We start from the raw sequence: 288,358 nt of genomic DNA, 5'->3' as shown, positions 1-288,358 counted from the left end.
GATACCCAGTGCCATGAACCACAGTGAGAACGCTCATTGCCTGGGCACCAGCGAACGGAAATGTGCTGAGTCCATGCAGTTAACACATAACCGACTCTCAAATCCACAGCTCTTAATGATGGGAACGCCACACAGGTTCCGTGGTACGATCAGCCTCAAAATTTAGCACTACACACATATAGGTCTAGGATAACATGACATACCACCAATCACTTCTTCAGGTACTAGTGGTTTCACTTTTGACGTTCAAATCTCTGAAGCATTGGAATTTATCCTGAGTATAGTATGGGATAATATGGATGCAATTTACATTTTTCCAAAGGCTATCCATGTGTCTGAACATCATTTAGTAAAAGCCCATCTTTTCTCCCACTAAGATCTAAGATGATGCATTTATCACCCTAAATTTCCATATGCACAGGGGTCAACTTCTTGATTTTCTGTTCTGTTCCACTGATGTGCTAATACTACCTTGCTCTATTTATAGAGACTTTATAGTGTATTTTAATGTCTGGAAGGGCTAGCCCTGTCCCCCAAACTAAATTCTTCTTTTTCAAGGTTTTCCTGTTTATTCTTACTTGTTTATTTTTCATGTAGACTTTATAATCAATTTATCTACCTTCAGGGGGAAAAATTGTTGGTTTTTATTTGGAATTACATAATATTTTGAAAATTGGGAGAACTGACAACTTTATATTGCTGAGTCTTCCTATACTAGAATATTGTATGTCTTCCAATTTGTTCAGATCTAACTGTGTGTGTTTCAGGAGTGTTTTAAAGCATTTCATATGTAAATATATATCTTACATAATTTATATATATTTTATACATTTGTATATATATAATTTGTTTTCTAATTAAACTTTCCATTTTGAGATATTTGTAGAGTCACATGATGCAAGATCTGTGTACCCTTTACCCAGTTTCACCCCATGATAGCGTCTTTCAAAACTATGGTTCGCGATCGCAACCAGGATACAGACATAGATATACTTAAGATACAGAAGGTTTCCATTCCCACAAGGATCACTCGTGTTTCCCTTTTGTAGCCACATCTATGTCTCTCCCTGCCACCACTCCCGCCATAACCCCTGGCCACCACAAATCTGTTCTCCATTTCTATAATTTTGTCATTTGAAGAAAGTTATAGAAATGGAATCATAGAGTATGTAACATTTGGGGGCTTGTTTTTCATACTTGGCGTAACTCTCTGGAGATTCACCCAAATTACTGAGTGTCTTCATAGTTCATTCCATTTTATTGCTGAATAATATTCCAGTAGGTTGTTTAACTATTCACCCACTGAAGGACCTACACAGGTCAAAGCCATGTTGTCCAAGGGTCAACTGTAGACACAAAAATCTGTAACAAAATATTAGCAAATAAAATTTAGCAATACATTTTTTAAAATGCACCACAACCAACTAAGTTTTATTTCAGGTATATAAGACTCCTTGGTATTCTAAAATCAATCTATTTAATCCACTATGTTAACATGTTAGTTCTTTTAAATAACATTTATAAGATAGTTTCAAAATAATAATTTTAATGTTATGACTAAGAACAAAATGACTATATGATGTTTAAGATTTCTTTGTAACTCCCTTTGTACTTTGACTGTATTCCTCTAAGCATGCACAAAAATATAAATCGTAAAAATACTATGCTTTACGGACCCATGAAATAATTACTTTCTCTATGTGGTTACATTATCAATTTGATATATTTACAATTAGCCTTACTAGTTATGGCTTTCAATTTTAGGGTTTGCTTTTTTCAGTTAATTTACATGAAACATTTACATGATTCGAAAATCAAGGAGGATTCGAGAATTAATGATTGAAGTCTCACTTTCATTCCATCGCTGTTCTCCCTGAATTGTCCCCATAGGTAACCATGGAACGACGAGCTGCTGGTTCATCTGTTTCTTTTTGGGTATATGTATACATACCTATACCCTTATTTCCCACCCAGAGTGCACAAGGTGTAGATTCTGTTTATTCTGTTCTGACTCTTGCTTTTTTTCACCTGATACAAGACCTTGGAGGTCTTAATGTTTCAGTATACAGAGACCTTCCTCTTTCTTGTGTAGCTTCAAATCCAGCCCTTTATTCATGGATATTTCGGTTGTTTCTAGCCTTGTACTATCACAAATAACTCTGCAATTAATAACTTTGTCCTTGTGCAGGTATACCTTCATGATAGATTACCAGAAGTGGGCTTGCCAGGTTGAAGGGTAAATGCAGCTATTATTTTGTTTGTATTGCTTTAAAAAATAAAATAGTGTTTTTAATCTGAAAGCAATCTTTGCTGATCTCACCTCTGTTAGATGAAGTAATGTCTCAAACAGGATTAGGCCTTTAGTTTTTTTCCCCTGTATTAAAAAGTAAATTTGTTTTGTATGATACTAATTACTCTGAAGCCTCAAAATGATTCCCCTGTCCTATACCTTTGAGTCTTTTCTGTGTCTGGTCATTTGTTTTCACTGTCTTCTTATTTTTCAAGTGTGTCTGTGCGTGTGTGTCTGTGTGTGTATGCTCATGTATGTGTGTCTGTGTGTGGGTCTGTGTGTATGCTCTTGTATGTGTGTCTGTGTGTGCATGCTCATGTGTGTGTGTCTCTGTGTGGGTCTGTGTGTATGCTCTTGTATGTGTGTCTGTGTGTGCATGCTCATGTGTGTGTGTCTCTGTGTGGGTCTGTGTGTGTATGCTCATGTATGTGTGTCTGGGTGTGCATGCTCATGTGTGTGTGTCTCTGTGTGGGTCTGTGTGTGTATGCTCATGTATGTGTGTCTGGGTGTGCATGCTCATGTGTGTGTGTCTCTGTGTGGGTCTGTGTGTGTATGCTCATGTGTGTGTGTCTCTGTGTGGGTCTGTGTGTATGCTCTTGTATGCTCACATATGTGTTTGTGTGTATATGCCCCTGTTCGTGTGCATTTGTAAGTTCATTAATTTCAGGCACGGGAGGTGGTGCTTTGGGGTCACAGGCCTATGCTTTTTTCAGTATTGATACTTTGCGTTTTTAACTTTTTCCGAAATTTGTGGGTCTCCCGTTCGTATCTCTTTTTTTTTTTTTTTTTTTTTTTTTTTTGCTGTACGCGGGCCTCTCACTGCTGTGGCCTCCCCCATTGCGGAGCACAGGCTCCGGACGCACAGGCCCAGCGGCCATGGCTCACGGGCCCAGCCGCTCCGCGGCATGTGGGATCTTCCCAGACCGGGGCACGAACCCGTATCCCCTGCATCGGCAGGCGGACTCTCAACCACTGCGCCACCAGGGAAGCCCCCGTTCGTATCTTTTAATCTACCAACAAAATAAGGGGAAAAGTTATTTATGTTGCTTAATCTAGCCACCTGGAGGTAAAGACACGGCAAAGCAGCTAGCAGCTTTACCCGGGTTTCGTTTCTGCAGCCCCGAGTGAGGACGGAGGTGGAGGTCCTCACTGAATCCCGCGGTGTGTGACAGGATGGCCTTTGTGCCCCCAGAACCCCCACTAGACTGGCTCAAGCACTGTCATCAACACCACCTTCACGGACCTTAGCTTCCGCGTGGTAGCCGAGCGCAGGCACAGTTTCAAGTGTTTTATACAAATGAACCCGTTAAACCCTCCGGGCAACCCAAGATGTATAATAGGTGTGGGTATTAGCCTAAATTCCCGTCATGCAAACCTCAGCACAGAGGGGTTAAGCAACGCTGCCCAAGCCACACAGGGCAGAATGTGAGCTGAGGAATCAAGTAGAGAAATATTAACGACCACGAATTCCATTTGTTAACACGAACAGTTACCACCTGCTCCAACAAGCTTCCAACCTCTGCCGTCCAGTCACACCCCCCAACCTCACCCGGGCCCCGCTCTGGCCTTTGCTGGCTCACTCTGTGCAATGTTCTGGAATATCTTCCAGTGTTCCCAAACTACCCACACACGTGGGCTGCAAATCCCGGCGGTCGCTCATAAAGAACACAGAAAGCTCCGGGGTGACCTCAGGCTCGCTCCATCCAATCCTGGGACCTGCCTGTCACGCCCTGCCTGTCGCGCCCTGAAGTCCTGCTAGAGCGCCGGTGGTGACGGAGGGAGGGACTGGGTCTCCCCCCTCCAGGGTCCTGGACTCAGAGAGCCACGGTGGACACAGCCTCTCTTCTCTGGATGCGAGTTTCTCCACTTGAAATTGAGAGGACCCCCGAGCGGTGGTACAGCCTGAAATCCAGCCTGCGGACACAGCTGGCTTTCCCAGGAGCGCACCTGCTCACATCTGCTGCACCTCGACGTCCCGCCCGCCTCGCGTCGCTTCCCCTTTCCTCCTCCAGAGGGCGCCATGGACCAAGGAGCCGCCGCTCCCTCTGCTACTTGGTGCAAATCTTGACGCAGCAGCGAAAGAATTTAAAACACGCGACGTCTTTGGATTTTCCACATTATTGGTTGACTTCAACTCATGTTCTCTTTTGTGACTGTGGATGACCAAGAGCTGTGTGAATTTTTCACATGCATTCATGTAAAGTGATCTTTTTCTGAAAGGTTTGTTAGAAGGTGCAAATTTATACTCTCAGAGAAAGTTTTAATTTTTCCAGAACTATCGGCTTTTAGTATAAAGGCACAGGGCTATTTTCCGCCACTAATCATGGCCGTGTTGTCACATATGGACTGAGGACATTAAATAGACAAATAGGCTTCCCTGGTGGTGCAGTGGTTAGGAGTCCGCCTGCCATGGCAGGGGACGCGGGTTCGAGTCCTGGTCCGGGAAGATCCCACATGCCGCGGAGCAGCTAAGCCCGTGCCCCTCAACTACTGAGCCTGCGCGTCCGGTGCCTGTGCTCCGCAACGAGAGGCCGAGATAGTGAGAGGCCCGCGCATCGCGATGAAGAGTGGCCCCTGCTCACCACAACTAGAGAAAGCCTGCGTGCAGCAACACAGCCAAACATAAAAATAAATAAATTAAATAGACAAATATTAAAGACCACAAGTTCAACTTGTGACACAAATAAATGGTTACTACCTGCTCCGGCAGGACCTGCTGTATTTCTTTGTCTTCGGCAGCACGAAAATGCCTGTTGCTGACATTCTTTCCCTTCGCTAGTTTAGATCTTTCAAGATTCGTGACGTATTAAGTCACACATTTTAGAAAAATGTATCAAATTTTGGATCAGGATAATTTCTATTCTAAGACATGGCTCACGTTGTGTTTTTCCCCACACTTAACAAGTGTGGTCCCTACAATGTTGGGAGAACGTTGGGATGCTCCGTCTGTGCAAACTCACAGCCAGAAGTATGAGCGGGCCGATGACAGAGGCAGCCGCCAGCGCCAGTGGGAGGCCCTCCTGCCCCAAGGCCCGGGGATCTATCAAGCAGAAGAGGGCTCCGCAAACCACCCCCTTCCGGGCTCCTTTGGGGCACAGAATGGGCTCAGAACAGGAATGATGATTCTTACGAAAGAGGAAGGCTGTGGACAGGGAGAGGAGCGGAGACCCAGGCGTATGGGACGCCGCAGAGGGAATGTCTTCCCAAGCACAGCAGTACGCAGTCCAGACCCGCTCTGCCCGCAGAAGCTGTCACCAGGGCTGGGCCTGGGGAGCTCAGCCACCACGGAGCCTTTGTTCTATTTCTTGCCTTTTTTCCTTCCTGGAATTCGGAGCCTGGCAACAGCATGGAGTCCTTAGCAGGTGGCTTAGCAAAGTCACCGGGAAACAGTCAGGAGGTCCAGGAGAGCTACAGGAAACACTTTCTTCATGATTTTGTCCTTATTTCTCCTGTTTTTCTCCCACTGGCACCTATATTAACCTCTTCTGGAGGTTAGCAGAATATTTTTTTTAATTGAGAAATATAATTCACATATCATAAAACTCACCCTTTTAAATTCACAAGGCTGTGCAACCGTCACCAGGATCAGTTTTAGACCATTTTCATTGCCCCCAAAAGAAGCCCCTCCCCATTAGCAGTCACTCCTGTTCCCCCTCCCCCCTCGCCCCTGGCAACCACTGATCCTCTCCTGTCTCTAAGGATATTAGGGGCTGAACTGTGCACTTCTCCTTCCTGCCAAATTCATACGTTGGGGTCCTAACCTCAGGACCTCAGAACGTGACTGTATTTGGAGATGGGCCTTTAAAGAGAGGATCATTGAAATGAGGCTCTTAGAGTGGGCGCTAATCCAATCTGACTGCTGCCCTTATAAGAAGTAGAGATTCGGACACAGAGAGACCCAAGGATGCAGGTGCACAGAGAAAAGTCCAGGTGAGAACACAGCGGGGAGACGGCCGTCTGCAAGCCAAGGAGAGAAGCCTCAGGAGAAACCAAACCTGCTGACACCTTGATCTTGGAGTGCCAGCCTCCAGACCTGTGAGAAAATAAATGTCTAAGCCCCCCAGTCTGGTCTTTTGTTAGAGCATCCCCAGCAGACTAATACAATAGCCTTTCCTATTCTGGATGTTTCATACGAATAGAATCAGTTCATACAAATAGAATCAGATATAGTTTTTCACTTAGCAAAAGGTGAAACTTTTCCAAGGTTCATCCGTGTTGTAGCAGATGTATAAGAACTTAATTCCTTTTTATGGCTAACTAGTATTCCATTGTATGGATAGACCACATTTTGATTATCCATTTATCACTAGATGGACATTTGGGTTGTTTTCACTGTTTCACTATTAAGAATAATGCTGTTATGAAAATCATGTACGAGTTTTTGCGTGAACATATATTTTCAATTATCTTGGGTATATACTTAGAAGTGGAATTTCTGGGTCACATGGTGATTCAATGTTTAACTTTTTAAGGAACTGTCAGCTGCTTTCCAAAGCGGCTGCATCATTGTACATTCCCACCGGTAACGTACAAGGGCTCCGATTTCTCCACATCCTCACTAAGGCTTGTTACTGTCTGTCTCTTTTATTAAGCCACTCTTGTTAGTGAGACAGCTGGTTGTGGGTACAGTGTTCTTTTGGGTCGAGAATGGTGAACATAACATAGTTTCCTTCTCTGTGCCTCCCTTTCCAATGTTTGTACTTTTCACAAACATCAGAAACATAGTCAACGGTCGTGAGGCCCATTATCGAATCTTATGTGATGGTTTTGTAGCTCATCCAGGTTGGCAGTGTTGACCTTGTCTAAGTGTGCGTGTGCACACGTGTGTGTGTGTGCGTGAGGTGTGTGTGTGCATGCATAGACATGTACATGTGTGTCCTCCTCCCATGGGAAGAGATCATCTCCTGCTCAGAGTGACTTTGTCGGTTCCCTGGACCATCCTCCCCATACAAGGCTGCAAACTCAGCTGCTGCTTGACAAACACTGGGAGCTTCTGGGATGGGCTCTTCCAGAGAGGCTCTGAGAACCCACTCCCACCGTGACGGTCCCCAGGCTGCCCCTCCCACCGCTCTTCCAGAACACAGCTCTGTCGCCCCTTTACTCCCTGAGGCTTGCTGCCATGGAAGTTCCTCTGCCCCTGTGACCTGTGCCCCTACACCTCCCCAGCTCAGGCTCAGGCTGCGGAGCCCGGCCGTCCACTGCTCTTGCAGCGGCGTCTGCTCCGTGGGCCCCTCCAGCCCCCTTCTCAGCATGCGCCTTTCTGGGCCTTCCCCACCCCTGGTCCTCATCTGTATCCCTGCTTCGTTTTCCTCCATACTGCTTATTACAAATTAGCAAACTATTTATATATATATAATTTACTTGTGCGAGATTTTATGTCGTTTCATAAATGTTTTACTTTTCTGGCTTCCTGGCTGTCTCCCTCTACCAGAATCAATGCCCACCAGACCTGGGATTTGCGTTTTGTTCACCTGTTGCATCTCTGCCACCAGAACACAGCCTGGCACACAGAAGGGGCGCCATGGTGTTCCCTGAGCTAAACGTGTGTTACACAGCTCAGAGGAAGAAAGAAAACCCAACAAGCTGATGAAAACCCTGGTCACTCTCGTGATAACCCTAATCCCGTCAGAGGAGAAAATGAGAGGCAGTGGCTTCAAGTTCAAGTAACCCAGCGACTTTGATCATCTTAAAGGAAAGTGTTTAAACTTTGATAATGAAATACCATAATATAATTGAAATATCTTCATGTCAAACTTGAATCTGTGCTTTTAAAGTAATTATTTATAGTCCTTGAGATCTCCGTAAACTTCTTCCTGACAAGTGTTGGGCTTTGCCCTGGTAACAGAAATGGGAGGGCTTCAGAGGAAGAAAATCTTAAGACACAACAGGTGGGAAATGTCACACATGATTAAAGTACAAATATACCCAGACCTTCTATTTCACAAGCAGCGATGTTCCAAATGAAGTCACAGAGGTTTACAAAAAGAAATCACCATCACATTAAACCTAAACGTTTCTTTCCTAGTGTTGCATCAGAACACGGTGGTCTGGTCAAAACAGGACTAAAGCCAGCACAACCAAGGCATTCTGGAATCTATTTTTTAACTTCGGAACTCTCACAGAGCCCGCTGCTGATGACAGAATTAACCTCTGAAAATCTGAGGTCCGGGTATACATTACGCTAAAAACAAGCTGCAGTTCATAAAGGAAAGATGGCAACAGTAATTTGACTGCAACTCTGACGAGTTGACTTGCCTTCACTAAAAATTCCGATGTTGACATCTTAAACCCCAGAACCTAGAAGGCGACCTCACCTGGAATAGGGTGGCTGGAGATGTAAGTAGGTAGGATGAGGCCATACTGGAGCATGTTGGGGCCTGATCACATATGACTGGTGTCCTTATAAACAGCAGCAACTTGGCCACAGACACACACACGCAGGAGAGTGCCATGAACATGAAGGCGGACTTGGGGTGATGCATCTACAGCTCAGGGTCACTGAGGATCGCCATCCACCGCCAGGGGCCGGGGGCAAGGCCTGCGGCAGATTCTCCTTCACAGCCTCAGTGGGAACCAGCCCTGCCCACACCTCGATTTCCGGTATTATGAGACGATAAAGTTCTGCTGTTTAAGACACCCAATTTGTGTCACTTTGTTACAGCAAACTAATATAATACCCATATCTGAAATTCAGGTATTTTTGTCTATTTGGCTGGGGGAAGCTATTTTTAAAATCATAGAATATTCTGTGTCAAATTTTGACCTGAGGGTTGGTGCTATGAATGCCACTAATTTAAGGAAGGAGAAACCTAAACTGTTAAATTCTGAGAAAAAAAATTAGTACTGAGATCCCAAATCAAGGAAACTGCAATTCCATTTGTGTGGCCGCACTGTCACCTTGGAGACAGGAGACCTGAAAGGCCAGAGACACATGGAGGCTGCTTCTGGGAAAGCCACACCTGCTTCACGGAACGTCCTCGAGACACTGGCTGGCTCTTCTATAGGGGCGGCCACGGGCTCAGAACAAAAGGATCCCCATCCTGCATCCGTCCAGTGCAGAAGTGCAGCCCTGGCCATGGCTCAGAGGGACCGTGATGAGGGGGACAGGGACGTCCTCTAACAGTCCAACCAAGGACGTCAGGAATGTCTCGGAGATGTTAGTTTATCACAGAATCGTCCCCTGTTAAATTAATAAAAGCTTCTTAAGGCTTCTGTTTGTTTTGTTTGTTGTTTGTTTGTAGCCTGCTAGTCTTGGGATAAGATGTGGAAGTTTCCCACTTGCTGGGTAAAGCAGTTCCCAATCCATTTTTATCTTCAACTTGCCTTTCCTTTGAGGATCCCCTTAGTTCTAGAGGCTGCACCTGTCTTCTCTCCCCGCATTTCAGTCGTTAAGAGAGTCCAGTGCACAGAGAGTGGTGGACTGTGAACCAGCAGCCCTCAGGATGCGGTCCAGTGTCGCCAGAGTCCCCAAGACCCTCTGAGCAGTCCAGGAGAGCAAACCAATGCTCTCCATAGTCAGAAATTTTTCTTTCTTTCACTCTCATCCCGTCGTGAGTGTACATTAGAGTTTTCCAGGGGCTTTATGACATATGATTTTCTAACAGATCAAATGAAGAAGCAGGTATGAGAATCTGGCTGTTTTCTATTAAACCAGACATTTAAAGAAATTTGCAGAAACATAAACCAACGCCATTTTTCTTTGGTTTGGAAAGTATAGCGGGTTTTTTTTCGTAAAAAAAAATTATGTTGATGCGCAATGGCTTTATTGCTGCCTCAAAATAAATTAACGAATTGACTGAAAAAGACAGAGAGTCCATCGTGGGTGACATCCCCCAGAAGCACGTGGACGGCTGGTGTCCCTGGGCCCCGCTTGGCACCATCGTTGGTCACCGAGGCAGAGAGAGGCCAGCGGGTCAGTGTGAGCGTTGCGGGCGGGCTCGCGTCACCTGCGGCCTCCTGGCCAGCCCGTCCCACACGGGGATCCGGGGGACGTCCATGTCTGCCTGGGCAAGGCCCGCCCTGTCCCCCTGCACCTCGCCCGCCTCCCCCTCCTCCGCTGTCACCTGGAGCGCCTCCATCAGAAGCAGCGCCTCGGGCCACGCACCCTGCTTTGCCTCCGTCCTCGGCCCTTTGGCCCTGTGCCCTCCACGCTCGCCCGCGCCATGGCCGCTGTCCGCACCTTCGGTGGCCAGTCTGAACCCCTGAGGCAGCCCGCCGCCGTCCTCTTGCTCGCATCTGCATGTGCGGACCCCGCCGACCACCTTCCCCGCGGCCAGCCTGCAGCGCAGCAGGGGCCCGTGATCCCACCGCCCAGCGAGGTCTCCGGCTCCCAAGTCCACTTCCTGCGGCCTCTCTCCTCCCTGCACTGCTGGCTGCGCACCCCCGCCCCCCGGCTGCATGATGAGACCTCGGTTTCTACTTCACAGGGAGAAGCCGAGCCCCCCCAGCAGAGTCCTCCACTCCCCGTCCCATGGCCGCGCCCGCCTTGACCCGGCCCCGCCTCCAGCCTCCGCTTCCCTCCCGTTATTTCCCCTCCTCACGGGCGTCCCTGCATCTTCCCACCGCCCCGGGGCCTCTCTTTGTCTGTGTTTCTCTTCATCATGATTTAAACATGCTCAAACCTCTTCCATGATTAAAAAAAGAAAGAAAGAGAGAAAGAAAGCCAGCACACCCCGCGCCGGGACACCGGCAGCTGCTCCCTTCCCTGCAGAGTGGAAGCTGAGAGCACGGCCCGGCAGCTGCTTCCAGCCCCACGTCTATTGTCCATCTGTCCGCCCTCCCCACTCTCGTCTTCCTTCCCCCAGTGCACGGACATGGCTCTTGCAAGGATGATGGTGATCTGCAGGTAGTTAAATCTGTGGATGCTTCTTGGTCCCCATCTCACACCTGATGCTGTTACCCAAACACCCAACTCTCACCCAGTGACTTCTGTCTCACTGCATCCTCTCACCGGCCCCACCCCCCCACCAGGAACCCCCCCCAGCCCTCCCCCATCCTGTCACTGTCTCTGGAATTCTCCAGACACCCCGCCCTCCAGGCACTGTCTCACCTCTCTCTTCAATATGTAACAGTCACTGGGTGGAAATACTTGAACGTCTCAGACACATCTGGAAGGCAACACGGCCCAAACTGACTCACAGGCACACACCGGCCCCGGCGAGCTCTGAGACCCATTATCCCCTCTGCAACCCCACGACACCACCTCAGTTCAGGCCTTTCTCACCTGGGCAAATCCCACCACCTGGACTTAGGGCCCTTGATCTCCAAACCAGTGCCCACTCCTGGCCTCAGAGCAGTGTCTCCAGGACGATGGCCCCATCACATCAGCGCCCCATTTAAAAAATATCCCGGGCTTTCCTGGTGGCGCATTGGTTGAGAGTCCACCTGCCGATGCAGGGGACACAGGTTCGTGCCCTGGTCCGGGAAGATCCCACATGCCGCGGAGCAGCTGGGCCCGTGAGCCATGGCCACTGAGCCTCTGCGTCCGGAGCCTGTGCTCCGCAACGGGAGAGGCCACAACAGTGAGAGGCCCGCTTACCGCAAAAAAACAAAATCCCGTGGCCTGCTGCTCCCAAATGCTTTAGTGTGACCTAATGTGGTCCTTAATCATTTAGCAGCTCCCATCCCGCCCCCCTCCCCCCACCCCTGTGCGCAGCCCTCTCTTATGTGTTTTCAACCCGCCCTTCTCTGTGCCCGGGAGGGAAGATCATCGGGCTTCTCCTGCTCATCCTCCTCTTCCTCAGGGAAGCCTTCGTTGTCCTCTCCGTCCCGGCGGACTGGCCTTCCTGACGTGCTCCAGGCCCTGAGCCCCCGGCTCTGTGTGCACCCCCCGCGCGCAGCTATGCAGCGTCACACCCGACCCCAAAGCGTGCAGCGGTCCTCTTGCGCTAAACGCAAGGTCCTTGTGAGCAACCTGACACCCTGTCTCATGCCGGAGGAGAATCTCCTTCTGGATCACACAGCCTCAGTTATGCTGCCGAGTTTCCCCTCTGTGAGGATGTGTGTGTGTGTGCACGCGCGTGCACGTGTGCCCTGGCCAAGGGGTGGTCAGACCCTTCCCTGGTTTCGTTTACATTCTGTGATGGCAGCTCTGTTCCCTGCAGAAGCCCAAGAAAGGGAGCTGTTCCCAACTGGCTTCAGGATGCAGCCTTATCCCTCCATCTTTAACCCTTTATCACCCTCCCCCGCCCCCACTTCCTAACCTGCCACCTGACCCCAGAGAGAGAACGTATCCTCTGTCTGTGGTTCTGGTGGTTTGTTTGCACATATCCTCTGTCTGTGGTTCTGGTGGCTTTGTTTCCACCAGGTGCCTGTCAGTCCCTTCCCTGCAATCAAGGTTCTCACCCCAACCCATGAATGTAGCCGGAGCGCAGGATGTACAGGACAGGCGCCATCCCTGAAACGAGAACCACACGCAGACAGCAGACGGGATGCCCCTCCCGCTGGCGACTGTCCACACGCCCCTCGAGTCCAGATTCCTTGGATTTTGGCAACTTCATTTCACTGCCAGGAAACCAGCTTTCAACTTTTCAGTATTTCTATTTCGTCCCCTACCAACTAAAACATTCAGATTTTCATACCAACTGTATTTCGTAGAAGAAAATATTCTTAATTGAAGGCATGGCTATTAAAAGCATTATAATTATTATGCTGTTTTCTGTGTGACAGAGTATTAAATACTCCTTTATCTGTAGTTAACTTTCTTGAAAAAAATTTATCTGAGTACATAATTTGTAAATTTTAAGGTGTTGGAGCTAAATTCCTAAAGTAATATGGTTATCTTTAACAGTAGTGATTACATAACATGCATGAATATGTTTGTGACACTTAAACGCTGTAACCTAAGAGGATTTCAGCTCTCACGTCGATCCTTTTCTTCTTTTCGGCATCAGATACTGATTCTGCGTGAATGGGATGCCCCTGACTCAAACTTTCGTGGAGGTTTCCGTGGTAGCACGAGCTCCAAGACCCATTTCCCTGTCTGGTGAGAGTCTGACAAACTGAACTGTTGCTTTGAAAGAGAGTTTATGCACCTATAAATGCCAATATCCCGCTTTCCAAAACATTTGCAAAGCCAGTTTCCTGCACGGGGTCACTGCATGGGGACACGGTGCTCCCAGCAGAGGGAACCGTGCGGCCAAGGTCACTTCGCGTCATGAAGGACAAGGAATCCACCCCAAACTGCAGATCCCGTTTCTGCCCCACAACCTGTTCTTGAAACTCGGGGAGGGAAGTGGCAGCTGTCTGTGTGCAAGAGAGTTGGGGGGACTTTGAGTCCTGTGTGGAGAGGGGGTCAGAGCGACTCGTGGGGGTGCATCACTTGCTTCTAAGCACTTAGCACTTAGGTACCTTGGCCTCTGCTTCTAAGGGACTGTTATGAGCTGGCCTTTCACGACAGGTTGGTGGATTCTACATTAAAAGCTGATGACTCGGGGCTTCCCTGGTGGCGCAGTGGTTGAGAGTCCGCCTGCCGACGCAGGGGACACGGGTTCGTGCCCTGGTCCAGGAAGATCCCACATGTCGCGGAGCAGCTGGGCCCGTGAGCCATGGCCGCTGAGCCTGTGCGTCCGGAACCTGTGCTCCGCAACGGGAGAGGCCACAGCAGTGAGAGGCCCATGTACCGCAAAAAAAAAAAAAAAAAAAAAAAAAATCTGATTACTCATGAAGAACCTAGGGGTAAGATGGGAATAAAGACACAGACCTACTAGAGAATGGACTTGAGGACACGGGGAGGGGGAAGGGTGGGCTGTGACAAAGTGAGAGAGTGGCATGGACATCTATAAACTACCAGACGTAAAATAGATAGCTAGTGGGAAGCAGCCGCATAGCACAGGGAGATCAGCTCGGTGCTTTGTGACCACCTAGAGGGGTGGGATAGGGAGGGTGGGAGGGAGGGAGATGCAAGTGGGAAGAGATATAGGAACATATGTATATGTATAACTGATTCACTTTGTTATACCACAGAAACTAACAGACCATTGTAAAGCAATTATACTCCAATAAAGATATTAAAAAAGAAAAAAGAAATTGGAAACTAAAAAGTAAAACTGACAAAAAACATTTGTTAGTATAAAAAAAAAAAAAAGCTGATGACTCATCGTGGGATTGCTCCTTAGCTCTGTTTCAGGCAGGTACTATGTCATCTTCCTGATGGTGGTCAGCACAGCCTGGTGGCAGGGGAGCAAGGCTGGTGGATGGGCCGGGAGACAGTCACCTCCCCTGTCCCCTCCCACAAGAAGTGAGGTCATTGCCGACTGCAGCTGTTCCCACACACCCCTAGGGAAGCCTTGTTTCCCCAAAGAAAGATGGCATTATTATCGACTGTGCTGGTCACATCCAAGCTCCGCATTCCCTTGCTCAACTCCAGGACCTTTTATATCTGCACTTTAGAGGGAGTCTTTGTAAATGGTGCTCTCCGTTTCCCCGTATTTCATCAGAATTCCTGCCTGTGCTGGGTCTCTGGACAGCTCAGACCTCATCGCTGTGAAGGTGATGAAGGTGGAAAAGGAACAGACAGAAAGGTGAAGGGCTTGGATGTTTGACTGGACTATAATACAAATGACTAAAGGGAAGTATTGCTGCCATTTCAAAACAGACAGTCATACTCAGCCTCAAGGATGGATGGGAAGGAAAGAGATTAAGTGGGGAAAGAAAGAAAGAAAGAAAGAAAGAAAGAAAGAAAGAAAGAAAGGAAGGAAGGAAGGAAGGAAGGAAGGAAGGAAGGAAGGAAGGAAGGAAGGAAGAAAAAGAAAGAAAAGGAAAGAGAGAGAGAGGGAGAGAGGAAGGGAGGAAGGAAAGGAAAGGAAAAAAAAGGGTAGAAAAAAATAGAGGAAAGCACAGAGCCAGCTTTTGCCATTTGAAATAAATATTACACTCCTGTGAGAATTCTCATAATTTTGTGCTTCTTTGTAGAGTTTTATTTTTTCAGTAAGTAATTATACTAATGGCTCTGGGCCCCTCCTGACTTACCATTTACAATGGCTCTGGGCCCCTCCTGATTTACCATGTAGATTACCTACAACCTAGAAGCTTGTAGCACTAAATTCTAAAAAGAAAGCAGAAGAATTTAAATTGAATGAACTCAATTTTGAAAACAAAAATAAAGAGAAATTGAAATGCGTTTCTAGACAAAAATGTTTTGACAATGTACATAAATGTTCTAAACTGGAGGAAATCTCCCCGGAAAACTTTCTAAACTTTGAGGTGAACTGCTTTGGGAGACTTGGAAATCCTAAAAATATTAACTCTTATCCCTGAAAACAAAATGTTTTTCAAGAAAAGCAAAAGAAAGAAAGAAATGACGTTCTGCTGCCTTTGCGGACCAGTTAGAGCTCTCCAGTAAAGGCTGATATATTTCAGCCTTAACTTGACTAACACTTCAGGGTTAGAAAGCAAGTTTTTCGTTGGCAGTTGGATGCTCCTTCCCTGCCTGAGAGGGGAAGCAGTGGACGTAGCGGAAGCCCCCGGCCTGGCTGCCCAGGCCCTGTCGCCTCAGCCGGGACCACAGGAGGCCACGCCGTGAGTCTGTGCCTCATTTTCCTCCTGCCTGAAAGACGAAAGAAAGAAAGCGAGCCTCTGACCCCCTGGAAGTCTGTGAACCAACCTGCTCAGCCTCGAAGCTGAGGACGGGAGAGCCAAACAGGACGCGGAGAGAAGGCAAGCCTGCGCCCACCCCGCCCGGCGCAGGTACATCCATTCCGGCAGTTTTCCAGACCTCAAGTCTGCAACCCCTCGCGCCACGTATCCAATTTAGGAGATCTGGCCTGCATTTTACAATGTAATAGAAGAGAAAATAATGTAACATATTCTATATACGTAAATGTAACAGAGCAGAAGAGACTGCATTTCACATAGTAAGGGTGAGGGTGGTATCATTACATTTGGGTTGTTTCAGACACACACAGTCCCAGTGTAGAGCACATTTCCTCTGCAGGTCACAGTGAAGGTGTGAGGGGGCCGGGAGAGCCTCCCGCGACCCTCTAACCACAAGAGGACGCTCTTACCCACCAAGCAGACAGAAATCAGGCTGTGCGTGTGCAGACTTGGCCTTTCCCTGGGTTGCCATGGCAAACTGCTCCCTCAGTCTCCACATTTGCAGGATCCCGTCTTTCTGCCGGATGGACCTGTGAGAACCCGCTGTCCGGGGGCTCCACGCATCCCCGGCCCCTGACACCCACAGACCCCGGGGAGGAGGGAGCCCGATGGGAAGCCCCCGGGCCGAAGCCAGCATAGGAGACCCGCCCCGAGGCCCAGGGATTTGTTCTCATCAGCAGGCAAAGCTCTACTGTCGTGTGTTTTTTCCTGTTACATGAGAAATGCGTTTGCAGGGCTCGGAGCGGGTGGAGTGGAAAGAACAGAAGGACGGCCCCTGTTTCCCTGGTGACGGCCTGAACCTGCGGCGCAGGATTGGACAGCAGCCTCGGGCCGGGGCCCCCCAGCCTCGCTGGTGAGGAAACAAGATGAAAGGAGAGGGCACTGAGTGCCATGCCTCCCGCTCCAGAGAGGAGAAAGGCCACAAAAGCAGCCCCTGGGGACGCTGGCACTGTAAAGTGGTCTCATCGAGAAGTAGATTCAGTATTTCTATTCAGAGCCTGCTTCATCTTCACTATCTAGTATCTGCATTTTCATCTCTCAGTCATTGAGGAAAGAAGACACCTTCATAAGGACAAAAATACCAGAGACAAAGGAAATTGTTTAAGAAAACCGCATCCAACAACTGTATCTGTGTAAGCCTAGTATGTTCTAAATCTAATTTCTCCTCACCAAATATTTGATGCCTTTTCAGTGAGTTCAGGGACTCTTTAAGATTAGAATGAGGCTAATCATCAGAAAAACAACCAGTTTTTTAAATGGGCAAAAGATGTGAATAGACACTCCACCGGAGAAGATCAAGGGCTGGCAAATAAAGACGGTGTTCAAATCAAAACCAAGGTGAGATGCTACCACAGGCTTAAGAGAACAGCTGAACTTCAAAAGGCGGCCACACCAAGTGTGGGCCAGGGCGTGGAATTCTGCCTCTGGATGGTGAGGATGTGAAACGTGCAGCCACTTTGGAAACCAGCTTCAGTTTCTTAAAAAGTTAAATGTACATTTACCATTTGAAGCCCTTTTCTACTTCTAGGTATTTACCCAGGAGAAAGTGTATGTGCCTATGTGTACATGTGTGTTTATAGCAACCTTACATGTCACAGCCAGCAACTGGAAATGACCCAGTGCCCATCAAGAGGCACGTAGAGGGCTTCCCTGGTGGCGCAGTGGTTGAGAGTCCTCATGCCGATGCAGGGGACACGGGTTCGTGCCCCGGTCCGGGAGGATCCCACATGCCGCAGAGCGGCTGGGCCCGTGAGCCATGGCCACTGAGCCTGCGTGTCCGGAGCCTGTGCTCTGCAACGGGAGAGGCCACAGCAGTGAGAGGCCCGTGTACTGCAAAAAAAAAAAAAAAAAAAAAAAAAAGAGGCACGTAGATAGCAGAGCTCGTAGGCCACACGACGGAATGGAAAGCTACCCAGCAGTGAAAAGGGGTAAGTCATTGATACACCTGGCACCCTGAAACAAGACTGATTCTCCAAGAGCAAAAAAAAAAAAAAAAAAAAAAAATGACAAAAAAAGTAAAGAGTGCACATGGGAAGATACTTCTCGGATAGAATTCTAGAAAATGCACACTAATCTATTGTGACAAAAAGCTAATCAGTGGAGGATAAGGGGGAGGACTTCCAAAGGGACACAAGGAGATTTAGGGGGTGATGACATATCTACTGTTTTGAATATGGTGATGGTTTCGCAGGTGCATACACATGTCAAAACTAACCGAAGTATATGGGTTTACATAAGTGCAGTGGATTGTATGTCCACAGCAAAAAGCTATAAAACAAAAACCCTCCTTTGCCTCTCAGGCCCCTCTTACTCTGTCAACCGTCTTATTCCCTCTAAAGATGACATCACCTCCTTCACCAGCTCGCCGCTTATTTATTGCCACTGTGATCTGATTTCTACCCTCGCAGCTCTACCGAAACCACTCTCTCAAAGGCCACTAATTATCCGTGGAGTGTGAGACCCACTGGCCCTTCTCCCACCAGCTCGTTGTGGCACCCGACCCCTTGGCCCTCTCTTGTTTTCTCCCTCAGCCGCTGGTCCTTTGGTTCCCCTCCTGTCTCCGTGGCCTCTCACCTCCGTCTATCTCGTGGGTCCTCCCACTTGCCCACGTGCAGTTGGTTAGTCAGGACTCTGTTCTGCCCTCTTGGCCCTTCTGCCGTGATCCCCAGGATGCTGATGGGGCCACACCCCGACTCCACATTCACATCCATCGGGAGGTCCCGTCAGCCCCCAGAGCCCCACGCGTCCACATCTGAGCTCCTTCTCTTCTCCTGAGGGTCCCCCGCACACCAACATTCCCTGTCTTGGGCAACATCACACTATCAACCAAATCAGAAAACTGGGGGTGCTCGGACACACCTCCCCCTTCCCGTAATCAACCAGCACATCCTGTGAAATCCCCCCACAAGGAGCGTTCAGATTCAGTCCCCCTGCTCCAGGTCACCGCTGCCCTGTGTCTCGGCCCTCACCCTCTCTAAGCGGCCTGCCTAAATTCCTCCGCCTGCCAGAGCGATCTTTCCAGAAGGGAAATCTAATCACCCTCTCCGGCGCGCACTTACAAAGCTTCCTTTCCCAGCTCTTCCCATCTCTGTGGCGCTCAAACTCTGACGTGTGTAAAATCATCTGGGAAGCTTGTTGAAAAGACGGGGTCTAACCTCACATCCCAGAGGCGCTGCTCCAGGAGCTCTGACGCGGGCATGGGAAGCTACACTTTAACAAAACTCTCGAGGGGGGTGGGGAGGCCGCAGGCAGGAGGACGGGGGCGTGCTTGTGGCGTCCAGTGAACAGAGGCTGGATGCTGGTCAACGTCTCCCAGCACGCAGGGCAGTCCACCCGCCCACCAGCGCCGAGAGCTCTCCAGCCTAAGGCATCAGTGCCTGGACTCAAAGTTACGCTGAATCAATACTCTTCTTCCCTTCCCTATCTCTTTCAAACAACTCGCTGGACCGTTTTGCTGGTGATGTAATTGTGTTTAAGGGAAGGAATTTTTTAAAAACAACAGTGCATCTTTTTTTGGTACTAATCTTTAAACTAGCCAACATTTCCCACCTGATTCTTGTTAACCTTTCTGTAGAATAGAATAAAGTCTGCCATCTGGTTACTCTTTTGAAAAAAATAAAATGAAGCATCAGCAACGTGGAGGTGGGGGGCTCCGTCCCCTCCTCCACAGGACACTTGAGGCCCCCTGACTACCCTGAGTGCTGTCCCCAGGGAAGACCCTCAACAAGACCCATGGTTGGACTCTGTCCCCACTCACCGTGCTCATCAAAGCCCCCGCCACCTTCTTTCCAAATCCCCAGTCCTGGCAGCTTCAGCCGAGCGTGGGACCTGCACCTGCCCAAACAAGAGCTTTGGCTTGGAATGTGACTCCCGAGGGGGTGACGCAGAGGGCGTGGTGGCCAGGATACAGTGGGGCGCCCGCGCCCCAGTGGAGCAGGGACAGTGGTGGACTAGGTGACTCTCCCTGTCTGTGACTTTGCCCACACCCGGTCTCCTGTCCCGCTCGCTTTCTAGACCCCTTGTCGGCTCTGTGAGCTGCTTACCGCCCCTCCAATCTATTCTCTTTTTTATAAAGTTACTCAGAATTACTTTCTACTGTTTGTAGCCAAGAGTCTCACTGGTACAGCCCTTGTTACTCAATGCGTCTGGCACTAGAAAGAACTCAATAAATATTTGTTCCATAAATGTCATTACTAAGAAGGAAAGTGAAAAGAATGCATGGTAACATAACACCAGGGAAATCTGGACGTTCCAGTCCACCAGCAAGGCGGCAGTCACCCTTTCAGCGGACGTCATAGCATCGTGGATGGGGCATGACGGTCATTGCCCAAAAATACAGTTGGCCTCTGTACTACCACGCTGGCTTTTCAGAGCAAACAGAAGATGAATTAGATTATAGCCTCATCCCAAAGCTAAGGAAGTATTTTCCAAAACAGAGTCAGAAAAAAGGAAAATGACCCTGCAAAGGGATGGGTGATGTGGTGGACACACGCACCTCTGCAGTTAAATCCAACAAGCCCACACTTGTTGTGCACATGAAATAAGCAGAAAGAATGACTGGGCACTGTGTAAACCTAATCATTTAACTGAAAACAATAAAGAAGAATATTAAATAGAGTGGGGCTTAATGACAGAGATACAGTGAAGCCTGAAGCAAAGGTCCAATTAAAAGTGTGCCATGCAAGTCTCCTAATCTGGATCAATTCTCTCCTTCAGTTTGTCAGGAGCTGAGTTCAGTCTCCTAATCATGAAAAAAAGTCACATCTAGAAGATTCTAAACATTATGCACATGTGCAAACACACAAAGAGGCAAACGTCTTTCTTCAGAACAATGATGCTCAAACGTGGTTCATGGGAGACAAGTACAGAAACTGACAGTAAGGAATGAGAAACTGTTTAGAAAATTGAATGTAGATATTTTACATCTGTTAAATTAATAAGAGAAAATATTGCCTTGCATTTTGTAGGTCTTTTAAAATTTCATTGAAATTGAGAATAGAAAAAACCTGATTCTTCACCCCAGACAACTTGAGAAGCAAAGAAACCATATAAAATAATGGACTGGGCTTCCCTGGTGGCGCAGTGGTTGAGAGTCCGCCTGCCGATGCAGGGGATGCGGGTTCGTGCCCCGGTCTGGGAAGATCCCACATGCCGTGGAGCGGCTGGGCCTGTGAGCCGTGGCCGCTGAGCCTACCCGTCCGGAGCCTGTGCTCTGCAACGGGAGAGGCCACAACAGTGAGAGGCCCGCGTACCGCAAAAAAAAAATAATAATAATAAAATAATAGGCTGATCAATGGAAGTAATATTTTGTAGAAAATCGGTCAGATCAGTATTTCACTTCTAATAGAACAATCTTCAGGGGAAAAAGCATCGAATGAAAGTACTAAGATGGGGCAAAGCTTGATGTGGTAGAGTGGACTCTTTGTTTGATATTCTGTTACTCTTCCCCCGCGGGTTTCCCTACCAGGAAAGTGAAGAACCTTCCAGAAGGCTGAACCCAAAGCCAGAGAACGTGGCCTGGGGCCTACTTCCAGGAAGAGAAGCAGCAGGAACTAATCGGGGAACATTCCATCCCTGTGCCCCTGGCAGCACTGCCCCTGGGATTTCAGAATCCTCAGTCCTGGACGCGGAGCCTAGGGGCCCGGGGAGGGTCTCCCCTGGGGAGGGAGCAGTGCATTTTGCCCGTGGAAGAGAAGAGAAGCAATTCCTTGTGACAAGGAGGGAAGAGGATGGTGGATGGTCTTATTTGTTTCACATTTGCTGTATGTCCCTCCTGGGCCTGCACTTTGGGGGAACGGCCTCCAACCCTGATGTCGGGCACTGGGCCTTGGCCAGCGTGTGCCCGGCGGGACCGTCACCAAGTTGCACCACAATTCTTTCCTCTGCCCTAAGCACCGTCCCTGCCAGGCTTCTCCGCCAGCCCCAGGCCCCTCGAAGGGAGACGTTGAGGAGGGGGCAGCCTGGCCTGCGGCTGATGTGACCCAGACGCCACCACCAGACGCCACCACCGCGCTGTAGGGATGAACATCCCAGAACGACCACACTCAGCGGACACTCTCACCACAGGAACAAAGCTCTAGCCCTCCTGGTTGTTTGCAAATGTATTCACACTGAACTTGGATACATCCAGGGTAGCACGGCGTGATCCACCTCAGCTAACGTGTGCTGCAGCGGGGAGGGAAACAGAGGCTTTTGTCTGCAGGGAGGCGGAGAAAGGGGAGGCATGCCTGCGGTCACAGCGTGCGGGCCGGAGGCACAGGGTGTCTCCTGCGGGGACTCAGGTTTGAACATCGGTGAAGCACAGCCTGGCAGGTCACAGGACAGCGCCCGTGACCCGGCGTCAGGTGCACAGAAAGGAAAACCTGAGCTGCCTGTTCTGAGGCTGATGGTGGTAAAACTGGACAGGACGAGCCGCCGCAGAACTGGGTCGTGAGCTGTGAGGGGGGGTCCACGGGCAGCCGCTCCTGTGTCCCGGGAGCCACTGCAGCGCCTTTGATTCCTAAGTGGGAGCGAGCTTGACTTCCGAACCTGATGGCACCTAAGGGGGGCTTCAACATGGCCGGGGCGGGGCAGGGTCTCTCTCCACCAGCGCAGCCACCGTGACTCCTATGTCGGGACCCACAGAACACCAACGACCATCTCCAGATGAATCCTCCTGGCCCCCAGTGACCTCAAGCCTTCGTCTTAGGTACGGGACCAAGAACAGGGAAACGGTTCAGCCGTATTCTTGGAAAGTGTCCTCCTCCAGAGTAGGATATGGACCATCGCAAGGGACCTCGGTCAAGATGTTTCCATTTGCCCGACACACAGGCCAAGCTGCAGGTTTCTCAAGAGCTCCACCCATGTGACCAGGGACCACCCAGATCCTGTGGGTCTCCACCTACTTACGTGCAGACATTTCAGGACAGAGGAAGAGGCCCAGCTTAGGGACGGATGGGTGATTTGAGCCCCATACCCTCAGGAGCACCCATGACCTCCATGAGGTCCGGGCACACAGGGAGAATGCGGGAAGGAGCCTGGAACCATCTGGTCTCTTCACAGATTACACGTTCACAGTTAGAGAAACTCTGGTCTCCAGGGCCCACATCTTCTGAGAAGGGCCACATCCAGAGCTCCAAAAACATCATATACAATTCAAAGATGCCCTGCTGATTCTTACACCACCCCTTCCAGGCCCACCTTCACTCACATGCCTTCTGCTAACGCCCTGGGACTCAGCACCACCTGGGAGGGTCAACGCTAAAGTTTTGCAGAACTTGGGATTTCTGTTTTACCAGGATATTCAGGGGGCCTTGGAATGAAGCTCAGCATTTTACAAACACACAAAATATTACCTGTCGCTGGGAACAAGTTGTCATTGCATTAAAATCAACATCAACATTTTATCTCATTAACACTAGCCGCTTGGGAAGCAGAGACCATCCGATGTGTCGTTGAGTGCCGGGTCTCTCCACAAACACTGTGTCCCTCTACGTGGCCAGCTCTCCATGACTGCCGCCTTGCCCTGGATTTCCACACACTTTCTCCCATCCCAAATCTGACCTTATTAGAGGCCCGTCATGGAGACAGTCCCCAACAAATGAAGGGGGAAGACAGGGGGGCAGCGCTCCATTCCTATAACTGGAATATACGTACTTCCTCTGTTGCCAGTTATCCAGTATATGACCAGTTCACGAGAGTGACACCGCAGGGGCCACTGGGAGAGAGGGAAATGCGATTTCTTGGTAAAGGTGAGGGCCAGTGCCATCACCCAGAAGGGGCTCCACCACCTGCTGTGAAGACAGAGGGCAAAGTCGGATCAGCTTTCCTGAGGACACTCGCCAAGGTGTGACACACCAGAGCAGTATCCCAGCCACTCCAAGGACCCCCAGTTCCACCGTCCTCCCCGCAGACCATGTTGGGACGATGGCCAACGGGAGGATGAAAAAAGGGCCAGCGGCTGCTACTCTAGGACATGGTTTACTCCTGAGCAGTCTCCCTGGGGGGGAGTGGTCGGCTGGTCAGAAGGTCAAGGCTGACATTTCCTTTGACTGGTGGCTCCTCTTCGGTACCCGCAGAAAAACATTCAATAATAATGTGGGCTCCTATGATGAGGAAGAAGATGATCTGGTCCATGAGGGAAGCACCTTCGAGCGGAGGGAAACCCAGGGGCTTCTCAGGAGCTCTTCCAGCAGTCGGGTGCACGTGAGGGGTCCCTCAAGGCTCTGTCGTCTGTCCGGATCACAGAGAAGGCCTGGGGGCAAGGGGCTCCTGGAGTGATGAAAGGGCCCTGCAAGGCGGGAGGCCTGGGACCAGTGTCCAGGGTCTGCCGTTAACTGTGACTTTGGCCACTCAACTCCAAGCTCAGGTCACCAAGACCTGGGAAGATAGGGGCTCTCCCCCGGGACTCTGACCCCGACTACGACGTGTATTAACACTCTGGTCCTTTAGGGACTGCTCGGCCTCCCGTTAAATTCAGTTACCTGATTTCTAAATGGGGTTGGAAGAACCCTTTACTTGCCGGAGGCCGCGAGTCCCAGTTAATATCTTGGGACCTTGTGGCTTCAGACTCTAAGGGGCTAATCCTGTCCATACCCCTAACCAGCTGGAGGCAACTGGGCTCTGTTTTGTTCAGTAAAATGTGTGGCTTTGCTCCCCATTGCCTTGGACAAGTTTCAACATTACTGAAAGCCAGAACGCTGCTTCCCCGGGTTTTTGTATCGGGAACTGAAATTTCCCTGCATCTCTTTCTATTCCCCTCCCACCCCCATTACACCGTGAACAGGGTGCTCTCCTGGGACCTGCGTTTCCAAGGTTTCTCCTCTACAAATGATGGTGAGGAAGGAAATAAAACACGCCCGGGTTTTAAGTTGCTGGTGTGTGTGATGTATTTAGATAACTACATGAGGCAGGGAGGTTAGTGTGGGAAGTAAAGTTTTAGACAGAGATTCCCAACTCTGGCCTCCCATTACAATCACCTGGGCAGTTTCAGCCTGATGTCCAGGCCATCCTGGGATTCTGAATCACTGGGCGTTGTCTCTTGTTTTGTTCTGTTTTGTTTCTAATTACCCAGGGGCAGCCAGAGTTGAACACAGATCACTGGCCCATGACACAGAACAGCCATTAACTCAGCTGGGAAGGAAAAAGAGAGTTTAATGGCACTGCCACTTAAAAGTCATTTTAATGACTCAAAAAAAAAAAAAAAAAACCCAAAAACCCCTCCATGTTATTGCCAGGAGTATTTAAGAATATAATACATTTCTTTTTTTTTTCTTGAATCTTTTTTCATGAAAATTAGAGGAGTATAACAATCTAATCTCCACTGCTCGATTTATTTTTGCAAAACAAAAACAAATCCAAAAGCTACCAAACAAGGTGATGTTTGTTTTTCCACGGTGCTATTTTAAATAAAGAGGCCTTACAGGCCTGCTGCAGCATTTTCATGCGTGGTGTTAATCTCCTAATTCCCTAGAGAAACAGGCCAGCACTCTTTCCCGGGCCAGCACAGAGGGTGCCCAGGTGGCCTCACCCGGGAGGGGTCGAGGCGCCCATGCCGGTGTCCTTCCCATCTCCTCTCCTCCGCTCCCTTTTACTCTCCTCACGCCTCGCTCCAGCCCTGATCTTGACGACGCCCCCCCCCAACCCCAGACGCCCTCCTGGTGCCCCACGCGCCCACCCTCCTCTGTGCGCTCTGGGGCGCAGCTCCAGCCAGCCGGTCCCGGTGCGCGCGGCCCCAGTCCCGGCACGTCCAGGCCCGGGACTCCCCGCGGGCCGCGCGTCTCCATAGCCGGCTGTCACAACACACGAGCAGTGCTTGGTGACACCTCGGTGCTCCCAGGCGCTGCTCCAGCATCCTTTGTTCTCATGTACCGTTCTATCAACGGCTGCCGGTTCATGTGGGAATTTACTGCTGGTTTGTTCTCGCTGTATAAATTTCTTGCTCTTTTTAGATTCCTTCCCCCAAGAAAGCTCCTTGAGCTTTTGGACCTTTGGTCTTGCCTCGAAACTAGTAAGCACTGGGGAACACCCCCAGGTGTTTGCCTTTTCAAAAGCTGCTTGCATTTGTGATACTGAGAATTATACTAAATATATAGTGTGATAATACCTCATCAGGCTAAATACCCATGGGAATAGAAGTCACTTTCTGTTTATTATTCAGTCACATCCTTCCATCCTTTCCGGTGCTTTCATGAATCCTGGCATCAGGAGGGCGAGCAGTGTGGCTTGGGCAGATTTGGGAGCCGGGAAGCTCTGAGTGGACCCCATTCACGGAGGGGCGGAGGTTCTGGTGGCAGGAAACACATCTGATGTTCCTCCCTTTTGCACTTAATTCCTTTACTCCAGCTGGGAAGAGTGAGCAGCTACCCTCAGATGGAGGCTTCCTGTTACCCCACACAAACCTCGGCCACGGGGCTCTAAGGGCACAGCGCTGATCTAACAGCTCAAAGAAAAACAGAACCGTTTGGAAGGGGATTTCTTTACCGATTATAAGTCTACAAGCCCCTTCCCGCCAGCCTTAAAGCCTGTGAGACTGGACGTGTAGCCGCAGTTAGGAGCAGACTGGCCAAGGCTGAATCTTCGCTCCCACGCTGACTGCTGTGTGATGGTGGGCAAGCTGAGCAGCCTTGCTGGGCCTCAGTCTTCACGTCTGCAAAATAGCCCCTACCTCACAAGGATGTCGAGATAAGTAAATGAGTTCATATACATACCGTGTGTGGTGTTAAAGAAAAAATTATTCTGGCACTTGTGAAAGCGGTAAGGAAGATGTTATCTGGGGCTATTGCATTAGGGTCAAGACTATCACGACAGGGAGAGAGACTGGGCTCAACTCCAGATACAGCAAAGGCAGCCGGGGATTCAGAGCCGGGGTACAGTGATGCACTCCCAGCTCTCAGACCAGCGCCGGCACATGTTTGGATCTGGTGAGTGAATGCCCATGGTCACCGCATGAGACGATGCACATAGGTGCCCAGTGCAGAGCAGGTGCTCTGTGTCCCTGAGTTGCAGTGGCCGGTGGCATCCACCCTGCCCTTCTGTGGGCAGACATCCTCACTTCCCCACCCCCACTGGGTGAGGACAAACCACAGCCGTCTTCTCCCCAAAATCTGCATCCTGCAGGGAGTGACACAGAGTCAGCCAAGGCGGGCTCCCCATGAGTGCCTGCGCCCCGGATCCCCGAGCCTGCTCTGGTCCCGCCCTCTCCAAAGCCTGATTCCTCAGCTTTTCCTCCCATTCTTTCTTTTTTTTTTTTTACATTGAAGTATAATTGACTTACAATCCTACAATATTGTATTAGTTGCAAGTGTACAACATAGTGATTTTATATTTTTATGCATTACAAAATGATCACCACGATAAGTCTAGTTACCATCTGTCACCACACAAAGTTGCTCCAATATCACTGACTATATTCCCTATGTCCCCCCTCGTTTATTTATTTATTTATTTATTTATTTATTTATTTATTTATTTATTTATTTGCATGCGCAGGCTCAGCGGCCATGGCTCACGGGCCCAGCCACTCTGCAGCATGTGGGATCTTCCTGGACCGGGGCACGAACCCACGTCCCCTGCATCAGCAGGCGAACTCTCAACCACTGCGTCACCAGGGAAGCTCCCCCCAACCCCGTTTATTTTAAAGTTGGAAGTTTGTACCTGTCAGTCTCCATCACAGATGTCTCTCACCCCTCCCCCTTCCGTTCTTTTCAGATCCCATAACCTTCTCAGAACTCTCTTTTTGTTCATGTTGAAGCAAAGTTAGCTTCTATTTTTAGAAACCAAAGAACGCTAGAAGTAGATTTTGCTTTCTCCATATCCCTATTTAAAGGCTCTTATGGATGGTGAAAACCAAAGTTAAAAAGTTGTTTGTTTTTATTTAATAACTGGACTGAGTGTGTAGTTCCTGCCCAAATAACCCTTGACTGGTCACTTCCAAGAGCTGGAAAGCCACAGAGCAACCCCACATTCTGCAGACTGTGGAAGCCGCTCAGGGGCAAGCTGCAGATTATGCCTAGTGGATCCATGAACTAGGAATTCTAGTGTTAATTCTAGCAGGATCCGATACCAAAGAAATAAAGTCAAAATTCTCCTGTCCATCCCAGGGCCCAGAGCCCTCACTCACATTACGACCCTGTTCGCAGAGAGCACGTCACTTCCTTTGCCCACCTCTGGCAGGGACAGGGGCTCCCAGTGAACTGATTTATGAGTTACCAGCTTTCTTGCTGCCATGTTGAGAAGTCGTCAGATCACCATCTCATCTGGCTACTTAATACTTTAGGTAAAGATGGATGTGAAAGATAATTGAAAGTGAACGTGGTGAGTTTTCAAGTACTAACTGGAGAGCTAACGTCTATCGGAGATGGTAGTCCCACCCCACCTAAAACTCTAACAGATCAGAGGGACGGTCGGAACTAGTGGGTAGAAAACTGGGTGAACAGAGCAACACTGTTTCATTCCTGATTCTCCGGAAGCGTTTGCTCAGTGGTCCTATCTGCCTGTAGATTTCTCCCCGTGCTGAGAAAGGAGAATCCGAGTCCCCTTTTACGGGTGTTGTACGAACGATGTCTGATCAGTGCACTGAGCCAGATGGATTTTGCTCATTTAATCAAAAGGCATCCACTCACTCATTCACTATTCACCCATTCAAGAGGCATTTTTACACACTCACAACGTTCAAGCAAGTGTCACAGGACTGGTATCGTGTGTAGCGATGAGTCACAGCTCCCAGCCCCTGCCCTTGGCGGGGAGGTGTCTAAGAGGGGAGAAGAGAACGGTGCAAAAATAGCTCCAACTCAAGGCAGGATACGGCCCACGTCAGGGGAGAGTGGGACAGAAAGGGAGGTAACTCTGCTGTGGGTGCCGGGACGGCTCCAGCTTGGAGGGGGCACTGAGATGTCAGGTGTGACAGTGACGTCTGCTTTCATTAGCACGAGCCCAGTGGGAGAGCCGCTGGGGGCTGGAGGTTGCACAAGAGGAGCTGGGGGTGACCCTGACCTGAAGGGGCCCCAGGGGTTGAACTGCCCGCTCTAGGACAGCCCTGAGGGGCAGTGCCAGGCGCCTGCGCAGAGCAGCTCCCAGCCCCTGCCCCTACGTTAGCACCCGTCCTTTAAAATCTCCTCGGACCCTCACGCCTAAGGTGGGAGTTAAATATGAGTAGAGTATGAGTAAATGCATTTATAGGAGTTGAGAAGGCCAATGAGGGCCTTCAGATCTTAATTAAGGGGAAAACGTGGTTCCTCCCGACTTCCAAAGCAACGGGAAGATTAGGGAAGGGTTCATCCAAACTCTTTCATCTTTAGAATTAAACTCCAATTTAAATGTGAACCACCGCAGTGTTCAAATTTGAACTGATATTTAATTCCAAGCACATAATGCATGAAATACTTTTGTTTAAATCTTATTTCTTTCCCTGCTTGAAGAAAATAAGAAAAGGGTCGACAAGAGAGAATTAATCTTTTTGACCAAGATCACGCGGTCACGGGGGGCCTCCCCTTCTGCTTTGCTCCCAGCTGATCTTTTATCTTTTTGATTTTACTATTGCATAGCTACGCGGGGAAATCTAGTATTTCTGTTCACTGTAAATTATAAACTGTGTACTTGATCGTAAGCTTTTATAAGATACTAAGTTTTTTGAGAAAGGAAAAGCCAGATGAAGAGGGACCTGCAGTCAAATTAGTTGATATACAAATAAAACCAACTTCTTGAGAAGTCGGGATCCTGGAGACCTTGGGAGAGGTTTTCCTGTTGATGATCGTTTCCATGGTGGCTTTAATCCACAAGCTCAGGTATGTACTCTGCCCTGGGCTCATTCTTTATTGTGGTTTTGTTATTTTAAGATATTATTATTTGACCAAGACACAGAGAGAATTCTGAATAAAGGCGATCATATCCTCCCTTTGTGTTTATTGTGCACTGAAGCGTCCCTTATTTATTTGCAATGAGCTGGAAGAGGCTACTACGGAGGAGTACATCGGGGCCTTCTGGATCCTTCCTGCCGGCAGAGGAGACAAGAGGAGGGAGAAAAAGGAAAGAGGCCTGACCTGGGCAGTGGCCCTCGATTTCTCCCAACAGGAGGTAAAGTCGACGTGGGGGAAGAATCTCAGTGAAGCAGAACGTCCCTGGAAAGCCCGGAGTTTGTGGGTGTGGTGATTGTGCAACTGCATTCCTCTCCATCTCCTCCCGACAGGTGCGGATGAGGTACGGCCTGGGCAGCTGTTCAAACAGCCCGCTGTCCTGGCAGTTTGCATCCCAGTGGCTGAGACCTTGACAACCACCAGCACTTTTGCCTAGGGTTTTGGTGACACATGGCTGGGGCCCGGGGCCCCTTTGAGTCACACCTGTAACCATCAAAGTCTTTTGGTGGGCAAATGGGGGAGCCCTTTTTTCTAATATCAGATGAATATTTTTAATAAGCTTTTAAAAAAAATACGTAATTTCATCTGTCTTCAGTTTTTTTAATTTTGCAAAATGCACAGTGTAGTAACCCCAGCAGCAGAGATAACAGCAAACCTGAGGTCGAGTGGAGAAAGCTGGAAGGAACCCAGTCTGGGTTCATCCTGGGGACACGGACTCCTAACTCTTTCTTTAAAAATCTGGTATCTTTGGTCACGATCAGCACGTGTAATTTTATAATGTTTAAAAATCTGATAAAGCAAGCTGTGACTGAATCATCCTCCTGTGCAATGCCTGCTATTCAGTTGACGTGGGGGAACTGCTGTCCCCATCACGTATCTGGGATTGCAGACGGTACGTGGGCACGTGGGACAGCTTCTGGGTCCTTCCAGCACCACCGGGAAATGAACATGAGCCAGCACAGCATAACCCACTAGAACACACCGCTCATAGCTCAGCGATGTCCAGGAGTAAACCTGCGTGACCTGTTCAAGGTCCCCGAAAAGACCCCTGGGTGTGACCCTGGTAGCGCCAGCACATCACGGTGGCACGTGCCCTGGGTGGACATCCACGGTACTGAGCACCGGGGCTCCTGATCTCTTGAACGAGCAACAATACCGACCAGAGTCAGCAGTCACGTTCTGGAGACAGCGGGCTCTGCGGCCCCAGCTGAGCGAACAAGCCCTTCATGCTCTGCGGTTCAGTGTGGGATGTTAATGGTTCTTCACAGTTAACGGACAGTCAGGGCTCTGAGGCACAGCCAGCCTCACTGTGCTGTTGTGTAGAAGGAAAGAGCCGCCCGGGACATACCCGTCACCCCGGCCAACGGGCCAGCGTCTGAACACGCATGTGGTGTTTGCGCTCCAAGGCGGGCACCCCGACAGCAGGCGTGCACAGAGCTTCTGCTCACGCCCCTCCCGTGAATGGGGCCCCCAAACATGTCTTACGCTCAAATATATGTTTGAACAGTGATGTCATGGTACTGATGTGGGTGTGTTTCCTGAAAAACGGACTCAGGGTGTTTTCCGTAGAGAGGGATCAGAACTGCCTAAAGCTTTGGAGAGTTTGCTCGGACCCGGGGGATGAGGATGAGGGAGGTTTGGGAGGGGGCCTGGCCTGTGCCCTGCCCAGGAGGGTGGGCCACGGGGACCCCTGGGCACGTTACAGAGCCCGCCCCCGGTGGGCCGCCCCCTCCCTGCTCACCGGCTTTCTCCTGCCCCCCCCCCCCTGCAGGGCTGGCAGACACGACGACGGCGACAGTGGACGCCGCTGTCCGGATCCTCCATCCCAACTCTCCCGGCCCTGACGCTCCGCCCAGCCTCCACCTCCTCAGATGCATCATGCTCCCCACTCCATCCCCCGGGAGAAAACATCCCACAGCTTGTCCTGGAGCAAACGGGCCACCTCCTGTCGGCCTTGCGTGCACAGCTGTATGTAGACTTATCTGCGTTTTAGGGCAGAACTAGAATCTTCAGGCCACTGACAGTAAGCGCATGCACGCTTAGCTCAGCGACGGGGCGGTGCGGAGCATCCGTACACCGGGCCGACCCCGGCCATTTCCCAGCTCATTTACTTTCCTAACGAGGATCTACTGGTGAGTCTAGAACAAAGGTCAGTGCAGCTAGAAGACCACAAATGGCGAAGCATCACTCACTCATGTAATCACAACTCCGTTTTTGCCCGGACGTCTGTTCGTCTTTCCTTTCTACCGATGAGGGGTCCCTTCTCTTTGTGCTGCATATTTAACATTTTGAAGGCATTTTTTCTCAAATTTGGTCAAATATTCTGTTGTTAGTGGAAGAGCGGGTGTAAGTTCTGCCAGGAGCTGCTACGCTCTGAGAACAGACAAGCGTCCTTGAAAAGGTGCCCCTGACTTTCAGACATGCCTTCTGTGGAGACGGAAAGTGAGGAACGTGGGTGAAACAATCTCCTTAACGTAGCTTCGACCGTGGGGCGGTGGGTGCCCGCCGGCCAGTCTGCCCGGGACAGCTGTGCTTTATAACAAGGATGAAATCATCTGATTGTCTATCGTTGGCCCTTCCATCACCCGTGGTGTTTCTCTGCGGGCCCCGGGACAGCACAGCAGTGGGTACTGGCTGTGCTTGGTCATGAGTGAGCCCTTTGTTGGAAGGCCTGCCCCCACCACTAAGAGATTGTTCCAGAACTCTCTGGCTGGGCCTTCTCTGTTGGTGCGGCGCTGCAGTCAGCGGGGTCATGTTCAGGGGTCTGTGCCCAATGAAGGCGATCACCGCGTCACCACGTGCCAGGCCCGGACCCCCGGCTGGAGCTCCCATCGCCCTGGTCCAGAGGGGGAAGCCGGGAAGGCAATGACCGAGGAGGTCACTGAGAACATGGGGACCAGGGATGGGCCAGGCACTGGGCTCGGTGCTGCCAGCCCACCGGCATCACCATGTGACACCTGGACACAGAGACCCTCAGGGTCACTGAGTCTCCCTCAGGGTCTGCTTTCTCTTTCACCCAGAAAGTTGATTTCTTCTAAGAGCACCTTTTCAGCAAGTCCCTGCATAAGGTTTTCATGTTTTTGGCCTGGAGACCACATCACCCCATCCCAACCCCTCTGCTGTGTGACACACCCGTGAGTCTCAGGTGACTGTCTGTAACACCTCACAAGCATCATAACTGGAGGGTGCGGCCCCCCCGACTCGTGAAACTACAGAGTGAAACTAACTCGTGAAACTACAGAGTCCAGGTCAGGAGGCATCCTGGGCAGACTTCCCTGGATGCTTCCCTGTGGGCATGGGACACAGCAGCCGGGGGGAGGGGCGGCACACCCCCCTCTGCCGCCCCAGCACCGTGGAGCACTGGCCACAGTTTGGTTGTTGCCACTCATACCTGAGCGCTTGGGACACATCACAGGTGCCCCTTTTGTCTATGAAATTGGCCAAAGAGTTTCATCCAAATTGGTGATGAATGTAAGAGCTCTGAAATGAAGGCTAGTGTTATTATTGATGCAATAAAAAGGCAAAACAGGGCTGCAGGCAGGCAGATGCACAGCGCCAGGGACCAGGGCAGAGACTAAAGCCAGTGGCTCGACAGAGCACAGCTCGCTGTGGGGAAAGAGTGAGCCCGAGCGGCCCCGGGGAGGAGAGGGGCGATGCCCAGGGCACAGGAGAGGCCCCGCACTGTGAGTGACGTGGCCCGCAAACCAGGCTCTCCTTGCAAAAGGGAAGTTATTTTTTCCAGCATATTTGTGACTGTATGTTGGAGGCTTTCTGTTTAATCTTTTGCTTAAGGAGACAAGCAAAATCCTCCTTGCATCCAACTGAATCACAATGCAAAATAAACATTTATGCCTCAGACATGCAAATATCAGCTGTTTTTACTGTTTGGCCAACTAGATATTGACCTTGGAAAGGAACTTTTTCTAAAATAAACACCGAACACTAATAAACGCTAAGAGAACACGTTGGCTAGCGCCTGCTCTGACCAGTCCTGTTGGCGGTGGGTGGGGAGGCAGGCCTCCTCTGTCTCCTGGGTTAACTGCCCTTTTAAAATCTGTAAGATTGCAGTTAAATCCCTCCTCTTACTTCTGATCTTGGCAATTTGTGGGGTTTTTTTTCTCTCTTTATCAGTCACGCTAGACGCTTTTTTTTTTTTTTTTTTTGTGGTCACGCTGCACAGCATGCAGGATCTTAGTTCCTGGACCAGGGTTCGAACCCGCGTCCCCTGTTGTGGAAGCTCAGAGTCTAAACCAGTGGACTGCCAGGGAAGTCCCTCATTTTATCTAATCTTTAAAAAGAACCAACTTAGGGCTTTGTAAGTTTTCTCTATTGTAACTGTCCTACTTTGTTGATTTCTGGTGTGATCTTTGTCTATAAAAGGTTTTAATCTATGCTCCACGGAAAATTCAAGATTCCCAAAACCCACTGAGGGAGGTTCCTGGAAGGGGCACCGTGTGAGGGTCCTCCCCACGCTCGCCCACGTGCCCTCCACATTCACTAGACCCTCTGTGTGAAGGTTAAGAAGTTGAATCCGGAGACCTGGGTATGAGGTCAGCTCTATGACCGGGTGGTGGTACAGGTGCTGGTGTGAGTTGCTTTCCCCTCTAGGACTCATTTTCTACATCTGCAGATAGAGAGAAGGCTGCTGTGTCCTTGCAGCTGGCGCTGCATCCCGAGCCTCCTACTTGCGGAGGCTCCACCTGGGGCACGTGGGGAGGCCCCTCCGGGAATCCCGCAGAGGCTGCAAGCCCTGTCTCTGTCTTTTCCCGGGCGTCTCCACCAGGTAGAGCGCACTGCGGCCATTTCAGGCAGAGGGAATCTAACGCCGCACGTGGGTTTCCGAACGCAGAAGGGCTGCAGCAGTGCTGGCGCCACGCAGTCGGCCTGAGTCGCCCACGGTGGTCCCTGCAGGCCACGCGGCTGCCGGGTCCCCTTCTGCTGGAGCAAGAGCCCACGAGAGCTGCCGTCTGAGGCTGCTGGGCCCCGAGCTGCCCCGAAGCTGGTCCTGATGTCTGAGCCGGCCCCACCTGAGGTCTGCTGAATTAGGACGTCTAGATGGGGTCTGGATGGTCTGTGTCTTCAAGTGCTTCCCCAGGATTTCAGACGTAGGCCTCCACCCCGCGCAGAGATGACAGGCAGCAGGAACGGATGATATACACGGTGGAAACGAGTGGTTCTCAAAGCGGGCTCCAGGGGCTTCTGAGGGTCCCCAGGTTCTTCTAGGGTCTTGGTTTGTATTTCTAATACAAGAAGTATTGATAGAAATATAATCTGCATGGATTTAAGCTCTTTGGCCTCCTTCAATAACTTTTAAGCGTAATATGTTTAAAAGTTTTGGTCTTGAGACCAACAAGCTTGGGAACTGATTTGCAGACAATTTTCTGGTGTTTTAGGCTAGTTGTTGCTAAATAGTTAAGCAGATCTAAAACTACTTCCTAAAGACTATTATTTTTTTTGCAGGTTTCCATATAATCCACCTCCATCAGGTGGGACGGCCCAACATGGGAGAGGATGCAACTGAATTATCCCATTGGCTTTCATTAAGAACTAAGAGTAGGGCTTCCCTGGTGGTGCAGTGGTTGAGAGTCCGCCTGCCGATGCAGGGGACACGGGTTCATGCACCGGTCCGGGAGGATCCCACATGCCGCGGAGCGGCTGGGCCCATGAGCCATGGCTGCTGAGCCTGCACGTCCGGAACCTGTGCTCTGCAACAGGAGAGGCCACAACAGTGAGAGGCCCGTGTACCGCAAAAAAAAAAAAAAAAAAAAAAAAGAACTAAGAGTAATATGAAGAACATTTATGCATCTTCTGGAACTGCATTTAAGGATTCGGTCTACCATATTGTATGTAATACAAATATATACATAACACAGAAATAGTTTTCTCTAAGAAAAGGTTTGTCTCTTGTAATGTGTTAGTGTGTCTTGTTATTAGATATGGAAATTAACAGCTCACTACTTTAAATTTTGCCTTTGCTACCAGGAAGCTCAGAGATAAATTTTGTGTTCGGCTTGAAATAAGTCTGAAATAGGGAGGTGAACCACAAGACAGGCTTTTATTTTAAACTCCTCAGGAAAATAAATCTTTAGCCCTCGCCACACATGTGCATTAAATGGTTAGAGAGAAAAATCTCAGAATACTGTAGCCAGGGAGGGTTTTGATTTTGCACACATAAGTGCCAGAGAATCATGTTTTTGGATAGTAAAGATCCTTTGAAGTAGTAATTACAGCTGACCTTGAGCTGGGGATGCACCACGTGGTCCCAAATGCTTCACACACACCTCAGCATAATCCTTACCAGGATCCACTGTGTCCTCTTATCCCCATAACACTTAAGAGATGGAGACTCAGAAATTTTTTTTTTTTTTTTTTTTTCTTTTTGCGGTATGCGGGCCTCTCACTGTTGTGGCCTCTCCCGTTGCGGAGCACAGGCTCCGGATGCGCAGCCCCAGCGGCCATGGCTCACGGGCCCAGCCGCTCCGCGGCATATGTGATCCTCCCAGACCGGGGCACGAACCCGTATCCCCTGCATCGGCAGGCGGACTCTTAACCACTGCGCCACCAGGGAGGCCCGAGACTCAGAAATTTAATGAGAGATGGCTGACAAAGAACAGCAGGCTGGAAGGCTCCAAAGGGCCACCTTTAACCTCCAAAAGAACATTCTCCTGGACCACACTGGGGAGGTGCTCAGTCTCTAAGCTAAGCACAGGGCCACCATGCCAGGCCATGGGAACAGCAGCCCTCTTCACCGGTCAGCATCTGGACAAAGGTAATGCTGGTCTGAACCAGGCCACTCTGGGCACCTCACTGGTGACAAGGCGTTTGTGTGCAGGTCTGTAACACGCAAGTGTTTTTACTGCTCATTTCACAGTTGGCAGAAATCTCTATGCTAACATCAAAGGTACAAAATTACAATTTCAGGGCTTCCCTGGTGGCGCAGTGGTTGAGAGTCTGCCTGCCGATGCAGGGGACACGGGTTCGTGCCCCGGTCCGGGAGGATCCCACATGCCGCGGAGCGGCTGGGCCATGAGCCATGGCCGCTGAGCCTGCGCGTCCGGAGCCTGTGCTCCGCAACGGGAGAGGCCACAGCGGTGGGAGGCCTGCGTACAGAAAAAAAAAAAAAAAAAAAAAATGACAATTTCGGAGTCAGTTTAATATAACCAGATCCCACAGATCACCACCTTCCACAGAATTGTATCATTTCTCGTGAAACCACAAAACTGAAGTTTCTGATTTCTGGCATCTGCTATTTCCGGAAAAGACGCATCTGCTTTCCGGCAAGACGCTCTGCAACATATTCTTAGGAGTATATTTGAATATAACTTTCAAGGGGTCTGTGCCACGACAGGAGGTTAAGTACCGTTGCCAACCTTATTACAATGCTCTTTGACTAGCGTTAGAATGATTAAAATCCTGGTCACTGCTGGCAGTAATTAAGGCCAATGACCCTTTGCCAGCCCCTGGAAAGTCCAGAGCCCCAGGTGGGGCAGCGCCACGCAGAGACCATCTCAGATGAACTTCATTCATTCATTCATTCATTCATTTGGCCTCACTGCGCAGCTTGTGGGATCTTAGTTCCCTGACCAGGGATTGAACCTTCGCCCTCGGCAGTGAAAGCGCCGAGTCCTAACCACTTGCACCGCCAGGGAATTCCCTCAGAAGATCTCTAAATACCTCGGTGATATCTTCCTGACCAGTGTTTAATATCCTCCTAAAAAGAAATACAGTCATCAAATGTCTCTTTTATTTAAGCATTAAGAAGCTGCAGCGCAGTGACTTAGAAAACATCCTCAAAACATCAGTTACAACATGAACAGACATCACGTGTCATGGGTAGAACCTTTCTCGCTTTTTACTGAGGGTCGTCAACCAGCGTAATATAAATGTTCCACGCGTCTGCATTTAAAGTGAAGAACAAGGCACACAACTCTACCCGACGTCGCAAGGGAGAAAAATGTGCATGGTGTCTCACTGCTGCCAGTTAAGAGCGAGATGGGGCTAGGAGCCCAGAGAAGCGGGGAGGGTGAGGAGAGGGAAACAGACAAAGGATAACACAGGGACACAAAGACCACGCATGACCAGCAGCAGGACCCAGACACACATGGGCAGACGCAGAAAGACGCTCTGCAAACGTCAATTCCTTTAGGAAAGTCTTTAAAATGTTGTAATTGTCACGATGGGCAGGACCCTGGGCCTCTTAATCACCGATATTTGCACTAAGTGCAAATGAGACCAAGTTACGACTCTGCCCACTTTGAACTCACAGTTCACTCTCAACCTGCTGATTGACGTCCAGAACGAGCTTTCATTTCTCCCCCAGGACCCAGCTCTGCAGACGCCACCGGGGGTGCCCGGAGCATTCATGAGACACGTGTCTTAATTTCACCTCCGAACGATTGCTGACTTTGTCTCTCTGGTAGTAATACACTCATTTAAAATAAAAGACAGTCTAGCTCTGTGCATTCAAACAGGAGGCAAGCTATTCAGTGGGCGGGGTATTTGGTTTTGCATCTCATCTGGCGGCTGATCTAGCTCCCACAAAATTAGATGCTCCGTGTCTACCTAGACTTAGCCTGGCCCGAGAGAGCGAGATTAGAGCAAAGATCTCCACAAGAAAAATACAAACTGGTTTTTAAAAATGTAAAGCTTCAATGTAAATATAATCAAGACTTGCCACATTAAAGTCTAATGAGATAAACATTAAACCAGTTATTAACTTTTACAAAATAAGTCCAAAATTGAGGTAATACATTACACTCTTCTATAACGAGCTTTATCTGATTATAACATTTTCCCCCCTTCTCAACCTTCGAGTGAAACAGATGCATGGAAAAAAAAAATCTAGAAATCAGCCTGGAGTTAGTGGGGAAGAGTGTGACTCCTGAAAGGCAGAGGAGTCTTACCCTTTGTTCAAATAATAGAAATTTCCTTTTCTCAAATCACTATATACAACTGTACAAAGCCACCATGTCACTGATCTTCACACAGCGATGAAAAATACTGAAAACACACATCTGCTCTGCACGCCCCCCTTTTCTCCCTAAACAAGTGGCTCTCTGGCTCGGCACATCTCATCCTGCGTGTGGGTCCAGCTCTCTGCACTTTGCCCCCTCCCTCTGGCTACCCTTCCCTTCTGTAGCACAAAAGACATTTGTGAGCAGCATTTCAAGTACAGAGGATGCATTTTCCAGAAGCTGAGCCTCGCTCCGGCTCACACCTTACCCCAGACGCTGAAAACAATTCCCGCAGCCGTGCTTCAGAAAGTCGTGTGTGCGCGCGTGCGTGAGCTTTTGTGAGTGGAGAGAGCACTGCAAGAGCATAAATGTGAACCAGTGTGAGTGTGAGCATGTGTGAGCACGTGTGCCTGCAGGAGCATGAGTGTGAGGTGTGTAAGTGTGCATGAGAGCACGAGTGAGTGTGGGAGCTGAGTGCGCGTGAGGGTAAGCATGTGTGAGTGCGTGTGTAAGTGTGTATGTGGGCTCGAAAGCCCCCACGAGTCAGTGTTGTGACCACAGAGCACTGTGCCCGTCACAGCACCCACTCTCCAGGCGGACCTTCCTGGTGGTCACTACCCTCCCCCTTCCCGTTGGGAAGTTCGGTTCACTTGAGCCCCCAGACCTTCCAGTCACCGGGACATGTTTCTACTCAGGAGAAACAAAATCCTAAGTGCAGCACCGTGTCCAGCTCTGCACCAGACGGCCACCCTCCTGGTTCGCCCCGCACCCACACGTGGCTGTCACCCACTGCTCGGACCAGGGCACCTGGCGTCGCGCACCCGCAGAGCGACACCCACACGCCGGGGCCCGCGCCCCGCAGAGGGTCTCCGGGACCTACGCGAACCTTAGGAGTGGGAGCTGAGAGGCACCTTCACCCCCGCTCATCCCCCCCCACCACGAGCCCCGAGGACACCTGTGGGCGTGGAAGAGGCCCGCAGGTGCACAAGGCAGACCCGCAGGCCCCGGCGTGCGGCAGGGAGAGGTCGGCGGCCGTCCGCCCCCCGCGGGAGGTGGGCCGCGGGGTCGGAGAGGCGAGCCGTGTCCCGCGTGGGCCCCTCGGCTCCCGGGAGGGGCGCGGGGCGTCAGCGAGGCCGAGTCTCCCCGGGGGCGCGGTCACAGCGAGCTCAGGTGCGGCAGCGCGTCCAGGGGCCCCGCCCGGTCGCGCGCGGCAGCCGCCGACTCCACGCCGCGCAGCCACTCGGTGCACTTGCGCACCAGGCCCTCGTCGGCGGCCGCGGCCTCCTCCTCGTACTCCACGTCGTCGTACTTGTGCCGCTCATTGAGCAGCGACACCTTGAGCAGCGGGCGCAGGTCAGCGGGCCGCGGGCCGGGGTCGGGGTCCTGCAGGCCGCCGGGCAGCAGCGGGGCGCCGGGCAGGGGCGGGCGGCGGCCGAGGCCTGCGGCCCGGGCCCGGGGCCAGGGGGCAAGCGGGCGCCCGGCGTCGGCCGAGGGCACGGGCGCCGCCCGACGGGCACGCGCCAGCAGCTGCTTCTCCAGGTGGCGCCGCTGGATGACCAGCACGGCCTCGGGCGTGAGACTCAGGGAGAAGCGCAGGGCGGCGTCGGGCCCGGCCCCGGAGGTGGCGGTCTCCGCGGGGCCGTCGCCGGAGCCGGCCGGCCGGGACGCGCACGGGGCCGGGGCGCGCGGGCGGCCGGGCGCGGTCGGGGGCGGGGCGCGCGGGGAGCCCGGGCCCGGGGCGCGGCGGGCCGGCGGCCTCTTCAGGGTGGCGGAGGGCCAGGAGCTGGACAGCAGCACCGGGGGTCGCTCAGGGGGCCGCCTCTTCTTCTCCGCGGCCGCGGCGGGCGGCGAGGGCCCTGGCGGGGCGCAGGCGGGCACGGCCGCTTTGCGGGGGGCGCCCGGCTTCCGGGGCGGCGGACGCGCGGCCGGGACCCCCGGGGCGGGGGTGGGCGACGGCGTTGGCAGGGGCGGGAACGGCATGGTGCTGCCAGGCCGGCGGGTCGTCAGCGCCCTGGAAGGAGAGGGGCGGCTTTAGTCCCGGTGCGCGGGGCCCGGAGCCCTCCCCGTGGGTGGCCGGGGTCGGGCCCTCGTCCTCGTTCCGCACCCACCTCGGTCCGGCCGCAGCATCTCCGGCTTCCTCACGTCCCGGCGTCCACACCCAGGGCTTCACGCCAAGGCACCCCTCCCTCCTTCCTTCCCTCCTTCCTTCCTCCCTCCCTTCCGGGGCCGGGGGCTCTGCCCCGACTCGGGTCTCCTCGCCCGGCACGGCGGGCACAGCACCGGCCGCCCGGGCCACGCCGAGCCAGACGCGCCGGCGGGAGAAGGAGCCGAGCGCGGTGGCCGAGGACGCGGCGGGGCGAGGAGCCGCTGCGCCCGGCTGGTGTCACGAGCGACTGGACCGGGCGAGGCTCCCCAGCTGGCCTTCCACCGCCAGGGGCTAGTTTTAATCCACCAGAGGCGGGGAGAACCGGGCGTGTCCTAAGCCCTAGGCGGAGTCCTTGCACGTTGGAGAGAAAATCCTGAGCAGCCTCTCGGTGCCTTTATGATGGTGGGCCAGGCGGCGGCGGCGGCGGCGGGTGGTACCTCTGGCCGGGCCGGCCTCGCAGTCCGGTGTCGGAGGAGAAAGCTGGCTGGAGCTCAGAGGTGGGGAAAAGGCGTTTCAGGGAATCTTCCTGCTTTTGTTTTTATATAATGTTGATGCCACTGCTGAAGGACTGTCATTTTAAAATTAAAAACCTAGTTTTCCTTGAATAGGCAAAATAGGCCAGTTTCAGTTAAATCATGATATAGGAAGTACCAGGCATTAAGCTCTTTTCAGGAGTGATTCCTGTGAGCAAAGGCGAGTATTTATTGCCGCAACAGTGGTTCAGAATGAATGAGACAACTTCACTGTCAACTTCGATTCTAGTGGTAGAGACATGAAAACACTCCGATATTCAAACGTTTTTGAATACATGAATAATTCAGTGAATAATTACAGAGCAATATGTCATAAAGTCAAAGTTTCATACAAGCAGTCCCTGCATTACTTATGGAGAACTGTTGGTTGTTTAGATCCGCAAAAAAACATTTCCCATAGGATATGCGCTTCTGGGCTAACCCAGGAACGTAAGTAGGCTGTGTGGGGTATGGCCCCAGCTTAGCTAAGAGCATTCAAATGTGGGTAAACTCGTTTGTGACCAACGGCCCCAGCGGTCCCGCCCAGCTCTCTGAACGCTCCTGTCCTGGCACGGGGCCACAAGGGCACTGGTCACTTTGCCCCCTGCCTACTCTCACGTGTCCCCACTGGGTCAGACACAGCAAGAAGGAAACTGATAGCTGACCAGAAACATTTCTCATGACGGCTGGGGGCGGGGGTAGGTTTAGGCCCCATCATCTCCACCAGCACCCTCAAAACTAGTCCCCCCACCCCGTTTACCTCTTCTCCATAAAATACGCAAACACAGCTTCCAGACATGGACCTTCTCCCCTTCCCCACCAGGGCCTGAAGGCAACCCGTCTCCTCCCATAGCCCTGGGTGAATACGTTTGAGACGGTTTAGGTCATAAGATATCTGTGTCGTAGGTCCCCAAATCACATATGCATTTTATTCCAGGTATTTCTGGGTGGGTGTGGACTAGGTATGTTAGCCGTGGCAGCAGGTGGACACTCCTGCCGGGAGCGTGGAGGGCAGGAGATGAGGTGAAGCCAGTGAAGACGGGGGGACTGGAGGCCGGAGGATGAGGAGGGGGCTATGGTACCACTTCTGCAGGCACAGCCCAGCGGTAGCTGGACGCCCAGCGATTTGAGTAGGGACCCCAGCAGTTCAAAAGCTATAACTGTATCAGCAACTGGGTTTCTCTCCTTCCGATTTCCTAATTCTTAGGCTGCTTCAGAAGTAATGACAGTTGAAGGGTGAGGGTCGGAGATGAGTGTGGATTGGCATCTCATAACAGCTAAGGGATGTGACTGACGTGCTACATGGCAGGCACTCTCCTGACCCCTCTGACTATCTCCAATCTACTAGAAAATGGGGGCTTAGGTGTGGAAACACCTCCCAACAATACATGGCTCCAATGGGATGGAGATGAGCCTCAGTCCCAGCAAGGGGGTTCCAGAGCCGCATCTGAGCCATCACACTAACGAAGAGAAGGACAGGCTTTGGGCAGGGGTGATGAGGGTAAGTAGCCTCCACCACCCACACCAGCAGAGACTGAGCACTTTCCCCCAAGAGAAAGTCAGAGTCCTCAGTTTGCCCAGCACATCTGACCAGACTGGTCACTGGGATTCTCCCAGTGCCCCCCATGTCTTGTCCCAGCCCAGAAGCTCGGGGACTTGGGAGGCTACAATCTGCCAGACCTCTGAGGCAGGAGAGTAAGTGCTGAGTGCCTGCCCCCCATCACCGCCCGAGTCGGAAGGGCACTCCTCTGCCCGCTCCCCGCTGAAGGCCCCAGAGTTCCCCCAACCCGTGGGGGAAGAGGAGTTCCCGTGCCTCGTGGCAGGTGGTCTGCTGTCCCAGGAGCCACAGGGCAGTTAGCATTTCTGAAGGGACTCCGGCCCACAGACTCTGCTAAAGCACCCAAATGACAGCATTACTGGTCCCTGCCAGCGACCTCTTCTACCTGAAACCTCCAGCCCCTCGAAAATTAGAGACTAGAAACCCCAGCAAGGGCCTGGGAGGGAGCCTGGGAAGACAGCACGGGTCTCAGCGCTGTCACGAGCAGCTAGCTGTTAAAGAATCTATTTACACATTCTGTTTGGTTGAGTTGCTAGCCGGTGACAGTTACCAGTAAGGCAAGTCACACCAGAAGAAGATTGCCAAACTTAGGTTCAGAAGGAAAAGGGATTAGTCAAGAAATATAGCACAATTTAATTCATAATTTACATAGGATTTTGCATAACAAGCCCAGAACACAACATTGGGGATAAACCGTTTATATATTAAATAGTAAAACTTAGCACTAGAATACTGTCATAAGCTTATCAGTTTCACAAACACGTTTCTGGGATCACCAGAGTACAAGAGTTGATCTCCAAAATACACGATGATTACATTTCACCTCAAGGATGTGAAATTTACTATTTCAAATAAACTTGTTAATTTGAAAGGAAAAATCAAACATATGTATTTGAACTGTCCACATTTTTTACTTATGATATTTAATTTTCAAATTATGTTTATTCTATTTTCAAATTTCAAATAAACAATGACAATACTTTTCCACTGTTTGGAAATTAATGGTAAGGTTTTCTCCTACTATTGTAGCAGAGTCAGTGTATGGACAAAGACTTTTCACTGTAACAACCCTTTAAAGTATTTCCAGGATGAGTAATATAAATGCAGAAACTATTTCAATCATTAAAATAAAATAGCAAGAAGAGTATATCCAGGCCCAAGTAAAATTATAGAGGATTACTGGTCCACAGGATGGAAACCGAACTGAAAATTATGGAGGCTGTGGTGTGGTGACCCCGCTCTGCACATAAGGGCTGGAGACATGCTCCCACTTCACATCGGGACCCCACAGATACATCCAAAATGGACGTGTGCTCTCTATCACACAGACATGTTGTGATCAACTGGTCATCACCACGGAGTTACCAGTTGATTAAATTACAGCCAGTGATCGCACCATAATACCAGGAAGTTAGCCATTATTTCAAGAAATGTTTCATTTTCCTCATTAACTTTTTAGGTTCTTGGTTCTGCTAAGGCATATACTTCAATGTTCAGAAAAATTCCAAAGAGGAAAATAAATCAATCTTATTTTTCCAGTTACAACCTCTTCCCATTTCTATATTTTGACTGAAAGCATTTTACTTAATGGAGTGAGAAGTAAATGTTCTAGATCCAACATCTAGAACTAAAACTAAATCTGAATTTTAAAACATGGAAAGCTCATTCTAGTTTTAAAAATCCTATTTTATTACTGAGACATAGAGGATTTGGCCAGTAACTGAAAAACACCTCCATTTCTCCTTGGGATACTGGTCTGTTACTGTGAAAGCCTTCGCGAGTAGAAAACATTTAGGAAATTGTTCAGATATTATTTGCTTTAGTCTTTCTTTTTTCTCATCATTAAGATAATAATCCGCTTTATCTAGATTACTGCATTGAAACCTCTTGAGAGTCTTATGAGAGAAGAACCAGTAACACTTGCATTTTACAGATGAAGAAACCAAGGTTTACCCAAGTAGCCCCACAGCATGGCGGGGGTGATACCCGTCCAGGGAGTGAGAGCCCAAAGCACGCTCACCACTCAGCGCCAGTGGGTCTCAAGACCCCTTTACACCCTCAGGACCCAAAGAGCTTCTGTTCTGTGGCCTCTATCTACTGATGTTAACCTTGTTAAGAATTTAAACCGAGGGGCTTCCCTGGTGGCGCAGTGGTTGAGAATCCGCCTGTCAATGCAGGGGACACGGCCCTGGTCCGGGAAGATCCCACATGTCACGGAGCAACTAAGCTCGTGAGCCACAACTACTGAGCCTGCGCTCTAGAGCCCACGAGCCACAACTACTGAAGCCCGCACACCTAGAGCCCCTGCTCCGCAACAAGAGAGGCCACTGCAGTGAGAAGCCCGCGCACCACAACGAAGAGTAGCCCCCGCTCACCGCAACTAGAGAAAGCCCACGTGCAGCAACGAAGACCCAACACAGCCAAAAATAACTTAATAATTAAAAAAAATAGTTGGCTTAAGGATTAAAACAAAAAAAAATTTAAACCGAGACTTTAAAAAAATGTTTACTAATACATTTAATGCAAATAATATTTTCTAAAACAAACAAGTCAGAGATGAGTGGTGGGCTCTGCGCTCCATCCCTGTGCGATCGCACGCCCACAGCCTCGTGACTCCGCTGTGCACTCACGGTAGAGTGAACAGTGCAGTGTCTTGGGGTAATTACCTAAGTGGACCCTGAAAGGGTCTCCGGGACGCCCAGGCATGTCACTGGCCTGGGCCACACTGAGAACTGCTACACTGCCTGCCAGGAGGCACAAGGAACCCCTCTCTGATGTCGCCAACCATCATCATGTCCTCCTCTTTGAAAGCAAAACTTAATACTTGGTTCCTTCTTGTAACAACCTGGAAAAAAGGGAAGCAAGTAAAAACATGAGATCATACAGGAAGAAAAGTCACAAGCTGTACTATTAAAAATGATACGCCTTCAGTTTATATTACCCCTTTTTTCTTGCAAAGCTCAGGTTTTTAGATGTATGAAATGTACTTAGAGTCTTCCCATAGGGCAGGGAGAAGCAGCAGCTGTAAGTCTTATTTATCCTGTGCTCGGAACGTGCGTGCTGATGAACGCTTTCTTAGAAACCCCAGGCCAGCGGATGCTTCTGGGAAACTAACCTGGAGAAATGGAGTTAGGTGGCTGCAGTCCTGGTGGACTGAAAGAAACCGGGGTGGAGGACAGAAAAGCAGTGGTCCGAGCGGCCCTGCGGAGGCCCCGCTGCGGTCACCTGGGCAGGTGGGCCTCGCTGGGGCCTCGCCGCCCACATTACCCGCAGGTGAGTGTGCTTTCTCAGGGCGGAACCCTTCTGTGTGACTGCACCCCTGCTCACCTCCGCGCATCCCATGACACGTTAAATACAAGCACTAGACAGTCTCCACGAGAGGCAGGTGGCGTCATGTGCTTCCCCACCCCACAAATGCATCTCGCTGTAAGCTGTTCCTTAAATAATTCACTTGAAAGAAAAGTGCCTAAGTTAAGGATGGCGAGAAGGCCACTGAGGATGGCGCTCTTTAACGCGGACAGTCCCACGTGGGCCGCGACTCCCGTATGTGTCCCGTAGCCCCAATCCAGCACTGCAGGTGCAACGACAGCCTTAAAGTGGCTTTGTAGAAGCAGACTGCGATTTTAAATGACTTTGCAGATGTTTTCACGGCTAGTTCATATGTCAAGAGATGGCTTAATTACCACTGGAAGAGAAGAACAGAGCGAAGTCCCCATCTTCCCGGGTCACACGAGTCGGGGATAGAGAAGATGAAGGATCTGCAAACAGGAGCAGCCGTCTCTTCGCCCTGCCCCGCCCCGACTCCGGTGCGGGTCCTTCTCCCAGACCCCCACGCGTCCTCTGCGGACACTGCCACACGGGGCCCGTCATCTCCCAGCCCAGCTCCCGACTGGATGCCAGCCACTGACGCCCCAGGACCTGAGAGGCCGCCCCAAAGCCCTGTCATCGCCGCCATTTCCAGCAGGACACCCTTGGCACCGCTTCCCGCGGAAGCTCCTACACGGCGATCCTGACGCCCTCGGGCCTGTAGGGCTGGGCGTCCCCTCCCGCAGTCCTGAGGGTCACTCTGGGGCCCCTCGGGTACAATGCACTGTGTCCCAAAGGCTCGCAGAGATGAGTGTAAAGCAGCCTTTCCAACAGATGCCCGCAGGCTTTTTTAATGGTCCGTCTGCTGCCAGGCACTGCTCGCTCCTTTATTCCTCCCAGCCGTCCTGCCAGGCAAACACCAGTAGAACCCCATTTTTAGCCATTTTCTTGAGATGAGGAAATGGAAGCTGACGGGGGTAAGCACCTTGCCCACGCTCGAATAGCCAGACGTGGGAGGGCCACCCCATGTCCGAGACACGCTGTCCTCCTAAGGGTGGCCAAGCTGTGGGCAGTCTTGGTGAAGGTCACTGAGCTCCGCTTCCCCTCCTGACGGCTGCCGTGGCCTCAAGCAGAGGCCCCTCAGGGGTTACAGGGGGGAGTGCCTTTGAGGAGGTGGCAAAAGCGATGGGACACAGGAACGAACGCTAAGGTTTGCACACCGTGCGGGGACGAGGGGAGCCTCCCCAGGGACCCGCCAGGGGACCGCAGCACGAATTGCTCTCGGGGAGGCCGAGAGGGCGGCGCAGGCAGGTGCCCGGGCCGCCGTACTCTCCGTGTGCATTGCCGGCCGGCCGCAGGGCCAGCGGGGACCCGGAGGTGAGGGCTGCTCTGGGGATGATCCTACTGTGGATTTGGACCTCCGACCACGACAGGCCCCCTCCCAAGGGGGACCCCCGTGCTGAAGGGTTGCCGGAAGAAGTCCGACGAGGAATTCTGCGAGTAATGAGAGACTGGTCCGCACTTCCACGCAAGGCAGGGCCCGGCGCGGGCGCGGGCACACCTCTGACGCCGTCCTTCCTGCTGGGGTCACACGTGCACCGTGTCCCACTCACGCCGACAGGCTCTGAAGCCCACTGTGCTGTCCCTCCAGCCCCTGTAGGGGGACACGGAGCAGCTACGTGGGGGACGCTGCTGCCGCCTGGCTGGACAGAGGGTCCCCGTGAAGCCGGGGAGCTCCGAGGGGCCGCAGCCTGGCTGTCTCAGGGCTCTGAACCTCCCGCACCATCTCAGCGGACTCAGTGACCCGCCCCCCGGCCCGAGGCCACGCCCCGCCTCCACGGAGCACGTCTTCACCGAAGCTGCTCTGTGCCCTGTCCCGGGATCCTCCGCACCCACACAGCAACGGGCTTCCAGTCGGCTCTGCGGACACGTGGCTCTAAAGCACGACTCCAACCGTGGGCTCGACTGGAGACGAGGACCCCGTCCAGGACGGGGTGTGTCTGCTCTCTGCTCACCAGCCCAGCCCTCGTGCTGGTCCCCAGCAGACCCCTCACCGACTCAGCAAGTCCTCCCGCACCCACCCGGGAGCCCGTCCTCCCCCGCTCTCCTCACCGAGGCCGCCTTCCCTCTGCCCAGGGAGGTGTGGTGCCGGCCCGGCCCCAGGCCCCTTCCCTGCAGACGCGCTGGCGCAGCCATGGGCCGGGGGCGCCGGCGGGAGAGCTGCGGGAGGAGGGGGAGCGGCCTCGCCCCCAGGCTCCGGCCCGGCCACGCAGGCTCTCCCTCCTCGGCGGCGCGGCGGGGTGAGAGCCGCTTCCCGGCCCCGACCCGGCCGGTCAGCCCTCCTCCTCGGGCGGCCAGGCGGCCGGCTCTGTGTCCGGGCTCGCACCCTGAACAGCAAGCACACGGATAAATAAATGCTTGCACTGTTACTCGGCCTCTCATCCTTCACGGATTTGTGCTCAGCCCCATTATTAGGACAGAGATTGTATCTTACACGTTTTTCTGCAGAAAGATTGCGTAAGTGCCCAAACTAAATTTTATTCAACTGAATCAATGTACCACCCACTTAAAACATAAATTTGATCAAGAAAATGTTTTTCCCAAGTGTGGGTTTATTTCAAAATTATAAAGATTTATATATTATTTTTATTACATATAATTAGCGATTTTTAGCTTATAAAAATTTTCACATTTAAAGTTTTTATTTTAAAAAGGTATTTTTAAAATGTAGACATTTTAAAACCACCAAAAAAGCTGAATATATCTTGCAGCATAGGTTCACCCTTAAATATACACATCTCAGATGCTGTTTAGAAAAGATTAAAAAACTGGCTAAAAATCATTTACAATTGGCAATGATTAAAATCTCCTTATCTCTGGAAGAGCATCTTAATGACACAAAATGAATTTAACGTCAGAAGCACTTAACAGTTTAATTAGCATGTAGTTTTTATCAGTATACAGAATGGTCTTAAATGGTCAGTGTAGTTGTTTTTTTGGAGTGATTACTGTATCAGGAAAAGTATACTTCACCAAAAACAGAACATCAGCTTTCAAATTGGTCTTTTCAAAGAGTTTCTGATTTTTAACTCAGCAAAGAAGAACAGCATTTAATTACCGCATCCCTGGTGAAAAAACAAAAGAGGAAAAACAATATAATAATCTGCCTCCAGAGTGAACTTGCAAAAAGATTCCTGCCGAGAGAGGAACACACGATCACCTTTTCCCATCAGAACTCAGTGGAACCCCCAGTACCTTTCCGTAATTAAAACTTTGTTGAATATCACTTGACATCAAGAACTGAGACATGGAAATAATTTGATAGTTGCTAAAATGGTATTTATTTATTTAGAAATCTTAAACAACATATGCTAATTTTATTATGAAGAAATAAATGTAAATACCAAAAACAGCAAAAGTATTTTTAAAAAGAAACAATGAACTGGATTTTAAAAAGCAGAATGTTTATAACTGTGTCCCTAAGAATTCCAAAAAAATTCATGAGAAAAACCTCATTTGCCTTTCACATTTCTCTTCACAACAGTTAGTTTGAACTGTTGTTATATTAATACGGACTGTTAAAGGTGAGCACCAACAAAACAGACTGGAGATGTACAGACAGACTGTATGCTGCTCTCAAGGGCAGGGTCCGACACTCCTGGGGAGGCTGGTCACTGTCCAGACGCCCTGCCCTGGCTGTGAGCTCCAGCTCTACGGCAGTGGACATCATTTTGGGGCACCTTTTCCCCTCGTTGAGAAACAGCAAGAGCTCTCCCAGCTAAGGTCCTGAGCACTGGCAAGTTACCTCTGTGCTCCTGTTCTAAGCCTGCTCTCCTTTAGTTGACCCTGCTTTGCTTTTCTCCTTTTAAGTGTTCATCAAAAAGAATCATCCATTTGAAACTGAATAAAAATAGAATTTCTATCAATTTCCTTCACTGTTCATATCAGGCATACAATTCTGCTGTTTTTCATACGCAACCTATGTTTCCAAATTTCACAAGGAAACAAAGCTGTGCCTCAACAGAATATTCCTCCAAATCGGTCAGATTTAAGACTGCAATTAAGTATTTGTTTTTTCCTCCACAATTAAATTAGTACATATCTCTGAAAAGATACAAGAAAACGGCAATTACCTCTTGACATACAGAATAAATATGTTTCTACTGGCTTAAAACAAACACTTCTATATCAGACTCATTTTTTCATTAACTTCCTTTTTTTTTAATATAGAATTTATTTTTGCTGAAGTCTCCATATCCTATTTACTGAATACTTGCAGTCGTGGAAGGATCTAGAATCTCTTGCCAAAATCCCCTAACTGCAAATGTTCAGGTGGTAAATCAGAAGTACATTCCCAGCCTACCTGTTACATCTGTTCAACATGTTTTTTTACTTGATATTGAAAGTTTCTATTCCACTCATTTAAAAAATAATTTCCTTTTGGGAAAAAAGTCAAAGTCAACCAAAAACAGCCTTTTAAATCATATTTTAATATGAAAATTACTAAAATTCACGTATCTGTGTAAAGAGAATTAGAGGAGCAGAAACAAGACAGAATTGAAACAAGCTCACCTTGCATACGGGATGTATGACAGACTATACCTGCAAGAAAAATTCAAGAACATTGAAACTAAATGATGGTTTCCTTTTTACCAGATGGCCATATTCTAACACCATAAAAAATGAAGCAGTAGACTATTGCACAGTGATTCTCAAAGTATGACCCCTGACGGCATACAGCATCACCGGGGAACTTGTTAAAAACGCAGATTCCTGGGCGCCCAACCTCCCGTCACCTCCTGAATGAGAAACTGCGTCTCAGTAAGCAATGTGCTTTTAACAAACTCTGATTCTGATGCCTGCTGAAGCCCGTTGTAATTAAAAGCCTGTTGTATTACCCCTTTCAAGTTATTTTTTAAAAATAAAAACTATAGGGCCTCCCTGGTGGCGCAAGTGGTTAAGAGTCCACCTGCCGATGCAGGGGATACGGGTTCGTGCCCCGGTCTGGGAGGATCCCATATGCCGCGGAGCGGCTGGGCCCGTGAGCCATGGCCGCTGGGCCTGTGCATCCGGAGCCTGTGCTCCGCAACGGGAGAGGCCACAACAGTGAGAGGCCCACATACCGCAAAAAGAAAAAAAATAAAAATAAATAAAAACTATAAAATAACAGAATAAACTGCACTCTCCTTCAGGGATAAAGCAATCATTAAGTACAGATTAGCAATAAAAAGCAACATATTAATAGAAAATAACAAAGATTTAAATTTTTCCACATTTCACTGAAAAAGAGTAAAACATCATAAGATTCTTTTGTAACACGTAGAGAATTGCATTTAACATCTGTTGACATTCCATCAGTGGAAAGGTAGAAACAGCACCAAAACAAAGACTGATCTCAGATTGGGTGATATCAAAAAGGAGAAATTTAGGGCTTCCCTGGTGGCGCAGTGGTTGAGAGTCCGCCTGCCAATGCGGGGCACACGGGTTCGTGCCCCGGTCCAGGAAGATCCCACATGCCGCAGAGCGGCTGGGCCCGTGAGCCATGGCCGCTGAGCCTGCGCGTCCAGAGCCTGTGCTCCGCAACGGGAGAGGCCACAGCAGTGAGAGGCCCGCATACCGCAAAAAAAAAAAAAAAAAAAAGAAGAGAAATTTAAAACAGCAAAGTCAGGAAGGGGTTTACTGACGATTGCAAGGAAGCAAACAAGACTGAGCTCTAAAGAAAAAGGAAGAACACTACTCGTAGAAATATTTTGTACGTGAAAAACACCTTTCTGGTCTGACGCGGGAGCGTGCAAGGAGGGCACATTCAATTCAATCATGTATTCGCTGGGCCCTCAGCCCAGGACCTGAACGTGGCCTGGGGAGGCAGCGATCAGGAAGGACGGCGTGACTGAACACTCGGAGGGGAGGACGCCGCAGGGAGAGGCAAGGGCAGAGCAGCCTCGCCGAGGAGTCGGCACCAGAATGAACTCACTTGGCGGGTGCTCGGCAATACCAGGCAAAGTGAGTGGTTCCCCGCCGTGCCCTCGGACTCCTCCTGTGACTCGGCCTGGACTTCAGGGTTCGTGTGGCACCACCTGCGTTTCCTAGCACTTCTCTTTCACACATTAGAGAAGAAGTGAACGCAGCCCTGTGTGCCTGGGCAAGCACAGCCCCCAACTCTCCTCAGCTCTCCCACATTTAGGCCCCCCAGGACACACCGCAGACCTCAGGCACCGGACCTCTCAGGAGGCCCTTCCCCTCCAAGGCACAGGCTTACCTGACCCGGTAAAATGCCAATGACCTTCCTAGGCTTACAGGCTCAGAACACAACGCGCGGCACTGCTTAGGAAATTTTAACTTTCTATCTAGTGTACGACTTACCAGGTCATTGACAAGAACTGCAATATGCAGAATAATAAAGCCAGCCCCTTCTTATGCCACTGACAACAGCAAAGACAAAGAAACAATGAGTTAAACATTTTTTAAAAAAATATTTTTCACAAGCAAGTTCAGCTCCTTCCCTTCAAAAATATAAACGATAGCTCCACTTATTTCACTAAATCCTAGTATGACAAATTTAAGTTTCAGTAGATCTGAGAATTCCATATCCATAAATTGTATCTTCTTTCTAGAATTCTCTGATTCCATTTATTCAAATGCTGCTAAGTATATGGCATTAAACATTAATGAAATAACTGCACAGGCCGAAAATATTAAATCTCTCTCATGTTAGGTCCTTTAAGTCAAGGTTAACCTTTCTAAAATACACATTGGTTATTAGATCTGTATCCTGTGTGGAATTTACGTATCTTTCTCATTCACACTTGTTCATTTTCTTGAGTTATTTTTTGAACTGAAACTGTATTTTATTGTGATCTTCTGGAATAATGTAAAATAAAGTTTCCATAGTTGTTTTAAAATGATCTATTTTTAGAATTTCTTGTCCATCTTTATTTTAAATTTTTATTTATTTACTTTTCACTTATTTTTAATCTACTGCTTATAAACAGACTGCTGGACCTTTCCAAACCAGAAATCAATTTTCCATAGGGATATGCGAAGATTGTTTAGGAAAATTCTTTTAAGTTATCACTGAGAAATGAGGTATTAAGTGCTTTCTTGCATAACTAAAGTCCGGTCCTTAAATCATCAAAATTAAAAGCAGAACATTTTTGATGAACGTTTCTGCAGTGTGTCGTATGCCACCCCGTCTTCTTTAAGGTGCGCAGTGTTCCTGGGAGCTCAAGGACCTCCTCAGACCCCTCTGGAGGTAGATAAGGGACAATAAGCAAATGCAATGAAGAATCAGGCGCATCAACGAATAAACCAAATTGTAATAAAGTAACTTCTCTGAAGGCTAATGGGGAGCCGTTCACCTCATCCGTAAGTGGGGCAAGAATAATTTAAGTCCTTTTGTCCCTCTGTGTTAATTTGTTTGGGTTTGTTTTCTGGCCCTTTCTCCTCACTGTGTGGACACCCTGATGCTCACGATGCACTCCCCATCCTAGAGCCACAGCACAGCGAGGCTATCAGCACAGCACACAGAGCACACAGACCCTCAGCGAGGGCCTCTTACGGCCCCGGGCCTGAGGGAGGGGCCAGTCTGGCCTGGAAGCAAGCACGAGCTCACTTCTGTCTGTTGTAGGTGGCAGAATCCACTGCAAGCCTAGCCACTAACTAGGTTTTAGGGACACCCAGTCTTTGGTGGGTTTTAAGAAACCAGACTTTGAGCTCCTTGGAGATGATGGTGCAATGACACTCTACCTGGTGAGGGGCCACACAGTTAGTAGAAAGCAGATACGACTGAGGTAACTTACCCAAAGAGCAGCACACAGGGTAAGTATGAAACACAACTACAGGAAAGGAAAGAAAAATGGTCAATTTGAGCCTTTTCCAAAGCGTAACAAAAATGCATACACTGTTCTGCATTCAGTTTGCACGATAACACACTAGAGAACAAAATTCATGAGACCGTTTACTCTAGTTGTCCTTATATATTCCCTGAATATTATTTTAAAGTCTGTGACTGCTGCAATATTCCTTGGCAAACTGAAAGCACATAATAAATCACTGTTGACTAAGCCAACAGAGAGACTGTTTCAAGAATGAGTGACAGTGACAGCAGCTGGTGTTACGGATTTATGAATGCCTGCACTACCGTGTACTCATTCAAGCCGCCACCACGGGACTCAGTACAACCGCTCCTGTACAGGAAGTTCTGCTTAACTTAGCTTTACATAGGAACCTGTTAGAATGATTTCACACAGAGAGACTGCACTGTCATTCCACAGCCATGTCCCCCAGAGGAGGCAGGGGAGAGACAAGGAGAGGCAGGGAAAGCAGTGGGGACAGGCGCGGAGATGGAGGCCTAGGTATTTGTGCAACAGTCCAACAGGGGAGCGACAAAGGCCAGGTGACAGGCCATCAAAATTAAGCCAACTCGCCCTGAGAAGCCTCATATGGACCCAGAAGTGACCCGTCTTCCAGGCCCACCCTCCAGAAAGCACACACAGGGGTCCATTAAGGTGCTCCATGGGGCCTGAAAATGAAATACATGCAGCTCTCATTTTCACGTGCAATACACACAGCTACACTGTTAGAATCCACAAAAGCAAACAGGAGGATTCACCCAGCCAGTCATTTTAGGTAATGCTACATAATCCAAACTCTTTAAACACACGGCCTGAAGAATGTGACTGGCATATTCAACAAGAGAATTATAACATTAGTACCTCACAAAGTAATGCAAAAAGAAAAAAAAACTCAAAAAAAGTTTTTTTAAAGTATCATTATTTACTTACAAGCATAACAATCGTTGCAAGCAATCTCGTTGTTTCAAACATTTTCTTCAGTTGTTTCATGGGTCCCATTAAAAAGCACGTACTATTTGAAACAAATAAAAGAAATGAGAGAGGGAGCTATTAACTTGTCTGGCTACGTAAAAATAAGTACTTTTAAGAAAAGAAATCCTATGTTAGTTTAATTAGAAAATCTCACTAAGTCTGTTGCATTTTTCCTTAACATTAGAAGGAAACGTTAATCCTTCTGTCTTCTGTGACACAGGAACGCCTCTCACGAATCACTCACAGCGCCGGTGAGCGCGACCGCTGAGGCCGGCCCAGGCTGCGGTCTGAGGAGGGGCATCGGGGCGAGCCCAGGAGAGCTGACTGAGCTTGGCCACGGCTCACGCCCCCTGCACTGGGCAGCACCTCTGATGCAGAACGTCCCTGAAGAGGCAGGAGCTCACCTCTGAAAGCTGAGAGCTCGTAAATGTGACAGCTACACTAACAGACATCAACTCCCCCAGAGAGGCCCCCGAGGACCCCAGGGGGGACTCCCCGAATGCCCAGTGCACAGTCCTCGGAGTCACTGCCACTGTGTGGCCCCGTCCAACTCCTGGGCCTGGCACTGCCACCCCCGATCTGCTTCCACCGCTGGTCGGCTGAGCATCTGATGGTCCCCTCGCCAAGGCAGCTATAAGCCGGGACTCTGGGGGGCTGTCGGGTGGGAACCAGGCCTGGTCACCTCACTAGGCACCTCCCCGGGGAGTGACCCCCCTGCCCCGTGCTACTACACCCTGCTATAAGATGGGGTGATAACAGTGCCCACCTCACAAATGGGGTGACAGACACAGAACACTTAGGATAGTGCCTGGCACACAGTAAGAACCTCCAAATGCTGGCTACTCTCACCATGAACACTCTATTAGGGCAGCTGGCACACAGCAGGAGTCTAAGTATCTATTAAATGAATGTAAATTTTGAATTCACAGTATGTATAGATCTACAGAAATATATCCTATTAAAAAAGAAAATTTTGATAATGATAGCAAATGAAATATTCTGAGAAGCCAAACTTCTTTACATACCTGGCTAAGGCAGCAATATTTCCAAGTGTATAAAACACTGCAAAAAGCTTTATGCCACCAGGAAGCCACAGCAATCCAGTTCCCTGAGTTAAGATATTATAGTTATTTAAAAGTAATTTTAACATTGTAATAGATTAAAATATAAATGTGCTACTATAATAGTAATAATAGAATATATATAATATTATAAAGGTTATGTATAAATGTATTAATATATAGTCTCTATATAGTTTATTAAAAAGTAGTTAATTTTCAATGTTATTTGCTAATTTGAATCTTCTGCCTATTTGCATATAAGTATATATAAATGAGCCATTACCTAACTTCCTTTATACATTTAAGTAAATCTCACTCTACTTAAGTATTCTTTCTATAAATGGCAAGTCAAAAATCTAACTCACATCTAAATCACTGACTGCAACTCTCCTAATACACACTGATCTTTCTTAAATGAAATTATTTTAACAATCCATAAACCCCCCAAAATATTAATCTCTGCATCTTTTTACTGATCTCTACCCCTTTATTTCAGGGGACTAAATAGGTCCCATCAGAACAGTCCAGCTAAAGTGGACTGCTTGTTGGGACTAAATGGAATGATCAGTCTCACACAAAAGAGAAATCACGAAGCAACGTATAGCCTTAACGCACAAGAACAGAGAAGAGGACGCCACTGGCAAAGCATATGGCAAACCACTTCAGCCTGGTGTGGAAACCGAGGGACGAGGCGTCCAGGACCTGAGGAGAGAAGGGGAATTGGAACGTGTTTTAAGATCACCACTTGCCAATGTGATGCTTTCTACTACATGAAAGCAAAGCTTCATGTTAACATAGACAGTGAATCTGTTTTACTTTGCACGTTGTACTGTTAAGAACATTACGATTCCAGGGCCGTGAAGGGGAATATCAACAGGTCTGGGCATGAGCCAGTCCTGAGGAGTCACTGTGAACTCTGCCAGGTGCGATAACAGCAGTACTGTCACACGGTTTTAGACAAAAGCTCGCACCGGTTAGGGACAGGAGAAGCACTGACGTGGACGAAATGACATAAGCTATGAGATGCCTTACAAAGTACTCATCGATTGAAAAGCAGGGGAAAGATGAAACAAGACGGGCAAAATGTTGACAGGTGTTGAGGTGGACTCATGGACACACACCTTCTCCCAACATCTCTATGCCCGAGGACGTCTCGGCAAAGCCCCTACATGCAGAGCCTGACACGGGGACTGTTCTGCCGGAACCTCTCTCTGGGGGTGGGGGGAGCCCTCAGGCAAGGGAAGGAAGCTGGACGGAGAAGGGGAGGGACCAGCGAGGCCCTGCTTGCAGCTGGAGCTCAGGGAGCACCGCAGCTCACCATCTGTGCCGCTTGAGGCCAGGCCGCCCTTCGGGAACCCCCTCCCAGCAGCTGGTCGCTGGCTGCAGGCTGCGGGCGGAGGGCCCAGGCTGCTGCAGGAGCTACAGCGTGAGCACAAGAGGACAGCTGTGAGCTGCAGGGCGGTGGGCACGGGCGCCCGGTGACTGCGACCTGGGGAGCCCCCGCAGCGTCTACCACGGGGCACATCTGACAACCGCAGCTACAAGTCACGGAAGCCCTGGCGTCCTCACAACCGTTATTAGAAACGCACTTTGGAACGCGCGTGAATTAACTGCAGGGGGACCACATCCCCGCATGTCACGCGGACTCCAACCAGATTATACGGGGCCGCACTCCACACACGTCACACGATGATGTGGCACACAGTAACGATTAAGCACACAGTTACACAGTGTAACTGAAGTACTGATAATATTATTATATTATTTAAATATTGCATTACTTTCAGCTGTACAGCACAGTGATTCAATATTTTTATGAATTATATTCCCTTTAAGGTTACTACAAAATAATGGGGATTTTTCCCTGCGCTGTACAATACATCTCAGCTGCTTAGCTACTTTATACACACCAGTTTGTATCTCTTAATCCCCCCTCCTATACTGCCCCTCCCCCTTCTCTCCCCATTGGTAAACACTAGTTTGTTCTCCATACCTGTGAGTCTGCTTCTGTTCTGTTATACACGTTTTATTTTTTAGATTCCACACATAAGCAATAACATACACAACTTGTCTTTCTCTTCATTAAGCTTAATACTCTCTAGGTCCATCTACACTGTTGCGAATGTAAGTACACATGTACATTACTAAGGACACCATTAAAACTCATTTCCCCAACAAGGCTGAAGAAGTATCAACAACAGATGTCTCAAGAAACTAGAAATATACAATAAGGATTTATATTCCAAAATTATTATTAACTTGCATTATCATATACTTAAAAGACCACATGCTTATAATGTATTTTCAAGAATAATGATGCAAAAATACAAAGTTTTATATACAAAAGCTCAAAATTCCTTACCTCAATAGATTGATCTGTGAATCCTTATGTAGCATGAAAAGTAGATAAAAACAACTAAAGATTCTGTCAATGTAACATCCATCACTTTTGAACACATTTTAAATATTTTTAAAAATCTGCTTTAATCCACAGACATTCTTGTTTCCAGCAATGTCATCTGTTTATACTAAAACTGATCACTGTATTTTAAACAAAGAATGATCCTGCCTATAAAAACATCTAAATTTCATTTTTATCTGATCACGTAGAATACACAGAACAGAATAAACCCTGAAGACTGCATATCGCACAGGGTATGATCTACTGGTTTGTAAAAAAGTAGAAACAGTATCCTAAGTAAGCAGGGTTTCTAAGTGGTCAGTGCGAATACATGACGATGTGAGGACTTAATGAGAGTGGAAGAAGCATCTGTTTTTATTTCCTTTTACAAGTTTCAATCACCCCATTGTTCTTAAGTTCAACTCAGTATTAAGCAGAGTCATCTGTATAACAGTAGATATTTTTCCTCTCATTACCATCAGCCAAGTGATCTTTAAATCGAAACATGTAACAAATTCTTTCCATTTGTAAGTTTGGAATATTTGATCCACAAGCAAATGACCTGTCGCAAGCCCTTCAGATTGTCCAGGATACAGAAACAAATCACAGATTCCCTAACTCCCAATTGGGAAAATGATACAGTGCCCACCATGCAAGAAAACCAGGCACTTCCCTGTCCATAAGGGAGACGGAGGGAGCCCTGACCCTGCAGACCCGCGTTAGCATGAGCTTGTAGGTGTGACGTGCGTGTCCAACGGGATCAGGAAGGACCCCACCAAACCCAGCAACTATTTTGATCTCGTAAATTTAATATTAGCAAAGAAATACACATTGAAATTGCCACCAGTTATTTTACTTATTTGTTATCAAAGGAAGAGGAAGCAAAGAATAAACCTTGTGAGAGCAGGGGCGACTCTCCCATTCTCCGGTGCCCTCTTCCTGCTGCAATAAATCAACCTCACCTAGAACTAGAACTTATTAAAAAAAAAAAAAAAAAGTTGGAAACAATGGAGGAAAACGTCTTCACCGCACCAACATTACAGGTGAAGGAATGAACCCATGGCACAGACACGAGCTGCCTTCCTAGGGGATGGAGAAGCCGGGAGGAGAAGGACACCATCACAGGGGAACAGCGCGGGCACCTGGGCCTGGCTCCCGGGCCACCACCACTCGGATAAAGGGAACCACCACATACACTGAATTCCTAGAACTGCTCCTCCAGAGACAATGGTGGACAATGGGATAAAGACGAGCAGACAGCGAGCACAGAAGCAGGCGCCTATGGCCCTCTCCAGTGCGGTCCTGACCCCACCTCCTCAGGGGTCCCCTCCCCTTACCCAGAGGCTCCTCATCGCCGTCACCTACCACTCTCCCAGGCATCCTCTCTCACTCAGGAGCCCGACCACAGGTCCTGCCCCAGATCCTAGCAGAGTCTTGAGTGTTTTCTACATCCATGTGGACAGCCCAGGCTTTTTCTCACTCTCTCCTCTCCGACGGCCTCTGCTCTCCCCTCCACTCAGAGACCCAGGGACTCGCACTCCCCGAAATCACTCCATCTCCAAGTCCAGGCCACATGCTCCCCAGCTGCGACATCCTCCCCAGGGCACTGATTCAAGGGCTCCTGCCTCGACGCTTCGCAGGCTCTCGGGCCCCTTTATCCCCTCCTTTACTTCAATAAAAAAGCGAAAGTTCCCTTTCTGATCCATCACCAGCAAAACCCTGGCATGACTCAAGACCTCCTTCCTATTCCTCTGGGTGGAGTCACACGGCAGGACATGGCATCCTAACCAGGTCATCACCAACTTCAAGGGGCCCTGGGCACTGCCTGCCAGGCATCCCAAGTGCACTGTTGTTTAAGTTGACCTGCCTTCTCACTGTCACCCACCGACCCTGCCAATCCACCTCCATTTCAACCCTCCAGTCCCCGCCCTGGCACCTCCCCAGTCAGCAGACACACTTCCTCTCTTTCCCACAGAAAATGGAAGCCCCGTGGGGATGCCCTGCACTGCTGGCTGTTGCCAAACGCCAAGCTCACCTTGGGAACACTCACCCTCCCTTCCTGGCCCCGGACCACCGCACAGGGGCAAAGGCCAACGTGTCCGCCCTGCTTTAGAGGCCAAGCCCTCTGACGTCCCAGGGAACTGACACGGCTGGCTTTTCTCCCCGTGTACAACAGGGAACCACGTTCTTGCAGAGACCCCCTTCCATCAACCTGTGAACATGCGTACGCCTCTTCCATCTTAAACAGACAAAAAGCCTGACTTCACCCTCCAGCCTCTGCTCAGTCATTCACTGATTCACTCAACAAATACCTACTGGGTGCTCCTGGGTGCTAAATGCCAGGTGAGGGCCTGGTTCTTGGTTAAAAGGCGCGGGGGTGGGGGTGGGGCTTCCCTGGTGGCGCAGTGGTTGAGAGTCCGCCTGCCGATGCAGGGGACACGGGTCCGTGCCCCTGTCCGGGAAGATCCCACATGCCAAGGAGCGGCTGGGCCTGTGAGCCATGGCCGCTGAGACTGCGCGTCCGGAGCCTGTGCTCCGCAACGGGAGAGGCCACAGCAGTGAAAGGCCCGCGTACCGCAAAAAAAAAAAAAAAAAAAAGGCGCGTGGGGAAGCTGCCGGGCCCACAGCCCAAGAGGAGCTGCAGGCAAGGACAGCTGCTGGCCCTGCCCTTTCACCTCCCTGCACCCCCAGCCCCGAGGCTCTTTGTCTGAGGCCCTTAGGAGAGCTCCCTGTCCAACAGGGGACACGCTCCTCCTGACTCATCCCCCTCGGCCCTTCCGCTCGCCCTCCTCCCCTGACCTCAGAGTCCATAAAACTGCCTGACCCCAGGCCTTCGCTGCCCCATCAGACCCCAGATCACTGCCCGTCCCTGGTTTTAGCCCCGGGCTGGTTACATCGCAGGAAGTGATCTGCGGCTGAATTAGCCCCTTCATTTGTGGCTCTGCTTGAGCTGCTGAGCTAGTCTCTGCCAGGACCTGGCCCTCTCCAGGTTCCCTCAGTCTCCTGAGCTCCTCACTGAAAGCTCCAGAGGTCAAACCCTGGGCCTTCTCCCTTTTCTACTTACTCACAATCCCTTCGTTATCTCAAGTACTTCCTCCCATGAACTCTAGAATCTGCACTCAGATGCTAGCTGGCATCTCACTCAACATCCAGATGACCCCCCAACGTGCGCCTTCCACGTCCCAGTCAAGGGCGACTCCATCTCTCCAGTGGCTCAGGTCAAAACCAGAGGCACCCGGGCCCCTCCAGCAGCACTCTCACACCCAACCCGTCAGCTCCGCACTCGGACCATTTACAGAGCCTGGCCACTCTCACTTTAAACCACCGTCACTCCCACCTCCCTGACCCAGGTCCCTTCCCAGGACCACTACCCTAGTCCTCTGACCAGGCTCCAGCTGCCACTCTTGCCCCTGCAGTCTGTTCTCCACAGACCAGCCAGGGCGACCCTTTAAAGTCCAAGGCAGTCACATGCCCGCTCTGCTCAAAACCCAACGGCTCCTCAGCACGCTCAGAGTAAAGGCTAAAGTCCTTACTGTCCTGCAAGATCCCACGTGACCTGGAGCCCACCTCCTACCCTCCCACTTCCCCAGCCCTTGTCTCCAGACACCCTGGCCTCTTTACGGCCTTGAACATGCTGAGCACTGTTCTCAGGATGTATATTTGCAGGAGCTGTAAGATATTTACTTGTACGAGTTACCCAGACATCCCAGTGCTCTTCAGATCTATGCCGTTAACGTCACCCTAACAGAGACATCTTCCCTGACCATCCAACACAACAAGATGATCCCAACCTCATCCACCTGCTTTACCTTCTTCCATGGCACTTATCATTGGCTGACATATTTTTATATTTACTTGTTTATTAACTGTTTTCCCCAATTAAAATGTAAGTTCCATGTAGGGGAGGCCTTTGTTTTGGTCACTGTTATAACACCAGCATCTTGAACAGAGCCAAACATATGCAGGCACCAAAATATTTGTTGACTGAATAAATGATCACCTCCTCTGAACTCACTGCACTTGTCCATTCCAGTCAATCACTCCAATCTTTGGTCAATGACTTCTCTACATAATTTTTCTTCCCTCTAGAGAGTGGGCTCAAGAGAAGTGGCACCATCACCTTCATGACCCCAAGGTTTAGAGCAGCTCAGTCTAACAGGACTTCCTGCAATGGAATGCCCCAAGCATGTACTGTCCTATGCATCAGCCACTAACTTACTTGCCCACCCAGCACCTAAAATGTGGCTGGTATGGCTGAGAAAGGAATTTTAAATTTTATTTAACTTAAATTTAAATAGCCACATGTCGCTAGGGCTACTGTTTGTATAGCACAGACCTAGAACATAATGTGAAGCACAAAACAGTGGTTTAATAAATGAGCTGGGGGCTTCCCTCGTGGCGCAGTGGTTAAGAATCCGCCTGCCAATGCAGGGGACACGGGTTCGATCCCTGGTCCGGGAAGATCCCACATGCCACGGGGCAACTAAGCCTGTGTGCCACAACTACTGAGCCTGCGCTCTAGAACCTGTGAGCCACAACTACTGAGCCCACGAGCCACAAACACTGAGCCCGCACACCACAACTACTGAGCCCACGTGCCACAACTATTGAAGCCTGCGCGCCTAGAGCCCGTGCTCCGCAACAAGAGAAACCACAGCAATGAGAAGCCCACACACGGCAAAGAGGAGTAGCCCTCCTCGCCACAACCAGAGAAAGCCCGCGCACAGCAAATAAGACCCCATGCAGCCAAAAATAAAATAAAATAAATAAATTTATTTAAAAATTAAAATAAATAAATAAATGAGCTGGGTAAGCCATTGCTGCCTAATGGACGTTTCTCATATTATCATTTATGGGTTCTTGTATTACCATTACGATTTGCCAAACTGGTTAGAGTTCACTTAGAGCAGATGCCTGGCTTTCAGTCTCTGAACCCTCACAGACTAGTCCAGAATCCTGTTCACAAGAGGTGCTGTTTATAACAAGGAAGGAAGTTAGGACAAGAGAAGGGACAAATAAAAGGTCCTTATGTAATACCGTTTCATTTTAAAAGTTCCACTTCTGTGACAGGCAGGCAAGAATTTGTCTGCATGCAAATAACAAAGATACTTACAAAGCAGTTCCTGCTGCACTATTTTTATTCCTCCTTTTAAAGGAAGTAACCGTTATCAGTCTCGTGGGTAAAGTACGAAGACAAGGTTTTTTTTAAAAAAACCGCGTATGAGGGTTCAACAGACAACTTTCAATTCAGTATTATTTCACTTCTCAATGACCTGTGTTTTTTTCTTTTCTCCCTCCAGTCTCCCTCCTTCCAAAAAACATACACACACTCACTTAATTCCAGGGTCTAACGGATGCAACGAAGCTTTAAGATTTCAGCTTATGCAGCTGGCAGGACGAGTACCCGCACACCTACTGCGCTACCAGCCCGAGTTCAGAGTCTACACCAGGCGCAGAAAACCAAGCGGAGGCTGGGGGAGAGCAGCGTGGAGGCAGATGGGTTATTTGGGAAAGGAAGACAGGCAGCGAAGTACATTCCTGAGAGTCGCAAGGCCAAATGTGAGCGGGGGGGAGTCTCAAAGTGAGCTTCTGCAGACTACACGGAAACCTGGAAAGCGCCCCAAGTTCTTCTCGGGAGGACCGTGGCACCCTCCCGCATCACCTCCGCAGGTAAAAGCGGCCCGCTGCCCACGCTCCGCGGCCCCGCCCCAACACACGTTCAACCCGGAAGCAGGCTCCCTACCTGTGCAGTCAGGCCCTGCTCCTCGTCGTCCTGGCCGCTCAGGACTCGCCGCAGCTTCTCCATGGCCCTGCTCCCGGGCCGCAACGGCCCTTCTCGCCCTCCGAGAAACCCGGAACCGGAAACTCTTGGGGTCGACAGGAAGTCCGGGTATCCCGCTTCCGGCGCGTCGGCGCGTCGGCGCGGCCCTTGCGCCCCCGTAGCAGCGTGCGCATGCGCGTCGGGTTCCGCCGCCGGCCTGTGTGGGCCCTGTGGCCGAGGGCGTCCGCGTTGCGCTCGCATCCCGCCGGCCTGCGGGGCGGAAGCTGTCAGGGAAGGACGCGGAGAGTCGCGGTCACTCGCGCTCGGGTTCAGCAGTCGCTGCCTCCCATCTCCGGGAGTCGGGACCCAGAGGTGCGCACAGCCGTTGCTTGTTGGATGAATAGACCCACGAACGCGGATCCTCACGAGTGTCCTTGAAGCCGCGTGCCTTGGGCCCACGTCCAGGCCTAAGGACCCTGACTCCAGTGCCGGGACTAGAAGTCTAGGTCTGCAGACTCAGGTCCAGTACTGAGGCCCCGTGCCCTAGACCGGCTTCCAGGCCCGACAGAAGAAGGCTGGGGGCCCTTGTGCCAATACTGGCAGGGATTCCGTTCTAAACTGCCGTCCTCCGAGTATCTCCGCTCGAAGGGAGTCCGGGGACAAGGGGCAGGCTTTGGGCGCTGGTGGTGTAACAGGGAAGAGCTAAATCCGACTCCCTGTTCCCGTCTGTTTCTTTGATTTCAGCCTTTGCTTTTCGTCGCTTTTGTTGGTGTAATCATACACATATATAATGGCCTGCCCCAGGGAACCCTGCCCCTCTGCCTGGATGTTACACTAAAGCGCCTCTCTTCGTTTCCCAGGGAGACAGTCTCACCCTGCCCACCTGTGGATGGCTGCCAAAAAGAAAAAAAAAAAGACATTAACACATCCCCTCACCCAGGCTGGCAGTTCCAAGGAATGTTTGCAAAACGTACGGCCTTTTTACTTTACTTCCTCGTCTCTAACCCCTTTCTGTGCTATAAAAGAAACTGGCATCCAAACCCCGATAAGGTGGTTTATCGGAGACACTAGTCTGCCATCTTCTCCGTCTGCCGGTAGTGACTTCTTTTCTCTCTTATTCCCTACCTTGCTAAGGAGAGATGAGAAACTAGGGCTTCCTGTATAGTGTGAATTCCAGAGAATCCTGGAGCTTTCCATAAATACACTCCTGCTTTCCAGTTTGGTGTGATCGTGATGAAATGCCTACTGTTTTGTTTTATTACATTACCTACTCCGTTCCTTCCCTAAAATGTGACAATTAAAAGGTGGAGCCCCAAAGGCTTTTATTGCCCATCCTTACTGCCTTCAGTAGAATTTATCTAATCACAATGAGATAGAAAACACATGGTAAGACCCCTAGAGAAACAGATGATACACTTGCTCTGATAAAACAGTCCAATGTTCAGCATCTTTTAGGTGGAAAATACTTACATTTGACCTATTTATACTGAAGTGTGAGATCCTATTCTTTTGTCCTTAACTTAAAAAGATCAGAAAATAGAGCAGAAAAATGCTATGAAATAATAAACCTGTGTGCTTCTATAATAAGAGTACATCTATACAGTCTCTAAATTTTTTCCTTTTGAAGTATAGTAACTTTAGTTTTGCGTATGCAAAAAGATGAAATAAACTCATACCTCTACTAATGGGGAGAAAGCTTTCCAAGGATATGTGAAGTTGAGCCATGGAATTTGCCAGTGTCCAATTGTGTTTAACCTAAAAAGGGCAGTTTCATAATTTTCAACCTGTACTTGGGTGTAAGAAATTTTACTTAGAAAAGAATATTGAAGAATTAAGAATGTGATTTGGGCCTTTTCACTTCTCATGCCCTATGAGCCAAGCTTAGTTTTCTAAAAAATACCACATAAAATTCATTGAAGTCATAACCCAATGGAGATAATTGAATAAGAGTCTAGGCTCCATAGTCAGACTGCCTGGGTTAGAATCCTGGCTCCCCCATTTTGTAGCTGTGTGGTTTGGGGCAAGTCAACCTAAACTCCTGTTTCACTTTCTGATATGTGAAAATAAAGGTGATAATAGTCCCTATCTTGCAGGGTTGTTATGAGGATTAAATAAAATAATACATCAATCGACCCTAATTATTCAGGGGTTCTATATTACAAATTCACCTACTTGCCAAAATTTATTTGTAACCCCGAGATCAATACTTGCAGGCACTTTCGCAGTCACTCAGGACATGTGCAGAACAGTGAAAAGTTAGTCACCCAACACTCACCATCACGGCTGGGGTGGAACAAGGCTGTGATGTGCCTTCTTGTTTCAGCTCATACTGCAAACAGGCGCCATTCTTGCGGTCTGCTTACTGCTACATTTTTTCACATACTTGTGCCTTTTCTTGGTGATCTCACTGTTTAAAATAGCCCCCAAGCCTAGCGCTGAAGTGCTGTCTAGTGTCCTAAGCACAAGAAGGCTTATGGAAAAAAAATATGTGTTAGAGAAGCTTCATTCAGGCTGTTACATGCTGATGTCTGTGAGTTCCACATTAATGAATAATACATACCGAATACGAAGTTTTTAAACAGAATCACTTCAGACAAGGTTATGGGTTGATCAGTTGAGGAACGCGCAGTCAGAGGCTCGCAGGACCTTGACCTGTGTCTGCAGGAGTGGGGCCTCAGTCTTCGTAAACCAGTGTTTGCAGTGACTTTATCAAACGTAACCTGCAGATGACAAGGATCAACTATAGGTGTAAGCACAGGGCCTACCACATGCTAAGTGTTGAACAAATGCTGGGTTTTGTGATTCTAACCATTACTGTTGTTTCATCGTGTCTAATGTCTGCTCTGGGTCCCTGTCTCCCTTCCCATCTGTGGAAGGAAAATCTAAACGGAGTCATTATTGCTCAGAGAGCTCTGTGACCTGGAACCAGGAAGCCACGGAGGAAGGTGACGTGCATGCCTCAGCCTGGATGGAATCTGACCTTTTGACCTGATGAAGTTGTCCAGAGCACCTGCCAGAAACACAAGATACTTATCGGACCCTTACCCTAAAATAACTTGAGACAGTCTATCTACTTATTGGACCCCTTCCCTAAAACAACTGATGATTCCTTAAGGACAAATCTTCTCTCACTTGCGACTGTCAGTCACGGTTCTTGCCAGACAACCTTTAACAGCCTCCTGGCTTGTTTTCTTTTTTCCTGGCTTTGTGTCTTCAGATGCCCCTGACCCTTTCTCTTCCTTGGAACACTCCTTTGGGGTTGCCCTGAATCTGTCTCCCAAATTGCAATTCTTAGGACCCCAAATAGCCTCTTCCTATTTGCAGCCTCCTGCATGTTTTTTTTTTTTGGCTGACACATCCTAGTGAACAGACTGTAAGGAAGCCCGTGCCCAGAATCCTAGAACAAAAGCCGGGAGCTTCCTACTTCCTTCCTCTTCCTGCTTCCCAGCCACAGAGCTTTCCAGAGGCAATGGCCTATCCAAACACGAGGCAGCCGGACAAGCAGGAGGCGGTTCCAAGTGGTGAGACGCAAAGCTTGAGAACATGTTTCCTGGGCCCCGAGACGAGAGTCCCCGCTTCCTTCCAGGCTTCCCGAGGGGGTCTCCGCTCCTGCGATCGGTCCCTCCTCCCTCCACCCACCCGCCCTCTGTCCCTTGACCAGCCCGCAGGGGAGCCCGAGTGAAGGAAGCAACAAGTTCCAGCAGAGCCCCCGGTCAGGGACGCTGAGGTCCCCCCTGGGAGACGTGTGGTCCATTCCGGAGGCCACTCCATCCCACCTCAAGACCTCTGCCCCCAAGGGACCCCACCCCACAGCTGACTGTGGTGAAAGAGGCTGGGTTCCCAGAGGGGCCTTAGGAGAGAGGTACCACCTGATGAGCCTCTGCGGGAACCCTTCCCCATGGAAACATTTTAAGCATTTTGAAACAAAGACAATACAAAACATCTCAAGTTTCCTATTCCCATTTCTTAAGTTTCATACAGTACTTTGTAGAAAGATGTATCAGACACTCCAGTGACAATTCAGGTAGGAAATTACACTTGACTCTCAGCCCCTGAGCGGCTAGAAGGGCCTTAGAGAGAGTGCAGCAGCCATGAGTTGGGATAGAGCTGGTGACAGTTCATCACTGGCCCTTTACTCTGTTCCATAAGCTTGCCTTAATCCCTTCTCTGGACATGATAGCAAAGCTTGGCACAAAATGGAACGCAATAGCTTTTCTTCCTTGAGGACTGAGGCCCCAGAATGCTTTGTGAGTGAACCAAGTTGGTTGCCCGTTAAGGCCGTGAGGCTGCCCCAGGCAGAGGGTGGGGACCAGCTGTCATTGTGCAGGGGTGGGGATGGAGAGACCTTCATTCCTTTCTGCCTCCCGACCACATCCCTGGAAACAAAGCGGAGCGCCCTGACAAGCGCTGCCATAAGAGCGACACAAAGTGTCCCACTGGAACAGGAGGTGGGCACCGTCGCCACGCTCCCGGGTCAGCAGGGACCCTGAGATGGTCGCCAGACTGCTCCCGCACCCAGGGAAAGGCAGACGGGCGGGCAGACAAACAGCATGTGGTTTGACAACGCCACGGTCCCAGAACACACACGGCACAGAAGTGGCCGACATCAGCTCCAACCAATCCGTCATCTGGCCCCGCAGCCGGCCGTTCTCCACACGTGGCGTGGAGGTCATTGTAAATCTATTCATCTCACTCCTCTGCTGAAAAACCTCCAAGGACTCCACTCCAGCCTCAGAGTAAAAGGCGCTATCGTGATAATAAAGGGCAGGATAGGTTAGAGTAACGCACAGAGCTGGTCCTGACCCAGCCCCGGCTCCTCTCTCCGGCCTCACACATCACCACATCTTTCTTTCCACAACACATACAGGGGCACACGTACGTGCATGCCTTCACGCACACCATGTAAGCACACGTGGAGACCCACATGTTTAGCCAGGCCTCTGTGCTCAGAGTCTGCGGCATCCGGCCTGTTCTCGTTGCTTGAAATCTTGCTCCCCGTGTCCCCCAATGCCCACCCCCAGCTCCTCCAAACTTCCTTTCTTGGCCAATGCCCACTTGACCTCTGGGTCTCCTCCTCAGGGAAGCCCTCCCAGACCTTTTACGACGTGGCCAGCGGCCCGAGCCCAGCGCCCTCCTCATGCTCTGTCCATCCCTAAACAGGGTCACCAGTCTCTCCCCAAATTTGCCTGGCCGAGGTCGGTCATCCCACTAGACTGCCTCGTGTCCAGACCCCACCCCGTGATAGAAGCTCAGAGGATGTTTATAGAATGAATACATGGGTAACAATAACGAGAGCATATTTAAAGAACCTGAGACATAATTTGCCTCAATACGACGTCTGAAGGTAATTGTAGGGGAGAAGGTAAATCTAGGTGTCAATAAAGGAACAGTTATGTGTTGAGCATGTCCTGTGTGTAGCTGTCCCTTCAGCGGGCTGGTGAGGTCTAGAAAGATACAGCTGAGCATTCAAACGGCCAAGATAAGCCAGGCATTGCTTCCACCGCGGGCGCTCACAGGCCCTCATGCCACTACTGAGGAGGAGAGGGTCCGAACCTTCGCCATGTGTGGGCTAAATGGTGTGCAGTGTGCCTTGACCCTCAGGCTCCCTTCTCACACACCGAGCTGCGTGAGCCACTGGGTGCTGAGTGAAGGGTGTGTCCGCCAAAGATCTGCTCTTTCGGAAAATATCCTGCTGCTTAATTTTGCTCAAATGTGTTATTCCAAAGAAAGACACAGAGGTGATTCTTTTTATGATTATCTGTTGGGCATTATGTCTTTCCAGGGGAGAAACGTTTTTTTGTTTGTTTTTCTTAAGATTTTTTGATGTGAACCATTTTTAAAGTCTTTATTGAATTTGTTACAATATTACTTATTTTTTTTTAATGTTTTGGCTTTTTTGGGCCTGAGGCATGTGGGATCTTAGCTCCCCAACCAGAGATCAAACCTGCACCTCCTGTATTGAAAGGCAAAGTCTTAACCACCGGACATCCAGGGAATTCCCCAGGGGAGAAGTTTTTATATCTCAAACCCCTTGACGAGAGAAAATGCCGCCCCCAAATCCTGTTTCCTGAGAGAGAGCAGAGAGCCTGGTAGGTAAGAACAGAACTCTGCTCTTTCTGTCTTTCTGTCAACAGGTGGTGGTGTCAGCCATAAAATCCCTGCTGAGGTCACAGCTCTGCTGTAAATGGAGCTTCCAGTCACCCTATTAATGTCCATTTGAGGTCTTCAGGAGGCTCCTTTACTAGTCCCTCAAAGCAAGGGACCCTCTCACGACTTTGAATGAATGAACCAGCTATAAACAAGTTTTGGATGTTGCTTGCTTAAAAGCAAAGGTAAATCCAGCATTTTGATAATTTATTTCTCCCACTCCATTTGCTATATCCCTACTAGATGATGGAAACATGACTGCAGTATTACACGAATGGTTAAAATATGTTCCCATGGTAACTGCGACCAGGATGCAATCTATAGAAAAAGAGTGTGTATCAGTGCAACTAAATTACAGTCCAATTAAAAATAACACAATCTGCCTTTTAAGGAATTAGTAGATTAACGTGCATTTGTTGTGTACTTGTTATTTTGTTCAGAGAAGAAAAAGATACTATCTCACCCTTAAAGAAGTTACAAATTAATTTTTGAAATGATATTTAATCAGAAATGAACAAAAGCGAGACATCACAAGGTGAATTTTAACTTTGGACGTTCATGGTCCCTGAAGGCAGCACCTGGGACCATTTTGGAAGTGTAGAGCCTCAGGCCCTGGAGTGAGGGCTTCCTGCTACCGGGCCCCTCTGTGATGAATATGCACAGTGAAGTGTGCAAGCACTGGCCTCCACTAGGGAAACAGGGAGATCCCGAGGCAGCTTTATTCAGGAGGCAGATTTGGAGGGATACTTGGTTTAAAAACAAGGATTTGCTGCCGAATTCCAGAGACCTTACTTCCCAAATCTGTATCGATTCCGTTCTTCTTTCTCCATCTCAACTCTCTGCAGAGCCCAAGCCTCGGCCCCCCTCGGCGGGCATCCCTTCTCCTGCTCTGATGCGGCTCCCATCCCGCTGACCAGTGAAACGCAGATGACAGTACCTCGGCTTTCACACCTGCGTGGGGCTCCCTTACACACAGGTCAGGTCCTTACCACCTGCCCCGACTGGGTTCCCACGGAGACAGCACGGCAGGTGTCTGTGTGCAGGACACAGGACCAGCCCCGGCAGGGGCGTGACAGGAGCAGGTGTGCACCCAGACGATGGCATAGAGTCTAGGCAGAGGCTTCGAGCCCATCCCGTGAGGCAACCCATCGTGAGGGCAAAGGTCCAGGCCTCCACTTCTGCATCCACCTGTCACTGGACAGGAGCTGCCCCTGGGGACGGACGTGACCTGGTGTGAGGCGGCCATTCTCCAAGAAGGACTCAGCCAACACTCGAGTGGCTTCACCGAGGTTACGTGTGAGAGGGGCGGTCAGCCTGGGAACCGAAGGCAGAAGGCGGTTAAGGGGTAGATTTGTTTTTGCATCAATTTCATTGTTAATCACTCTTGCAGAAGGGTTGGTTACAAACAAACAAAAAAATAAAAGTTGTACAATCTAAAGCACTTTTTTCAGACAGTCTTGGCCCTGCCTGAACTGGCCCAGACGCTGAATCTGAGAAACGTGTGAGCTTTTTGTCCTAGGTTTTCATGTATATGTTAGGAGGTGAAAGGGAGATTCTAATAAGGAGGATGTATGTGTTTTTAAAAGTGTTGTTATATTCCTTACAACAAACATTAGCTGAACACAAATCACAACTCCATGACCTCAGGGTTTGAATCTTGTGAGGCCACAAGGGGGCGTAATTTGGCCACAAAAGAGTCTCAAGCCTGGAGAGAGCCAAGGAGGGCAAAGCCGCTTTGGGAACCACCTGCGTCCGGGAGGAGAAGCAGGTGCCTGCGGTTTCCACCTTCTCCCTCAGGTGCTCCTTGCTCCCCAAAGTGGGGGAGAGCAGAGTCTCTTCCAGCCCAGCCCAGTGACTGTGTCCCTGGGGCATCACAGCTTAACACAGGAAGAGCAGTGTCCTCCCTGCAGACAGGTGGAGGGCATAGGAGATCTTAATGATTTGTGTATTTTATTGAAAACCCCAAATATTTAATGGGCTGCTAAAACTGACAACGACATACAAATTCCTCCCTCCTCACCACCCCCACCCCGGCCCTTCTCTTTCTTTCTTTCTAGCTCATATTTAGGAGCCTCCATCCCCTTTATTTCTTTTGGCCTTGATCTTGCACCTCTGCCTGGGGACCAGCTCACAAGTGCCAGTGTAAACAGGGGAAAGCACAGAGGGTTAGGCCTGCGCCTAGGAAGGCAGCTCTGTGCTCCAGGCTTTCTGGAAGGACTTCCTCTCGTACTGGTTGTATTGCTTCCACAGGATGAAAATTATTTTCTCTGACTGCTGTGTGTTATCTGAGTTCCAGTTAGGAAAACTCCAGCTGGATGGCAGATGCCTGTACTCTTATGGAACTTGAGCTGAGATCAGGTAAAATAAGACAAACATCTTTGCTGCTGCGACTACCGGCAATTAACACGTCAGAACTTGTCTTAGGTGAACGTTCCACGGTTACTGGGGACTGAGGTTGACCATGTTGCTTAGTGGTTGGGTGGTGGGTTCTGGTCTTAAAGACCTAGGTTCAAACCCTGAGCCCCTTGCTGGGTGCCTGATCTCAGACAAGCTATCTAACCTCTTTGTGTCCAGTCTCTATCTGTGGAAGAGGGAACACGGTGGTATGTAAAGTACCCAGAGCATCTTAAGTGCTTCCTATACACTTGTTATTATAATGTCACAATTTTTATAGTAGCTCATCTTTGTCCTTCAGGAGTCTCCTTTCAGAATAACTTTAGACTTGAAAAAATATTGCAAGCATAGTAGAGTTTGCTCATACCCTTCACCTAATTCTGCCTAATGTTGACATCTTACATCACCAGACCGCAGGGATAAAACCAGGAAATTAATGTGGATGCAATACCATTAACTAAGCTGTAGACTCTATTGGCGTTTCTCCAACTGTCCCCCTAATGTGCTTCTTTGTGTCCAGGACCCAGTCCCAATGGGCTCAGCGGCCACGACTCCTCAGCCCCTAGCGGGTCTGCAGGCTTCCTTCCTCTTTCACAACCTGAGCACTTTGGGAGATTCCTGGCAAGTGATTCTGTAGAATGTCCTTTGCTTTGGGCTAATCTGATATTTCCTCACAATTACACTGAGCTTACGTGTTTTGGGGCAGGAATACCGCAGAATTCTCAGTGCATCCTGTCAGGAAAGACGTGTGTTGATATGTCTTATTACAGACACAGTCTGTCCTCCGTATCCGTGGGTTCCGAATCTGGTGGATTCAACCGACTGAGGTTGAATGAGAACATTAAAAATAAATTTTTCCAGAAAGTTCCAAGAAGCAAACCTTGAGTTTCAGGTGCCAGCAGATATTTACATAGTATTTACATTGTACTTACAACTACATGGCATTGACCTTTTAATAGGTGTTTTAAGTTATCTAGAGATGATTTAAAGTATAGGAGGATGTGCATGGGTTATATGCAAATACTACACCACTGTATACAAGGGACTTGAGCACCTGTGGATTTTGGTGTCCGAGGGGGGTCCTGGAACCAATCACCCTCGGATAATGAGGGACCACTGTTCTGTTAACTTTATTCCAGTGGCGTCAGCCATGTGTCCTTGCTGTAGAGTCACTGTTTTCCCATCTGTAATTGGTACACACCTTGGAGGAGATACATTGAGACTGCAGCTATGTGATTCCTCATCATGCCCACACCACCACGTTTAGCACCAGTAGATGGTTCTGGCCTAGGCCCATTATTACTGTGGTGTCGGCCTAAGGGAAATTTTCTGTTTCCATCATTTACATTTACCTTTGTAATTCTACTATAAGGAAGAACTCTCCCTTCTCTGCTGTATGCATGTATGTATGTATGTATGTATGTGTGTGTGTATTCATTCATTCATTCATCCATTCATTCATTCGTTCTTCATTGATATGACTATGGATTTATGGGTATTGATTTTATTCTATGGATTAGTAATTACTATCATTATTTTATTGCCAAAATTGTCCCAGGTTTGGCCACTGGGGCTCTTCAAACAGGCTCCTGTGTTCTTTCAACATGCCCTCATGATTTTTTCAGCACTGCCTTAATTTCTGGCACCATAAAAATGTTCCAAGCTCATCGTGTGTTTTCCTAACCCCACGCTGGAGTTGACCGTTTTCCAAGGAGTACTGTTTCCTCTGTTGGAAACTCATACTTAGAAACGAGTATCTGACCTCTAGGTATGCTCACTGCCCCTGGGTGTCCTTGACTCTCAGCCACCCAAGCAGACAGAGCTGGGTCAATATATAGACACCGTGAGTTTATTCTTACACCTCCCATTCATCCTGTCCTCCCCTTTGCCTGACTCAACGTCTTTTTCTGACAGTGAGAAACCTGGCTTTCATCATCCGCAGTGTATTTACATATTGGCTCAATCCTAGATTAAACGTAATTCAGTTCACAACTTCTTACCCTCACTCCTTGGGAAACACATTTCCTAATGAGAGTGAGATACTTGAATATGTATCGTTTTGCCCTGAGCTTCACCGTGTAGTCAATATACCGTTTTCCAAACGTAACGGGTTAGTGATTTTCTTCCCCACTCGCTTCAGTGCCTGTGTCATTCAGTCTCCCCACAGCCAGGTTCACCTGGGACCAATGCACTACATCCGGGCTACCCCCCATCCTGGCTGATTTTAAGTACTTATTTGAGGGAGCTGTTCTAGAACTAAAGGATACACAGAGGTGTCTCTCTCCCCTCACCTCCTTTTCCTCATTCCCTTCCCTTCATGGTCTCCACCCCATTCCCACACCGCCCTGGCTGGGGACTAATCTCATTAATTTCTAGTTTGTGCTTCTGCATTTCTTTTGCACAAAGAGCAGATACGTGTGTGTTTTCCTGCGTCACCCTTCTCTCTTACATGAGGATGGTCTACTAAGGTACTCTTTTGTATTTCACTTTTTTCACTTAGCAATGTATTCTGGAATATCCATATCAGTTCTTAGAGGTCATTTTCATTTTTTTTTTTACAGCTGCATAATGCTACATTGTATTCTGCAGTTTTCTTAATGACTACTTAGGTTCTTTCTACATTTTTTTCCATAAAAAATAATGTTACAATGAATAACTTAATGCATACATATATAGATACATGTATATACACATACATGTATACGTATACATATATGCACATACACACATACATATATACATATGTGTATGTGGAGTTATGAGTTATCTATTGCTGCATAACAAATTACCTCCAAATATAATATCTTAAAACAACGAGCGTTTATCACCTCACGGAATCCGGAGGTCAGGAATCTACGCACGGCTTCTCTGGGTCATCTGGCTCGGGTCTCTCCCAGAGTGCAGTCGAGGTACCAGCAAGGCAGTGGTCTCAGCTGAAGGAGGATCCAGGTGCAGGCTCACTCACATGGCTGTTGGTAGGATGCAGTCACTCGGTGGCGTTGGGCTGAGAGCCTTGCTGGCTGCGGGCTGCTCTCAGTTCCCAGGTCATCCACAGGAAGCTGGCTTCCATCAGCGCGAGCAAGCAAGACAGACCAAGACCTAAGTTACAGTCTTTTTGCAGCCTAATGTCAGACGTGGCATTCCAACCCTTTGCCACATTCTGTTCATTAGAGGTGAGTCACTAGTTCCAGGTAACACTCGAAGAAGGGGAGTGCACAAGGGCCTGAATTCCAGGAGGTGGGATGCCGGGGAGCCGTTTAAGAGCCTGCCTGTCACAGAATGTGTCTTCAGGGTAAAGCAGAGGATTGCTGGGTCCGAGTCCGTGTCTGTAGGTTTGCTGGGCCTTGCTGAATTCCCCCGCAAGGTAGGTTATACAGATTTGCATTCCCACCAGTCACATATACGAGTGTGTTTGCCCACAGCCTGGACAACAGGATGCATCATTGGGCATTTCTATTTTTACCAATTGGACAGGTAAAAAATATTTCAATGTTGTTTTATTTTGATTTCTTTAATTATGAGTGAGTGTGAACATGTTTTTCATACATTTAAGTACCATTTTAATATCTTTTAGATGAATTGTCTGATCGTGTATTTTTCCTATTTTTGTATCACAATTTGGCTTTCTGTTCTTCAATTTTAAAGAGTTTTTTATATATTATAGTTATTAGCCCTTTCTCTGTGACATGAGTTGCAAATATTGTCTCCCAGCTTGACAGTTGCCTTGCATATAGTGCTTTTTCCATGCAAAAATTTTAAATTATTTTGGTAAGTCAAATTTATCACCTTTTTTTGTATAACTTCTGAATTTTGAGTCATAGTTAAAAAGCCTTTCTGTCCACTAATGTTAAAGAGGAATTCACCCATGGTTTCTTCTAGTGTTTGAATGGTTTCCTTTTTCACTTATGTCCTTGTTTCATTTGGTGTTTATCCTCGTGTATGGTGTGACGTAGGACTGTGACAATGTCTATTTGCAAATGGCTACCCAGTTGTCCCAGCAACATTTATCAAAGTCCTCTTTTTTTTTTAGAGTTTTGACTGTCATCATCTTCTTTTTTTTTTTTAACATCTTTTTTGGAGTATAATTGCTTTACAATGTTGTGTTAGTTTCTGCTGTATAACAAAGTGAATCAGCTACATGTATACATATATCCCCATATCCCCTCCCTCTTGTGTCTCCCTCCCACCCTCCCTACCCCACCCCTCTAGGTGGTCACAAAGCACCGAGCTGATCTCCCTGTGCTATGCGGCTGCTTCCCACGAGCTATCTATTTTACGTTCGGTAGTGTATAGATGTCCTTGCCACTCTCTCACTTTATCAAAGTCCTCTTGTGTCCTGTTTTGCTATTGAGAAGTCCACTTCAATCTGACTTATTCTTTGCCCCAGTGACCTGAGTATATTAAATTTTCATATGTGCTTGTATCTATTCCTGGGCTTTCTGTTCCATGTCACTGGTCTCTGTCTGCTCATTCTCCCGTACCACAGTATGGTAACTTAAAGGTTTATAGTGTGTTTTAATGTCTGGCAGAGATAAGCCACCCTCATAGTTTTTCTTTTTTAGTATTTTCCTAGCTATATTTACATGTTCAATTTTACAAATGAACTTAAAAAAATTTTTTTTATTTATCTTTGGCTGCATTGTGTTTTTGTTGCTGTGCGCAGGCTTTCTCAAATTGCAGTGAGCGGGGGCTACTCTTCGTTGCAGTGTGCGGGCTTCTCATTGCGGTGGCTTCTCTTGTTGCAGAGCATGGGCTCTAGGTGCACAGGCTTCAGTAGTTGTGGCTCATGGGCTCTAGAGCACAGGCTCAGTAGTTGTGGTGCACGGGCTTAGTTCCTCCGCTGCATGTAGGATCTTCCCAGACCAGGGCTCAAACCCGTGTCCCCTGCATTGGCAGGCAGATTCTTAACCACTGTGCCACCAGGGAAGTCCCCGAAATGAACTTTAATATTAACTTGTCTAACTCCATAAAAAAAGCTTATGGATATTTTTATTTCTATTGGGGTTTTATTGCATTCATAAGTTAATCTAGGGAGAACTGACATTTTTATAAGTTTGAATCATCCTATCCAAGAACAGGTGGTGTCTTTCCATTTGTTCAAGTTTATTTTTGTGTCTTTCCAGAGTACTTTAAAGTTTTCCTCCTATAGTTTTTGCATATTTCATGTTTTTTTTATTCCTAAGTATTTCATCTTCTGTTTATTCCTAAGTATTTCATCTTCTTTGTTGCTTTTGTAAATAGAGTTTTCTCTACTACTGTGTCCTCCAATTGGTTATTGTTTGTGTAAAAGAACTGTTAATTTCTGTATGTGAGGTTTATATCTTGCTACTACATTAAATTATTTTATTGAGTTAGTTTTGTCATTGATTTTCTACGGTTTTCCTGGTATACTTTCATATCATATATAAAGAGAGAGTTTTTACTTCTTCTTTACCAATTCTTACACCTGAACTTGATTACTCTTCTCTAATTGCATTGCCTAGTGTCCCTGTACAGTGTTGAATAGTTGAGGAGATACTGGGCATCCTTAACCTTGTTCTTGATCTTAGTAAAAATGCCTCCAATGTTTCTCCATTAAATAAGATGCTGGCTTCAGGACCAAGGAATATGTATGTTATCTTTATTATTATTATATTAAGAAAGCATCTGGGGACTTCCCTGGCGGAGCAGTGGTTAAGAATCTGCCTGCCAATGCAGGGGACCCAGGTTCGATACCTGGTCTGGGAAGATCCCACATGCTGCGGAGCAACTAAGCCCGTGCGCCACAACTACTGAGCCTGTGCTCTAGAGCCCGCAAACCACAACTACTGAGCCCACGCACCACAGCTACTGAAGCTGCGCACCTAGAGCCCATGCACCGCAACAAAGAGTAGCACCTGCTTGTCACAACTAGAGAAAGCCCACACCCAGCAACGAAGACCCAGTGCAGCCAAAAATCAGTTAATCAACCAATAAACCAATCAATCAATCAATTTATTAACAACAACAAAAAAAGAAAGCATCTTTCAAATCCATTGAGTAATTTTGATCCGGAATGTGTTCTGAATTTTGTCCAAGGCTTTTATAGCATCTGTGGAGATACTGTAATTATATGATGTCTTCCTGGATCTGTAAATATGTGAATAATATTAATGGATTTTCAAATATTGAGCCAACTTTGCTTTCCTGGAATAAGTCACACTTGGTCACGGTGAATTATTTTCTTAATGTGGTATTGACTTCTGGCTAACATCTTATTTGTATTTTTGTCATCCATTATATGCAATTTTTTGGTATCTTTCTGTTTTAATTATGTCTCTTCTAGACATCATATTATTGGACATTGTTTTTTTTTAATAGTCCATCTGAGAGTCTTTATCTTTTATATTTGTAAGTTTTATCTATTTATAATTATTATGGTGACCATATATTAGGATTTATCTTATTTCATATTTTATTTTGCTTTTATTGAACTTTTTTTTGGCTTCTTTTATTCTCTTTTCCTGTTTTCTTTTGGTCATTTTGAGTATTCTGCCAGTTTAAAAAGTTAAACATTATATTTTTGTTCTTACTGTGGCTACCCTCTATTGAAAACCTATAATTATGCATATTTACCTGTAGTAGTAAACTTAGAAATATCTTACTGTACCCTTATAATTCAGGATTTTTTGCCCACGATCATGTCCCTTGGTCTCCCTCTTCCCTCAGCCCCATAATGCTGATATTTTAGTTCTAGACTGTTATGGACAGTCTGTTTCCCACTTGGGTCCTATAGTGGACTTTACCTAAGCATTTGATTATCTTTAAGTCCATACCTCTTATAGCAATCTCCTGAATTTGTCTCTTTTCTTCTCTGAATCCTTCCTTCAAGAGCATTTCCACTATGTGATAACATTTTTGAGGCTTTATATGAGTGAGAATATTTATATCCTCACATCCGAGTGACAATTTGGATAAAAAAATCTGACATTCAAAGTTCTTTACTTTTACTACTTTAAAACCATTACACCAGTATCCCCTTGTACCATTTTCCTACCAGTCTGTCTCTTACTCCTTTATAGGTTAGGGTGAAGATAAAATTTACTGTTCAACCAGGACATATTTGAGAGGGAAGAGGGCACTACCAGTAATTAAGCTTGGGCGGTAGGTGTAAACCAGGATGATCCTGCATAAACTGAGACATAATACTCTGCTTACTTACAGGTGGTTTAGTCACCCCACTTATAGATGATTGATCCTTTCTCTCTGGAAGCTTTTAGAATTTTCTTTCATTTGATATTCTTGGGGTTTGCTATAACACTTTTAGGTGTGGCTTTCTCTTTTTCTTAATATTTATTTATTTATTTATTTATATTTTTGGCTGCGTTGGGTCTTAGTTGCAGCAGGCAGGATCCTCTGCTGTGGCCCGCGTGCTCAGTAGTTGTGACCCATGTGCTCAGGGGTTGTGGCACGGGGGCTTAGTTGCCCCGAGGCATGCAGGATCTTAGTTCCCCGACCAGGGATCAAACCGGTGTCCCCTACATTGGAAGGCAGATTCTTAACCACTGAACCACCAGGGAAGTCCCTAGGTGTGGATTTTCTGTGGTCCCCTACTTGGTCTTCTATGAATTCTCTCCATTTGAGCCATATCTTCCTCCCTCCCTCCCTCCCTCCCTCCCTTCCTTCCTTCCTTCCTTCCTTCCTCCATCTATGTCCCAGTGACTGCTGCTGTAATTTCTTTCACTCCCAGACTCTTTATTGTAGTCAAATGCAGAGAGTCACTTATCCTGCCAACAGGAGCTCTTTCAGTCTATGTGAGATGTATATTTATTATTGCAAATTTTTATAAAGGATTTTGTTTTGCACCTCTGTCTCCAGTACATTTTAATTTTTGAGTGCTTTCACAGCCTTAGGCACTCTGGGCCTGCGGAGTCAGGAGGCCCATCCTCTGGCCTTCCCTAAGAAGACATTACACTGGGCTAATTGTAAAGGATATTTCCAGATGCCCATGGCTCTACTGATGTCTCATCAGGAATTGTGGACATGAAGCCTAAGACATCACATTCCTTGTCTCAGGATGGTTAGAGCTGCTGATTGCAAACAATGGAATCTACTTGGACCAGTTTAAGCAGAAAAGGGATTTACTAAATGCTTTGAGGTCCACCACGGAATCGTGCAGAATGGAAATGAGTTTTAAGACTATGTTTCCAGGACCAACACCTGGACCGTGCGATGGGACTGGACAAGTGAGAAAACGGCCTCCACCTGATTAAAGCCTGGGCATCTGCTGCCGGAACTGACGCCCCTTCTCAGTGATGGAAGCTGCACATGGACCCGCAAAGTGGACGTTGTGTGGAGAGCCTGCTTCCTGGAATGCTCGCTTCCAAATGCAGGGTCACCTGGGAGGCCTGTGTGGCACAGAGGGAGCCCTCCAAGCCTCCCAGTTGCCAGGGACGCTTAATTAGAAAGACTTTTAGAAGTAAATGGAATGTGGTTGGATTTAATTGAAGCAAAACTTGAATGATTGAATCCATCCATTATAGACTGTTATTATCATCTATATAATAATGCAGATTATTGTATCTGTAGTGCTAGTTTAAAAATACAGAGGAAGGACTTCAGCAGGCCCAGAGCAGGTGACTGGAGCCTGTTTGAACGTGTTTCATCCCATGCTCTTGTTTCAGTCTTGGCCAGAAGCAAAGATATTGCAGCGAAAGTCACTGCTGCACACATTAGACTTCCAGCTGGCTCGCTTGGACCTTTACCCTGACTTTTGGCAAAAATTGTGTCAAAAGTGGTGCTACTCTTACAGACTAAGCACATGTGGTCAGGCTAAACTCTTGTGTTTTATTTGTATTTTAAAGAACATAACTATAGTCACTATAAGGTTTGAGGTGGGTGAACTACTTAGAGGGTATTTGATTGTGCTAGAAAATATATTAAAAAAGCAAACCCTGCATTTTAACTTCTGAGTGAAGAGAGGATTTCAGACAAAAATTTAAAAAATAAAGAGAGCTTGTTTTTACATGTGTTGCCTTTGCTTACCCTGTGGAATCTTGGGACCATGTGTCTCCTCAAAATCTCCCTACAAGAAAATTAAACACTGACTGCATGAGGTTAAGAAAATATTAACTGAGAATTATTTGAATGTATATAATGTAAACCTTGGTGTGAAAATACAGAGTGTGGTATGCAGAAAATTTGGATATTATTATTTTTATTTAAAGAGAAAAGTGATAACTCAAAAAGGGCACAAGATAAAACTTGTACATCAGTACAAGATTTAAAAATTAAACTATGTAGGTTGTAACAGAACTAGAAATTAAGTAGGAAAAGGTAGAGTTGATTTGTTCAGCCAGAACCCATGAGTGTAGACAGACTTCACTGTCTACACTGGAGAATTGAAGCGATCATAGAGATGGAATTTCCCGGATAGTCATTTAACTGTTAGCCTGGCCTCCAATTTCCTGTGCTAGGAACACGAGCCAAGAGCCGCCACCTTCTAAGAACTATAGCAGCTGCTGGAACGCAGAAGCCTTCACGCTGAAAATAAATATGAACAACTGTGCTGAACTCTCCATTGGGTAAGTGCTTGCGTAGCAGAGACAAAAGATTATTATTATTATTTTATTTATTTATTTATTTATTTTAATTTTATTTAATTTTATTTATTTTTTTGCGGTGCACGGGCCTCTCACTGTTGTGGCCTCTCCCGCTGCGGAGCACAGACTCCGGACGCCCAGGCTCAGCGTCCATGGCTCACGGGCCCAGCCGCTCCACGGCATGTGGGATCTTCCTGGACCGGGGCACGAACCCGTGTCCCCTGCATCGGCAGGCGGACTCCCAACCACTGCGCCTGCAGGGAAGCCCGAAAGATTATTTTAAGTGAATTTAGAACTATTACTTGGAACCTACATACTTGGGACGTTCATTCCAAGGACAAAGAATAAGGGAAATTTCGGGCTTGTATTCAGTAGTTTCATTGTTTACAGTAATAATGGTGTGATTGAGAAATCATTCTTCTTTATATTGTTGGGTAAAGCAAGTAAGTTATGAAATGCTTGTGTTAGAAATAACGCAATTAAGTATAAAAGATTCAATTACGAAAGTGAAAGAAATTAAGTAGAAGTACTATAGTAGAATTGACAGGGAAATATCAATATGAATGCATGATTTCTTTTTAAAGTCCTTTTGAGTACTGTGCGCTGAACTGGCCAAGAAGCCCCGTACCTCTAGCAGCAAGTGGGTACTGAGAGCCTGTGTGTAGGGTACAAACCCCACTCCCCATACATGGAGCCCGCGCTCCCCATACATGTAGAAATGTCTTCGTGGTGGGGAAACGAATGTTCAGAGTGGGCAGGAGGCATCTTGTGCCAGGAAACCTGGAGGCTTAGTGGGATCAAAGCCCAAGAGACCTGGAAGGGGGCACCCAGTGGCCAAAGTTATGACAATTGAGCCAAAAAATGATAATAAACACTGTTGATAAAAACACTTTCAATCTATGAAAATTTGTGTCTGTTATGCTCAAAAGGGAAAACGCCAGAAAAAATAATTCAAAATAATGTGTTACAACTGAAACAGCTATTGAGCCAATTATACTTTAAAAATCGGGCAGAAAAGGAAAGAACTGAGTATTTATCCTGCCTTTTCAGTAGGGCCCATGTCCAGGTGTAAGGGTATAGACTTAGTTAATGGAGTAAAGCCCTAGTTTATGGAAGGCCCTCTGATAACTAGACATAGAACACCACTGTCTAGCAGGCCTCGTGAATGATTAGGTGAGAAATACTAGTTGGGGCTGAAATATTGTCTCGTTGGCCTCAGCTGGACCTTCAGAGCAACTGAGAGGAATCAGAGCCAGGCTCCATCAGGAATATAGGCCAACAGCCCGTTTTGTGCCCGTCGCCTAAGGAACATTTGCCTGAGGTGCATGCCAGCAAGCAGATCTTGGCTTTGAGATCAGCTTTTGTAGTAAAGCTCTCAGGGAGTGTAGCTGATTCTCATGCAGCTTTTCTGTGGAGCTGGGAGCTCCATCACAATCCTGGGAGCCCCGTGGCCACCCCTTGGCCGGCACCTCCCCCCAGGCCATCGTCTGCCCTCCTCCCATCCCCCATGGCTCCAAGGCCACGGCCCTGCCTGGGGCTACCGCCCCCCAGTCGCCAAGCTTTGCTCTTGTTGGCTCTCTCCTGGGCCTGAAAAACCAAATTATTTTGAGACAATGAAATTGATCTCAGAGAGTCAGCAGTGGCTGGTGGCTTGAAGCGCAATCTTAGTTCCCGGACCAGGAACTGAACCTGGGTAGCCTGGATGGAAACCAGGAATCCTACCTGCTAGACCAGCAAGCCACCAGACAAGCAAATTTTCCCTGGCTCTTTCCCCCACTGAAAAATGCATTTCTCCCATAATTCAAAAAGACACAAGCACCCCAATGTTCATTGCAGCACTATTCACTATAGCCAGGACATGGAAGCAACCTAAGTGTCCATCGTCAGACGAATGGATAAAGAAGATATGGTACATATATACAATGGAATATTACTCAGCCATTAAAAGGAGCTGGGTCATTTGTAGAGACGTGGATGGACCTAGAGAGTGTCATGAAGTAAGTCAGAAAGAGAAAAATAAATATTGTATATTAACTCATATATGTGGAATCTAGAAAAATGGTACAGATGATCTTATTCGCAAAGCAGAAGTAGAGACACAGATGTAGAGAACAAATGTATGGATACCAAGGGGGAAAGAGGCGTGGGAGGAATTGGGAGATTGGGATTGACACATATATATTATTGATACTGTGTATAAAATAGATAACTGAGGAGAACATGCTGTATAGCACAGGAACTCTACTTAATGCACTGTGGTGACCTAAATGGGAAGGAAATCCAAAAAAGAGGGGATATATATATATGTATAGCTGATTCGTTTTGCTGTACAGTAGAAACTAACACAATATTGTAAAGCAACTATACTCCAATAAAAATTAATTTAAAAAAATAAACAATGCTGACTGGAAAAAGAAAGAAAGAAAAATGCATTTCTCAAGGAGGCAAAAACTGTAAAAACAGGCACAAGTTTGTTATTAAAGACACAGCACAACAAGTGGGAGAGCACACGGAGAAGCAGTTTGGTTAGTTAAGACAGAAGCAGGGCCGAGATGCACCCCTGGAGAGGAAGCGCGTGGGCGAGTGCAGAGAAGAGGAGGTTAAGTCATTTACAGGACAGCCCTTCCAGGTCTTCCTTTGCCTTTGGCCAATTACCTGGTTTCTTTCTCCACACCTGACCTCCTCTAGGACCCTCCCTACCATGCTTGCACAACATTTTTCCAAGATGGATTCCAGCCCAGAGGCCTACGGGGGGCCTTGGCGTCACATATTATGGGATGGTGCCCCCTCCTTTTTGACCCCCAAGGAGCCTTGCAATGTCTCCCTTGCCCCAAGGGTGGGAGATACGTGACCTGTGGATCTATTACTCAAACAAGGGTTAGCTCCTCTCTGTTCCTGCCACGACTGTTATCTTAAAGTGTCCTCTGGAGGCAAAATCCAGCTCTTTACCCTGTTCCTGTTGTTATTTCTATCTCAAAGTACAAACAGAGGGCTGGTTGTAAATATCTAGCCTGGAGCCCACTTGCCTCCCGCCTCAGGAAATGTAACCAGGAGGCTGGTTGTAAATGCCCAGCCTGGAGCCCATCTATCTCCAGCCTCAAAATGACTGGGAAGAACTCTGATGTAATGTCGGGTGTCAGGACCTCAGATGTTGTAACAACTCTTGCTGCTTTCCCGCTACTGTCTGCAAACCTTCCGTACACATGCACCTGAGAAAACAACTAAGAAATCCTGGATGAAAATGTAAAAAGACAAAAGGAGTCATTGAGCCCGACTGGAGGTTCCGAGTGGTCCCCGTGGAGTGTGGTAGGAGCTCTGCAGGAAGGCGTGTGGCAACTGTCACCACCAACGCTTATCACCCCTTTGCTCCCAGGGAGGTACACGTCCCAGCCCAGGACTCACGCTGTGGGTGGGAAAGATGGGGCAGTGCAGGACGTACTTCACGAGGGTCACCTCTGTCCCGTGACTTGTCAGAGAAAGGAAACGCTCTGTGGCTGAAGCCCTCGTGACACTTTGGCCCTGACAGTCAGTGGCCCTTATCATGGAGGTGTCATCGTGCATTCGTAGCTTCAAATTCTCTCTGTATTTTATTATGTGAAATGAAAAATATTTTGAGATCTTGAGTATTTTTAGAGAAAACGTTATATGTGGTAATTAAAAAATCTGGAAATGTATTTTTACCGACCCAAATTTGGGTCCACTTGCCCGCATGGTAAAGCCAATCCACTGACCCCGGGCTGTGGGGAAGGCAAGTGCAGCATTTACTGCCGGCGCCAAGCAAAGAGTCCAGACAGCTTGTGCTCAAAACACCTGAACTCCCCCATGGGTTTCAGGAAAGCATTTTCAAAGGCCAGCTGAGGGAGGGGGTGGTCCCAGGGTGTGTGATCAGCTGGTGCACAGTTCTCTGATTGGTTGATGGTGAGGTCACAGGGCGGGGTCACAGGGGTTCACATGATCAATCCTTAGGTGCCAGTAGGGCTGGGGGCTACGTGCCCATGGTCGTCAAGTAGTTAATTTCTTCCATTTGGTGGCGTTTTTAGCATCTGTAAAACAACTCGGGAAAGGTGCATCAGATACTATGATCCGGGTACTTCAGAGCGGAGCTGACGCAGAGGACCTGGGGGAGGGGCCTGTCCCAGGAAGGCCCCATCGGGTCCTGCTCGGTTACAGGATCGCTGGGCTTTTAGGGTAATTACATTTTGCATCAACCCAGTCCTTGTGTTTTCATGTTTTAGCTGTGCAGCTATTGTGTCTGTAAATGTGAACTCCTGCTCATTGTTAACGTATTTACGTATTTACATCGCTGGCAGTGTTCTCTACTAATACACCCCCAATGCTCAGGTATGATGCCCTGAGGACATCCTGAAGGTCACAGTGTAGACCAAAGAGCCACTACATTTTTTCTTTTAACTTTATTGGAGTGTAGCTGATGTACCGTGCTGACCACCACATTCTGTGATGACTCACTTCAGATGTCTGCACGAGACAGCGCTCTTTAAGTTCCCAGGAAGAGCGCCGAGCTTGCCCAGGCCCTGGAGTCAGTGCTCCCGGGAGGGTTCCTGTCCAGCCCCCACGGCAATGACGTGTTCATACCGTTTGGTCAGTCTGCTTGACGAGGTTTTCACTTATACATGGAACGCCCACTTGTTTTAAGTGTCCTTTTTGCTAATGAGATACTACTCATTTTAAAGGAACCAAGAACCTTTACAAAATCTTGTTCCAGAATACAGGTTTTCCTGTTGGTGTGGATGCTGTAGGGAATTAGGGGTCAGAGTCCAGCCGTGGAACACTGCACGCCCTGCCCCGCCTTTTCTCGTTGTTCACCTGGCATCCTTGCCTTTGTCCTTGCCAGTACTCGGGACACTGCGCTCAGAGAAAGAGCACAGCTGGGGGCTTCCCGAGACCCCCTCAGGGAGCTGCCAGGGTACAAGATCCGTGTCCTCTGTCTGGGTCCCTCAGGACCCTCTCTGACGTGGGCCGTCCACCTGGCGGCTCCCACGGGACCGCTTCCCCGCACACCTTCGGCCCGTGCACACGCCCTGCTCAGCCGTGTTCATTCAGAGCATTAGTGACCTTGCTGGCCTCCGCCCGACTTCCTCAGCAGGTGTGAGAGCAGCTCAGGGAAGCAGACTGGTGACTGACGTTATCGGGGCCTCTCCTGCTCCCATCTCTGGAGCATCTCTCCCGGCCCTGGGGCGGCCTCCTGGGGCGGCATCTCTCCGGGCCTGGGGCGGCATCTCTCCCAGGCCTGGGGCGGCCTCCTGGGGCGGCACCGCGGTTTCCCGCCCAGCTGACCCCCGCGGGATACCCCTGCTCAGCACTTAGCACTAGAGACAGGTAGGTCGGACGAGTTCCCCAAGGCGAAAAGGGAAGCGGAAGATTCAAAACCACAAAAACTAACAGTGGTGACTGCGGACAGATGGGAAAGGAAGGCACGAGCCTGCGGTGGCTCCTTTATATGCACGTGTGGAGTCTGAATTTCTTACCAGTTATGTTACTTGTATGACAGATCAAGCAGGACGCACGGTTTTAACTGAATTAAACGCATCTGGGCTCTTCTCGCCAGCTGCTTTTAACCACCCTCAACTCCAGGGAGCTGTGGAGGAATGAGCCTCAGCGGGGAGGACGGCCTGCGCCCAGCTCCCCGCCCCCAGCCCCGGGTGGCGGGGCAGCCGCAGCCGCTTGTCCGGAGGCCCCGCCACGCACCCCACCTTGTCCCCCGTGTGCAGCAGCACCAGTCCAGCTCCACAGGGCAGCGTCTGGCTCAAAGAACGTACCCTAGAGCGCTGTGACAGCTGTGTAACGCCTCTGAAGGAAAGGAAAAGGGACAGAAATGATTCAGAGGGAACAGGCTAGCTGAGGAGGAGCTGGGACACAGGCCCGCCGACGTCGGCCCTGCGCCCGCCGCTCTCATCCACTATCGCCGGGAGATGGGAAACCGTGCTCGCGTTCACGGTGAAGGCTGACGAACTCCAACTACCTGCGTGACGTGACCTGAGGCGTGAGGACCGTGCTCTCAGGACGCTCTCGGGCCGCTGGTCCCACTCCTCGGAGCAGCTCCACCCCTGCCCTGCAGAGCCGGCTCCTCGCCCAGAGGTCAGCCTCCCCTCCCAGGGCCCAGCGCGGCGCTGGCCACCAGGCCATTGACACGTGCTGTGGACCTGCAAGCCCCACGGCTTCCCTGGAAACAGCACAGACGTTAGCTGACCTGCCTCGGGGGGAAACTCAAGCCCAGGACACTTCTGGGCAGTCTGCAGTCGGCTAGTTCGGGGCAGTTTTCAGGCGCAGTGCTTGGGTGCCTTTTCTAATGTCTGCCCATTGAGAGAGCGCATTATGAATAGCTGGGAATGTGGATGCTTTCGGAAACTGGCCCCCAGCTTGTCACTTCCCTATAGCCATGTTAATCATTTTCAAGGAGTTCCACTTTTCACCTGTAATTGACCTTTCAGGGATATAGTTCTTCAGTTTCTTAACAAACATAACAAGGTATTTAATCATGCTCATTTGACAAATATGTAAATCATTTATTGCCATTAATTTACAGCATTTCAATATACACACTGCATGGAAATACAAATACCTTTTCAAACACTGGCAATGTGATTTTAGGTATGTGGCCAGCTGTCGGCTGTCTCATGGTCATTAAACGAAAGGTCACGATTTCTGAGTACTTAAATGCTGATGGTCAAATTTTGTTCTCTTCTGTTTTTCATTAAGTAAATTCTAACAGATAATATACATATTACTGCAGATAAAACCATCATTGGGAATTATTAAATTGATTGCATATTTGAGCTACTCTTTCTGAAGAGAAGTAAAATATTCAGTACTTGTAAGGCAGCAGAGAGTAGGTTTAGGAACTCCCTGCTATTTCTAGAAAAATAGTCTGGTTAGTAAAAATAGCATTCCGCATATTTTTCTTAGCAAGACTATTCATTATGATGGAATCTGTGACTCAGCAGCAGCAGCTGGCAATGCCATCCCTTCAAGAAGCCGGTCCTTCATTTTCCATTGTTATGCTGAGGCATTTTTAGACATCCTGGGAAGAAGCACAAAGACAAATTCAATGAGAAACAAAGCTTCACCGCCAGCCTCGAAGGCCTTGGAGGGCTTTAAGAAGACACCTTTAGGTTAACACGTATTTCAAGTCACGGTATCATAAGAACAGTAATACCCTATTTCATGCTAATTTTCATGTTTAATAAGTGAATTCTCATCCCACTGTCTCAACGGCGCAGTCCCTGTTTTAACTTCTCAGCGTATTTCTGCTCTGCGTCGAGTCTCCCCAGCTGCACAGTCACAGCCCGCCCCACGACACAGGCCTCCCCAGCTCCTCAGAACACAAAGGCTCAGTGGGATCTACTTACTCATGCCTGAGCAGCCGTCCCCCCTGGATGAGCTGGGCTACTTCATTTGTGGCGTGGCAGGCGAACAGCAGCCAGTTCCGAGGCTGCACCTTGTAGGCGAACCTCATGAACGTCAGGGAGTAACAGCAGAGGGCTGCCAGGAACACGCAAGACAGTGACTTACAGCCTCCAACTGAGGGCTGACAGGGCTCAACCGCCTCAAAAAAAAGAACCTCTTCTGCTAAAACCTTTACAGATGATAAAAGTTACTGCTTAACTGCTTACATGAATGGGAAACTCATCAGATGGTTTGCTCCACTGTTAGGTATTCTGTTACTTATTACTTAAACAGTTAAAGAACATAATGTCAGTAAACCGACATCAGTTCTAACCTCCTTTTCTGTCCCCTAGAGTGGTTTATAGTCCCTTATCTGAAAGAACTGCTATTTAATCCCCTCAACAAGTTTTATGTTCAAATATCAGGATTTCAAGTAAACTTAAAGATCCTTTTTCCAAATAAAGTTCAAGAGGACACACTCTTTAACTAGGGGTACTAAATCTGAAAGGCAACCAGGACCTTAATAAATACTTCCAACTACAGTAACCCTTTTTCTCCCTTACCATGAGGAGAACACCCATCAATGACGTCAGGCACTTTACGTTACTTTCTATTAGTGACTTTAGTTGTCTGGTGCTACAAACTTGAAATGTAAGCAGGAGCTGTATTATGCTATCATTTTATATATAAAGATCCTCCCAATTATTCAAATCTGCATCCTTACCAAATGTCATCCGCCCACTGATAATCTCCGGAGACTTTTTCATGTCATTGATGGCAGCAATGGGAAGACCCCAGTTGGCTACTGGGCCCCAAAAGTGCTGTTAAAAAACGAGGAGAGAAAGAAGAGTAAAAGTCAAGACGGAGAGGTGAACAGCTACAACTTCTCTTCAACAGTAACGTGAAATGTGCGGTTAACTGGGGAAGGTTACCATGCAGGCGTTCAGTTGTGCAAGTATGTGCCTGTGAATCAGCAGTTCTCACAAGGTGAGAGCCCCAAACCAGAAGGGATCAGCCAGTTTACCAAGGTCCCTACCAACTTCCAGATCACAACCAAGTAACCTCAGACTGTCCCGTTTAGAGAATTTTCAAATGAGATTAACTTCTTACACAAGTCACTCTTGCTACAACTTAAACCTGTTACAACCATTCTCTGTAATGTTAACGTTTAAATCTATCAAACTTTCTTCAAATTTTCATTAAGATATTTGTCAACATTTCTTAAAATGCACACCTTAAGTTGGATACTTTTTCTGAAGAAAGTAACTTAATAAGGGAAGAAATTGCTTTTCACCTCATAGGAGCTGTATGAAGATCAGAGAACCTAAAAATCTACACTCAGACCCCCAGATAATGAGAAATTAAACTGAAAATTAATTTTGAAGTAATAGGAACAGCCTATATTTAAGAAATGGCTCAGGAGCTTCTCATGTGCGACCACGGCCGTCCCAGGCACCAGAATTAAGTTGTTACGTTGAACAGTAGCAACGTCCAATTTAATTTAACTTCTGAGGCTGAAATAAGTCCAGCGGCTTTCCCCATTAAATTAAAACTTGTTTTATTTATGTACAATTTGCAAATAATGCTTTAAAATATGAAGGAGGTCCTGGAGGTCCAATGGTTAGGCCTTGGCACTTTCACTGCCATGGCCCGGGTTCCATCCCTGGCTGGGGAACTAAGATCCCGAAAGCCATGCAGCATGGCCAAAAAAAAAATGAAAAACAAAAAATAAAATAAAATATGAAGGAAACCACACACTGCTGGGTAAAGACCCTTTTCAGTTATTAGAACATTAAGCAGTGCTTTATTTCTGCCTATCAGAGCATTTAAGATAAACGCAGACTGCAAAATACCTTCTAGACCTGCATTTCTTTTTTTTTTTTTTTTTTTGCTGTACGCGGGCCTCTCACTGCTGTGGCCTCTCCCGTTGCGGAGCACAGGCTCCGGACACACAGGCTCCGCGGCCATGGCTCGCGGGCCCAGCCGCTCCGCGGCATGTGGGATCCTCCGGGACCGGGGCACGAACCCGTGTCCCCTGCATCGGCAGGCGGACTCTCAACCACTGCGCCACCAGGGAGGCCCTAGACCTGCATTTCTAATACTGACCAAGAGTCATTAAAATCCAAAAACTGGGCTTCTCTAGTGGCGCAGTGGTTGAGAGTCCACCTGCCGATGCAGGGGACACGGGTTCGTGCCCCGGTCCGGGAGGATCCCATGTGCCGCGGAGCGGCTGGGCCCGTGAGCCGTGGCTGCTGGGCCTGCGCGTCCGGAGCCTGTGTTCCACAACGGGAGAGGCCACAGCAGTGAGAGGCCCGCGTACCGCAAAAAAAAAAAAAAAAAAAAAAAAAAAAAAAAAATCCAAAAACTTCGTAAGAATGAGAAACAAGGAAATGCAAGAAAAATCAGTGAGAATTACCTTTGTCATGATCTAAGAATATTTTGAAACGTTTACATAACGTGTTTAATGTAAGCATGAGGCCTCTGCCTTAAATAGCTATAAAACTGTCAGAGCTGTTCTACTGCCAGCATGGTGAGTGCTGCAGAATCTCACATCTGAGTTATGGACGCTGTAACTCAGGCACAGTTGGTATAAAGACTCTTTGAGGTTCTGGGGTGGCTATTTGGTCCTCCTGCTTTCAGACTGGATTTTGTCTCAGCTACTCATTGCTGAAACTTTCCTGTTTCTTGTACCTAGATGAAGCCTGGCCACTTTCCTCCTTCCTCATCCTCCAGACCTCTGGCGATGGAGCATCTATCCCTCCTCACCTACCTGCTTGTCTCCCTTCCTGTCCTTTCCTCTGTGTCCCTCCACTTCCAACTCTCTACTACTCCAGTGATGTTCCCCTCCTCCTTGTTTTGACCACGTTAGTCTATTCCCAACGCTTGGCTGTTTAATCACGTTCCACCGCTCTGCTCTGGTCTGCACAGTGGCCCCCAGATCCCCGCACTATGCACACACTCAGGGCTGCCCTGAGGGCCTCAGCCATGCCAGGCGTCTGCGCTCACAGCTGCGGCCAAGTAGTAAGAGGCCACGGCATAAATCTGAAACCTGAGGCAGCCCGGGGGACTTCTGGTCACAAGACAGTATTCAAAGTTTTACTGTGGTGAGTGTAGGGTTATATGAAGCAGAGTTCTTCAAGTTAAGGGCTATATAGACACTTGTGATTATAAGCACTGAGATATACTTAAGAGATATTTCATAAAAAGAACATAAAAGGTAAAGATAATTTCAACACTAGTTACTAAAATATCTAACCATAGAAAGTTAATAATACATCTTTTCTATCGAGTGCAAGATTCTAGTTCTCACTCCCCTTTTCTGGAATACATGTTTGGTCTGTGCTCTGTCAGATATTCACCAGTCAATGCACTGGTCCTGCAGAGAAGTTAGTGTCCAGAGTGGAACTGGAGGACCAAGGGGTCACTGGAGGCGCCCTCAGCCCGGGACCCACAAGGATGTGGCATGAGGGCTGTCTCCTGTCCCTACTCTGTTAATGCAGAAAGTCTGCAGAAGCCTGATGTGAAGTAGCAACAGGTTCTTACCGTACTATTTTGTGAGGAGTCACCGAGGTTCAGACAGGAGAGACATGCGGGGAAAAAAAAAAAGATCAGATGCTTTGAAAGATTTCAGTTACTTTAACCTCATACATGTATTCAAGTTTCAGTAACAGAACTACAACACTAGCAGCACATATTCTTTTTTTTTTTTCTTGAGAAGATCGAGTGATATTGGGTCAATAACTTTGACCTAATGAAAGTAAACCTTAATTTTATGAAATGTAAACTTAACCCTTAAGAGTGGAGCCATCCAACAGGAATATAGTGCAAGTCACGAACAGGAGTCACATGAAATTTAAAACTTTCTAGAAGTCATGTTAACAGAAGTGAAAAACAACAGGAGTTAATTTTATTATGTATTCCAACATCTCTAAATGTTTTAATTTGAACATGTAGTCAATAACAACCTACTGATGAGGTATTTTACATTCTTTTTCGGCACTGAGTCTCCGAGATCCGTTGGGTGTAGACACTGCTGCACAGCTCAGCTTGGACTGGCCACCCTCCACGAGCTCCCCTGCCACCTGGGGCTTGTGGCTCTCAGACTGGACAGCACGGGCTTATAGGGGGCATTTCTTTGAAAACGACAAGCTGGAGAGAAGCACAATGCTGCAGAATTCTACCAGCAACAGGCTTTCCATTTTTACTGACCAACAGGCCCTCACCAGAATGTAAGCTCCTAAAAATAGGCGTGTAATTCCATATTCTGTTCACAGCTGAAACTCTGGCCCAAGTGGTGCCCAGAATTCACAAGGCACTCAAAAAATGTTTGCTGAGTGAATGAAGAAAAAAATCTTCTAATGTTAAGGGAACTGTTTTCCTCAATGTTAAAATTAATACCATTCAGAAATACGTCGAATTACTTTTACTTCTGAGATGGCAATTCTTCTTTTCAGGATATAGCTTAATTGTTCTGATAAGGCAAACTCTTAAAAGTGTAGCCCTGAAAGAATGACTGAAATAAAATGATAAAATCCTCTATACACACTGTCTCGTCCAAACAGCTCCGCTAGTAGTTTTGACGTAGAGGTCAGGGAGGTTCTCATCTCCAGCATGAGAGTAGCTGTTGACGATGCTAATAATATACTTCAAATAGGTTCTGTTATGAAATACGAACAGCCTAGAAAGAGTCCGTCTTTCAACGTTAAGTGCACTGTTTTAATAGATTATGTTTCAACTGCGGTAACAAATTACGTTGCCAAGATCGTATTTCACAGCAAGTCCAAGCTGAGCACAGTGTTTGGACGGCAGAGAGGGTGATTCCCTCATCAGGTCAGAGGGCAGGAACCAGTAGTTTATGGACTAGAGTCACCTGTGGTGTCACTCTTCTTTGTTCAGGATCTGAACACAGGCCTTTTATTTATCTATAAATTACCAATGGCACATTTTTTTCCTACAAAAGTATTTTAAAAGATGTTATTTCTTAAAATCTAAATTGTCCACTCGGAGATAATTTAGTTTTCAATTCAGGACTCTTTCCTTGAGTTGTACAATAGTTCCAATTCTACCCTATTTTACAACAGGCAGGTTATAAAGGAATGTGGAGGAGGAGTTAACTTCTGCCGTCATACCCTGTTCGGTCCAAAAGTCCTGTGTGAAACGGACCACAGAAACAATGTTGATCACATCACTTTAATAGTGGTTTAATGACGGTAAGCCAATCTGAGAATAAATTTATTCTAAACATCCCTGGGAAATACAAAAAGCCACAACTCAACATCCCTTAATTCTATGTCAGAACTGTCCAAAACATGCATCAACTACTCAGTCAAAAAATCTGACAGGCATATTTGTGCAGGGCCAAACTAGAAAAGAAAAGCTTCCTAGTATGTACTAGCTTCTGTTCCAAAGAAAGATAAACTTATAAGCAAACACAAACTGCAGTTGGGGGACAATAGTGTTAAAACTGTGTGGAAAACACCCTTGACTTTCTCTTTATTTGGTATGTTGCCTGCATTTTATTTCAGTGAAGGTTAAAACAACCTCAAAATGCATAAGGGTTTTCTTGGTTCACTTATGACCTTGAATTCTTGTGGAGGAAAAACCGATCTCCCCCGTTAAGAATGCTGATGGAGGGGACAAAGGAGGATGACTACCCCGCATAAACTATCCTCTGCTTCTCCTTAATCTGCAATACTGCTTGTTTGGCTCCAGGTTTCTTCTAAGCTCATTTTTATTTTCTTAACGTCTTCTCGGCATTGCCAATCTGTTTCTTCCTTTCCTAAAATTACTGACAGTAACTGCTAGCTTTCTCTGAAAGTACTGTGAGTAATTTAGGTAATTTATAACTTGCTTATACAGTACTAAAAGGATCTAAGTGACAGCCTAGCATAGTGTTTATACCACTACTGAGAGCGGGGTAAGGCCTGGAGATATTCTAGACTGAAATTCTCTTATAGGCTGAAAATGCTCACCACCATTTCATTTATGCTCAGCAACTTTTACCTGATCTTCTAGTTCAAGGTAAAATGAGAGAAAGCTTTAACAATCAGAATGTGTGATATTCAACTGTATTTAGATGGTCAACACTAAACTGGACGGCAGAAGAGAGATTCCTGTGGCCACTTCTGCTTCAAGGCCTTCAGCCTCAGTAACTTTCTGAAGGTCATTTACAAGGCAGGGCAGTAAGCCCGGGGCGGGTATGCAAGCAGCACGGCAGAGGAGGGAGGCAGACACCAGAAAAGGAGGTGCAGAGAAAGCACCTGAAACCTTCTTTTCAAAACCATTTTTGTGCATAACTATTTCCCTTTAAATCTTAACGGACATTCCTCTTTTGGCTTCACAGGTTTGGCGTCCAGAGGGTCTCAACTTTTCCACTTGGTTTGGATCTCAGTTTTTCTATATGGCAGGTGAAGTGTTGGACTATCTGATGTCTGAGGTCCATTCCAGCTCTAATATCTTATAACTTGTGAAAGACTCCCTGTTTTCCACTGCAACTTCTCACTTGGGTAGTAAATATAAATTCTTAAAGCTCTCCTGGAAACTAAGAAGTTAAAATAACTTAGATAGATAACCTTATTAACTGGAGAATATTCACTGCAAACAGCTGACTCACTTCGGATTTACAAGAGCATGCTGACTGATGAACTGATTTTCAAATACTCGTGATCTAGGTTCTACCTAAGAAAACATTCTTTGCACATATATCCAAATACATATGTGCACATATACATCCGTTCACTTCTCTGAGGGAGGGGAGTAAATCTCTGGGATAAATATACACAGACCTTGACTAAGTCACTAGAACATACATCCTACCTCAAAACTTAGTTGCTCATTCTAATTTATCTTTCTTAACCAAAATTCAGGAGGGAGAATAAGAGAAGAGCAAAAAAGAGAGAGCTATCTTCTTTTACTCCAATAACGTATGTGAGGAAATAGTTTATTTAAAAAAACAAAATAAAACGATAATAGAGATCCAGGAAGTTCTTGATTCAAGAGTTTCATTAAAGTAAGTAAGAAGAAATCAGTGAAAGGCATCAAAAGGAGTACCAGGAACCCAGGGATTAAACATGGAATATTGATTACAATAAAAAATAGAACATTTACTTTTGTAATATACACAGCACTATGCTGTGTTGTCAAACAGCTACCAAAGCCCAAACACTAAGCAATCTGTCCAAGACTACACAGCTGGGAAGCAAAAAGGCTGGGATTCAAACCCATCCCTCAAACTCATCACCTAGGTGTAATAATACTGCCATCACATCCAACAAAAACTGTCAATAATTACTTAATATTTTAATACTAAGACCCAATTTAAATGCCCCAGTTGTCCCAGTAATGCCTTTTATAGCTGTTTTTTCCCATATCAGATCCAAAGTCCACACACTGCCTTTGGTTACAACCCATTTTTTTAACTCCTGTTCCTCGATGAAAAAAAAAAAAAAATCAACATTTTAAAATACACTTGGAAATTCACTTTAGTAAGAAAGACATTTCAGTCTTATCCATAAAATGTAATTGACAGGAGGTTATAATCTATGTAAAATATGACTTTAAATTTTTGCTAAAAACTTCATCTATGTTGTTAATAAAATGACTTAAAATTCTAGAGCAGCTTTAGTTTGGAAAACCTCTACACCCCTTCGGCGCTAGAGGGCTTTCCTGGTTGCGCAGTGGTTGAGAGTCCGCCTGCCGATGCAGGGGACACGGGTTCGTGCCCCGGTCCGGGAGGATCCCACATGGCGCGGAGCGGCTGGGCCCGTGAGCCATGGCCGCTGAGCCTGCGCGTGTGCTCCGCAACTGGAGGGGCCACAACAGTGAGCGGCCCGCGTACCGCAAAAAGAAAAAAAAAAAAAAAAAGAACGCTAGAGAGCTTGAGTTGCTCAGGAGTGCAAATGATTGACGAGGTGAGAAGGCACAGGCCCCGTCTCTGGAAGAGAATGTGAAATTGTCTTATTACGGGTTTATTTATTTGCAAAAGCAAAGCAGGGGCTGTAAGCAAGAAGACTAGAAGAACAAACAGAGGAAACGTTCCTCTAATAAATGCTGGGAAGAAGTGACTCCTTTCTGGAGAAAAAGCTAATAAAAGAGCTTCTGCTGAGCGTTTTGATATCAGCCCAATCACTCAATCACTGCTCTGCAGGCTGGCATGAAATCCCACTGCTGCCAAGAGCAGCAGGGAAAACAAGGCCAGCCGGACATCTCACTTCATCTGTTCAGTCCACAGAAGTATTTCCAAGTCAAAATCGCAGAGCTTTATGCCTCATGAAACTGAGCAGGACCCTTCCTGAGTACAAAAGCCCCTCTGTGTCCCCGGTTTCTTGTTGTAGAAAAAGGTTTTAGTCTTCCAGGCCTTCCCCAAGTTCCCAAGGGCGGACTCAAGCAGTTGCTAATGAGGGAAGTGAGGGAACGCAGGAAGAAGGAAAAGCAGTTAAGCAAGAAAAGCAATGATAGCTTAAACAATAGTTCAGCGATAAAACAGAGTCCTGGTTCCTCCTGGAGGGATATATATATCAATCTAACACATATCTTTGAGTTGTCCTGCAGGAACTAAGGCTCCCACCCAGGTGGAGGATGGTCACTACATTCCCACCACAAGAAGCAGCCTTCAGGCTGGTTGGAGCCAGAAGGTTGACATTAAGATTCCCAAAACATCACCCTGTTACCTTACCACCTACCAGTCAGAAGAAAGTCCACAAACTGATCACACACCCTGCAACCCTCACTCCTAATGTGTCTTTAAAAACCCCTCCCTGAAAGCCATCTGGGAGTTTGCATCTCTAGAGCATGAGCTGCCCCTTCTCCTTGGTTGGCAGGCGCCCTGAAGTAAACGCTGCACTTCCCTTCCCCACAACCGGTGTCAGGAGACTGGCTTTGCTGTGTGTCGGGTGCACAGACTCAAGTTCTGTTCAGTAACACTCACACTTAAGATTTTAACTTTTCCCATAACAGTACACTTTTTAAAATGTTTCTGCTACAAAAATAGCAAGATATAATAGAAATACGTAGTGATTTGGGGTTTCCAAGTATTTTCACATCCCTCATCTGGTTTAATTTTCTCAACAACCCAACCAGATAGGGCACTGTCATTAAACCCATTTCACAGACAGGGTAACAAAAGTCCACTGGGATTGACTGCTGGGGATCCCTTGGCTAGAAGTCATTCTTCGGAATCCTAGCTGGGTGTCCTACCAGCCAGCACTTTCCTGGACACTGCAGTTCTCTTTTTTTCCTCATTTAGTCAGAGCTTAATACAATTAAAGCGATACTAGAGAAGACATGTAAACATTAAAGCTACATGAACTTAATCTTTGAAAAAAGGTTAGACCATATATCAAAGTATTCAATTGAAATACCTGGCTCACAGACACCTGTCTAGTAAAAAAACATAAGTTTAGAAAAGCAGGGCTAACTCTCTTCCTTGAAAATACATATATTTTACAAATTCTTCCTGTGTAATAGAACGTTAGGTAATCATCAGCATATTTCTAATATGGATAAGACTTTATTCTTAATTATATCATACAGTTTTATCCTTAGCTGTACTTTACTATTAGGAAGGCTCATACAAAGGAGATACATTAGTAAAAACCTAAGGTAATATTTGAAGTCATAGAGAAACTTAACCGCAGGGAATAAGAACACAGCCTCCCACGACTCCTTTCCTCAGATTTCCCCAGCACAGTAATCTGATAAATACTCTCCTCCACAGTACTACACATCTCTCCTAATTAATCATGGTCCTATGCAAGTACACAAAGTTCATTTTTGGAAAGTCAAGAGTGAAGCTTCTATTTCCAAATCTACCACATGGCAGACAATTATTGTTCTTACCCTACTGCCCTTTAAAATTACAAGCAAACAGTATTTGCAATAAAATTCAGAATTAAAAAAAAATAATCCTTTTTTTTTTTTTTTACTGGTAAAATGAAGCTGCCTTCATACTGTACCCTATGGATGGTTATTTCTCCTCAGCTGTCATCACTTTACCTCTTTACTACACTAACCTGTTGAAAAATACCGCACCCTACACTTACCTAGGTTTAAAAAATCACACAAAGAAAAACTAAAATGTATACACCTAAATAAACTATATTAAACGGTTTTAAAGTTATATTAAATAAATGAAATAAAAAGCAGGCATCTCAAGATTACAGGCGAAAATAAAATACAGAAAGTGGGACTTCCCTGGAGGTCCAGTGGTTAAGACTAGCGCTTCCAATGCAGGGGGCGCAGGTGGTCCCTGGGGGGAAATTAGGATCCCGCCTGCCGAGCGGCGAAGCCAAAAAATAAAATAAAATATAGGAAGTGTCTTTAGGCTTTTCATCCCGCCACTGCCCTTTCTTTCTCATTGAAAACAAAGACTTAAGCAGAATATTAAAAAGTATGCCCTTGGTTGGCAGAATATTCGTTATGTTAGATTTGATTCCGTCCCACGCTTGACGTCCTGAAGCTGCGAAATCCGAAGGTCGAGGTCGACCCGGCGGGCTCAGTGCCCTTGTCGCGGAAAAGGAGCACCTGCGGCTCACCTTCCACCGAGCGATGCCGGGACGCCCCCTCCCAGCCCGCGCCCGGGGCAGGTCCGCCGCACACCTGGGCACACACCTGCCGAGCAGGTGCAGCGAGCCGGAGCCCCGGCCCCACTCGCCGGACCGGGCCCGCTCTCGGCGCCCGCCCGCGCCGGGGTGGGGGTCCCCCGGCCGGGGCTCCGGCCCGCCCCGCTGCCCCACTGTCCGGAGCCCCCCGCGCCACTACCCCGGCACCCCGCCCGGCTGCCTGGACTCCCGCCCCGCGGCCGGGAGCCCCAACCCCGCTGTCCGCAACCCCCCGCCCCGCCGCCCCGGAATCCCCGCCCCGCTGCGCGGAGCCCACCCCGCTGCCCGCACCCTCGCGGCCCCTCGTCCCGGCGGCGTCGGCTCCGCACCCCGGACCCCTCGGCGGGTCCGGCCCCGGGGACTCGTCACCTCATGAGGTAGTCCCGGAAGTCCTTGCTCCGGACATAGTCCGCCGCCTTCCGCACCAGCGCGCCCGCCATGGCCGTGCCGGACACCAGGCCGCCCGCGGTGCCCTCGGCGCCGCTCCTCGGAGCCCAATGACACCCGGCGGAGCGGACAGCGCGGACACCGCACCCGCCCGCCGGCGTGCCTCACGACAGCTCGGCCCCACCATACGGTCGCGGCCCGCCGCCTGGCTCTGGGCCAATGGGAGGGCGCAGGGCGGGAGGCGGCGGCACGGATTGGCTCGCGCTCGCTGCACACCTCCTCCCCGCCCCTCGCAGCGCGTGGGGGCGAGGCCTGCTGCCGTAAAACGGCCGGGGTCCGGCGGCGATTGGCTGGCGGTTGCCAGGCACCCGCGCTGGCGCGCTCCGGGCAGGCAGATGACTGTCCGAAGGCGCGCGGGACTGTCCTCGCCGCCCGCATCTCGTGGGCCTTTGCAGCATCCACGAGCCCCCGCGGCCTCCCGGGCCTGCAGGCTCCAGACCGGAGGTGGGCGCCGGGAGGAGCGCAGCAGCGGCGCGCGGGCTGCGTCCGCAGTTGCCGCTACATGTGCCGGAGAGCAGGTCCGCTAGCTCGGGACCAGCGCGGGAACCGCAGCGCCACGTGTGGGGCGCACCGCGTGGAGAGGGAGACGTGGGAGGTTCCGGCTGTTCAGGGCTTTGTTTTGTTTTTGTTTATTGTAAATGTTTTATCCTGGCCAAAACTGTAGACGGCTGAGTCATCTAAAATGCCCCGGATGAGAGCATGGGGGCAGAGACCCTCGGGCATCTCTAGCAAGGACTTCGGTTGGAATGTAAACACCATTATTTTTAATATGGAAGGATTGGAAATGAGTTGCATATCCACCAGAGGGACAGAGTCAAATAAATCGTGGTGCATCCATCCCATCATCGAATACTATAAGGGAACTATGTGTGCTGATATGGAAAGATCTTTAAAATTTATAGGCAAAAAAATCAAGGTGCAGAATCCTGTGTGAAGTATGCCAGTCATTTGTACATAGGGACAAAGAAAGGATAAAATTGTCTCCAAAGATAGAGGAGAAATGTTAGTGGCTACCTCTAGGGAGGGCTAAGGGGGTGAGGGATGGAGGGAAACTTCACTGTATACTCTTGTTCCTTTGGAAACTTGTACAATGAACATATGCTATCTATTCAAAATAAAAAGCATTAAAGAAGAAAGGAAATGCCTTTGAGAGTTAAAATAGCAATCGTTTCATTGAATCAGATTTATTTCCTGTTAGGATGTCTACGGGTCACACCTAACCTTGATCTTCTGTGAAAGTATATCTTAATACACAATGCTGCAATCCCATAATAACACCAGGAAGGCCAGTTAGATTCCACTGGTGCTTTATGGTGGAGAGAGAAATGTACGACCTAGAAGGACCAAAGCTGTCTTTATTATTCATAATATTATTAATACCTCCCATTTGTTGACCAAGAGGCACTTTATTTATTTTTGGCTATGTTGGGTCTTTGTTGCTGCGCACGGGCTTTCTCTAGTTCCGTCGAGCGGGGGCTACTCTTCGTTGAGTTGCGCGGGCTTCTCATTGCGGTGGCTTCTCGTTGCGGAGCACAGGCTCTAGGCACGCGGGCTCAGTAGTTGCGGTGCACGGGCTTAGTTGCTCTGCAGCATGAGGGATCTTCCCGGACCAGCACTCGAGCCCGTGTCCCCTGCATTTGTAGGCGGATTCTTAACCACTGCTCCACCAGGGAAGTCCCAAGAGGCACTTTTCAAATGTAATTTCTCCTCCTCACATCAACCCAGAAGGTGGGTATAAGGAAACTGAATGGCTTTTAAAATAAAACCAAACTGTGTCTGCCCCCTGCCATGTGAGAAGGGGCTCCTGGATCTCAGTGGTTCAGTCTTATCCCCTAATATTTTTCTTTCCCTCATGAGCAGTGGTTCTGAAACTTGAGCTGTCAGAAGACCCCCCAACCTCAAAGCATCAGGAGGTCCAGAGTGGATCCCTGAGCCTCACTGTCAAGTGACAGCACTTGGAGAAAGGCTGCTGAGGTCACCTGTCCCAATTACTGCTGTTCTCTCTTGGCCGGCCTCGAAGACTCAGCTTTCCCATTTGGGCCTCAGCTGGGCCTTTGAGCTTTCCATTGGTTTCCCATTGTGTGGAGGAATGTCAACTGGAGTATTTAAGTATAGGAATATACTGGATAAAGGAATATATAAATGTCCTACTAAGTAGCTAACCTGGGATCTGAGCCCAGTTCTCTTACTCTGAGAGCCATACTTTCTCCACTATTTCAAATGTTGGAACAAAGGGGACTTTCATGTTAATAGTATCTTTGCTACTTTAAATATGGAGCAGGCAGTGTGGTCTAATGTAGAAGTAAACATAACAGTAGATAAAAAACCCAGCTACTTTATTTCCTAAAGCTTCAGAAAGGCCCAACCCTCCGTGGTCCCTGCACGGACAGAGCATGGGAAGTGAAGATGCAAACATCACCGGCTACTTTGAATCCCAGGTTTGCGAAAGTGACTGCAAAGGCCTAGCAGTGGGAACTTGCGTGCCCATCCAAGTCCAGGAAAGGCAGTCACCCCCGAGGCTGCACTCAGAGCTTCCCTGTTGACTGAGGAGCAGACTGTGAGCCTTGACAGGTTGCTGAAGTCAGGATGGAGGGAGGCTGGCCCCGGGTTCAGAGCACTCTCATGGCCAGCTCTGTTTGTACAGACTGTGTTTACATACAGTGTGTGCAATGGCAGTGCTTGTGCTGTGGAAGGGCGGGCATGTCCCCTGGCTGGGTGTCCCATGGAGAGCTTCACTGCACGCAGCTCCGTGATGCTTCGTACAGTAGAAGAGCTTCCATGTGGATAAACAAGCTGTATTTTCTCACCTAAGTATCAAAATAGAAAAAAAAAAATTAAACAGTAGGTCTAATTATGAGCTGACACACTGAATTCCACAGGTCACAGATCATATAATCTGTTATGATGAAAAGAGGAAACATCTGAGGACGTACTTAGTGGTGATAAAAGTGTCATAAATGGAAAGAGGTATTGTTTCTGTCCTTCTGCCCGGTTTTCTTTTGTCCCAACACCTGCCTTTCTTGGGTTCCGGTTAGGCAGGCACGGGTCAGTTTGGTTAGCTTAGAGTAAACCACGGAACTCCAGGCCTTCGATGAGAGCCACGACACTTAAATTCAAAAGCCAAAGTAACTTTCTGAATCTGAAGTCTTAATATCTTAGCCAAGTTAGCTCTTCCTGTCTGGCCTGAAATGAATCCGCTGCGCTGCACCCAGCTGCACTGCCCACAGGGCTTGGAGAGTTAGATCCCTCCCAGGTTACGGTTCTAGTACTGAGGTCAGGGAAATCACAAACTTTCACAGGCCAGGAATCTTCACTCTGCCTAGCGATTCAGTAATTTGCTAGTGAATAAATGGCAAAGGAATAAAGAAAATAGAAACATCACTATTTTGCCCTTCCTGTGGAAATGTGTGACTCAGGCATTCATCAGTGGATAGAACCCATCCACTGAAAGGTGAGGAGCTGAATCACCCCAAGGTGCCCGGGTGTCACCCACAGTCACTGGCTGCTGGTCACGGGGAAACAGGCTTCACACACTGTGGATACGGACAGCTTTCCCCAACTCCTGTGTCCTCTGGAGTTTTTACGGGGGAAATGGTGAGGGCAGTTTTCTAGGTCAAATGTATTCAAAAACTTATTTGAATCAGACAAGGTTATTTTTTTCTGCAGCTCTTCCGAGAGAGCCTTGACTAAGCTCCCGTGAATGAGAGCATAAAAGAAGCTTATGCTACGGAGCATTTCCCAAACTTCCTTAACCATGAAGCCCTTTCGGAAGGAGCATCTCATGGACTGTCCGTCTGTCGGGTCCAGCGTCCGGGTTCCTGCCTTCCAGCCCTCCAAGCCAGGGCACGGTGAGGAACTCAGGCCTTGCAATCAGGCGGATGCTCCCACTTTTTAGCTGGCAAGTTATTCAAACCTCCCAGGCCTCAGTGTTTTAATCTATAAAGTGGAACCAATAAGTATCACATCATACACGTTGTTGAGTTTTTGTTAGAATTAAAAGGAATTATGTCTGTGCAAAGCCTGACACTGTCAACAGTAGCTTTCCACTTCCCTGCATCCCCTTAGGACATAAATGTCCAGTTCTCCTTCCCTGAGTCCCCGTTGGGAAGGGCCTGCGCTCCTACCTGCCCTCCTGTCTTTTGCTACTGGGTTGTTTTTTTTTTTTTTTTTTTTTTTTTTTTTTATTAGGAAGAGGTTGTACCTTGCACCGCCCTTTAATCCTCTGAGCATTATCTACTCTCCTGAAGGACAAACGTGGAGATAGGTTATCTGTGTGGATTTCTGTCCTTGGAGGAAGGTCGGAGGGGTCAGAGCTCGCGGGGTGGGGGTGGGGGCCTCATCTCTGCTTCTCCTGCACGATCATTTGGTTCTGTGTATGCGGAAGACCAGGTTGGGGGGAAACCAGGTCCACCCAAAGGGTAGGTCCCAGTTCCGACCCAGGCTTAGCTGGTGGTAGGAGCCTGCAGGCGGAGCTGGCCCTGAGCCCTGTGAGGGGCTCTGAGGTAGTGGTTACAGGGGCCTGGGAAGTCCTCTCTCATCTCCAGCTAACACTGACCTGAAATCCTACCTCTGTGAGGATGCTCTTGAAGACGGTGTTGTATTGACAGAACAGGAAGCCATCCTTGGAGGGGCTCCCCCTGGCTAAACACAGACAGGCTGAGTATTGAAAAGAATGACTGCAGACAGTGGAAACATGCATGTGATTTTGTGAGTTCATGATTGTCAGGGAAAAGCAAAAAGATAGATACACCACAGAATGGGAGATTTTTGTAAATCATATACCTGATAAGCGACTTGTATCTAAAATAGTTAAAGAACTTGTAGAACTCAATAATACAAAGACAAAGAACCCCATTAAATAATAAGCAAAGGATCAGAATAGACATTTCTCTGAAGAAGATGGACAAATGGTCAACAAATGCATGAAAAGATATTCAACATCTTTAGCAATCAGGGAAATGATAATCAAAACCATAATGAGATACCACTTCACACTCTCCAGTATAGCTACAATCAAAAAAATGGAGAATGGTAAGGATGTAGATAAATAGGAACCCTTGTGCACAGCTGGTGGGAAAGGAAAATGGTGCATCTGCTTTGAAAAACAGTCTAGCAGTTCTTTGAATGATTAAACACAGAGTTACCATGTGACCCAGCAATTCCACTCCTAGGTATACACCCAAGAGAAGTGAAGACATACATCCTCATAAAAACTTGTGTACGAATGCTCATAGCAGCCCTGTAAATAATAGCAAAAAAGTGAAAACAACTCAGATGTTTAATCGTCTGTGAGTAGGTAAATATGGAATATCCATAAGATGGAATATTGTTCAGCAATAAAAAGAAATGAAGTTCTGACAGGTGCTACAACATGGACGGACCTTGCAAACACTGCTAAAGTACAAGAAGCCAGACACAAAGGACCACATATCCTGTGATTCCACTTACGTGAAGAGTAGGCAAATCTGTAGAGACAGTAAGTTGCCTGGTGGCTGCCTCCGGCTGGGGGGGTTGGGGAAACAGAGATGCTAATAGGTCTACGCTCTCCTCTTGGGGTGATGAAAATGGTCCAACATTGGTTGTAGTGATGGTTGCACATCTGTGACTATGCTAGAAGCCATGGACTTGTACACTTTTAAGGGATGAATTGTAGGATATGTGAATTATATCCCAATAAAGTTATTTTTTAAAACTTAACAGAAAAAAATCTTTAAAAAGATGCATAGAGGGCTTCCCTGGTGGCACAGTGGTTGAGAATCCGCCTGCCAATGCAGGGGACACGGGTTCGAGCCCTGGTCCAGGAAGATCCCACATACCACGGAGCGACTAAGTCCATGCGCCACAGCTACTGAGCCTGTGCTCTGGAGCCCGCGAGCCACAACTACTGAACCTGTGTGCTGCAACTACTGAAGCCTGCGCCTAGAGCCTGTGCTCCGCAACAAGAGAAGCCACCGCAATGAGAAGCCCGTGCACCACAACTAGAGAAAGTCTGCGTGCAGCAGCAAAGACCCAACACAGCCAAAAATAAAATGTAAATAAACTAATTTTTTAAAAAAAGGTTAGTTATTGCCTAAATGGAAAAGCATCTCTTTAGTTTGAGGGTAGTTTTTGCAGTTAATTTACATAATGCTGTTTATTACTATTAAAATGTTTTGCCTATGTATTCATGTTCGGAAAGCTTTGTAAAATCATTATTATTGATCTGTAGTCCAAAATTTTCAATTGCAAATAAATTCTCATACCTGTCTAGCTAGGACACAAATGTGAAAAAGTTCACTTTTTTTAAAAGAAATATTTTTTTATTTATTTGGTTGTGCCAGGTCTTCGTTGTGGCATGCAAACTCTTAGTTGCAGCATGCATGTGGGATCGAAACCGGGCCCCCTGCATTGGGAACGCGGAGTCTTAACCACTGCGCCACCAGGGAAGTCCCCCCTAAATTCACATTTTAAGTGAAGTTTTTAAGCTTCAGGTTTAGCTCATTCATATGCAGTGTGATGCTGGGGAGAAAACACAAACCACACAGCTCTTTGTTGCCTTTGATCACTGAATATTTGGCAAACAGTCCCTTTATTTCAAGAAATCCTTGAACTGGAGGTAAAGTAAGAGTAAAACTCTGCCAGTGAGCACTGGCACACATCATTACATTCCTTGTCTTTAATGGGTTCTTTCAACAAATCCATTAAACTGAGGATGAGTCATAGCATTGGCACACATTTAAGGAACAATTAAAAAAAACTATTTATGACACTCTTCGCAGGGTCTGCTTCAGAAAACCAAATACGAATATTTTCAATATGCATCACGCAACGGAACAAAGCAATAAGGGAAACATCAGTGTCATGTTTTAAAATTCCAGGGACTTCCCTGGTGGCACAGTGGTTGAGAATCTGCCTGCCAGTGCAGGGGACACGGGTTCGTGCCCTGGTCTGGGAAGATCCCACATGCCGTGGAGCAACTAAGCCCATGGGCCACAACTACTGAGCCCATGTGCCACAACTACTGAAGCCAGCGGGCCTAGAGCCCATGCTCCGCAACAAGAGAAGCCACTGCAATAAGAAGCCCACACACCGCAACGAAGAGTAGCCCCCACTCACCGCAACTAGAGAAAGCCTGCGCTCAGCAACAAAGACCCAACGCAGCTGAAATAAATAAATAAATAAATAATTCCCCCAAATTCCTGATTTCAGCTAACATAGTTGGAGCACCATCCATTGTGTTAGAAATTACACCCATTGTTTTCACCTGTAGCTGACACTGTACAAGACCCCAAAATGCCTGCCTTGGGCTCTATTCTCCAGGCCATGAATTGGCAACATATTTCTTCCTACCTTTGCAAGTCTGCTGTTGGCCTGGTACGTGGCTTCAGCCTTGGACCAGCCCATGCCATCTTCCTTCATTTCATATCTCGTTCCATGTTCGACTTGTTTAGGTGCGTTTTAGATCCGTTTATTATTATTACCTTTTAAAACCTAAATGATGTTTCGAGCAATTGAAAAATGGGTGTATTCTGAATACATAATATTGGCAACTTGCCACCAATTTTTCACGAATATGAATTTTCTTTATCGTAACATGCAGTGCCCACCCTGCTGTGTCAGTTGCTAGTTTCTTCAAGACACATTACAGATGGTTTCCTCTGATGCCCCATCCTGGTTTCTTCTTGTTTTACCTGCAGAACACCCCACAAGCTCTGCCAGCTTTCCACAGCAGTGCCTCATCTCAGCCAGAAGCCAGTGGGCTGGGAGCTTGGATTCTAACGGCTCCAACTAGGCCTCAGTTAACACATCTTCTAAATGGGAAAAAGGACAGAGATGAAAGTAGCTGGTGGCGTTGGGGCATAGTTGAAGTGTATATACCCTATCAGTATAATGCGGCTACACAGATTAGTCACAAACACTGAAACACAGGATAAGATCAATCAGTTTCTTCAGAGACCTTTCACCCACAAAATGGGTTAAAGTTTGACTGGGTTAAGTCTATTGACTTGACCTCAAAGACACTTCCACATGGGCCGTGCCCTGCGGCCTGGATTGCAGTCTGAGCGGCGGATCTAAAGGCTAATATTTGCTCTGTCCTCAGCTGTTATCCTCGGTCTAGTTCTACGCTTCAAAAGAGAAGATGCAGCTTTACAGGATTCTATGCTGATCAAGCAAACGCTAGGGTCCTTGGGTCATTTAGCTGAAGGAGACATTGCCTGCAACAGCAATAAAAGTTACTCTGGACTTTTCCACCGAGAGAGAGAGGGACCCCGTGTGGTGTGGCACCTCCTGTGGTCCCCACGTGTCATGCAGCTCCCCTCCTGGGGGGAGAAACAGGACGGCCCCAACTTCACTCCACATTCCCTTCACCGAAGCCCCTGAGACAGGACAGCTCCTCACGCAGCTCAGAATAGCCCAGGGTTTGAGCCTGTGGCTTCCAGGTGCCAGAGGGAACGTGCTTTTCTATTTTCACACACGGCTGGTACCGGCTGTGGAAATGAAGCCTTCCAGTGACTTTGGGTGGCGTGGGGAGCGGAAGGGGGAGGTTTTCTCTATCTAGTGACCCCAGATCTTACAGGCCGCCCCCCCCCCATCTCTGCGCTGCTCCCATGCTGGTCCACTTCCAGTCTCCATCCGTCCCACGGGTGCTGCCTGAGAGCCTGGGAGATGCCAGGCAGCGCACCTGAGGTTCAGGGAAACACAAACAGATGAGGACTCTGCTCACATTCCAGCAGGAGAAGCAGACACAGACAGAGAGAACAAATTAATGCACTTCTGCCAAGTGCCAGGAGAGGAAGGGAGGGTGATGAGATAGAGCAGGATGTGGACAGGGCAGCCTAGGCGGGCCCGCTGCTGCTTTGGGGGAGATCATCGGAGAAAGCCTCTCTGAGAAGCTGAGGCCTGAATCCACAGCAGGAGCCTCTAGGGAAGGGTGTCCGGGCAGAGGAGATGGCAGAGAGGACCAAAACTCCTTTTCTTAGAGAAACAGCTGGGAGTCGGGGTGAGGGACAGGGCGGGTCGCCCAGCACAGGTGGGTCGTGTCAGCTGGTGTCTCCACCCCCTGGCACCTTCCCCACGGCCTCCGGGGAGGCCTCCCTGACTGGCTGAGTGAGCCCAGCTCCTAGACAGCCCTTTGCGATCAGCCGGCCCCCATCAGGCTTCTTCACACAATAGCCGTGGGTTCACCGAGCGCCCGTCACCACGGACCTGCCCAGTGTCGTTTCTGCCCAAGGGGCTCAGAGCTAAGGGGGCGCAGGGAGCTGAATGCCGCTTCCGCTCCAATCCACATGGTGAACCCTAACCCGCGTGTGATGGCACGTGGAGGGGGGCCTCTGGGAGGGGCTTAGGGTTAGACGGGATCATGGGGAGGGGCTCTTACAAGATGAAGGGACCAGAGCCGTCTCTGAACCAGGAAGCGGGTCCCCACCAGACACCGAGTGGGCGGGTGCCCCGACCTTAGACCCCCGGCCCCCTGAACTGTCTGCTGCTTCAGCCCCCAGCCCGAGGAACTCTGCCTGAAGGCTGATGCCTCCAGGATTCAGGGTCCTGCCCAGCTTCCTTAAGGCCTGTGCCAGTGTCAGGGTAGGACAGCGCCGGGGCCGCCCGCGGAGAGGTCACCGTGCGGGGGACTGGGGTGTGGTCCCGGCCCAAGCGGTGGGCACTGAGACACTGCGGTTCTGGGGCTTTTCTCTGTCGGACCCCAGGGGCTGGAGAATGAGGGGCGCAGGTGCTGGTGGGACCCAGCGGGCCATGAGCAACCCGTGTCTTGGCTTTGCCTGTGCCTTTGCGTGCTGCAGGTGGGGAGCGAGGGGTAAGTGTTTCCCCGGGGACACAAATGCGGCTCTATCAAACCAGTCTGCCAGTTGCCACTAGACTGCGTCGCAGGCCAAGAGCTGTCACCGCGTGGTGACCTCTCCTGATGAGCCGGCGGTGGATGAGGGCTCCTGCTATAGTGGGGAGGGAGGAGGCCCCCACGCACAGCTCGCCCAGTGGGGAATATTGATGGGGGACCGGGGACCACACAGTGAGAGCTGCCAGAGGCAGAGAACGCCAGACACAGGCCCAGATGAAAAGGAAGACAGAGTCCCAGCCAGCTCGGATGCTAGTGAGGGGAGAGGACCAGGGGGCTGGGCGCAGCAGGTGGCCAGGGAGCCACCAGGGCTCTGCCAGCAGCCTTGGGATGAACGGGTAGAGTGCGCTGTCTCTGGCCGTGCAGCTTCCAGGCCTGCCCTCCGGAAAGTTCTGCAAGGTACTTACTCCTCTATAAGAATTCCCTTTCTGCTTAAGCTTGCTAAAGTGGATTCTCTTGTTTGTAACTAAGACTCCTGACCAATGTACTAGAACGGTGTCATCCAGTGGAACTTTCTGCCTTCATGGAAATGTTCTAGAATCTGGGCTGTCCAACCTGGGAGCCCTGGCCTCCTGCGGCCATGGGGCACTTGAAATGTGGCTGGTGTGGCCACAGAACCGAATTTTGACTTTTATTTAATTTTAAGCAATTTAAATTTAAATAGACAACCATGATGGGAGCACACCCTATTAGACGGCATGGAATTATAAATTTAAGGTGGGGTGCGCCTCGAGATTAGCTGAGAACACACTGGCCAAGGTCATGGGGGTCAAATACCAGTTAAACAGGCTGGACTTTCTCCAGAAGAACCAGAGCTGCTGCAGCTTTTCCTTTAACACAGTAAAGGGATACGGGCACCACTGTCTGTTGATAGAATTTTAAGCCTCAGCGTGGACAATGGGCTTGGGGGGCAGTGCTGCAGTGGGGAGCCCAGTCAGGAGGTCACTGTGGCTGCCCAGGTGAGCAGAGAGAAGCGGGGATAACGGGAATGAAAGGAAGCCCCGGCTCAGGAGGCGAACCAGCAGGATCTGAAGGTTGATGATGCGGGAGGGGCTGGGGGAGAGGCTCTGGACCAAAGGACAGATCCATCTCTGGATGGATCCTTTGGAAATGGTGTGAGTCAAAGTGTCTCCACTGAGTTCAGGGATCAGGAAGGAGCGGCGAGTTTTGGGAGTGTGGGGTGAAGACGCAGGTTCAGGATGATGAACCAGGATGAAGTGCTTGTCAAATGTCCGCTTGGCAACGAGCAGCTTGGTGTCCAGCCAGGGGAGGACTTGGCTGTTTTTGGGACTTAGAGGCACGCATGGCATTCTGCTTCTCCAACAGGGCTGATCCATGGAATCACAGGGATGCTTTACAAATGCAGGTATGCTCCAGGGGCTTCCCTGGTGGCGCAGTGGTTGAGAGTCCGCCTGCCGATGCAGGGGACGCGGGTTCGTGCCCCGGTCCGGGAAGGTCCCACATGCCGCGGAGCGGCTGGGCCTGTGAGCCATGGCCGCTGAGCCTGTGCGTCCAGAGCCTGTGCTCCGCAATGGGAGAGGCCATAGCAGTGAGAGGCCTGCGTATCACCAAAAAAAAAAAAATATATATATATATATATATATATCTTGCCTGGGGCTTCCCTGGTGGCGCAGTGGTTGAGAGTCCGCCTGCCGATGCAGGGGACATGGGTTTGTGCCCCGGTCCGGGAAGATCCCACATGCCGCGGAGCGGCTGGGCCCGTAAGCCATGGCCACTGAGCCTGTGCGTCCGGAGCCTGTGCTCCGCAATGGGAGAGGCCACAACAGTGAGAGGCCCGCGTACCGCAAAAAAAAAAAAAAAAAAAAAAATACAGGTACTTTCCAAATCTATTGTCTGAGCATCTCTCCTTGGTGGTTACCAGAGTCTTTGATTCACAGCCATTTTCACCACCAAAGACCTTTTTTGAAATTGTTTTTCCTATAGACCTGTTTTAAGAAAGACTGTCTAATAAAGATATATTTGTTAAGTAACTTTTCTGCTCCTCTACAGGAGTATTTTAAAAGAGAAATTTTAAAATTTCCCCTATGTGTGAGATAAAGTTAATGTAAAACCAACCAAAGCTCAGAGGAGCCTGACGTGTTGCCGTGTAGGCTTCTGGTGTGTAAATTTATGTTTCTCACACAGCTTTTGGTAACGTTGACATAGATCTCAGATGCCCAGATCTGCCAAGAGCTCAGGCTGGCAGTCCCTGACCGGGTATGAGGAGCCAGGGGCAGGATTGGGGACAGCTGCCATCCCCCCACTGTCCCAGGGAAGCTGCGATCTGGGAGGGGTGCCGGGGAGGGAGGGGACACTTTCAACACTGCGCTCTAGTGGTACATTGTGACAATTGCAAACTCACGGAAAACCCTTGCTCTGTGCCCGAGGCTGTAGTGAAGCTTTGGGGGGGAGGAAATGAACTCATGTGACCCTCCCTGCCCTGCAGTACCTGACCCCCACCGCCCTGTGCTGACCCACCGGTGACGCCTTCTCCAACCCTGTTTGAATTTGCCCACCGCTGCCCCCCTTGTCCTCTGTTTCTCCCACAGTGCTCAGTACCCTTTGAGAGCCACATCCTCTGTGTGATTTGTTTCTTCTGTTTCCCCTCACTAGGAAAAAGCCTGATGGAGGGCAGAGAGCTTTGTCTGCTTTGTCTGCTTCCCTGGTGCCTGGTGTCAGGAAATCTTTGTGTGAATGAACCAGTAGATCGAGAGCCGTCCGACCGAGAACCTCCCCGACTGTGGCTCGCGGCGCTCTCCTTCCTGGACAGCGCTGGACACCCCCTGCGGTGGGCCCTCCCCTTTCAGCGCCTCTATCAGCCATCAGGAGGCTGAGGCCCCCGCCCAAGGGTCACTGCCTTCTCCCATTTCCGCAGGGGGTCCTGGAAGGTTTTGTTGGAGGAAATGGAAGTCTGGAGTCACTAGAACTTTCGGGGGATGTGGGAGCCTGAGTCGCAGCCTGTGAACTGTAGTCTGGGAGGTGTACTGACCTCTGGCTTCCTTTTGTCTAAAATGTCAGGGACAGTTGCCTGTCCGGTTCCTGTGAGGCCAATGTTTATTATTTTATCATTAATCTTCTCAAGGGCTTACACATTAAACTTTCACTACTGTTCATACCAAAGTCTTTTAGATCGAGTTCTATGTGAGTCTGGGTTCCCTTGGGTGTTTTCCAGGTTTCACTGGGGATATTTTGTAACTAGGCGAGAGTTTACGTTGTTAGCAAAACCTTAGGCTCTAAAAATGTGTTTTAAAGTTATGTGAAGAGCTTAACTCTGCTCTTAATTTCTCTTAAGAAAATCTTTTCTTTAGTCTGAACACTTACTTTTTTCAACTGTTATTTAGGACTGAAAACAAACCTGATTGATCCAGTTTCCAAGTCCATAAAGAAGCAGAGTTTGAAAGTCTGTGGGTTTTGACGTGTCTCCGTCTGATCAAAGTTTCCAATTTCACAATCTATCCTTCAGCCCAAAGCAGAACCCAGGAGAGCTGAGATCAGGGGCCAAACTGGCTTCCTATTACCTCAGGAAAGAAAACCCCGTGTGATAAAATTTGGGGAAAACACCGAAATAAACGGAACTTGCTGCCAGCAATGATGTTTCAGAGCTAAGAGCACAGCTATGATTTGGAAATCGTGGCTTTCTTGCCCAAGCTCAGGTGTGATGAAAACAGCATAGTGGAGATGGTTTCTCTGCCAAACATTTATTTGATGTTTCTCCTCATCATGGTAGTGACAAACACATGCCCAAATTGGACAGACGTCGTAAATGAGTGTTCTTGATTTTGCATCCTGAATTATAGGGGAATCAATTAAATAAAATTCAAAAGTCATGGGCTTAACATTGAAAGGTTGGTAATATCTGTTGCTGAGGAGAACCAGCAAATCTTAAGGATTAGTGTACGTTTTGAATTCCCTTCCTGAATAAAATGGCGAGTCCCCTTGGTCTGCTCTGCTTTTTCCTCAGAGCGCACGCCACCTTGGCATCTACCGTTTATGTGCTGTTACTGGTTTGCTTTCTCTCCCCTGCTGGAAGCTTCGTGTCACCAGAGGAGGGCCCTGCCCTGTGGCTGCGGAACCTCTTAGGACAGCGAGGGGAGTGTGGTCCAAGCTCAGGAAATGTGTTTGTTTGTTTGTATTTTGCGGTACACAGGCCTCTCACTGTTGTGGCCTCTCCCGTTGCGGAGCACAGGCTCCGGACGCGCAGGCTCAGCGGCCGTGGCTCACGGGCCCAGCCGCTCCGCGGCATGTGGGATCTTCCCGGACCGTGGCATGAACCCGTGTCCCCTGCATCGGCAGGCGGACTCTCAACCACTGCGCCACCAGGGAAGCCCATGAAATGTGTTCTGATTGAGCGAATCTCTGCTATGAGGGATCATCTGTTTAGTCTGAGTTTCCACATGCCAGTGACGAAATGACTGTCACTATGTGAAAGCACTGTGACAAGCCGAAGCAGCTGGGGCGGTTGTCCTCCCGTCCGTGGAGGTGTCCTCGACCCTTGTACGGCCAAGGAATCTGAGCCCTGGGATGGGGACGTGTCCACACCACACTGGCAGCAAAGCCCGACCCCACGCCCAGCCTCTGACTCGGGATCCTGAGTCACAAGCTGCCCTGCGATCTGCCCTCGTACACGAGATTTACTCATTTTACCTAGGAGGTCACAGACCGGATAAAACACCAGGGATTTGGTGGGCGGCATAGCTGGGTGACCCGGGGGCTGCCTTGGAAACCAGGAGCCCAGGCCCGAGGCTCCCTTACCCACCTCATGTTTCCAGCATCTTGGGAAACAAATACGGTCAATGGTCTGGGTTGGCATTACTTAGGACAAGTGGCAAGCTGGATTTGCAAGTATGGATACAATGCTCTGCATGAAAGGCACCTGGAGGACTAGGTCACATCCTGCAAAAGACGGATGTGCGCGCTTGCGGTTGAGTTAGCGGGACGTCCCCCGAGACACTGCATAGCCGGGGAGAGAGGACTGCGTCCCCATCCCGAGCAAAGCATGGCTGTTTGCTTGCAGCCCATTATAAATGACTGGTGTTTCCCAAGTCGGGCCCCGGCTGTCACACAGCCCTCTAGGCAACCCTCAGCCTGGGCCACATTCCACCACCCCCGTGAGACCGGGGGGCCAGGGGACTGACGCACACGGTGTCTCGCTGTTTGCTATGGGGGTGGGTGGGCTCTGACCCGGAGTCTCGTGTCTCGGTCCGGCATCCACGAGACTGCGGCAGGTAACTTGTCAGCTTCTGAGAAAGCAAAGCCCCAAAGCAACACAGTTCCTGAATCTCGTCCCCCTGTGAGCCACACACAGGCTGAAACGTGTGGCCAGATCTTTGCTGGCCCAGCAGACAGAGTGACGGGCCCTGCAAAGATGTCACGTGCTGGTCCTGGGGCAAAGGGGAGCTGAGGTGGCAGGTGGAATTCAGGTTGCTGACCAGCTGGCCTTACAGAAGGGAGTGTGTCCTGGGTGCTCCAGGTGGGTGACGGATGTGAGGACCGTAGCTTCGGCCCCTGCGGCTGGCTCTGAGGCTGGAGGGACACTGGAAAAGGGCTAGAAAGGTCTCCCCTGGAGCCCCCAGAAGGAATGCAGCCCTGCTCACACCCTGATTTCACCCCATGGGACCCATCTCGTACTTGTGACCTCCAGAACTATCACATAACGAATTGCTCAGCACCACCAGGTTAAGGGGATTTATCACAGTGGCAAGAGAAGATAACACACATCGGCTGTAAGAGATGTTTTCTCCAATTCAATCTCTTCCAGTTGGCGTTTTCTGAGCATGCTCTGGGGCAGCAGGAGAAAGATTTCCTTGGGCGTTATTGTTGGCCCTGAAATTCAGTGCTCCACCTGTCCCGTGAGGCTGTAGGATCTCGGGATGATCCCGCACCTGCTGGGGAAGCAGCCCCAAAACGATGGCAGAGATGTGTGTGTGCGGGGGTCCCACCGGCGGACACACGCAGGTTAGGAACTGGCCAAGAGGGAAGAAGAAATTAGGTTGCAGAGCTCACGACCGACAGCGTAGCTTCTTGTTTTATTTCTGTACGAAGAAAAGATGGGCGTGAGGTGGCAGGTGGTACACCCGGGAGAGACGGCGGGGTTGGCGCCCAGCGGACCACCGGGCCACCTGCTTCGCTACCAACATGACCGTCCCGTCTCCTGCTGGGCTGCACGGGGAGCGGACGCACACACACGTGCTCACACGTGTACACGTACACGCGCGCGCACACACACGTGCATCACACACTTGGGCACGCATTTACACACCCACACGTGCACGCACGCGTGCCCCCGTGCACGCACAGCTCTCAGGGTGGGGGACGGCCATGCCGCCTGCCCCCACGAAGAGGCCAGCTGGTGGCGGCAGAGGCTGGGAGCAGCTGGAAGGCAGTGCAAGGGGAGGGGGAGGGCCTGGTAAGCTCACCTGCAGGCTGTTATTCGTGACGGTATAGAAAGTCCACTATCACAGTTATGCTAGAAAAATATTACACTTCATAAAACCCATGTTTATTAAAAAAATCTATTCAGAAAGTCTGGAAAGCGTAATAAATATCGTAGAGTGGCCGCCCATCTCCAACATAAAATATAAAGCGTGAACGCGAGAGTCCCCTGTAAACACGGACGCGGGCAGGGACACAAAGTGCTGGCGGTGTCCTCGGGGGAGCGCGGGCTCGGCTGCAGCTGGCGGGTCCCTTCCTGGTGACGCCCTGAGCCCGTGGGTGGCTTCTCCTCATCACTCAGGACCTGCGGTGTCCTTTCCATTCTAGAATCCCACGGCTCTTGGAGAGGTGAGGCCACCAAACCACATGGGAGAGAACGAGTGCAGATCGGACCCCTCCTGTGCTGGAGGCACCCAGAGAAGCAAGGCCACCACCCCAGGTGGCGCTGGGTCACATCAGTCAGCAGGACGGGCTCGCGTCGGAGCCGTGACCACTCAGAGCCCTGACAGCCTTCCGCGCGGCCACACACGCGGGAAGTTTGAAATCACGACCGACTGCCCCTGGGGAACAAGTGAAATCTCACTCTTGCCCATTGTGACGTGGGGGACAGCATCGGGCAGAGCTCTCCCTCTGGGGGGTGCCAGGTGTTCCTCTTAAAGTGGGCAGGCGCCGGGGTGGATGGGACTACAGTGGGTGCCACGGAGGGGGACCGGCAGGGCCGAAGGCCTGAGACCCCGGGTTCGGGTTTATCACAACCATGTCTGTGGTTTTGGTGATCCAAGGGGGTCTGACTCTACAGGAGGGCAGGGCAGCCAGTTAAGTTGCTGGGCTGTCACACCACGTGTGCAAATCCCGCAAGGCCTTGCGTGAATGGTGGAGGTGCCCCGTACAGGTGAATAACGCGGTGATGGCACCTTCATTCACATACCGACTGCCGGTTAGGAAGCCCAGCCACTGGCTACTTGAGACTTAAGCCAGTTCAATTAAACACAGGCTCTCAGCTTCTCTAGGCTGCCTCTCTGCAGAAGGGTTTCAAGTACCACTTTGTTTGCACAAGGGCGAGGGCGTGGAGGTATCTCAGGGCATTCGAGTTGGTTTAGCAGAGAGTGGGGAACAGCCGGGGTGCCCTGCCACGGGCGGGGTCCGCTGAGGGGCGAGTCCCGGGGTCCCCAAGCCCAGGACAGAGGCCCAGGCGGCTGATGGACCAACCGTTGCCTGTGCGGCAAACACAAGATACAAGGACAGCTGTCGATTTCTGGGAGGGCAAAATCTGTGACCTGGGACCACCCAGGTTTTCCTAAGTTTCTAATAACAGACAAAATAGTTCTGACCTAAAACAAAACTATTGTGGGTGGAAATCTTTTGAGCCTTGGGAAAAAGCACTTTCTATTGAGAAATATGTGAAGTGCCCAAGAGGGCTTTGTGGGAAAACAGGTACATGAATGAGTCCCCACCTTTTTATTCCTTGTAGTTCTGAGGAAAAAAAAAAAGAAGGCTCATGGGGTAATTAAAGCTTCTGTGATACATTTATATTTTCAGGTCTGAAAACCATTAGACCAAGCTAGGGAGCTATTTTTTAGAAGGCGGCATTGTTTTTGTTTTTGTCGGTTGAGTTGGGTACCAGAGTGAGTTGAAATGGAGAGACTTTCAAAAATCGTCTTCTTGGTGAAAACCCGGCTGAGGCCAACAGGTGCTCCCCCTCCCCCCGAGGGCAGGGGGTGCCCAGCAATGCCGGCCAGTCACAGCACGGTGGGCAAGGGCCCTCCGGTCAGCCGGCCGGTGGGCCCCTGGTTTGGGGCCGGCTGGGAGGACACAGGCCTCTGTCCTCCAGGCCCCGGCGGTGGCTCGCCCTGCAACACACCCACTCCTGTGTTCACACGCCCCGGGGGACACATTAAATATCCCTGACATGTCAGGTGAGGGCAGACCTGTGCAACAGAAACACAAAGCACGACACAAAAGCACAGCTTCCACACAGGGCGCCCCCGCGGGCGCCCCCGCTCGGCAACACGGCCTCTGCTCTCCTCCGGCCCCGGGCGGGGGGCAGGGGTCTCCAGGGGAGCCGAGAAGGGACTGACGGGAGGCACCCCAACTGAGGGTTCCCAGGGGCCACAGGGTTTCCATGAAAGGGGAAAGCCAGCCCCTCTCGGAAGCTCGGGGCGGCCGCGGCGACCCTGGAACCGGGGCAGGAGTGTGAAGCAGCCGCTCCTGCAGCCCCCGGTCCTCAGGAGAACGCGAAAACATGGGCACAAGTTGGGCTGGCTCCCTCCCGGGGACGGGAGCGGTTCTTGTGAAACGTGGCCACCGAGGCGAAGTTGCTGCTCCCGGAGCCGGGGTGGCCTCGCCCCATCAGATCTGCAACAGGAGAGAACACGGGGGCCTCAGTGCCAAGTGGGGGGCAATGAGACGAGGGCTCTTTGGATCATCTGGAGGGACCAGGCGTCTGCTCCTAGGTGCCCTGTGCCCACCGGTCACTCAGCCGTGGGCAGAGGCGCAGAAGCCGGGCCCCCAGGGCTCTGCCGTTAACTGTCACCTTCACACCGTGACACCTGGGCTGTGTGTGCCGGAAATCAGACCAGGTCACTGACTTTAAAACTGGAAAACATACGTCTCCATGGAAACACAAGCCATGACTGTGCAAGCCCCACAGGCTGGAGGAGCCTCCAGGCACTCGGCGCGGTCCGCGGAGGAAGGCCTCCGTCTGGTTGGCTGGGGGCGGAGGTGGCAAGGTGGGCGCAGCCAGGCGTCGGGAGGCCGCCCGCCTGGATCCTCTCCGGCTGCCCAAGAAGGTGCAGGATGAGCGGGCGCCGGGCTCGGCTACAGCCGCGTGGACGTGAGTCTCTTCATGCCCCGGCGCTGGGCCAGGCTGGAGGACAACACGGGCTCCAGCCGCGGGGCCTGGGGGGCTCTGTTCAGGGCGAAGTAGGTGGCGGCCATTGCTCCCTGCAACACAAGGGAGCGGCGGTGACGCGGTGCCGGCCCCCGACCCGGCCTGGGCCTCGCCGAGCCTGGGCTACGGGAGGCCTTCCTTCAGGACCATGGAGCACCGGCTCTCAATCATCAGGGTGTTGCTCTGATTGCCGTGTCCACCCGCCCCCGACCCCATCTGTGAACGGTGCGGTGACTGGGCTCCCAGGGAGCCCCGGGGTGAGGTCCTCCCGGCCCCCAATCTGCCCTGCGGCTGCTGGGTCCCTGGGGTGCCCTCCTGGCAATGGCACACCAGCTCTGCCGATCTTGAGGATCCGGGACCAACCTGGGTGACTGGGCCCCTCCTGGAGCAGCTCTAAACCCTCGGGTGGTCTTGAATGGGTGGCTCCCAGCAGGAGAACCCCAGCCGCTGCACACCTCCCAGAAAAGGGTCCACCCCTTCTGTGTTAACAGAAGTTGTCACTTATTCAGAGTCTGGCATGTGACTGCATGTATGGGATGAACCAAGTAACCGTAAATACACCTGGGATGCCTATCTGGGCCTGTTACTGGTTCCCTTCCGGCACCCCGTGACCCCTGGGGTTAGCCGTGCAGGTATCGGAGCAGCTCTCTGGAGTCCCCGCCCCCACCATTCTGCCGTGGGGACCCGCGGTCGGTACCTTCACCAAGTGGACGTCTTGTCTGCGGAGCTGGTTTGGGGACAGGTACTCTCTGTTCACAATCCACGGGTGTTTGAGGACTTGAACTGCTGTCAGGCGCTGGTGAGGATCCACGTGGAGCATCTTGGACACGACATCCTGTGGGGGGAGGGGAGTGAGTGCTGCTGCTCCTCAGAGGCTTCCCAGCAAAAGTCCTTTCCTCCTCCTCACGGCGAGACCTCACCACCGTGCTGAGAGTGAAGCTCCGCACCTGGGGCCGAACGTTTACCCCCGGGTTTATACACATGTGAATTTTTTTTTAAAGCTTTAACCATCGTCAACTTGGTGGATCACCCTAGGTTTATACAGTATTAAACATTTTATGTCTAAAGAGAAATCACATGTGGAAACGTTCAATAGCGGGTGTAAGTTACTGAAATATTATTTGCATAAAAACGATAATCTTCCAAAGGGAGAAGCTGAAATAATGACTATCCCACAGATATAAACCAATCATAACAATGTCCTCGGTTACATTTTATCACATATAATAAATATTACTATCCTCAAATCCACACATATTTGCTACAAATAATCACCAACTGTGGAATTAACAATCTGTTGCCGTTACCTGTGTCCAAAGGGGCTCATGTTCCATAGAGGTGATTTTCTTATTTGATTGTAATGTAATAGCAACAAAAACTCGTACAATGGGTTTAAAGACTGAGCTCCACTTTAGATTTACATGTGGCAATACATGCAAATGTGTGTACCTACATGTACACACACATACAATTAGAACTGTGATTTGCATCTGCATGGAATTCATGAGACTGTCTTCACTTGCTTGAGGCACCTGCCCTTGTGAGTCATCAGGGCTGTCCTTGGGGGAAAGCGGGTGAATATTACATCCCCGTCTTGTAGGTGAAGACGTGATGTGTATAGTTGTTCACCAGGTGCCCAAGGAAGAGCCTCGGCGAGAAGCCGTGCTTTTCCACTAGCCTCCTCTCCTTCTTTTATTGTTCCCATCACATTCCAAAATGAAATGAAATCAATTAGAGTATCTGTATAATGTGAAGTTGCATCACTCAACAGAATTTGTGGTCATCAACTGCAACAAAGAAATATTATACACTAATACAATATCCTTCTTCTACAGAGAAATACAATGCCTTTTAACATTTGATAACATTAACCTTGGTAACTTCTTGAAACAAATATCTCCTGGAAGGACTGTTCTCCCCATTTCCATGTGTAAAAAATGAAAGCAGGGAGACCTTTATTGACTTGCTCAAGACCTCACAGTAAGGAATTCCCTGGTGGTGCAGTGGTTAGGATTCTACACTGTCACTGCCGAGGGCAGGGGTTCAGTCTCTGGTTGGGGAACTAAGATCCTACAAGCTGCGTGGCAGGGCCAAAAAAAAAAAAAAAAGTAAAGCAGTGTGTTTTTATACAGTGCATGCAGGAGGCGGATAAAGTATTATAAAAACATACAAATCCGTAGGCTTTGCCTGTTTTCGGAGGATTGTAGGTTTTGTTGTGTGGTGAGCACAGAGGGGGGAAAGGCACAGGGGAATGAGAGAGGGGAAGATATGGCAGGGAAGGAGCAGGAAGAGGTCAGCAAAACGTCCTGGGAGGCAGCGAAGCCCTCTCCCTGCAGCTGTGACCTTGGTAATGTGTCCTGTACCTGACGAACTCCTTTCCTGCCACCTTTTCCATGCCCCCCACTCCTGATTGAAATCACCTCTCAAAGAAACCACCAGCACCCAAGTCCTGGTCTGTGGCTCTACTGTGGGAACCGGAACTAAGACAATTCCCATACCCATTCAAAACAGAGCGGATGGAAGGAGCAACGCGGGTGTCAGGACGCGACACAGGGGAAGTGCTCACTAAATGCCAGCTGCCATGACCTCCAGCATCACCTCCACCACTTCCTCCACCATCACCTCCACCATGACCTCCACCATCTCCTCCACCACTTCCTCCACCATCACCTCCACCATGACCTCCACCATCTCCTCCACCACTTCCTCCACCATGACCTCCACCATGACCTCCACCACTTCCTCCACCATGACCTTCACCATGACCTCCGCCACTTCCTCCACCATAACCTTCACAATCACCTCCACCGTTCCCACCATCTCCTCCACCATGACCTCCAACATCTCCTCCACCACTTCCTCCACCATGACCTTCACCATGACCTCCACCACTTCCTCCACCATGACCTTCACCATGACCTCCACCACTTCCTCCACCATGACCTTCACCATCACCTCCATAATTTCTCATCATCTCCTCCACCATCACCTCCACCATGACCTCCACCATCACCTCCACCATGACCTCCACCATCACCTCCACCATGACCTTCACCATGACCTCCACCACTTCCTCCACCATGACCTTCACAATCACCTCCACCGTTCCCACCATCTCCTCCACCATGACCTCCACCATCTCCTCCACCACTTCCTCTACCATGACCTTCACCATTCCCATCATCTCCACCATGACCTTCACCACCATATCCACCATCTCCTCCACCATGACCTTCACCATCACCTCCATAATTTCTCATCTCCTCCACCATGACCTCCACCATGACCTTCACCATCACCTCCATCATCTCCTCTGCCATCTCCACCATCCTCTTCACCACCTTCATCACCTCCATCATCTCCTCCACCATCACTGTATGAGGTCATACAGAGATGGTAATGGCAGAGCTGGAATCAGAACCCCAGAATTTCTCCTCCTCTGGTCATTTTATAGAAACACAGGAAATAGACTGTTGATGCTGTTTCTTACTGTGGTTGGACTATAATTTACTATTTGATTAGAGAGGAATTCCAAGTCTGATGGACAGAGAAACAGGCCTGGTCACAAATGGTGCAGCTGCAGAGAAGCCCCAGTTCAAAGTATTTTTTAATAACAGAAATACACCCCTGTACCAGAGCTCTACTTGATCAGTCTGCGAACACTCAGGGCAATCATTTTGCAACATCCCTAAAAGTGTGATGGTTAATTTTCTGCGTCAACTTGGTTAGGCCATGGTACCCAGTGTTTGGTCAAACACCCGTCTGTTTTATAATAATTATAAATGGAGTACAATCTTTAAAACTTGTGAATCACTATGTTGTACACCTGAAACTTACATAATGAACTATACTTCAATGAAAAAAAAGAAAAACAAAACAAAACAAAAAACACTCATCTAGAGAACTTCCTGGTGGTCCAGTGGTTAGGACTCTGCCCTTTCACTGCCGAGGGTGCAGGTTCGATTCCTGGTTGGGGAAGTAAGATCTCACAGGCCGTGTGGTGAGGCCAACCCACCCCTCCCACCCCCCAAAAAAAAAGAACCAGTAGTGGTCTAGATGTTTCTGTGAAGGTGACATTAACAATTAAATCTGTCAACTTCTCCATAATGTGTGTGGGCCTCATCCAATCAGTTGAGGGTCTTAAGTGAAAAAAGACTGAAGTCCCCGAGGAAAAGGGAATTCTGCCAGAAGACGGCCTTTGTACTAGAGTTGCAACATCTACTCTTCCCTGAGTCTCCAGGCTTCTGGCCTGCCCTATAGATTTTGGACTTGCCTCCACAATTCCATAAAAATAAATCTCTCATCCTCTGTCTTAGTCTCTCTCTGTCTCTGTCTCTATACATACACATCCTATTGGTTCTGTATCTCTGGAGAACTCTAATACACCAAGACTGTAGAAAATGTGAAAAGTGCTATGAAATATTTTTGCAAAATTTCTTTTTTTTAGCTGTGTGTCTTAAAAAAATCTATGAGTATAAAATATCTATATTATTTACACAAAAAGTATCCTCTAGTATTCCTCAAAGATAAAATGGTGACTGCAGAATCTCCATACCTAAGAAGTAAGAGCACTGGGCCATGTCCTCACCTTTGCCGCGTCAGATATGGAATCCCAGTTTCCCCCGGAAAGGGCGTACTTCCCGCTGCTAATCCTTGCCAAGATATCCTCAGGGGTATCATCCGGTCCGTTTGCAAAAGGGGTAAATCTGTGTGATGAGAGAATTTGTGGTAATGAGCTTCCATTTTATAGTCCAAGATAAAGTTCTTTTTGCCTCTTTGTTGTAAAAAGAATAATTTTTTCTTTCCCATCATGCCCCAAATCCAGGATTCATGGTAAAGTGTAATTTATTTCTTACTGCTGTGTCTCTTTTCCTTACTCAGCCAGTGAAGAAAGTTCTGTGGACCCAAGGATGAGCCTTTCTGGACCGTTTCTGGCTTCCCTGGTGACAGTGTGGTACAGTGGTTTGCCTGGTGATGCGGTTTCCATGGTGACAGAGTGGTATATAGTGGATGGGAGCCTGGGATTTGAAGTCTGAGAGACCCATGGTCGATCTATTACCAACTCTGGCTTCTCTGGCAAATGAATTTTTTGAACCTCAATTGCAAAATGGGCAGAATAATACACTCGCAGGGGTCTACAGCAGCGGTACGCACAAACACACACAAAATGCAAATGGTTCTTGCCCTACTGTAAGTGTGTGATAGATGTTTATCATCACCCCTTCACATAAACCAGGGTGGGTCAATGTAGCCTCCCCAAAAAGGAAATTATATGTAATCCTAACGCACTTCCTTCAGTGGCAGGGTTTGTACTCCTAGTTTATGTATTGACAAAGTAAGCACCAGAAGAATCACAAAGTGTGGCATTGGGGAGAAACTGCAGGGCCTCCTCTGCTATTGCAGTCCTCAGGGCACGGCCCCAGGCTCACCGGGGCTCCCCGCTCCACTGCGACACTAGTCACTGACTGACTAGGAAACACCTCACTGAGGCCACGCCCAAAGCAGGCCATTCTCAGTCGCTCTTGTGATTCACCCGGGAGCAGAACTAGTGAGGGTGAATCTATGACCCGGAGCCTGGGCTGCCTGCCTCTTCGAGACGCTGCTGCTTCCTGGCTCGAGAAGATGTTTGTGAGGAAAGATGCTGTGACCTCTGCAGAGGACGCGTGGTGCAGAGGTGAGAACGTGGACCCGCGGTCAGAGGCTTGGGTTTTTGTTGATGAGCTGAGCTGAGCTGTGGAGCCCCAGTTCCCGAATTCCAGAGACACACTTGAATGACAAGGCATGACTTCCTGCCCTTGCTCTCTGGTTTTCCCGCAGGGGCCTCGGGAGACTGAACTCAAGGCCTGTAGGTATGGGCCCACACCCGTGCTCAGGGACAGGCCCACAAGGGCCAGCAGCCTCGGCAGGGGTTCCCTGAGCACCGACACCCACGTGAGGGTTTGCGTTACCCCGCCAGCATGGTGTACAGCAGGATCCCCAGACTCCAGATGTCACAAGCCGCGTCATAGCCTTGCCGCTTCAGGACCTGCCAGGGGAAAAGCAGACGACGGATAAGCACTTGGCAGGGAAAATTCAAGGTCACAGCATGTTGCTGTGATGGGTCCATAACCCCGGCGGGGGTCGGGGGGATGGCTGGGGATGCGGGGTGACTTCAGTGGGACTGTCGCTTATCGCCGCAAAGCCAACCCTAATTCTGTGCAGTAGGATTCCCCAAAGACCCGCGCACACAGGGAGCCCTGGCTCTTGCCAGATACATGACAGACTGAAAAGGAAACAGTTTTTTTTTAAGGCAGAAGAATTTGGGGAGTCCCCTGGTGGTCTTGTGGTTAGGATTCCGGGCTTTCACTACGGTGGCCCAGGTTCAATCCTTGGTCGGGGAACTGAGATCCTGCAAGCCGTGCGGTGTGGCAAAAACCAAAACCAAACAAAAACGAAAACAAAACAGAAGAATTTTTTTTACTCTGGTAAAATATACTTAGCATAACATTTCCCATCTTTGCCGCTTTTAGGCGTACGGTTGAGTGATACGAGGTACCTTCATGTTGCTGGGCAGCTGTCAGCATCACCCGTCCACACAACTCTTTTCCTTTTGCAAAACTGAAGCTCTGTCCCCATGAAACAACAACTCCCCCTCCCCTCCCCCCAGCCCCTGGGAACCACCATTTAACTTTCTGTCTCTATGAATTTGCCAACTCTAGGTCCCTCATGTAAGAGGAATCACATAATTGTCCTTTTCTTCCTGGCGTATCACACTCAACACAGTGTCCTCAAGGTTCATCCATGTTGTGGCGTAGGACAGGATTTCCCTCGTGCTTAAGGCTAATATTCCACTGTAACGTCCATCCATCAATGGACACTTGGCTTGTTTCCACCTTTTCGCTGCTGTGAACATGGTGGACAGACGTGTTTTTGCCTCTGCTTTCAACTCTTCTGGGTTTGTACCCAGAGGTGGAGTTGCTTGGCCACCTGGTAATTCTGTGTTTGAGTTTCTGAGGACTAGTTAACACGTGAGAGTGTTCATGTCCCAGGATTACACACTTCAGGGGAGGGCAATCCTCTGATACGTTTACCGTTGAATAACAATAAAGAAAGCAGCACAGGCACTCCGGGTGACTTCAGGTTATTGGACTGACATTGAACGTGAAGTCAGGAGAGCCATGTTCAATTTCCTTAGACACAAGGGCTGGGATCTTTGTACCTCAGGCGTGGTGCCTGCAGCATGGCAGGTCACCGAGGCGTGTGAACAGACCAAGCATTCGGTGTTCAAGCCCTTGCCCATGTTCACTAGCTGAGTGATCTTCAAAGTCCCTTCAACACATGGAGTCCGTTTTTTTTTTTGAATCTGTGAGGTGTTTGTGGCTAACAGTATCTACCCTGCCCACTCCATGTGGCATAGGAGGATAAAAGCAAAAAATACTGGTAAAAGTGCTCAGTAAATGGTAAAGTAATATACCAACGTAAGGTAGTCTCTAGTCACTAAAACTAATACTATTAACGTTAGTAGTGATCAAATAAGGCAATAATATTGCTCAAATAGAACCAGATTTTCTTAAAGGGGCTACAGGTAGCATCTGGACAGCCTAATGATGGCCCCAGCTGCATATCCATCCGTATCCTGGCAGGCATGTGGACATCTTCCTCGTGGACCACTGGCCGTGGTCACCTTGTGGACCCCACCTGGGTCACCTCTCAGCTCACAGACTGGCCACTAGGGGTCAGCATGCCTCTCTCTTAGGACTTTCTGTACTTGTCACTGCACCCACCAGGGCCACTCTGGAGCAGCTTCACCAACCACCAGAAGGATCCACGCAGAACCTAATGTCTGTTTTCATTCCTGACCTCCCCCCCGCCCCCATCAGCAATGTCAGCCTCTTCTGTTTCCACTCCTGCTCTCACCAGCATCTCAGGTTTGGTTGCTTTTCTAAAAAGCAAGAAAGTGGATTTGTCTTCACAAACACATCAGTGACTTCAGGACCTACCGGAAACGATCCCCAGGAGGCTGAAAAGGGCACAGCACATACGAGATGTGCCGCCGAGGCCTCTGATGCCCTGAGAAGAGGGAGTGGGAGGGAGGGGCCCTCAGGATTCACGTGCGTCTCATCCACAAATCTCGGCGGAAGCCTAACGTTCAGTCCCATAGCACCTGACTCGCTTCTGGGGCTTTGGAAAACAATCTGGAGCAAGAACTCTGGCACCAAGTAAGTCCACGCACATGCACTCTCTCCTGGTGCAGCTGCTGGGTAGATTTCTGATCCCAGGTGACCCACTGGCTCCCCTCCCGGTTGTAGGAGAGACTGACGCATTATTTCTCACCGTAACTCCTAACGGACAGGCAGATTTGATCGAAGTCGTCTAGAGCACGACAATTCCACATGCAAACCTCACCTTTACAAATTTTACGAATAGGAAATAAAATGATAAAATAACTTGTGTTTGAGCAAAAAAAGACCGAAGCTTCTCACTTCTACCCTCTAGAATTACTGCTGACTCCAATACACCAAACTGTGCAGTGACTTTGAAAGTAGGAAAGGGCCGTCTCCCCGCTGGCTCAGTGGTCCTCTCACCTCCGGGGCAACGAAGTTGGCTGTGTAGCAGGGGGTCATCAGCAGCCCATTCTCGGCTCGCAGCTGCTTGGCAAACCCGAAGTCACAGATTCGGATGGATTCGGGGTTTCCAGACTCGTCCATATACAGAATATTGCTCGGCTTCAGGTCCCGGTGAACAACCTGGAGAGGCAGGAGGAATTACGCCTGAGCTGGGGCCCAGGCTGGAGCAGGAGAGAGAAGCGGGGATGCACTCAGGAGATAAGGGCTTATTTGGAGTTGTTTATTCTGGGCAGGTCCTGAGGCAGGAAGCAATCGGCTGGGATGCTCTAATCTCTGTAGGTCCTCCCCCCTCTCCTTCTCTCACACTGACACTCAAAAATCGAGGACCCCGCCTAAGCCCCTTGGATGGTGAGTGAGTATTTGGATGAATAAATAAGTAAGCATGTGTCCAAGATCAGGGAGGCCCGCTGGGGCCATCACACAGAGACAGTGGTGGTGAGCTCAGTAACATGGACGGAAGATTTCTAAAGATAAACGTCTGCCGTGCGATGCCACGTTCCAGCGCGCAGGTGCCGGGCACCCCAGCGGGTGATGCAGACAAGAAGCCTCTGTCATGTGCACATGGCCAGTGGACAGAAACCCGAGAGCCGCATCTGTGCGGAGTGAGCCGCAGGGCGCTCTGAGCACCAAGGATGGGGCCAGCGGTACCTCAGAGCACAGCAGCTATTTAGCTATTTAGGGCACAAAGCGGTTTCTTCTGAAGGGGACAGAGGCCGATTGTAAGAACATGTGTTGTGCCTGCATGTGGCTTGGGGCCCACGTGTCTCATTGTCCTGCTAATACCCAGGGAGAGGACAGAGAAGGGAGATTAAAGGGCCACGGCCGGCAGCCGGCTTACAGCGGCTCCGATGGCCGGGAAACAAAAGACTTTGTTTCCAGGTCTATTGCCCCACCTCGTGCAACAGAAGTCAATCTGCAAAACCATCATCAGAAGGGCTGCTTCTACAGTCTGACCGTCCTGGGAAATGACCATCGTGCGGCCCTGGAGGAATGTCCTGGTCAGACGGGGCTGCATTTTAAAAGCTGACAGGCACACGTGCACGGCTGGCCAGGGAAGCACTGCTGCTTCCTGGGAGGTGCTGAGAAGGTGGAGGTCCAGGGCTGAGGGCAAGGGGTCTAGAAGCATGGTGCTGGGTTAAAACCCGGCTCTGTGTGCAGCTCTGGGCGCGATACCCAACCCTTCTGTGCTCTGGTCTCCTCATCGGTGAAATGGGTGTGATCCAGAGTCTAGAACTGCCCAGACGAAGGGCTTAGAGCAGCACCTGGAACCCTCAGCAGTCACTGCCATTTTGTCACCATATCCCTTGGCACTGGTGGAGGAATTCAATTCTAAATAGGGCAACTGATGAACATTCCAAGTTTTCCTTTATCAAGCCCAAACTACTTTTTTGCTATACCTGGTCTCGGTGAATTTAATTTCTTGACCTAGCTCCTGGGCACACAGCGTGTGTGTCTAAAATCATTCAGACCCAAGAGGGACGGCTGTGATTCTCAAGGAAGACGAGGACACCCGAGTTCCCAGCTCCTGAGCCCGTGGACTCCCAGCGCCCCTGGGTCCCGCTCTCCCTCTGTCCTCCTCCCCGCGGGGCTGCCTGGGGGGCGTGGCCTTACCCCCTGGGAGTGGAGGTAGTCCATGGTCTTGGTGACGGTGCACAGCACGTCGCTGGCTTCCCGCTCCGAGAAGTACCTCTGCCGCAGGATGCGGTCCAGCAGCTCCCCGCCCCGCATCAGCTCCATCACCAGGTACACGAACTTCCCGTCGTCGTAGACCTGGGGGTGGGGCAGGAGAGCACACAGGCCTCAGGGACCTCGCGGTCACCCTTGCGGGCCTGCTGGCCACTGGGAAGGAGGGGCCACCCCGGCAGGGGCAGGGGGCGCCGCAGTGCATAGAGCCTGGAGTCCCAGTGCTCGGGAGCAGACACAAGACTTCTGTAGAAAATGAGTGAGGATTTTCTAGTCATGCCAGACAAGGCTCTTATTGGGAAAAAAAAAAAGCTTTAATGACCTGCTGCTGGGCAGGGCATGGCTCAGCAGGGCTGAGAGCTGCATGGATGGATTTAGCTGCAGTGAACCCTGGTACTGCCCCGCCTCCAGGAGAGCGATGTTCAGAGACTGACAACGCGACGCTGGCCCAGCCCCGGGTGGCAGCGTTCTCCAGGGCCGCGCTTTTCAAACCTTACCGAGCAGGGTGACAGGCCGGCCCGGACCCAGCAGGTCTGGGGTTGGTGGGGAGCCTGACCCCGGCGGCCCTCTACGCTGCTGTGCCCTGTGCGGGGGACAAGCCCTGGGAGTCCGGGAGGAGAGAAGGTAGGAGGGCTGATCTGCTTTTATTTCAGAAAAGCAGTAGATAAAGAGAGCTTTAGTCATACTAGCGTTAATCTCCTGAACTTAAAAGACAAACCAAACCAACAAGCTCTGGGTCTCCGTCAGGCCAATGGCCCAGCAGAGGGGCCGCCCAAGTGCTGAGAAGAACCAGAGAGAAATGGAGCAAAGCACCTAAAAACAGTGACTTTCTAGCTTCCAAGTCAATGATTTCAGAACAAATCACTAAGACAATCTGGCTGGCACGGAGCTCTATAAAGGATGTAAAGTTGATCTTGTTGTATTTATTTCTGAGTTTATGATCAAATGCTCTGCTTTCCAGAATGTGCCCGGGTGACATCACTCATCCCAAACCCAGCCAGAGCTCTTCGGGAGTTTTCAAATTCGCTGATTTCTGTTTGCGGGTCTTCGCAAAACACGACAAAGGAAACAGCAAGGGGACTGATCTCGTGCGGGGGGGCTGACTGTGACCCACAGGGATGTGGCTGGGCTTCACTTTAAGCTTTGTTCACACAAGGCCTGTTCCACGCTTTCCTCAGAATTGACTTGGCATTTGGAAGGCCTCTTACTCCAGGCATTTGTGGGGCCCGAAGGAAACTGAGGTGGCCCCAGTATTTTGAGGTTTGGGGTTCACGATGCTGGGATCGCTCTGGAGTTGGAGAGGAAGATGAGGCTCTCTCCCCTGCCTGACCCCAGAGGCCCAGCCCTAGGCCCCTGTGGATGCTGCCAGGTGCATCCAACTGGCTCCAGCATGACTGGTCCCTGCTCCCTTCCCCTCTTTCAGGGATGAGGGCCACAGATCGCTCAGTCGGGAAAGCGAAGGAAGCTGGGAGGGGCTCCGGATCTGGAGTCTCAGAGCTGGAGCCCATCTCACGGGCCCCACGCTCTCCGTGACAGCGAGGTGAAACACACCTGGGTGAGAACCCACACCAGCTCTCTCTCCTCTTTCACACGTGCGCATTCTGTGATCTGGGAGTAGTGGGGTGCCATCAATAGGGGCTAATAAGCGGCCCGGCAGGTCGGGCTACCCAGCTTCTGGGGGACCCCGAGGTGTCTGGGCAGCAGCCCCCTCCGGCTCTGAGCTCCTGGGCGCCAGGAACAGCTGGTGAGCCGAGCAGCCAGTGTGCACCAAATCAACGGTGGCCTCTGGTGCCAGCCGGAGAGACACAAAGCACAAGCGACACCACCGTTGCACGAAGGCGCTTACGTCTTTGAGGGTGATGATGTTGGGGTGCTGGCCGTACCGCAGGAGGATCTCAATCTCTTCCGAGGGGTCCCTTTTACTCTTATCGATGATCTGAAACAAACAGAGGTGGACGTGAGGCTTCCAGCTGGCGCCTGCGGCTGGGACCCTTTCTGCCCCTCCTCCCCTCTGGCTCAAGCTCAACCAAGATAACCCACAACTGCTTAGAAATTCACGGCAATCCTTGCTTTCCCAATGAGCAGAAGAGACTGACATTAAAAAAAAAGAGAGCACCTGCCTCCAGACACTAATTTTAAGCTATGACAGGGCTGGATGGAGAAGGGTGGGTTTGGGGAGCTCACACAGGCCCCACCGAGAACACAGAAGGTGCTCTTCCGCCACTTGCAGCGCAGGCTCTGGGCTGGCGGCCTGTGCCCCCTGCTCCGTCCAAAGCGGGCCTCCAGCTGCTGTGCGTCTCTCTCCCTGTTTGGTGGTCACACGCCGGCAACAAAGCGAGACCCAGCGTGGTTCTCACCAAGAGACGCCGCGGCGGTGTGCGTGCTGAGACCGCGCTGTGACTTACACATGCGGATGCTGCTTCTGGCTCCCGTCTCCTCCTCCTGGCACGTGTAGCCCAGGGCTTAGGGTGGCAGATAAAATCCTCTTACCCCATGAAAACAGATGGCTTCCAATCACAGGGTGTCATGAATGAAAGCCCACCTAGAGACAGGGGGTCACCTGTTGGTGGATAGTGACTAAAACCTCTGAGGATAGCTTCCTGGGCCCCAGCTCCTGCTTCTTACCGGGATGGAGCTGGCTGGGGAGGGGACCCCACTCAGGCGAAGACTACAGCACGTGTGTGGGAAACGACACTCAGAAGAGGAGGATCGTTTTTGTGCGTTAGTTTCACTCAAGTTCAAAACATTCGCCACGTGGAGGACGTGCAGTCATTTCACTGCTGGAGTACGAGGGAAGTTCACTTTCACTCTCTACCACGTCCCAGGCTCTGAGTGGAGGCTTGCGTGAAACTCACTTTCTTCTTTAGATGAACTAAATGCTCGGGTGGCACAGGACCCAGTGTTGGAGCTCTGCCCGCCCAATGCCCTGAGGCCCCTTCACTGCAGTGGAAGACGGTCGTGGTGCCCGCGCTTCTCTCAGTTTTAAACCCACTGCCAGGCTCTGACGACATCGGCGCCCGGGACCGTGAGCCCCACGACACACGTTGTTCAACAAGGAAAAACCCAAGCTTCCTTTTTTTTTTTTTTTTAAATAAATTTATTTACTTTTTGTTTATTTTTTGGCTGCGTTGGGTCTTCATTGCTGTGCGCGGGCTTTCTCTAGATGCGGTGAGTGGGGGCTACTCTTCATTGTGGTGCGCGGGCTTCTCATGGCAGTGGCTTCTCTTGTTGCGGAACACGGGCTCTAGGCACGTGGGCTTCAGTAGTTGTGGCACGTGGGCTCAGTAGTTGTTGCTCGTGAGCTCAGTAGTTGCGTCTCGTGGGCTCTAGAGCGCAGGCTCAGTAGCTGTGGCGCACGGGCTTAGTTGCTCCACGGCATGTGGGCTCTTCCCAGGCCAGGGCTCGAACCTGTGCCCCCTGCATTGGCAGGTGGATTCTTACCCACTGCACCACCAGGGAAGTCTCAGCTTCCTTTCTTGACGCAGCTTTCCTCCTTTTGTTACTAAAGTTCTAGCTAGGACACCAGGATTACTTCTGTTATTGATAGAAGCCAACACACATGCATCCTTCTAGAGGAGCGTTTTTTAAAGGCTCATTCAGTGGGCGGTGGAGGGGAGGCCTAGGCGGCTGCGGGGAAAATCCTGACACTGCCCGGATCACATGTTGACCAACAGGGCTCTAGGACCGTCTCTGCCCCAGCTGCCTGCCGCGCCACTGAATCCCTGGGCTGCGATCCCTTTGCAATTTGAGAAGGTTAAAATCACTAGTGGTTTTTTTTAAAAAGTTAGTGGTAGATTCATTTTTTTTTCAAATAAAATTTCATGATAAAGGAGATGTATTTTTAGCATACATCACAATAGAATAGGATGCAAGATAAACAAGAAAGAGGAAGGCTTTTCTCTAGGCCGATGGCCCAGAGCAGGGGGAGGAGGGAGCAGGTATGGGACCAGAGGGGCGGCTGCATGAACAGGGGGCTCTACCCTCCTCCCTCCTGTGGCGTCTGCCCCGGCAGAACCGACTGGAAGCCAGAGGGCAGGCAGGGTGGGGTGATGGGGTCCCTAGCGGGCACAGAGGAGAGGGTGGGTGCCTGCCTGGAAGGGAGGCCCCAGTGGAGTGGTGCCGAGCACGGGCTCCTGCACCTGCCCAGCCGGCCGCTACGTTTCCTAGTCTGGGCAACGTGGGACCGACCCACAGCAGCAAGTTCTGTTCAGACCCAGCGTTCTGACCCTGATCGTTGTCAGCAAAGGCTGGCAGCTTTTATCCACAAATCTTTTTCTGGGATTTTTTTGGGAGAAAGGTCAGGAAGAGACACAGAGCAGTGAGGTGTGATGACTGGTCCCTGAGCACAAAGCCCAGGTCTGTGGGGTACAGCAGAGCCTGGGGGTGGGTGGTTTGAGCACATTGTTCCGATGCATCCAGGAAGGCATTTCTTTTCCGTGGGGTCCACTTCTTGGGATTGCTATTGTGGGACTGGCTTCTAGTTCAAGCGAGCCCTGGTTAATTAAGTCCCTTATTTTGAGAACAGTATTGTTTTATCATCTTGTTTATACAGAAAAACCGAGGGAGGCATTCTCAGCAAACATGTTCACCCGCAAGGCCTCCTCTCTCCATGCCGATGCTCAAATGATGCTGACAGACCATAAGCAGGGAGGAACGGTGGACCTGCCCTCACCTGCAGCAGGGAGCCACCCACAGGTCAGCACCCAACGGGGCTGGCAAACCAGACTCTCACGGGGCTGCTGTTGGACAAGCTGTGTATTTCCATAGTCCGTGAAGCAAGTCTGGCCCCAACAAAGGATGGCAGACAACGTGATGCTCCTCAGCAGGTGAAGCGTGCAGGTGGGTGTTGGTACATCCTTATTCCCGGTGGCTGAAGGCGGGGGAAGGATTGGTCCATGCTTCACTACCATCCACACAGTCTCCTCTCTCCCTTTTGGTCTCTGCGTTTCCCCATCTTCCTCTTCCCCAGCTCTCTCCAGCACAGGCTCCCCTCCTGGACACTGAATGGCGTGGGGCTTCAAGGTGGACAAGAGGTGGCCTGAGCTCACAGGCCGGCCCAACACCCTCCGGAGGCGGGCGTTTCTGCTGACGTGTCGAGAGGATCGATACATTTGACACGAGAGTAGTAGAGCACGGAACCCCTTGTAAAATTCCACAGATACTCTCTCCTGTTCAATTGCTTTAAACAAATGACACAGAGAAAGGACTCCAAGTTTTCCTGCTGGAAAAAATTAAAATTTCCATGCCAATCAGTTTTCCCTCTAAAAATAAGCTCTATTCACGTCAGGCATCTGTCAATTCCATTGCTTTTTCGGGTTGACAAATTACATACACAGTAGGAAAATGAGCCCAGAAACGCGATGTAATTGTCAACGGTCTGCTGTGAATACAAATTGGGGCTCCTTCTGGAGAGAGCCAGCCCAGCTTCAGCCTTGAGTGTGTCAGCCACACTTCACTAGAATTAAGGACTGCATGACACAGACTCTTGTACAATTTCAAGGATCTCGCTTTATTTTTACCTGCTTCTATTGCTACTTTAATAACACAAAAATCTGCTCCTGAAAGGACATGCAGCTGTGCTTCCCTCCAGGAAAACGTGGCCATGGCTGGTGATATCCATCCATCCCTGAGTGAGCGTCTCAGACAAAGTAGGGGGAAAACGTGCAAGTGGAGCTTTGAACGAAGAGGAGCGTGTGTCTGTATGTTGGAAGATAAAACAGGCCAACAGGAAAGGCTACAGCGACAGAAAATCTCCCTTAGTTTCTGATTCTTCAGTGACATTCTCCTTTTTGCTATGGCTTCTGGTTCTGTGATCAGTAAAATCCCTACATGGCTGGATTGTGAGTTCCCTGAGAACAGGTTTGTTTTTGCCTGGAACCTAGCACTGCGTCTGCCTCGGAAAAAGCGTTAATAAAAAATTTGTCAAAACGAATGAAAGGAACTGGTTACTGAACAGGGGAGTCCCTGCAGAATGAAATGCATTCTAGAGACAAGAAATGTTCTTTGGAGCAGCCGTACTGCCCACTTGGACAATAAAAAAGGCAAAGAAAGGGATGAGGTGATTTTGAATTTGAAGAAAAGCTCCTGAGTTGTATTTTTTTTCTCTCTCTCTCCTTTTTTTTTTTTTTTGGCTGCACCGCTCAGCTTGCGGGATCTTAGTTCCTCGAGCAGGCACTGAACCCAGGTCCCGGCAGTGAAAGCGTGGAGTCCTAAACACTAGACCACCAGGGAACTCCCGATATTTTTCTCTCTTAAATAACATTGGTCCTCGACACCACCAAGCACCGTAACGGGGGTGTGGAGACAGGAAATGAGCTGCGAAGCATGTCAGGGGTTACAAAAGCCCTAAAGAAGGTACTGAAGGCGAGGACGATGGGGAGGACCACATCGGGGTCAGAGATCAGCACCCAGGCTGGGGAGGAAACCTCTGGGCTCAGAGAAGGGTGTGTCGCCCTTGTGGGAGAGGGCTGGGGACAGAGGAGGGGCCTGAGGAGCTCCAGGAACGGGGCTGTGAGGCCCTGCTGGCCACTGCAAGGATCTGGGCTCCATCTGAGCGAGACGGAAACCACTGCAGAGGGGGGTTTGTGCAAATGGCAGTGTCCAGAATACACACCCGATCGTGTCAAGCCACAAAGACCTAAAACCAAAATAAAAATGAAACCTTGTGCAATTTTTGTAAAGTGAGTAGACAACCTTTCATGAAATAAGAATATTATCTTCTCCTTCCAAGTACACCTCTCCCCTTTGAACCTACTCTATCACAGTTACTTTCTGCAGTTCATCGTTGATTCCATTTCAGTCTTATTTTAAATGACAGGTGCATTAATGCCTTGGCATCTATGCAGCATTATGTCATGCTTATTTCAAAGTCCTATACACTTTCACCTCCTACCACTAGCCTCTGGGGCTGGCTATGAAGACAAAGGTGGACTTGAGCTTCACATCAGACTCCTGAGCTATTTTGTCCCATGGAAATAGTTCCGAGATCTTAGAAAGTAGGGCACATCTGTTCACTGGGATGTGTCTGAGAGAATGTCACGGTTTATCTCATTCAGCCATCCTAGCCCAAGGCAGGTGAACTGGGAGGACACCTCCAGCAGGTGGAGGAGGGCATCAGCATCCTGTCCTCTGAGGCCAGATTCTCCCGGTGGAGGATCCCGGGCAGCCTGACGGTGTTTTGCCACAGCAGAAGGGAGGGACCAAGCCTAGGGACCCAGACTCTGAGTGAACCCACACTACTGAGTCGCTATTCCATGTAGGCACTGCCCTAAAGGTTTTGTTAAGTGGTAGCTAGAATTGGTCTCACTAATTTAGGACCTGCGCATAAATATGCAGCTGAGAGCAAATGCAAAACCAGCAATCCTGTTGCCTGGGAATATACTGGGGTAGGTTGGTTTAAGTATATCGGTTAAGTTTAACTTAAATGCAGTTAATATGATGACAGAATAATTATTGTGCAAAATTAGGTACTTATAAGACAGACATACACTTAAAGCAAAACACAATGGTATTTCCAAGAATGTGAGACCCGCTGTATCCCATACTCTTGAGTTTGGAGGCTGCCCGTTAAGGGTTGGCACTGCCGTCCCCTCAGAAGGACCGCACTTGGATTCCTGCCCCTGCACAGAGGGTGGGAGCCGCTGTGCTCTTGGTCCATTACCTTCCTGCTGCCAGAACAGTGAGCAGAGGCTCAACAGAGAGGGAAACCCTGCTTCATCTCCGGATACCAGCGGCTGGAACTTATCTACAGAAGATACCCCTTTAACTCTATGCTTTCGGCTGGGGTTCCCAACCTCGGCACCCAGACACGTTGGCTGGGTGAGTCTCTGGGGTGCATGGGCGGGCGTCCTGTGCAGGAGGAAGGGCAGCACCCCGGCCTCTGTACACCACATACCAGGAGCGACTCCGCCCCAGGTGTGACGATCAGAAGGTATCCAGACACTGTCAGCGTCCCCGGGGTGGGGGGCAAAATCACCCCGATACGACGGCCTCAGGCAAAGCCCGTGTACTCGGGCCACAGAGCTACAGTCCCCTGGGGACCTGCTCTCTTCCTGTTGCTCTCTACTCAGTGGGGAAGTTCCCGAACCCTCCCCGTAGCTGGATGGAGGCACCAACGGGAATGTCTCTCAAAATGAAACGGACACCGTTTTCCATCCAAGAATTTGCAGAGCTGGGTTTGCAAACTGTGGTGGCCCAGAGAGGTGATGCTAAACTCTGGTGGCTGAATCTCAACGGGGCTTTTGCAGATCCACTCTCAGCCAAGGCACTGAACGGCACCCTTGGCTCCGTGCTATATTCGAGAACACGCTGAGCCGTGCATTTTCTCAGTTCCTCCATCAGTAAGCGGGGTACTGCTGCCCGTCAAGATACAGAGTAGAAAAAAGCCCAAACACATTTCAGCTACGTTCTACCCAGAAAACGCTGGAAAGGGAACAGAACAGTGACCCTAGGTGGGTTACAGCAGTTTGGGCAGCAAACGGGCTCATTCTAAACACTCTTTGCCACGGCACTCCTGCCAGCTCTTCCATCTTTGAAGGAAATCTGCCCTCGGATGGAGGAACCGACCTGCAGCGAGCAGCTTAAAACGTGCCCCGAAACAGCCCTGGGTCCCGGGGCACTCATCTCACTGGAAAGTCGCTGCTTCTTACTGTGCTCGGGTAATTCAAGCATCTTCCAGACAATGAATTATGACCCACCAGAGTTTTGGAGAGGATGAGGGAAATCCCTGTAACGTCCATCTGCCCCGTTCACCCGGGGAACTTCAAGCTTTTGTAAAACACAAACAGGACGCCTGCCTCTTTCTTTCTCCATCAGTTGCAACCACAGCTCCTGGCTTTGCTGCCAGAGAGGCCGGGGCTGAAATTCCCCAGAAATTCCCATTGTGGGGTCTGATCTTTGGGGATTGAGTTATAAGCCACTTGTTGACAAAGTTGATTCAGGTGGTGTCTTTTTGTGAGAGCTGGATATGGAAACATAAGACACTATTGCCTTTGTCTGGGGATTTATTTTCAGACACCTCCCCGCATCAGGCTGTTTTCTAGAAAGGCATCAGGGTCAGCGAGCTTGCCAAACACTCAATGGGCTTCTTTGTGCTCAGTGGAAGCCGCAATTGTTTCTAGGAGTGCTGCTGGTCACCTGATGAACTGTCTAAAGAAATTCTGCGAGAAATGACACATGCAGAAAGAATTTTAAGATACCTATGCACGCTTATGAAGTATGTGAAATATATTTAAAGTAAAAATGAAATTCTCTCGTCTGAAGCAGGACTAGGGTCTCCTCTCCACCACTGGCTCGTCTGGATACGGGAATGGCATCATCCGAGCTCCCCTACAAACTCTCCCAAGGATGGGGAACAATAAAATTCCTCAACGATCCAAATCCCGAAATACCTCAGACCCACATGCAGTGGCTCCCATGCAGCCTCAAGGCCCCTCTCCCAGGAACTTTAAATCGTGCGAAGTTTCCTTCCGTCACCCGCTCCTCAGTGTGTTTGAGACACTGGGCAGGCTGATAACCATGGACCCAAAGGACCCACACACTGAGCCTTCCTCCAACGTAAACGTTCTTTTCTGTTTGAGGAATTCAAGATAACCTTGCCCAAAAGCCGCAAATTCCCAACCTAAAACTAAACCAACGGGCCTGCGTTTTTGGGGGCTGGTGACTTTTTTGACAGGGCAGCGCGTTTCCTCAGGGCCAGAAGCACTGGGCAGACATCCCAGCAGATACGAGGGTGTACCTGCTTCCACAGAGCGGCCATGAGCCGTGGGTGAGGTGGAACGAGACCATTGCTTCATCGTCACCGTTTTGAACAATCTTCTCAGAGCTTAGGAAAATCACAACGGACGGAATGACTCCTCTTACACGGCTGCCTGCTGGACAGGCTCCAGCTGTCCCCAAACGTTCTTCGAAGAGCAGGGTAGCGTCACGTGCTCCATATGAGTTTGGGATAAGCCAGGATGGTCTGGTCACCATCACACCACCGGCCGGACCTGGGTCCTCAAGCGCCTGCAGGTCAGCTGAGTGGGTGAGTGGTGGGCAGACCAGCTCTCACTCCCTTGGAGGGAGAATGTACAATTCATGCTTTTTACAAAAATTAGATTATGACTTCAGCAGAACGCTTCAGCTTTCATCCACATTTTACGCACCAGGAAACGCAAGAAACAGGTATCTTGGATTTCCAGATCAAATATTTAATTTAGCAACGATTACAGAAGCCAAAGGCAGGGTGGAGAGAGTGCCAAACTGGGCTGTAGTTGTTATTATTTTCTTATGCATTCATTTATTTATTTAGGCTGCACTGGATCTTAGTTGCGGCACGCGGGATCTTTTAGTTGTGGCATGCGGGCTTCCTCGTTGCGGCATGCATGTGGGACCTAGTTCCCCGACCAGGGATCAAACCCCGCCCCCTGCACTGGGAGCTCAGAGTCTTACCCACTGGACCACCAGAGAAGTTCCCTGTTACTGTTTTCTGTTCTTGATGATTCAGGGTAAAACTACCAGCTCTGTCCTTAAGGTTTTGCAAATACTACAAAACATTTGATTCTATTTATTTCTTTGATTTCAGTTTCGGTGACTGGAGCTTCCTTTCCTTCTCCTTTCCTCCCCCTTCCTCCTCCTTCCCCTCCTTCCCCAAATGTTCTGCCTGGCCCCCAACCCTATATTTTCCAAAATGCTGAGTGCCCAGAGCTTTTGTTCCAGCGTGTTCTATGTAGAAAGTTACTAAAGGTGGTCGGTACCTACACGTCGGCTGGAGCAGAACATATTCAGGATTTTCAAAATAGTTTTTTAACAGGTGACCTAATATCAAAGCCAACGGAACGGCCCCGCATCAGAGCTTAGAAGAGGCCGAGGGAGAGTGTCTGCGAGTCTGGGCGTGCCCGCCGGCGCCTGGGGCCCGGGCAGCTGCAGATGCGGCCGCCGCGTGCCCCGCTCTTACCTTCACGGCGTACTCGGCGTCTGTGGCCATGTGCACACAGCGCTTGCACACGGAGTAGGCGCCCACCCCGATGTCCTCCTTGACCTCATAGCCATCGGTGAAGCGGGTGTTGTTCCCGTGTAACTGCTGCAGAGAGAGCGGGCAGGCAGAGAGCGCGATCAGGGGCCTCTCGTGCAAGGGCACCCAATGTGGTGCAAAGGAGGCTTCAGCCCTTGCACGTGGGGACACGGAGGCCAGGAGGTGGTGGCATCCTCGGACCACAGTCACGGAGCTAGCTGGCAGTGGTTCCAGATCTCAACCCAGCTTCCCCATCTGTCGGGTCAGGACCCTGTTCTCAGACACCCAGCACCCTGTGTTGGCCAACCTGCCTGCTTCCCCCCAAAGGTCCGAGAGAGGTGAGAGGTCAGATGTCCCTGAGACCAGGTGCGGCTCTGACGCTGGTGTCCAGAGCGGTGTCCGGATGCCGACGTCTGATTGGGAATCTGACCCCCTGACGCCCCCTCGCCATCCTCACCCTACTGACTAAGGGCGCAGAGAGAGTCACCCATTGCAGTGGACACTGCCACAGCAAGTGTCCACTTTAGACACGCTGTGTCTCCCTGGAGGCCCCTGGGGAGAGAAACATGGAAGCCCAACGCCATCCACTGTACCCTGACTTGGTTCTTAAAGGAAATGTTGTCGTGATTCCCTCTGAGATTCTCTACCTCTGCTCATATTTATACGGTGGAAAACTCCTTATAAACACAGCACCTTCACTGACCCCCCGAAGACCACATGTCTTGGTGGGGTTTGGCGCCTACAAACCCAGCCACCCTCTGCGGTGCTGGCTCGACTCTGCACAGCAGAGACCCCCAAGCATGAGTCCTGCTGGGGCTCCAGCCACAGCCACACCACGATGACATCCTTCTCAGGACTCTTTCTGTCTTGAGGACGAACGTGAAGCACAGCTCAGATCACCGTCTCAATGACCCCAGGGAGGCGGGGGGAGGAGTTCGTGAAGGAAGTGCACCCCAACTCGGCTGAGACAGCTCTCAGTCCACGGTCACCTCGGCGAGGCCACCTCCTTGCCCCAACCTGCCGGGGGCGAGCGGAGCCGGGCTCTGCAGGATGCCCTGCACCATGGGGGTTGATTACCTGCACGATGGGGTGAACTGTGGCTTCGTGCGAATCTTGCTGTGAGGGCTCCTGGGCCAGGCTGGAGGCCACGAAGCTGAATCCTCTAAACAGATGGGGAGCGTTGGCGCTGGGGGGGACGCCAGGTGAGTCTGCAGGGGAAACAGCCAGAGAGTCAGCGGCCACGCATGGTGAGGTGTCCCTCTGGGTGTGTGAGGTGTGCGTGCGTGTGTGCATGTGTGTGGTGTGTGTGCATGTGTGAGATGTGTGTGTGCCAGGTGTGTGTGCAAGTGTGTGTGCATCTATGTGACATGTGTGCATGTGTGAGGTGAGATGTGTGTGCCAGGTGTGTGTGCACACATGTGCATCTGTGTGATGTGTGCATGTGTATGTGTCAGGTGTGAGGTGTGTCAGGTTGTGCACGTGTGTTCGGTGTGTCAGGTGTGTGCGCACGTGTGTTTGCTGTGTGTCAGGTGTGAGGTGTGTGTCAGATGTATGTGTCAGGTGTGAGGTGTGTGTGTCAGGTGTGTGTGTGTGTGTCCGATGTGTGTATGTCAGGTGTGAGGTGTGTGTGTCAGATGTGTGTATGTGTCAGGTGTGAGGCGTTGTGTGTCAGGTTGTGCACGTGTGTGTTCAGTGTGTCAGGTGTGTGTGCACATGTGTGGTGTGTGTGTGTCAGGTGTGAGGTGTGTGTGTGTGGTGAGTGTGTGTGTTGGAGAATGAAGTAAAACGGAGATTAGACAGGCTGAACCATATGAAACCACACTTTATTCTGGGTGGTGCCAGTGGTTTGATACACGGCAAAAATACCCAGAACAAAAACCTGAGGGTAATCGTTGATCATCACTTACTAGATATTCATTCTCAGTGGCAACCCTCTGCCCTGCGCACTCCAGACTGAGCCCAGAGCCACCACCAACCTCGGGGTGAGCTGTCACTCCTGGGCCAGGGCAGAGGAGGCCACCCTCTGAGCTTCTCAGGTCAGCAGGAACCGGGCACAGGGACGCAGGCCCGGGCATTGGTGACTCTTCTGCCCCCCCTGCCCCAGGCCTGAGGAGCCCGAGGGCAGCACGCAGGGTACTCTGTTCCCAGGGACCCTCAGGGAGCCCTTCAATCGGGACCCCTCTAAGCTCTGTCGATTTGTGTGAAGGCTTGACTGCTGGTGAGACGGGTCCCAGTTCCAGTTTATCATTAAGGAAAACAAAAGGATAAAAGATTGGTGGAGAGAAAATATTTGCATCATATACAACAGACAAGGGACCAAACTCTCTACTTTGCAAAGAGCTCCCAGAGATCAATGAGAAAAAGGAACATGCCCAGAAGAAAAATGGGGCAGGACTCAGACACCGACTGCTCTCCTACCTGAGAAGGTGCTCAGTCCCTCTAATGGGGGCACGTACACATTTAACCGGGGTAACACTTTGCCTAACAAATTAGCAAAATGTAAAGTAACCAGTTGCATGTAGGTTTGGCTGGGGCTGGACATTGCGGTGGTAGGTGGGAGCCTAAAGCTGGCATAATCTTTGCAAGGTAGAAGTGGGGTTATCTACCAAAGTATAAAATACACCTGTCTTTTGAAGAGCAACTCGACTTTTATGAATTTATCCGACAGAATTACTTTCAAAAGTGCTTAGAAATAAATGTAGAAAATGTTTGTCTTGGTGTAGATATATACTGATACAATGGCATATTACTCAGCCTTTAAAAAGAATAAAATAGTGCCATTTGCAGCTACATGGTGGACCTAGAGATTATTATACTAAGCGAAGTAAGTCAGAAAGAGAAAGACAAATACCATATGATATCACTTATATGTGGAATCTAAAATACGACACAAATGAACCTATCTACACAACAGAAACAGACTCACAGACATAGAGAACAGACTTACAGTTGCCAAGGGGAAGGGCGGGTGGGGAACGGAATTACTGGGAGTTTGGGGTTAGCAGATGCAAACTGTAATACGTAGAATGGATAAACAACAAGGTCCTACTGTAGAGCACAGGGAACTATATTCAATATCCTGTGATAAACCATAATGGAAAAGAACATGAAAAAGAATATATATATATGTATAGCTGAGTAACTTTGCTGTACAGCAGAAATTAACACAACATTGTAAATCAACTATACGTCAATAAAATTGAAAATCAAACAAAATGTGATCTTTAAAAACACTAAAAAAAGAGAAAAAAAGAGAATGTTTGTCTTAGCAATATTTGTAATAGCAAAACAAACAAACAAACAAAAACTGGAGACAACCTAAATATTTACCACTGAGGAAACCATGCACAAGGCCAACAATGTTCATGCGTGCAGGTAACACTAGTAAGACTACGATACCCGGGATGAGACACGGCTGTGTGAACTGACACAATAGTCTGTCAACTCAAAAAAGAGAAAACAAGCTGTAGAACGTATACACTGTAGGAAATTTTTAAAAAAAATTTTTTTTTAACTTTTTTTTAACATCTTTATTGGAGTATAATTGCTTTACAATGGTGTTAGTTTCTGCTGTATAACAAAGTGAAATCAGCTATATATGTACTAAAACACATTACAATAAACTCGTAAGCAATATATAACAATATGATAACGTAAATGCTATCACTTAGGCATTATATATATATATATAAATCTATAATAATACATAAAGTATATAATGTGGATTTAAATTTTTCTTACAACGTACATATGTAAGATTTAAATCCATATTATATAGAAAACTCTGGCGAGTGCGACTGGTAATGCCATAGGAGTGGATGTTTGCTTTTCTACTTTTTACCTTTTTACTTGGTCTTGATACTTTCCTTTGATGTGGAAACAATACACTAAAGCTTTCATGGTGGAGCAGGTGGCTGGGGGCTTGCAGGGGTGAGCTGCTGCAGAGAATGTGGGTTTTATTCCTGAGCATTTTATTTTGAGGGAAAGGTGACTGGGGCACTCCTTCCACACCCGGGAGCTACACCACGAGCTGCGTGATGTGGGATCTCTCCCTGCAGATAAGCGGCCGACCCGGTGGCCCACACGGCTCTTCCAGGGAGACCTTGTCGGGTGACAGGGGGCTTCACGTGCCTGGCCCACCACACCTTCAGCATCCTGGACCACGAGGGAGAGGACTTGGGCCTCAGCCCCGTACCTGTTGCCTCGCAAAGAGCTCCAGAGTCACCCCGGAGTTAATGAGATCAGAGCTGACTGTGTTTGGAAATAAGCTGCTAGGCTAGAGAAGCTTAATTAAAAAGCACAAGGCTGGGCTGAGTCATTTTTAGAATTTGGAAATTATGCACCACAAGACAGCAGAGGCAGCAAGTGTGCTCTGAAGATGCTGGCCTTTGCTCCCGGGCTGGCTTTGCGCTTTGCCTTGCTTTGCCCTGCAGAGAACCCTGGCTTTGAGGTCTGCCTGCTCTTAAAAATCCCCCAGGCTACCGTGTCCTACCCTAGGTCTGCACCAAGCACAGGGATATAGCATCGATTCAGCCACCGTCAAGCCCCGAGGCGCAGGTTTTAGATGGAAGAACTGGAGCCCGTCCCAGGAACTAGTGCGAGCTGTGCACAGGTTGAGGGCCGAGCGGATGGAGGCTCAGTTACAGCACCTGGGAGTGTGCGCGTGGTGGCGAGGTACCGTCCGGTGAACTTGAACTGATACACCTTCCCTAGTGAATGGAAAGTCTGTAGATCAAATAAGCAAAAGGACTTTCAACCACCAGGGAGGCGTGAAGTCCAGGGCCATGCCTTCCGTGCCCGGGCTGCCGCTCCCTGCTCAGACCAAGAGACCAGCTGAGGTTCACACGTACTTCACGAGAGGTTGTCACAGCCAACACTGGGTCCGTGTAGCTACAGGGTGACCACATGGTAGGTGGTATCAGTGACATTTAACACACATTATAACTGGCTAGGGAGCGCCGATTCTTAGCTCAGTACTAAAAGAAGAGCAAAGATGTGAGTTGGATGAAAGGAAGTTTAAAGCTGAGTACAGTCAACCTTTGCTGATCCTAGGAGTGATTTCTGACTTGTGCAATACGTTTCTGGGTTTTTAAATCTTAGAGTGGCATCTCCCATCGGTCAGCAGGCTCTGATGGGCAGCTGGTGTGTCTTCAGGGAATATCCACCAGCTTTAGCATCGGTTTAAGTTAAAAAAGAAAGACTTTAAGGCCACTACAAAAAATTCTGACAGTGCAGCATCCAAGTCTAACGCAGGATGTGGATTATCCGCTGCTTCAGAATCACGTCACCTCTGCTGCCCTTTAAGAGCCGTGCGCTCAGCTCATGCGCTTAGAAAATTCTACTCTCTTATAAATATATAGAGAGAATGATTTTTCTGTGTCTCGGCACTTCAATTACTACCTCCTCAAAGGCAAACTGTGTCCTGCAATAAGTTGACTTTAAGTACAATTGATTGGAGAAATCCAAACAGCAAGGAATAAAAAAGCGATTTCTGGACGTCATTAAAATGCATTGTGTCTAATTACGTTTTCCTTCGGCTAATAATAAAATACATTTGAATTCTCTGGGCACAAAAGGCTTATGAGGTGCTAAAAAAAAAAGCCTGCTAATCACACAGGCTGACTAGGTCGGAGTTTAAATTCTTCGCGGATAACACAAAAAGCATGTAAAGGTGACTAATTTCGAGCTGACTGTATGAGCATTTTCTTGCCAGGCAGCACAAACATGGTCTTTATTTCAGTATTTTAAGCACAGAGTTCCGAATGACGGAAACCCTCGGTGACACAGTGCACATTTCATTAAGGACCGAGGGGAGGTCGTGTGGGTGGTGGTCATCACAGGCAGTGTCCTTTGTCAGGGTTAATCGTTTCTGTGTTCCTTTACATTCACGTAAACCACAGGAGGAGAAAGAAAGCGACCTGCTCAGGTGAGCTGCGGGCACACCTGGGATGGAATCCCCAATCCTGCCCCGTCTTTCCAAACTCTGAAGCTAAAAAGTAATCTGATTCTGTGAAGTGGGTCAATTTTGTCAACAGGAAGGATTGACCCCAACACCCAAGAACTTTCTGAGGCCGCTGAGAACTGGAGAAACATTGGACCGTCTCTACTAGAGAGGACAGACGTAGATCTCGTCCACCTCCTCGGCAGCCATGGTACATCTCGCAGCAGCGATCACCCCAGACTGTGACAGCAGGCATCACTCTAGCTCTGTCCCTGAGGACAGTCTTAGTTTTATCTGGGGGCTGCAGGAGGACCCGAAAGAAATCAGTGAGCGTCTGCGTCCCGACTCCCTCATTGAGGGCCCCCAGAATTTGCTTCTTTCTCGGCCCTGGAGCCCCTGCTGCCTGGGTCAGGAGCTGCCCTGGGACCACCAGCGGCCCCAGGGATGTCCCCAACCCTCTGTGTTTGCACAGAGCTCACACCCCTAACGTGCCTCCCCCTGGCGTGCGGGACACAGGCTCTCACCAACAGCTTAAACCAGAGGGAGCCCAGTGGATTCTCTGTTGCAACTTTACCTACTTGATATTTTGTATCTGACCATCTATTTGTTTCATGATCCTTTTTTAATCACAGAAAATTTTAGATGCAATAACAGTGAGAAAAGCATGGGAACCCCCCATGAGCACATCACACAGCCCCAAGAGCTACCAACTGGCTGAACTTTTCCCACCCATATCTCCAGAAGGGGCATGTTAATTTGTGTTTTAGACAAAATCACCACATTTTCACTGGGATGAACTTAACTGTGCCCCACAAAATTCACACGTTGAAGCCCAATGTGGCTGCCTTTGGAGAAGGAGTCTTGCGGAGGGCAGCTAAGGCTAAATGAGGTGATGGGGGTGGGACTCTGATTCAGCAAGACGGACGTCTTTATAAGAAGAAGAAGGAACACCAGGGGCTTCTCTCTCCTTCGCCTCGAGCACAAAGTAAGGCCACGCGAAGACACAGAGAGAAGGAGGCCGTCTACAAGCCCAGAAGAGACCTCTCACGGGGAACCAAGATAAATTTCTCTAGTTGAAGCCGTCCAGTCTGTGGTATTTTGTTATGGCCGCCTGGGTAGACTAGGACAATTACCATATCTAAACAAGGTTAATATTAATTTATCCATATCACAAAATGACAAATTTTAAAGGGAGCTGACCAGTTCTGATTGAACTTGGTAGACCTTAGGAGTAATTTAAGACACATCATAGAGGCTAAATACACAAGTCCATCTGCTGTGCCGAGATACAGTAGCTGATGCAACTTCTCAAACAGGTTTTTTTTTTGCATGAATAAGAACAATAGTCCACACATTAACAGACTTAACCGACAGGCTCCCTCTTCCCATAAAACCTCCCTAATTAAACAAGAGGTTTTCATCGACTTGAGGTTCTTTTCTCGAGCTTGCCCGGGTGTGTCCCTCTGACAGGTGGTCACCGGACTGACAACTTAGGCCAAGATTTCCCAGCTGGGTGTTACCTGGGGGCTAACTGATAAGTGGTTCGATCACGTAAGCCTTTACTACGAGCAGAGGAACAAGAGCATCAAACAGAACTGAGGACTATATCCCATGGAAGTGCCCTTGAACATGGCGCTCTCTGGCTCCTGGATGCCTGTCCCTACCTGGCCAGGTTGGAGGACCCGCCATGGGAAAGACACACAGGCCCGCCCCCCTCTCCCTGCCCGCACACACCTGTGGGCGTCCTCGCCGTGAACTCGGGGTCGAAGTGGAAGGTGTCCTCTGGCCTGCCCACCGCCGGCTTGAAGGGCGGCTTGATCTCCTTCCTGTACAGCTTCTGCGTGGACAGCAAGACAGGGCGCTGAGGGCCAGAATGCGGGCGGGAAACCCATCTGTGCCACCCGCCAATCAGGTGCCAGCACACGGCAGCCCCTCCCAGAGCTCTGACACGTTTCGTAACACATAAAATATGGTATCTATTGTATACGACATAGAATATAGTTACATAGCTTATAAAGAGACATAAAAGCCATAGTTCGAGGGAAAAGGGTTTGGGAATATCTAAGTATTCTTGATTTTAGGGCAATGGTTTTCAACCTCTTTTGGGCAGTAGAATCTTCTTCTTCAAGTAAAATCTGACAGGACAGCTACACCCTGCCCCACCCTCAGGTAACAGCAGGAAGAGCCCTGCTCCTTGGCAAGTGCTCCCCGCCCAGAAGACCTCGGAGCCAGCACCTGGGACCCTGCTCTGCGGGGACACAGTCCCCATCCAGGTCCTTCCTCACCCACAGCCCAATGTCTGTGCACCTCCCTGGGGCACCTACTCTGGCTGCCACCAAATTTGGGTGTCCAGACCCCTCTGCTCAAGTCAAGGGGCTGCGTCGGGCTTCTGGGTTTAGTTACACATTTTTGCACACTTTAACGGCCTGACGGAGCATCAGCCAGAGAAGTGGCCACGTGTGGCACTGCCTTGGCGGGAAGCAGAGGCCACACCCTCACACACATTGTTCCAAGCCTCTCAGGCCCAGCAAGGACCCCTTCTGCTGGAAGGGGTCCTGATGCAGGACCGATCAGGACTGTTTCCCGGCTGGAAACACCAGGCTCAGGCACTTTTCAGAGCTCCTGTTTCACCAGGTCTGGACTCAGGACCCCCCAGTTCAGGGGAGTCTGGAAATGGAGCCAGTGACTTGTGGAGATCCACTCTCAATCTTTCAATGTAATGCAGATTTTGTCACCCGAGTTTCCAGACGAGGAAATAGGCTAAGATTAGGTAAGACCCCCTCCAGGGTCAAGGGCGACGAATGGGCAGACGGGAGGAGGGCCTGGGTCTCCAGACTCTTCCCATCCCAGGGGAGACCCCGCCCAGAGCGCACCCTTCCAGAAGGCGCCGCCACAGCTGCACTGACCGGTGGCCGCTGGGCTCCGTCCCGGGGCTCAGAGCAGCTGCGGCTGCAGGTGCACGTGTGGAGCTGGGGGGGCAGTGCACTTGGGAACCATCGGAGGAGAAAAAAACGAGTTAATTCAGTGGAGCATTATTCGGTCATTTCCTGCCCTGGGTGAAGAGATTTCATTCCGAATTGAGTTCCTCTATAAGCCCTTTCCAGATAGAAAGAGGATGCCTTCCACGCAGACACACCAGTACGGTGGGAATGCACTTCCCTGACGCATGCACTTGTCAGGGGAAATCTAATAAGCAGGGGCGAGCTCGGCACCCCGATTAAAATGCTGCCCAGCCTGGCCTGCGGGGCTCGATGCTCCCCCTCCCACCAGCGATATTTGAGCTGGGTTATTAAATAAATATTTGTCCTGATCCAGTAAAAATCACAGCCTCTCCCTCTGCCTTCAGGAGTCCTCCTGCTACTTCCCAGGGAAGGGGGAGGACAGAGGAATCTCCACTGCAGCAGGACTCCTGCTTCTAAGATGAGCGGGAATTTGTTTACAGGAGAGATTTCCATTATAAAAGCACACGTGTGGCTGCCAGAGGTGGGGTGGGGCTTGGGAGAGTTTGGGGAGGGGGGTTGGAGCGGCTGAAATGGACCCAATGAAATGAAGAGGATCGAAAGGTGCAAATTTTCGGTTATAAAATAAATAAGTCCTGGGGACGTACAGGACAGCCTGGGGATGTACGGGACAGCCTGGTGGCTACGGTTCCTAAGACTGGGCTGCAAGCTCTCATCACAGGAAAAAAACTTCTTATAAGTGTGTGGTGATAGGTTGTAACTAGACTTATGGTGATCACGTCACAATGCAAAGATCAAATCATTCTGTTGTACACCTGAACCTAACATAATGGTTTTTTAATTTTAGTTTATTTTTTTACTTTTTATTTCTTTTTCAAACAGTGTATTTGTTGTTTAGCTGACAAATGGCCAAGTGTTTGGGGGGGGGGGTTTGTGTTTTGTTCTTTACAGCCCATGTTGTCTCTTTTTTAAAAATTTAATTAATTTATTTATTTATACAGCAGGTTCTTATTAGTTATCTATTTTATACCTGTTAGTGTATATATATATATATGTCAATCCCAATCTCCCAATTCAGCCCACCACCCGCTTTCCCCCCTTGATGTCCATATGTTTGTTCTCTACATCTGTGTCTCTATTTCTGCCTTGCAAACCGTGAACCTAACATAATGTTATATGTCAACTGTATCTCAATACACACACACACACAGAACTGGCTGTCATTTCATGCAAATGAGAGACATTTTGCATCTGAAGGCTGAAGCTCATACATTTCAGTTCCTCTCCTCACCCCAACTCCCAGGCCGATTCTTCTACTTGCCTCCGTTGACTGCAGCTCACTGGTCCTGGCTGGGAGGCTGACCCCTTGGGAGAAGACACAGCCCCTGACTTCCAAGTCATCAGCCATAAGGAGAAGAGTTCATCGGAATCAGACTGTCCCCTGGCCGTGAGCTGCTGTGGACTTGGTTTGGGTGGAAAGCATGGTACCCTTTTAACTGAAGTATCTAGTGATGACTCGGGAAGCAAGAGAGGATGTGGTACCCGGGGTTCCCCGCCCAGGACGGTGCTCGGCTCACGCCCTGTGAAGAATCCCAATTCCAGATGCCCACCAAGCCAGTCCCAGAACCTGGTGTGCAGCGTGTACAACCTCTGGCTTCACATGGCAACGTGTGCAAGCACATGTCTGTGTTTCCTTGCATTTTCCAAACCGCCTCTGTAAGCCTGTGCATCAGCTATGGAGAGCCTGACTGACCCGAGGGACAGCGTGGAAGAAAGCTTCCCAAGGCTTGCAGGAGGGCAGCAGGAAGTCCTCTTGAAGACCCCTCTTCACCCTGACACTGGTCCCTGCAGAGACAGAGCCTGTGAGCATAATCGGCCCACCGGCCCCCAGACCACCACCCTCTCCGTCTCCGACGGTTGCTGCGGTTTCATCCTGGTTTCAAGTGGGCAGAAAAGAGCTGTGTAGGCCACCTGGGGTGTTTGGTCACCCTGCCCTTTGGATACACCCTTGTGTTTGCTGCAGTCTTAAAGGCCTGTCAATGTCTTCCTGTTACTGGATAAACATTTTGGAAAGTGCTAATATGTGTTATTCTTATACATGTTTTTTCTTTCTTTCCAGGTGTCCAAACCTAGGTGTGGGTTTGAGGATTTAGGGAAAAGGTGACCTTGCTTCCCATTCTGTAATGTCCGCCGCTGTGCACAGGGTCAAATGGAGAATGAACAGGCAGATGCATTTTGTGGACTTTGAGCTTGATGAGATGCGGCATAGTTCTGACCTAGATTCCCCTTTCTGAGCCTCTGGAACAATGTACCCCACACTGATGGAAAGAAAGTGGGATCTCATGAGCAAATTCACCAGGCGTCACTTTAAATCATGGCATTTGTCCCAGGATCTCAGGATGATGATCTCAAGTTGCAAGTCGTAGCAGCGCTGGAACGGATTTCACGTCGCACATGGACAGGCTGGGATGCTCTTTGCAGGTGCGTCCGAATTCTACGTATACCTAAAAGACCTTCAGGTGACTAGGGAAGGACAGAGGGAGCAAAATAAAAATAGCAACTGGATGGTGAAGAGAAGACTGATGCTAGTTCGGGGCCACAGACCTAACACCTGTTTTCTGCCGGCACTTTTGGCTCCGGGCATTTCAAAATCAACACGCTCCAATTAGGCAAAGGGCACCGTTAGAGATGATTCTTGAAATAGCAACGCAGAAATGATGCAGATCCAGATGCAGAGCGATGGCAGGGCAGGAGGAGGAACAGGGAGAAGTTCAGTGACGCAGCACTGGTCCCCGAGGTCCACGAGGTCCACGAGGTGCATAGCTCTGTTTCCACTGGCGACCCCACCGAGAGCGGCTCCAACCCCAGTATCTGGATTTACAAAACCCCTGAGCCAAAGGGCGATGAAGTCTTTGAACAAAGACACTTGCCGGCTCCTTGGAAGGGTGAGTTCTCCTGGTGTACTTAACATGGAAGTAGGTCGACAGCAATCTTCCAGGGGCCGTGGAAGGGGCCCACGCACGGTGAGGTGCTAAGCAGCAGCCGGTAGCTCCCGGGACCCACACCGAAGGGTCCCCCCTCTGCGGCCCGGAGCCCCACTCTCCTCCTGCCAGCCCACATGGCCGGCGACCTGGGGGCTCTGCACACGACGCCAGGTCGCCCAGGGATGGTGCGCACGCCTCTCACTGCCTTGGGTTCAGTTCCCCCCGGGGAATCCCCCCCATCTCACACCCGCCAACCGGTGATGTGCTTGGAAGGGTTTCAGAAAGTAAAAAGAACAGCACAAGTGTACTCCCAGCATTAATAAAAGTGACTGGAAGGATGAGTCATCATAGTTACAGGGAGGGCCTCGGCTGTGGAAGCATTATTCCCACTGCGAGGGGAGCCCGGCTACTCGGAGGGCTCCTTGGCCCAGCTCACGGGGCCCGAGGTGGTTAACTTTGACGAAGTGTTCATTTTTGTGTTCTCAGCACTGCTCCAGCCACAGGGGAAAAGTAAACGCAGCTTCTGTGCCTGACTCTCCCATCACCGGCTGCAGAGGCTTTCAGTCTATAATTAACCTGGAATTTTTCACTTCTCCTATGGCAGGGAGCAAGCTTTCAGGGCGGATGCCTCCTGGGCAGGCGCTAATTGCTAGGCCCTGAGGACAGGTGACGGCAGAGCAGGACGAACGGGGCAGCGCCCCCCCCCCCCCCGCCCCGCGCAGTGTCCACGGACTCACTGTGCCCCGGCAGGAAGCCCCAAGTCCCCAGGGAGAAGCGCTGGATGACAGGTGTTTACTTAAAAAAACCAAAAACTTCTGCTGGCAGTTCTGGGTCACAGAACGAAGCAGAGGTGAAATCACACCCTTATATGTTCCAAGCTGGATCCTGAGGCCGGCTCTGGGGTAGAGTTGAATAGTCAAGGAGATGCCCTGTCACTGTCATTCTGAGCACCTGCCTGGCAGTGGGAAGGCCCATTGGTACTAACAGTTTTTGCAAATGCGTCTCCCTCCCCTGTGGTTTCCAGTTATCTAAGCTGCCGAAAGCAGAAAGAGCACATCTGGACAAATCTATCCCGTGCACGTCTTTCTAAAGCCGGGGCCGGTCACTGGCCAGGACCCAGAGGCCCCTACGGGGCTGACCAGCTCGTGCCGGGGCTGGAGAGGACGACAGCTCATCGTCCCGGGAAGGGCCCGAGCGGTTGGACTGAGGCTGCGGTCCCAGGAGGTCTTTGCTGGGAGGACTTCCTCCCCCCTCCCCCGCTCCCCCCTTGTCAATCCTCCTCCAATCTCTGAGGCGTCACCCCCTCCCAGACGGGGCAGCCCCACCACACGCCTCTTCCGTGGCTGGGTGACGGCACGCCTGCATCCCCGGACTGGAAGCAGCTTGAAGACAGCTGAGCCTTTCCATCGTTATGTCCCGGACACCTGCTCACCTTGACACGGGTGAGCCCCAAGTAGTCATTAAATACATCAATGTGCACAAAAGTGGTCTCTCACAGTCCCCCCCGTCTCTGGCTGCTTCATCCAGAGTGAGGGATGCAATGAGATCCTTCCACGCCTCTGGCCCTGCCTGGTCATCCTCGGGTCAACATGGAAATGACAGTAGGTAAGGCTGTCTGAGGGCATCAGAAGGGTCTCGCTCAAAAACCAAACCAAACCAAAATGAAATGAAACGAAACGCTAAAAGCAACAAAAGAAACTTCCCAACCTAACTCCAGCCCGATTGCTTTGACATGACGCAGAAGTGCCACCTTCTTGGTACAGGAAGCCAGGGACTTTGTGCTGACCACAGAGCCAGGCCCAGCCGTGCACCAGGGCTGCTCTAAATGGCCTCAACTTTTGCTCAGAGCTCACGCAGACCTGGGCTTTCTGGAACGCATGGGAACCCAGCGTGCAGTGTTCCAGGGCCACTGCACTGTGAAAATCCCACGCACCTCACGAAGCTGACTTGGATCCCCCGTGACAAGCCCCTTCTTTGGCGCCGTCCTGGGGTGAGCATCTCCCCAGCATCTGCCCACGGCCCCCCTCCCAGCCAGGCTCTAGTGCTGAGCGGTGTGGCCGCCGGGACCTCCTTCCTTCCCCTCCTGTGCTGGTCCCTTCCCACTGCAGCCCCTGCCCCAGCGATGCTGTCCCTGTTTCCCAGGCGCCTCACGTCACCGAAGAGTCACCAGGTTTCTCTCTACTCTTACCTCTGAAACCGAGTCTAACTGTGTGCACGTATCCTATCACCTGCATCTAAAACTAGGTTAGCGAACTGCTGCCACTGCCAGTCGGAGTGCTTCCTGGGCCGAGGTGGAGAGCGGAGGAGAGGCTGTCGGGCTGAGGCTGGGAAGCTCGGCGAGCAGCGAGTTTTACGTGCCGTTTGTGCAAAAATGTCCCCAGAGGTGAGACCTGGGGCGGGGCCTGCCCACCCACAGGAGCCGAAGTGCCACCCCTTCCCGAGGCTCGCGGACACCCCACACTCTGCGGGGAGGGGGGCAGGCAGACACGGGCACTGCCCTCTGCAGCATAGAGAGACTTTCACTTTGTAAACATTCTGGTCAAATACTAGCTCAGGAAAAGAAAACCCCAAAGCTAAGAGCTGTGCTTACCCAATGGGAAAGGACCAAGGACCTCTCCCAGAGGAGGCCTGCCAGCTCCAGACGGGGAGCCTGGCCCGGTGGTCGGCTGGTGCCTGGGGAGCCGCCTGCCCTGACCCTCCCCCGCAGAGCCAGCAGCCAGGCGCCGGGGAAGTGAGAGTCGGGAACTTCTGAGCTGGCGTCCAGCTCCATGCCGTGTCCAGTCAGGCGGCTGGGAGCACTGGACCTGGGGTCCTCCCTGGGTGGGGGCCGCAGTCCACATCCATCCGGCAGCACGGAGCCGGTGACGTCCCCTGACTCTGACCCGATCTGCTCGGGCCCCTGAGCTCTTCCCAGCAGGCCTGACTGCTGGATTTGTCTGGACACCTGACCCGGCTCAGCAAGAATCCTGGTCGGTAGGTTTAGCCGGAGGCCCCTTACCCTGGCGCTTCCTCTTAGTCCCTTTCTGGCCCCTGACATGACCCTCCTTCCTTGTTGTATTCGGAGTTGAGCCCCATCTCTCTCCCGACGGCTGGACCCCCTACCCCCCTGCAGTGGTCCCCACGCCATCTTGACAGCCCCCTGAGCGAAGTCTTCTTTATGTCTTTAACAAGCGTCCCGAACGGCTTTGTCTTTTCCAGTCTGGATAATGTTTTTCTGCAGCAACTTCTATAGGACTGCTGAGTGCAGGCGGGATGCTGTTTAGAGCCAGGAAGCAGTACCGAACCTGCGCGCCCAGAGGCCCCAAACTGAAAGCCTGTGCAGCCCGGGAGCGGCCGAGGGGCCCCTTCAGCCTTCTGCTGGGCCCAGGGTGGCCTCTGCTCTGCCCTCGGGGAGGTGGCCCGGCTGCAGGGCCACTGAGGACGGCCGATCTCTGACAGGGAAAGTGTGGAAGGGGTTCCAGTCCTGGAGCCGCAGGGAAGGAAGGGGTGGCGGCGCCTGGTCTGCGCTGGGGAAATGCCTGAGCGTTCGGAGCCCCCCGAGGGAGTGCGCTCCTCCAGGTGACGGGTCTATACTGACCTCGGGTTTGTACCCAGCAGCTACCGACTCCCCTGCCCCACCTCCCTGTGCTTTCTGTGCAGTCGGGACGCTGGCCTGCAACTTACGTTCCAGTCGATGGTGACAAAGAAAGGGTGGCGCTTGATCTCCTCCACGCCGTCCAGGCCAGCACCTGCGGTGACCACAGAGCAGAGATGAGCATCAGAGCAGACCCGTGACTGTTCTGCGGAGTTTCTGACACAGCAGGGAGGGGGCGGGGGTCCTGACGCCCTCCAGGGGGAAGGAGCCCCCAGCTGTGACCTCTCCTGCCAGTTGCCCCCTCACAGCCCGCAGAGGCCACCACTCAGCCCTGCAGAGCTGTGACCAGGTGAGGTGGGGCGGGCAGGCTAGAACCTCCTGCTGCAGGTGTGGGGATGCCCGGGCATCTGGGCGAGGAAGTGGAGGCCCATCCCAGTCTCCATTAGAGCCCGCATCAGGCCGGGCCTTCCAGAGGATGAGAAAACGCGGGCGAGGGCAGGGTGGAGGCTACAGCGCAGAGAGCCCTATAAGGCTGCTCTGGGGCTTACGGGGAAGCGGAAGGAAGCCAGGGCCTGGAGAGGCCGTTTCTAGCAGGACGGGAACCTGGAGAGAGACGGAGGTGGCCTGTGTCCACCTGGGCCTGCGCGAGACAGAGGTTTCTTGTCACCTGGACACTGTGTACAAACAGTGCTGCTTTGCTGGCTACTTCTGCCTGATCTCTCCCTGCCTTGCTGCTTACGTGAAATCCTGAGCCCCGAGAGAGGGATGGGTGAGGGCGTGAACAGGACTTCGGACGCCTAATGGGAGACACACGTCGTCATGCACTTGCTGAAGCCCGCAGCTACCCCTCCCAGAGTGAACCCTGACGTGAACCGCGGGTTTCCGGTAGTAAGGATGTGCCGATACTGCGTCATCACTTCTAACAAGCGCGTCACATCAGCAAGAGCTGACAGCTGGGGACGCTGCGTGCAGGGGGTGACGAAGCGTGTGGGGACTCGCTGCACCTTCTCTTCCGTTTTGTCTGCAAACTTAAAATGCCTCTAAAAATAAGTCTATTAATTGAAAAAAAAAACCCCAAAACAAAAATCAAACAGCCAAGCCCTAAGGCCCCACGAGGTCTGCGTTTTCTCCAGGATGGGAAGGTGAGTCAGGGAGGGGCCGGGAAGCAGCGCGGATGCGGGTAGTGGTGGCGGGCGGCCTCGGGCCGGGCGACTCCTGCTCCGGCTTTGTCTGGGGAAACGGCTCCTGCGTCTCAATCGACCAGGTCGTGCGCGAGGCCCACACAGGCTTCCCGGTTCTGCACCCCGAGCGCTGGGGCCCAGCCCCGCCCCGTTCGGAGGCTCGGCCCGCGGCTGCCCCACGAGGCTGAGCCGCCCCCCTCATCCCCGGGAGGGAGGCAGGTGGCTGGGAGGCCGGAAGCAGGAAGGTGCGGAGGTCACCGCGGAGCCCCCGGCCCGGCCTCGCCGTCCGGCCTGAGAAGCGGGAGGACCCTCCCCCAGGACGCCGGGGGTCCTGGGAGACACAGCCCGCTGTGGGCTCATCGCCTCCTGTTATCACCTCCGGCCCTGTTCCCTGGTCGAAGCCGCGACATGCGCAGAAAAGGAGGCGCGAAGCTGCCCGTGGCACCGGGGTCGCCTCTAGGTGGACGAGGGTCCGGCTAGCTCCCACTCCTTGGGGAAGCCTGGCCGGGCCAGCACCCTGGGAAAGAGCCCCTGGCCTTGTCACTATGCTGGACTCCAGTGATCTGGGGATTATCCCTTTGGTATGCAAATGGACGAACAAGGAACGGACCCGGAATTTCCCCCTCTAGGGACACGGGGCAGTGCCGCGGGGCAGACACGTCAAGGCGTTCTCCTGCTAAATGCCACCAACACCCAGTGCCTTGGACACCATCCCTACTCTCTAGATAAGGAACCAGCCTGAAGGAGGCTGGGTAACATGCCCAGGACCAAACCGGAGTTTAGGAGCAGAACCGGAAGAAAGATTCCGCTCCGCGCCCCAGAACCCCACCCCGACGTGTGTATCCAATTTGGCCTTTCTCCTGAGACATTAGGATATAATAAGAAGTATATATTTTGGTCTTTGTCTCGGGCTCCTGGCCAGAGCTCCGAAGACGCTCGTAATTTCCTGAGTCATAAGAATGAAGGAAGCATCTCCTGTTTTGATGTCTGGCTTTGGTCACTGGCTCCTGGAAGGGCTCCAGGCGTGAAAGAGGCATCTCTTGTTACTCATAATAAGCCCCTCTCAACCACACCTGAATTTGTCTTAATGAGGTGACCTGTGGAAAGACCCTACAGACAGAGCCAACCCTGTGACGAGGCTTTGAACTTTCATCCACCTCTGACGAACTCGCCCACACGCCCCAACCCCAGGGAGCGGAGAAGGGCTGCGACTGAGTCCAGTCGCCAACGGCCAGTGACTGAATCAATCACACCTACATAATGGAACCTCCAACAAAACCTGAACACCAGGGTTAGGGGAGTTTCTGGGCTGGTGAACAACCAGGAGGGTGGCTCCCCCCAAACCCCAAAGGGACAGAAGCGGCTGGGCTGGGAACCCTTCTGGACCTCGCCCTATGCACCTCTTCATCTGGCTGCTCATCTGATCTTTTAGAGCATCCTTTGTAATACATCGGTAACAGTAACTCACTAAAGCGCTTTCCTGAGTTCTGTGATCTGTTCTAGTGAATTATCACAGCTGAGGAGGGGGTCCTGGGAACCCTGGGTTTACAGCTGGTGGGCCGGAAGCACATGGACAACCTGGCACTTGGGACTGGCATCGGAGATGGGGTGTCTGGTGGGGGTGACCCTGACCCTGGGGTCTGAGATAACTCTGGGTGGTCAGTGCCAGAACTGAGCTGAATCAATCATAGGACACACAGTCGGTGTCTGCAGAGAAGTGGAGACGCAGTTGGTGTGGAAAACCCCACACGTCTGGTGTCAGGAGTGCTGTTACTGAGGACCTCACGCTGAGGACGCTCCGGATGTCCATGTCCATCCCTTGCTGTATAAACCCCTGACCTGAGTCCGGAGATCTGGTCTCAGCCTAGGCATCCCCACCTAGAGGCCCTCCAAAGGTGCCCAAGCAGCTGCTGGAACAAGATGTCGAGAATGAACAGTCTGGCTTCGTGCCCACCTGCGTGCAGGCCTCCTTTGATGAAGACCAGAGCTCGGGATTGAAAAAGACTTCTGGCCACGACGATTAAAGAGAAACGAAAAACCGCCTCTGATTTGTACCTCTTCCCGCTCTTTTTGGTGAATGCTGGCTGTGTTGCTGGAAGCTCTGTGGGTTAGTCAAAGGTGGGAGACTGGTGCTTACACGTTGAGCCCAGGTAGAGGCACCTGTACAGTGACTCACTGACTGTGTGACTTTGAAAAATCTACTTTGCATTTTGTACCCACTGCATTTCATGCTCATTCATCATTTGCAAGTATGCTCTGCAAGAATCAAAACGAAGTAAAACAGAAAGGAAATACAGGTGTTGGTGTAACTACAATCGTTTGCTAGTACCAGCTGGGTTTTCTCGGGTTCCTACTCAGGACATTTTTATCTGCATCTTCTTTCTTCCACTGCAGTGAGATTTTGCACACATTCGTGCTTCGAGGCCTCAACAAACACTCGAGAGTGTATTAACACTTTGGTTATTACTCAAAAATTCCAGGTGTTCCAAAGAGGGGAAAACGTAAAAGAGAAAGAATTTCTGCACAGAGTTCTCTAAAGCCTTTGTCAACCTTCCTAGGGCACATGGGGTTATTATTTTGGATTCTAGTTCTATTTATCCTCTCCTGAAACATGTTAAAAGAGTCTACTTTGTGCTGGACAACTCCTTTTTGTTTAATACATTTGACAAACAGCAGTGAGCAGAGGTCCGAGCTGGGACAGTCCAGAGACTGTGTCTGTGTCTGTCTCTGAATCTCCGCTCACTTGCTGTGGGTTCATCACCAAATGCACTCAAGTCTCACTCTGTCCCCAAGAGGAGGGCTCACGAAGAATTGACAAGAACAGGTACTTATGGACAGAAACATGGAGAACGGAAGAACAGCATTCTCTCTGTGCAGTTTGGCGAGTCTTGATTAAGATCCCCAATGCCTGGCAAATACGCAGAAAGAGTTCACTGGGGCAGCAAATTCAAGAATTCACGCTTATTCTCTGGCGTATGAACATTTAATTACTTTTGTTCCAATCGCGTTTGGGCTGTCTTCCTGAACCTCTGTATCTGGACCCCCGTCTCGGATTTCTCCGCATTGGTTGACGGGCAGTTTTGCATCCCACTGGAACTGTCTTCCAGCGGCACGTGGCTGTAAAACGCAGCGCTGTGCCTGAGGCTGGGACCTGTTCTTCTATGGCCCTGGGTACCTGCAGCCCTTCCACCTCACATTTTTAACGAGGCGACCCCGTTCCTTTCCTCCTGGGCTTAATCATGAACGGGCTTCCACTTTCACAGTAAATCATCCCCAAAAGGTTTGGGGATTGGCCAAAAATGTTTTCCTTGAATCTTCCTGTCCACAGATAGCTTTGGGAAATGTTTAATCCCTGGACCCTTTGTGACTCTGTTGAAATATTTGTTTTTGTCGTTTGAGAGTCACACAGAGTCCCCCTCTAATGCTTTTGGGCACGTTCAGAATAAACTCACGTCTGCCTCTTTTCCTTGCATACTTTGCACTCTACCGGACCCGCACACTCCTAAAGGCCAGTCCATAACCACCCAGGATTTGAACACCAGGTCTGCTTTTTCACTTCTCAGTCACTTACAGATCATCTACACATTATTTTTAGAGTCTTAAAGTATTGTCGGTCAGCTTGAAATTTCATTTACTGTTTAAAATCTTTGCTTGGCGTAGCTTGTGTCCTCTGGGACCCTGCTGGCTGAGGCGGGGCCCCGGCAGCACCCTCAGGGCTGGCTTGGGACCACCAACTCCAAACCAGGGGCTGGGGCGTTCGCTTGGCCTTGACCAAGCCGTCAAAGGCTGGCCCTTTACAAAAGGTCACAGCGATGCCCGTGGGACCAGAATGAGATGGTTGGAGCCCAGAGCGGATGGTGTTTGAAGTCAGATCAGGAAAGCACACCCTCTGGAGATCGAGTCTGGAATGGAAAAAGGAAACACGAAAAGCAGAAGCCCTGGGCAAGTGGGCGGGCCCTGCCCACACGTGTTCTCCGGGCACCAGCGGTAGTTGACTGGCTGCGCTGTTTTATGCTCACGGGCACGTCTGACACCTTTCTAACCTCTGCCCCGTGTGCCCCCAGGAGTCCAGCATGTCCAGGACTTACGTTACAGATGCTCACAGGGGTGAGCTAGAGACGCCCCAAGAGGGTTCTTCTCTAATTCACGACTAGAACGATCGATCCTCTGAGAAACAAGACTGCCGCGCTCCGCTTGCCGCGTCCTTCCGAGGGTCCCGACCAGGGGCGTCGCAGCCCTGGCCGGGCCCAGCCCTCTCCGCCTGCCCTGCCCTCCCAGCCCCCTACCCAGGCCGCCTGGAGGACATGCGTGCTCTCACATGCTAGTCTTCTCCGCATCTGCAACTGCGCCTGTGACGTTTCTCGGGCCCAGAACTCACGCCCCCCACTGCCCCCTCCCCAGCACACGCACAAGCCTGCAGGTGCCACCCAAGGGTCCCAGGCAGCCCTGCTGGGCGGGCATTTTGCACCTGCTTCCATCAAGTGCGAAACCCAAATAATCCAGTTTTCCAGCTGCCGGGTCCACATGCCACCGTGGTGGAAATAAACTCACATTTGACTCCATTTTTGACAAAAATAAACTCTCTCCACTCACGGCACAGAAAACCACCCATTCCCTCCCTCCTCTCCACTGACCGCCCAGCCCTGCCAGGCCCGGCCTGGGTGGGGGCCTGTCTGCCTTCTCCATCTGTCTGTCCCTCCAGCACCACCCTGGCCCTGCCTCCGCCCCTCAGCCCCGGCGTCCTGCCCGGAGGAGGGGGCTCCCTCTGGCTGGCTCCTCAGGTGTCTCAGGTCTGCAGGGAAAGGCGGGGGGATCTCTACCCGAGATTTCTGGCCTCTTTGCCCACACGACTGGGTTGCCCACGCGGCAGCATCCTCTACCTGTGTGTCACCAGCACCTGCCACAGGTGCATGGGGCACCTCACTGAGCAGTGCACACTGCGGTCAGAGGTGGGCTGGAGACTTAGACTCGGACTCCTTGGGTGAGGACACAGCACCTTAAGGGGACAATGGGGGGGAAACGCCAGCTCTCGACTTGGCAGCCATGCCGCCTTGGACAGGTGATCTGGGGCGAGGACCTCGGTCTTGTCACCTGCCGAGCGTGTGACATCAACAAGGAGAACCTCTGCCGTTTCTTCCACTGAAAATGCTATGGACACCCTCTCAGAGGTGCTGAACTGTGTTCCTCCAAATTCAGACGGTGAAGTCCTAACCCCAGAACCTCAGCATGCGACCTTACTTGGAAATGAGGTCATCGCAGGTGTGATTAGTGTGGATGAGGTCACGCTGGGGCAGCGGTGGCCCCGGATCCAACATGACCGGTGTCCTGGTCAAGAAGGGAAATGTGGACAGACAGGTCTCTCCAACAGTTCAAGGGTCAAGAGACAGAGATCTGGGCTGATTTGAAGGTAATGTGCTTAAACCACAGATCTGCGTGAGGAACCGGGTTTGGGTGAGGCCTTCTGATATTGACGACCTCCCCAAATGGCCAGTGGACGTTTTTGGGGGCGTCAAGAACAAGGCTCAAGGCAATCATAAGGGGAAGAGTCCCAGCCTCCTAGTCTAGCTCCCTGTGCAGACCAAGATAATTTCCACCTTAAGGCTAAAGATTTTCAGGCAATTAAATTTAGTAGCTGACCCGGGTCAAGTTGGGTGAGTAATAATTCCGACTATAATTTCTTCTTTATGTGAGTCTGGACATCCTAGGATATGAAATACTGCTGCAGGATGGTCCATAACTCCTGGAAAGCTTTATGATAATTCACTTTAGAAATTATCTGAAGGGCAATCTTTGGCCGTGGATGGGCCATTTTCCATGCTTCTGTGGCCCCCACTGGGCTAGTATCTTTTAACTGATGGTTATCTATCCACCTAATGAGATAAATCCATCTTTCTCTATCATCAGGTATGCAAACTAAATAATACAACAATATTTTGGGTTAGAGAACTATGATTTTTTGTGATGTTAAATTCTAAGACAAAAAACAGATTTAGAAAATTATTTCCTTCTTCCAGAACGAAGGGAGAACAAATCTAGCACCCCCTACCCCCCGACTTGGTCACAGTCACCTGGTCCCCTGTGACAATCTTCTCCACCAAATGCAATGGTATTTGCAAGAAAAGAGTGACCCTCAAGACAACTTCAGTCGCTGCAAGAGATGAGACTGAGTTGTTTGTTCTCCTGTGTGTTTTGGTGGATAAAGGAGCTGATGTCTTCATTTCTCCTTCCTGATTCCAGTTCCCGCCCCCAGGGAGGTCAGGCAGGTGAGACCACACCTAGGCACTACCCAAGGGCAGCGCGGTCAGGAGTGGAGTGGTATGCCCCTACCTAGGAGGCAGGTACTTTGCACACTTGCTCTCATATGCATTCATAATAGAACATGTGTCCGAGTTTTATTCTGGCACTCAAGAATGACAAGGCAGAGACCGGACGGATTTTCATAACAAAACTTGGTACTGAAAGGAAAGTTCTGACCATTGGCAAAGTTACTGGTGGCAAGTTTCGTGAGGACTCCTCTGAGGGTGACAGGCTGCAAAGGTCCCTCTTCTCTGTAGCTGGTTCCCTTTTGTTCTGCTTCTAGCATGAACTTAAGACCTGGCCAGGTGCTTCTCTGTCTAGTGATGCGGGGCGTTCCAGAGACAGTCAAACAATCCCTCCCTCATTCATTCTCCCTTTTTGCAATGCTGTCAGGAGGCAGTTGAACAAGATCTGTTAAAACGCATCGCAAAGGCCGATAGCTTTCTTTACCAGTAACTGTGCCTCTGGTAACTTTCTCTATCCGTCCAAGTGGCAGAGAAGGAAAAGGGTCCAGGTGGCAGGAAGCAATGCGGCCAAGAGTCCGGATGCCCTCCCCCACCCCACAGGTCCGTGCGCTCCGATTATCTCTGCTCTTTTTTTTTTTAATTAATTAACTTTTTGGCTGCGTTGGGTCTTCATTGCTGCTTGTGGGCTTTCTCTAGTTGCGGTGAGCGGGGGCTGCTCTTCATTGCGGTGCGTGGGCTTCAGTAGTTGTGGCACATGGGCTCAGTAGTTGTGGCACACGGGCTTAGTGGCTCCGCAGCACGTGGGATCTTCCCGGACCAGGGCTCGAACCCGTGTCCCCTGCGTTGGCAGGCGGATTCTTAACCACTGCGCCACCAGGGAAGTCCTATATCTGTTTTTTTATGCATTTATTTGTCAAACACACTAGAGTGTTTCCTACGTGTCAGGCACTGGTCCTGCTCTTTGCGTCCTCCTAACAACCCTCTGAAGAGGTTCTGCTATCACCCTCGGTTCACAGGGCAGGAAACCACAGAGAGGGGCAGCCATCTGCTCAAGGTCGCCCAGCAAGTCACTGCTGGGGGGATGGATCCCCGCCCTCTGCTTGGCGCTGCCACTCAGGGCTCCTTGCTAGCTCCCTCCCCGGCTCACATCTGTGCTCCCTCCACGTTCCAGCAGCCCTCCCGGCTCCTGTCCCTTGAGGTCTGTCTCCCCCCACTCCTTCTCACGGCAGCCGAGGGGCGTTTGTGTGCCCCATCTTTTACCATCGTAGAGGCCCCATGAGAACGAGGGCCACAGTTTTGCTCCACTCTTTCCCCAGTGCCAGAGCCTGGAAAGTATCAGGGAACCAGTGAAGGTGTGTGTGTTTCTGGGTCACATATACATCGTCCCTCTCCTTCCTAATTAAAGGACCCTTAGTATCTGCCGAGAGGAAGGCAGGCCAGGCCCCAAGCCCCCGACGAGTCCACACTCTTGACATCTGCCCGTCTGGGCAGCTCCGAGGCCAAGAATGGGTTCCTGCACCACTCAGAAGTCTCTGAATATCCCGTGTTTCTCTCAAAACCAAGTTTTAAAAAACTAGGCTTTTCATCATAAAACAAGTGTGTGTTATTGATTAAAGAATCAAACTACTGACATGTCTGGGGTGAAAGGAAAAGCTCACCTCCCCACCCGGCCCTCCACACTCGCTGCTAACAGCTACTTGTGTGTGTTTCCAGAAATTTTCTTTGCTCACCTCCCTCCCTCTCTTCTAAACAGGCAAATAGAACCATTCTGGGCATTTGCTGTTTTTCCTTAACTCTTCGTTTCTGGCTGAGACGCGTCGCCGAGCCGGTGGTGCAGACCTGCCTCACCTCCCGGGTAGATGGACCCCACTTCCCTGAACCGTCTGTCGGCGGCGGGAACGCGGGCTCCTTTCTTCCCCTCCTTCCTGCACTGACGACATCCCGTATGTCTCTGGGTACTTGTGCAACTACGTCCTAGGAAACATCCCAGAAGTGGAATTACTTGGAGGAAGAGTATGTGCTTTACTTTGACAGACATTTTCAACTGATGTATGGAGAGATCGGGGCAAAAGCACCCCCTGCCGAGGGTTCCCCTGTCCTGACACCTCACCACAATGGATGGTTCCAGACACGGGCCGCCATGCTGGATCGAGAGGCTAAAATGGTCCAGAACGCTTCTACAGTTAGGAAGAGGGCACAGCCACTGTGGAAGATAGTCAGGTGGCTCCTCAATAAATTAAGAATAGAATTACCATAGGATCCAGGAATTCCCACCTCTGGAACTCAGGGTCTTGAAGAGCTATTTGCACACCCATGTTCGTAGCAGCGTTATGTACAACAGCCAAAAGGTGGGTCAACCCAAATGTCCACGGAGGGAGGATGGATGAGCACAGTGTGGTACACCCGTTCCACGGAATATTATTCAACTGAAAAATTAGGGTAATTCTGACATATGCTACAATACGGATAAATCTTGTGGACATTATGCTAAGTGAAATAAGTCACACACAAAAAACCAAATTCTGTATGCTTCCACCGACATGAGACTCCAAGGAGAGTCAAAACACAGAGACAGAAAGCAGAAGGGTGGGTGCCAGGGGCTGGGGGAGTGCGAATGGGGGTTTCTTGTTTCATGGGGACAGAGCTTCAGTTTTGCAAGATGAAAAGAGTTCTGTGGATGCATGGTGTTGACGGCTGCCCAACGCTGCAAATGTACTTGACTACTGAACTGTGCCCTTAAAAAATGGCTAAGACGGTAAACTTTTTGCTGTGTGTATTTTACCACAATTGGAAAAGACAGGAGGGGGATAAGATATCACAAAGAACTGTACAGGCACTCACTGGTTAAAAAGTATAGCAATTATGGAAAGCAAGAAAAAAAATTGCTCTGGCTAGCCGCTTTATGACATAAGGAAGTCTTTAGGTAAAAATTGAAACCCTCACCTCATGTTTGGGTCTGATAAGTACACCATTTTATTCCTCAAGACTGTGATTTTATGTATTATCTTTCTTGTGTTTTTCTAAATCTTGATACTTTTTGTCCAATTTTTCCACAGAAAGCAAATTCCATATAAAATGAAAACAAGTTGAGATTTTCAAACAATTCATTAAATCCAATTACAATGAAATTTCAGGGAGTTCTCTACAGGTGAAGGGAGAAGAATTATATCCTCAGCTCAAATTAAAGTAAAAAAGAATCAAGTTGTGAGCTAAGGATAGTTCGAGGGAGGGTGAGGGTTGACACTTGGAGAGAAAAGGAGTGGGGGGAGGGCGAGAGACCCCCATATCCTATTTTACACGAAACACCGAGCCATTCTCCATCACTCCCATCACAGAACAGTCAAACTGGGGGGGACTGTTTTTAATTAGTTACCTCTCAAAGGTGGATGGTCAGCCTGAGACCATCAGTACGGAGCCCCAATATTCCCCCAGTTGCCTAAAAAGCAGGCATTTCGGAAACACCAGAGGGACGTGGTGCCCCAGACCTGCACAGTCCGTCAACCACAGGGACCAGAAGATGAGCTATGATGGGGCCGGTTTCCTAGGATGCACGATGAGGTGAGGGGGGCCCCGGGGGCCCGGGGACGTGGCGGGTACACGTGGGACCCTGTGGCCACAGAGCTGGGAGGCTCTGGTCAGGAGCCACCTTGTGCTCCCTTCAACATGAATGTGATGCCTGGAGCTGCAGCAGCCATTTTGTGATCATAAGACACCATGTGTGAGGATGAAAAGGCAATACACTGAGGATGGTAAACTAAGAAGACAGACCTATCCGGGCTTTTGAGAGCAATAGTTCAGCTGCCCAGCCAGTGCTTACAACCCTCTACTGCAACACGGCTTGTAATGTGAGAAGAATAAACTGCAGTTTGAAACATTAAATTAGCTGGGTTAAATAATTTTAAATTATTTAAGAGTTCTTTACTTTGCAGCTAAAAGCAATTCTTAGGGATATACCCCTTTTCATAAGTGAATCTAACATTTCTCCTTTTATCTACTTTGTAGTATTGTGAGGATTTGAATGAGATAATAATTTTATTAGTGCAGAATTCCATGCGTATCATTGTCATCCCGAGAGGAACCAGAGGCTCAGGAAGAGAAATGACTTATTTACCTGGTTTGTGAAAGAACCAATCAGCAGAGGAATGTGAGAGGCCGTGTACCTGCCTTCCCCAGCCGCCTGGCCTCTCAGTGCTGTACGGAGAGCCTGTGTCTACACTGGATGGGGGCAGAGCACGAGGAAGGAGTCACAGAATCAAAATAAAGGGGTAATTAACCCAAAGTAATTGCTGGGATCAAACATGAAAAGATTGATGATACCAGACGGGGGCGGGGCTCTAGACCAGGCAGGCTCAGGGGTTCAGACAGGAGCAGAAATGATGTGCAAAGAGGTTTACGTGCACTTTGATGTTTCACAGCTCTGCAAACCGGATTCTGAGGCAGGTGTGTTCTAAATCGGGTTAAGATCTGCTGAGCTGAACGACAAGTTGGCCTTAGACTAGCAGAGATTATTTCAGTGTCTCTCTTGAACTGATGGAGACATTAACGAAAAGTAATCAATTAATTCATGATCCAGATCAGAACTGGGCAAACCATTATGATCTCTCTGTAACATTCAAAGACAAATTAGACGGGGTGGCTTTTCCAGGGTTCTGTCTTTAGTTTACGGAGTTCTAAAGTAAGTGCCACCATTTTGTGTAAAAACGGTGACTGTTAGCTAACAATACTTGGGCAGCGACTGTGTGTTTTTGAAATCCTCAGAGCTCGGACAACACGTGATAGAACTTCCACCCCTGCGTCAGGGCCTTTTGCTGTCAGAGAACGTGGTGAGCGGGGCCAGATCAGAGCAGAGTGTGAGCATGTAGGTGTCCCGGGGAGGGCCCGCGGGGCTCAGGGATTCTTACCCAGCCGGTTGCAGGGGTTCCGTTTGAAGAGGGCTCTCAGAAGGCTCTGAGCCTCCACGCTGAGGAACTGCGGCATGCCCAGCTTGGCTCTGAAAAGCACAGTCGTATGTTCGGGTAAGAAGGATGAGCCCCAAAGGGCGCAGGGTTTTCTTCAGGGCTCCGTGGTTCTGCAGTCGGCATTCACAGACAAGTCCAATCATATCCACGTGACCCAGAGCAGCTGTTTACAACAGCTACATAATGATTCACTAAAAATAACAAGGCCACTAAAAATAAAGAAGAATGATCCCACGAACATACAGAACATTTTAAATGGAAATTAACTATGGTTTCCAAGACAACAACAAAAAAAGCTTTGGAGAGATGCCAGCGTGGTTGACATTTTAGGACTCTCCTCTTGGCTTGAGGAGACAGCTGGATTCTCTCCTCTGCCTCCGGTGGGGTCTGCGGCCACATCTGGGAAAGGACGGCCTGGCAGGACCTCGCTCTGGGAACCACGTGTCCACAGTTTGTTGCTGCCCCGTCAGAAATGCTGTCACTCCCAACGACAGGTTACAAGTTCACACCTGGGATTTGCTGGAGGGAATTATTCTAGCTTTAGAAAAAAAGGTCTTGTTCCCTCTTAAAATTAAAAGGAACAGAGGCCATCAAAAAAAAAAAAATAGTAGACCGTAGCTACGCATGTCATCCATAGTGTAAGGTCACGTGACACAGGGAAACACCGTTTACATCCTCTCTACGGGGTGTCTTCCACGAACTGCTCTCCTTCTATTTATATAACGATGTATCTACAAAACCGTAAGCTTTGCAGGTGCCTCCTGGTTTTATAAACGTTGCGTGTCCACCCGCAAGCAGAGTTTGAGAGGGCTGGTCGTGAGGCCAAGCACCTTCATGGATTCTCCTGCAGGTGCAGTGGGCCCACCCTCTCACTGAGCAGGGAGACAGTCATTTGGAGCCTGCCTGATTCCAGGGCCACTTCCTCACCCCGTCCGCTTCTCTCTCCCAGAGCTTGCCCTCTGACACCTCGCTCAGAGGAAGCCTGCTCTGATGAAGATGTTACAGCAAGGGACTTCCCTGGCGGTCCAGTGGTTAGGGCTCTGCGCTTCCACTGCAGGTGGCACGGGTTCGATCCCTGCTCAGCGAACTAAAATCCCGCATGCTGCGCAGCACGGCCAAAAAAAAAAATGATGTGTTTTTTTGTTTTTTGTTTTGTTTGTTTTTTAAAAGCTATTACAGCAAGACTGGCTCTGGGTTTAGACTTCTTTCTAGGGTTCTAAGAGCAAAACCCATTTCTGTGTTAAAAGATTCTTCATGAGAATTAAGGAGAAACTTATGTTCGTACTCAGTGACTCGGGCCATATGATGCCTGCTGATGTCAGGCAGGAGAGCTCAGGCACGTGCATGAACGGGTGAACAGGCAGAGAAGGGAAGGCTCTCTCAGGAGCCCCTGCGGCCCTTTGCCCCCCAAACCTGCACTTTTGAAGGTCACCAACCATCATGTCCAAAGACCTTGCCGTTGGACAACTTAGACGATTTTTACTGATGGAAAACTTTATCTTTGGTAGGAGATTTCATCAGAATCACTCAGAGAGGCCACCGGCGTCACCCACTGACATGAAAATGCCAGGAATGCTCATCACCGTTACCGCCTCCTCAACAGTCCCGGTTCTGAAGACCGAAGCTCTCAGTGTCAGCAGGCGCTGACACGTACTGGGGTGGATCCCAAGCGGGTGTGCTACTCACTTGAGGATGAGGGCCATGGTCTCCTTCCTGTCCTTCCCCTGGAATGGCAGCGAGCCCGTGAGCATCTCGAACTGCAGACCCACACAGAACAGGAGAAAGAGTTCAGAACAAACGAACTTCACAGTGGCGAGACCTGGACAGGCACAATGCAGCCCAAGTTCATGTACCCACTCGAAATCCTGGTCAGTTAAGTGCAGGTGCTGGCCTACGTGCTTGGTGTACAGCAGTGAACAGAACTGCATTGTGGACCTAGGCATTCAGTGGGGAGACTGCTGGATGATGGACACAATAAATGCTTCAGCTCTACGGCCATGAGGAGGTGCTCAGTGCCGTGGAGAGGGGGGTGGGGACCTGCAGCCCATGGCCACACACCTTCCACGGGGTCGACGGAGGACCCGCCCTTCTCTGGCGGGTGCCGTGGAGGGGCTGAGCCAGGAGGGTAGGGGAGGGGTGGGGAGAGAGAGCTCCGGGTCCAGATGGAACGGGAGGCTGCTCTGCAGACCCTGAGTGCCCTGAAGAATCATCCCCGTGACGACCCGCCTCCTTCAGGCGACTGACCCACCTCCCCAGCTGTCACGAGACACCGAACGTGGAGGGGACCAGTCTGTCAAAGGAGTGAGCAATTCAGGGAGGAATGCCCTGTGCCCGAGACCAAGGTGGCAGGACCGTTCGTGGCGTGTGGACCGTGGCAGACAGCAGAGGCTGGGCCTCTCCTGGAAGAGGCGAGGGGCCAACCTCTCCGGTCAGCTTCTCCAAAGTCCAGGGGCATTTCCCGTCTCATGGGGGCAGGGGGGGCAGGCACCCGGGGAGCCCAGGCCCGCCCTGCTCTCCCTGCCTGTGGACCCTCGGGGCACAGACCTTCCTGGGCACGGGCACCGCCACCTGCGCTAGGGACGCGTGAAGGTCACGTCCTGTGCCCGGGAGACCCTCACAGATATGCGTGTTCACAACACAAGATGACAGGGCCCGTAAGAGCGACGCGGCAAAGCACCAGCCATCGACAGCTGGGGAACCAGAAGAGGTTCCAGACGTGAGTGTGGGGAGCTTGGGGAAGACGTGGAGGAAAGAAGTGGGGAGAAGCCTGACTGGGGGCATCAGCTCAGGACGGGCCACTGTCCTCCTCCCTTTCTTGTCCCTCCTCCTTCACTACCTTTTGTTTGTTTGTTTGTTTGTTTGCGGTACGCGGGCCTCTCACTGTTGTGGCCTCTCCCGTTGCGGAGCACAGGCTCCGGATGCGCAGGCTCAGCGGCCATGGCTCACGGGCCCAGCCGCTCTGCAGCATGTGGGATCTTCCCGGACCGGGGCACGAACCCGTGTCCCCCGCATCGGCAGGCAGACTCTCAACCACTGCGCCACCAGGGAAGCCCCCAGCCTACATCTTTAAGGGCTTCGCGAGTATCCCTAGGATCCAGGGACAGGATGAAGCCTGTGGTCTCCCTCCGGGAGCCCACCCCACCCTCCAGAGGAAGGTGCTTCTCAGGCGGATGCGGGCTTAGGATTGGAATCACTCCCGAAGATGCAGAGCTGTAACCTCGGACCTGGGATGCGGTGTCGGGAAGACGACTTCAAACTTCCGGTGAAACCCACAGCGAGGGTGCCGAGGCCCCCATGCCCGCCCCCCAGTACACACCCTCCAGACAGGGTAACGGGGAAGCACCCCCGTGGACAGGAGCAGAGTCGAGGACGCAAAGTCGCCCTGCAGAGGGAGAGGCGACCCTGACGGTCTCACCGACGTATCTAAGAGACGATCGCTGGGAAGGTAAGCAGAGCGGGACGTCCCCGTGGCTTCTGGCCTGGAGACGGACTGCGCCCCAGCAGAGGCCACTCAAGGTCTGCATAACCACGAACACAGCAAGCGTCACCAGCGCCCTGGCAGCTGATGCTCACGGAGCCCTTGTCAGGTCGCGAGCTTGGGCCCATCACTTGCCTGTATTAATGTGCTTAACTTGTTGTGATTCTGTTTTGAGAACAGGCTTCTCATTACAGTCTGACTTCCCTCGTAGGGGGCTGACGGGGGGAGGACGCACTGACCCTGGAGACGGGGGCACTGGCCCGCGAGGCGTGACGTCACCTACTGTACGCCCGTGAGCTGGCATCCCGGCCGGAGCCGTGGGAACTGCCTCCTGAGCTGGCTTGACGTGTCTGCCCCCCACAGACAGGGGTCAGCCGTCCGTGCCGACAAATCCAACAGAGCCAGCACTTCCGAGCCCGTGGGGCCGGGGACCAGAACCGAGAGACCGAGCGTGGCCTCCTGGGTACCAGCCTAGGGGCACCCAGCTGATGCCCTGCACCGTGAGCAGGACACAGCCCAGCAGTCCCGGGGCCAGGGCGAGAGGCACGTGTGTGCGAAGGACGCTACGCCAGTGCTGGCCGAGCGACGGATCTACGGAAACTCCTGTCGCCTCAGTTTCCTCGTTTGTGAAATGCACAAGGAGGGGGCTGACAAGCCGGGAATGCCACCACGCTACTCCCAAACAGTCAATGCCAGACTCACAGCCTCGGAAGTCTGGTCCACGCCGAGGGCACGGCGGGCCTGGAGGGGCTGCCTGCATAGGGCCCGGCTGCGGGGGATGGGCGGGGGGAGGGGGAAGGGAGGAGAGGAAGGACCGCGTGAGGCCGGGCAACAGCAGCCAACCCCGCTTCTGTTGTGACTACAGACCGCCTGGCTAGACGGTGTTCGCTGCACGCTCTGTCTGCAAACACATGACCCAAAGAAAATCCAGGTTTCTCGATGTAGATGTAAAAACGCTTCGCTCCACGTGTATTTTGGTTCGTGGTGATTTTGCTGACTAAGTGGAGGAATTCTGTGTTTGAAAGAAGAAAATATCTTTAATCTGGAGAGGGCTGCGTCCCTTAAAATCCACATGTTAAACCCGAAAGAGCATTAAGTACAAAGGTCTGACTCTGAACACATTTGCATCCTCACTTGAATCCCAGCTCTGTTTCCTGATACTGGGAGTCTGGGGCGGGGACAGAGAGGAGGCTGCCAGGAAATGCTAGGGCCAGGAGTCGGTGGCCCCCCTTGTCCTGAGTCACACAATGGGCACTGTTTTCCTCGGGTCACTCCTGGATCTCTGAACCCCAGGGACGGGCGGGCGCTCAGGGGACAGCCACACGGGCACCTTGGGGACCGCAGATGCCACACTGCAAGCAAGTCAAGCCACGAGCATGCCATACCATGAGCACGCCATACCACGAACACACTGTACCATGAGCACGCCATACCATACCATGAGCACGCCGTACCATACCACGAGCACGCCATACCACGAGCACGCCATACCATACCACGAGCACGCCACACCATACCACGAGCACGCCATACCACGAGCACACCGTACCATGAGCACGCCATACCATACCATGAGCACGCCGTACCATACCAAGAGCATGCCTTACCACGAGCATGCCATACCATACCACGAGCACGCCGTACCACGAGCACGCCGTACCACAAGCACGCCGTACCATGAGCACGCCGAAGGACCACCAGTCCGCGCTCTGCGTGTGGCCCCGCCGGTTCACCACCTCGGGCGCCATGTACTCGATCGTCCCGCAGAACGAATAGGCTCTCTTGTCGTGGTCGATGGCCTCCTTACTCAGCCCGAAGTCTAAAAGAGGAAGAGCACACAGCGCTCAGTGTCCGGGCGGCACTTGGAGCCCTGGCTGCCCGGCCGGCCCACCTCCCGCCGCTGTCCTCTTGGGGCCGAGCTGCCCGCAGAAGCTGAGTCAAACCCGACACCTCCCGGTCAGCTTCTATAGGGACCCACACGTTCAGGAGTGCTCCTGAGGGCGCCCAGAAACTGCATTCCTGACGCCCGACACCAATTCCCCGGGAGCCTGTTTTTAGCAGGACACCCTGGACGTCAGCGGCCCCAGCAGAGAGGCCTGCGGGGCTACTCCGAAGGAAAGGAAGGAAGACGGCGCTAGTTCTGAAGGAAAGGGCGGGAAAGGGGGTACGAGCAGGAGGTCCCGGCCGGTGAGGCACGGAGGGGAAGGAGGACAAGCTGGACGGGGCTTCAGAGCATTTGCCATGGGGTATCCTTCCATGGACCTTGTCCACGAGACCTTCAGCCAAGGCCGCCGTCCTGCAGTGCCCGTGTTACTGCACCCAGTGGGTGAAGGACACAGTGAACACGCTGGTTCTGAGATCACAGAGCCCTCCAGGTTCACCGTCTGTGAGGTTAAGGGTGACGTGCCTTCTTCCCGGGGCCACGTGAGGACCCAGTGAACTCACGGCTAAGTGACAGCCTGCAGCACCCGCGTGGGTCTGCTGCCTTGCTGCCGAAGTGACACTCTGCACATCAGTCTCGGGGCTGACCACGACGACTAAAACCGGGGACGCCAAAGCTCTATAATACGACACGTAACTTTAACGTGGCAGCGCATGCCCATTCCAGCTACCTCTGTACACGCGCGATTTACATAATACACGCGCAGTTCCTCACTCAGCAGAGGAAACCGGTCCAGTACGAGCAGAACCTTCAGTCTCCACGAAATGCCATGCTGGCACTTCTGAACGGCCTTAACCCGTTGTAGAAGTCAGGGTTACTTTCTCAGCTTGTTAAGGGTTCCTTTCTTCTGCTGCTCTACACGTGGCAAGGCACAGAGGGCCCCAGCAGGTCAAACTGGACTCATTGAGGGGGGCAGGTCCCACCAGCAGACACTGCGGACGCCCTCGGACCTGTGCAGCCCCTGCCAGGAGGTCGCCGTCTACAGGGTCTGTCAGATGAGTGCCAGGCTCTTGTGCATAATTCATGAGAAATTTAAGAAGTCTCACTGTTTGACATTAACGAGCAGTAACTGTCAATTGCTCTGGGCACTCTGCTGGGACTGGGGCTCCATCAGGAGCTGGGTGAACCAGCCCAGAGAAGGGGACAGGCAGCAGGGAGACCAGACGGCGTGGGGCTGAGGAGCAGAGGACGGGAGGCTCTGCAGACAGAACAGGGACAGAGCAGGTGCCCCCCTAAGCAGAGACAGCGGCCACTGGAGGCGAGGGCGGAGCATTCGCGCAGGGACAGCCCGCTGGTGGACACGGGGAGCGGGTGTGAGGGGAGACCAGGCCAGGACCCGGCCAGCGGGGGGCCAGCGGAATGGCCCCCAGAGACGTCCACGCCCCAACCCTGGAACCTATGAATAGGTCACCTTCCTGGCAGAGGGGGCCCTGCTGTATCTCGAGAAGGGAGGTTATTCCGGGGCGCCAGGATGAAGCACAATAAGCACAAGGTCCTTACATGGACTTGGGGGCGGAGGCCAGAGTCAGAGAGAGACTGGGGTGCTGCCCCCTGGCTCTGAAGGAGGAGGATGGGGCCGTGAGCCCAGGGAAGTGGGCAGCCGGAGAGGCGACAGGACCATCCTCCCCTGGAGCCTCCACAAAGGAGTGCACCCCTTTTGATCTTAGCCCTGTGAGAGCTGTTTTGGATTTCTGGCCACCAGAGCTGTTAAGATGATGAGCTGATGCTGTTTTGAGCCACCGAGGTTGGTAATTGTGACACAGCAAGAGGAAATTAGCACAAGTGGGTGTCACGGAACAAGGGGGGGTGGTGCTCGTTCTGCCTGAACCGATGGCAGTGGGAGGGGTTTGAGGTTTCAGTGGGGAGGTCGGCCCCGCAGACATGCTAAGATGAGATTCTTGACCAAAACATCCAGTGACGCTGAGAGTCAGCAGGAAAGGCACTAGAAGGGTCTTAAGTCAGAGGGAGAGAAGGAAGGAGGGCCGACCTGGGAAGCGTGAGTGTCCCCGGGAAGACACACACCAACAGAACTAAGCCACGGCCACGGGGAAGGCAGCCCTGTCTGCACATGCTGGTGTGATAAGAGAGAGGGCTTTAGCTCTGAGTCGGGCCCCAGGTACCAGGGCCGCCGGGGTGAAGTCATCGGTCGGTAGCGGGTGGAATTTTACAAACCTGTGATCTTAATGTGTCCCTCTTCGTCCAGGAGGATGCTGAAAGAAAGAGGAGGAAAACGGATGCTTTAAAAGAGACGAGACACACGGAAGGGCACGGAGACCCCAGGGGAGCCGCCCAGGCCCTTGGGCAGCAGTCTCCACGCTGGCTGGGGGGCGGCAGGTCACCTGCTGTTCGCAGACGTGTCCTTCAGACCACTGCTTCCCTAGTCAGCAGCTTCTGCTGGGTCAGGAGCATAGGCACATCCGCGGTGTGTGGGGTGCAAAGGGCACCCCCATGTTCTTGTGCCTGGCTCAGCAGGCTCACACTGGGGACGGCAGGTGTGAGACCCTCTCAAGCCCAGGGAAAGGTCTGGGGACCCCCCCAGGCTGTCTGTCCTGCATGAATGGGCCTGAGAGGGTCCGCGAGTGCCCTGGCCTGTGCAGACGCAGAGCTGCTCAGAGGGGACTTCCTGAACCCAGGCGGGCCCGCAACGGCTAGAGCCCGCTCTTCTGGCCAGACCCATCCACGAGCCCCGCCTGGCCCTGGGGACCACTGCGACCTCCGGGGGAGTCTGTGGCACCTCAGGCCTCAGCCCCCGGGAGCCATGTTGTGGGAGCCGGTCCCACGGGGTCCCTCCTGGTGCCCTGGGCCACGACCTCGGCGTGCAGGCGTCTGACGTTCAGATGCCCCACGGGGAGCACTGCCCTGTTCCTCCCAGCTCTCTGGAGTACGGCGAGGCTGACGCCCACGGGAGGGCGGAGGGAGAGTCTGAGGGGATGGACGCAGGCGAGCCTTCCACGAGGCCCTTCTCCAGCCCATCAGCCCACAGGTCCCCGGGGCTCCTGGCTTGCCCTGTTTCTTTCTTTGCTGTAATTAAACTCTGTTCCACCAGCTCCTGGGAGGCACCAGCCCGGATCTAAAGAGACCAGGACGTGGGCTGTGAGGATTAATATGTGGTACCTTAGACACATCTGGGAAAGGAAGGAAGTTCTGACACAGGCTACCACGTGGATGGACCTCGAGGACACCACGCCAAGTGCAATAAGCCAGCCACAAAAGGACAAACACGGTGTGATCCTACTTACATGTGGTCCCTAGAGCAGTCAGATCCACAGAGACAGAAAATAGAAGGGAGGGTGCCAGGGGCTGGGGGAGGGTGGTGGGGAGTTAGTGTTTCATGGGACAGGGTGTCAATTTTGCAGGATGAAAGAAGTCTGGGAGATGGATGGTGGAGACGATTGCACAAATGGTGTGAATGCTCTGAACACGACGGAACTGTGCACTTGAAAACAGTCAAGGTGGTAAATTTTATGTCATGTTTATCTTACCACAATTTAAAAAAATCTGCCATGGGAATAAAAATCATACCTATTATTTTATGGAAATGGGAAGGAAAAAGTTACAGTGTATAATTAAGATGACAATTTATAATGAAAGAAGCAAATGTTCTTATCTCTGCTTTTCAGTTATACTTAATCTTTGCCCAGAAGTGAGCAACTTCCAAGATTAATTCCCTTTTAATTCTAATGGACAACAAAATCCTTTTTCTTCAATCCTGCAATTACATATTACTATTTTTAACTATAAAGATCCCTTTGACCTTTAACTAGAGGGAGAATCGGGGTGCTGCCTTCATGGGGCAGAACTCACAGCAGGGGTGAGCAGGTCAGCCGAGCTGGCTGTGACAGTGGCCTCAGCGCCTGTTTTCTGAAGGCGATGCTGAGTTTGCGGGACGTGGCTCTTAGTATGGGGATACTCAGGAGAGGGCCTCTCATGGTTATTTAAACATCATTTACACGTGCAGCCAGTGACGCTCTCTCTACCCAGCTGGTGGTTAAGCTGAAGCCGTGCGTGGGGAGCACTTCCCTCTGGTCACAGGCAAATACGCTTTGCATCAGGGACATACGCAACGTTCCTGGTCTCTAGGCAAACCCAGGCGTTTCCCTTAAACGACTGACACTTCTCAGAGCAGAGTTCGCATTTTTCTCAGTTCCCTGCAGGTGGAGAAGTTAAGGGACCAGGAACAAGGGCTGGGATCTACTTCCTGTGCCCTCAGGGCCTGGGCTGCCTTGTGCTCCAAGCCTTGGGGTCCCACCAGGCCCCACATATGCAGGGGCAGGCAAGGACCTCAGTGTATAGGGGGACAGGGGGCCGTTAATGACCACGTCACAGGCCAGAGGGAGAAAATCATCAACTTCGCTGCAGGGACCACTGTCAGGTCAACCAAATGAACTGAAAGCAGAATATCCTCTAGATCCTCTAGGTCCTCCTCTAGGTCCTCCTCTAGATCCTCTAGATCCTCCTCTAGATCCTCTAGGTCCTTCCTCCTCAGCGGGCCCCTCCTAGTCTGTGGCAGCTCGACACAGAAAACAGCAGGAGGAAAACCTGAAATAAGAACACTATTATTTGGAGGGACTTTAGCCGAACGTCCTGGAGATGACATCACAGGTGATCACAGCCAACGACACACAGACCTTATTGGAATTTGGGCTGGGTATCGGCTGCCACTGTCTTTTAGAAAAGGTCAGAAAGGCTCATCTGACTCGTCACCTAGAAATGGGTCTGTCAAGACAGCTGAAAGGGCTTTCCAAGGTGGAGGTGGAGGTGGGGAAGAGACTGGCACAGAAGATGCAAACTAGCGAGGACATGGCGTGTGAGACATTCCCAGTGCAGGATGGGGCCCACCTAGGAGGGAGGGCAGGGGGTGTGGGAGGAGGAATGGTGGGCTGCCTACCTGCCCAGCCTCCGCTACCTGCCCAGCCTCTGCCACCTCCCAGCCTCCCCTACCTGCCCAGCCTCCTCTACCTGCCCAGCCTCCCCACGTGCCCGGCCCTCTCCACCTGCCCAGCCTCCTCTACCTGCCCAGCCTCCTCTACCTGCCCAGCCTCCTCCACCTGCCCAGCCTCCCTTGGGGGGTGTTATGAGGGTCAGGTGAGAATAGTCTGGAACCATCCCACACAAATCAGCACAAGCCACACCTATGTCTGGGCACCTTTCCAGGGGCGGGCATGTGGAATCCCTGCCTGTGGGGTGCCAGCACCGGAAAGTCCCCAGGCTACGGCCTCACTGGGGAATTAAGTACAGGGACAAGGCGACGTGGGCAGCAAGAGGGCCCCGCCCCGCCTCGTCCGCACTCACTTTTCCGGCTTCAGGTCTCTGTAGATGATCCCCAGGCTGTGCAGGTGGTCTAGCGCCAGGGCCAGCTCGGCCAGGTAGAACTTGACGTCCTCCTCCGTGAACATCACCTGGCGGGAGAGGGGACAAGACCTCAGCCTGCGCTGCGGCTGCTGGCGTTAAAGACAGAGAGGCACTCAGCCCCACCAAGACTGCACTCCGCTCTGCAGACCGCGGCCCCCAGACAAGGCTCTTCCAACTGCTACAATGGAAACGTGAGCTGTCAGCAAAGTTTTAGGACCCGTGAAGGGGAGGGGGCACTCCTCACACAGCGACTAGGCCTTGTGGGCGGAGCCCTGGGCAGAGTTCCCTCCCCCGAGCTTTCTTGCCCCACAAACCATGCAGCTCTGGAGTGTATTTCTGGGTTTATGTTTTAATATGCGTGCTTCTGATATAACACTTTAATACAAAAAACTAAACCACACTGTGAAGGTCTGACATAAACAGGCCTGAAGGATTTACCGAAAATACGTCTCAAATGTCATCCCTCCTCCTTCAAGTTCACCTCTTCACCCCTTGGGTTTATGCAAACTAGGAACTGACATCTCCCCAGAGCGGGACGAGTCTTACCAAATACAACCCACCCGTGTAGCATCGGTGGGTGCCCCTTGCCGGAGAGGCTGGCGGGAGAGGGACCCTGGTTTAGCTAAAACACACACGAGGCCATGGTGCCCAGCAGACCTCAAGGTCATTGTCTCCTACTGTTTCCCTGTCCCTGCGGTTGTGAGAACCAGCATGTAATTTTGTAGTCACCTTACCAGCAAGCCAGATGATATCAGAAACCATTCTTTACCCGCCCCATGAGAAATGAATGTCACAGAGACTAGAAATCCACGTCATGACTGAATTCTCTCTGAAGGCAGACGCGTGAAAAATCAATACATGATCAGAAGGTTGCCTGGGAAGCTCAGAATCAGAATAAGGGCAATTTGGGGAACTGAACAGTGAATACATCAGGCTAATGAAGGTGGAGCACATCCATTTCACAAAAGGGATGCCTCCCAGTGGGGAGGACATGCACCCCAAGTCCTGGATGACACTTGGGTGCCACCAACCCTCGCTGCCCCTCTGGCCTCTGGAATCTCCTGTTCTGTCTTCCACACTTGACCGGCACGTTTCCTGGCTGGGTATTTCTTTTCTAAATTGGTTAGCATACTCAGTGGGCTTCCCTGTGAGAAGGATTTCCCTGTAGGAAATCCTGCTGGCTGTCGAATTCTCTTTGGCCCAACTTTCTCCATCTCTGTGTATAACCACACAGGCACGTCTACAGCTTAGTGCTCAGGGGCGGCCATATTACTCTCCTTGGCTGCTCTTAGGGCACAGATCTGCGTGGCCACCAAGTGCAAATGCAAAGGGTTTCTCTATGGGAATGAAACACCCATGGATGTGAGTTCCTGAAGGCAGTCAGTACGGAGACCGACACACACAAGGATGCTGTCTAGTGGGCTCGGTGAAGACGATGGAAGGGAAATACTTTTTTACACAGGGTTAGGGTTAGGGTTAGGGTATCATTCATTTCCTGTGTTTCTGTGAACTCTGAGACCCTGTTGAGCCCAGGCTGGACAACTTCACTTCTACTCTGAAATAAAGGGTCCTATGGGTACCTTGCGTGTTGCCTTTTTGGTCAAGAAGCCCAACAACAGGGTGTGTCACACTGGATGCTGGACAGACCAACCCCCAGTGGCCTGACTTCCTTTGGCAGGGGTGGGAAGGAAGCAAATCAATAGGCATCAGATGAGAAACTGGCCGAGGTCAATGATTCGCCATCTTTGGAAACGTGAGCTCAGCTGTGAGGCAGGTTAAGGGACCAGAGACCTGATCCAAAAGGGCTTTTGGAGAACTTGGATCTGAATCCTCCAGCCCGTGCTTTCAACCTCTATCGCCAAGAGTCCAATACATCAATTGTGCCATTGCCCGAGGGACCATCAGGAAACAGGGAGAGAGCGGCTCGAGGTCTTGGGGACCCCACTGACGCTCCACCTTGATTGACTGCACTTTGGAGTTTCACACAGGATGGAGGGACCTCCTGCTGAAAAAGTGGGCGGTGAGGAAAGGGGGAGGGCAGCCCGAACCCCATCACAGCCCAGTAAGAACCCCGGTGCCGGCTGAGGTTGCGTCAGCAGGGCCGGGAACCTGTTCTGTGCATCGTGTCAACACGCTGTCACCTTCATCATGCTCTCTTCTGTATAAAGGAAACGTGATACAGAATCAACAGGATTAAAAGCCTGGCATGATCACTGCCTCGAGCAGGATGCTGGGTTTTCCATCCCATGAAGCAGGGGCCAGAGAGCTTTCACGTTGCGCTGCAAGACATCCTGGAATGTTCCGAAGTCAGGTAGTGGGGGTCAAGGACAAGCCCTGGGGGTCACGGAGCGCTCATGGGTGAAGCCCTAATTAGACGCTCCCGACGCCCCTCCCAGGATGTGTGGTCAGCGTGTTAATAGCGTCTTCCTACGGTGGAAAGTGAAACGTTGTGACATAAAGTCTTCCCTATGTAACATAAATCAAGTTTCCATCTGCTCTACACAGGGAAGGTTCTAGAGCTCCACGGGGGTCTTGGGAAGAGTCCGTTTTCTTAAGATCTTTCCAGGACAACAGATTTCTTCCCTGTGTGACTTGTGAGACATCTTTAAAACACACGCACACACCACACACCATACGCCCTCACACCAAATACATACACACACCACACACACACTTACACATACACACGCCACCCACCACACAATGTGCGTGCATGTACACGCACTTTCATACATTCTCTTGCACACACACCACACACACACGCACGCACACACACCCCACCCTGCCCCGTGCTCTCCTGTCCCTCGAATTCTAGGCAGAAACCCACAGCCCGCACTCCGTGTACCTCTTTGGAGAGCCTGGTGAAGAGGTCTCCTCCGCGCAGGAAGTCCAGAATCAGATAGAGTTTTCCCTCCGTCTGGAAGGCTGCGGAAGGAGAGAGTTGAGAGCATTTCGGTGTCATGGTCCCCTGTGGTGGACATCAATCCCCTGGGTCCAGGCTCTGAGTGCAAAAAGCCCGTCTCTTGTTGGCTCAAACAATACCGTGTAGCCTGTAACCCTGGGTCATTTCAGAAACAGGACTGGGGCCGGGCTGGAGACCGCACAGCAGAGTGAGGGCAGGACTTGGGGAAGGGAGTGGACGGTGAGGAGTTCTGTCTCTCTCACTTTTCTTCATGGTCTGGAGGTTATTTCTCCTCCTCTCCCCGCCCCTTCCCCGCCTCCTTCCTCTTTCCTTCCTTCTTCCTTCCCTCCCTCTCCTTCTTCCTGCCTTTTTTTAATCACAAAGGGATTGAAAGACACACGGAGAAAAGTATGTGTAGGTTCCACTTGCTCTCATCACCACTACCGACACGGGGCTTTGGGCACAACCGTGTCTTGTTAGAGACTTGGCTTTGCTGGAAGGTGGCTGGTGAGCAGCAGGGCGATTGCCGTGACGTCTGGGACGAGTCCCCTCCCCCGCCTATGGAACTGTGCTCGGTACAGCTCAGGGCTCAAGGATATCCACCACCTGTTCCTTCTTTTACGGCTGTGCCGGGGACGGGTCGGCCCAGCTGCCTGTACCTGGCGGCAGCAGAGCTCGTGCTCTCCCTTTGGCCCCTGAGGGCCACAGTCATGGGCATGGAGCTCACGGGTCAGGCCCCGCCCGCCACCAGCACGGGCACGCCTTGGTCAAAGGGGGGCACGGTGCATGCGTGTGAGGCTCAAGAGAAACGAACCACCGTGGCTACTGGATGGTCAGTTCAATGTTCCCGCTGGTCTGGCACGTGGCATCTATTTTACACACAAAGGAAGTATGGCTGGAAGTGGTGTTGACATCCCCACACACTTGGGAACTTTTCAGTTTCTAAAAGTCAATGCCAGAAGCATTATAACTGTTGGGGTTTTAGAAACATAAAGCCTCTAACTAGAAACCCCTTTGTCAGAATTGTGTAAACTGCAGTGTGGATGAATGCTCCGTCCTAGGGCTTGACAGGCAGACGGAGGACAAGTAGCTTGTGATCCATCACAGAGGTCACGTGGAGGATGCCTTTAAAAATCTCTGCGAGGGCCTCCCTGGTGGCGCAGTGGTTAAGAGTCCGCCTGCCGATGCAGGGGATACGGGTTCGTGCCCCGGTCTGGGAGGATCCCATATGCCGCGGAGCGGCTGGGCCCGTGAGCCATGGCCGCTGGGCCTGCGCATCCGGAGCCTGTGCTCCGCAACGGGAGAGGCCACAACAGTGAGAGGCCCGCGTACCGCAAAAAGAAAAAAAAAAAAAAAAAAAAAACTCTGCGAGACCCCAGTTCTCCACTGCTTCAGAAAAACACCCGGGAAACCAACCGCAACGACACCTGGATCGGCTCTGACACCAGCAAATCAGCAGCACTGAGGCGGCCGTGGGATGGGGGGGTCAGCCTGCCGCCACCGGTGGGATCTAAGGGCACCTGCCCGTGGCCCGAGGGATCCGGCCACCACGCGGCTGCCCGCAAGGTCACATCCACGTTGGCGCTTATTATTTCTGAAAGGAGAGGCCCCGTGCTTTCCAAACAGGACTTTCTACACTGTCTTCTTAGGAATATCAGAAGTTCACGAGCAAAGAGCTCTGTCCTCCCGCCTTTGCGTGTGTTCATGCCTTCACTCCCGACGTGGGTGAAAGTCATGGGCAGCCTCCTCCAACTGTGCCCACCCCTGAACCCTGTACCAACAAGGTACGGGACTTGTCCTTGTTGTGCCCAGCGCTTCGCCCACATTAATTACTCCATTAGGGCACAAAGCTGTAATGCAGTCTGCCATGACTCTGGAGCCGCCATCTCATTACTTTTAATTTGAAGATTTCACTTATTGCTTCTCCGAGGAGGTAAAATGGCAGAAAGCAAACGAAGAAGAAGCCTTGTGTGGCATCGCAGATATGTGGCCTCAGAAATCAGAATTATTCCATCTGAGTCTCAGTTTTCTCTTCTGAGAAATGGAAACAATAGTCTACCTTGAAAGGCAGTTTTGAGGGCTCTACCATCCTTCAAATGTCTAAAATATAGTCTTTACTTAAAATGCACGAGATGTTACCATTCTGGTTTAAAGAAACTATGGGGTCATAGGCACTTTACTCTGAAACAACACAAAAATATGTCATACATTCACCCCATCTAGGTTGAGACCTTTTTTTAAAACCACTTTCTCCATTTTGATAATTTAATTAAGGGTAACCTCTCGCTCCCTCAGATTCGGTTTTTTGAGATGAAACAGGGCATCTTCCTCCCCCAGAGAAGAAGAATCTGAGGCTCAGGAACCCGGGGTGAGAAACTCCACCCCAGACAGGGCCGGACGCTGAGACAAGGAATCGATGCCGATTTCCTCTGATTTGGGGGAGGGTTGGTCTAGGTCCTCTCAACAGCCGGGAATTTTTTTCCCTCCCTTTACCGTAATGAAGCTTTACGATGAAAGGGTGATTCACTTCTGCCAAAATGTCTCTCTCCATCTTCGATCTGACTCGGTCCCGAACTGCAAGACAGAAAAATCGAAGGCTTTCAAAGGTAGGATGTGAAACACAAGACATTAGATATAAATAATTTCCCCCAACTTTTTGTACAAACTTTTCAAACATACACAAAAGTTGAAAGAGTAGGTGGAATGGCCCCCCCGAGTCCTCCACCTATAGACTCAACAACTGCTTACATTTCGATACATGTTCTCTCCCCCCTCTCTATCTCCCTCTCTTTCCGCACACATACACACATTTTAGCCACAAATCTGACAATATATTGTCGACGCTGTGACACTTGACGCCTAGGTGCATTTACATGCAGCATTCCCTAAGAACAGGGTAATCTCTTACATAACCCTAACGCGACTGTCGCCCTGAAGAACATTCACCAGCATTCCATAATATCATCTAATATCTGGTACATATTCCAATCCTGCCCATCCTGCCATGTCATTTATAGCTGTTATTTTTTCCAACCTCAGATTCGGTCAAGGTTCACATGTTAGATCTGGTTGTTATATTTCCTTATTCCTTTTGCTTCTAGAATACAATGGTCCCGCATATTTTTTTCCCCTGTGCTTTTTGTGGGCTTTTTGGTTAAGTCCAGGTCAGTTTTCTTGTAGATTGTTCCTACGTGTGTCTGATTGTTTCTTTACTGGTTGCTCTAACTCCTATATTTCTTATAAACCGAGGTTAGGTCTGGAGGCTTTATAAGGTTGAGGCTATATATATATATATATATATATATATTATATATATATATATATATTTTTTTTGGCGGTACGCGGGCCTCTCACTGTTGTGGCCTCTCCCATTGTGGAGCACAGGCTCCGGATGTGCAGGCTCAGCGGCCATGGCTCACGGGCCCAGCCGCTCTGAGGCATGTGGGATCTTCCTGGACCGGGGCATGAACCCGCGTCCCCTGCATCAGCAGGCGGACTCTCAACCACTGCGCCACCAGGGAAGCCCCAAGCCTAAACATTTTTGGCAAAAATACCTCCTGGGTGATGCTGCAGACCTCAAGGTGCAACAGATGTGGGGAGGGGTGCCGCATTACCCTTGCTCAGTGATGCTAAATTCCACTGGGTCAGGTGGCAAGTCATCAGCCTCTCACTGCAAAGATGTGTACATCCCCTTGTAAGTAACAAATAACGTGAGGGGTGATATTTTGGTATGGAATGACCTGTGGGTTCCCTTACAATCCTTCATCCGTTAGCTTACATATACGATCCTTGCTTATACGGATCAAGGATGCGTGAGTCATTTAGGGTTACAAAATGGCAATGTTCTCATTTCTGATGGGACTAGAAATCAAGAGGAAAATCCCTTCTCTTCCTCTTCCTGAGGATAACTATGGATTATGGATTTCTTTAAAAAAATGAGTGTGTTATAACCAATTACAATATTATTCTTTTCAGTGCTGACATTGCCTAAAGTTTAGCCATCTGGGAATACAGATGGGATTAGTTTTGAGGAACAAAAAAACAAACAAAATCACCACTTGAGAATAAGAACAACTCCAAGATTCCACAAGCAAATTGGTGCACCCAGGGCAATGTCCGAGTGACGTCCTATGGCCCCACGTGTGTGAAGGCAGAAACTTTCCTCAAATATTCCTAAGTGTGACAAGTATGATGAATACCACCTTATGGACCAAGTATTTAAGTCGTTCATACTTTGGTCTTATGATATGTACTTTTAAAGTTTTATTTAAAAAGTCCTTCCCAAAGGATGGCTATAATAAAAAAAACACCCAGAAATAATGGAAAATAACAAGCGTAGGTGAGGATGTGGAGAAGTTGGTGGGAATGTAAAATGGTGCAGCCACTGTAGAAAACAGTTTGGCAGTTCCTCACAAAGTTAAACACAGAAATACCATGTGACCCAGCAATTCCATTCCCCAAAGAACTGAAAACAGGAATTCCAACAGATACTGGACACCGACATTCACAGCAGTATTATTCACCATAGCAAAAATATGGCAGCAACCCAAGGGTCCACTGATGGATGCCTGAATAAGCAAAAGGGAGTTTGTCCACGCAATGGACTATCACTCAGCCCTAAAAAATAAAACTCTGACACACACTACAGCAGGGATAAACCTTAAGAACACTACACCAAGCAAAGTAAGCCAGACATAAAAAGACAAATACCATATAATTCTACTTATATGAGGTCCCTGGAGAAGTCAAATTCATAGAGACAGAAAGTAGAAGGGTAGGTGCCAGGGGCTGGAGGAGGGAAGTGGGGAATTGTTCTAATGGGGACAGAGCTTCTGCTAGGGATGATGAGAAAGTCTGGGGTATAGATAGCTGTGATGGTTATACAATATTGCAAATGTATTTACTAACACCACTTACAAATGGTTAAAATGATGGATATCCTATTATGTATATATATTATTTTATTTTATTTTATTTTTTTTGCTTTATAACAAATTTAATCAGTTATACATATACATACGTTCCCATATCCCCTCCCTTTTGCGTCTCCCTCCCACCCTCCCTATCCCACCCCTCCAGGCGGTCACAAAGCACCGAGCTGATCTCCCTGTGCTATGCAGCTGCTTCCCACTAGCTATCTACCTTACCTTTGGTACTATTATGTATATTTTATCACAATTAAAGAGAACAGAAGTCCTTCCTGTCCCTGGGCCCCAGGACAGTCTCCTGCATTTTGCTCCATGACTGGCTTCCTCTTTCACACTCGGGTGCTCAGGCTCCCTGGGGTCCACCTCTGCTTTGGTGCCCTGGCCGCTCACCTTCCCGGTGGGTCTGTGGCTGAGAGCCCAGGGCCCGCAGCCTGGAGCACACACACCCAGGCTCTGTCTCTCCCAGCGCACAGGTGGCTCCCTGCTCAGCTTCCTCCTCTGTAATCTGGGGTGAAGATGGTACCTGCCTCACGGGGTCATGACGAGAACAACGGGTAGCGTGTGAGCACGATGGTGCTGGTCCCACAGCCAAGGCCACGCCTGCGCTGGGGTCACTTTACTGCCTAGTAAGTGGAGTCAGCTTCACTGCATGATAAAAGTCAAGGGCTTTTCCCTGATCTTTCTCTCTGCTCTGATGCTTGGCTGTTCCCGGTCCGATACAGACCCCTATGACTACAGTGGCCCCGAATCCCCGAGGCGCTGGAAGGGCCGAGCGCCGGCACACAGGACGCAGAGCTGCCCCGGCAAGCGGGAGTCTGGGGGCCACAGTGTGAAGAGGGAAGCAGGAGAGCCTCCCGAGGGCTGTGCGCCCGGGGCAGCGGGGGCCAGGCGCCCGGGGGAGTCTCCATGGGTGCCACCTTCAGGGGCCCCGGGAGGGCAGCACTCCTCCGCTGGGGACGCAGCCATGACTGCTTTCACCCCTGGAGGGAGGCGAGACACCGGGTGTGTGATGGCGTTGGTGAGCAAGACCCGAGGAGAGGTCGGTGTCTCTGGGTGGCTTTTTTTGGTGTCGTTTTAAGAAGTTTTGATATGCTTCTTCATTAAAACACATTTCATCTATTCATTCTTTAAAAAAGTAGTTTATGGTAGAGGTAAAAATAAGAGGGTCTGTTACTGAACACGACTGCAGCTACACCAGAGAGAAGGTTTTACGGCAGCATCTGTGCGGCTCCATCAGGACACGTCCCCAACACAAGCTCATCCCGTGGTAGTTCTTGCTGTGGACACCCCGGCACAGCCACCACTTAGGAGAATGAACAAGGGGGGCAGAAGCAGACAGTTCCCAGGCAGACGGCACAAGGAGTCGCTCCATTTCCTGTCTATCCTGAGTTACAGGTTCCAGTGGCTCTGCCACGGAGAACAGCAGAGAAAGGGTTTCAGGAGGGTCAACAGAAGCAAAAGCTGAGACCCATTCATTCAATAAAAGACGCAGAGGATGCCAGCTAAAGACCCTGAAGGGAGAACGGGATCCCACGTAAGCAGTGGGATCCGAAAGACGTCTCTCCAAACACGTGCGCAGGCTGAGAAGGAGACCTTGGGTGGGACAGGATCACAGGAAGGAAGGGGGGATGCGTCAGTGACAGGAGGCCTGGGGCCGCCCCTCCCAACCCTGGCCAACAAGACGCCTCTCTGAGCAGCTGCTGTGCGAACCCACGGGCTCTTCATGGTGGGAACCTCATCCGATGCATCACAGGCTCCTGCGTCCTTTGCCTCAGGCTCCTGCGTCCTTTGCCTCAGGGAGCGGAGACGGCTGAGAAGGGCCCGCGGGAGACAGTCTTCTGTCACCCCCATGTACTGCCACCCCCAGGCACGTCCTCCTCTGGGGAGAAGCCCTGGTCCACTCCCACCCCCATGACATGATCTGGTGAAGCAGGTGGCAGGGGACCGGGACACTGTGTTCCCACCCCCGTCCTGCCATCTCCTTGCAAAGCTCACTCTTTGACTTTGGTTAAGAAAATCTAAAAATCCTCTAAATGGGACTGATGTTATTATCTTGGGTTCAGACCTCTTTGGAATGAGGAACACTGCTTAGTGTTACTTACGTATCTGAAGATAGTATTTGTCATGGAAAGCAAAGGCCACAATAAGCCTGGTGACAAAATTAGAAAAAGATGCTTACATTCAAATTTCCAAGGGGCTGTCCGGTTATAGGGGTAAAATAAATACATATTTCTTCCCTACATTTTACACAACAATAAATCCAAGATCGATTAAAGAGGTAAGTGTTAAAAAAAAAAAACAAGCTGTAAAAATGGTAACAAAGATGAATACTCATCTGATGTCTGGGTGGGACATTTTATTTTGTTTTAAATAAAAGCAATGGAAGAAATAACCTAGGAGAGAGTGGTAGATTGAGTTACCAAACAGATTTCCCATCCAAAAGGTCATAAAATTAAAAGGCAGACAAAAAATTCAGCGATTATCTGAAACAAACAGAAAAAGGGCCAGGAGCCTAAATACACACACTATCTAAATACTCTTATTCTGTCTAAAGTAACAGAGGAGAAACCAAGACTCCAGCCCCAACAGTGAACCTAATGGAGCACAGATAAGACACATCGCTTTGGGGAAGATGCCTTCACAAACATGTTTGGTAAGGCTGACCCCCGGGGCATAAACTGCTGAAACACAAGCATATTGGGTCCAAGGTGGCAGGAAAAGGGAAAGGCTGTGTACATGGAGGCGCAGGATTTTATCACTGCAGACGGCCAACGGGGGAACTGCCCGGGGCCAAGCTAACACGATGCGCAAGGACAGCTGTCACACAGGCAATGCCCTTCAGATGTGAAACAGCAGGTGTGAGGCCAGCTCTGCAAAGGTGACTGGGCATCTCCGGGTCTGCAAGTCCTGGCTTTGCCGGGCTGAACCGGCACCAGACCTCACCACCGCCCTCTCTGGGTGGTGGCAGTCACTCGGGCCACCAGGGATGGAGGGAAAGGCCCTGAACGGTGCCTCAGCCATCTGACGGGCAGCTGCAGAGTGGTCCCTCCACCAAGAAAGAAAACCGACATGAGAGCAAGTGCTTCATTTCTTTTTTTTTTTTTTTTTTTTTTTTTTTTTTCTGTACGCGGGCCTCTCACTGCTGTGGCCTCTCCCGTTGCGGAGCACAGGCTCCGGACACACAGGCTCCGCGGCCATGGCTCGCGGGCCCAGCCGCTCCGCGGCACGTGGGATCCTCCAGGATCGGGGCACGAACCCGCGTCCCCTGCATCGGCAGGCGGACTCCCAACCACTGCGCCACCAGGGAAGCCCAAGTGCTTCATTTCTGATGCTGAGCAGTTCAAGCTGCCCCTGGAGGCTAAGGATTCCAAGGGATTTTGAGTTCCAAGACTCAGATGCATTAAAAAAAAAAAAAAAAGCCCAGAGAGATGTTTCCTTCATCCTTCCATTGCTACCGTGCCAACGAGTTACAGAAATGGTGAGACACGCCAGCCTGAGGCGAAACGTCCCCAGTAATCTCCCGCTGGGTGTTCTGGACCGGCGCGGGGTCTGGAGCCAGGCCACTCCCTGTGATATTTACTCTCTGGCATGAGACATGTGAGTCTGGAATCGAGCGGGGCTTGACCGTATAGATGGAAAAACCCAAATGTCCTAGACTATTTTGAGATTCACTAATAAACCGTAGACATCGGTGATAAATTAAAATCTTTTACACTTCACATCAACCCTGTACTTGTGGCTGACCCGCCATGCGAAGGATTACAGTGATGTGCTTTGCTCTGTACGGTAACCTGCAGCTCCAGGCGCTGGCTGTGACCTTCCTGCGTCCTTCAGCCTTCTGGGCCCAGGGCTGCCCCTGGGGCTGCCATGAAGGCGGGAGCGCCTGTAAACTCGTCCTACCTGAAAGGCACAGTTTCCTTCCCAGGAAAGTAGAGGATGAAGCACACTGTGGGATTACCCTGCTGGACGTGACACACAACACAAAACCATAGCTGCTTTCTGGACCCCCCCCACACACATTTTTCGGATTGGGCCCACGTCCCCAAGACTTCCACGCCCCCCTCTCCATCAGACAACTTCAGGGGCACCTGCTCCCAGGTGCTCCTGTGGAACTGAAGGTGCAGGTCATGCTACCCTGTTGATTTTCTTTCCTCAACCACTTGGCCTGTTCTGGACTTCTGGAGTTAAAAAGTTGGCTAATGCCCCTTGTGCCCTAACAAAAAAAAGGTCTCAACATCCGTAGTCCTTTGAAGTCTCTGGCAAGTGACAAACCACAATACACGCAGGTCCCTTTTGCCAGCCAGCCGACGGCTTGGCGCCCTGAGCGGATTTGAGCCTTGAAGCCTCCTGGGATTTCCTGCATCCCCACCCTCTGTGAGTCACCACAACTCTCTGAAAAATGGTCCATACGATCTCCTAGAGCCAGTTGGGAAATGCTCATGAAACTGATCTTGAAGTACATGGCAACTGCAAGCTGCATAAGAACCCCTGGTAAGAATCATTAACCTACTTTGGAGGATGGATTTACTTAGGAGAGCTCCATCTGCAACGAGGCTGGGACCGAAATCCTCTTGTTAGAGTTGGACACCATTGCCTGTATTTGCCTGTTTTTAAATGACCTCCCTCAATACACATTACTTTTACGCTACATTATATACCATGTCATATCATGTTACATTATGTTACATTATATTCTACTATATAGAGACTGTATTTGAAAAGAAAATGAAACGTGAGATAAAAACAAGTCCTATCGGTCACGGTGAAGATGAGAGATGGCCAGGTAGGAGGTACACCTTAGAAAAGCCCAGGGTTGCTGTGGACGGGGCTGCGACATCCCTCAGGGACTGCGGGGCGCGGGACTGCACGTGCTGCATGCAGCCATGCATCTGCAGGCGGCCGCGGTCACGGGGAGGCCTGAGCCTTTTAACTGGAGCCGGACACCAGGCTGGTGAAGAACTCAGGCTCTGCCCAGCTGAGTGACCACACTTACTGCCTCCTGCCTCTGTCCACAAAAACCTGCCAGGTCTGCAGTTATATCCCGAGCGGTCTCCTGGATGCAGAATAAAAATCCACCTTCACACAATATCTTTTAACCTTCAAAGGTCTAATTCATAGCAAAGAGGGGCCTCCCGTGGGAAGCTGTGTTGCTAAACGTTTGGTGACCAAAACTTTGTACTGCTCATCACCTCAGAGAGAAAAGGAAGAAAACCACGCATGATGAAAATTAAAACGTTAGCCACGCTGATGATTCTATCGGGTACAATTCCCCAAGATTTGTCTCTATGCTAGATTATTTAAACCAAGACTGACATGGTTACTTAACTAACTTCTTTACCAGAGAATCCTGTGGGTAAATCTTCAGCCCATTATGTTTTCATATTTACAGGCATTAAAGATGCAAGTAGTGAAAAAAAAATCTCTTTCCTACTTTTTCTCTACAATGTAAGAAATGCAATTCTGGTAGAAATTAACATATAAACGATGCCAAGGCACACAGCCGGGTGTATTACAACAAACAGGAGACCTATTACTTAAGGATGATGTTTACATGTTACTTTTTGTCTTAGATCATCTACTGGGAAAACAGCTCCCCTGTTTAGTAAATACCCCAGGGATAGCTGGATGAGGCTTCCTGATGAGGAAATGATGCCCTGGGGGTGGGGGGCACGGCTGGTCCCAGGTGCCCCCTTCCTGGGAGGGGAGGAACACGGGATAGAGACCCCGCCACCTCCAAATCATGTGATTCTGAGTGTGTGGCTTCACTGCATTGTGACTCAGTTTCCTACAATACCAATAAGGGCACTTAAAACATGTGCTTGGAACTTGCCTTACCTTCCCCCCTAGGAATCTGTAATCATCCAAATGTGAATCAAATGACATAAATGAATTAGCATGGAAATAACAGCTGTTCAAACTAAGGCACCGATTAAAGCTTAGTTTCTAAGTCAGTGTTTTTAAAACAAAGCATCTTGGTGTAAGAGAAAAGGAAATAAAATGGTGCTGGAAACCACATTCTGAGGTTTGAAACCAACCAGGCTAACTCTGACCAGGGGCTATTTCAAAATGTTGTAATCAGCGTGAATGTAATCCATGAATTTCTGTCCTGGTCACCCCGCACACTCCCGCATTCCCTCCTGTATCTGCTGACATTCGAGGGATGGAATCAGAGCTCTACTTAAAGAAAGGATAGAGGAGTGACAGAAACTGGGCTCCAAAGGACAATCCGACAGGCTCAGAAAGCACCGTTCGGAACCATTTCCATCTTGTCTCCCAGCCAGGCTCTGGCAGTAACCCACACACACAGCTGGCCAGAAACACCCATGAAGTGACCGTAACGGTCTATTAGTTACTTACTAAACAGAGATTTGCCAGAATAATATTTTCTTCCTTTAGAATCAACAGGACACAACTTCCTTCCTTCAAAGAAAGAAGCATGTATTACCTTTGGGCTTAGAAAGTTGACTTATAAGGAAAACGGCTGAAAAATTAGTTAGGCATGAGAACATAGATGAAGTCCTACCAGAAAATTTTCATTGCAAAGACATATTTCACATAGAAGCTCTCCACACTGTGGAGAGGTGTTTCAATCCTCACCGGAATTCTACAAGAGGAGCCCTCCTGGGGTGGATGTTTGTGGTCCCCAGCAGGTGCCAGGCACCCTTGGTAACTAACACCATCACAGGCTCTTCACGTAGCTGGAGGAACCGGGGCTGAACAGAGACGTAAGTCTTTCTAACCAGATGGTAATTAACGCTCAACCCTCCTCCTCACCGCCCCCCCGCCCCCCACTTAATCAGACCTAAGCCAAACCTAGACCAGAAGAGTCCTAACACACCTCCAATGCCAGTTTTCATGGAGAAAAGGACCAGAAATGAATACAGGTGACGGTGAACCTTGTGCCAGCAGCAGCACCTCACGTGCATTGACGGATTTAATCCTCACATCAACAACGCTGTGAGGTAGATACTATTACTGACATCATCTCATTTAAGTAGGAGGAAACAGAGGCCAGGAGAGGTTCCCCAGGGTGACACAGCCAGTGGAGTCTAAGCCGGATGGGGTCCCAGGGTCCAGTGTCTGTGCTCCCAGCCGCTGCATCGGGGTCCTCTTGCTGGCAGTACCCTAGAGACACCCGGATCCTCATACCCAGACCACATCCAGACCAGGGATTCGAGGAGTTGACCTGAAGTGACCTCAGCATTTTGTGAAAGTCCTGCAGGCCATTCCAGCTTGTGGCCAAGGCTGGGAACCACCTTATTAACGTGGGTGACAGTCCCCACTTGCCAGCTCACTAAATGGGGGATGGAGACCAGGCTTGCTTCACTTGTGGTCTCATGCTTGGGAATACACTGACAGTCTTTTAAACCAAATTCCTCTACAACACAAAGTGGGGCGTCACCCTTTGGAATTCATTATGTTTGGAATTCCTTACATAGAACTGTCACCTGCGATAATTCAGTGTTGAGTCACGAATACAGAAACTTTGTCAATCAGAGACATTGAACACTTTGAAAGGGTCCTTAAGCGACGGGGGGAAAAGCAGCACCATCCCTGCTCGCGAGGGGGGCTGCGGGTTAGGCTGGGGGTGGCTCACGCCTGCCTGCTCGTCACACTGTCAGCTGCTTCAGCCGTTGACATTTTCCTTAGAAATGGCGTGCCACCTCTTTAAAGAAAGGCGGAGGCAGGCGCCTGACCCCTCCAAACCCATTTAAAGGAGAAACAGAGCTGTCAGAGACTATTATCCGTTTGCCAAGTTATTTGGAATCCAAATGACGACGACACTCCCTTCTGTACACGGGACAGCCATCCGCGTTTCTGAGAAACCATCCGGAAGTTTGCAGTCATTGCCATGAGTCCTCCGCCCGCCTCTCTGTTTTCCCCTTTTCAAAATAATTTCACTATTGAAGTTCCTGGTCTGCACTCCTGGAGGGCGCTGCTCTCACCCACATTTCTTTTCTAACCCGTTCTTCTGATTCACTAATGAGCCTGCAAACTGGTGATGATTTGCGGATGGAGAATGGCTTACGAATATTCGAATCTCTCAGGCTAACAGAATGCAGAGGTGTTGGAGCCAAAACAAATCTAAACAACCGGCTTCTTTCACACGGGAGGAGAAAGGAATGCCTAGAAAGCTCAGAAGGTCCCTCGGTGGCTCAGAGACCTGGCCTCCGTGCTGGACATACTTGGTCCTCCTATCATGGGTCCAAGCACCACCTCACACAAAGGACTGCTTTGTAAAACTTCTATATCTTCTCCTAGGGAAATAAGTTTTGATTGCACTTCTGGGGAAAAAATCTATTCTTTAGTGATGGACCATTTTGAAAAGCTAAAATAGTAGATGATATAACGTTTGGTTCAAGAGCTGGCTTTTAAAGGAGCACTAGGAAGTGGGAAATTTTTGTGACTTCCTGCTTGTATGTTTTACGCTTATATGGCTCATTCTCACAATGTAAAAATGATTTTACATAGTCAAGCGCATTGTTCTGGAATATTACACAAAAAACTTTATATTATACAAAGTCAAACATGTTCTATGTTTGTTGAAAAGTTGAAATATAGAACACAGAGAAGAAAATAAAAGCTCCCAGTAATCCTATGAGTGTTTTCGTTTTGGCATATTTCCGACGAGCACGACATATATTCAATATTCGTACACACACAGGCACCTACCTATACACGTGGAGGCACGCATGCATTTAACAACATCTCTATCGTTCTGTAACACAGTTTCATATCCTGCCTAATCCATGTAACCTTGTATCAGGAGCGCTTTCTCAAGGACACTGGATCGGATCATAAACACACGTGGAGACTTGCGTTCCCGTGGAAGCTGAGATCACCGAGATGAGCGTTTGCACACGCGCTAAGAGGTCAAGGCTGGGGCTGATGGACGGGCTGCTTCTCTCTCACGCCTCCAGATCAGGGTGAACACACAAGTTCCCCCACGGTTCCAATTTCCCTCCCACTTCTCCCTCTTCCTCCTTTGGGGGCAGGAGAGGGTGAGATGGTATTTGATGGGAAAGAAGGAACAGTTACAACTTGAGGAGAAAGGGAACAATTGAAGGGCACTGAGCACGTGCTGGTGAGGTTATCAGACGTGCTGATGGAAGGTGAGACGGGCGGCGGATCTCACCAGCAACAGTCTGGTCAGAGGATGAGCTGACATGGCTTCTGCTTCGACCTGCCCTCATCTTCAACCACAGGGAGCTGCCCGCTCGGTGTCTGAGAGAGTAAACCTCCATGCTTTGAGGATGAGAGAGTGGGTTTTAGCAAATGGCCATGTTACGTACCAGCTGTTCATTTTAAAAATAACAGCTTTATGGGCTTCCCTGGTGGCGCAGTGGTTGAGAGTCTGCCTGCCAATGCAGGGGACGCGGGTTCGTGCCCCAGTCCGGGAAGATCCCACATGCCGCGGAGCGGCTGGGCCCGTGAGCCATGGCCGCTGAGCCTGCGCGTCTGGAGCCTGTGCTCCGCAACGGGAGAGGCCACAACAGTGAGAGGCCCGCGTAATGCAAAAAATAAAAATAAAAACAGCTTTACCGAGATATAATTCATGTACCACTCAATCCACCCAACGTGCACAATTCGATGGTTTTTGGAATATTCAGAGTTGTGCAACCATCACCACAGTCAATTAGAAAACACTGTCATCAACCCCAAAAGAAACCCCATAGTCATTAAGCCACACCCTGTCTCCCTAACGCCCCAGGCCCCGGCAACCACTAATCTACTTCCTGTCTCTGTGGAAGCTACCTCTTCTGGATTTTCACATAAATGGAGTCCTACGATGTGGGAAACTTTGTGACTGGCTTCTTTTCACCCAGCATAATGTTTTCAAGGTTCCTCCAGGCTAAGGCACATGCGTCAGTGTTTCATTTTTTTTATTGCCAAATAATATTCCGCTGTGTGGATGTACCAAACTTTATCCATGAGTCCATGGATATTTGGGGTTTTTCCACTTTTTGGCTACTGTGAATTAGCTAGTGCTGCTACGAACATTCATGTACACAAGTTTTTGTGTAGATGTATGTTTTCGCTTCTCTTGGTTATACACCTAGGCTGGAATAGTTGGGTCATACGGTAACTCTATTTAACTTTTGAGGCAGTGCCAGAGAAGCTGTTCACTCTTTTAGACAGTCCGATGATCTTGAACTAACATATGTTTAATTTGATTTTCTATTTCTATGGAACTACCGTTTAGTGAAGAGATCATTTTATTCAAAGTTGGGGATAGAAAGCCAAAACCTGCTTTGTTTCCTATAGGTCTTTTAACAAACATTCTTTAAAATTATATTATTATGAGGATCTTGGACTATTTGGCCACGATCAATCGACAAACTATTTTAGAAATATTATTATAGCTACAATAAAAAAATGTTCACTGTAAATAGCACGGTTTAAATTATGTTGTTGAATTAAAAACTCCAGTGTCAACAATAAACTATAAAACCAAAACTATATCATAGAACCCTAAACTCTTGTGTACAGAAGAATTACTGGGACAGTTTGTTAGAAAACTCCAATTCTAGGCTCTGCCCCAAGAGATTACAATCCAGGAGGCCAGAAGTGGGGCCTTGGGATCTATTTTTAACAACTTTCCCCAAACACACATAGGTGATTCTGATGCAGGCTCCAGTCTGGCCAAAGTGGCAGTTTTTGTATTTTCTTTCATGGGTTGTGCTGACAGTGTCAACTTGATTGCTGTTTTCTATAGAAGTATTTACCCATCCTTTAAGAACTGTCTCGCTCACCTTCTAAATCCTTTTTGAATGGCCTCATGTGGAAGAACTCTTTCTTCCTTTGTATCTAAAATGTTTAGGTCTATATATATTTGGTCTATGCATTTAGTGTTCTATATTATTGGTTCTGTGTGGTTCAAAATATATCTTATTTACCAGCTAGACAGGAAGTGACTTGAAGGCAGAGAATGACATATTTTTATACTGTCCCCTGCATGTAGGTGCTGAGGACATTGTGATATAAGACCTAAAAATTCAAGAGCTGCCTTGACACCTCTGAGCTTCATGGGCCCGAAAGGCTTAACCACGAGTTCCCCTGCCCTTGACAGATATGCCCCCCGCCTAGCAGGAAAGGCTCCCCACTCTGTTGGTTCCCTATAAGCCAGACCAGCTGTACCCCATCTGGTCTTTAACCTAACATGTTCAGTTCCCTGCCAGCCCACAGAACTATTCAAATAAGCCCATCACATCTTCCCTGGAACCAGGGGCCACCCCACCCTCTTGTTACTACAAAGCCTGCATCTCACAGTCCCTGCAACTCACTCTGCTCCTGTGCAGCCCCTCGTGGCCCAGCATGCTGTGCAGTGCCCTCCGCCCCCAGTGAGAAGTGTAGGTGACTGATAAACTCTGTCGTCTCACCTGCCCAGGCCAGGTGTTGTGTGCCCAGCCTCTAGCACTATTTAGGACATGGATCCCTCCCTCACCAATGAGTGAATAGGAGGTGATCAGAGTAGATGTAGTTGGTGCTCAGCTGTACGTACTGCTGGTTAAATGACCCTGAGCTTAGAATAGAGATTTTAGATAATAGCTTACCTTGACCTGCATTATGTGCGTATACTTTTCTGGAGGGGAGGAGTATAGAAGCAGGGAATCAGGTGTTGGACTGAATTTCTAAAACCCAGTCCGGGGGAAGAAAGGGAAATAATACAGCCGTGAATCACATTTTGTTTAAAACTGAGCAATCCAGCCTGAAGGATGAATTTAGGCTGATTTGTTGCCCAATACAGCCAAAACAACCTGCTTTTGCTTTCCTCCTCAATGCTCTTTTCCCCAAATGGCACGTTACAGCAGAGCATATGTGGAGGATGGTATTTACACAATATGGCTTTCCCTCTGAAGACTGTGGAAATTTTGCAGGGCTATGTTAGATACTCAGGGACATGCTTTTAATGTGTATTATCAATCAGAGAGTAACATGTCAACATACAGAAATCATGCAACACTAAACAGAATGTCTATTTCCCCCAATAACAAGCAGAGGATAAACCACAGTTACGTGTCTCCCCCTCTGTGACCTCTCACCTTTCAAGGTGGCCTTCTTCAGAACCTTCATTGCGTAGAGCTGCCCAGCATCCGACCCCTTGACCTTCCTCACCAGGAACACCTGAGAAAGAGAACACAGAACACCTGCAGTTGATATGACTGTAAATTCATTTTCCTTATTTGATTTGACATGGGGATACACAGGGAGTTTAGGAAACTCCAAGAAAATAAATACACTGTAGGAAAAACCTAAATGTAAAATCTTCTCCAACATCTGGGATGTCAGGAAAAGTTCATCTAATTTATTACCACCCTGTGAGGAGCTGTGTTACGTGTTCATATGAAGAATCGCGTTTGTTTTCGGCACCACTCACTTTCTATGAAACATTTTATATCAGAGGGAATAGCACCCTCCTTTTAAAAAAAGACCAGTTGTTTAGAAAAACAGACACTATTCCGAAGTTTTCAGGGGGGTCATTTGGTTTATTGTGAATATGCCCTGTAAATCCCCAAGGCGAAGGCCACCCTGAGAGTCACTGTGAACCACACAGGACACTCTCTGACTCTCAAGATGAGCTAGGCTCTCTTATTTTGAGCTTTCTTCACCCAAATTTCAGCTTTGAGTAGCTCAAGTTTATAGTTGGAGTTGGTTTCTAAATGGCTCTTACATCATCTTATGTGGACACAACATCTGCTGGGATACATTTTGACGTGTATCATGGAGGAAAAGACAATTGTTTGAGAGGCTGAGCTTAAAAGTCACATTCATAGTTGTTGAACAAAATTAGTAAAAAACAAACCAACCAACCTGGGGTATCCGTTACGAACAGAACACCTTCCACGCAGATGAAACAACAGTATTGGCTTTTCCTAACAGTATTTACCAATAGATGCAAAAATCTGCTGTCATGACAGAGACGCGGGTGCAGACGTGTGTGTCCAGAAGGCACAGGTGCTGCCCGCGTGTGTGCTTGGAGCTTCACTGCGTGCAGTCGCCACGGATCGTGTTCAAACCCACAGGGGCTGTGGGACAGGGTGATCTACCCACCGTACTGCAGTGAAGGTGACTCGTTAGCCCCAAGATGAGGCATTCGTCATCGGAACGCTAGTGACAAGAGTAAGACCCCTCTTTCAAAACGAGGGGACGACGGAGAAAAATGAGGACAGGTGTATGAAGGATGTGTGTCCGGAAGGTCGAGCCTCTGGAATATCCAGAGTCGTCTTTTCTGTCCCCCTTTTCATTCCTTTCTCCGCCTCTTCCCTACAATATAAGGGGGTCCGTAGGAGCTCACACGTGAATATGTATATGAGGTACATGCGTGGGTTCAGAAGTAGGGAAGACTGTCCACTCAAGTCCACACGGAAGGCCATGTTCACATGGCATCTGACCACATGATGGTTTAGTTTCAAGGATGCAAATCTTGCATGGATCGCTTCACATGAACCTTTTTTCTTTTATTGCAACTCAGGTTTTATTAGTAAAAATGAGATGATGGATAATAATGGCTACTTATATTCATCTGTTTTACAAAGGAGTTCTATTTTTATTTTCAAAAGAACAGGGGAAAAATCTCCACACTACCAATATTTGTCAGGCTCCTGCCACACGCCAGGTCCTGCAAGAAACGCAGCAGGAACAGCCCTACAGCAAGCAGAGCATCCAAAAGGAGACAAACGCATTTCGAGAGAAACACCAAAGTACGGTAACAATCGACTTAAAAGTGGATTTAATACGAGTGAAGAGGTTGTCTCTGTCTGCCCCGGGAGAGCCCTCCGGTCCGAGGCATCCCGTACCTCTTGCCTCTTCATCCTTACGTGATTCAGGAACACATTCTAATGTAGTGAGATAAGTTCCCAAACGACTGGACAATTTCAACAAAGACAGCTGCCGAATCTCTAACACTTAACCCAGGGGACTGTTCATGCACTCCCGCGTTTTATTTTTAGAGCTGCTTCTTCAGAAGCTCAGCTGAGACTCTGCAAAGCGCTTCCGAGAGCACACGTGGAGACAGATGCCGTGCCACCTGAAGCTGCCCTAGTCTCCACGTATCACCGCGATCAGCCAAATCACTACCTCATTCTCTGAGCAAGATTTTCAACCCTGTCTCAGAACCGGAACCTGGCAACTGGTCTGCAGTGTTCCCTCAACACTCGAGCCTGGCAACTGGTCTGCAGCGTCCCCTCAACACACGAGCCTGGCAACTGGTCTGCAGCGTCCCCTCAACACTCGAGCCTGGCAACTGGTCTGCAGCGTCCCCTCAACACACGAGCCTGGCAACTGGTCTGCAGCGTCCCCTCAACACTCGAGCCTGGCAACTGGTCTGCAGCGTCCCCTCAACACACGAGCCTGGCAACTGGTCTGCAGTGTCCTCCCAGCGCACGACCCAAGTGGATGGAAGCCGTGCGTTTCCAGAGGACGCCAGGGCACCAACCTTCCCCCCAGAGGGAGATATTTACAGACCTGCTCTTACCAACCCCACTGCTTAGTCACGGGGGAGCGAGGACGCTTCTCACTGGGGTTTGGTCCCACCTCAGAACATGGGATTCCAAGCCGGTCCTTATCTACCTGGGGAGACCAAGGGGCAGGTGATGAGCCAGGGAGGGGGCAAAAGCTTTGTTTCCACCTTCCTTGAAGGTTTCGGGGAACATCTGGGCAGCACCATACATTTTAACACTCAGACACCCTCTGCCCCATTCCTCAAAGTGTTTCGCTGCTTTCCCACTGCCTGCTTGGCCGTTAAGGACAGGCTGTCTTCCTCTGGTCCCAAGCACTACGACCCCCTGCTCTCCGGCCATCACTGAAATAATCATGGTTTGACCAAATTACTTATGTCCAGAAACTGTCCCCATGATTCCCAGCAAATTCCTTCAGTAAACGGGCTACTTGGCTCCCTGGGCTCTGCAGGGCAGAGCGTGGGGATGGCAGCGCATGCTGCCCTTTGTGTGGTCCCGTCTGGGGACAATCTTGAGGCTGCCAGCCTCAAACATCCCTGTGAGAGACCCTAACCCTAAGCCGGGGCCGCCCCTTGGGGTTGAGCGCTGCTCCCTTCCAGGAACGACCTGCCAGCTGCACAAGGGGAGAGCGGGGGCTGAGGAAAGGGGACTGACGAGTGAGGGCGGAGGATAAGGTCACTTGGGCGATTCCCAGGAGCAGTGTGGGGTCAGCAGCAGGCATGAGCGAGGAGGTCTTGGTGGCATTTTATCCATTTCCGCGTCTCCAACAGCTGCAGTCACTGAAGGGGTGAGAGAAAGAACACAGGGACCTGGTGGGGGGTGAACGTGACCCCGGAGCCCAGGTTCACGCCAGCTCCCCACTCTTTGGGGTCTCTGCAAGAGACGTCCGTTTAACAGGAGCTTCCTGCAGGATGGAAACACGTAGTTGTGCCATTCTTCTCTCTTACCGAGAGCAAAATGAAGATACTCCTGCATAAGGACATGTGATTTCCATTTAGGGATGAAGAATAAAATAACATGGGTGGTAGGACATATGGATTTCTCCCTCTCGTCGTTAGTTTGGCTTTTATAAAACATTCATAACAAATACTGCTGTGTGGACACATAAGATTTGTGATTGTAGTTCTCTAGTGCCCACCGTTCCCAGGGGACCTCTGGGTGGAGCTTTCCAGAGCCCTGTTGCGTCAGCCTCGTCCACCGGGAATCCTGAGCCTCACCTCCAGTGTCCGCGACGGTCCTGATCCGGTGACCAGGCCCAACACACAGGCAGCGGTTGAGCTCGTGAGTCAGTAGTTAATGGAGGTTGAACATCTGTAGGCGTAGCCACTGCCTCTTCCTTTTATTTCCCTTCACTTACTTAGTTTACTTTTAATCTCTTAATTAATCTCTTTATTTATTAATATCAGAAGATATTAATCTTTTAAACTTTACTTTCTTATGCCTCATACAATGATGGCTGGGAAGGAAAAGTGTGGAGTGTTACGAAGCTTGTCATTCCAAGGGGATTCCACCCAACACCAGGATTTCACTTGTTTCCCAAAGATTTTTTTTTTTTAATTAAAATTGAAATTCAAAATTTGCAAGGAGTTGGAAAAAGTCTTTTCTCCTTTCATTTTTAACACCCAGATCTCTGAGCAGGGCATCGTCAACGTAGCTTTTGTTCAGTTGAGTTTTGAACGGACAGGCTCAGATCCATTTTCCTTGAGCTCAGAAGGCATTTTCCATCTCTGCTGCTTCCAGACACCCTGGGGGGACGGCGCTCAGTGAAATCAGGGTCCTGCAATAGGCCAGGGCATCAGCCAGCACCCAGCCAGCAACCCTGGGCCTCGCCTGCGAGGTGGGTCCCGATCTCCATCACTGGGGGCAGAGGTGATTCAGCTGCACTGGTCCCGCGTGTCCTCAAGAAACAACTCATGGGCAGCGTCTCTGAAAGGGAGCAAGGGGCACCTTGCTTGTCCCTATTTCCACGTCATGGTTCTTAGAGAAAGACTTACACCGCTTCATCTTTTTCCAACATTTCTAATTAATGGGAAGATAGTCCATTACCACATAAATAGGCCTGCCTCTATGTTTTAGTAACAGCTTTTTACCCTGAGAGCCTGAAACCTTCATTTCCCTACTTTCATAAATGCCTTATAAACCATATGAAGTAGCCATTTTTGGAGGCCACAACATTTTGAACACTGATAATTTCATATGATTCAAATGAACATGTCTGTAGATACATTAGTATAAACACATGTTCTATACCACATTGTGTGGAAAAGAAAAAATAAAATAAAAAGACATTCTACCTTTTAAGAGGCCGAAAGAGAGATTTCACAATCAATTTTCGTGGTCTGTAAGAGATTATCTAGAACATCACTAACAAACTATTAATCCTACGTGAAATTGACATGTGCCAGATTTCATCTTGGCACAAAGTCCTATGAAGAATGGGGAAATTTGGTGAATGTCCACATACCATACAAAAATAGTTACTTTAAAAAGCCAGGACTCTGTTCTGCTTAAACTCTAGGAAAGGCTGGCTTCATTGTCTACCTCAGGCCCTCGTGTTCTAGAAATCCTAAGTCTGTATACTTTCTAACAGTTACACCAAGGACGTAGAGATATTAGCACTGCCCTGCAATAATTCACTTATCCTTGTGAAAGATGTATTGACATCGTGCTGTATATGGATGTGGCCCTATATAAAGAGACAACTATTTCTCATTTCCTGAGAGAAATCAGTTTTCATTTTAATTTGAAGGTGAAAAAGAAAGGAAACGAAAAATCCTAGTGCACAGATTCATCGTAGACGATTGCTAGACGTCTAGGAGTCATGTCTTATTTAATCCATAGAATAATTATAGAAAGTAGTTCACATTATGTCCCTTTCATAGATGGGGAAACTGAGGCTTGGACAGGCAAAATATCTGCACAGTTTACACGTAGGGTGAGGGGAGCCAGCCTGCAATCCCAGCCTCCTTGACTCCTTGGTGACGGTCACATGAACCGGTCCCAAAGGGCACTGCCTTCTCTGTTCCTTTCTTCCTTGTTCTCCTACTTTTTCTTTCTTTTTGAGAAATACTTGTGGGGTATGCACTTCCAAAGATGCATGGCTCAAGTGACCTAGCCAGCACGGTGATACACTAAAGGCCCACGGAAGCTACAGGAGACGGAAGGTGTGTGGTGTCCCTAAGCTCAGCTCCACGGTCACGGGCTTCAGGCAAACTGAGGCCCCAGCTCCAGCCACCACGGGACCCACCATGTGGGTGCTGCACGTACTTTTCATTCCCCCAGCTTGGGGCCACCTCTCCCTTGGGCTCAGGAGGTACCTCTGCCGTCTCCTTCACCAGACATTCAAGTGCTTCACCCTGACGTGCGGGACAAGCCCCAGGGGAATGAGACCCACTTGGAGGGAACCATGGACCTAACTTACCTTTCCATAGGACCCTTGTCCCAAAACTTTTAACAGTTCAAACTGGGAAGGGTCGGCCTTTTCAAAGCCTGCTTTCACATGATGACTGATGTCAATCTCCTTCACGATGCCTTCTTCCTGCAAGAGAAAAATGACAAAAATACAAATCAAGGGGTTCCTCTGGATTCGTCCTCTGAAGTTACAACAAGTCGGGTACGTTATGGATCTTCAGGATAGGAGTTTAAAGCTGTGACACCACAGAGCTTTACAAAATCAACTTGCTTATTTATACCAATGATTCCGTTTGTGAGCCTTTAACTGTTTCTTTACCCCATGGAGTTGTGTCATGTGGTCTTACCAATATCTCAGTGAAATCCATTCTGCTTCTTAACAGTTTGGGCAAAATTTTGGACAGGGAGGAATGTGGGAACCATGGAACAAAACGAACCTCTGAGAATCTGTCTTAACGTCTACACTGCTGTGGTCAAAAAGGTTATCAGGGGCTTCCCTGGTGGCGCAGTGGTTGAGAGTCCGCCTGCCGATGCAGGGGACATGGGTTCGTGCCCCGGTCCGGGAGGATCCCATATGCCGTGGAGCGGCTGGGCCCGCAAGTCATGGCCGCTGAGGCTGCGCGTCTGGAGCCGCAACGGGAGAGGCCACAACGGTGAGAGGCCCGCGTACCGCAAAAAAAAAAAAAAAAACCAAAAAAAAAAAAAGGTCACCAATAGGATCCACAGGCAGAAGTCGTCTGTGAAACGCAGATTTTTTTTCTCCTCCTTCTTATCATTCTACTCTCCCTTATATTTTTGCCAGAGCTAATGCGAAGAATGATTCATTGCCATCCCAAAGCTTGTATTTCAGAAGAAGCAGTCAGATAGGATTTTCTGCCAGTCCAGAAGCCTTCCCAGTAGGAAAAAAAAGGCCCTTGATATTTAAATTAAAACACTGGCAGAAATCACTACAAATTCTCATCAGAGAACTACCTGTCCCCAGAGACATATTACTTCACCTGTAAGGGGTCATTGCCACCTACCCACCACCAGCTATTTGACATGGAAAAACTGTAAAGTAGGTGTTTTTCTGTGGGGAGGTGCATGAGGTCACTCAACCTGCTGTGACCCCCTTGGCAGGCAGGTGACCCAGATCCTGCAGTGCAGCATCCCCGGAGGGGTCCGTGCCCCGGACCCCAGGATCCCCGCCCAGGGCCCCGCTTCACCCCTGCTGTGAACAAGCAGTCCAGCACCCAGGCCACCAGGTCTCCCCAGCCCAGCGCATCCCACCAACACGTCAGTATTCACCTTCCCGAGTCATCACTGCCCGAACGTTTCGACTCAAAGGCTTAGAAGCAGATCTCTCCTAACCTTTCACTTTGTGTAGATTCTTGCTGTCCAAGTATTTACAGCAAACGCACTCAAAGCACATACCTAACCTCCTCCTCGGGAAAGGTGTTAAAACCTCAGGCTGCTCCCAGATAAGGCTGCAAGGCAGCTGATGTCTCATTTAAAATCAGTAAGGTCTTGAGCAGCAAAGACTCTCAACTACCCACAGAAAAAGGAACCAAGAGTTTCACATTTTAGATTTCAGAGTTCTGCGTTCATAGTGACATTTTGGCTTGAACTTGCTTGAGATATTTTGTTTTCCTCTTTCCCAAGAATTTAAAAAAAAAAAAAAAAAGAAAGAAAAAAAAGAGAAAAGGTCTGGAATCCAATGCTGATGGCTGTGTGCACAGGAAACACCCAGATGGGAGCACGGGGAACATGCCTGGGCCTGTCTGCTTCTGTTTCCAGAGTGGACAGTGATATTTTCTGAATCATTTTGTGACTATTGCCTTAAAGGGCAACCAGACATAAAATAGTGTCTATGCTTCATTTTGAAACAAATGCCTTTTCCCTTTTATGAGGCAGGTCATTTTTTCTAGAATTCGATGTGGATTTTAATGCCATTCCCTTAAGAAAATAAAGTCTGTTCCCTCTACATATAGCACTAAAAATTTGGTTTGTAGCATAACTCCTATGAAAGAGTATTTTTTTTAATAAACTGAGAAATCTGTGGGGAGAACCTGGTGTCGTGGTCAGGCACTTGCTCTGTAAGCAAGGATTTCAAAAATGTTCTAATGCAAGAGAGAAAAACTAGAGAAATGAACTGCTGAAATGACATCAACATAGGACAAAATAATTTATGACAGTGAATTTTAGACTCCCTGTTGAAATTCTGACAGATGGAGGAAATTCCTGTGCAGGTATTAGAGACACAGGGACAGTGATGGAAACGGCCGGAGGCATCTCCCATCAGGGCACCCCGGCTCCCTCTTCTAGACCCCAAAACAGGACGTCCTCGCCCGGGAATGACATCTTGTTCCAGAGGCTGTGGCCGTGGTACCCCTGCATCAGAACCACCAGGGAACTCGTTAAAAATGCAGATTTCAGGCCCCGGGCGGGACTACGGAGCCTGGAATCTCTGCGAAGGACGGGACTTCACCTCGAGCCCCACTCCCCGTCCTGCAGGGCGGTTCCCTGCGGCACACACACAGGCTGTCCTGTCCGCATCCTGCTCAGGAAACACAGACTGTGTGGTCCCACCGCCGCACGCCAGCTCTCCGAAGGGATTTCCACACTTGCTGCCCCACTTCCCTGCTCTCCTCTCTCACACCCACTGCCACCCACTCTCTTCACCTCATCAAGTCATCAAAACCCTCCACGGGGCCTTCCCTGGTGGCGCAGTGGTTGAGAGTCCGCCTGCCGAGGCAGGGGACACGGGTTCGTGCCCCGGGCCGGGAAGATCCCACATGCCGCAGAGCGGCTGGGCCCGTGAGCCATGGCCGCTGAGCCTGCATGTCCGGAGCCTGTGCTCCGCAAAGGGAGAGGCCACAACAGTGAGAGGCCCGTGTACCACAAAAAACAAAAAACAAACAAACAAAAAAAAAACAACCCTCCACGGTGCTCAACCCAGGGGTCAGACCTCAGAGTCCGCCGCACTGGGCACCATCCATCACCCCATCTTCCTCGAAACACTTCCCTCACTTGGATTCCGGGACACCACGCCCCCCGGGTCTCCCGACACCCCCTCTCTCCCGTCTCCTCATCTCCGTCTCCCAACATCCCCTGGACCCCGGCTCTTCTTCCCCGTCATCACCCCCCCGGGACCTAGTCCTGTCTCGGGGCTTTGTGTTACCGTCTGAACACCGACAGCTCTCAGGTCTGGACCTGCCCCCAGAACTCCAGACGTGAGGCTCATCCCAGGTGAGGTCCTGAGCGCGCGTGTAGTCGGGGAGACTGTAGGGGCTGGGAGCCTCCCAGGGCCTCCGCTCTACGCGGGCAGGGGAAAGGGATGCGGGGCAAGCCTGGCATTTGTTGCTGGTCCTCTGCCCTGTCAGCTGCTCTGACCCGGGGCAAGGCCTCTGAGTATCTCCTACCACTTCCCAGCTCATCAATGCATTTAACTGTTTAAAAGAGATATTTTATCCATACTTTCAACTGTTTTTAGCAAGAGGGCTCACCACACCTAGCCCACCATACTGCTAGGAACAAAGTTCAGAAATGCTTTGAAAGTGGAGAGAAGTCACCAAGTAGCTCATCAGTCTCTTCCAGGGAGTGAAGACAGGGGACCCTTGAAAAGTCCCTCGGGGAGGCGCACCCCACCCCAGTAAAGCGTCCAGAATCAACGACACAGGCCATTCACTACAAAGACCCCCGAGGAGATGGCTGTGCACACGTTATAACACCAGGTAGAAAGACCAGGCATGAGCCTCAGACTCAGAGCCAGAAGGAACCTCCTCCTTCTGGGCAGGTCCGGTGGCTTCTCCAAGGGAACCCAGGGGCCGAGCCACAAGCGGATCCCGACCTCCCGGGGCCCGGATGGGATGCGGGCTCCGGGCAGCGCGGCTTCCTCTCCCACCCGCCCGAGGAAGCTTCTGAGATGCCGTGGCTCATGCATTGCAGACTCTTCTCTGCTCTTTAAATTGCCCTTCACACGTCTCCGCCAATGTGTCTGCTCCCGCTGGCGTGAGCAAATGTGAGATGAAATTACAGGACCAGCTGCACTGGTCCAATCGGTTCCTCGGGAAACTATTTCTACTGAAAGTTTCCACTCCGTTTCCAAAGGGCTAAATATAAGCTAAGGCATTTAGGATGGTGACACTTCCCCAACGAGAGTGGGACTCCAGCTGGTTCTACGGGCACTTGCTGGCCTCTAGACAGAACAAAGACAGCCCACTGAAGAAGAACAAACCCTGCGTGAAGGCACAGGAGCAAGGGAACGAAAAAGGAAAACGCTGGAGGAAACCATTGGCCGGAGGCAGCGGCTCTGAGGTTCAGGAGAAGGACGATGCACGGAGCGGTGGCCCCTGCCTGGGGTCCACCGGGTGGGGTCCAGGGCCTGAACCTCAGACCCACCTGGTGCAACGCCCGCCTGGATGCTGCAACTCCCTGAGGGACAGATCGTGCAGGGCACGCAGGACACTCTTTTCTTATGCATCTTGGAATGGCGTTTTCCCTTTTTTTTAACCAAAGAAAGTGACCCAGCCCCCAGGGCAGTCACGGCAGTAACTCACACGCAGGGACAACCGGCCAGGTGTGTCCACCTTCAGAAAGAAACCTTGAGCCGCTCCTGAGGCCCCTCAGGGTCTGAACTGGGCCGAACTTGGGACTCAGACATCACAGCAGGGGGAAGGGAAGAAACTCAGAGAAGAGGGGAGGAGAAACAACCAAGACACGTCTCATTTTTATTCTCTGCCTTCTCCTTCCCATCCAGACTTTTGCCCTCTACCTCCCTTTTATTAATTTTGTTATTAAAGGCAAGGTGGGCTTTTCCCTCTGTTTTTAAAGGAAAGTGCCCCCCCTCACGGCTTCTTCCTTCACCCTCATTGCCTGTCGTTCCCTCAAATTATCTTCCCTTCCATCCTTCTGAAAGCCTCTCGGTCTGCTGGTATTTTTATAAATCACAGTCTATGCAAATTGGACGCCCTGGAAGCTGTGATTAGAGCGGTGATGGGCAGACGAGCAGCGTTCCTGCACAGAGAGAGGAGGGCACAGGCGCCCACAGCACACGGGCTGCAGGCTCCCAGGTTCCGACACCTCGACGTCCCTCAGGTGGGTTAGTTCTAGTAAGTTCCATCAATCCTTGAGCCCCCGGAGAAATCAACGTTCTGTGGAACATGAGCTGTGAAGTGACAGAGGTGCTGGTACCTGGGTGTGGTGTTTCAGGCGCAGGCTCTAGATGTGGCCATGGACAATTTCCATCTCACCCGGAAAGCCACCTTCAAGGATGTGCTTTGTAAAGAGTCACTTGGCACACGGATGAGGAAGTCGTTATCTGCATTTGTCAAGAGGCACTGAGGAATCGCCAAAGAGCCTCAAAACTGTGGATGGAGACGTATGTCGCGAGGTCCCAAAACAGAGGAGTTTCCTTACGGAACACACAGCTCCGTATGGGGACAGGGTCCGTCCTGGGGCAGTGGGATGTGTGCTGACGGGGCTGAGTCTTTATTCTTTAGTACAACTTTAAAAATAGTGCTGAGTAAAGTGGGTGATAAAATGATACCAGGCTGCCTGCCTGCCGTGCACCGAACAGGCAATTATCACCGTTTCCCATCCATCCTCATACTCAGAGCATTGTCACTTCGGATCTGAGATGCGTGGTGTGAAAGCGAGAGAGGCTGCACTGAGAGCTGAGAAAAGCTGACAACGTGGGCTTGAAATTCCCAAACGAAAATCCTCCGCGACGATCACCCACTATCCGTGTAACTATAGTCTCATCCCAGTGAGATCGACTGGGACAGCTTCACGTTTTTTTCCAGAAAAGGGAAAATTTCACTTATCTGAATATCATCATCTCCAAGACTTAATTATTTACATATTTCTGACCTGATATCCAATTTTTGTTTTCAAAATCAACATTTCGGTAAATATCTCTATCAGAACAAGTTGTTGATAACTGTGATGTTTCTGATAGAGGTAAGGACATGCTGAGTCAGCTGGTGTCAGGGACTCTGTGCCCGTGGGATGTGTCCCTCCTGCCAGGCTGTTTTCTGTTCCAAGTCTCTGTATCTATTGTCAACGGAAGGCCCAGCATTCCCCGGTCACAACTGTGCTCTCTCCACAACAAAAACAGGCTGAGCCACCCGTACAGACAGCTGGATGTCAATTCTCACTATTCCATGAGGCCAGCTCGTGCTCTTTCTCTAGTAAAAGGTGACGGACTCATAGGGACACGTAATTAGCGGCAGAACATCTACCAGCATCATTACAAAGGTTCCATTTATTTTCCTCTTCAGGTATGAAACGAAAGGTCCTCCAGAACCATCCGTAAGAATTTCTTTGCATTCGAAGCTGGTCGTCAGATGGTAGGTTGGAATGTTCAAAAGAGCAAGAATATTCTCAAAGATAATGTGAAAATTCAAAGTCTAGTGGATTGTTTGTGTTTTTCTTGCTCTACTGGGAAGAGCATCACTGTAAATTTGTGCATGGGAACATTTAAGTCAAAGGTACAAATTGTAACTAAAGTACAGATCCTCCATCACCCACTGGCACACTAGACATAAACAGTGACTCAAGGGTAAACACCAAACTATAGCAAAAGCTCTGGGCTGTATCCATCCAATCACTCAGACATCCTCTGAAGACACCTGACTCGGGTACCACAGACCAGTACACTGCACCCTCCTGTCCAGTGAGCAGGCACTGATTGGGCATCTCTAAGCAACACTTATGTGGAGAAGGGCCATTTGGTTTCTGCAAAGAAAACACTGCTAAAGTAACAAGCTTTTTTCAATGGTGCAAAAAACACACAGCAACAGTTACTAAAACTGATCGCTATGATTGGGAACGTCTTATGCTGGAATGTCTATATTTATAGCCCTTCCTCAAAGTAGAGATCACTTCTTCCTCAAAGAATCTGCCTGCCAATGCAGGGGACACGGGTTCGAGCCCTGGTCCAGGAAGATCCCACATGCCATGGACCATCTAAGCCCGAGCGCCACAACTACTGAGCCTGTGCTCTAGAGCCCGTGCACCACAACTACTGAGCCTGCGCTCTAGAGCCTGTGAGCCACAACTACTGGGCCCGTATGCCACAACTACTGAAGCCTGTGCGCCTAGAGTCTGTGCTCTGCAACAAGAGAAGCCACTGCAATGAGAAGCCCACACACCACAACCAAGAGTAGCCCCTGCTTGCTGCAACTAGAGAAAGCCCGCATGCAGCAATGAAGACCCAACACAGCCAAAAATAAAAATAAATAAATTTATTTTTAAAAAAGTGATGTTGGTGCCCCTCTCATTAGTAGGCATGTTTGTGATCTTCATGAGGGCGGACAAAGCAGAATCTGTGGGGTGTAGATAAGGATGAATTATTCAAACTGGTAACATCTTAGCAAATGGGAATAATTTGCAAAAGGCTCATAAGCGGCCACTTGGGTGAGTGGAATGATGGCGGCACACTTTACCACGTGGGCACGTGTGCAGGACGAGGTCACGTGTTTGGGAAAACAATGACTGTGCCCTACAAAGAATTTTATATTTTGACAGAGAGTAATCAGTCACAAGGCAGGAAAGGATCTAAAAACCACTGAGTCCACGTCTTGGAAAAATATATGCCATGATGCACAGAAAGCCATCGGTCTTACTGGACAACTGGGCAGACTGGTGGGCACTGAGCAGGAAGCCTGCTTTTATTCACACACAAATCCCACGGTCACCAAGAGGCACACACGTTCACACCGCCTGACCCAGGGATCTCACTCCTCAGACTTTATCAAAAGAATCTGAATATGGAAAGCTGTTTGTTACAATGTTTTTTTAAATAAGAGTGAAGAAATGAGAAACAATTTAAATGTCCAGCAAACAGTGGAAGAATTGAGTAAATGATGACATCCACCAAATGAAATTTTACAAAGGCATTAAAAGTGATTACACTATTTACAGTTGCTCCCAGAATAATGAAATACTTAGGAGAAAACTAACAAAACACGTACAGTATCTGTGTGCTGAAAATTACTGAACGCGACTGAACAAAATCAGAGAAGAGGTAAAAAAATGAAGGGACATTCATGTTGACAGATTGGAAGACTCAGTAAAGAGTATAATTCTCCAAACATTGATCTGTAGGTATAATGCAATTCCCATCAAAATCTGAACAAGGCTTTTTGTAGATATAGATAAGCTTACTCTAAAATTTATATGGATTACATATGTATGTATTCGTATACAGTATTTGTTTTTCTCTTTCTGACTTACTTCACTCTGTATGACAGTCTCTAGGTCCATCCACCTCACTACAAAAAACTCAATTTTGTTCCCCTTTATGGTTGAGTAATATTCCATTGTATATATGTGCCACATCTTCTTTATCCATTCATCTGTTGATGGACATTTAGGTTGCTTCCATGTCCTGGCTATTGTAAATAGTCCTGTAATGAACATTGGTACATGTCTCTTTTTGAATTATGGTTTTCTCAGGGTATATGCCCAGTAGTGGGATTGCTGGGTCATATGGTAGTTCTATTTTAGTTTTTTTAAGGAACCTCCATAGGATATATGTATGCATATGGCTGATTCACTTTGTTGTACAACAGAAACTAACACAGCATTGTGAAACAATTATACTCCAATAAAGATGTATAAAAAAATAAAAATAAAATTTATATGGAAATGCAAATGACCTAGAAACCCTAAAAACAATTTTCAAAAAGAATAATAAAGTGGGAGGAATCACTCTACTGATGTTAAGGCTTACAACGTGGCTACAGTAATCAAGACGGTGAGGTACTGGTGGAAGGACAGACACACAGACTAATGGAACAGAACAGAGAGCCTGGGCATGAACCCATCCCATTCAAATACACCCAACTGATTTTTGAGAGCGTTGAAGAAGAAATTCAATGGAGGAAAGAAAGTCTTTTCAACAAATGGTGTTGGAGCACTGGACCTTCAAGGCAAAAAAACCCAAACAAAACAAAACAGACCTAAATCCCGTTTTATACAATGAACCAAAAATGGATCACAGACTTAAATGTAAAACATCAAACTATAAAACTTTTAGGAGAAAAGCTTCAGGACCTAGGAATAAGGGGAAAATTGTTAGATATGATCTCCAAAGCATGATCCATAGAAGGAAAAATCAGTAAATTGAACTTAATCAAAATTTAAAACTTTTGTTCTACAAAGACTCTGCTAAGAAGATGAAAAGAGAAGCTATAGCCTGGAAGAAAATACCTGCAAACCACTTATGCAACAAAGGTCTTGTAGCTATAACAAATAAAAATTCTCAAAACTCAACAATAAAACAAATAATCCAATTAGAAAATGGGTAAAAGAGATAAACAGTCATTTCACCAAAGAAGATATACAAATGGCAAACAAGCACCTGAAAATATATTCAACATCATTAGCCATGAGAGAAAGGCAAAACCACCGTAAGATATCACTACACACATATCAGTGGCTAAAATAGAAAATATAGTGATAACATCAAATGCTGGTGAGGATGCAGGGAAACTGGATCTCTCATCCATTGCTGGTGGGAATGGAAAATGGATCAGCTGCTGGAAAACAGTCAGGTAGCTTCTTACAAAACGAAACACGAACTTACCGTACAACCCGGTAATTGCATTCTCGCACATTCATCCCAGAGAAATGAAGCGTACGTTCACACAAAAACCTGAATGTGATAGTTCACAGCAGCCTTACACCCAAACAGGAAACAACCCAGATGTCCTCTAACTTAAATGCTTAAGCGAACTGGGACACATCATCCGGCAACAATAAAAAAGGGACAAACTACGGATACACACGACATGAGTGAGTCTCCGCAGAATGATGCTGAGTGAAGAAAGCCAATCTCAAAAGATTATATTTACACTGATGAAATAAAAATTCCTATTTTGAGGCAAGACAAGAAAACTGTAAACATAAAACGTTTTCTCTGCCTGTTTGGGCCTCCTCCCTCCCCTCTAGTTTGCTCTGTGCATCTGCATTTTACATTAACCAGACCTCCCCAATGGTAGTAATGCCAGCTCAGCCATGAAGATCAAATTTACTCCTTCTGTGTCAGCCGTACAACTCCTTAGAAGATAGCATTCCTTCCTCAATACCGTGAGGGGTCACGATCACCCACCACTAGCCTTGTACGTGCAGACAAGCCTTATGTCCAATGCCAAGACATCGATTCCTTTAAATACAGTGATTGGTGCTGAGCAGTCTGGTAAAACAACCTGAGGAGATACTGAGCCACACCTAAGGGAAGTTCTTAGCTTAAATACCTGCTTATGACCTTATTAATGTTACCAGTTATGTTACTTGTATTTCGCCTCTTTTACAAGATTGCATTACCAAATGTGTGACTGAGTGTCAGATAAAAATAACAATGATTAGGTGACTTGAAAGGATTAATCAAAAATATAGTCCTACAAGATGAATGACTGTAACAGTGTTAACTCTAGATTTGGGAAGAAGCAACAAGAGGGCACTGTTTCCTGGACCATAACAGACCAGTAAGACAGGTGGTCCACAGGCTTTTGGCTGCTGTTAACAGGACCTAGTCCAGTAACAGCACTTGGAGTGACCTCTCGACAAAATCCTACCCTGACCTGGGGATAAGCGTTCCTAGCGCCTTGGAGCAAATTGGTCAGGAAATGCCTCTCAAACCTTGGTCAAAACTAAGATTGAAAGGGAAGGGATTGCAAAATAAAGACTGTTGCTTACCATCCAGTTCTACAAGAATCAAATCATTAGCCACTGCAGTTGCTGACATACAACACACCCTGAATGGAATTCAGAACAAAGATAAGGATGAGGCACTCTGTGCTCTGGGAAAACGGGCAGAACCGGCCCTCAGAGTTAGATATTCTGAGAAGCTTTTACGAACCTGGATTCTTGCACCTTCCCATACTTACCAAAGCACTGAAACCATTAACTAAGATGTCTTTTCCTTGTACTTAGCAGTAACCTTCTATCAAGATGTGTGCTTGGGCTTCCCTGGTGGCGCAGTGGTTGAGAGTCTGCCTGCCGATGCAGGGAACACGGGTTTGTGCCCCGGTCCGGGAGGATCCCACGTGCCGCGGAGCGGCTGGGCCCGTGAGCCATGGCTGCTGAGCCTGCGTGTCCGGAGCCTGTGCTCTGCAATGTGAGAGGCCACAACAGTGAAAGGCCCGTGTACCGCAAAAAAAAAAAAAAAAAAAAAAAAAAAAGTGTGCTTGATTGCATGTACCCCCTTTGTGAAAATCACGTATATACTGGGGAGTATATACTCCCCCTTACCTCTTCAGTCCTCAGAGCTCTCTAAGAGACTGTCTCTAGGCTTATAATGCTCAGATTGGCTCAAATTAAAATTTCTATTTCTTTCTTAGATTGACTATTGATTAACTTTTCATCAACAATATGATTCCCATTTGTATAACATCTTTTTTTTTTTTTTTTGGCTGTCTTGGGTCTTTGTTGCTGAGCGCGGGCTTTTCTCTAGTTGCTGTGGGCTACTCTTCATTGTGGTGCACGGGCTTCTCACTGCGGTGGCTTCTCTTGCTGCAGAGCACGGGCTCCAGGCGCACGGGCTTCAGTAGTTGTGGCTCGCGGGCTCTAGAGTGCAGGCTCAGTAGTTGTGGCGCACAGGCTTAGTTGCTCCTTGGCATGTGGGATCTTCCTGGACCAGGGCTCGAACCCATGTGCCCTGCATTGGCAGGCGGATTCTTAACCACTATGCCACCAGGGAAGCCCTTTATAACATCTTTTTCTTTTTTTAAAATTATTTATTTATTTATTTATTTTTGGCTGTGTTGGGTCTTCGCTTCTGCACGAGGGCTTTCTCCAGTTGCGGGGAGTGGGGGCCACTCTTCATCGCGGTGTGTGGGCCTCTCACTGTTGTGGCCTCTCCCATTGCGGAGTACAGGCTCCAGACACGCAGGCTCAGCGGCCATGGCTCACGGGCCCAGCCGCTCCGCGGCATGTGAGATCTTCCCGGACCAGGGCTCGAACCCAAGTCCCCTGCATCGGCAGGCGGACTCTCAACCACTGTGCCACCAGGAAGCCCTATAACGTCTTGAAATGACAAAATCTTAGAGAAAAAGAAGAGATTAGTGGTTGCCAGAGGTAAGGGATTGTGTGCCCGTGTGCATGTGTGCATGTGTGTGTTTTGCATAAAAGAGTAACAGGAGGGGTCTCTGTGGAGATGGAAAAGTTCTGTCTTGATTGTGGTGCAGGTTACACGAATCTACACGTGTGATGAAACTGCATAGAACCACACACACACACACACAAAAGTATATGAAAAACTGGTGAAATCTGTATAAATTCTGTTGATTGCATCAAGTGTCAAACTCCAAGTTTTGTTTTGTTTGTTTGTTTGCGGTACGTGGGCCTCTCACCGTTGTGGCCTCTCCCGTTGCGGAGCACAGGCTCCAGACGCGCAGGCTCAGAGGCCATGGCTCACGGGCCCAGCCGCTCTGCGGCATGTGGGATCTTCCCGGACTGGGGCACAAACCCGTGTCCCCTGCATCGGCAGGCGGACTCTCAACCACTGCGCCACCAGGGAAGCCCAAACTCCAATTTTTTTTTTTTTTTTTTCCTGCGGTATGCGGGCCTCTCACTGTTGTGGCCTCCCCCGTTGCGGAGCACAGGCTCCGGATGCGCAGGCTCCGCGGCCATGGCTCACGGGCCCAGCCGCTCCGCGGCATATGGGATCCTCCCAGACCGGGGCACGAACCCGTATCCCCTGCATCGGCAGGCGGACTCCCAACCACTTGCGCCACCAGGGAGGCCCCAAACTCCTAGTTTTTATACTGTACTGTGGTTATACAAGATATTACCAGTGGAGGAATTGGGGGAAGGGCAGATAGGACCTCTGTACTAGTTTCTATAACTTTCTGCTATTTTACAATTATTTCAAAATAAAATATTTTTAAAAAGTGATTTTAAAGTCTACTTGCAATGTTGAAAGAGCCTTGTTATAAGAGTTTAAATTAAAGAAGGCAGTAAATAAATTTTATGTATATGATGACTATGTTGACTTTAAAAGAGCTGTTGGAAAAACATCAGTGGCAAACACATCAAGAAGTTCGCAATGACAGTATTAGAGACGTGTAAGTGATTAATTTTCTTTCCTTTGTTCTCTAAATCTTTTACATAGAAATGTAAATGTGAGCAAGAAGACTCAGGCTTCCATATAAGAAAATTTAAGTCAATAAAGTCACCTTGTTAACCATCGATGTGGGATTCCTATATTCACCCACTGCTATCATACCCAGCTAAACTGAAATACAATGGAAAGTTTATGCAAAATGAACTGTGAGTTTTGAAAAGCAGATAAGATCAAATAACTTGCTGCAAGAATACAAAAAGATGGAAGCCAACATGAAAGAATTTGGATACCTTTTTTTGGATGCGAAGAATAAACCTACCATTTGGTGAAAAAGAAAGGCTCGATATTTTTAAAGCTATTAAAAATTTTAAACTCAACATGCAAAGTTCATCTTGTGGATGAATACAGTATTTGCAATCAGGGCACAGATGGTAAACACAAGAATGTGCAACGCAGAGACCAACACAAACTTCCCAGCCTGGCAGGCGGCCAGGGAGTTAATAGAATTTTTTCCTGGGAGGTGGGTGGTATGAATTTACTGGAAACTGAAAAATGAGGGAAAAAAAGTTTAAAAGTGAAATTAGAGATGACTGTCTGCTATGGCGTATTAGACAAAATGACTTGTGTGATAAATTTCTATCTCTTAAATAGTTTCATAGATATAAATATAAAAGGGTTTAAATTTTTTTTCTTCAACAGTCGTGAGTAGTAATCTAAGCAAAATCAACTGTAGTCACTTTTGTAATGTGTATGTGTGTTGGATTAATAATCCCTAAATCTTCGAGGGGAGTTTCCAGGTGAGTGGCATCCCCCATACAAGGCCAATGCATGAGGGCGATGCTTAGGGCAGCAGATGAGAACTTCTGTGAACACTCGGGTCCCAGCCATTTTTTCCTGCTGAAAGTAGATCGTCCCAAATATCCTTAGAGAAGACTGCCAGGTTGGCCATCAGAGTCTCAGAACACACATGACATGGAGCTAGCCCTGGCTGTATCCCCTTTCTTATCCCGAAGATTTTTACAAACAGAATCCAGACAGAAAACAGTCATGACCTTCAGAATTAAGCTTAAACAATTTCAGTGATAATGTGCTTTTATCAGGTTTCCAAAGTTTTGAAAAGATGAAACTTTTGGCCAAAAACCTCATTCAAAGAAGTTAGCTGAATAACCATCCCTCTTCCTCTTTTTAAAACCAACTTAGTTGACATTTAAAAAAATTATAAAACATTCTGATAAAAAAATCAGATATGTGTTAAAGTTTTCAAATGCCCCCATCAGCCCATCCACATCACACTGCCCTCCACCCCCAAGGGTGGAGCTGTCAGAGCTGCGAGAACTCGGCCCCAAGTGACCCCTCAAATGGAATGAAGCTAACTGGTGAACTCCACACGTAGGTTAGCTTTTGCCCCTAAAAGCCAAAGTTGCAGATTTCCAAACAGGCATGAGCACAGATGAAGTATGTCAAGTGAGGTGACAAACTGATTTGGTTTACAGGGTACAGTGGCCTTGTTGCCATGCAGCGACCAGCATGGCCACGGTTCCCAAAGCACCAGAGACTGAGAATCCAAGGACGCCTGCAGGGCCACCGAGGAATCTGGACAATTAAAATTTTACTCCACAGTAGATGGGTTTCATCTGACTCAAGCTGATTGTTACGCAATGACCTGTGAGGCTGTTTGAGAGAAGCAGCTGACCTGCAAACACTTCTTGGAGAAATCAGAGATTACACACAGGGTACATACAACATCACTGTCATCATCAGTTGAATCCCCCATCGGCCTGGCCCCTCTGTGCAAATACCTGTTTTGTCCTCGGTGGTACCCTCCTATCTCAAAGCGCCCAGCACACAGCATTTACTCAATACGTGTTTGTACAGGAATAAATGAAGACCTTGTGGGTGCTTTAAACAAGGTGCACTGAACGCCCTCATGTCTGTTATCCATGGGATGCTCGGTCCAGAGTACGTCTGCAGAACCAGGCCTGCAGCACAACCGAGCCAACCTGCTGAGATGCAATCTGATTCATGGCGTAAGACATGGGCTTGGGAACTTCCCACATGCGTGGAGTCATGATCTGCATTATATACGATTTTGAAATTCAAAGAAATCATATTATAAAAGTTTGTAAAAGTCTATCTTAGCTTGGGTTTTGCCAAAATGCTTCAGCCCCATCCAGCAATTCCAGGTATCTTGCTGTACTTCAAGATCACACACTTTGTCTACAACAGGCTTAAGTGATGATGGAGAAAATCCCAAGACTTTCATGAGACTCTGGTAGTAGTATGTCAAAAATTAACTATTTATACCCGAACAAGTGATTTGAAAATTTGTGTAGAAAACCCCTTCAGCTGAGGCTATTACTCCAAACTGCTGAGTAAAAGTTCCATCATTTCCGACAAAGACAACTAGTTCTTTACTTGGTGATACAGCAGTGATGAACCAACCATCACACCTAAGCCCTGAACCTCGGGTGCAGGCTGGGAGCCTGGCGACAGCTGCAGGTGCCGTGTCACTTCTGCGGTCAAGCTGTAACGTGCCATCTACCAGGCTAGGTCAACAGTGTTCAGTCTGAATGGTTTCATACTCACTAACCTATGAGCGCACTCGTATAATACTGCTGGATTTAAAATTCTCATGGTAGGCTGAGCTCATACGCTGTAGGTATCAAGTACCTTGGCCACTTACTCATGTGTTTTCACACTATGTTTTCTATTTTTTTGGTTAAACTCCTTGATACAAGCAATGCTTACAAGGACCAGGATTCATTTAAACAGACGGGCACCCACTGGTGGAGTTGTGAGTGGCAGGCCTCCTGGGCAGAGCAGCAGGGACCCTCCGTCCCAGTGCCCTCTCCTCTCTCTCCCCGCTGTGTCCTGCCCTGACTCAGCTGTCCCAGTATCACACGTGTGGCGCATCTCCCTGTCAATGACTTTATTCCTGAGCCAAACGTGGCACGGCTTTAAATGGACTTGGCTGTTTTCTGTCGGCAGTTACACACTGATAGACTGAAGGAGGACAACCAGCCGACTATCGTCTGTTGTTGAATGTCTCCCAGTTGCTCTTCTTTCCCAGAATGATGGCTCTGGAGCACCAGTGCAGATCCCACTGGGATTTCCATCGTCCTCTTGGATCTTACCCAGAACTGAGCCCCACTGGGAAAATCACAGGTTTAGGTCAGAGACTGTTCATGGGAAAAGAGCATCTGTGTCTAGGAAGGGGCTCTCGCCAGCAGGCTGCCCCAAAGTGGTGGCTGAAATTGCACCCAGCCCTCCGTGTGCGTGTGTGTGTGTGTGTGTGCGCGCGCAGGGGGACTCCAGGGAATGATCTCAGGCAGCTCTTGGGATGATTGGTGAAGCAGCTGACAGTTCATAAGTTCAGCTTTCAGCTACTTCTTCCCACAGAGTGACGTCGTTTTCTCATTATCCTTCGAACTTCTCAAATAATGATTCCCTGGGAAATTACTCCTACCCCTTTCCTTAAGTGCGAGCTCTGCAAATTTTCACTAGTTTGTGCACATCTCAATTCTGTCTCAAGCCTCGTGACTACAATATTCCCAGATCGCCAGGCCCGCTTTCTAAGGTGGATGTGAGACAAAGCGTAACCTGTCTCTTTTGTTGTGAAAACTGGACACAAAGAATTAAGAACTGGACTGGGAGCTGCTGACTGAATACAAAGCCCAGGGGAGCTTCCGTGCCCTCTTCTCCCTGACTCCGAATGTGCACGCTGTTTAGAGGAGGTGGACAGAGAGGCGCAGGAATAAAGCCTGAGTCTCAAGCCTTCACTGGACGAGAAGACAGAGGCAGATGTGCTGGTGGTAGTAAGGACACGGTGTCCCTTGGCCACGGTCCCCAAAGGACACACACTGGCCCATCAGACATGAGACCAAGCAAGCAAACCAACGCGTTGCCGGAAGGCGTGGCGGGTTTCTTTTTTTGGTTTTTTGAGAAAACAGTGTGACCTTCCACCCCGGGTAAAGCTGAGGAGACACTCTGGACGACACCAGCAGCAACTCTATCGAAAGTCTTAAAAATACTCACATTGCACACGTACACTCAGGGCCCAGCAAACGAAAGGCAGTGACGGGGTTTACAAAGATAAATTAATCGGTCATTTTAAAAACCTGATTTTGAAATGAGTTCAGGGATTTTTCATTCCTTGACCTTTTCCCTGTGTAGCTAGAATACAGTCCAAGTGATGACAGAAAACATCCATTCAATAAACACCATGTAAAAATGACCCATTTCTTCAGCAATTTGGACTCAGATGTACTGAAACAGCTTGAACCAGGAACGCTGCGCCTAAGCAAACAAACCTGCTTTCCTCGCAGGGATGTGGTAGGATCTACACAACGGACAAGACAGGGTCCTTCTCCACATCATGGTTTTTCACACCTCTCTTTCTGAGACGCTCCCATCAGCTCCAATATCTGAGATTTGTTCATTCTGACAGAGGACACAGAGTCATCATCGATTGAGAGTGTCCTTTTTGAGGAAAGGAAAGGGATTGAGGGACGCTGGCCTCTAGACAAGGGACCACTAAGGGTGAAGGTGACAGAGACGTCCCAGGACACTGCCTTGAACTGAATGTGTCCCTCGAGATTCAAAGACTGAAGCCCTAACCCCAATGTGATGGTAACAGGAGCTGGGCCTTTGGGAGGTGATTGGTCAGGAGGGTGGAGCCCTCAGGAATGGGATTACTGCCCTTACAGAAGAGACCCAGAGAGCTTCCCCGCCCCTCTGCCACGTGAGGACGCAGCAAGAAGACGGCATCTATGAACCAGGAAGCGGGTCCTCACCCGACACTGAATGAGACGTTGAGCCTCCAGGACCTCAATCAATAAATTTCTGCTGTACGTCAGCCACTCGGTCTGTGGAATTGTGTAACAGGAGCCTGAATGGACCACGACAAGCATGAAAGCACGTATGTGAGGCTCTTGAGGGGGCAGATCGTTGGGGACAGTGAGTGCCGCACGGAGGGGCCACATCTGGAAACCTGGGGGGAAAAGAGGCGACTTCTGAGTCTCTGTCTCTGACGAGCCAGGAATGATCAGCACGTCCTTCACCCAGAGCTAATCTCCTGGGGACTCAGCAAGCAGTCTGTTCCCGGGCTGTTCTGCGCTCCTTCTCCCAAGTTCCAGGTCATCAGGAAGCCTCCCCTCCACAGGAGACCCCACTCCGCTCCCGAGCAGCTGTGTCGCCTGCCTGGCGTGACAGGAATGGCTGTGTGAGGGACCTGGCCCTGCACACTAGGTGCTCAATCCACCCGAATGGGTTCCTCTGTGTCACTATCATCACATTTTCATTTTTCTTGACCTGTGAGCCCCTGAAGGCTTTCCTCTTAATACTTGACATTATGGAAAAGACCATTCCTACACCCATTGAAAAGTACCTAAATATGCTCATCTCCCCTCTGAATCAATGGGTCTTTTCAGCAAACTGGTCCTTCATCTTAGAAGAAACGTGAACTTCCATAAGAGCTGCGGTTGAAGATCACTTAGTACTTAGAGGGCAGGAGACTCCCACCCCCAGGAAGGAACACTGTCGGGAATGGCCTGGAACAGACTCACGTGTGGGCAGGTGGCACTTGATGAGGCCAGATGAACCAGGAAGCAACACACACCTTCCTTTACACAGAAGAACATTATCAAGAGGGAATCTGAAGTTGCTGTTTTCATGCAGAACATAACACTTTTGCATCCAATTGTCTGAATTGAGCATCATTATTCCAGGTAAAGGACCTGTAGTCTTCCAAAAAGTTCTACCAGACACCAAACCAAACCCAAAGGCTTGTCTGGGTACTCTTGATAAGAGTACACTGCTCTAAGAAACGTGTTCCATCCTCTTACCGAGGCCACCTTAAGAGCCTGTTGGAGGCTTGGGGTGATGGGCATGAACTGGGTGTATAACTGGTGTCCGTTGTCCCAACAACTCCACACCTTCCCAGTTAGACCAGTGCCAAGAAGCCAAATGCCAACACCCAGATGCCAGGGGCACTAACCAGTGCCTACGGATCATACCCTGCTTTACCAAATATGCTGTCTTTTCTGGTCGTCCAATGGCGCTGACTGTGCACGGGGCAGAGCCCATGGTGAGTATGCCCTCATCCTGTCTGCGCAGTGAGCTGGGTAGCTCCCTCCCCCGACACACAGCAGCAGACACAAGGGAGGCCTGAGTGCACAGGGACACGTGCCTGGCTGCAGGTCATCCTTCCCAGGCTCGCCTGCGGAGATGAAGCCCTGAAGCCTCTCTGACCAACATAAATGGGGTCCTGGTAACCAAGCCCCTGTAGACTTTCGACAGTGGGCAGCTCGGGTCACCCCGGAACTGGACTGTTCTCACACTGAGTGGTGTCTCATCGCACCTGGCTGTGACTCAGTTCAAGTTCACTTGAAGTTCTGTTGTGGAGCTTGGGGAAAATGAACGGACTGAATTACGCCAACATCTCCTCTACTCAACATCCCAACTGAGAGAGTTTTTCTGTCACCCAAGCTGAAAGGAGAAAAATTGGATTTGGGTTTGCATGGCTGTGTGTTAGCAAAAAAAAAAGTGTTGGGCTTCCCTGGTGGCGCAGTGGTTGAGAGTCCGCCTGCCGATGCAGGGGACACGGGTTCATGCCCCGGTCCGGGAAGATCCCACATGCCGCGGAGCGGCTGGGCCCGTGAGCCATGGCTGCTGAGCCTGCGCATCCGGAACCTGTGCTCCACAGCGGGAGAGGCCACAGCAGTGAGAGGCCCACGTACCACAAATAAATAAATAAATAAATAAAGTGTTAATGAAGATATAATGCCACGTACTAAAACAACTAGTGTTTTCTATAACGTAAGGAAGTAATAGAGATAAATTACAAGACAGTCAAGTTACTCCCAGGCAAGTATCAAGAGATCAAAATAAAACTTGAAATCATTCTGGGCTCTTAATTTATATACGGGATCCCTGTCTCTGAACCCTCACTTTCCTAATGTTCCCTATAATGACTTGCAGGACGTATTCCCCCCAGTTCACCCCCCATGCAGGAAGCCTGGGACAGCCTGGACCACACGTGTGCCCCAGTGACAGCCCTCAGGACCGATGAGAAGGCGGGAGAGGCTGCTCTCCTCCCACAGGATGGGGGCCGTGCCCAAGGTGCTATAGGTGTGGGGTGTCACTGTCGTCTGCCCCACCTGGGGAATGGAAATGTCCTCTAAGATGATAGAAAACCCCATGAAGGAAGTGGGTGAGTCTAAGGGGCCGAGAAGCCTGCCCAGCGGGAGGAAGTTCAAAGTCAGGACGCTCGAGAGGTGAGCTTGTGCAGCTGGATGTCAGCCGTGGCTCGTCCGAGACGGACCCCACCGTGAACACGGGGACAGCCGGCCTGGGTCTCCCGTGCTCTGTGTCTGGCAGGAATCCTGGGGTGATTATCCTGTTGGAGTTTCAGAGAGTTTTAGCGATATTCGGGGAAAAGGATTATGCTTTTGAGTTGGTGGAGCTGGGGACATATTATAACGTTTGCCATTTAGAATGAGGGAACATAGGATCCTGATGTTCAAAAATGAATAGTGTGAGGATATCCAAACCCTCACAAGAGGATTAGACTTGGTTGGAGCTGGAGGCCTTTGGGACTGGAGTGTGACCCTCCAGGCACCGCCATCTCCTGATGCGTGGAGTGCAGAGAGCAGGGGTTCCGGACAGCTTGTGTTTTCTTTTTCAACACACAGAAAGCTGCAAGTATAGAACTTAGGAGGAAATACTGGGGCAGGAGTCTATGACGTCTGAGTTTTACCGGCACCACCTCATTTCCCAAACGTGCATCCATCAGCCAAATATGCACGTCCTCAGACAATTTCTGAACACTGAAACCTTCAGTCAGAATGGGTGGGAAAGCACTGTGCTAAGTGATGAACACTTTTCTTATTAAACACTAGTTAATAATTACACTGTAGTCAATATTGACATCCTAGGTCTAAAATACCACTAATAGACTTTGCTGAGGTTCAGTAACATGTCTGAGTAAAAATGGTCATCGTGTTCTCTTAAATGTTACCAAAAAGAGGAAATCTATGCTAGGACCAATGGCCCATATTTTCCAAGAACTATCAATCATTTCTTCTCATGGTGTTTGGGAAGACACTGGAGAAGATGCGGGTGTGAGCTGACACGGAGTCACACCACGGGAAGCTTCCTGGTCACTTGTGCTGCAAGATGCAGAGCAAAGCTATTTACACGGACGTGTGCTCCGTTCAGACTGCACACCCCCTGCCACACCTGGACACAGGCCATCAGCCAGGACACCGACGCACACCGCGACCCACACCTTCCTACCTTATGGATCTGGATCTACTGTCCAGTTCCTGGGACTGTAAGCACATATTTCAATGTGCTTCAATGAAATAGATTTTTATTTCAAAGAAAAACTAGTCTCAGCATCTCTTTAAAGGTCTTAACAAGTACCTTACAATAAATAGTAACCAAGCACAACGAAGGAAGATACAAAGTTAACACATTATCTGCTTTGTCTTCCTGAAGAAATGACTCTCCTAAGGCACGTGTCACAGGGCAGCGTAATGAACAGTGCTGCCTTCCATGCCCGTCCCTTGAGATGTGTGATCAGAATTCAGATGGGGTTCAGGGTCTTGACATGCCCAGAGGGGATGTGTCATTGGGTAGGGGCACAAAACCCACGTCCACAGGGACAGGTAAGTAGTAGCAGACGAAGAGAATGGAGTTGTCACCAACATCCGGGGCGCTGGGCACAGGGGACCAAGTGCTGCAGGGGAGACGGGCTCGGGTGCACCTCCCCCCACATAGCTCCCCCGCAAAGGGAAAGACCGGCTTCCTGGTCCGAGCCTGTGTCATCCTTAGAATTGTCTTATTTTTATCTTTTCTTCTTCCCTGACCCTCCCCCGAGCGTAGGTCCCAAGAAATGCCACCAGTGGCCACTCATTCCCATGCAGGTGGCCTGTCCTGTGGTCCTTTGGGAGCGTTTCTCAGCCCAACGTGGTGTTTCTTCCCCCGGGGGTCCTGGCCTCTCACCAGCGTGTGCACCTGGGGTTCAAGCCCTCGCTACCACCCTGAGGGAAGTGTGTTCAACCTACCGACCATTTCAAAAAGAAAAGAAACCCAGGGCTATTATTTTCAGTAGTAGTAACAATCATTTAAATGGACCTTCCTCCAGGTTGGGGTGTGCATACATGCTCTCCTCGAGGTCACCTGATCCTGGTCACCACTAGGGTGTCCGTTCACTGTGGTGGAGGACAGCCTTTCCTCAGCGACCCCGAGTGGTCAGGCCTCGTCTCAGCAGAGCCGGGTGTCCAGGAGGGGACGGAGGCCTTAGGATACGGGATGCCCCGTGCCGGAGCCGTCCACCTGGGGCCGTGACCTGGCAGTGCTAACTGAGCGGCTTTGACCTAATTACCCCCAAGAGGCTGCGGCAGCGAGCAGAGCGGACGACCAGCGGCCGCTGGATGAGGTGGGAAGGGTGTTTCCTGCTTGACGTTCATGTGAGCGAGAAGACCCCCTCATCCAACGGGACTTCCACACCACGGGGTTTTAAGAAATAGCAGCAGCCCCTTGTGTAACAAGGAATCAGCTTGTCTCCTCTCTCAGAGGCTCGGGAAGTAAATCCCTAACACTTAAAAGAGAAAAGGAAAATGGGTCTTCTACAAAAATCTCGCCCAAAGCCACACTTCGTGTCCTACGGTATAAAATTGTTTTAAACGATGCAGATGTGCTTCAGAGAAGCCAATTTTATTCAACCACTAAAATGAATCTGTCAGTGAATCTAGGTTAACGGCTCGCACGGGGCTTTTATAAAAGCTGAACAATCCTAAGACTGGTCCCGCTCATGCTGGCCTGTGACACGAGAGCTGGGTTAGGATGACACGCTGCTCGGCCACCTGCTGAGGGGTTCTGGCTCCCCTGCCTCTCTCCCATCCGAATAATTTAATTTACAACCAATTCCAAATCCTTACACTCAGGGGACAGGTCCACTCTTTAAGCTGAAAGACAGCCATGTCAATGAGAAGGAATCTTAAAAATCAAAGTCCTGGATTCTCTCTTTCACATCCTGTGCTTGTCTTTTCTCCAGCGCCCCCCAGGAGGCTCTCGATGTGTGTTTTATTCTGGCTCACCAGGCCCCGGGGTCCAAATGCCTGAGCTGGCGGTGACCCTGGGCGACGTCGGCGACGGTCAGGGTCTCGGTGGTCCTGCCCCGCCGCCAGCCCGGAAGGGCTTCCCTGAGTGTGCTCGGCCCCTCAGCTGCCCATGTGGCCCAGTAGCTGCTCCCCAAGTGGGCCTGGCTGGTCCCCACGTGCTGTGAGCTCTCTGTCCCTCAGCTGCGCCGGGACCTGGCAGCAGAGCAGAGCCAGGCCCAGATGGTTTAGACCGTAATCAGCAGTGGATGCCCTGAGCCCGTGCATTACCAGCCGCGGGAGCCCAGCGCCAGCCTGGACAGGTGGTGTGCAGCCTGTGGAGAGCCAGCACGGACCAGGGTGGACTCCAGCCCCCAGACAGCATCCCTGGAGACGGCAAGCTCTGAGCCGCGTGCAGGCACACAGGATCCCAAGTGGGTCCAGAGTCACCTCAGGCCATCTCAGGAGACACTGTCCGTGAATTCTGCAGCCAGGATGCCAGGAGGAAGGCCACCTGTCTGGGTGTAAAGCTGCCATGGCGCTCTGATAACTGCCTCTCAAGAGAGACACCGGGAACCCGGGAAGGGATAAAGAATGGAAGGTCTTCACATCAACCCAGAGACTAGAATTCAGGGCTTCGCCTGTAAGTGACGTCTGAATACGTGACCACTTACCATCAGGTGGGCACGAGATTCTTCCATCCCCGAACCCAATGTCCTAGGCCCTCTCACTGCCGTCACTGTAGGACGAGGCTACCTTCCTCTGTAGGAGGGGCCTACATCAGTGTCGTTTCTGAATGTTCCCCCTTGAAAGCGCCCACCGGCTGTTTCTCAGCATCTGCAAAGGGACCCTCTCTCGTGCCAGGTCCCAGCCCGACGAGTGTGCCCAGCCCCCGCTCCCCCTGCTCCCCTGCCCAGCCTCCTGAGGGGGGAACCGTGCTGCCTATCCTGTTGCCTTGATTGACAACGTCCCTGTGGGTGTGAAGCTTCTGCCCCCAGGTATGGCGAGAGGTTCGTCTCTGGATGACTCGGACGCATGGGCCCTGGGGGTCCCGGTGGGTAGAACTCACCAGGTGGGGACAGGGGCGTTTGTGCAAAACCCTGTCGTCTGCCCCAAGGCCTCCCCTGCGTCGGGTCCCCTCAGTTTCTGAGCATCACCCAGCGCTGGCCTGGAGTCTCCCCAAGCCTTTCTGTTCACTTCTGGCCCTCAGGCCTCTGGGCGAGGGGCTCCACCTGCTGAGAGGCTGGAGGGACGGCGCTTCCTCCTCACACCTGCACCCACCTGGGCCCAGAGAGGCTCAAGGATGGCTCAAGGTCACACAGCAGCTGCCCAGAGGCCTAGGGCCAGAGGAGCACAGGCCATCATGTCACAGAGGGTGAACTGAGCAAAAAAAAAAAGATTCTACTGACTCACAAAAGAAAAGCCCTATTTACACAGCAGACGGCAAATGTAAAGTGAAGGCCCAAAGAGTTAGGAGTATGCAGAAAACAGCTTCTAGAACAGGGTCAGATGAATTAATGGATAAAGAGATCCATGATGAGCTATTGAGGTAAATTAGGAAGACATTAAAACATCAGGGGTCCTCTTAACACTCTTCTGCAAATACCTTTTTCGCTAAAAACAGACTCTTAAATTGGGTTGACTACAGGTTAACCATGACTTGAGAAGTGGTGCTCCAGGGACTTGCTAGTGACGGCCCGGGTCCTTGGCTGCTGGCCTGCAAACCTGGACCTGATCTTGGTATATGTTTTCCATACGTGGCGCTGGGCATGAGTGATTAACAGAAGCTGCAGCCAGAAGATTCAAAGCAGTGACTCAAAAACCAGAACGAAAAATGGACAGCCGAGTTAGAGAGACAGTAAGAGGTGAGCAACACCCAAAGGGGAAATAAGAAAAAGAGAACTAATTTTGGTCCATTTCCCAGGGCTCCAATTTAATACAAGAGTGTAGACTTGGACAGATTAACTCCACAGAAATGCTGACGTGTTAACAGTACTAGGTATGCAAGAAAATAATTCTTGACCAGGAGGCTAATAGCTCCAAGCAGAGAGAGCCACATCAGCAGGTGATTGTAACAGGATGTGCAACTCACTGCATCGCTGAAATGGAGCTGGGATGAGACCCAGCCCGTCTGCACTGGAAGGTCTGCTCGGAGGAAACCCAGGTGCTGCAATGCGACAGGGAGACCTGCTCAGACCAGCGGAACACAGGAGCGTACACCTCTCTCAGGTAATCCAGGATCAGCTTAAATTCACCAAGGGTCTGCTCGAAAATGGCCCAGAGAAACCCATCTCCTTTGTCTTAATCTAAAAGCCAACTCAACTGGGGAAAGAGCAGCACCGAAGTGGAATTCCTGCAGCATCCACGCCAGAGCAGCCCTGTTCCTGGGAAACCCAAGGGCTGGGTCTCATCTCTGGTCTGGAGGATGAGGACAGACGCCCACTGCCCAGAGCGCCCTCACCTGCGGGTCCAGGAACCACCCTGTCCCCCGTCTGCCGCTCCCCGTCCCCTGTAACCACCAAAAGGAACTTCGTTGCATGCAGCAGATTTCAACTTTCCTGGGGTGACAGAAATCCTTGAGAATGTGACAGAATCCTTGGCCTCTTCTTCCCAGAAAATCACACAAGTGCACACACGCAGGACACGTGTCACAGAATGCCCAGAATTCCCGAGAGCCATCCAAGAACACAAAGGGGTCATGCAATCTGGTCTCAGCTGCCTTCTGCCCACCGACCTGATCGGAAGTTACTTGGACAGCTATAACCGTTCCACAGTCAGAAATTAATGTCGGCAATGACAACGCTTTAATCTTTCTTTCTCGTATTTCATCTGCAAAAACAGAAACAACCCCCGGCAAACTACAGGGCTTACAAAAACACACATAATTACCATCATTATTTAACAGTCTCTTGGAAATTCTAGAAAATGCAATAAGCACAGAAATAGAAATAAGAAGTACAAATGTAAGTCAAAGGCAGTAGCGAGTATGTTTAGCATATACTAAGAGCATAAACCAAAATAAATATATTAGATCTAATAATAGAAGGTTTGGATGCAAAACAAAATACAAAACTCAATTCCATCCTTATAACTCAAAATTATCACGATAGTGAATGCAACAGGGAAACCAGATAACATTCAAAGGAGTAATAAAATACTAAAAATAACAACTAAATGGTATATAGAAAAGTAGACCAAAACATTACAGAGACACAAAAGTGGATTTGAATGAGTAGCAGGAAATGCTGGGAAGCCTGGATGTTGTTAATCCTTTCCAATGTAATGGAGGTTTAGCTCAGTTTTTCTGTTATTTTAAATTTTCTAAAGTTTCAGCTTAATTCAGGTATAATTGACAAATAAAAGTGTAAGATATTTTAAGAGTACATCGTGGTGGTTTGATCTGCGTGTACATCGTGAAAGGATGTACCCCCCGTCGAGGTAATTAACATCCACCACTTCACATATTTATAACGCTGCTTAAATTCAAATTTTAAGGGGCTTCTTTAGAGATTTTTTAAAGATATGATTTCTCTAGATTTTACATGAAATAATAAAGAGTAGGACAAAAATCTGGGGGAAATGGAAAGCATTCCAGGGGAGTGTGCCCTGTCAGGCGCTGACCTATATTGTAAGTCTGGAACAGGTACCAAGTGTGGAGCAGCTGCAGGAGCTGCCAGCTTGGTGGGCAGACCCGCTGGACACAGAGGCCGACCTGGGGTGGAGAGCCAGCGCTCGGTGACGGGGACGCCCCACTCAACCCGCAAGCAAACCGGGAGAACAGCCTGGTATCGGGGGAACCCAGCCCCTCTCCAGCCAACATCAGCTACCAAAACACCTTCCAGCTGGTTTAAGGTCAAGGCACACACACCGTGGAAAACTAGGAAATGCAGACATGAAGGCATCCTGCTCTCAGGATGGGAGGACAGCAGGTAGAGGCAGGGGCAAAGCAGAAAGAGATGTGACTACGGAAAAAGTTCTAGGTGTTAAGAGCCCATAAACAACACTTAAAAGGCCAGTGTCAAACAGGGAAAAATACCTGGAACCAAAGCAACAGTTAATGTGTGTGTATGTGTGTGTGTGTGTATGTGTGATGTGTGTGTCTGTGGCATGATTTGTGTGGTTTGTGTCTATGGTGTGATGTGTGTGTATGTCTGTGATGTGATGTGTGTGTGTGTCTGCGTGCAGGTGCCGGCACTACAAATGGAGAAGTGGTCAATGGAAAGAGGAGAGGGTTTACATGTAAGGAAATTAAATATCCAAGAAAATTATTTTTTAAAGTACCTCACCAGTTATCCCAGATTCTAGGTTGGACTCCCTATACAATTAAATAAATGAGACTTTTCTGTCTACCTAGCTAATAGCCAAGATGCTGAAAATAAAAATATCCAGTGTTTGCCAAACTGTAGTGATCACCTGCTGGCAACTGTCAGGGCAAACTGAGATTCAACACTTGTTCTGGAAAGCAAGTCGGCACCTTTGTACCAAAAACCTTAATCTTGAAACAAGTGATTTCACTTTCAAAATCTTTGGAAATAATCAGAGGGAGGGACAAATACTTACGTGTAAGGACGCCATCTTAGCATTAATCACAGTGAAACACATGAGGGAAAAGAAAAGCACTTAATATTCTGTGTTGTTGAAATAAATTAAAGACATACAACAGATCTTTACATATAAAATAAAATTCATTTATGATATTTAATGACATGGAAACATACTATAATATTCAGTTATTTTAAGGGATACAAAATTCTGTGTTCAGAATTATAGCAAAATTATGCAGGCATGCACTTCAGAAAGAATGAAAACGTCCCCAAATGTCATATATTTAGGTCTGAGTGGTGGGATTTAGGAGGATTCTAACTTTTGTGATCATTTTCTGCATGCTGGTGTAGTGTCTTCCATATAGTAGCTAATAAATATTAGTAAAAAGAAGGAAAGTGTTTCCAATTTCTGACATAAGCATACGCAATTACTCATTTTACATTAGGAAAAGAACAAAAACCTCTTGTAAAACTAAATTAATTAAGAACTGATCAGTGTAAGAGGACCATCCCCCTGGTAGCAGCCGGTGGCAGTGGCCGTCGCCTGGCGCTCCTGAGCGTGGAGGGATGCCCACTCCTCAGGTTTCACGGGAAGGACCCCTACCAGCTCTGTGCTGGGAGCAGCTCCCTAGAGGACTGAGATGCTTTCTACGGGTCACGAATGAAACAAGTCCCTGATCGGCTCTCCCGGTGGCCGGTCCCCTCCTCAAAGGCTCCCGGCTGAGCCCCCGGGCCCCCTGGGCAGGGGTTCGTACCTGGGACGCTGGGTGTGGAGCCAGACCTGCCAGCGCTCCTGTCCCTCCGGCTGCCCAGGTCCCGAGGGGCAGCAGGACCCACACCTGGACCGATCACTAAGGACACCATGGGTGCCCCCTACACGGAGGATGCGAGACCAGAGCTCCCAGGGCCCCAGGGTCCCTACAGTCTGGGAGAGGAGCCCCTCGGGCTCGGGCACAGAGGCCGTGGGGTGGGGAGACCCCTCCCCCACCAGAGGACAGCGGTGCCGGCGAGCGCCCACGGGTGCCCGGGGCTGTCAGGAACCACTGGGAAGTGGCCCTCCCTCTCTGGCGGGGGCAGCCTCCTGCCTTATCCTCGATCCGTGAAGCTGCACCAGACGCGGAAAGGCTGTTTCAGAGACAAGGCCAGCCCCGCGAAGCCCAGCTGCGCCTCACCAGTTCCGGGCCTTACACGCCCCGGAGAAGCCGCCCTGACCTCTGGTTAGTGCCCTTGAACTGCATGCTCTGTGCGCACGGACGCAGACATCACCCTGTGATCTGCTGCGGAGGAGAAGGGCGAGGCTTGCAGGGTGCATCCGTCCTTCTTGGGGTCAAGGACAGCACGCCGTGTGCATGTCCACCAGCGGGCTGCTGCTTCTCACCCAGAGGGTGGAGCGACAGACACCTGCCGGGGAGGTGGCCAGGTGTCTCCGTGCACCCCGCCCCGGGAGCATCCAGAGCAATCCCTCTGTTTACAGAGGGATTCTTCGCCGTAAAGGTCACAGGGGCTTATTGTATCGACTGTCCTGGGATAAGTTCTTCCTGAGATTCCCACGGCCATTAGAGCTGGAGAGGGAGGGAGTCCAACCTAGAATCGATAAGCTGGGTCGTCAAGTGGTCTGGGATTTTGCCAACTTTGAAATAACGTTATAGATATCTCAAAAAAAACCTTAAAGAGTTCAAAGGCAAAAGATTTTCAGTTCTAATAAACTCTAATCCATTTCTATTCAGTCTGATCAAGGTGCAGTTAGCCAACATCACAGGTAATTATACATCTCTCTATCCCACAGACAGGTAACACACGGACTCCACACGCTTTCCATCCATACGTCCTGATGCACGGACTCACGGCGGCCCACAAGAGTACGTCAGAGGTAAGTGTACATCAGTATGACGGTAAAACGGAAACAGGAACCATACAAATAACTGCACGAAAACCCTGTTAATTCAGCAGGCAGCTTGAAAAGCAGGACTTTCTGAAGTAGTAAAATATCTGAGTAATGGCCTTCATAAAAAGAAAGCTTTTATTACTTTAAAATATAATAATCTTATTAAGACAATCAGGAAGAGTTCCGAGGGGGTCCCATTTTTACCAACAGACAAGAATGACTTTAAACTAACAAACCAAGATGTAGCAAATACTTAAAAACCCACAGTTTCTACACTAACATTGCTCACTTCCCAACAACCAGAGTTATTGCCGCAGCCAAAACTATAAACATAAATCACCAAGCTCCTTGTGCACAGCTTCTGCTTCTACAAGTTGCACGTTGGTAAAAGCTTTACAACTTCTCATACCACAGTGGAGGGAAGATTTTTTAAAATATAAAAGGGTGAAGTTAAACTGTGAAGAATTATAATGGCTTCTGTGAATTTTTTGTCTTTACATTAAAAAGTCAGAAACGTGACCCCAGATTACATGCCTGATCGGGGTTGGGGAAGCAGGTAAGGGCTCTCCCAAACGTACTGAGAAGGGCTATTTCCAGCACTGGCTTCGGCGTGGAGTCCGGACTTGCCAAATCCAGCAAGAGTGGGTACCTTATTTGCCAAGACAAAAAGCACTTCACAGGAGCAAGAGTGCTCATTTCCTGTTTAGTTTATGTGAGAAGTGGAGCTTTTCAGAGAAAAAAAGGCAATTTCTGTTTTTATTGATGATGCACTGATTTGCCAACAGTTTGGTGTTACTTTTTGTTTATTCTCTCTACATCTGGAAATATCTCACCACTTAACTGCTTTTGCAGGTTCTTTGTTACTAAACAGTTTATCTGAAGAGAGTTAAGAGCTCAGAACAACACCCACCCCCTAGATGAACCGAAAAACAAAGAACAAAAAAAAAAAAACCTGATGGGTTGTTGTCTTTTTACCAGTAAGGACCACCATGTCTTTCTTTCTTTCTTTCTTTCTTTTTCGGTACGCGGGCCTCTCACTGCTGTGGCCTCTCCCGTTGCGGAGCACAGGCTCCGGACGCGCAGGCTCAGCGGCCATGGCTCACGGGCCCAGCCGCTCCGTGGCATGTGGGATCTTCCCGGACCGGGGCACGAACCCGTGTCCCCTGCATCGGCAGGCGGACTCTCAACCACTGCGCCACCAGGGAAGCCCCACCATGTCTTTTTAAAACAGAAATCCCTCCATGGATTGAGTTGGAAGAATAAAATTTTCAGGCAAAAGGGAACTCGTCAGGACATCCATCATTTCAGATGAAGAAATGATTCTTAAGTCGAGAGTGAAATGACTTGAAGTCACTAACAGCACAAGGCAGGCCTGGAACCCAGTGTCCTGTGACCCCAACACTCACCTAGCGCTCCTTCTATCGGGAAGCACCTGCCGTGGCCCTTCATCCCTGCCCCGAATACGTGGCTGCCACACACACACATGTACAGACGTTCTGTAAAATGAGCTTACACTCGGAAATCTTAGGAAATACAAGGCTTCTGAAACAGTGAGTCTGAAAGATACACCTTAGGAGAGCACGAGCCCTGAGCCTGGAGGATGCTGGTGTTGGGGGCTGCCTGGGCCCAGGTCCTGGCACCAGTATCGTGAGCCGTGTGACCCCGGCAAGTACCGTGGCCGTTCTGCACCTTACTCACTTCTCTCTTCTCAAAGCAGAGACGGGGGCTTCACCAGTGAAGTCTAAGCACGTTACATTATTCAGAGCAAAGCGAGCATGTGAGGAATCTTGGCTCCCACTGTAACTCACTGCTTGCTTCTTTCCTGGCTTAAACACTCCCTCTTGGGGCTTCCCTGGTGGCGCAGTGGTTGAGAGTCCGCCTGCCGATGCAGGGGACGCGGGTTCGTGCCCCTGTCCGGGAGGATCCCACATGCCGCGGAGCGGCTGGGCCCGTGAGCCATGGCCGCTGGGCCTGCGTGTCCAGAGCCTGTGCTCCGCAACGGGAGAGGCCACAACAGTGAGAGGCCCGCGTAATGCAAAAAAAAAAAAAAAAAAAAACACTCCCTCTTGGCTCAAATGTAGAGGTGAGGGTTTGCAAAACTGGTCCTCCGGGACAGATGGCATCTGAGCCTGTAGGGGTGCTGAAGTGCAGGGTGCCGGCCCGCCTGCTGAATGAGACCTCTGGTTCAGCTACGCGAACTTCCACCAGGAGTCTCATGCCGTGTGGCTCAAGTAAAACTCTTTTCTATTCCTTTTATAGATTGTTTATTGATTACTTCCGTGGACAATTCCCACCAAGGGTAGTACAGGTCAAGGTCACACTTGCCGGGGGAACTTCCCACCCGGGGTGAGAGTTCAGCCCAGCCCCCTTCCTCCTGGGGCTGCCTGCCCCTGGGGGAGACCAAAGCCGCTGGGGGAGGACTGGATGTTGGGTCTGATGGAGGGAGAATGAGTGGGGATGTTAAACCTTTATATGGAGAAAGACACAAAACACAGCAATTAAATCATCCCCACTGCATATCCATATTGCCTATAATTCTCTGCTTGAAAATTCACTCAAATATCCAGTCCACCTTTGATATCGTCTACTTTTCCCACTACAAACACTTTCCCTGGGACACATGTGCCAGGAACACGGACACAGGAGGCCGAGCGTGCCTAGGTGCCCATCCCGATGGCCGCTGGGCCTCTCTGACCGCCAGGCCTTCTCCACCAGACCCGCCACAGGCCCACCCCCACCTGGGTGCCTAGGTCCGCCTTGACCCCCGCCCAACCACAGCGAGGGAGGTGATGTCCCCTCTCGGCAGTTTTTCCTCCCCCGAGAAGGGATTCAGTTATTTCCCACGAGCCCAGGGAGAGGCCTGAGCAGAAGGTCAGGCCATAGATGAGGGGTCAGCTTCTAGCTGGTTGGGTGGCTGGTGTCATTGAGAACCTCTCCTCCGCTGTACCCTTCACGTTGAATTACGTGGATGTGGGCCCAGACACATGACTTGAAAAGCCCTTAGAAATCATCACTTGCATCTCACCTTGGCTGAGCAGGTGCAGCCGGGGTAGGGGGCACAGACAAAGGACCCGGGAGAATGCAGACCAGGGCCCATCTCAACTATGGGTCATCAAGTGTTATTTGGATCTGCTAGGCTGGCTTCTAGGGACATGAACTCTTTGAAATAAAGCCTTTGTATTTAAATAAATAAAACCAAACTCCTAGGCAAAGTGAAAGACGTTTAAATGACCATTACTAACCCATCGCATGGATCATGCCCAGTGGCCTGGCACCAGTGACCTCTTTAACTGGTGTCCATGAACGTGCAGTAACCTTAGAAGCACAAATTATATTTCACAACTCAAATGTGTCACGGAACTGTGAGAGTTCTTTTTTTAATCACAAGTTTTATAGTAGCAATTAATTTTTACCAAATCCATAGCATAACAGAAATGCATACAAAATTTAATAGGCATTTATTTTCTCTATGGAAAAAGTGCCAAAAAATAAACAGACAGTAATAAAATTTCCACTATTAAAAATGCTAGTTGTGATTTCCATCTTAACTGAAAAAGCCAGAATACTCTGAAAGAAACGTTTAGAGTTTTATGTAAGGAACATTATTATGCATCCCATTTACCAAGGGAAAAAAAAAAACGTTGAACAGTAAAAGCTAAAATATTTTTTGTAATTTGATGTGGACAGTATTTTGAAGGAAAAACACCTCAGTATATTTTTATCCTCCATGCTTTCTCAGAACCTACTTTCAAATACATTCAATTTAATTTTGTTTATGCACGAAAATATCATTTGCAGAAAATAGAATTAAAGCACATATAAATACTGAACTTGGAAAACAAAATAGATATTCCAGCATCAATTCTAATTAAGAGATAGCAATTTTAGGGCTTCCCTGGTGGCGAAGTGGTTGAGAGTCCGCCTGCCGATGCAGGGGACGCGGGTTCGTGCCCAAGTCTGGGAAGATCCCACATGCCGCGGAGCGGCTGGGCCCGCGAGCCATGGCTGCTGAGCCTGCGCGTCCGAAGCCTGTGCTCTGCAATGGGAGAGGCCACAGCAGTGAGAGGCCCGTGTAACGCAAAAAAAACCCCACAAAAAACAAAGACTGTTAATAATTAAAAAAAAAATAAAAAAAAAAGATATAGCAATTTTAAAATCCATTTCTCCCACCCCCACCCTCTGCTGTTGGCAACCACCCGTCTGTTCTCTGTGTCTGTGAGCTTGTCTTGCAATCTATGAGCACAGACTATCTTTCCATTTATTTGTGTCTTCAATTTCTTTCACTAATGTCTTACAGTTTCCAGTATATAGGTCTTTCACTTCCGTGGTTAAATTTATTTATGGGTATTTTATTCTTTCTGGTGCCACTGTAAGTGGGATGGTTTTCTTTATTTCTCTTTCAATTGATAAGTTTTACTCTAACTTTGGGTGTTTTTATCAAAGTATCATATTACACATAAATTAGTTCCTGGAAACTACCAAATTACTATTTATGAGCTAAAAGCACTGAATTTGTGCTTGTTTAGAAAGCACATGGCCAATCCAAAAATGGGCAGAAGATCTAAATAGACATTTCTCAAAAAAAGATATACAGATTGCCAACAAACACATGAAAGGATGCTCAACGTCACTAATCATTAGAGAAATGCAAATCAAAACTACAATGAGATATCACCTCACACCGGTCAGAATGGCCATCATCAAAAAATCTACAAACAGTAAATGCTGGAGAGGGTGTGGAGAAAAGGGAACACTCTTGCACTGTTGGTGGGAATGTAAATTGATACAGCCACTATGGAGAACAGTATGGAGGTTCCTTAAAAAACTAAAAATAGAACTACCATACGACCCAGCAATCCCACTACTGGGCATATACCCTGAAAAAACCGTAATTCAAAAAGACACGTGGACCCCAATGTTCATTGCAGCACTATTTACAATAGCCAGGGCATAGAAGCAACCTAAGTGTCCATCAACAGATGAATGGATAAAGAAGATGTGGCACATATATACAATGGAATATTACTCAGCCATCAAAAGAAACAAAATTGAGTTATCTGTAGTGAGGTGGATGGACCTAGAGACTGTCATACAGAATGAAGTAAGTCAGAAAGAGAAAAGCAAATACCATATGCTAACACATATATATGGAATCTTAAATCTTTTAAATTTAAAATTTAAAAAAAAAGGTTCTGAAGAACCTAGGGGCAAGACAGGAATAAAGACACAGATGTAGAGAATGGACTTGAGGACACAGGGAGGGGGAAGGGTATGCTGGGACGAAGTAAGAGAGTGGCATGGACATCTATACACTACCAAATGTAAAATAGATAGCTAGTGGGAAGCAGCTGCATAGCACAGGGAGATCAGCTCGGTGCTTTGTGACCACCTAGAGGGGTGGGATAGGGAGGGTGGGAGGGAGGGAGATGCAAGAGGGAAGAGATATGGGAACATATGTATATGTATAACTGATTCACTTTGTTATAAAGCAGAAACTAACACACCATTGTAAAGCAATTATACTCCAATAAAGATGTTAAAAAAAAAAAGAAAGAAAGCACATGGCCCTCATCTGTGAGATGTCCAGTGTCAGTGACCAGGGTCTAAATGACCGCGTCCTGGCAGGACCATCACACTGTCCCCTCTGACCTGTGGGAATGACTCCCTTGATTCTGCTCGCCCCACACCTTTGTGACTCTCCACCTCACACCCCTGCGGAAGGTTTGCATCTGACAGTATGACATAGGAAACTTAGGCCAAGCCCGTTAAACTCCTTTTGGATGTTTATTAAAAGCCCAAAGAACTGACAACTGTCATCAGATTCCTGGCTCCCCACTCTCAGGGGTCATGGATGTCTCTGTTTAGGTTCATCTCCACCCAAGGAAGCACTGTACAAACTGAAAAATGAATCTGTTCAAAAAGAAATGTGCACGTTCGCTGGTTCTCATATTTTTCTACAGCATTTTATTTCCATAAAGGCACTACAGGGTCTATTTAATGGTGACATAGCTAACAGCACAACAGTCAATACATCTATTTAGAGCAATTTCATAAGCTCACCCAGTGGTGAGAGAGACACTCCAATTAAGGGCCAATAAAAGTTTACATCTTAAAATCTATTTTATGGGCAGGATATACCATGCAGTTATGCCATGAAATACTGTCAATAAATGAAAAATGCTTAGGCACTCTATGCCTAGCACACAGCCCTACAGCATGCAACATACTGAGTCATATAGCGCACCCATTGGCTCATTTTTATCTGTGATTGTGATCACATCTGTCACTTTTTCAACCTTAATTTACAGTGGGTCCAACTGAAAGTTTAATGAGACAAAGCAGTTAGGCTGCCATGCCAAGTTTTAAGTCAATAAATTCAGGGAAGAGCTGTGGACACAAAGATCATTCCAAAAGGAATCATCTCCCATTGAGCAGATCTTGAATGATCTATTTGCAATGAGATACTGGTCCAGAAACTCAGGAACATTTGGCAGAACGCAGGGGGTTTACACGAACAACAGCGACTAAAGATTCACCGGGGGATATTTTAACGTCATCGGAGGCGGTGGCACGTCAGAGTGTCTGAGAAACACACGGCAGATTTCTACTATGGCAACTGATGCAGGGACCTGCACCTTCTCGGCGTCTCTGCCCCTCTGGAGGCCGCGTGCGCACAGACAAGTGTCTGCAAGGATGGGGGCTCTGGAAGCCTAGGTTCTCTCCATATTTTCCTTTCCCCCCAGAATGTCCCAAAATAGATACAAGTAGATATGACACTGGCTACGTGTAGATGGTAGTGAGTACAAGGGTTGGGAAATCAAGACACCCCACTGGGGTATCATTTCATTCTCACATGTTCAACTACAGCTTCTGAATTATAAGTCTTTCCCTTTGGGAAGTGAGGAACTGAGGTGTGCTTACATATTTGTATTGATTAGTTAACAGTTCTCCATTATGGCTGGTTGTCGATCTAAGTACAGACCTAATTTTGAAATTTATTTATAACTGTGCGCAATTGCCCAGGATGATTTTATAACATTAAAGGGAAAAACTCAAACATGCTGTCAAAAGATTTTTTAATAATGCTTAGGAACTGCTCCATAGAATTACCAAGGTTTATTCTGAAGTAGTGACAGACAGTGTAAATCAGTTACACGTGGAGTCCCATGTCCTGAATACCACCGTCAACTGCAATCCACCTTCTCCTCTCATAGGTGGGCTGCACGATGAGGGCCTCCCAGCCCGAACTACATTTCCCAGCCCTCCTTGCGGCCAGGTGTGGTCACGTGACAAAGCTCTGGCCAATGGAAGGGGAGCAGGGGTGGACCTTTCAGAAGCAGCTGCCTTCTCCTTCAGTCTCCCCCCTCTCCTGGGAATGCAGAGCCTTCCAGGCCCTGGGAGGGGTGGAGCTGTAAGATGAAGGAGCCTGAAGCCCTAACTTGGTGCAGAAGAAAACTGCCCACCGACCAGGAACACTGACATTTGGCTGATACTTGAGCAAGAAACGAATCTTGCTTTTGTTACCTCACTGCAGTATCACACAGGGCACGGCACCAAAACAGCAGCAAAGTCCAGAGCCCCCGCGTGACTCTGCAGCCCGAGAAATGCTGGGTTAGCGGACGTCTTCTAAGCTCACACACTGTGGGTAAGGACGAAGTGACTGGAGAATAAATGAGCACAAGCTGGGAAGCCGCTCACCCAAGCCAGTTCCAGTCACTGTCATTCTAGGCAGGCACCTTACTCTTTATTTCCGTCCGCTTCTCCGCCGAATGGGACGATCCTACCTTGATTGGCTGAAGTGAGAAATAAATGAGGTAACCTATGCAAAACACTCGTCACAATACCTGGCACATGGTAGGCCCTCAAAATACTACTTGTCGGGCCTCCCTGGTGGCGCAAGTGGTTGAGAGTCCGCCTGCCGATGCAGGGGATACGGGTTCGTGCCCCGGTCTGGGAGGATCCCATATGCCGCGGAGCGGCTGGGCCCGTGAGCCATGGCCGCTGAGCCTGTGCGTCCGGAGTCTGCGCGTCCGGAGCCTGTGCTCCGCAACGGGGGAGGCCACAACAGTGAGAGGCCCGCATACCGCAAAAAAAAAAAAAAAAAAAAAAAAAAAAATACTACTTGTCATGAGACATTATGATGATGACTCGTGAATATCTGATACGGTGACACAATACCTTCCTTGAAAAAGTTTGTGCTTCTGTAGTAAAAGATCAAGAAAGCAAGCCATCCTAAAATAAACATGATATATAAACAAATTTGGAAGCATAAGATGGAAAGCCTGAATCTCTGAAAAAAATACATCTTGAGATGATCAAACCAAAGGTTTGGTCTTGCTGAAATTTTCAGCAGTGTGACTTCCTCCTGGCTCTCACGGTGGTGACAGTGTGGCACACGGCACGATTTCACTAACACTCGTTTCCCTGTAGCGTTGGGAGGGCCTGGCCCCCTGCCCTGCATAGATGTGGGCTCCCCACCACTGGTGACAGTTCAAGAATTTTAGGACCAGGAACTAAACCTGGACTTCTCCCAAAGAAACAGGAGGTTCCTCCATTTTGCTCCCCAATTTAAAAGCCTAAGTCGAGATCTGAAGTAACCCAGGTGTGCCCAAGGAGAAGGTGGGAACTCAGCCCCCCCCAACCCCACTCAGCCTCCACCCTCGGCTGCTTTTGGCGTGAGGTTTGAAAAGAGGGTCAGAGACCTCCAAGCAGTCTGCTCCACATTCAGAGGGGATGCGGGCAGCATCATCAAATGCTTTCACGGACATAGTATGTGTGTGTGTGCATGCATGTGAGTGCATGTGTATGCGTGTGTGTGCACCGCTCTTTGGATCAAATGAATCTGAGCTAAACTCCATCACCTCCACCATTTAACAGCCGTGGACCTTTGTTACCCTCCACGAACCTACTTTCTTCCTCATCAGGACGATGTGGAAGATACTATTTACAGTAAGATCGTTCTGAGGATCAGATAAAAAATTGAAAGTTTTAAAGAAATATTCAAAGCACCATTTATAAGGCTTGCCACACGGAAGTTGCTCCAAAAAAATGAGTCACTATTTTCAGGAGGGGAAGGAGTAAGTCTCTGCTGGGTGGGTGAGCAGGGCACTCAGGTGCGCATGGACCCAGGGCACGTGGCTGCTGGGACTCCGGGTCTCAGGGGACGCCTCCCCGTTGCTGGCACAGACGCACCTCATTGCCTTCTCTCCAGGGAGGGCCAAGCCAGCACAGGGCCGGGAAGTTCTGCAGCCTCCACCCCTCACCCAGGCCAGGCTGATGGCACTTAGCCTGAGAGCGGTTTCCAGTGCTGATTTTAGCTCTGCACGAGCATGGTTCATATTCCTACAGGAAAACCATCAGAGGCAGCGTGGATCCTGACCGCAGTTCCTACAGTTGTCGACTTGGTGGCTGGGGTGACTGAGGAACACTGCAGCCCGGGGTTTCTACTGTGGCCCTGAGGATGGACCCAGGGGTTCCTGGAGGCCCGGGGCCCCGAGAGAACAGGAGAGGTGGCAGCGCCCAGGAAAACGCTGCTGCACGTTCAGCCCAGGGCCAGACACACGCCCGTGTTCCGTGTCCGCAGGACCAGGAGACTCCGCACAGAGTCCCGGGTGCCACCCCTCCGGCTGTGGAAGGGGTGGGGTCGCTCCCGCAGGGCTTATGTGCGAATGGGTGAGGAGGAGTGAGTGGGTCAGGGAATCTAGGAGGTGGCTGGCCAGGGTCGGCCCGCTGCAGAACAGGAGGCAAAAGCTCTCAGCCTTTGATGAATCACGACTGAAATTAGTAACGTGCCTCCCAAGGACATCGGGGTGTCGCCCCTCTTTCAAAAATTAAGTGCTTTATAAAAGAGCTCACACGTTCCGGAAACAGATGGTCAGGTTGAAAACGAAAACACTGGCCATGGGGCCGGTCGCCTCCTACCTCCCGCAGAAGCCGGAAGCCCTCGTGGAGATCTCTGCTCACTTTCACGGGAAGAAAGAAAAGGGACGGGCGGAATTCGTCTGCAGAACTACTGGACTAAGTGGGAGGTTTTGCAAACACATGTTCCGAATTACCACCCTTACAATCCACCCTGGAACTGGAGGGTGAGCCAGCCTGACTCACTGGCCCAACGACCTTGCCCCCGTGATCAGAATCCATTCTCCTCCTGGCAGGAGGCGCCGTGACTTCCAACCGGAAATCAGTAGAAATGAGCCATGATTTGTAGAAAAACTGCACTCACGATGCCATTCTGCCCTTAGGTCTTCTGTTTTATCCTTATTTTATTTTTTTCCTTCCATTCCATTTTATTAATAAGAACTTCTAACCCAGCTCAAAAAGCGGATTAGGAGACCGGGACCTCTGGACTTGCAGCTTCGCTTCAATGCCGATTTCTAGAGGAAATGCAGTGCAGAGTAGGGCTGCGTTTTAGAGACACAGCTTTTCATTAAAACAGGGCGTGCAATGTCAGTCTCATAAAAAGAATCTCATGGACTATTCAGGCCCAACGTGGTAACTGTTAGAAACATTTTCAAAATGTCTAACTCCCTTACTTTGTATACAATACAAAGTGAACTCTGGTAAAATGAACAGAATGGAGAGAAACTTGTAATCTAACTGGAGAGGCAGATCATCTATCCCCAAACACAGGCGTCCAAGGTCATGGACATGCAACGTGAGATGCACGACAGATGACAGCAGGAGAGGTCACAGGAGCGGGGACGGGCTGGTGTGGCTGGGGCCCGCTTCCGGGAGGGACTGAAGATTATGGTGGGGCAGGGCGTTCCAGGAGGGACAAAGCAGCCCAAGTGAAAGACACAGGGGCTGGTGCTGGCGCCATTCGAACAATAGAGACTACGTCTGCCATTGTTTTGTTTTGTTTTTTACTTTTTACATAAAACTTGGAAATAGTCGGAAATAAGATCAGAATAGCAAGTTACTAGTTTCCACATCAACAGGCCAAGAGGAGCAAGGACGCCCCAAGATCTGGGAGGTATGAGAGGCACTAGGGTCTGGCAGATACAACATCAACTTAAACTTAATTTACAGATTACCGGAGGTGACCTCCGATCTCCCTCAGATTTGGGAGAGAGAAGATCCTATTTCAGGGCACGGAGCACCTGAGACGGACTGCTTTCATTTTTAATAGATGCAGGGGATGGAAACAGAGCCGATCTCAAGGGCTCAGCAAAGATACCGACCGGGCCGTCTTCTTCCAGAAAGTACTGAAAGCGTATCTGAGTGACGTCAAGATACGGGAACAAAGCTAAAAGCTGGGCGATGGAAAACTTCCCTGTGGCATTAGCAGCATGTTTTTAGACGGGCAGTGGTAGGGCTGCTCTGGTGAAAATGGTCACTGGCATGTGTTATGGGTTGAATTGTGTCTCCTCCAAAAATATATGTTGAAGTCCTAGCCCCCAGTCCCTGAGCATGTGCCCTCACCTGGAAATAGGGTCACTGCAAAGGTACTTAGTTAAGACGAGGTCAGGCTGTAGTAGGGTGGCCTAATGTAGTCTGTCCTTGTAAGAAGGCCGCGTGAAGACAGACACACGGAGGAGAGCCAGGTGACGGCAGAGGTTAGAGTGACACATCTCCAAGCCAAGGAGCACCTGGAGCCACCAGAAGCTGGAGAAGGCAGGCAGGACCCCCCACCACCACCACCCCGAGGGGCTTGAAGAGAGCACAGCCACAGCCCTACTCACACTTTGACTTCAGACTTCTGGGCTCCAGAGCTGTGAGAACATGGATTTCTGTTGATGCGCCCACCAGTTTGTGGTAGTCTGTTCTGACAACCACAGGAAATGAACCCAGCATGTAGCCAGCACCGCGACTTTTCCTAAACCATCACCAGGACACCAACGGCCCGCGGTGACCCACCATGACCCCTTCCGAGTTTGCCTACACTGTGCAAAATCAGTATCACAAATTTTATAATAACAGCAACCAAACCTGAACCAACCCCAACCCAAAGGACTGATGACTCTTTCGTACCTTCAAGGAACAGAGAACATCTGTGACAGAGAACTTGATCAGAGCTTGGAAAATGAGAAAATGATGGAAGATTTACTTAATAATAATAAAAAAATCACCCTACAACCTTGCTGGACAACCTGTCAGGATGCAGCAATGGCTGGGAAAGTTTGCAGAAAGCCTGAAAGGTGGGAAAGAGGAAACTGATGTTACAAACCAGCAGAAAGGGTACTATTTCTCAAGGGAACTGCAGGGTCAAAAACTATAAACAGTAGGTGGGAGTCACGAGGAAATCAATAGGGTAACTGACGAGCCACTGAACCGGGAAGAGCCGGCCTCCAGCGCATCAGCTGGGTGTTGTCTCCAGCTGAAACCAGAGGACAGCTCTCCAGGGAAAGAAGGGGCCTGGCGTGGGCACTGCGCACACTGACAGTGACCGCTGACCCTTAGTGGCTACCACGTGCCAGGCCCTGTCCTCAGAGCGCCATGTGCGCTAACGGATTAACACGAGCTTTGAGTTAGGCCCTGCTTGTTAACCTTGCTTTACACAAGGGAGACAAAGTAACTGACGAGCTCCTCCCCTGACTAGCAAGTGGAGTCTGAGGCCAGGACCCAGAGGCAAGGTTTCCGACCACTCTACCTACTACAGCGCAAGATACATGCAAAGAAGCCAGTCAGAACTTGAGTTAATTAATGCCTGTCCCAATCAGACCCCGGGGGATAAAAGAGAGAGGCACGGAGGGGCGGGGGGAGGAGAGGGGAGAGCAGGCAGGCCGCCCTGCAGGCGAGGGCTGCCTGGAGCACTTCTTCCAGTGAAGCATCCTTACCTGGCAACCTGCGGGGTCCCAGCCCACCTGATGCCTGACAGGAACACCACCCTCGGACTTGTCCTCTCTTATTTACAGAAGAGGCTTGTGGAGAGACCATACCAGCAACCTCTCCTAATTACATTCATTTATTCATGAGTATGAATCAATAACAAGGGATCCTTAGACATCTGAGAACAAAAACATCAGCATGAAATCTGTAGGGGAAGGATCTTGAACCTCTAAGTCAACATCTATCCCAGTATTAATCACACAAGAGGGCAAAACAAAGGTATTGTAGTTAGTCAAGGTCTTGGAGCTGATCACGCCGCAGCCTCTGTGACAGAAGTGCTTGCTTGCAGGAAAGCAATTGGAGAGCTCCAATTATGTGTATCTGGGGACCCTGAAATCTCAATGTGGATTTTTGGATCCTGAAAAAAGAATTCTAAGTGTTTGGAAGAAAAATACTGTAAAGGTTACACCATCGTATAATTCCTAATGCAACTTTGTCCTCTGAAAGTCTATGATGCTGTGTCACAATTCCAAAGCCCGGGGCTCAACAATAGGAAGTCTCAGGGAGGTGGGCTGGGCCCCAGGTCCCGCCAGACGAGGCCCATCCACTGGGACTTCACTCCTCGGATAACTTTTTAATCGTAAGCCCCTCTTCCACTCTGAAAAATAGAAAAGTGGGACAGTCACAGCTGGTTCTATTTTGCCAGTGAGCACATATTTTTACACATTAGTAACCTCTAGAAATCGTAATAACTTTACAAAAACCCTATGTAACTACACTGAGACCCATACTGCTAAGAAGCTGTCTTGTTAGGAAACCCAGCCCACACATTTTAGAGACTCATCTAATGTGCGTTGACCTTCAGAGACATTCTGTGCCGACCTGATCTACGCTGACAAAGATGGGTAAAGGATAGAAAAGAAAGACAGAAGAGCTTTTAACGAATTCAACTGATTATTACCGAATCAACGAACGGGATCCCTTACTGGCCGGCCTGATGACCAATCCAAGCCAATCACAGATCAAGATCTCTAGACGTGGAATGCCTCTTAGAATTTATGGGAATGGTATTCAGACAGTTTTAACAAGCTTAAAATAAGACAGCGTGGAAGTCTAGAGCCGGGTCTGGATATAGACATCTCTGAACACTCACTGGTATCTGACCTTGCAGGAAGGGAAAGCGTTTCGATGGGTTTAAAATCTGTGAACTGCACTCAGATGCCAGGGACGCTGCTCTGCAGGTGACATGCAGTAGAGTCTGGAAGGCGTGGTCACCAGTCACTGAGGGGAGGGAACAGGGTAAGGACCAGAGTGAAGGAAGGAAAAGGTGACCTGGACGTGGGAGATGAGAGACTGGAGGGTTTCCACCACTGAGATTTTCACTGTGACTAGGAGAGAGGTTACAAAACCAACACACAGAGATACGGAGAAGGGAGCTTTGGAGGGGCACGTGGTGTATCTCCGCAGCTGTGCAGCTAGAGACGGGGGACCGGGTGGGGGGTGTGCCGCTGGGGCAGGGAGAGGGCTGAGACCCGGACCCTAAGCACCTAACTGTGGAGTCTGCCGCGTTTGCTGGGGAAAGGAGGAATCAGCGAACACCTCGCAGAGTGGGATCTCAGAGAGAAAGGAGGAGAAACAAGACAGGCTGCCACGTGGCGGGCAGGAGGGAGGGAGGGAGGGGAGGTGGCACCAGATAAGGGCTGTGCAACCGTGGAGAAAAGCGGGGTCTTCAGAGGGGCTGGCTGGCACGAAGCTCTAGAAAGCGCAGCTCCAGGGCTGAAGCTGGAACAGAAGAGACGCGCTGGCAGCCGGTACGACCCAGGGACCTGCGCATCCTCCCAGCGCAGGAGCAGCTGTCGATGTAGGAGGGGAAGCGTTTCCAGGGAGGGAGGCCTACAGCCAGAGGAGACAAGGGGTCAGGAAGCTAAGGGAGAATTCGTCAGTAAAGAAGGAAGAATTTCTCTTCTTCTGGAACAAAAAGAGGGGGAGAGGTTGGTGTGCAGATAGATATTCAGTAGATAAGGGAAAAAGTTCAATGAAAATATCAGGGATGTTAGAAAGGAAATGCAATGATTTTGATGATATACAAAACTGTTGATCTGATCGATAACACAGGCAAAAGCAAAACGTTCATGATTTTTTCTTTGGATTTAACAGTAACATCCACATGGACCTTTCAAATAATTAAACATAAAGAGACAAGCAGTCCCCAAGGGGCAAGACCCCATGGAGGGCAGAGGAGAGGAGAAACAGGTCCAGAGCCTGAGGATGGTGAAAGTGGTCCAGCTGCCTGGCTCTGCCCTCCGCTGTGCCGGCTGCTGCACCCGGCCTGGGCTGGGATTTCTCCACCAGCAGCTCCGGCTGTATTGGGAGCTCCTGTCCGCCTCCTAGAAGCACCGCAGTCATGCAGCAGAGCTTTTGTGCAAATGGCATTCTCCTTCCTCTGTTAAAACGGGCCACTCTGGTCCCATCCAAATGGCTCAGGAGACACGTCCAGTCCCACTGGGACACGGTTTGCTCTTCCAGGGGCTCCGAGCAACCATAGTGTTGCTGTTATTTCCCCTTCCTGCTCACCTCTCGGGCAGAAAGCACATAAAACGCTTCTCAGGAGGGAGGGGAGAGAAGGCGTGTGGGGGGCGGTGGGAGCACAGGAGCTGCCCCCGCTGAAGGCTTCGGCCTCCCGGGGCCCCGCCCCTCTGCCCTCCTCCACAGCCTGGAGGGTGGGCGGGGGTCCCTGCCAGAGGCAGTGAGGAAGACATTGCTCGTTTTCTTTTCTCATGGGCATGTAAGCTCTTACAGGGACGAGTTAGAGAGGCTTAGGGATGGATGAAATGGTTTGCAGAATTAAGACCGGACTCCACAGTGGAGACAGGCAGGGCCAACGAAGCGACTGAGAAGCCACCCACATTCAGGGCTGATGCAACTTCAGAGCCAGCCCTGGAGAGAGAAGCTGGAAAAAGATGACCCTTTGAACGTCAAGACTTTGGGTTAAACAACCTGGAATCCGCTCATCATGAACTAAATCCTGTGTGGTTCGTGTGGGTAAAAGCTCTAAATATTTTGGTTCTAAGTGCCTCTGTTTATACAACATTCTTTCCTCTTGTGTCAGGAAAAGGAAGCCTGTTTTCTTTGGGAGAATGGAGGCGGGGAAGAGAAATCGTGTCCCGATCCTGCTAGATTCTGTCACGATCCAGGAAACAAAAAGGGTTTTCTTTGTCTTAAGCACCCAGCATCTCTCTTCTCTGCCTCTCTTCTTTCTTCCCTCCATCCCTGTCCCCTTCCCAGTGGATCAGGACTCAGCCCCATCAGACCCCTGGGCCACTCTCAGAGGATGGGATGGATTGCCGGTCCCTCACGACCCAGGAGGGTAGGGATGGCTGGGAAGCAGGTGTACAGGCACTGCCCAGGTCACCTGTACATCTAACATGCTGTAACTGCTCACCTGGGTTTATACCTGTGTCACAGCTCAGTGACTGCGACTTGAAGACCTACTCTTGGTGATTTCTGAAGAGTCTAAACTGACAGCAAGAACTGAAAACATGCAAAGGTTTTTAGAAAGGTGCGTTCTGTGAACTACAGGCCGGGAGACTTGAGGGCAGTTGAGAACATGTGAGACAGAAAGCTGGGATCAACAGTAATCAGAGAGTTATACTAAAGGTAGGCAGACTTCCTTTTCTACGTCGTTGAGGTTACCTGATAGATAGGTGAGGGAGATGGTAAACATGGGAAGACGTTTTATGAGGTTTCTCTCATTGGTACACTGGATAAAACGAAGAAATAATGACGGATGGATTAATAGCTGCCTTAACCAGAGCAGAGTAATTAATCAACCCACGTCAACCAGGAAAGTTTCTGACGGGCCAGCCTTGCCTTCTTCTATGCAGCGTTTGTCCAGGTGCCTGTGTGAAGCAGGATGCTTCCTGTCCTTTGCAAGAAGACAGAATACATGTTACCAAAAGTACCAATAAATTGCGAGGCTGAACTTACCAACAAGTTAAAGTAACAAAAATAAACGTAAGGTCTTACTCTTGTCAAACAAAAAACGAATAAGCCACAGACTAGAGGAGGCACACTAGCAACAGGTTTTAGCCCAACGTGAGTTCACCATGTGATGGTGACAAGGATGGGATGAGCTCTACACGCAACAGGGAGATGACAGCGTAAGTCTCCTCTGGGCGGGTCAGGTCACGTCCAGTGGGGCCCTGCCACACTTGCTCCCAGACACACTCTTGGGCTTTGGCCTGTGCTGGTCTCTCTGTTCTCCCCTCCCAGACTACACCCTTCAGTTACATGCACCACGGCACTCTCTACGACTCCACTCAGGACGCTAAAACTGCTGCTCCAACGTCTGTCTTCCCAAGCAGACCACGGGCTCCGAGCGCAGAGACGGTCTCTGTCTCATTCTTGGAGGTTTTCCCAAGGCGGCGCCTGGCATGCTGTCGAAATTCCATACGGACATGTTCACAAAGACATGAACGAGTCATTCCGTCAGATGTGGCTTTCCTATCTGAATTCCTCTAACTTGTCCTCTTTGGCATACTCCTTGGGAACTCAGGGACACCTCTTACTCTTGATGGATTTAAGATCCTCTAGTGCAGGGAGTGTGCCTAATTCATCTTTGAACAAGCACCGGTTAGAGTATCAGGCCCAAAGCCTGGTTGAATAAATGACGGGAGAACAAACGATAATTCTTTTAACATAAAAGTTGCTGACTAAATAATAAAGTTGCATGTAGAATTTTTTAAAGTGAAATGAAATTCCGAATGTATAGAAATCAGTGAAAAAAGCTCTTTAGTTCACAAAGTGAATACAATGGCAAATGGTCTTATCAAAATCAGTAGGAAATTAAATTTTAAACTTGAAGCCATTTTTATTATAATATTCCTATTAAATTTGTTTTGCTTTTGCCTAGTAGACAAAGGGAGCAATTCATTAAAATACCTTGTGTATCTAGTACTTCTTAAAAGAAAAAAAAAACCTCCTGCCCTCACCTCAAAAAGATGTGAATAAAGGAAGGAAGAGTCAGAAATATTAAAAAAAAAAAAAACCCAACCAACCAAAGAGCTAACTCTTCGACCTTGAGCCTGACTGACTGATGATTCCATTCAGACAATACTTACTGAGCACCTAGAGGCTACATGACATTATAAAGAGAAAACAATGAAAATCAGGCCATATTTCTTTACTTGTAAGCAAGTTACATACTAGCTGATCCATGGAATACATACAATTTTCTTAAATCCATAGAAATCACAACGCTTTCATGATGTAAATACCCACAACTTAAATCTGTGTAGCTCCCCACTGCTTATAAAACACTTCCACAGAAAACATCTTAGCTAACTTGAAAATAAGTTAATCCAGGTAGGTTCAAGATTTGTGTCAATGATAAACTGCCATCAAAGCTAAGATAATACTGAAGAAAAACAATGTGGAGGTAGGAAAGACTTGCTGAATTTGATACCAAGACTTATTTTAAATCAATAGGAAGTGACGGTGGTTTCAGCACAGATTAGATAAATGGGACAGAAATGGACCCAGTCCTTCTGGGAATCCCACGATGTGGCAGAGAGGCCGTGCAGTGGAGAAAAGATGGACAATTCAACAAATGGGGCTGAGAAAACGGTTACATTATTTAAAAAAACAGGAAACAAAATTAGTTCCATATACAAAGGCTTTAAAAGAATTCATGTCCAGTAGTTAAAGGCCAAAATAAACTTTATAACTTTTAGATGAAAACAGACTGTCCTTATGATTTCAGAGTAAGAACAGATTTAATGCAGAAAGCGCAAACCATAAAGAAAAAGACTGACAGATTCAGCTACGTAAAAACTAAAGACTTCTGCATAAAAAGGTTAAACGATGGGTCACGCACTAGAAGCTGTCTACCTTACATCTAACGGATGAAGAATTCTTATTCAGAATACATAAACAACTCCCAGAAAACAAGTAAAGAGCCAGAGAAAAGGAGAATTGAAAACAATTACACAAAGGGGCAGTGCAACTGGAAATGCAAATGACCAATGACACGTGAAAGAGGGCCAACCACACCCGTCGTGGGCCGAGTGAGTTCGAACCACGAGACATCACCCCACAGGCATCACAGGGCAGACGCCTAACTTGCGACGCCCGCTGACAGTGCGAATGCGGAGACCTGGACCGCGTCTATTGCTCCTGGGGCTACAGGTTATACAACCCTCTCGGAGGGAAATTTGGCAACATTTCGTAAAGTTGAAGAACTTGTGCTCCACAGCCCAGCAACCTCACTCCCAGGAATATGTCCTAGAAAATACCCTCCCCCACGTGTACAAGCAGCACTGTTCACAGTAAAGACAGAAGGAGCCTGCGGGCGTCCACCCACAGGAGGACTGATCATGAATATTCATAGAGTAGATAGCAAACACCACACAGATGCAAACATAAGGAACCAAGCTATTGGATCAACATGAATGTATCCCAACAATATCACAGTGCATTAAAATATATGCAATGTGATTCCATTTATAAAGCATGTACATCATGAAAAACTATGATAGTGTCTAGGATATATACATAGGAAAAATCAGAAGAAATTAAGAGGGATGACGACATAGAATCCGGGAACGGTAACTTCTGGATGCGAAGGATAGGAAGGAGGTCGGGGAGCTGTATTGATCATGTTTATTTCCTAAGCTGAATTATGGGTATGCAGGTGTCTTAGAGTATTTTTTATTTGCATTTATGTCTGAAATATCTCATAATAAAAATGAGAAAGGAGTTAAGTCAATATTTGTTTACTGAATCGAGGCCCTTTTCTGCAGAGCAACAGGCTACGTATGTAGTCGCGAAATGTGGAGAGAGAGACGTGGCTTTCACCCTCTGAATGAGTTTGTTCGAAGACTAAAAGCTCAGTGATTGTCAGTGTGAACATTCACCTAAATCTACATAGGCTGTTGACGTTATGTTCTTCTGAAATGACGATATAAGCCCTCAGCATAAAAGGGTACTGGGGGGTCAAGAACTGAATATTCTAGATCCAGAAAGACCTTTCCTTCTGCTAACTCCTCCCTCTCTGAGAGCCACGTGACCCACACCACGGCTGCGGAGGGAGGGAAGCTACGCTGGAATCCGCCATGTGCATTCTTGCCTTGATGGGCGTGGCACTTCCAAAAAGCACTGTGCTCCTTAGTTCACGTAGTCACTCGGGAACTGGATGTAGTCTTGGAGCACGGGGTGGGGTGGGGTGGCGGCACAGCTATGGGAGTGGGGTGACGCCCTCCTTCCAATCCATCATCCGACAGGAACACAGGGCTGGGGTCAGACGCGGGCTCTTTAGCGCTTCATCTGGCTCGACATGGGATCGGCGTTGGGGCGTCCGAGTTCCCTTTGGGAGTCGAGGACGCCCGGGTAGAGAGCTCTCCTGTGAGACAGTGAGGCTCCTGAGAGGTTGTGGGGAGGATTTTAACGGTGGTTCTCCCCACTTTCCCTGGCAGAGTGCCAGGAAAGACGGCAAGTTCAAGCTGACCCAGGTACCAGGTGAGCAAAGTCACAGGCATCACAAAGGACCCTCAACAGCGCAGAGCCTTGGAGGGGGCGGGCCCAGGTGCACCAAATGAGCCCCCTCATCCTGAGCAGCAGGACGGAATGTCAGGGATGGTGGGGGATCCAAAGACCCCTCCCCCAACACCCGCCAAACTGGCAGCCAATGCTGCTGCAGGCAGAGACTGGACAAGTGCCACGTGTCCACGTGGGAGGGGGTGAGGCTGTCGCTGAGAACTTCTCCAACCGGGCCCACGCCTGCCCCTCCTAAAGGTCACGAAGGAAAACGGCGAAGGCCTGCAGAGTAAGAGGAACGAGACGCCAAAAGATTTAAAAACAAGTGACAATGAAAACATTTCTAAAAGCTCTGTTCTTACTAACCCTCCATGGAAACATTCCCAAGCAGGAGACTGTTCCAATTTAAAGTTTTTACTGTGAGCAACACTGTTTCAGAAGACATGTGTACTAATACTTTCCCCTTACAGACACTCTGGCATCGAGACGTGATTTGGACAAATGGTCTAGGAAGTAACTCCTTTAAAATCAGTGTTTGGAAGTTTCAGAGTTTACTTAAATGGGAACATCACAGTGCACTAGTAAAAAGTAGAAAAATGTCTTACTTTCTTCTTAAAACTTTCCCCCAACAGAGGTTTGCTTATGTGACCTATCTGGGGGTTTTGGAATGAGCTTGTGGAAAACTCAAAAAAGGAAAAAGGAAAAAGCCAGAAGCAAATAAAGGGATGACCTCCACATTTAATACTGTCCACAGGGGCCCATGGCTCCCTGTGAGAGGGACTGAAATCGTCTTGAGCTAATTCAACTAGCGTGCAAACAGCAGACTTCTGTCAGACAGGATGGGAAGGCCTTCTGGGCTGGGGACAGCTGAGCTGGAGGTGAGGCTGGGATGCACACGTGGTCCCGCGGACCTTCAGCCAGTCATGGAATCATTTGGTACCTTCACGGCCTCACCTGCAGGGCAAGTGAATAAAAGCACTTACATCGTGGGGCTGTCGTGAGGATCAAACATAAATATGGGGCCTGCTTAGAGCACAGTGCATCTGGGGCCTGAGGAAGCAAACCACTAAGAAACGCAGAGATTTCTCCAGCAAAGCAATGGTTCACGTCACTCCAGACCACCAACAGGCCTGCGCAAGCCTGCCCCACCTAATGCGCGCCGGCTGGGGCTGTGCACACAGGCTCCCTGAAGCTGCTCCCCTACCACCTCCACCAGGGGCTTCACCGGCGTGGTGTCCTCACTCGGAGCACCCGTCCACTCTCACATTCGCCATCCTACCCCCTCTGTGCCTCTCCTAAAACCTCCCCCAATCAGACTTTCTCTAGAGATTCCGGCTGGGTGGAAGCTGCAACCTGCAACAAGTCATCTGCATTCGGGTCCTGGTTCCCAGGGTCAACGGACATGAGTTCATTCCATCACTGAAGAGCTCCGCCCTCAGAGACTTCTCTTTCTTCGCAGACCCTATGGTCTTACGGTTGATTTACAATAGATTTAGGATAGGTAATTTATGCCATGCATGTGACAAAATCTTACAGCATTCATAATTACTGCAAGAATATTACTCTTGTCTCCTTAATTCGATTATATGCCCCTTAAAAGGCAACCCTTGGGTCACCACTTAGCCTTGAAAATGAGATGAAATACGGGGTCCTAAAGTTCTGGCTTGGAACTTAAACTTGCTTGTTTAGGCTTAATCCAATTAAAATATCAGAATTTATCTTTGTAAGTTTCTAGTAGATTTTCCTATTTAAGTTTTAAAATACCATGCTTTCTCTCTAGGCACTTAAAATCTGATATGACATTATAGCAACAAATGAACATGCAGGCTATGATTCTAACTGTGAAAGGGCTGTGGGGTAGGCGTTTTAGATAGAAACGCAGGCGGGAACACCCATACACTCCCCGTTATGCGTTCAGCTGAGATGTTCTAAAGGTGACATAAAAATAAAAATAGCATACACATTTTACTGAAAAGAGCAAACCCAAAGATTGCTTTCTGTGGTAATAAGGCCTGAAATGAAAATATATGATCAATGGTTGAGATATAAAGGCTTTATCGTGCCAAAGACATGACAACCCAAATAGAAAGCTTTTTTACTTTGCAGGCTGATACAAATTTAGCCTAAGGCACAAAATCACCACCTGTTATCAGATCATTGGCCTCTGGGTCCTGATTCCCTACTGCAGGTTGAAAACCTTGATTAGCGTTTACATGAAAGCAAAGCCAGTGCAAGGCCACCCTTGCACTGGGATGGGACGGGAGCAGGGCAGACTCCATACATGAGATTCTTCAATCCTTTTTGGTTATAGCTACAGCCCTGGGTTGTGGTTTTAGCAATTCCTGCCCATTTGAAAACAAGATGGTGGACGCAGTACAAGAATAAATAGATCAGATTTCAGCCAACTGTACCCTATTTCTTTTGAGACCCATAGACCTGAGTACTTGTAGGAGTTAAGATGGATTCCTTTGAAATACAACTAGCTGTTCACAGTGGGGAAACCAAGCTAAGGGTCTCCCTTGCCTTCCTTGCTTTATTACATGAGAATATCAAGTGGCCCTGTGAATTCAATTCTTCAAAGATATATCCTATAGGGGCAGGACAGGAATAAAGAGGCAGACCTTCTAGAGAATGGGCCTGAGGACATGGGGAGGGGGGAGGGTACGCTGGGACAAAGTGAGAGAGTGGCATGGACATGTATACACTACCAAACGTAAAATAGATAGCTAGTGGGAAGCAGCCACATAGCACAAGGAGATCAGCTCGGTGCTTTGTGACCACCTAGAGGGGTGGGAATAGGGAAGGTGGGAGGGAGACTCAAGAGGGAGGGGATATGGGGACATATGTATATGCATAGCTGATTCACTTAGTTATAAAGCAGAAAGTAACACACCATTGTAAAGCAATTATACTCCAATAAAGATGTTTAAAAAAAAAAGATATATCCTGGACACAACACCCACTGGAAATGTGGATGTCCAAGCAGGGTTGGAAAGGGCCTTGAAAGTGACTGCAAATCATGGTGGGGTGACGGGGTGAACACAGAAGCCATGGCACTTATGTCGCAAATGATACCATCAAGAGAACGAAAAGACAACCCACAAAATGGGGGAAAATATTTGCAAATAATATAGCTGGTAAGGGACTTGTATCCAGAATATAAAAACACAACTCTTACAACCCAACAGTTAAAAAACCACCTAATCTTTATAAAAGGTGATCTGAATAGATATTTCTCCAAGGAAGATGTGGCCAATAAACACATGAAAAGATGCCAATACCACGAGTCATCAGGCGACACAACCCAAACCACACTGAGACACCACTCCACACCCACTGGGATGGTCTCATCGAAAGGTGAGCAGTAACAAGTGCTGGCGAGAAACTGGACCCCTCGCTCACTGCTGGTGGGACGGTAACGTGCTGCGACCACTCTGGAAAAGCCTGGAGGCTCCTCAAAAGCTTAAACATAGACTTACCATATGACCCAGCAATTCCAGTCCTAGGTATCTACCCAAGAGACATGAAAACATAGGTCCACAGAAAAACCTGTTCACAAATGTTCACACCAGCTTTAGTCACAATAGCCAAATAGTGGAAACAACCTAAGTGTCTGTCAGCTGATTCCTGGATAATAATATGTGCTATGACCATGCAATGGAGTATTTGGTGATAAAGAGAAATATCTGCTACAGCATGGATGAACCGTGGACACACTGTGATAAATGAACGAAGCCAGTCACAAAACACCACCTATTCTATGATTCCATTTATATAAAATGGGCAGAATAGGCCAACCTATAGTGAGTAAAAGCAATTAGCAGTTAACCTGGGCTGTTGCAAGGAGGGGCAGTGGATGCAGAAATGGAGGGTCATGGGCAATGGGTCCAGAGTTTACTTTGGGGTGATGAAAAAGTTCTAGATTGTGGTGATGGTTGTACAGCTCTGTGGATATACCTTGGCACTGTACACTTTAAAGGGGTGAATTGTATGGTATGTGAACTAGATCTCATAAAGCTGTTTATAGAAACAAGAAAAAAGTCATAGTATTCAAGGGAACTTAGGACAAAACAACTACTGAGGTGATTCAAAGGAGAACTTTCTTGGTACCTTTCATAAAGTGCACATTAAAAAACGAAGCAGCGTACACGCTTCTCATGTATCTGATTTTAATTCTGCGTCAGTTCTCAGGAAAATTTTTAGAATTTTTCACAAAGACAGCCCCCACACACACACCCAGGAGATACTGGCTGAATGTATGATGAGCAGTCTCCCAGGATATTTGCTTACTGACAGTGCAAGAGAATTTAGAATGGGCATTTAACACGTTTTGGAAACAGAGTTTCCAGGGTATAGACAACCCTCCCTTAACAATGGTATAAAACAACCACTCACAGTTTAGAAGTTGGATAACTTTAATTGTATGTGGTAACAACAAGTATCTCTATATCCAAGAAAACTTAATCCAATTTGGTGCTACAAAAATAAAAAAATGTTTGGCTCAAAATTCTCACATCTAATTTAACAGTCTATCAGTACATGGAAGAAAGAAAGTCCCCATCCAGAATTTCCAGTTACAGATTCGGAATCATTTCTGTCTGTGAGGGAGATGAAATCAGGAGTAACTTTTGAGTCTTGGGGAAAACATAACATTTTGCCTACCGTTTAGATCTAAAAGGCATATGAAAGCAATGTCCCTGGATCCCGCACAGATAGAGGCCACCCTGCAGAGCTTGGAAAAAGGGTCTGAGGACTTCTCCCCATGAACCTGACAGAACGCTCCCTGACTCCTTTCCAGTCCTGCTCTACGAGCAAAGATTTTCTCAGTTGTGGCCGCTCTCTTGGATGGGGGTGTTTATTCTGTGTCTTCCACAGCTGATACACAGTTAGACGTAAAGTCATGTTTATTCCCAGATCCAAACAACCAGGATGCTAAGGACATTTTTTAAAAACAGAACTTTTATGAAAGAGAAAAATGAACTAAACGTGAATAACTAAACAATTTAGGATCGGGGACTGACTCTGAAGCACAACTTCAGGAATATACAGTAGGGTCACAGCCCAAATACAACCTGGTCTCTGCTGACATTTGGAGAGAAGAGAGCCGGCTGTTCTGTCAACTTTGCTCTAGGACTAATGTGTAGAGACAATAAAGGGGACAAGGCTGCTATCTAGTTGCTTGTCTAGACTGGTTGCTTTTCAAACTGGGGTTCTCTGGGACCCTGGGGTCCTGTGATCTGGCCACAGATCGATGGGGGAGGGGGGAGGCCAAGACCCTCTCATCCCCTTGCAACCAAAGTGGCTCTTCTTCAAAATCTGTTTCATGTACTGCAGGTCCGCATGAGATGTTTGGAAACAGGATTCCAGTGTAATAGACAAATGGAAAAACCCTGATTCAAATTTACTTTCAGGGTAATTACAGGAAGGACTGCTGAGCTGCTTGACCGTTAGATCAAATGATTCCATCGTTTTTCTATGATACGGTATTGTTATAGCTACAGTGCTGGACCACAATGTTGGATATTTATATTAATGACCTAGGAATATGGAAACACCATAAAGTACATTCTGAATTATCAAAAGCTTAATTTTATTCAGAGAAGTTTTAGTGCCAAGTATATTTTGTTAACTTGTACTTATTTGGAAATGGGGAATTCACAAACTAGAATACTCATGTAATCAGAAAATATCCGTGTACACTCTTTCAAGATAAAGAGAATTTATTAGCTTTAAATCACTTATTCTTGTTCTCTTTTTCTGTCCTTCTTACTCTTTTTTTTTCTTGTTTTAATTTATTTCTCCACTCCCTTCTCCTTACTATATCTCTTGATATTTATTTCGACACAATATCTTTCACTACTAAGTAGCTTGCTAGAAACAGCAATACTTACTGGTAAATATCATGTTAAAAAGGTCTTCTGAAATGGCTCTGTGAGCATGAAGGCATTTACTACAGGGTGTGGCTTATCATTGAATAAATGTATGAAAGCAAGTCATTATTCTGCAATCAAGCAGTATGACACCACCATGGAAGAAAATGAAAAGGCTCTCTCTTTTTCATCCCTGTGAATAAAAAGATAATCAAACCGACACAGACAGTGGTGGCAGAGTGAGGGGCAGGAAATTAATGTGAATCTCCTGAATTCTGAAGGAATTAGCTGTCCCTCATGTATAAGCAAAAATCAAGGACACAATTCAAAGGAAAGAACTCATGACGGTTAAAAAAGATAAAATCCGATGCAATTAGGTTACACGTTCCATGATGCCAAACACTTAGAAATGCACTGAGCACAAAGTTTGTGGATACTTGCAGGGTAGAAAAGGCTGCTTGCTCACGAGTCTTTATCTTATAGATCATAGTTTTGTACATTGTTTTATATAACAAATTCTTTCTAGCAATTTATCAAAATGTGACCACTACAGTTAAAAGATAGTGTTGGATGTAAAAGTATATGAAAAATAATGGCAAAGAAAACAATGTTACGGTGTTTTCACAAAATGTATTCTATAAAATGAATATATGCATATCCATTTTTACATAGTTATATGGCTGAATAATTTTAAGAGCAGGAAACTAAGTATAATAAACAAAATACTCTTTCTAGAATCAATACCACTTCTAACGTGTTTTGAATCCTTAGTTCTTTAAATTATTATTTACATAGTCTAGACTTTAGACTGGAGATAGTTATGACAAAGAAAAGTAGTCAGAAAAGGAACAAAAGTATTCTTAGACCCACTAAACACACAAAGAATGATTGCAAACATAAAATAATACATTTCAGTTTTTAGCACAGAGAACTATATTCAATACCCTGTGATAAACCATAATGGAAAAGAATATGAAAAAGATTGTATATATATACACATATATACATATAATATATGTAATATATATATTACATATATTATAATGTATATATAATCACATACATATATAATAATATATATATTATAACTTAATCACTTTGCTGTACAGCAGAAATGAATACAACATTGGAAATCAACTATACTTCAATAAAGTAAATTTTAAAAAACACATCAGTTTTTTAATGAATAAAAAAAGTTAATCTTAATGTTCCCAATTTGCCATCTCAATTAAACTGGAAAATCTGAAAAAAAGTCTTTCTACTATGTCTTGAAACATAAATTTAAAGGTATTATTATATTTTCCAAATAATGTATGTTATTATCCTATGACGACATGTCCCTATTCTTCACAGACAGCCACCTGGCAGAATTCTATCTACATTTGCAAAACTGTTAAATATACCACATATGTCCCTTCATCCAAATGAACCAACAACACACATGCATCAGCAGGACCCCGCTCCCAGGCAGAGAAGCCAACAGGCTGGAACGACCTCTGGGGACGAGCACAAGCCTCACCTGTACTTTCCAGTATCCTCATCCTGCCTCTCACTGGGACCTTTACCTCGGGACACAAAAGGTGAGCAAAAAGGAAGATGGGGACATGCCTCTTCTGTAATTACAAAGGCAACGACAGCACTGTGTTTTAGTGGCATCTGGAACCCTGGACCCGGAGGGGTTGGCCCCACTGAGCTCTCAGGTCCCCCGGGAGAGGGCCAGGAAGCATTCACACGCTCATTCCTTCACCACTTATTTTAACTGAGCACCTAGGTACACCAGGCACCTGCTACAAGGCAGCCTGAACCTTAAACACAATGTATAACTTGTAAGCAAATCCTCTTGTGGTTTTTTTTTAGACAGAAAACGTCTTCAGGAGAGCAGTTTCCTGGCCAGTGTGAATAGAACAGAATTATCTGGTCTAAACGTGTTATTTTAGGTCTAGTATATATCACGGTGGTTAAAGGCACAAGCTTTGCAGGAAAATAGAACCAATTTGATACCTGATTCCCCACTTGCTATCAGGATGACCTCAGTCAAGTTATTTGATCTTTTAATATCGTTGCCTCATCTATGAAAAGAATATAATTGTACTCATTTTTAGGGTTCTAGTAAAGAGTTAATTAGATAGTAAGTGTATTGGGACGACTCTCTTTGCATAAGAGAAAACCCAAATCAAACTGGCTTAAACAATACGTGGAACTGGTCGGATCACGTAACCACAGTGTCCCCAGGTAATAAGGACTTCAGGCATGGGCTGATCAAGGCTCCAGCCTCCCTTCTCTACGGTTTTCTCAGCTCTGCTCTCCTCTCTGTGTTGGCTGCTCTGTAGGCCGGGTGACCTCCTGGTCTCAGAAAGCTCCCAGGCTCCACGCCTCCTTGTTCCTCCACAGCCGATGAACAAAGGTCCCAAGTTACATCCCATTTTGACTGTCTTGGACCGTACGCTCAACTCTGAGCTAATCACTGTGGCCAGGAAAACGCCACATGCAGTGTGCGCCCTCATACACACACACACACACACACACACACACACACACACACACACATATATAGTTTAAAACATGTACATAAAAACTTAAATATTTATAGAGAGCTGATCATTTTAATCTCCAGGCTGTCAAAGTGAATATTTCAAACTCATCTTTGCTGAGAAAGAAAACTCGTATTATTTAGTTTTCAAATGGTTCAGACCCCTTCACCTTAAAACCTATAAAGTGCATGAAAGATCTGTTGGCTGGAAAAATAATAGTTATTTTAATCCTGATTTTGTCTCTACTTTTTTTTTTTTGCTGTATGCGGGCCTCTCACTGTTGTGGCCTCTCCCGTTGCGGAGCACAGGCTCCGGACGTGCAGGCTCAGCGGCCATGGCTCACGGGCCCAGCTACTCCGCAGCATGTGGGATCTTCCCAGACCGGGGCACGAACCCCTGTCCCCTGCATCAGCAGGTGGACTCTCAACCACTGCGCCACCAGGGAAGCCCTTGTCTCTACTTCTTTTCTCCCAGATGGAAGAGCTCTGGGAGTGAGAGTATCTTTCACTACTTCAGTGGCAGATGTGTGTCTGGAAACATGAAATGCACTTGAACGGTAATTACGGATAACCATGTCTTTTCAAACACAAAGGTGAGTTGCTGATGCTGACAAAAGACTGTAAAAGAGTTAAATTCTTAGAATATGTTGGTTACAAAGAATTCGGGGAAGGAAAACAAATCCTTGTAAGTTGCCATTCTGGATTCTTTCATCACAGACATTGTAAAAACTCTATTATAATCAGTCCTGTGGGCTCCTAAGAAATGTTTTCCACTGTTGTGTGGATGACAATACAGTACCTTCCTACATTTCCATAAAGCTTTAAATCGTTTTCAAAACTCATCTTGCCCCACCAGCGGGCCAGGGATGTCCCCACTGGGCTGGAGGGAAGGCACAAACGTGGATCTCGAGAGGGGGTGGGGGGTTGTGCACGGGCAGCCAGTCACCCAAGTACAAGCATCCTCTGAGAGCAGGGCCACCTTGCCCTGCCTACCTGCTGCACTTGCTAACTGCAGGAGAGACACTGTGAATTCGTGAAGCATATGACTGTGTGTCCAAGGTCCCTTTCCAAATCCTGTTTGTTTTTTCCTCCAGTTTTTCTTTGCTGTTCAACCCTGGATGACAGGCTCTGCCCACTCGTCTCAGGGAGGGCCTGGGGCGGCAGGAGGGACGTCTTCAGCTGTTCCCCGAAGAAGGGCCTGGAGGTTCCCGGTCCTGTCCTGCCGTGTCCACCAGGTATGACATAAGCAAGGAATCCGCGACTCCAGTATTGCTGGTACCTCGGCCATCTGCTCACAATGCTGGTCCTCCCTACAAGCGCATTGGTGGAATCCAGAATCCTAGCTCTTCTTCAGCAGGAAGATTTCACATGCTTCTGGGTCCCCTACAGGAACGTAGCCTTCACCCCAGGTTCATGCTCTGGAACCTTCCACACCTTGTGCCTCAGCTACAAACAGGGCAAGGGGACCAGAGTGAGGAGCTCTGTCTAGCATCCCTGCTGGCTGCTCGCTGACCCTTTCCTCTTGACTGTGTCTAATCCTATGACTCTAATTTAGTCAGAAACAACTTTGGGGAGTCCACAGGTGACCCTCTGTCTATTACAGGGCTAGGCGTGTGCTGCTTTCATGCTCGGGGGGTGAGGGCGGCCAGACTCTACAGTTTGGATGTAACTGCTTCCCACATGCTGGTGTTTTTCCCTAAGCGGCCACCTCAAATCTCCTCAGTGCCAGTCCCCCTCCTTCTCAAGGCATCTTTCTTTCTGTGTCTTTCCCACCTGTCCCTGCTCCCTCCTGGCCTCTGCTGCTGGCATCCTCCCTGTTTCTTTCACTCATCCCTCCCCTCCTCTTCCCTTCTCTGTTCCCCCCCCCCCTTCTCTCTCCTCCACTCCCACTCCTCTATTACCTTTCAAAACTAAGCAGCAGTTTGGTGTTATCAGGGCTCAGAGAGCAGGCTTAGCCACAGGAAATGGAGCTGTCCATTTGTATTGAACTTTCAGAACCTTTCCTTATATTTCAAGCCTTTAGTGAAAAGCAGGCACCTAAATTTTCTAGGTTGGAAGGGAAGTTTGATCTAGTAGTCAGGAAAAAGTCCAGTCCTGGAATGTGAGTGCCTCTGCCTGGAACCCTTCACTTTAAGTGGCATTTGTAATTTTTTACTAATGCTTCTGATGTTGTATTTAAGAAACCCCCTGATTGCAGCACGTCTGGCTCCCGCTGGTATGCAGGATCCCGAGACTGGTGTGCAGGACCCAAGACTGGCGTGCGGGACCCAGTGACCGGCGTGCAGGACCCTGAGGCCGGTGTGCCGGACCCTGAGGCTGGTGTACAGGCTAGAAGCAGTGCTGCAGGAAGCTAGGACTGAGTTTCGTAAACAGATTGCAGTGTAATGGGAAACATGGAGCTGTTGTTTTTTTTTTAACTAAGTGCCCGCCGGGGCCCGTGGACAGGCCATTCCATCTATTCCTGGCTAGATCCCTGCAGGCAGGTATTGTACCAATTTTCAGAGAAGGAAACTGAGCATCAGGAAGGGTTAGCTGGCCACCTGCAGAAGTCACACAAGAACTAAGTGGCTGAGCAGCAACAGAAACGTGGGGTCTCCTCGGACCCCACTGGCCATTTGTGTCACAGGTAGGAACAACCTAGCTGGCTGTGGTGTGGGTCACGGTGAGGGGTGAAGCCAAGGCAGGAGAAATAACTATACGTCACTGGCAAAGGCTAAGCCCCTGCACAGCCAGCAACCAGCAAGGCACTCCTGTTTCCTGAGCGGGGTCGTCTCAGTCACACTCCCCACGGGGTGGGTGGAGCTCCTTCTCAGGGCTGGGGGCTGCTCGGGGCCAGAGACGCCAGGAAGACAAACTGGACCCTGGGCTTTCGGGCACCTGCTCCCAGGGTCCTCGGAGGCCAGCCGTCCTTCTTGTCCTGCTCCTGCCCCGGCCTGGGCCACACGCCCAGGACGGCGGAGCAGGGCACAGGGATCGGCCCACCAGGTACAGGGTTTGGGGGCCGCAGGTGGGGCGTTCCAGGGCCTTCCTACAGGGGCGCAGGCTCATGTGCTCCGCGGGCTGCGAGCCCAGGTGGGGCGCTGGGAGCAGAGGGCGCCCAGCCGGCCACTGTGTCCCTAAGGAAGGGGCCCGAGGTCCCAAGCACAGAGGGAATCCTTCAGAGAACCAGGCTCCTCCTGGGAGGAGGGCACTCCACTCCCTCTCAAGAGCCAGGGCACAGTCGTGGGCTGGTAGGCTTTAAAGTGAAATCGCACATCACAAAACTCAACATTAGGAAGTCAAAAGCTTTTAAATTTGACTAGAAATTGCTTCAAGATGTCATAAAAGCCATCTTCCTGGAATTAACCCTATTCCTCTGTAAGCACTGGCTTTTAAAATAAAAGCCCCCTTGACTTTTAGCGTTTTTCAGTTTTTAAAAATTGCTAGTATTCAAACTTTTTTTTTTTTTTTTTTTGCGGTACGCGGGCCTCTCACTGCTGTGGCCTCTCCCGTTGCGGAGCACAGGCTCCGGACGCGCAGGCTCAGCGGCCATGGCTCACTCACGGGCCCAGCCGCTCCGCGGCATGTGGGATCTTCCTGGACCGGGGCACAAACCCGTGTCCCCTGCATCGGCAGGCGGACTCTCAACCACTGTGGCACCAGGGAAGCCCAGTATTCAAACATTTTGAAATTTCTGAATTTGCTTTTAAAATGTTGACAGTTTCTCACCCTTCGAAGATATTTTACTGCTTTAAAATTTTTGAAGGGATGAAAATGATTTCTTTTGTTTTTCCATACTTTTTCCTGCAGGTGACACTCTCTCAGCTATATTGTGAATGTAGATGAGACATTCTTTCTATGGAAGATTTTAAACGCCAAACAGCAGACTTGCAGTTTGTGAACTGCCGTATGTGGGCCTACCTCAAGCGGGTGTGTGCTTTTGTAATGGCTTCTTTGTTACTTCACTTCTACAGAGGTTTTAGTCTGCCACAATTAATCTTAGGTCAAGGCCATTTCTTCCTACTTTTTAACCCTCTAAACTCAAGTCCTACAGATAATCTCCAGGCACACGGTGAATGTTCAGTTAATACCTAAGACAGAAGTTCCGAAAAGACCTCCACAGACTTCACACGCATTGACCCAGAAGGCACGCACCACAGAGAACACGCGTGCGGGACACGGCAAGGCAAGGGTCCTGACAGCCACCCACAGCTGTCCCTGGACACAGAGCCACCGGAGCCGAGCCTGACGTGTCCCAGACCAGCCGCAAGCTGGCTAAAGAAGGTTTTATGCAACTTCACGCACAGCAACGAGGTGAGGCTCGGAGCTCGCGCAGAGGTGCGGGCAGCGTCCACAGGGAGGATGCCCTCAGAGAGGACAGGGGTATCTCCCCAACAGCGGAGGCGGCACGCAGCTCCCGGGCCCGGCCTGGCCCCGCGGGATGCTCTGTGATTCAGTGAAATTCCTTAAACCCAGAACTTGATGGAAATGGGTGACAGAGCCCAAGCCACCAGGAGGAACTCTTCTAGTGGCTTCTCTGCCCAGCACCCTCCTCTGGAGATGGGGTGTGATGAACACGAACCGCCCTGGCAGGCTCCGACTCCGGCAGTGGGCTCCATGCCACCCTGGGCCACACAGCAATGAATACTTCTCCCCAATTCCCACAGATCTCCCCTGTCCAAATCCAAGTGCGGCAGGCCAGAATCTTCGGAAGAAAGTGATGGCCCTGAATCTAAGCCATGGGTCAGCTCAGAGCCAAGGGGGAGGCTGGGAATGGAAGCAGGTGGATGGATGTGGGCTGCCAGGTGCCTGAGTGGCAGGCGTCACAGGAGGGTGTGCATGGAGGGGGGGCCGCAGATGGAACAGGCTGGGTGGAGGGAAGGAGGGTCCAACGGAGGGGGACAGGGGCTCTGCCGAGCTCACTCAGCTGGGTGGGAAGTGGAGGCACTGGCAGGAATTGCAGGTGCTGCTCCCACTCCCGTGATGGTCTGGGCGAATGTCCGTCACCCCGCTTGAGCATAAACCCCATCCTCATGCACATACACAGCGACTACAGCCGGTTCACTCTGACAAATCAGTCTCACTTCCTTACACCCACTGTTGGAGTTCCACTGTGGCGAACCTCAGCAACGAGTCAAAGAAGAAAGTGGGACACGCTGATGAAGGCATAAGACGGGGCTCTAAGTACCCCAGCTGTCCTGCACGCCGACCCTTCACAGATGGGCTTCAGCATCTTCTGACCAGGTTGAACATTTTTATTCACATCTCTGTCGGGGTGGATTCTGCAAAGTCTTAACTGAGTCACACATCAAAATTCATGCCTTCAGGGGCTTCCCTGGTGGCGCAGTGGTTAAGAATCTGCCTGCCCAAGCAGGGGACATGGGTTCGAGCCCTGGTCCGGGAAGATCCCACATGCCGCGGAGCAACTAAGCCCGTGCACCACAACTACTGAGCCTGCGCTCTAGAGCCCACGAGCCACAACTACTGAAGCCCACGTGCCACAACTACTGAACCCGTGTGCCACAACTACTGAGCCTGCGCTCTAGAGCCCATGAGCCACAACTACTGAAGCCCACGTGCCACAACTACTGAACCCGTGTGCCACAACTACTGAGCCTGCGCTCTAGAGCCCACGAGCCACAACTACTGAAGCCCACGTGCCACAACTACTGAACCCATGTGCCACAACTACTGAGCCTGCGCTCTAGAGCCCACGAGCCACAACTACTGAAGCCCACGTGCCACAACTACTGAACCCGTGTGCCACAACTACTGAGCCTGCGCTCTAGAGCCCATGAGCCACAACTACTGAAGCCCACATGCCGCAACTACTGTGCCCATGTGCCACAACTACTGAGCCTACGCTCTAGAGCCCATGAGCCACAACTACTGAGCCCACGAGCCACAACTACTGAGCTCACGTGCCACAACTACTGAAGCCCGCGCGCCTAGAGCCCATGCTCTGCAGCAAGAGAAGCCACCACAACGAGAAGCCCACGCGCCGCAACGAAGAGTAGCCCCCGCTCAATGCAACTAGAGAAAGCCCATGCACAGCAACGAAGACCCAACACAGCCAGAAAAGTAAATAAATATATAAATAAATCTATTTTTTTAAAAAAGAGAGAGAATGAAGGGGAATCCTATTAAGAATGTAAGTATATATTTTAAAAATTCACGCCTTCTCTTTTTTGCTGAGATCTAGAAATACAAAAGTCACGCCCAACCTCACGCTGCTTCTTGGGGTTCTCTGGGGTGAAGGCAGGGAGCAATAATCGCAACCTTGTTCCAGCAGCCCATCTGCCCTGTTCCCTAACCTGATTACAAACTAAGCAGGATGCAAGAAGCCGAAGGTGTTCTAAAACGAAGTGCTCCTTTCTGCTTTTTCTGGGTTTTTTTTTCTTTGTCTTCAAAGTCAGCTAAACAGACTCACTGCAGCAAGTCAAAGGCAAGAGTGTCCCTCCTGTGGCCCCCTTGCCCGCGCAGCTCGGGGGTCTCGGGGCACAGAGCCCTCCCAGCCGCCCCGCTCTCGCGGCTCCTCTCTGCCGCTGCCCTCCCAGCCTGCACCCCCAGCCTCCCGCCCGCCAAGGCTCTCCAGAGCACCTTCTCCGATCTGCGTTCTACTCACTTTTCAGAATAAGAAGCTTTCTTAGTTTTTCATTCTTAGAAAGTGATTGTCCACACTATATTTTGCATGTTAAATATATATTTGCAGGTTAATATTATATCTAATATAATATTATATTAGATAATATAACTAACTCTCCTTAGTTGTGGAAAGTTGGCAATTATCCTGGGCCAAAAGTGTTAGAATTGGGGCCTGAATGAGCGAGTTCCTAAGCAGTCGCTGGAGCATTTCCGCCGCAGGCGTTCCAGAAGAGTCTTTCAAAGTAAATCCCTCCGTCCCTTTTCCTTAAAGATCTGACCGCATGTTTTGAGGAGTAAAAGCTACCTCGAGCAGGCTGGTGTGGCTTGGGTGTCCTGACTCAAAGAATGTCACGGCTCACGTTGACTGCACAGACACGTCAAAGAGGTCCCGGACGCGAGGTCTGGCTAATATCCACCCGAAAATCCCAAGACTGATGATACGGCACCCAAATCACCCCAGCGTATGAGGCAGATTTTTCAGAGCTTCTCAGTCTTACTCAGAACCTTCTTTTCCTGGGCGACAGGAGGAAACACGCAGGCCAACAAAGTAAACACTCCTTTGATTTGTGGTTTTGAATCTTATTAATTTAACGTGGGAGAGGAGACCACCCAAAAGAAAAAGCAGTTCTTGGGCTTCCCTGGTGGCGCAGCGGCTGAGAGTCCGCCTGCCGATGCAGGGGACACGGGTTCGTGCCCCGGTCCGGGAGGATCCCACATGCCGCAAAGCATCTGGGCCCGTGAGCCATGGCCGCTGAGCCTGCACGTCCGGAGCCTGTGCTCCGCAACGGGAGAGGCCACAACAGTGAGCGGCCCGCGTACCGCAAAAAAAAAAAAAAAAAAAAAAGCAGTTCTTCTCCCTAAGAAGCCAGATCATTTCTACCGGTTCTTCAGCCCCTGGCTGCAGAGCTGACACCAGGAACAGCATGAGCATGAACCTCTCAGCTTTACGAGAGCTGCTGTTTCCACGAATTATGTTTAAAGTGACAGCAACAGGGATGAGAGCATCACTCCCAGGAATCTCAGCGTAGCTACAACCTAGGAAAGCTAGCTCCGTGGTTCCAGGACTAACTTGAAACAGATGAGTCCTCAGAAGCGCGAGGGAGAGGAGGCTGGCAGAGGAGGGAAAGCTTTCTTCCCCCAAAATGTAGCGCAAACCCCCTTCCACACGGGGTCCAATCAAAGCCAGCTTTGTGTGACATCACAGAATGCCAAGGGCGAACTCTTCCCTGATCAGGCCCATTTCACCTTCTAAGCATTTAATAACCTGAGGACACAGCATTACCACGGGGGAATCCCTGTTTTGTAGCTGAGGAGATAGGAGCTCAAAAGCATGAAGTGGCCTGGTGGGGCTGCCAGCAGGAGAACGAGCGAAGTGCCCGGGGCCAGGAGAACGGTAGCCAGCAAGATCCGGCCACATCCAGGGGAGGAAGCGTGGGAGCCCCGGGCCGGGGAAGGGGGCCCAATGCAGGGATAGGGGGAAAGCACCTCCGCCTGGCCCACGGGGACAGAATCTTGGGGCTCTCAGGGGGAGGGCGGCCTGCAGACCCTAGGGACCTTTGCAAACCAAAGCTCGTGGAGAAAGGTCGGCTGCTGAGTGTTTCCTGGTTGGAATCAAGTAGGGCTCTCTGATCAGTGGTGTTCCTGGGACCCCCGTTAAGAGATCTCAAGGAACACATGCAAATTATTACTAATGATAGGTGCTGCTCAAGCAAAGTGATTCTGGCACTTGTTAAAGATGGTGAGGAAGACTTTATTCAAGGGACCACTGCAGTGGGGCTTGCCACAGGGGGGATGAGATGGAGCTCAGACCTCACACAAGAAGGACACGTGGGGATCTGCAGCCAAGGGGCAGGTGAGGGGCGGTGGGGTAGGGCAGTTCCTTCTAAACTGAGCTGAAGGCAGGTCAGGGTCATCTCATCTCACCTGGGGATGTGGGGATGGGGAACTGGACCAGATATAGAGGGTGATCAAACGCCGAGGATGGATAGGGGTGCTCTCTAAATCAACTCAGCAGAATTCTTGCTAAACCGGGTTTTGCAGGCTCAGCAAGGATGACACAGAAGCCCAAGGTCCGGCCGAGGTGAAAAGAGGGGCCGGGGAGCCGGGCTAAAGTTTGAGGGAGGAGAGCTTTGTCAGTGCGCATCTCGGTGGTCCCGAACACTGGCTCCTGCCCACTTGGTGATCAACCACGGAGATGCGGCCACTGCAGTCACCCCCAAAGCCCAGGGGGCAGGTTCCCAGGTTTAAGTATAGCTGCACCGCCATTACATCTCCTTAGCCAACTCATCAGCAGGAAAGGCTTCCTACACAGCTGCAAATCAGATACGATGAACAATATTTTATACTGAATACATTTGTGCCTGAGCCATTTGCTTGATTAAATCACACTGTAGCTTAACAGACTATTTGTTGATAATTCCTACTTGAGTTTAATTTAATAGCTTTTACCAGTGAAAATATATCAGCAAACATATGACACTGGGGGAAAAATACAACACAACAGAACCCAGCGTCATCGGAAATAAAGGCAGAGCATTCTAGAGAATGCTTTTAGTGCTACACTGGCTTTACTTACTTAACAAGCACAGAAGCTTGGACCAAAGATGAAGAACATTTCTGGCTGAACTGCTGGTTACCAACTGGATTTCATACAGAACAAGCTCACCCCCAGTCTGCCTACATTGGAAAGCGGCACTCCCCACTGGAGCCCTGCACTGACTAATCCTCGGCTCACAAGGCTCACTCTTCACCTCCTGCTCAAGCCCCTGGTCTCTCCCTGCCTCAGGGTTCCGAGGCCTCCTACCCACTTATAAATTTGCCACATCTAGGAAATCGCCCACCCAGCATGCAAGAAACAGAGTGAAATCCTGGGTAAGCTGCAATGTGGACAGATATTCCAGTTTTTACTTAGTGTGATTTCATTTTATTCTTGTATTTCTGAATGCATGAAAAATATACATAAATAGTCTTTGCTGCATCGGGGTGTGTGGTGGAAGACACTCAGAATGAATAGGTCAAAGAGGTGGAGAAAAAAAAAGGGTGAATCTATGAAACAGACTCACAGACAGAGAGAACAGACTTGTGGTTGCCAAGGGGGGAGGGGGGAGGGAGGGATGGACTGGGAGTTTGGGAATAGCAGATGCAAACGATTATATATAGAAATGGATAAACAACAAGGTCCTACTGTAGAGCAGAGGGAACTATATTCAGTATCCTGGGATAAACAATCATGGAAAAGAACATGAAAAAGAATGTATATATATGTATAACTGAATCACTTTGCTGTACAGCAGAAATTAACACAACATTGTAAATCAACTATACTTGAATAAAATAAAAATTTTAAAAAAGGGGTGAAGTATGGGCTTCCCTGGTGGCGCAGTGGTTGAGAGTCCACCTGCCGATGCAGGGGACACGGGTTCATGCCACGGTCCGGGAAGATCCCACATGCCGCTGAGCGGCTAGGCCCATGAGCCATGGCCGCTGAGCCTGCGCATCCGGAGCCTGTGCTCCGCAACGGGAGAGGCCGCAACAGTGAGAGGCCTGCGTACCACAAAAAAAAAAAAAAAAAAAGGGGGGTGAAGTAATATTTTGGGTTGTCTTTTCATATATTTTTAAATAAGAAACAGTACTTTGGGGAGTTTTCTTGGATGTAAGGAGAGAAAAGTATGTAATGAAATTGCAAAGATAAGGCAGACCACAAATAAGGAATTAAGTCTAGTGTCTAGTGTCTTCAAAACAGAACAAAGCATAAATAAGCAAAACAATAAGCAAATTAAGTATTCACTAAAAGGGACTATTTCTTGTGGTCTTCTCTGACTTTTGTTGTTGTTATTGCTATCCAAAAGCCCAACAAAATCAGGATTAACACAGAATTTCTTAGGGTGTATTTACTGAAATTACCTGAAAATTATTTTAATTAGAAATGGTTTTCCTGGAAACCTCCCAGTATCAAGAAGAGCTTACCAGTCAAGGACCAAGAATAAGCTTGAATGTTCAACTTTCCAGGAAGTTTTCTTTCTTTTTTTTTTTTTTCATGACCAGAGCCAACACTGCTCTATTTGCTAAGAGTCCCCTAACATTTAATTTATTAGGATACCATGTTTCCTTTAAAAAGGGGTAAGCAATTAAAATATATTCATGTGTGCCCATGTGCACATAGATAATGCTTGATTATCTGTGAGCGTTGGAAATCGGAACAAATTGACAATTGATGTAATCAGACCATTGAATGCCAATGATGCCAATAATTTCACAGGACTTACACCCTACATAGGGGGCTTCCATTTACGTGTTTGCCTCTCTCACTAGACGTTAAGTTCACTGAGGGCAGGGATCAGACCTTTATATCTCAACTGCTTTGCACAATGCACATGGTCTACACTAAAAAGTCCGAGTATGTAGATAACTGAGCTACTAAATAAATGAAATTCTCCTCCACTCAACAGTTTACCACCATCAATACCCCAGAGAGAGGACTTGTCTTTTATCCTTCTCACCCACCCCCAACTGTCTTTCAGTAAAAATGTCAAAACCAGATGAAATGATAGGTAAACAAAGAGAACCAACTTCCCGTCTTTGGCGATAACCTCAAGCAAAATACGTGTTCCCTAAATGAACCGACACTGAGTACTGATACGTTTAGCAGATGGGTAGATAAATCTTACCCCGAGTAAACAATAGCACTTTTCACTAATTGAAACCCAATATTTTCTCCCAAGCCTTTCCTGGCCAACCTCTCTCAACCTTCCCCAGCCCCAAGGCTAGGCTTTGGAGTTTGCTCACACTTTGGAGGTTTTCCTGGGCTACTGAGGGATGAGCAGGCAGGCTTCCTTCCCAAAGCTCTGCTAAGTCAGGACGTTGACGCTGGGGCAGGTCCTGACTCTAGAAGCAGCCTGAGCTCTGGGTGCCTCAGCTCCAGGACCTGCACTGTCATGCATTCTCGGATCCCAGGGTGACAGGCAAGATAAGGAAAAGGAGTATCACCATCCCAGCCAGATGACGGACTGGGGCTGTCCTCTTAGCAAATGGGGCCAGTCCTATCGAATGGAACAGGCTGGAATCCAGCCTGGGAAGACGGATCTCTGCCTTTTCTTCCGCAAGGCGCTCAGCAAGGGCGCCTCAACGGTTAATTAATTCCCAGGCTGGGAGACAGCACAAGCCATGGGTTCCGCAGGCCGTAGGGGCAACCTCAGCTTCAGACAGAACCAGCAGACACTACACACTGTGAAAAATATCAGCAAACCCGGGACATGGTGTATCAATATCCACGGCTAACAATGACTGATGATTGACTTCGTCATCCAGACTCCGCGTTAAGCCTTCACATATGGTAGCTCATGCGCCTCCTATTAACCACAAGAGGCAGGAACTATTACCATTCCCACTTCACAGTGGAGAAAAATGAGGCTTAGGGAGTTTAAGGAGCTGCCCTGCTGTGAGAGGTAGAAGTGAGAATCCAGTGTGAGTAAATCTGATGCAAAGCCCAAATTCACCTGGAACTTTCTAACTTCCAGAAAAGGTTTTCTAGAATAACTTTAGGTTATGAAGCACATTCCAAAATATCCCCTAGAGTAGTTTTCTTTGAAAACTTGCAATAGCTTTCATTCATGCATCATCTAATACTTGGTAAACTCCAATAACCATGCAACCTGAAATGGCTAAAATTCATAATAAACAGTACATGCTCTTATAGTAAAGAACTCCCTGTCAAACATTTTAGGAGCATAAGCAAGTCATTTTGCTTCCCTGGGCCCCATTTTCGCATCTATGAAATGGACAGTTAGATGAGGCAATGGTTACATCTTCTAGAGGTACTATGGCTCGCAGGCAATGTTGTCAATGACCTGATATCAGAGCTTTCTCGGGGGTGAGGGTCTGGCAGATGCTGAGCCCTGAAACCATTCTAGGCCATGCACATAGAAATCTGTGCAAGACATCCAAGTTGCCTTTAGAAACCCCCCAAATCATCCTTGCCAGAGTCCAAGATCTAGCCGTCTCAGCTGCTGCAATGCTGATACACTGTAAAAGCATTTAAGATGTAATTCATAAACTGATTCCAAATCTGATCAAACAACCTGGCTTCTCTGGTGGTTAGAGTGCTGAGTTCTAGATTGGAAAGTCAAGTCAAATTTAAAAGCAAGTGTGAAACACTAATCCTCTCCCTAAAAGTCTTTTTGACAAAGATGATACTGTTTCAACCTTAAAGTAAGTACTGTTACTTTCCTGTTAATATCACTAGATTTTGAATGTAAAGAAAACAAAAACTTTCAAAGTCTCTGTGTATATTTTAAAATATAAATTTCACAGAAAGAGTTTAAAAATAACCACGTTTCTTTTTACAAAATGAGTTATCTTTTTCATTAGTCCAAACAGAGGACTTTGTACATATCCCTGTTAAGTACTTTATATGTCCTACTTCTCAACCTCAAATTATTGACAAACCTGCTTCTTAAATTTCACAATTTTTGGTGAGTGCTTCTTGGTCTATAATCTGCTCTGACTATACAAATGAATAGACAGGCTTCTTTGGGAAATGATGGAAGGTAGCCGGGCAGGAACATGGAATTTACTGGACTGAAGCACAGGTCAGTCAGTCACTGATTCAATCCCCCACTAGGTGGAGGCACCATGAGGCCAGGGTTGCTACGTCTTATATTTTTTGGACCTACCATGCCCAGAAAAGAGCTGCACACATAGGAGGTTCTCAGGAAACACTTGCAGAGTGAATTAGTTGTTCGGTGTTCAGCATGATTCTCAGGTTTTGTTCTCAGGGTTTTTCCTCCCTAGCAGTAGAATGAGGATAGTAACACATGTCTACCTGGATTTTCACAAGTATCAACTGCAAGCAGCTGCTAAGAGCATCTGCAGAGAAGAGAGCACTGGATCAGGGCTGGGCATCTTTATCAGACCTTCTGTCCAGCCCCCAGCACAGGCACCTGGGTCAGACGAAGTGCTCACTGACCACATGCTGACAGACTACATTTCTTCCTCGTCAGCTTGACCTTCTGCATACCTGATGGTTTATTTATAGTTTTATTTTGTATACAGAAATTTTATTTTCACATTGAAGCAACATCGTTTCTAAGCAACACTTGGTTCCTATTATATATATTTTTGAGGCACTTCCACAACCCGGTTCTCCTTGGCAAACCAGAACACCAGAGGTGAGTATATCGTGCTGAGAGAGGATTCCTGACCCCCACGGGTTTGCCAGTGTTTATGCTCCTCTTCTTAAACGACTCTGGGAGCTTACTACCTCGCCTTGACAAGGACAATAAATGGAAGGGGACAAGGAGCTGAATAATAAACTTGGCATTTCGATGAATAAAGACATACTAGGTATAAAGGTGAATACTCTTCTGAGTTTCTATTCTCATCCACTTTCGTTTTTTGAGTGCCTGAGACCCAGGAAAATGACTTATCTCAATGAACTTATGCTTCATCTCTGTCAGCATGAGGTTTAAAGCAAGCCCTCCTCCACAATTTAATTAATAGTTGTATTTGTTTGAAAGATATGTTTTACCCTCAGAAACCTAGCCTAGTTCTTAAAATTCTGATTTAGTGATATCATAACAGAAACTTTTTAAACAAGTAATTCCCTGTTGCTTTCATGTCTATTCCTGAGCTTTCCCTAAAGCCCTCTTAATTGTTGCAGAACCCATGCCTGTATCTAATATCATGGCAGCCAGGACAAAGAAACTCAAGATGAAAAATGTGACATTGTTCCAATTGATTTGACTTCGTTAGAAAAAAACACATCAAAACCTCCATAGGTGCCAGCCTTGTGGCACAGGCGAGAGCAATGTCAAAAGAAATCTCTAGGCCGTGTCATCAGCTCCCACCCCCTCCCCCCAAACCCCACAATGTCTTTTTTTTTTTTTTTTTTTTTACTTAAACATGCTTCACAGTTTGGTCATCTATAGATTCAACCACGTACTCTGGACACTGGGATGAAGAGAATAAGATGTGATTGTTGAAATACAAAACACATTAGAGAACCGTCCACAGATGACTTGGAAACCTGAAGATGACATGATGCAGGACCCGAGAAAAGGACACTATTTTCAGGGTCCTCTGGCTTTCGGGACGAATCTATATCAAACCCCGAGCTGCAGAGATATTGCATCAGGCACTTTACTACTGAGCACCGTTTCAGACTAGTCCAAGTAAATTGTGTTGCTGCCTTTAAAAAAAAAAAATCCCTTTTTGTCAATTCTACACTGATTTCAAATACACGAACAATCTACACTACATGGTAGTATTTGTGTGGCTCTGGGTCAAGGCAAAATAAACCCGATCAACACCAGCCTAGGGTGGGGCTGGGCAGGTTCTGTACTTGGGACTTCTGAGGTGCCATAGCGAGCGACACGGGCTGAAAAGCCCTCCCCACCCGGAGCACCCCTGTGGGCACCCAGGGTGACTACCCCAAACCCTGAGCAGAGCGTAGAACAAAATTAGTTAGAAATTCAATGGGGGCAAAGTTTAGTCCCTGTTGAGGACCCGAGGACCGGTCCAGTTATAAGTCCCAACAATAACGTTCGGTTTTAGGAAAACCGGACCAGCTTTCAACTTTAACTCCCTGACATGGGTCTCAGGGTGACCGTGCATGTGATAATAGGAAAGGGCTCGGGATGGCCCCAAGACCCGCAGCATCCTCCAGGGCGCGGCGGGGACCTGGGTACCTGCGCGCTCAGAGGCGAGGGCATTTACCTCGAGTCGGCTAAGACTGGAGCTCTTGGAGCGCGACTTCTTGCGCAGGTACACGGAGAAGAACCTGCGCACGGTGAACTTCTTCATGCTCAGCTCCATCGCCCGGCGCCCAGCCGCGAGGAGCCGCAGGGCCGGAGGACGCGCATCCCCGGCGCATCCCAGGCGCGCGGGGTTAGGTCCGTCTGCGGGCGCGAGCGGTCGGGAAGCCCGGCGCAGCGGCCATCGGCACGGGGCGCGGGCTGCGGGCACAAAGGGCAGGCCGAGCCGGCCACGGCGGCCGGGGACCCAGCGCTCCCTCCTCCTCCTCCTACTGCCTGCGAGGACCAGCCCCGGGCAGCCCCGCCCCGCCCCGCCCCGCCCCGCCCCCAGCCACTACTGCCAATCAGCACCTGCCGCCCCGCCCGGCCCTCCGCCACTACCGCCAATCAGAGTCCGCCGCCCCAAGCTCTCCCTCCTCCTCCTCCCCCTTCTCCTCCTCCTCCTCCTCCTCAGGCCCAGGGAGGAGCAGGCCCCCGCCACTACCGCCAATCAGAGCCCGCCGGCGCGCCCAGCCACGCCCACCTCCTTCTTCTCAGCCACTACCGCCAATCAGCGCCCACCGCCCTACAGCCCCAGGCTCTCACTTTTCCTCCCCCCCACCCCACCCGCCTCCAAGTACTTGCTCTCTGCGGCTCTGCCCCGCCCACCGCCCCCTCCGCCAATCAGCGCCCTCGGCGGCGCATGCCTGATGAGCACGCGGAGGACTGCTGCGCCGCGCGGGGCGGGCGGTGAGCGGTGAGGCGGCCGGCTCAGCTGTGCCTGTCGCCTACTCTATGTTCTACTTCATTGGCCTGTTGGGCTTTTTTCTAGCTTGGGGTGTCATGTTTTCTTTCCTTAAAGCACCCTGGAATCATGCTCTTCTGTGCTGTACAAAACTTTAATTGCTGATTAGCAAACACTTCTAGAACATGGAACAAAAGGGTGGAGGGGTGCACCATGAGCCTGCACACGTGCGCTCTGCACCTCTCCTCAACCCTTGGCCCCTGGGGCCCTCTTCTTGAGCCCGTCCCCGCGGCCCGGGCGCCCGACCTGGGGGTCCGCCAGTCCTTGCCCGGGTGATGAACGGATCCCCACGCAGCCCGGGACGCCGGCAGCCAGCTGGAGAAGCCTCCCAGGGCAGTGTTTGGAGAACAAAGACACATCCGTTCTCCATGACCTCTGACTCCATGTATAGAAAATTATCCAAACGGATGACTTATCAGGGCCTAAACACAGAGTGTCCTGAGTCAGGGCTCTCAGAAACCAGCTGCAGGGCTGCAGGGGATTTACCTTAAAGGGGAACACCCTTTGTTTTTCTTTTTTTCCTAGAAATGCTCACCAGAGGGCTGTAGGCAGTTCTGGATTTGTGAGCTTAGGACTCTGTGCAGTCTTTTGTTTTCCTCTTGTGCACTGTCCACGTATTTTTATGTTTAAAACAGGGCCAAACAATCTCATTAGCATACTGCCACCACCCCCTGAAAAGTCCAGAAGCATTTTTGCACCCGCTGCTGTGTGCCAAGTACTGCTTTGCTAGGCAGATTGTGAAAAATCTACATGTCATATCATCCCTTGGCTTAATCAAAGGTCGCATTAATACTTGTGTCAGGCTATCTTTGCTAAAGTGAGTAAAGACAGAGGATGCTCCCAGATAAGAACTGGTAGGTTCATGCTGCATCTGGGTCAAGAGGTGAGGTCAGATAGTCTCCCTGGGGTTTAATGGTGGTAAGCACAGCTTAGCATCAAGATGCTGGCACTGCCATTTCCTTGCCTGATGAGCTTGAGCACACTGCATGTTTTGTGTTCCCACTGTGCATCCCTAAGATGAAAATATGCCCCAAACCGGTTCCTGCTTCCCGCAAGGATTCTTCTGCTGGAGGGCCATTATCCCTATGCTGGGAATGAGCTTCTTACCACCCTGGGTGTCCCGCCACCACCACTCAGGTATCCCAGCTCTAAGCAAACAAAGACAGGCCAGGGCGGTGCCATGTTGCTTCTCTGGAAAAGACAGCAGCTGACGGACATCAGACATCGGTCTGGTCACCTGCTCCAAGAATGAGGAAGACGCCGGCTGTGGGTAGATGGTGCAACTACTCAGAGACAGGAGTATGGTTTGTCAACGATGCAAGCTCAGGGGCACCCTGCTCAGAGCAATAGCCTTGGGGCAGGCTTGTGTTTTAACACAAGGCTTGTGTTTTACCAACAAGAGCATTTTGAGACTTCCCTGGTGGTCCAGTGGTTAAGACTCCACACTCCCAATGCAGGGGGCCTGGGTTTGATCCCTGGTCAGGGAACTAGATCCCACATGCCGCAATTAAGAGCCCATATGCTGCAACGAAGACCCGGTGCAGCCAAATAAGTAAATAAATTAAAAAAAAATTTTTTTAAAGAGCATTTTGACCTGGTGTAACAGGACTGGGAAGGCAGTGTCTTATGGGACATCCACAATCCCTCACAACTGAGTGCTACAAAATGGCTCTATTGAACTTGGACATCTCAAAAGAAAAAAAAAAAAGCAGCTTCCATATTTCAACTGAGAAATTCATTTCATTGCTAGAACAAGTGTGTTTGCCCTTCTGCCAGTAAAACAGAGGTATATCAAAGTCTCTGGCAATCATTTACCACCAAACCCTCCAGACCACCAAATCTGGGGTAGGTATCAGGGCCCACTTTAACCTGGGTCCAAATGATCCCTAGCAAATTTTGGGAAAGAAAAAGTGAGCTTAATAAAGGCTGGGCTGGTGCCCAGATGATGGGGTGGGGAAGCTTGGAGAGAAGACCAAGAGCTCAGCAGACACCTGATTATCTTGAGTTTCTCCCTGACTTAAGCACGATCGGTCTGGGACTGAATTCCATGGCTAATGCTGCTTCCAAGAGAGGACCAGACTGGCTGGTGTGCATTCGATTCAGTTGAACACACGATTATGGAGCTCCTCTGAGCACCTGGCCCAGTGCTCGGCCCAGGGGAAACGGACGTGATTATGACGCGGCTCCCGACCTCCAGAAGTACACTGCCGTGTGTTAGAGAAGGAAAGCGAATAGACAAATCGGATGCAGGTTTTACATAATGTGAAAGAAACATGTAAGGAAATGCTACAAGAACAGAGCTAAATGAGGAGCGAATCCTAACTGGAGAAGCCGAGGAGGCGGCATTTGGGGTGAGCTCTGCAGACAAGGATGTGTGTCCTGGACAGAGGGGACGCGGTCCCCAGCTGCGGAAGAACAAGATTATGGAGAACTTGGAACAAACAGAATTTCATGATGGATGAACGGAAAGTAGAGTTCCTACCAAGTCCCCGATACACAAGAGGTTAACGATTTCAGAATTCCAAGGATGATAACCGAGAGCTTCCCAAGGCCTGGAGCTGCCCCGTCCCTGAGAACGCAGTACGCCCTGGGCAGGCAGGGGAGGGAGGCTTTTCTCAGCAACGTGACTGGCAAACCCTGTGCCGTTCCACCTTCCCTTCCCTCCTCCCAAAGGACCTTCCGGGGGGTGGGGGGACGCCCCCTCCTATATTTCGAGCCCCACCGTGACAGCTGTGATGTGCTGGGGCCTGGCTTCTAAAGGAGGGAGCAGGACGGCCATGGCCCCAGGGAGGCACCAGGAAGGACGGCTCACGGAGTGGCCTGCGTTCCCGGGGCTTGTGGGGAAAAGGATATATCAATGTCTCCGACAGAGGAGACGTGGCCGTGCTGGAGACGGGCACGTGTGGAGGTCCCTGAGGCCCTGCCCGGCACCAGGCCCAAGGCTGAGGGAAGAATTCTAAGTAACCCCCAAAATGAAAGGCCGCTGTCCTGTAAGTGGGCTGCAGCTGGGGAGAGAGGGCACGGGGGGAGGGTCTCCAGATACAGTAACCGCGGAAGAAGACGAGACAGCTGAGCATGAGAGAGGGGCTCAGCCGGGCCAGGAGCAGTTTAAGTACGTCTTCATCTCTCCTCTCCTCCCGCTCTGACCCTGAAAAGGATGCTGCAGGCTTCCAGTGTGATGGAAATTCAAGCTGGGCAAAGAGAATGTCTGAGTCTGATCAGTCCTAGGACTGGAAACACTAACTTCCTGATCAAGTTTAAAACCTAAAGTGCATGCAGTTGTCTCTTGTTCAAGAGAGGGAAGGAAAGCCGTCGAAATTGCCAGGGTCCTTTCATGGTCCACTCTTCCGACAAAGAGTGGAAGGTGTGTGATGATCCAAGCACAAGCCAGGTTTGTGCAACAAACCAGTTACAATGGAAGTGGTCAGTGCGGAGTCGAGAATGCCGTCCACGGTTGCAACCTGGAGATTCAAAGTTAACCCTCAAGGGCCACGGAGGTCAGACGCCCAGCCACGCAGGGTGGGGTGGCAGGGAAGGCAGCTCCGACACAGGCTTGTGGACCTAATGCACTTTCCGTGTAAGAAAAAGCAACAAGGAAAACTCGAGTTGAGAACTTAAAGTGGGCTCAGGTGGTTCTAAGCCCAGGTGCCCAGCAGAAACACACAGAAATGCTCTCTAGAGAAATCCACATTAAACCCAGGATTCAAAGGATTCCTCGCACACAGTTACCAGGAGCACAAGCTCACAGCCACTGAACGCACAGTTCACAAGGACACGGGGTGTCGGCAAAGCCAGCAAGACAACCGACCACAGCATCAGACGCGTGGACTTCAGCTGCTGGACTTAGCAGACGTCGAATGGAAAACTATCAAATCTAATATGTTTAAGGAAATAAGAGGAAGAAAGGAAAATGTGATGAACAAACAAGAGACTGTAAAAATGAATAAAGTACTTCTGGAAATGAAACGATGTAGTCCTGGACACGGAATAGGTGTAGCTGAACATAAATGTCCTCCTTGTCAAAGGGCAAATACGACATAGCTGTGGCTCGGGGAGCGATATCTAAAAACGTACCGTGGTAAGAAGCATTGCACCGTGGAATGCACGTCAGAAGGTGAAACATCTTGAATTAAATTTCTACCCACTGTTCCGATTATGACTTCACCTTTGCCAAAATCCTCCGAGCCTTTAGAACTGGGGGTGACTTTGTCAAGGAGACATTTGGCAACGTCTGCAGACATTTTGGGTTGTCACAAGTGGGGGTGACAGGAAGGATGCTGCTGGCATCTAGTGGGCAGAGGCCAGGGATGCCGATGAATCTCCGCAACGCACAGGCCATCCCCACCAAGAATGAGCCCATCCCAAACGCGTCAGCATTGAGGTCCAGAAAGCCCGCTTTGTGTGATGACGGGGGAGCGGGGGAGGGGAGGGGGGAGGGGAGAAACCTGTCTACTTTCCTCACAAGGTTGTCACCTACAGAACTGGCAACTCCACACAGGAAACCAGTAGGAGGACGTGCTCTGTAAATTGTAAAGGGCTCAACCAAGATGCTACGTGTTAAAATCCTGGAGTTTCACACAGAAAAATCAATGACACGCCTGGGAAAGGAGCAGATACCCCTCTTCTAGAATTTTGGCCTGAAAGCTCTCTCCGTTAAACTCTATTGTGCTGTGCAGGGCACGGCCAGTCACCCCACCGCCTGAAGGGGAAGATGAGAACTACCAGCCACTCTGTCACTCCTTCATTCCGTATGCGTAACGACCCAGACTTGTGACGCTTTCTAAGCAGCGTCCCTGTCTCCCTTCCTTCCAGCCCCGCAATCAGTAACTGTTCGTGCAGGAATATAGTAAGTCCTGGCTCAATGCTGCCCCCCCACCCCCGCAACCCGTCTGCAATCCCACTACCAAAGCAATCTGTTTAGAAGCAAATAGCACGCCATAGCTCCAGCGTCTGCAGGAATGAAGTGCGACCCCAGAGCCAGGAGGCCGTGTTCTCCTCCATCACGGCGCCCTCTCCTCCTGTGCCCACTGCGCGGACACCTATGTCAACAGGAACGTCCAGCCTCCACTGCGCTGTGGCCACTGCCTGGATGTCCTTCCCACCCGCTTTCCCACCTTCTTCAAGATTCACTATTGTTGCTGGGAAGCCTAATGGAATCCCCGCACCTGCAGGCTGTGCTAGGGAGTCCTCCCCTGGGGTCCTTGTTTTACTTACTGTGCCGGGTTACGACTCCTGGCTTCCGTGTGTCTCTTACCCACCTGGAAGCACATGGGATGGCCACTGTCTGCAGCAAGCACTCTGTGCACGCTGGCTTAAAGGGTTTCTGTGATGACTGTTATCAGAGATTTGTTGGTTATGAAGATCTGGGCCTACATTATTATTCCATCTCTGTAACACACTGGGAACTCCATGAAGCAGATACAGTGAACCTCATCTTATGAGGTGGAGAAACTGAGGCCCAGGGAGGTGAACCAACCGTCTAAACTGACACAACAAGAGAAGAATTCAGACAAGGTCTGCACGTCCAGGACCTCACAGGTTCACAGTGTATCAAGCAATAGTGGCTGGGCATCAAAAGAAAGCACAAGAGGGGCGGCAACCAAGGGGTGACAGGCTGGGGTCCTCACTTCCCTAGACAACTGCACTTGCCCAGGAAATGCCACTGGGGCCAAGAGTCTGCCATCGGAGCATCTCACAGACAGAAGTCCAGGTGGCAGCCTCCAGCGGCTTCATTATGTATGGCCTTGGGGACAGACAGCGTGAGTGCCTTTGGCAAAAGAATGCTGTGCTCTGGGAGCAGAAAGGCTCGGTTTCCTTGTGAAAACTTAGTTTACTCAGGATGCAGAGGAGGGGCACCAAGGTGAGGCTTCTGACTACGCGTCCGTGCCGCCGTAGGACATTTGAAAACACTAATGCCGGTGCTCTCACTTGGTCTTTTCTAATTATCAGTGTTTTAAAGGGGGGAGGGGCAAAACCCCACATTCTGTCACCGGGAGGCGACGGCATCCGTAGGACTTCCGGGTTTGAGCTTCACTATTGTTTACGTGTTGTTACAGGTTGGGTTGTGTCCCCTCTAAAAGCATGTTAGAACCCTGACCCCCAGGACCTCAGAATGTGGCCTTATTTGAAAATAGGGTCATCACAGACACAGTAAGATGAGGTCACGCTGGAGTGGGGCGGGCATAATCCAGTGTGACTGGTGTCCTCGTACGAAGACCACGTGAAGGCAGAGACAGTGGAGGAGGCCACGTGGACAGAGGCAGAGAAGGGAGAGATGTAGCCATGGCCAGAAGCTAGAAGAGGCAGGAAAGAGTCCCCTACGGGTTTCAGAGGACCAGGGCCCTCCTGATGTCTTGATCTTGGACTTCCGGCCTTCAGAATGATGAGACAATACATTTCTGTTGTTTGAAGCCACCCCGTTGGTGGGGCTTTGTGCCGGCAGCCCTTTGTTGTGGAGACAAACACACTTCTCATCCCACAAATGTGCAGTGAACCTTCACGACAAAGAGTCAGTAGGAAGGCTCACGACTGAATGGTGAATTAACAGTATGTGAGGAAACTGACCTGTGAATAGAGAAATAAAGGCTTTTTCTTGTCAACCTGAGCCTATACATAAATTAGAGAGGAACTTTAAAAGGAAGGGAGTTAGCCAGAAAGAGGAAACAGGTGAAAACTACAGCAGGAAGGATTTTTGTAACTTAAAAAGAAAAAAAAAAAACCTCTTATAATAGAAAAGTCTCTCAAGACCTGGAATTGGGTACAAAGGAGAATGTGAAATCCTTGCCAGAATTTTTTTTAGCAGGAAATGTTCATCTTTTAAAAAATGTTTCATAGACATCTACAGCCTTTCAGGCACTAGATATTTATGTTAGGGATGGGAACTAGATGAGCACATGAAAAAATACTCAGGGACACTAACAACAAAACAATAGGAGTTTAGGCTCCATGGCGTGTAGTGTCCTGTGGTCCATCCGTCATCATCCTCATCAGAAGGCCACAGGACCAGGCTGGGGCAGGGTGAGGGCATTCCTGGCAATACAGCGGGTTACGTATGTAGAGGCAGATTTCCTGAGATACGTAAAACAAAGGGAAAATCCTCTCTCTTTTTTTTAAAGCATGGCTGGGCCAATAGTAAGGGGGGGAAAACAAACTTAGACAAAGGATGAGGATGAGAAGATGTTCTCCAAAGGTAAGCAGTGTTCTGAGCAGCATTTGTCCTGTGGCCCGTGTCAATCCCTGTTATCAAGATCCAGGTCTTATCAGGGTCTGGGGTATGGGCGGGTTGGGGGAGAACTGGAGAAAGCCTGGGGCCCACGCGCAGGTGGGAGGGCAGGGCAGACCCACCCTGAAAGTCAGGACCCTGGCGGGGAAGACCCTAAGGTAAGCTGGGAAATTCTCTCCCTGCAGGAGGAGAGTTGCTTATGCAGGTATGAGGGCTAGAAAGAGAAAGAGAATTCTCCTCTGATGTTTCTGTGCCTCCTCTTCACGCCAGTGGAGGCCAAAATTCACACTCTGAAAAACTCCAAGCCAGATATTTACTTTTTAAAGGTCCCAGCTTATAGCAGCCCGAGGGCCACATGGAAGCAAATGTCAGTACTCTGGAGGGGTCTCAAAGTTAAACCACGGAGAAAATTATCAGGAATATGGGCTCACGATCATGAATTGCTAAATACACGAGGAGGTAAGCCACCGGGAGCACAGAGTGAGTAGAAACAGCAAGTTGCAGAATCAGACGCATGAAGACTGCAGAGGCTGAAACTTTCGTATAAATAATATAAAATACATTTGCTTAATATGTTTGAAGACCAAAAAGGGGGCCTGAAGGCATTACAAGGAAATTAGAGGTTATAAAATGGTCCAGCAGATTTGTAAACAAAAGTAGAAATTTAAAAATAAAATCAGGGGCTTCCCTGGTGGCGCAGTGGTTGAGAGTCCGCCTGCCGATGCAGGGGACACGGGTTCGTGCCCTGGTCTGGGAGGATCCCACATGCCCCGGAGCGGCTGGGCCCGTGAGCCATGGCCTCTGAGCCTGCACGTCCGGAGCCTGTGCTCCGCAACGGGAGAGGCCACAACAGTGGCCTTTTTTGCGTACTGCAAATAAATAAATAAATAAATAAATAAATAAATAAATAAAATCGTAATGATGTAAATTTTAAAACAGGTAGATTAAATAGCACTTTAGACAAAGTCCAAGAAAGAGTTGATAAAGGAAAAGTTAGATCTGCTGAAAATTGACAGAATGCAAACCAGAAGGACACTTCCAGATCAAGAACCTGAGAAAGTTCACTACCAATGAAAACATATGGGGAGAGCTAAACACTCATGGACTGCATAAAAAGAAATAAAAATCAAGTTAGAAAT

General features: G+C 49.4%; 4 protein-coding genes across 5 annotated transcripts; all 4 read right to left on the bottom strand.

Annotated features, from left to right (window-relative positions):
- Positions 1 to 37,437: 37,437 nt before the first annotated feature.
- PRR18 (proline rich 18) lies at positions 37,438 to 41,163 on the bottom strand. The gene is made up of 2 exons (XM_060115265.1): positions 40,778 to 41,163; positions 37,438 to 40,680 (listed from the first exon to the last, which is right to left on the bottom strand). Exon 2 carries the CDS (start codon positions 40,647 to 40,649, stop codon positions 39,825 to 39,827), a length of 825 nt encoding a protein of 274 aa, XP_059971248.1. The 5' UTR covers positions 40,650 to 40,680; positions 40,778 to 41,163; the 3' UTR covers positions 37,438 to 39,824.
- Positions 41,164 to 49,098: 7,935 nt separating this feature from the next.
- SFT2D1 (SFT2 domain containing 1) lies at positions 49,099 to 64,325 on the bottom strand. 2 transcript variants are annotated; one of them, XM_060115275.1, is made up of 8 exons: positions 64,222 to 64,325; positions 56,693 to 56,779; positions 56,042 to 56,124; positions 54,975 to 55,056; positions 53,991 to 54,026; positions 52,555 to 52,613; positions 50,764 to 50,793; positions 49,099 to 49,316 (listed from the first exon to the last, which is right to left on the bottom strand). In XM_060115275.1, exons 1-8 carry the CDS (start codon positions 64,282 to 64,284, stop codon positions 49,277 to 49,279), a joined length of 480 nt encoding a protein of 159 aa, XP_059971258.1. In that variant the 5' UTR covers positions 64,285 to 64,325; the 3' UTR covers positions 49,099 to 49,276. The 2 variants fall into 2 exon arrangements, with proteins under 2 accessions (XP_059971258.1, XP_059971260.1); XM_060115277.1 differs by lacking the exon at positions 56,693 to 56,779.
- A 24,518-nt stretch (positions 64,326 to 88,843) lies between these two features.
- MPC1 (mitochondrial pyruvate carrier 1) lies at positions 88,844 to 100,937 on the bottom strand. The gene is made up of 5 exons (XM_060115010.1): positions 100,712 to 100,937; positions 99,458 to 99,461; positions 90,469 to 90,565; positions 89,708 to 89,840; positions 88,844 to 89,379 (listed from the first exon to the last, which is right to left on the bottom strand). The coding sequence occupies exons 1-5, from the start codon at positions 100,780 to 100,782 to the stop codon at positions 89,355 to 89,357; spliced, it is 330 nt and encodes a 109-aa protein (XP_059970993.1). The 5' UTR covers positions 100,783 to 100,937; the 3' UTR covers positions 88,844 to 89,354.
- Positions 100,938 to 117,106: 16,169 nt separating this feature from the next.
- On the bottom strand, positions 117,107 to 279,489 carry RPS6KA2 (ribosomal protein S6 kinase A2). The gene is made up of 21 exons (XM_060115437.1): positions 279,176 to 279,489; positions 205,566 to 205,682; positions 199,730 to 199,811; positions 185,251 to 185,331; positions 182,701 to 182,780; positions 179,796 to 179,902; positions 176,676 to 176,713; positions 174,238 to 174,380; positions 170,770 to 170,840; positions 169,027 to 169,115; positions 156,771 to 156,835; positions 148,898 to 149,000; positions 142,300 to 142,430; positions 141,166 to 141,291; positions 132,076 to 132,165; positions 130,158 to 130,316; positions 128,505 to 128,666; positions 125,889 to 125,965; positions 124,529 to 124,646; positions 120,638 to 120,775; positions 117,107 to 119,993 (listed from the first exon to the last, which is right to left on the bottom strand). Exons 1-21 carry the CDS (start codon positions 279,272 to 279,274, stop codon positions 119,868 to 119,870), a joined length of 2,202 nt encoding a protein of 733 aa, XP_059971420.1. The 5' UTR covers positions 279,275 to 279,489; the 3' UTR covers positions 117,107 to 119,867.
- Between the last annotated feature and the right edge of the window lie 8,869 nt (positions 279,490 to 288,358).

The sequence above is a fragment of the Mesoplodon densirostris genome, chromosome 12 (assembly GCF_025265405.1).
Source record: "Mesoplodon densirostris isolate mMesDen1 chromosome 12, mMesDen1 primary haplotype, whole genome shotgun sequence".
Taxonomy (NCBI): Eukaryota; Metazoa; Chordata; class Mammalia; order Artiodactyla; family Ziphiidae; genus Mesoplodon; species Mesoplodon densirostris.
This window is presented reverse-complemented; position numbering and strand designations above follow the sequence as displayed.

Excerpts from the sequence above, each read along its gene's own strand:
- MPC1 (XM_060115010.1), bottom strand. The coding sequence starts at position 100,782 with ATGGCGGGCGCGCTGGTGCGGAAGGCGGCGGACTATGTCCGGAGCAAG. Across the intron at positions 89,841-90,468 it reads CAGTGGGCGGATGACATTTG|CCCTCTGCTGTTACTCCCTG; the intron begins GTAAGGATGCAG and ends TGTTCCTGGCAG. Across the intron at positions 89,380-89,707 it reads GGACGGCTGCTCAGGCATGA|GATGTCTAAAAATGCCTCAG; the intron begins GTAAGTAGATCC and ends GCTTCTTCCCAG.
- PRR18 (XM_060115265.1), bottom strand. The coding sequence starts at position 40,649 with ATGCCGTTCCCGCCCCTGCCAACGCCGTCGCCCACCCCCGCCCCGGGG.
- SFT2D1 (XM_060115275.1), bottom strand. The coding sequence starts at position 64,284 with ATGGAGAAGCTGCGGCGAGTCCTGAGCGGCCAGGACGACGAGGAGCAG. Across the intron at positions 56,780-64,221 it reads AGCAGGGCCTGACTGCACAG|GTCCTGGACGCCTCGTCCCT; the intron begins GTAGGGAGCCTG and ends TTCTCTCCTCAG. Across the intron at positions 50,794-52,554 it reads CAGTTCTTGTCAATGACCTG|GTATAGTCTGTCATACATCC; the intron begins GTAAGTCGTACA and ends TTTTTCTTGCAG.
- RPS6KA2 (XM_060115437.1), bottom strand. The coding sequence starts at position 279,274 with ATGGAGCTGAGCATGAAGAAGTTCACCGTGCGCAGGTTCTTCTCCGTG. Across the intron at positions 185,332-199,729 it reads GAAGAAGGCCACCTTGAAAG|TTCGGGACCGAGTCAGATCG; the intron begins GTGAGAGGTCAC and ends TCTGTCTTGCAG. Across the intron at positions 149,001-156,770 it reads TTGTCACCATCGACTGGAAC|AAGCTGTACAGGAAGGAGAT; the intron begins GTAAGTTGCAGG and ends CTGTCCACGCAG.